At 41.4% G+C, this 257,561-nt stretch overlaps 15 protein-coding genes across 30 annotated transcripts; 8 read left to right on the plus strand and 7 right to left on the minus strand.

The window, feature by feature from the left end:
* The first annotated feature begins 10,769 nt into the window (after positions 1-10,769).
* grik5 (glutamate receptor, ionotropic, kainate 5) lies at positions 10,770-153,037 on the plus strand. 5 transcript variants are annotated; one of them, XM_077574849.1, is made up of 21 exons: positions 10,770-11,255; positions 17,934-19,109; positions 94,101-94,265; positions 97,288-97,452; positions 104,898-104,995; positions 106,487-106,652; positions 112,420-112,598; positions 114,515-114,568; positions 117,566-117,724; positions 119,163-119,315; positions 122,041-122,145; positions 125,495-125,602; positions 131,606-131,809; positions 132,921-133,034; positions 134,148-134,257; positions 134,367-134,540; positions 136,565-136,730; positions 140,200-140,425; positions 141,106-141,234; positions 142,250-142,416; positions 146,114-153,037. In XM_077574849.1, exons 3-21 carry the CDS (start codon positions 94,151-94,153, stop codon positions 146,723-146,725), a joined length of 3,204 nt encoding a protein of 1,067 aa, XP_077430975.1. In that variant the 5' UTR covers positions 10,770-11,255; positions 17,934-19,109; positions 94,101-94,150; the 3' UTR covers positions 146,726-153,037. The 5 variants fall into 5 exon arrangements, with proteins under 5 accessions (XP_077430975.1, XP_077430978.1, XP_077430973.1 ...); XM_077574852.1 differs by having other exon boundaries at positions 142,250-142,371; XM_077574847.1 differs by having other exon boundaries at positions 10,771-11,255; positions 146,099-153,037.
* Positions 153,038-153,327: 290 nt separating this feature from the next.
* LOC144057374 (uncharacterized) lies at positions 153,328-156,858 on the minus strand. Of its 2 annotated transcripts, none has more exons than XM_077574853.1 (5): positions 156,772-156,858; positions 156,186-156,506; positions 155,960-156,083; positions 155,769-155,850; positions 153,328-154,416 (listed from the first exon to the last, which is right to left on the minus strand). In XM_077574853.1, exons 1-4 carry the CDS (start codon positions 156,824-156,826, stop codon positions 155,772-155,774), a joined length of 579 nt encoding a protein of 192 aa, XP_077430979.1. In that variant the 5' UTR covers positions 156,827-156,858; the 3' UTR covers positions 153,328-154,416; positions 155,769-155,771. The 2 variants fall into 2 exon arrangements, with proteins under 2 accessions (XP_077430979.1, XP_077430980.1); XM_077574854.1 differs by lacking the exon at positions 153,328-154,416 and adding an exon at positions 155,578-155,738 and having other exon boundaries at positions 155,813-155,850.
* Positions 156,859-158,610: 1,752 nt separating this feature from the next.
* LOC144058326 (cell adhesion molecule CEACAM6-like) lies at positions 158,611-161,334 on the minus strand. The gene is made up of 4 exons (XM_077576732.1): positions 161,280-161,334; positions 160,381-160,704; positions 160,011-160,286; positions 158,611-158,922 (listed from the first exon to the last, which is right to left on the minus strand). Exons 1-4 carry the CDS (start codon positions 161,332-161,334, stop codon positions 158,642-158,644), a joined length of 936 nt encoding a protein of 311 aa, XP_077432858.1. The 3' UTR covers positions 158,611-158,641.
* Positions 161,335-165,127: 3,793 nt separating this feature from the next.
* Positions 165,128-176,115, minus strand: LOC144058327 (cell adhesion molecule CEACAM5-like). Its single transcript, XM_077576733.1, has 14 exons — positions 176,064-176,115; positions 173,899-174,234; positions 173,435-173,716; positions 173,074-173,337; positions 172,675-172,953; positions 171,163-171,432; positions 170,363-170,641; positions 170,021-170,287; positions 168,681-168,956; positions 167,369-167,623; positions 166,122-166,236; positions 165,990-166,021; positions 165,828-165,901; positions 165,128-165,736 (listed from the first exon to the last, which is right to left on the minus strand). The coding sequence occupies exons 1-13, from the start codon at positions 176,113-176,115 to the stop codon at positions 165,831-165,833; spliced, it is 2,778 nt and encodes a 925-aa protein (XP_077432859.1). The 3' UTR covers positions 165,128-165,736; positions 165,828-165,830.
* Positions 176,116-176,989: 874 nt separating this feature from the next.
* LOC144057671 (cell adhesion molecule CEACAM1-like) lies at positions 176,990-183,992 on the minus strand. Of its 2 annotated transcripts, XM_077575501.1 has the most exons (7): positions 183,843-183,989; positions 181,129-181,174; positions 180,603-180,745; positions 180,201-180,524; positions 178,911-179,186; positions 178,555-178,800; positions 176,990-177,186 (listed from the first exon to the last, which is right to left on the minus strand). In XM_077575501.1, the coding sequence occupies exons 3-7, from the start codon at positions 180,652-180,654 to the stop codon at positions 177,113-177,115; spliced, it is 972 nt and encodes a 323-aa protein (XP_077431627.1). In that variant the 5' UTR covers positions 180,655-180,745; positions 181,129-181,174; positions 183,843-183,989; the 3' UTR covers positions 176,990-177,112. The 2 variants fall into 2 exon arrangements, with proteins under 2 accessions (XP_077431627.1, XP_077431628.1); XM_077575502.1 differs by lacking the exon at positions 181,129-181,174 and having other exon boundaries at positions 183,843-183,992.
* Positions 182,406-189,431, plus strand: LOC144057670 (cell adhesion molecule CEACAM5-like). Its single transcript, XM_077575500.1, has 10 exons — positions 182,406-182,563; positions 182,888-183,226; positions 183,802-184,080; positions 184,673-184,939; positions 185,083-185,355; positions 185,764-186,021; positions 186,115-186,223; positions 186,339-186,385; positions 186,497-186,537; positions 187,729-189,431. Exons 1-10 carry the CDS (start codon positions 182,518-182,520, stop codon positions 187,969-187,971), a joined length of 1,902 nt encoding a protein of 633 aa, XP_077431626.1. The 5' UTR covers positions 182,406-182,517; the 3' UTR covers positions 187,972-189,431.
* A 2,069-nt stretch (positions 189,432-191,500) lies between these two features.
* On the plus strand, positions 191,501-193,634 carry LOC144057674 (uncharacterized). The gene is made up of 5 exons (XM_077575503.1): positions 191,501-191,616; positions 192,091-192,345; positions 192,688-192,969; positions 193,043-193,321; positions 193,396-193,634. Exons 1-5 carry the CDS (start codon positions 191,577-191,579, stop codon positions 193,476-193,478), a joined length of 939 nt encoding a protein of 312 aa, XP_077431629.1. The 5' UTR covers positions 191,501-191,576; the 3' UTR covers positions 193,479-193,634.
* Positions 193,635-196,294: 2,660 nt separating this feature from the next.
* On the plus strand, positions 196,295-201,456 carry LOC144058328 (cell adhesion molecule CEACAM1-like). The gene is made up of 5 exons (XM_077576734.1): positions 196,295-196,337; positions 196,409-196,717; positions 199,420-199,698; positions 199,770-200,039; positions 201,335-201,456. The coding sequence occupies exons 1-5, from the start codon at positions 196,295-196,297 to the stop codon at positions 201,454-201,456; spliced, it is 1,023 nt and encodes a 340-aa protein (XP_077432860.1).
* A 2,720-nt stretch (positions 201,457-204,176) lies between these two features.
* Positions 204,177-218,512, plus strand: LOC144057669 (hemicentin-1-like). Its single transcript, XM_077575499.1, has 13 exons — positions 204,177-204,339; positions 204,415-204,705; positions 206,514-206,795; positions 208,588-208,851; positions 209,650-209,925; positions 210,985-211,236; positions 211,403-211,678; positions 212,536-212,787; positions 212,927-213,202; positions 214,412-214,663; positions 216,365-216,664; positions 217,736-217,981; positions 218,064-218,512. The coding sequence occupies exons 1-13, from the start codon at positions 204,285-204,287 to the stop codon at positions 218,150-218,152; spliced, it is 3,111 nt and encodes a 1,036-aa protein (XP_077431625.1). The 5' UTR covers positions 204,177-204,284; the 3' UTR covers positions 218,153-218,512.
* Positions 218,513-219,818: 1,306 nt separating this feature from the next.
* pafah1b3 (platelet-activating factor acetylhydrolase, isoform Ib, gamma subunit) lies at positions 219,819-224,527 on the minus strand. 3 transcript variants are annotated; one of them, XM_077576749.1, is made up of 6 exons: positions 224,455-224,527; positions 223,443-223,570; positions 222,174-222,263; positions 221,945-222,061; positions 221,750-221,872; positions 219,819-220,526 (listed from the first exon to the last, which is right to left on the minus strand). In XM_077576749.1, the coding sequence occupies exons 2-6, from the start codon at positions 223,521-223,523 to the stop codon at positions 220,266-220,268; spliced, it is 672 nt and encodes a 223-aa protein (XP_077432875.1). In that variant the 5' UTR covers positions 223,524-223,570; positions 224,455-224,527; the 3' UTR covers positions 219,819-220,265. The 3 variants fall into 3 exon arrangements, with proteins under 3 accessions (XP_077432875.1, XP_077432874.1, XP_077432876.1); XM_077576748.1 differs by lacking the exon at positions 224,455-224,527 and adding an exon at positions 223,779-224,182; XM_077576750.1 differs by lacking the exon at positions 224,455-224,527 and adding an exon at positions 223,645-223,787.
* prr19 (proline rich 19) lies at positions 224,043-228,618 on the plus strand. Its single transcript, XM_077576747.1, has 5 exons — positions 224,043-224,285; positions 224,445-224,524; positions 225,714-226,661; positions 227,321-227,454; positions 227,558-228,618. Exons 2-5 carry the CDS (start codon positions 224,506-224,508, stop codon positions 228,059-228,061), a joined length of 1,605 nt encoding a protein of 534 aa, XP_077432873.1. The 5' UTR covers positions 224,043-224,285; positions 224,445-224,505; the 3' UTR covers positions 228,062-228,618.
* A 1,007-nt stretch (positions 228,619-229,625) lies between these two features.
* On the minus strand, positions 229,626-235,133 carry tlr21 (toll-like receptor 21). Its single transcript, XM_077576349.1, has 2 exons — positions 235,106-235,133; positions 229,626-232,838 (listed from the first exon to the last, which is right to left on the minus strand). Exon 2 carries the CDS (start codon positions 232,767-232,769, stop codon positions 229,830-229,832), a length of 2,940 nt encoding a protein of 979 aa, XP_077432475.1. The 5' UTR covers positions 232,770-232,838; positions 235,106-235,133; the 3' UTR covers positions 229,626-229,829.
* Positions 235,134-235,576: 443 nt separating this feature from the next.
* Positions 235,577-238,813, minus strand: cnfn (cornifelin). The gene is made up of 3 exons (XM_077576365.1): positions 238,227-238,813; positions 238,016-238,152; positions 235,577-236,668 (listed from the first exon to the last, which is right to left on the minus strand). The coding sequence occupies exons 1-3, from the start codon at positions 238,336-238,338 to the stop codon at positions 236,579-236,581; spliced, it is 339 nt and encodes a 112-aa protein (XP_077432491.1). The 5' UTR covers positions 238,339-238,813; the 3' UTR covers positions 235,577-236,578.
* A 1,134-nt stretch (positions 238,814-239,947) lies between these two features.
* Positions 239,948-247,182, plus strand: cxcr3.2 (chemokine (C-X-C motif) receptor 3, tandem duplicate 2). Of its 4 annotated transcripts, none has more exons than XM_077576885.1 (3): positions 239,948-240,008; positions 242,048-242,137; positions 243,557-247,182. In XM_077576885.1, exons 1-3 carry the CDS (start codon positions 239,988-239,990, stop codon positions 244,664-244,666), a joined length of 1,221 nt encoding a protein of 406 aa, XP_077433011.1. In that variant the 5' UTR covers positions 239,948-239,987; the 3' UTR covers positions 244,667-247,182. The 4 variants fall into 4 exon arrangements, with proteins under 4 accessions (XP_077433011.1, XP_077433013.1, XP_077433014.1 ...); XM_077576887.1 differs by having other exon boundaries at positions 239,960-240,049; positions 242,070-242,137; XM_077576888.1 differs by having other exon boundaries at positions 239,966-240,008; positions 242,070-242,137.
* Positions 247,183-247,826: 644 nt separating this feature from the next.
* LOC144058043 (C-X-C chemokine receptor type 3-like) lies at positions 247,827-256,496 on the plus strand. Of its 5 annotated transcripts, none has more exons than XM_077576247.1 (4): positions 247,827-248,241; positions 250,182-250,240; positions 252,066-252,447; positions 254,546-256,496. In XM_077576247.1, exons 3-4 carry the CDS (start codon positions 252,100-252,102, stop codon positions 255,287-255,289), a joined length of 1,092 nt encoding a protein of 363 aa, XP_077432373.1. In that variant the 5' UTR covers positions 247,827-248,241; positions 250,182-250,240; positions 252,066-252,099; the 3' UTR covers positions 255,290-256,496. The 5 variants fall into 5 exon arrangements, with proteins under 5 accessions (XP_077432373.1, XP_077432372.1, XP_077432371.1 ...); XM_077576246.1 differs by having other exon boundaries at positions 252,075-252,447; XM_077576245.1 differs by having other exon boundaries at positions 252,087-252,447.
* Positions 256,497-257,561: the final 1,065 nt, after the last annotated feature.

Below are 257,561 nucleotides of genomic sequence, written 5' to 3' on the forward strand. Positions count from 1 at the left end.
TTAGCGTCCGTTACAAAAACAAACCCCTGCACGCAAAATATTTCTCTGTCAACTTCCATAAAAAAAGCACGGAGGCATTTGGGCCTGGAAATTGACCGACCATTCAGGAAATTCTCGATGTCCACCAAACCCCCGACTGAGATGGAAAACATGCAGCGGCCATCAGAGGAAGCATAACCGAGAGTAAACGTGTTCTACATCAACTTCACCATGTGAAAGGGACCCACCCAAAAAAAAGGGATCCACATCAGCTCACAACTCTGTAAGTACATGACAATGATAATGATGATGTTCTTACACTTAATGTTCAATTTTATGCCGTCCTTAAATGTTCATTTTTATGCAAGAGAGCCCTTAGCACTAGAATTTTTTTTTACCGTATGTGGTTATTTTGTTGTTTTCTTCCAACTTTTTGTTGCAGGATTTGGACAGTAGCTCTTTTATTGGCATAGAGAAATTTATGATGGAAAACGAAATATCTTCAGTACATGTATACAAAAATTCTAGTGGCATTTTTTGTCAAATTTCTGCTTAAGAAATGTGTGGTGCTCTGTGCTTCAATTAGTGCTGATGAAAAATTGCCCATCCCCGATTTGAACAAAAACAAGCCCAATACTGCATATTCAGACATAAAAAAAAACATGTTCATAATTCCAGTGACGTTGGTGGGACTCCATGCAACACAGATGTGATGCAGTTCTCCTTTCCAAATGATGAAGGACTGCACGGACAAATTGAGGTGTAGAAAAATCTGTGCAGCAGCTAACTAACCTGCACCCCCCCGAAACCCCCCTCCCCTCCCCGTCTCCTTGCATCCCCCCTTCGTATATTCTCTTGATATCATGAACACTAAAAATATCCAAAGTGACCCTCGGGAGAGAACGTGTGATGTTAAAGCTCTCTCAGCAGTAAACAAGCTGACATCACAATGTCCCGTGCAGTTGAAGGACAACAAGCAAGCCCGGCGCTTTGTCCAGCTTGGACCACCTTGGAGCTGGACGAGATACAACAGACAGTTAAGTCAGTCAAAATATATAATATTTCTTGATATCGTCTCGAATGTTCCGGACAAATTAATAGAAGATTTAGTGTAACAACTTCCCAGAAATACAGAGTACAGAATTGTACAAGAGGTTCAGTACCCGGAATGACGGTTCTGTGCGTGTGTGAACTAAAAGAAATCTATATAAACCAAAATGGTGGATGTGATGCATTAAAACCTAATTTTGTTACAGGAAACATCTTTTTCTTATTGAGGGTAAGTGCTGAGACTTGGGTTGCATCTCCAAAAGTAAAAACAAAATAATAAAAAGTGAAAATGTGTAAAAAGTAAGCACGTGTACAAAAATAATAAAATTTAAAAAAAAAATCTTGAAACACAAAGTACATAAAGTACAAGAAATTCCAAAAAGTATTTACAAACTAAAAACAAATAATATTTTTTACATTTTGCACGTATTTTTCTTTTTGTAAAACATTACTAAAAGAAAAAAATATATATGGAAAATGTGTTTGCAAAACAAATTCCCAAAAAGTTAAGACAAATTTACAACAAAAAGCATTATTTTTTAATTTATTCATTTATTCATTTTTTAATATAAGTATAAAGTAATTTACCAAGGTAATTTTTTTACAGAAACAAAATTAAGGTAGAAAAGACTTTTAAAAACTATAAAATACCTGGCAAAAGTAAAGAGAGAATTACAAAAAGTATACAAATTTTGCATAAAGTAAAACACAAAAAAAGTACAAATTCAATAAAAATGTATTTAAAAAAAGACAAAATGTGAAAATCTCTTGCAAATGTAAAATTAAATTAATTATTTACTACAAAAACACTATATTTCCATATTATCTCAAATCATTCAAATTTAAAATTGTTGCAATTCATATTTTCTGAAAAGTTAAAGTATACCCCCACAATTTTTCACGTTTTTAATGTATTTTTGTTTATTTTTTCTCTAGTTGAAGTGCATTAAGTTTTTTATTAGTCAGTGTTCCAGTTTGCAAAATGATTCCAAAAATTGTAAAGTGTAGTTAAAATATTAATAATATTTCATTTTACTTCCCCCAAAAAGTGAAGCTCACACACTATTAGTATCATTTCTCGTATTTGATTCTTTTTGTGAGTTTTTTGGAAGGCCTTGTCACTTGTGTGCAATTTCAAAGTCATCCATCTGCTGTTTGAAGTTCTCCGATGCCTCGCGGCTGTTTTTTTGCCCTCCAGGAGCTTCGCCGCCTGTTGATGACAACTGTTTCTCTTTCGATAACAACAAATGCAAAAACACATCAAAACCCCACCATTCAATCCCGGCAATGATTTTAAATTGTTGGGCTTCTTGAATGAATTCTGTGTACTCGTACTAAATGCATGCAAATCAATGGTCCGAGCGCTAACTACATTCATGTCGGCGCTGCCCCTCGAGGGGTTCCGCCGAGGAGGTAGCTCGGCCTTGCCGGTTATTGGAAGACCGTCGTTTCAAACCCCCCAGCTGCTCCTGAAGTAGCCGCGCCATTATCGCGCCGCTGTAAAACGTGCGATGGATTAACAATGTAAACAACAACGCAAGCCAGCTCCGCGGAAGCAAAATACAATAAATCATCTTCCTGTGGATGTAGCGCGTGCGCCGCGCTGAACAAAACGCCCCGTTGAGAACAAATGAGATGGCTTTTTATGAGGAAAAGCTCCTTTTATTAACTTGCTCATATTTCTTCTGTAGTTCGGCTTTGTCGATTAATATTCTTATTATAACGCAGAATTTCAGAATGCATCCTGATTCACATTTATTATCGCACTTACACACAGTGTCGTAAAGGGTGTATGAAAGGATAGACAAGGATGCGATTCACCCCAAAAATTAAAAAAAAAAAAAATTCTTCCTCACAGTTCGGCTCCTTAAGTATTGGTGGCTAGTATCGGCACATGGGTACATCTTGCACATTTTTGGCAATGCGGAAACGAGCCAAAGAAATATTTGTCACATATGTAAAAAATAAAAAAAGTCTGTGTTAATCGTGTCTCAAGAAGACATGCCTGAAATGACACAGCAAGTCAACCGTTTTGCTTTGAAGCGGCCATTTTAGGATCATTTTCCAGGTGTCAAAGTCACAAAGTCAAACTTTGTCCTACAGATTTTGTCTGATTGCTACATTTTTTTGTGTGTGTGTGAAATTGAGCCCCAGAAGCTAGTTGTACTAGCAACAAAGACATTTCGATCATAACAAATGCACCAAAAATTCAAAAGCAGTACCAGAGAAGAAACAGTAAGTCAGCCATTTTTTTTTTCAGCGGCAACCTTTTCAGCTAGTTAGCTAGAAGCTAGCTAGCTAGCTAGCTAGTACTGAGAAACGTAGAATTTGGTAGTAGACACAAAAAAAAAAAAAGTGTCAAAGTTATGCTGGGAAACACACCGGAAGTCAGCCATTTTGTTTTGAAGGGGCCGTTTTAATGAAGAGACATTTTTAGGGGCTCTTCTAAGATGAACTTTTTCTACAGATTTTAGCCAATTGCTACAATACTTTTGGTCATTTAGCTCCGGAAGCTAGTTGTACTAAGCAACGTAGAATATGCTCAACATTTTTATCACGACTAGACGCACAAAAAAGTCCGAAGAAGCCGATCTATGCTTTTCTTCTTTTCTGTGTATGGATTGAGCAGTGGCTGAGACACCAAGCAACAGTTTTTACTGATTGGGGGAAAGGAACCATGATATGCAAAATTTTTAAGTGGATGACAAACCCGGCAGTCAATCGTGGTACGGCGTCAAACAAAAGACCGCCCCCTATTTGAGGAACCGTCGCGACTTCAAATCGTCATCACACGGACCTCCGACGTGACGTTTTAATACAACTCCTCCGGCCGCCTTCTGCCGTATTGACTCTATTAACATATTGTAGTTATTAACGGGGGGGGGGCGGAGCCGTCGGCGTAATCTGGCAAATGAATCACTCTCGGCGCTTTGTGCTGACATTATTCAAATTTATGGCCGCCTGCGCTTGCAGCTTGCTCTCCACCTCGCTCATTCGGATGCTCTTCGCTCGCTCACCGTTCGAGCAGCATCCTTTGCGCCTGCTGAGGCGGCGCTACTGCACCCGCTCTGACTTTGACAAAGTAGAACCCGCGCGCATACCCTTTGCTGTGCGCCCGTGCGTGCGTGCTGCTTGTACCGCCGCCTTCTTCTTCTTGTAGTTTGCAACACCAAGGGGCCGTTAGCTTTGTTTAATGTGTGCATTAGGGAGCCAATACAAGTGATTCTCTAACTGGGAGCCTGCAAAATCAATTACAATGATGTTTTATTATTTAAAAAAAAAAAAAAAAGTGCATGCCAATAAAACAAAAATAATAAACCAATTAAGCCTACCTAACTTAACTTTGGGCCCGTTGGTGGTTCTGGTTTCACACAGGGCTGGACTGGCACACACACACAAAATCGACCCTGGTATTTGACTTAAGTCCGCCGGCCCGGCCCAGGCCGACTCATTGTTCTGCCACTGATATTGACTGATGTTGGTTCAGTTTGCTGTCTATATTCGAACTGGATTAATGGACTAGCCCATGTAAATTGTGGGCCAGTCTCTTGGGGTAAAAATGGAGGAAAATAGTAACGACACCGCCGGTGCCCACTGGGCATCTGCCCTTTATGCCAGATGGCCAGTCCAGTCCTGGTTCCACACTTAGAAATTAGAAACCATTTCACGTAGCAAATTATTATTATTATTATTTTGGTTCATTGACGTCCACCTCCACTGCCCCTGAAATTCCTCCGTGTGGCCTCACATAAAGCACATGCCAAAAACGGCCTGATATGATTTGTGAATGTATGAGCACATAAAACTGACAGTATTTTTATTTATTTATTTTTTTGGTGGTGGGGCAATTATACAGCCTTTTATAGTTTGAACACTATGGGATGGTTCTCTCTTCTTTTTTTGCATTTTGTAGTCACTACTTGAAAGATTAAGTGTGGTACAAGTACCATCTAGTGGTTCATGAGCTCCCTTGGTGCTACACCGAAGACTTACTCCGGTAATTAAATGCAAATTGCATTTCCAGCAAATTCAAATTCAATAGAACATAGTTAGTACAGTTAGTATGCATACAGCCTGTTTAAATACAGTACATAACATTTTTTATGTAAGTAAAGTTCAGTTTTATAAATACAAGATGTTTAAAAAAAAACTGCAGTGCAATTATTATTTGACTTATGTGCAGCATGTTTCTAATTGAATAATTTGAATACATAAAAAAACAACTTCCTATGTATTTAAAGACCAGTAACAAACGAAACTTTTTTACACTCTAAAAACAGTCGGGTCAAAAGTAACCCAATTATGGATCAAAAAGTGGACCGAACAAGAGTTGTTTTACACTAAAAGACCCATTTCAGAACTCAAAGTTGGGTCAAATAAACCCAAGTAGAGGATCGGCCCATTTTTGACCCATAGTTGGGTTATTTTTGACCCAACAGTTTTTAGAGTGTAAGACTAAAACCTCTTTCTGGATTTTGATTAGGCCTACTACTGCATTTTAATGTGTGCCGTTATGTTGGCACGTGGCGAGCTAAATATATATTTTTTTTAGGTGGCGGATTGTTTGTGAACTACTGTTGTAGTATATAATGTGTGTGTGCTTGTTTGCAACGCTGGGCCGGCTCCCTTTTATGTGTGCATTAGGGAGCCTATAAGGTGCGTGTGCGTGTGTGCAGTGCATCCGCTCGTACATCTGCTGCTTCTGTCATACGCTCCTCTATTTTGTCCTCCATTACATCCCTCTTTTCATCCCCTGCTCTGTCGTTCACCTTGTTTCTTGCACCCTCCCCCCCCCCCCCCCCCTCCCCTCATTGATAGTGAGGCAGATGTGAGCAGAATGCCAAGGAGCTAATCATTATTCCGGCAACAGAGTGCGCAGCTCGGCCTGAATGTCAATCCTCCTCCCTCTCTTTTCTTCTCTTCCTCCTTGCATCCTCTTTGCGCCATCCCTCCATCGTCTTCGCAACAGTCAACGTGGGTTCTGAGACCGAAAAAAATAAAATAAATAGTGCGACACCGGTTGGCGGAGCACACGTGTAACGCTTGAGTAAAGTTGATGCTGCGCTTGTCGTTTGTGTGTGTGTGTGTGTGTGATATTTGGAGAGCGCTCCTCATCAATTTGTCAAGAGCAAAGAGGTGTGGGATGGAGATGAGAGATAGACCGCTGCTGCGGAATACATATTTTGACACGGGAGGGGCGGCGGAGATGCAACAGACAGCGAGCACTAATGGCTACATGCAATGCCGGAAACCTCTTTTTTAGTTGTATTTAGGCATGGGGCGATTACCGGTTTGAAGATGTCCTGTCGTTTTAAAAAAAGTCAGCATTTCGTGTCCAATTAAGAGGGGGGGAGGGGGAGCAGTTACACACAGAGAAGGGAGGGAGCAAGGTGAATGAGACTCTGCCAGCATGGATGCCTTTTTGCTCTGTTGCTTAGTGTGCATAGTCTTTAAGATAACTAAATAAATGGTGCCAGGAAGTACTAGTTAGCCCCAAGGGCAACAGAAGTAGCCCATGATTCTGTTCTAAAAATAGCTCACCAGTGATGGGATACCGTGACTTACTAAGAAGAATTCAAACTCAAGAAGAATGTTAACGTTCATGTGTTTATTTACATTTAACGTGGTACACAATTCTTCTGTACCAAATATTCTACAATATACTTTAAATGTAAACATTTTACATGTACATTATAGCACATTTTTACATTTACATTTAGTGCATTTTATTCAAGTTCATTTTTCTAACGTTCAAATTGCTTTCTGTGTCGTTTTTGATGAGCAGTTACGCCTGCTTTGGTCATGATGGACTTGGAGAGTTAAGATTTGTTTTTAGGTGACACTTAAAACTAAAACTGTCAAACGATTACATTTTTAAATCAGGTTAATCACATATTAGAATCTTGATTAACCCTAATCACGATTAATGATGAATTAAAAAGGCTTTTTTTATCAAAATTTTTTGACTTTAGGACATTTTTCATGTCTCAATTTCATTTTGATATAATAATACAGCTATAGCTTGCGTGGAACCATATTTGGTTCCTAAAGTAGCAACATTTAGATATGACTGTAACAACTTTAGCAGGTAGGCAAGAACCATATTTGGTCACTTGGGTAGGAAATGTTTCATGTAAAAATGTGATTTTGACATAATGATACAAGTTTAGCTGGCCGTAAACCATATTTGGTTCCTTAATTAGACAATTGTGCCAACGTGTTTTTGATATAATATCATTATAGCTGATGTGGAGCCATATTTGGTTCCTCATTCACTGCCAACCCACCGGTTACAATGCATATTTGGCATCTGTAGCCATTTTGAGTGAATGTTAAAGAGGAAAGGTTCCATTTAATATGATTCTTATAGCTTTAGCCGGCAGGGTCCCATATTTGGCTTCTTAAAGAGGAAATGTTACATGTTAAATGTAACTTGCAGTTTTTCTAGGTGGGGAATACATTTGCAAATATTACGTCGAAATTTGTTTTTCATTTTAATGTTCTATTATTATACGACTATAGCTGATGCGGAACCATATTTGGTTCCTTAAGTATGAAAGCTTACATCTTAAACATGATTATTGCAACGTAAGAATGTAAAGAATAACCATATTTTGTTGCTCAAGCAGGAAATGTTACATGTATAAATGTGATTTTTTAACATAACGATACAACTTTAGCTGACCGGGAGCCAAATTTGGCTACTCAAGTAGGAGATTTTTCAGGTTAAATGTGATGATGTTACAGTTCCTAAGTAGGATCTGTTGTTCAGGACAGTGACCATTTCAGGTGGATTTATGTTCCATGAGCGGCCTTTTTTTTGTGCACGCTCATCTTCAAAAGGCAGCCTGTGGCCTTAGCGCTCAACTGAAATACTACTGTACATGTTGTCACTAGCAATTAAAGAGCCACCCTGTGAGCCGAGTGACAAAATCAATGATGCAACACGGTGTGCTGAGTAATACCCAAGGAGAACGTGTGGCGCTCCTCAGGGGGGGTGGGAAGATGATGGTGGGAGCGGGCGCGGGGGGGTTATGAGAAAGATCTATATTGAAAGGCTACTCGGAACCAACCGGCGCTCGGCCGACCCGGCGTCCTTGTCTCGTTAGAAGCGATGCGACAGCGTTAGCGTGATAGAAGTTTGGCCCGGCCGCTTGGCGAGGCAGAAAACGGCCTCTCTGGAGATCGCTGTCTTGCTCGCCGTCGCACGCCTGCCACGCCGTCGCGCTTTGTGTGAGTGAGCGTTATGAATAGCGAGGAGGACGTCGGCTCCTTTCAAGGAGGTCCCGCACCGCATGTCGGCCTGCTCATGAGAGATGAGATGACTTTTAGTCAAGTGTGTGCACAGCCTGGATGTCCACATGCTTGTTTACCACGAGCGGGTGTTGCTCTTGTCATTCAAATATGGATATGTCAGAAGCCATTATGACAAAAATATAGCTCTTATGATTGACATAATAATAGCTAGCTGGAATCATTTTTGGTTACTTACATAGAAACTGATTCATGACCCCAAAATGATTGCAAGTTACAACTTTAGCGGGCACAGAAACCATATTTAGTTACTTAGTTAGGAAATATTGCATAGTGTATATGTTAGGAAGAAAAATTTACAGGTAACTATTTTTGGTTACGTAGCCCTCATGTTTTTTTGATTTTTTGAAACAATGTTCATGGGTCAATGTGACAATAATAATAATAATAATAAAATATATATAAATAAATGAAATACGTATTTTTAATAAATATAGTAATTATTAAAATATTCCATATTTAAAAAACGAAGGCCAGCAGACAAATTCAACAGTTTTGTTTTCTTCTTCTGGGAAATATTAAAATGTTAAACACTACGTTATCATGATGCAGTTATTACAACCTAAACGCACATAATCCATATTTTGCGTTGATGGTTTGTTAAATAAAATGCTGGTGCTTGCATAGCCGTTACAGTCTGCTTGCAAAGGGGCCAAGTGGCGCAGTGTCCCAACAGATCCAGTAGATGGAGCTCCAATGAAAATATACTCATTTTCATGCTCTTTATTGCCTCCTACAGGCCTGGGATTGAATATTACCCAAACGATTTTTTTCCGATACTGAGGGCATGTGCTATCAAATGTTGTAAGAATATATATTTTTTAAATGCGCACAAGCACCCACGGTGTTGAACTTCCTCATAGGATGCTGGATAAATGTACAACTTAATTAAAAGCCGATTAATGGCGTACATTACTCAGTAAATTACTTCTTCATTTCCCCTCACAGAATTAAGTGGAGCTTTCCACTACATGACTCGTTTTTATCACCATATTTAATTGTAATGATGAACGATAATTGCATTTCATTACGTCTCACTGTCAATGTGTATTTGCTTCTGGAAATAAATACTGGCAATTTTCCCTTTCATAATTTGAGGTAGGTTGGTCCCAATATGGCTTCCCCAAACATAAATGTTGAGCTCTCTGTCGTTAACCAGAACAGCAGCACCTATTTAAATGCTGAATCTAATATTTGGCATGATACGATCCTTAAAAAAATATATATATATTTTTTAAACTCAGCTCCACATGAATTGTAGTATACTTGTGATGTTTATTATTGCATACATTTGTTTTAAATATACACTTCTGTCATCTGCAATTGAGTAAATAATGGCACCCGTGTTTTCTCCAAATATGAGTGTCTAAATTCCTACGAAATTTTTCTGAAAACTGTCCAATGTCCTCGGAAATGTCACTCCATTTCCAGCCTCTCACCACACGCACACAAAATCATTGATTGATGAATTGACTGTGGCACGATCTGGACTTGGCCACCTGGGGGCATTAAAACACAGTCACAGGCATGCAGATACAAACGAAGAAGAGTTTCACAAATACTGTAAGTAACTCAGTAGGCCGCCGTAATAGTCGTTTTTAACGGAGGATAAAGAATGTAGTTGGCATAAGTAATATGTTGTTTGTCTACAAGGTGTTATAACACTGCCACGTAGATGCTATTTATTAGCCTGTCTATGGCGATCCCCATTATGTGTTAGCATTAAGCTAGTGGACGTTGAAGGCAAGTACAAAAACAAAAATAGGTGGCTCCTCCATCTGCAGTTGAGTAAACAAACGCACCATTTGCGGAACACTCATGTTATTATTACTATTATTATTATTTTTATAATATTTAATATTTTATTTTCTACCTCGGACACAAGCTAAAACTGTGTCCCGAAGGTTTGAGGGCAGGGAACACATTTTGGTTACTTAAGTACTCAAGAAAATCTTGATCCTGACTACATTTACTCAGAATTTACTTAAATTCCTACAAGTCAAATTTTTTTTTTTATGTCGAATCCTACAAAATTCTTGAGAGCAGGCCAGCGTGCGCGTGTTTTTTTTATCGTAAAAGTCGTGCGCGTGTCTGTGTCAGGGTGCGAAGTATGCTGGTGTGATAACGTTTATCGCGCTTGAGCATGAAGCCGTGTCAAACTCTGTCAGGGTAGTTTACCCCGGCTCGAGGGAAGGGGGGGTGGGGGGGGCGGCTAACACCTCTGCTGCCAGTGTGTGTTTACTCTCCTCATGAGCATTTTTTTGAGTGTGTGTTGCTTTTCCTCTTATTTCAAAGGCTGACAGAGACGAAGAGGGTGCAGTTGATGTTCATCTTTGAGGAAAAACACCTTAGAGAGAGAGAGAGGGAGGGAGAGAGGGAGTGGGTGGGGGAGAGTGCAGAAAGAGAGAGAGATGATTAGATTGGAGAGAAAGAGAGAGAGCAGAGCTCACTATTGAGCAAGTAGAGGAGGAGAGCGAGCGAGTGGATGCAACCGAAGCAGAAGGGGGAAAAGGGCACGCGCGAAAGCCCAGGTGGATGTACTACTACGGACGGATGTACGGATAGACGGTCGGACGGACGCAGCAACACATGGATGTACGCTGACCGTCGAGCGAGCGAGCGTCTGGCGAGAGAGAGCGCCGCAGTGAGGCGGGAAAGGAGCGCGCGGTCGTCAGCCGGCGGGCGGACTTGAGCGAGGACAAGCTTGTGAGTGAGGAACTGTGGAGGTGTGTGTGCGTGTGTGTGCGCGTTGCGGCGCGATGTGTAGTGGTTCGCGTAGCCCCCCAGACTTGCTGCGCGTGCGCGTGTGTCGGCCACATTGGTATTCGGCAGACGGAAGCTCCGCGATCTCACTGCGCCTTTCCCCGGGACGGGATCACAGAGCGGGGATTGTGAGAGACCCCCTCCGATGGGTGAGTGTCTGTCCTCCTCCTCATCCTCCTCCTTCATCATCCTCCTCTGGCCGCTGATTTTTTTTCTTTTTTTTTTTCTTCAAGCGTCAACCGGTGTCTCTGCTCCCCATCAACCCCCCCCCCACCTGTTTGCCTCCACCCCATCCTTATTTCTACTCGTCTTCTCGGTCGGCATCCATCCTCACGTCCTAACCCTTTCCGTGTCCTCTCCGGAGACTTTTGTCCTCAAGTCATGTCCATTTTGTTATCTGTTCAGTTCCTGCATCCACCCCCGTGTCCTCCCCTGATGGATCCATCCTTATGTCCTTGCGTCCTCTCCTGATGCAGCCATCCTTCGTTTTCTCTTCTGGTGCATCCATCTGAATGTCTTTTCCTGGTGTATCCAATGTCCTCTCCTAATATAGCCATATATATATATATGTCCTTTAACCTTTCCTGATGCAGCCATCCTGTCCAGTCGTCTTTATGTCCACAGTTCAGTCTGGTCTTGTCGTCTTCATCCATCCAGCATACATCTCACTTAATATCTACTCATGATGTAGCCATCCTTAAGTCTTTCCTGGTTTATCCATCTTCATGTCCACTCATGATTCAACTATGCTCATGTCTTTTCCTGATGCATCCACCCTCTTTTCCTGGTATAATCAACATCATGTCTTTTTCTGACTTAGCTATCCACATGTCCTTTCCTGTTGTGTCCACCCTTATGACCACTCTTGGTGCATCTATCCATATGTAATTAAACCTTTCCCAAAGCAGCCATCCTGTCCAGTCATCGTTATGTCCTCAGTTCAGTCTGGTCTTGTTGTCTGAACATCTCACTTCATATCCACTCATGATGTAGCCGTCCTCATGGATTCTCCTGATGCATCCATCTTCATGTCCACTTGTGATTCATTCATTCATTCATTCGTCTTTTCCTGATGTGTCCACCCTCTTTTCCTGATATAACCATCCACATGTCCTTTCCTGGTGTATCCATCCTCATGTCCACTCTTGGTGCATCCATCCATATTTCCCGTCCCTTCCTCCTCATGTTGTGTTCAATCAATTCCTATCTACTCTCTTCCATCCAGCGTTCATTCCTCCTTATGTCTTTCCTGATGCATCCATTCTCATGTCCCCTCCAGATGGATCCAACCTCATGTCCTGTCAAGTGTCCTTCATATGTACCCTGTTCCATCCAGCCTCATTCTCCTGAGGTCTTTCCTGATGCATCCGTCCCCATGTGCTCTCCTTATGTATTCGTTCTTGCCCTTTCCTGATGTATCCACACTCATGCCCACTCTTGGTGTGTCCATCCTATTGTCCTGTCCCTTCCTCCTCATGTTTTGTTCAATTCCCATCTACGCTTTTCCATCCAGTATTTATCCCTCCTCTTGTCCTTTCCTGATGCATCCGTCCTCATGGCCTCTCCGTATGTATCCACCCAAATCTCCTTTCCATTCTTCCTGCTGTCTTCTGTTCAGACCTTATATCGTCTCCTCGTCTGTCCTCTTCTTAAGCGTCCACCCAATTGTAGTCTGCACTCCAATGTTTATGCAATCAGTGGCCGTCCCTCCTCATGTCCCCCGTTCAAACTTTGTGCCCTCTTCTCCATGCAGCATTCTCCTTCCTCCTTTCCATTTACCTCCTTGTATGTCCTCACTCCCTGCTCTCCCTCATCCACCTTGTCTGTCCCCTCTGATGGATTGCCTGGAAATGTCTCGGCTCAATTGTCGTGCGCTCACCCTCACTTCCCAACCCTGAACCCTCCCTCGTCCACTCTCCCATTTCCTGCTTCAGCTCCGTCTGCCCTTTGCCTTCTCCTCCTCTACCTCACCTGATTCGCACCCGCCATCTCTTTCGGTGATATTCCCTCTCGTTTTCTTCCTCTGGCTGTGCATTCAGACAGAATACAGACACGCCGAAGACGTTGATGTCGCCAGTGAATGAATAGCCGCGTGTGTCAAAGTATTGCTATTTCTGAGTGTGCCAATCATTCGGATTGTCTTCCGTCTTGTGTGAGACAATGCAAAGAGGGCAGAGGTGTGTTTTCAACCCCAGCATGCGGGATTGCGAGATCAACGCGTCTAATCGCCTCAGGCGTGACAGCTGCAATACACACACGTATATAGAAAAGCATAGTACACACACACACACACACACACACACACACGTCTGGCTTTTCGCAGCGCTCGGCTCCCGCATGCCAATTCACGCCCACCTCCGTGTTTTCACACCCGCTACGCGATTACATGTTAATAGTGGCGATAAAGACTGCACACACACACACACACACACACACACACACACACACACGTGGACTGAACTCTTTTGCAATGTGCGTCTCTTAAATGTGATTTTCTCAAGCACGGAGGCTTTAATTACCCTTAAAGATGTCACTTAATCCTTAAATCCGCTGTTCAAATGCCACAGACAAAGTAAATAACATTGCCATGAATTTTGATGGGAACTTTTTAGAAGTTGTAATTAGTCAGTAATCACTATGAAAGTGTTTATTTTATAGTGCATCAAAAATGATTTTCATGTAAAATGTCTTCAAATCCTTCCCATTCCTACAGAATATTAAAAATTCAGTCACTTTCACTTTGAGGTGAAATTTGGTAGGCTTGTCTATCGAGATAAGATGCACAAAAAAGTCTCAAGAAAAACACACAGGATGTCGGCCATTTTGGAAGCGGATGTGTCTCATTCTTGTTGTTTCCAGCTGTCCTTGATATTTTGTCCCAAAGAAATTCCAAAATGTGGACCAAGTACCATTAACGGATGGGCGACGCTAAATTGCAAAGGATCTGAGTTTTTGTCATTGTATGAATCGAAAATACACAAGTCTGCCATTTTTGTTTGAAGTATTATATTCTGCATTTTGACGAATATCGGCATCGGCTATTTTGAAGAATCATACTCTCGATAATAGATTCTTAACTTCAGGGAACTGAATATTTACATTTTCAGAGATGCTGCTGACCCTGCACTTTCTCTTTTTGTTTGAAATTAAAACTAAGATAATTAAAATTTTAATACAGTACTTCAGATATTTAGACATTTTGGAATACTTTATTTACCGTAGAAAACAATAGGGACCTATTTACTTAAGTTTTTATTTACCTTTTGAAAACATGCTACTGCCCCTGGGAGATCCCTGAACTTTTTGTTCGATTTTTAAAACAAAGATGTCTATTGAGTCTATTTTTATTTAACGGACCCTAAAAGTTGTTCAATAAACATATTCTTAAAAACTCAAAAAATTCAGAGCTGGAGTTAGTATTTTATTTTATTTTTTTAATTTTGATGCAAATATTTTCCCTTTTCGAAAATGAATATTGGCTCCAAATATGACTTGCTGTGGAGTGACTTGTCTTGGCTGTGGCTATGGCTTCTTTTGGGCTGGGGCGATGACGACTTGGTTAGCTGTGACGATGATGACTTCGCTGTGAGGATGATGACTTGGCTGAGGCGATGACGACTTGGTTAGCTGTGACGATGATGACTTCGCTGTGAGGATGATGACTTGGCTGAGGCGATGACGACTTGGTTAGCTGTGACGATGATGACTTCGCTGTGAGGATGATGACTTGGCTGTAGTGATGACTTGGCTGAGGCGATGACGACTTGGTTAGCTGTGACGATGAAGACTTGGCTGTGAGGATGATGACTTGGCTGTAGTGATGACTTGGCTGAGGCGATGACTACTTGGGGTTGACGAAGACAACTTAGCTATGACGAAGACTTGACACACGAACCTCCACACATAACTTCGGCAATGCAGCCGCCCGACTGGACAAACACAACCGACTAAATACACCAACACTAATGAGACACACCCGGGGGGAGGGAAAAGACACACACAGGTGGTCGTGGTTAGACATAACGAGACAAGGGAAGAAGCCAGGAACACAGACAAAAACAACAAGAACACCCAGAACAAACAAAAACCCAACCCCCACGGAACCGAAACATGACAGTTCTCTGTAATCTTAGAAAATTCAGCTCCTGAGCCCAGTCTCCCTTTAGGTACATGAAATTTGGGACCAAAGCAGATCTTGAGTAGACCCACAAAAAAAGTCTCAAGGAACCAAAACCAAAACCACCATTTTGGAAGCGACCATTTTTGCCAGTTTCTAACTGAAGTTAAACTTGCCCTTAGATTTTGTCCGACTGCTCTCAAATTTGACACTAGCGCCAAATCGTGTCTGTATAGCGATACTAGTGCGAGGGCAAGTTCATTTGTCAATTAGCTTGAAGAACTGCTGTTAAAATCCCCTTGGAGGACCAAATTGCACAGACCGAATAGCTCTACTTTAAAGCTAGCCGACACACTCATCCGGGTCATCTGATTTGAAACGGTCCGAGGAGAATACGACCATCTGTGCAGGGGTCACGTACGTCCACAGAGCAGTATTGATCGGCGTGCATGTTGAATGGACTGCAATGTTCTTATCCCAAATGGGCCGTCCGCTTTACTTGACACAGCCTGGAGAAGATGATAGAGTCGCTAGCGTGTGGATTTGTTGGCGCCTCAGGATCGCTGCTAGACGTTCAACAAGCGCAAACTGTTGCATAGTAACAAGAGTGGAGGCAACCTGTTGGGATCGAACCAAGATTTGACATCCGCCGGCAGACTTCGGCTTTCAAAGCTCGTGTGAATAAACCGAGGATAATAAAAAATAAAAATAAAAAAAACGGTCACATCGTCAGCCAAGTCTGTCTAAGCTCGCCATCTGCGATGGACTTTCATACCTGTCAGCTTCCCTGTGTGACAATATGTCTTGGCACCGCATCAAAGGCCCGCCCCATTTGTGACAACACAAATTAACGGGACAAAATAATCAAATAACGATCAGGTAAATGGATTTAATCACCGCACTTAGAGGGCTTCATATCCGCGTCCAAAATAGCGCTTGTCAAATATATCACTTTTGAAATGTACATTAAAGTCACAATTTCATGTCAGAAACTTGAAATTATAGTTATGGAAGGTTAAAGTTTTTTTTTTTTTTTTTCAAATAGGTAAATGGCTGTTTTAGTCAGCAAAGAAATGAATGGCATAAGACTGTGGAAAAGGTTTTTATGTACAATTTAGTGCGCTATTTTCACACTCCGCCTGCAAACCTGACGTTTCGTGACACTTATGCTTTTTATAAATTGAAAAAACACAATCCAGACATTGGTAATATCTCTCTCTGCAATCGATGATGCCAGACAACCGAGTGGCTGTAAACGAACGACAAGGAGTGTAAATATTAGGCGTGAACGCACCAAATCCGGTCTGAGGCATTAAAAGGAGGAAGCAACAGTGTGGAGTGTCTCCGAAGTGAAACGATTTAAGCGAGTGGAGCAAAACGGGTTAGGGTGACAAGGGCAGAGCAGACAGGCTGACTGACACTCAGGATAAAGCGGACCGACACAAAATGTCAGCCTGCTAACCTTTCATACACGTCTCCATCCGTCCTCGATGCCAAGGTGGACGGCAACACGCAAGGCAGCGCCAGCGCGACTGTCGGCTTTTGGGACACACTTCCGCCATTGTCAATATTTAAATAAGCCGAACCGTCAATCCGTCATTCGTGGATTGTGCAGCAAAATGAACGTCCTTCAATGTTTCCGTCATTCGAGGTGGTCAATGTTCCGTCAATCCGTCATTTGTCGATGCGTCACGTCGGGCATTGACGGATCGCCGAATTTATTGATGGGTTGATTGATGACATTGACGGACGACAACTTACTTCCGTCAATCCGAAATTCGTACATTTTTAGAAGTTTCCCGTTAATTGTCAACCAAAATGGGCGTTTGTTATTGACGGATTCCGTCGATATTGATGGAATGCCCACGTCTGCACACACACGTGTTTAGTGATTAGTAATTGTGTATGGGCAGTAGTCAAGTCGACTAGTTGACTAATTGGTTCAACTACTAGCACACAAACCCACACGCAGAGGTGGGCACTGGGCGCGTCAGTGAATTCTGAGCGTCCGTCATTCAGCAATTGTCAACTGCTGGCACACTCTTCCGCCATCGGCAGTCGATATTCTAAGCTGAACCGTCGATCGTCAATTGCGCAGCAAAATGAGCGTCCGTCAACGTTTCCGTCATTCGAGGTGGTCAATGTTCCGTCAATCGTCATTTGCCGATCCGTCACGTCGGTCATTGACGGATTGACAAATATATTGATGGATTGACGACAACCCACTTCTGTCAGTGTTTGTAAATTTTTAGAAATTTCCCGTCAACCGTCAATTTTGACGGAATGCCCACATCTGTGTTTAGTGATTCGTGATTGTGTATGGGCAGTCAATTGGACTTGTTGACGAATCGTTTCAAATCATAAGGCACACCAGAGTTTGGAAAATTCTTCTTTGGATGCGTCTTTCCAAACATTTCAAACCCTCACCCACAAAAAAAAGTCCAATTGACTCAAGACTACCATTTAGACTTCTGATCTCACACAACCAATTAATGACGATAATGCGGCACACCCTCTTTCCCTTGAACACGCCCTTAAAAAAAGTCATGATGAGACACTTAAAGCAAATCGAGGCGCTTCCTCTCGATGTGTGAAGACGTTTGAAAACGTGCGGTCAACTTCTCACTTCGATCGGTCCGACTGCGGCCGCAAGGGGCCGAGTGAGCGTTCTAACCTTTTGCAATCTCCTCCTTCTGTCCGTCTCGTCTAGACGTGAAGGCGGACGCGGCGTGCAGCGGCAGCGCGCAACCCCGGGCGACGGCTCGCTAAACTGGTACCGGCGCAGTCAGGAAGGCCCCTCGGAGGAGTCCATCGTCCGTCCGTCCGTCCGGAGCCATCGACCCGTTGAGCAGATAATTCGGCTTGTCGGGGATCATCGCACGGCAAATCGGCTGCAGCGATGCCCCAGCGAGGCGGCGAAGCCTTCGGACACGTCCGGAACCATCCGCCGGATGTCCTGTTGAGATTGCAACATTTGGCCGCGGAGCTTCTTTTTCACAAGCAGTAATTGAAAATCCACAGACGACTTTCTGTCCTCTTGTCAGGGCAGGAGGAGAGCTCATTTTTAGAAGGAACAATTTGATCCCACTTTTTTCGCCTCCCCCTTTTTCTCTTACCCTGTAGTTTTCTTTTTAGCGAGATAAAGCACAGAGCAATTCTTTTTCATCCTGATGGAGTGGACTGTCCGCAATAGATAACGAGCAGGTAGAAAAGAGAACAAAGCGAATTAAGGAGGTTTGTTAAAAGCTTCGTCTTGTTTTTTTTTCTTTCTTTCTGAGTGCTATGGACCGGCTAGAGAACGGGACGCTTTGGAAACCCGCCACCGGAAAGATGACGAGGTAGACAGGTAGACAGACGGACGGACGGCCAGGCATGCGACTCATTGTCATTCCGAGCAACGTGTGAGAGGAGGATAGAAAAAAAGGGACAGTGAGAGGAGGGGCGGGGCCAGGCGACGGCGGCCCTGTTGTTTTTGCAGCAGGCCTGCCCGCGCTAATAGAACAGGTGGAAGGCAGGAAAGAGAGCAGGTGTGCCGAACCCTCCTCTTCGTCTGCTTGCCTTTTACTCTTTTATGTAACCCCCCCCCCCCCCCCCAATCCTGGATCTCTCTCGTGTCACGACCCGAGCGAAGAAAAACACGATCGATCCAACCCAAAGGGATTATTTTTGTTTCCACAATAAACAGCAAAATCCTGCGGATTCCTTCAGAGTGTCCCAAGCAGCTGGCATTCCACCCGAGCGGCTAATAAGTGACACGCCATGCAGCCCCGTGCCCCCCCCAAGGCCGACCCCCTTGGCTGAAGAGCTCCAAAGCCTGCAGGTCTCAGATCTCGGTGCCAGTTTATTTCCTGCTGCAGCGCTTCTGATTCCCGTCGTCATTCCTTCTGTAAGTAACAGCTTTCTGATTCCCGTTTTCGATTTTTGTTTTTCTTTTTGGCAGCAGGAGGTTACTTTTCCTGCATTTCTTCCGCTCCAGGCAATGTTGGTGTGTTGGTGTGTACTATTGTACATGTGTGTGCATGTGATAGCAGAGCTTTCAGTCGCAAGGGGTGGCACTACACGAGAGGTAGGGGGCGCTATTGGCCCCTCAGGAATCTGTGTAGCTCCAGTTCAAACTTATTCACTACCAATGACAGCTAAGTAAGAAAGTCAAAAAAATAAATACATTTTAACTGGGCTGGTAGTGAAAAAGTTAACCTACTACAACATTTTATTTGATTGTTGAAAATATTTTTAAATATGAACTATTTTCTCAGCCCCCCCCCCCCCCCCTACGTAATGCTCAAGCACCCCCTATTCTGCCCTTGCTACGTCCCGATAAATATATATTTACAAACACTAGATGGCTCATGTTCGCGGTCATTACAACACAGACTTTGAAATAACAACATGTCTCTCTTTCTCTGAGAGAGCCCTCTCTCTCTCTGTCCCTCCCTCTTTCTCTCTCTCTCTCCCTCTCTCTCTTTCCCTTGGCCTCTTTCTCTCTCTCTCTCTCTGTCCCTCCCTCTTTCTCTCTCTCTCTCTCTCTTTCCCTCGCTCTCTCCCTCTCTCTCTTTCCCTCGCCCTCTTTCTCTCTCTCTCTCTCTCTGTCCCTCCCTCTTTATCTCTCTCTCTCTCCCTCTCTCTCTTTCCCTTGGCCTCTTTCTCTCTCTCTGTCCCTCCCTCTTTCTCTCTCTCTCTCTCTTTCCCTCACTCTCTCCCTCTCTCTCTTTCCCTCGCCCTCTTTCTCTCTCTCTCTCTCTCTCTCTCTCTCTGTCCCTCCCTCTTTATCTCTCTCTCTCTCTCTCTCTTTCCCTTGGCCTCTCTCTCTCTTTCCCTCCCTCTCTCTGTCCCTCCCCCTCTCTCTCTTTCCCTCCCTCTCTCTCTCAACTAGATTGCTCAATTCTCCCAAATTCTCATTTTTAAACGACTTGCTTGTTTTGTCGGGTAATCGTCAGAGATGTCGCACTATGGTAAAGTATAAACTAAACATTCAGCCTGAATCATAACCATGTAAAAAATGATGTATGAATGCCTGTGTAAGGGCAGCAATGTTTCGAGCATCTGTTTCATTCCAGCTTATTGGGATCTTGAATTAGCCTTTCGCCTTCATATTGGTCCTGAGGTTAATATGGACTAATTAGCGGCATTCCCCCTCCTGCTTCTGTGAGCATTTCCTTTTTTTTTTCTTGCTTTTCTGTCACCGAGGATAGAGGATGAACCAGCTAATGAGAAGGACTCCCGATTCCCCGACTCGTACTTTGCCGCCTCTATTTCACGCCCAAGAGCGTCTCGCGTCGCTTCCGCCTCCTTTCGCCTGCCTTTGCATCCGATGCGAGCCCTCCCGTAACATTACGTTGCCGCATCTCTCTCCTGAGACGCATGCACATCTTTATACACTGTCATAGTCACCCCCCCCCCCCTCTCAGCCCCCCCACCCACCCTCCCAGCAACTGTACCCGGGAGACGTTCAATCAAGATAGTCCCGTCAACCAGACCAATGAGCTGCGAATAACGCCATTACGCCGGCTTCCAGCTCGGAGCGTCACGGCGTCGGAAAGGTTGGGAGGGAGAGGGGAAACGATGCAGTGTGTGTGTGTGTGTGTGTGTGTTGTGTACTGTATTAGAGAGGCCCTAGAGCAGCAAAAGACCTTCCATCCATGGGATCAGTGCGATGGCTTTAGCGAGGCCTCGCTTTGTTCGCACTGCCGGTCAGCCCTTCACAAGTGAGATTACTAAATAATACGATTACTGCAGCTGCACATTGATAACACACTGCTACCCCAACAGCCTCTGTTTTGCCAGGGAAAAAAAAAAGGGGGGGGGGGGAAGGTTGTTGTTGGCATGAAAGACGTGATTGGCTTCATAACATGGCCTTACATCGCGGGTTCCGGGATTGCAGATTTTTTGGGGGGGTACAGTTTGTAACTTTTTTGTTCTGCCTCCCATTTATTCTGGGTGTAATTCCACTGTCGATCACTAGCTGGTGGCAGACTTTAATTTCACACTGCAAGTTTGAAGGAAGAAGAGTGAAAACAGGAAGTAGGCGTATTTCAAGCTCATCTTAGTTTTTGCTGCCGATTATTGAATATAAAATCTTCTTTAATCCTGCTTTTTAGGCCTACAGAGAGTAACGGCTGTGCAAGCGGCCAACATCTCATGTAATAAAGAGCAGCAACGCAATTGTAAAATTGATGCTTGGGCATCTTTCGGACTTCCTGATTGAACTTTATTGGTCTAAGCATTTGTGAGATCAAAGCTTATTTCCTATTTTATATTTAATGCAGAGCTGTGATTCATAATCAAAATCAATGATGACCCTAACTTTGTGGCTGCTATATGCCATTTTAAAATTTTCATCCGGCTTGTACTCCTTCAAATTCTGCCTAGCAACAAAAGCGTGACATTGACCCCGCAAAAGCTAATTGGAGCTATTCTTCTGATTTACGCGGCGAGTTTTACGTTGAATAGCAATTGATTTGCATGTTTTTGGTGCGATTTATAGCATTGCTCTTGAGAGAGAAATTGGATTTGAAAAAGTATTGTCCTGGTGTTCTAACCAAAGCGGTTGGCGCTCCACTTTTTTTTTTTTTTTTTTTATTCTTTGCTGTTTGAAAATGGCACAGCATCCATCTTGCAGTCTAGTATGCCTCACAAACACTTTGACCTTGCTGTCGAGTAGAAAGCGGAATGGGACAGTATTTGATGAATGCTCCTCCGGCACGTCGGGAGCAGGGAGGGCGAGCAGAAAGATCCCCGGGTCCTGCTAAAGGAAGCACGCGAAAACTGCCGGAGAGCCTTCACGGGGCTCGCGGTGGGGAACGAGCCCGTGAAGCCTCTCAGCGGAAGGAAACGCTTCCCTGCTGAGCTGAAGATTAGCTTGGTAAAAATGGAAACAAAAAACACACGGGAAGTGTACGGTCACATCAGGAATGGAGGGCGCGGTCAATTTATTGTAGGAAACTGAATTGTAGCTTTTTGGAGTGCCCACCCACCCGTCAAGGGTGAAATTAAATAGCCTAGTAAATCTTTAGTTATCTGCTTACAAATGGAGTTTCTCCTCCCATGAGATGATCAGATAGGCTGACCCGAGTCTGATGATGCGTCCGTATAACTTAAGTAAAACTGCTTATTGTCTTTACGGGGGAGTTTCTTTATTTTTTATTTTTATTTTTTAACAAAGAGCAAGATTAAGCGCACACACTTACTGGTGAGCCAACTATGCAACGACCAATCACTGGCCAGAATGCACACATTCCCTGGCAAGATCAAGGCCACTGTTTTACTCGACATCCAGGCTGCTGTGACGCACACGCTCGCAGTGCGATCAGAACACTGTTTTGCACGCACTCACTGGCGAGATCCAACTTGCTGATATGCACGCACACACTTACCGACGATTTTCACACCCCTGATCCACATGCACTCACCAGTGAGACGGAATCTAGCCGCCGTTAGACTCGCACTCACCTGCGAAATCCAGCCTGTTTTGCACACACTTGCAGAAAGATCAAATCCAGCCGACACTTGCTGGCGAGACCCAGCCCAGTGTTACACTGGCTGGCGAGATCCAGTCTGCTGTTATGGATGTACACTTACCATCATAAACATCCCACTGTCATGCACACAGTCGCTGATGAGATCCAGCCATTGGCGAAACCCAATCCACTGTTGCGCGCACACTTGCTGGCAAGATGACGAGATAGCTAGTGAAGTCTCTCAAAGCTCAGTCTCCGTCCCCGGTGGTCATTGTAACAAAAGGCAGACTCGCCGTTGATCCAGCAGGATATGGGGTGGGATTGAGGTGAGGCTCACAGGCATGATTCTCAAAATTTCCGATTTTCACATGACAAGAAGTATTTTCTAAAGCGTATTATAATCCTTTGCACATTTTGATGGAAACTTTAAATGATTAAAACAAATGCTCTTTTCAGGAGTGATGTTGCCCAAATCAGTAGTATTTTGAGTTACAGAGTGTTTGGTAACCATACATTAATCTCAAGACATAACTGTCGGGTGGCATTAGTGGAAAAAAAAAAGCAAAATATTCTTAAATTGCGTTTGAGTGTTTTGTTGGACTTTTGAGGCATGAAAATGGAGTTGGGGTCGTTTGAGGGTGCGGGGCCCGTTCCCGTGCACTGTATTTTTAGCATTCCTAGCTCAGTGACAGCTTCTCCCAGCATCCGTCCACTTTCTAGTCCGTGTCCCATGATGCATTTTGTCCGGCCGCATCGCCGCAAAGCGCACCCGGGCGGCTTTCGGGAGCTGCCGTCAAGCTGAGGCGTGTTTGCGCTTCCTCGCTTGCCGCCTTCAATCCTCAGGTGCTTGACCAGCTTGCACTAAAGCTCGGCTCATCATTGCCTAATGGAGCAAAAAATATAGCCCTATTTGCTTAGCTGTTTGTCCACTCCTGCTTGCTTTCGGCCCCTCGGGGTGGGCGGTGTGGGGGGGGGGTATAGTGAGCGTTGTGTGTTAGCAACCAGGGTGATGAGAAAAAAACCGACTTGAATGGACATTTTTTGTTTTTTTTCAAACGTTCTCCTGGCTGAGCTGTTTGGTCGCTCGTAAAGAGAAGGCCGCTAATGGCCTCTCGGTTAATGGACTCATTAAGATTGAACGCTAAGAAGATAAAAGCAACGCGTGTAGCGTGTACTTGAGCGTGATCGTTTTTGCAGACGGACGCATTGTGGCGTCATCGGCGTCGCGTGCTGGCGTTTAACGCCGTGTCAGCGACACCCACGACGACGCTTGACAGCGCCCCCGTTTTTTTTGCGCCATGGCAATCCTAGACGGGGTCCAAGGCGTCCTGACCCGGGCCGCGTCAGTGCTGTGTGATTGGAGGTCACTCGGGGGGCGCCGGCGAAGACGGCGAGGCAGGCAAAAGGCATTCTGGGTAGCCTCGCGTGTTGCTTCGCCGCCGCTCAAGTCTGTGTGGATTTCTCCGTGCTGTCCAGAGGCTTGTTTGCTTGTGTCGTCGGCGGTCGCAGCTGCTGTCGGACCACCGGGGGATGGTCATTTGCATCAACATACAATGGCGGACGAGAATAGCACGCAGTGGAGAGCAGACCTCCGCCAAGGTTTCAAAAAATGACCCTGGAAAATATCAGGGAGGGACACGTGTGTGTTTTGAATCCTTTGTAGTGGTAGAGCCAAGAGATTCACAAGAGATTGTAAAACACAGCAGGGGTTGAATCGTAGACTCGAGTAGTCAACTAGTGTACTTAAGTATTCAACTAGTGGACTCGAGTTGTCGACTAGTCAACTAGTGAACTCGTTGATTAGTGGACTCATTGAATAATTGACTAATGCACTCGAGTAGTTGACTAGTGTACTTGAGTATTCAACTAGTGGACTCGAGTTGTCTACTAGTCAAATAGCGGACTCGTTGATTATTTGACTCGTGGACTCATTGAATAATTGTGGACTAGTGTACTTGAGTATTCATCTAGTTTCACTCGAGTTGTCGACTAGTCAACTAGTGAACTTGTTGATTAGTGGACTCGTGGACTCATTGAATAATTGACTAATGTACTCGAGTAGTTGACTAGTGTACTTAAGTATTCAACTAGTGGACTCGAGTTGTCGACTAGTCAACTAGTGAACTCGTTGATTAGTGGACTCATTGAATAATTGACTAATGCACTCCAGTAGTTGACTAGAGTACTTGAGTATTCAACTAGTGGACTCGAGTTGTCTACTAGTCAAATAGCGGACTCGTTGATTATTTGACTCGTGGACTCATTGAATAATTGACTAGTGGACTACTGTACTTGAGTATTCATCTAGTTTCACTCGAGTTGTCGACTAGTCAACTAGTGAACTTGTTGATTAGTGGACTCGTGGACTCATTGAATAATTGACTAATGTACTCGAGTAGTTGACTAGTGTACTTGAGTATTCAACTAGTGTACTTGTTGAGTAGTTGACTAGTTTACTACTCAACAGGTCCACTAGTCAAGTAGTCGACTTGTTGCATAATCTACTCGTTGAGTAGTTGATTAGTCTACCCATGTAGTTGACTAGTCGACTACTCAATGACAACTAGTCGACTGAATTAATAGTTAACTGGTCGACTCGCTGACTAGGCGACAAGTCAATTGCGAATTCACACCTGGATGAACAATCTCATTTATTTAACATGTGTCGTAAGCATGAATCATTTTCTCAAATTTCAACCTTTTTACATAGTTCTCATTTCAAACACGCGCCGCTTTTGAGCGGATATCCATCAATGTACCGAGAAAGGAGAAGGGGGAAAAAAGCCGATCTCAAGGTGAACGAGTGTTCCTTTTAATCCAATCAGCATTATATGCAAAGCAAAGCATGTCGCCGTAAAAATGGCGTCTCAGCAGGGGGCCGCAATAATGCAATCAGTGATCAAACCTCGAGCCCCCACGGGGGGCTGCTCCGAACGAAGAAGAAGCTCGAGAGCAGCCTCACCCCTTTGATCTGATATTGTCACACTCTTTGCACTCCAACACTTTGTAATTGATGAGGAATCGAAAAAACTCACATCATTTGTATGTCGTCTTCCCGATAAAGGACTTGTTGCTCCAAGTCTGTCTTAAGGAGACGGTTTATAATTGCAGGAACTTCTATGATATTTTCCCGCTAGCGCCTTCATGACGTGTCACGTTCCATGTTAGCATTAAGCTAGCTGACTTGGTTCAGTTGAACATTTTGGTTGAATTTTAATTCTCATTTAGCTCATCTCAGATTGTGACTTTTGGAACGTGTACTCACTGTATGCGAATATGCTGCACTACTATTGAGTGTGAGTTTTTGTATGCCTTTTACTGTTCTGCTGCGCGCTAGTTAACCTGACAGCGTACGTATTAAAATGTTTTATTTGATGATACTATCAATGCACGCGCGTGTGTGTGTGACTCAGCTCATCTCTACTGAAGACTCGGAGGAGGCAAATCGATTGGATTTGGCAAGACTGGCATCATGTGGTGGTTGGAAAATTAAACAAAGGTATGAGGCTGGGCCGTGAAAATTGTGACTTGACAGCACATTATAAAACTTTTATTTAATAACACAGATTAGAATTGTGTTCAAATTGTGTATTTGGATCTAAAAAAAATGACGTAGTTTTCTTTTCCATGAAGTTATGCCAATTTTTTTCTTTACAGCTAAAAAAAACAAACATTTTTGTTAAGAAAGTAAAAACGAAGATGCTTTTGGCTGTTTGAGTTTTCCTGTTGTGCTAACAGGGGTTAGCGGACCTTAACTCATTCACTGCCATTGACGGCTATTGACGTCAAAAATTCATTTGAACAATTTCTATTTTTTCCCACTTTTGTTAACAAGAGTATGAAAACCTAGAATATATATATATATATATATATATATATCTCATTAGCAAACACTTTTAACTCATTCACTGCCATTGACGGTTATAGATGTCAAATATTCATTTTAACTATTTCTATTAGTGTATCATTTTTTCCCACTTTTGTTAACAAGAATATGAAAACCTAGAATTTTTTTTTGTACATTTACAACAGATATAAAATTTAGGATTAATCGTGAGTTAACTCATGAAGTCATGCGATTAATTACAATAAGAAATTTTAAACGCCTGACGCGATTAAAAAGAAAAGAAAAGATTATTCAAAACTAGGAGCGTCAGGCGATACATTTTTTTTATTGTAATTAATTGCATGACTTCATGAGTTAACTCACGATTAATCCTAAATTTTATATCTGTTGTAAATGTACAAAAAAAAATTCTAGGTTTTCATATTCTTGTTAACAAAAGTGGGAAAAAATGATGCACTAATAGAAATAGTTAAAATGAATATTTGACATCTATAACCGTCAATGGCAGTGAATGAGTTAAAAGTGTTTGCTAATGATTACTGTTTGGTGTACAGCACTGTTTGGTTTCTGCTCTTGCCCGGCCCGTGACACGTAGATACAATATTTGTCAAGTATGTTTTTTAACGGGTAAGGCATGCAAGGGGTTTCTTGCCTAGCTTGTCTGTGAAATTCAGTTTTGTAATGACTTAACAGTTCCCTGTAGATGGCGATGTTGCATCACTTTGGATTTGAGACCAGCACAGCATTTGAGTATGAACCGAAAAAGGTTTGGGGGTCACGGATGTATACAGAGTATGTCGTGGCAGAAAGAGAAAGAAATGATGTCAGTCAAGATAGATCACGGCGTATTTCTTGTATATCTATAAATTGTTTTCTTGCCCCAAAAAATATTAGCGTCAAAATTATTCTATTTATTTTTGCGAAAAGCTCACTTTAATTATTTATTTATTTTTATTATATTTTAGTTTTGGCGAAGCTAACTCACGGTCTACTGCTGATTACTGAACAATGGTTGGAAAAAGTTAGTGCCAAACTTTTTTTCTGATGAAAGCAGAGCTTATCTGCTTCTATTGTGAGACAAAAGATCCGTTCCAAATGCTCGAAAACGGCTGACGTTGGGGAACTTTGCTTTGAAAACAGCTGGCAGTGACTAAGTTTTGATCATATCTTGGCATAAAAAAAATATGATTTTGTTTAAAAGTGCTTCTATAGACTTGTGAATTAACAAAAGAGAAACATAATTATTACTGTTATGGGGCAGATTTAGCATCAATCTTACATTGGGGGCCGGTCTATTAATACATTTTGTTAAGCGGTGTATTCAGTAACTTCAAGAAAATGGCATACATGCTACGATTTAAAGTTAAGTTAAATAACATGTTGAATGTAAAATAATAGAGGGCCCTGTTTTATTTTGTCAACATGGCCAAAAGCGCTTTTGCAACATTCAAATCATGTTTACGGACTTTCATTGCTCGCAATAACCATGAATCGGCGTAATTGAATTATTTCAGAATTCAATACTGCCCAATTAGAATGAAAATGTTCTTTTAAAAAAAAACACATTGAAAGAGGACTTATCATGGCAAATTGGCTTTTGAATTGCCTGTGCCCAAATTGATGGCTTTCTGGAGTGCCTGACCGCCCATCATGTGTGAAATTAAAACAACCAAGCAAATCTTCGGTTATCGGCCTATTTCTAAAAAAAACGTGTCTGTGCGGGTGCCGGTCTGCATTTTCGCCCCACTGTTTCATAACGGTGGGGCCGATTTGCATAATAATCAACAAGGTCATCAACAGTGACGTGCACTGAGCTCTAGGTTTGGGTAGGCAGGCGGCGGTCGCAGATTGATACGCACACACCAATTACAAAATTGTGTGTCGGCAGGCGAGTGCACAACGTATCCCTACTGGTCTACTTTCTTACCTACCCACCTTAACTCTTTGACTGCCAGACGTTTTCAGAAAAGGGATGCCGTGGGTGCCAGCCGATTTAAGCATTTTGACTGATCTTTCAAGATCCACAGAAAATTATGTGTTTGGACTATGGAAACACACATACTACCAAATGAAAGATTGGACTCTCATCTTTCATCAGAAAAAATAAGTTTGTTTCTACCTTATTCCGTTTTTCAGTAATCAACAATAGAAAATGGTTAGTTTCACCTCTGTTTTGAAACAAACGTCTTTTAACGTCTTTGGCACTCCTCCATAGGATTTTACTAAACGTTATTTAACGTTTTTGGCAGTCAAAGAGTTAACCTACTGACTCATTTATACCATTAATCTTTCTAATCGCTCGCACCGGATCTCATTATATTGATAAATTGTTCCTAATGTTGTGAGTGCATTTCGGGCAGTTGTTACATTTGGTGTTGGCTTATTTCTATGACAAAACAGTCACAGTTTGGGCCGCATTGAAATAAGGAGCCCAGAAAAAAAATAAAAAATAAATAAGGAGCCCGTTCTTCATGGCGTTCTTCCTCGCACATTGCGTCAGAGTTTCATTGCAGCTGTGATATTGACAATAAAAGTGTGCCGGCATCAACCTTTATGTCCTCGCAGGCTGGTAATGAAAGCAGCCGCCTGAGAATCATTGTGCCATACTTGAATAAATAAGACGGTATTAAGTCGATTTAATTCAAGGTAAGTCAGTCTGGCCCAGGCGGCATCCCTCATTAAACGACGTAATAGCTTTTTAAAATCTTTTTTTTTTTCCCCTCCGCCGTTTGATTTCATTCTTTACTCAGTATTTGTGTGCGAGATGTATTTTTGCTGCCAAATTGCATCACTCTCTTTGTGTTTTTGCCCGGCATTGCTCAATGTTTTTGGTATTTTGGGAGTGTGAGTCAAGATGCTGCAACGGGCTCCGTCAATCACTGATATTAGCGCGTGAGTCACGTCCATCTCCAACGCCTCCGTCCAAATGGCAACACGGCATCCGAAAAACCAACCTTTTTTGGGCATTTGCATCAGGACAGCAACACAAATTAAAAAAAAAAATAAAACACTAGTCAAGCAATCTGGACTTTCCAGATCACCGAGTGTAGAGTCGGACTTTAATGTTGAAATGAGTTCAAGTGGTGAATGTCTCAGCGGATTCCTGACGGTGGAGTTTGGAAGACGGGGGGGGAAAAAACAAGCGATATGGATGCAAGTTGTAATGTGCAAGTGGTCCGGGTGAACTGCTATTTGTTCATCCTTGAAATTAAACACTTAGATTTGCAGTTGTGTGTCCAAAATGGGGAATAGATGTGAGAAATACGGATGATAAAAAGCTTTTATATGACGGTTTTACCAATTCATTGAAAGCCATACCTAACCTACTAACCCACTCGCCTACCAACCAATCTACCAACATACTGTACCTTGCCTGTGTTGGGAAAATCTACGTCCAGAAAGCAGCAGGTGCTTCTTCTACTCAACAGGTGGACGAGCTCATTTAGCTGCCAGTTAAGTAAAAGCATCTGTGACTAAAGCTAAGCTGTTTCAGCTTTTACATTTTTAGACCTGATGCCTACCAATTGACTGGTGACCAACCCACCTACGAGCTGGCCTACCTCCCTACCGATTGACTGACCTACTTCCTATCAGTACCGACCCTTCAAGCTACCGAGGCCCCGTCCAGATGGAAGCAAAGCCGGCTTCGTTGCGCAAACAAATCTCGTACGCACGCAAGCGTTTGTGTGTCCGAAAGAAGACGCTGAGGATGTTTAACGGTTAAATGTATACGCCAAGTCTGGAGTGGCGCTGCAGCGCAGCCACGGGGACTTAACTGAAAGCGTAGAAGAAGAATTAGCGAAGAAGACAAACACTTTTTTTCTTTTTCTTTTCAACTTTATTACAATTTACGGAACAAACGTGGCTTTGCATGTATCGAAACAACACGAAGAAGACCAACACAGAAGTGACAAAAGCGGGCGATTTAAGTACAACACTGCTTGTCGAACAGGGGAATTAAAAAAGCAAAATATTTTGCTGCAAAAGCATAAACAAGCTAAGGAGGTACAAAACGACTAGGAAACGGCTCTCCGCCGTTGTTGTTGACATGCAGTCCCGCGAGAATTGGAGCGTACGTCATCAAACTCCGACTGCGGCCGTTACGTCATCACTGGAGGAGGGTCCCGCATATGCTGTCCAGACGGGGCGCGTTTTGAAATCTTTCCACTCTGGAGTTTCAAAAATGATGTCTTTCAAGCTCCAAAAACGCACCGTCGTGTGGACAAATGGCCTCAACAGTAAGAAACTTGCGTGGGTACCTTGAAACAGGCTTTCGCGTGGACGGGGACTGATTTGGTGACCAACTGACCGACCTGCCTACCGACATTGCCTACTCGTGGATCAACCTACCGACCGGCAACCAACCAATCTACCGACGGACTACTTACCGTCACTACCTATCTTACCTTTCTAGCACTGGAAAAAAAAACTGACAACCGATCCTATTATTTCACACGGTGCTTTTCTCAGATTGAGCAAATGCGTTTTTGTCACCTGACGACTGTTTGCACGAGCATGCGCGCCTTATTTGTGTTTTGCACACCAACCAAGGGCTTTCCTCTGGGTGTCATGCTTACATATATTCTTCATATTTCTCCAGCCAACGGCCGTGTCAAGACGAATGAGCCGTCGAGGCAGTTTTTATACCGCCGCTGAATTACACGTGAAGAAAACCTGTCCGATTTTTTATCGTCTGCGCTCGTCATCTCTGTGCGGTCGCCGCCACAAATGATGTCTTCCATGCGGAAAGGTGAGGATGATTGCAGGCCTTTTTATACTCGCACCGGGACCGCCTGCAGAATCGGACAGATTAGCTTCTGCAGTTCCCGCTTAAAATAGTAAAAAGTCGGCACATTGTGTGTGTGTCTTATCAGGGGAGGTGCTAAGCATGGGATGTTAGCGGGCAAATTGGGTATTTGGTGTCGATTGTGTTGCATAGCAAGTGTCGTATCACGTCACTTCATTATGCTTAAAGCCCCAAACAACTGATTCGCACCTCTTACATCCAGCGGAAACAAGCGGGTAATTATTACCTCATAAAGGTAACAGGCAAACACTTGCATATTTTAACACCCAAGGGAACATCGGAATTCATCTGGTGTTATTGTTTTTTTTTTTGAAACCCCTGCAGTTGAGTAAGCCCATTTTTCACCCTTCGTTTAGTTCTGCTTTGGTTCTGTGTGCAGATGACTAAATACCTGCCTGCGCACACACTCTGCTACGGAGTCGATACTTAATGCTGCTTTTCTATATAAAGCAATTTTATAGAAATAAAACGTATTGAGAACATAACGTCGCCTTCCAATGGAACTGCAAGTCCCTTTTGTTTCTCAGGAGCTCTAAAAAGTGTTTTACAGCAAACGTATTTCATAAAAGCGCAACACAATCGACAAGTTAAGACAAATTTAGCACCAACCGCGCCTTTGAAGATCGATGTTTTAATTTTTAGGGTGCAAACGCACATTTAAAAGGTTTTATACTCTACCTTCCTACCTCAGCCACTGATCTGCAGTATCTACCACTGGAATGACTAGTGACCAAGTGACCAACTTTCCTAGCTGTCACTCGAACAACCGATCAACTGCAGCCTGCCTACCTCCCACCGTCCGTCCGTCCGTCTTCTTCCGCTTATCCGGGGTCGGGTCGCGGGGGCAGCAGCTTTAGCAGGGAAGCCCAGACTTCCCTCTCCCCAGCCACTTCAGCCAGCTCATCCAACGGGACCCCAAGGCGTTCCCAGGACAGCCGAGAGACATAGTCTCTCCAGCGTGTCCTGGGTCGTCCCCGGGGCCTCCTGCCGGTAGGACATGCCCGGAACACCTCCCCAGGAGGCATCCGAACCAGATGCCCGAGCCACCTCAACTGGTTCCTCTCAACGTGGAGGAGCAGCGACTCGACGCTGAGTCCCTCTCGGATGACCGAGCTTCTCACCCTATCTCTAAGGGAGAGCCCGGCTACCCTGCGGAGGAAACTCATTTCGGCCGCTTGTATCCGGGATCTTGTTCTTTCGGTCACCTCCCACCTCCCACCGACACACCCAAATGATTGATCAACAAACCTAATTGCTTACCGACCTTTCTACAACCACTCTAGATCAACCAACCTTTTTACCTTACATACCTACTACCTGACTGATATAACCTACTAACCTACCAATTGCCAACTAACCTTCCTTCCTACCGAATAAACAGAAATCTTACTTACTTACATTTCATTCCTACTTATTGTTAGATTAGTCCTCTTGACACAAATAATTAGACAGGCCATTGAAGTCTTCTGGTAGTTACTACTAGCATAGTGAGCATTAACTATAAAAAAAATCAAAAAAAATCTGGGTGCCGTGACCCGGATACCACTTATCTACCTAGTCCAGTCCAGAAAAAAACAGCAGCTATGTCAACATCCATGCTCATTCTTTTGTTTGTAGTTTTGCGTTCAAGTCACATTTCCACCTCTCTTGCCTCAAAAGGATGCAGATTGTTCAGGTTTTTTTTTCCCCACGCAATTTAAAGTTTGACGAGATGCGTTTGTGATCTCTCAGAACGGCCTGTTGGATGCCTGGCAAGGTTAACTATCTTGAGTCTTGACTACTACACCACAAGAGTAAATGTCTGTTATCGTGTTTGTTGTGGTAGAAGGGAAGAAAAAAAGCGCATCAATTTCACAAAAGGCGCCGAAGATTCAACGTCGACGCAACCACGTCAACCTTTCTGAGGCGTCAACAAATGAGCGCAAAACAAAACGCAAAGCCGTCCTCCGCGCCGCTTGAAGATCACACCGTCTCCTTTTCCCAATTCCAGCCGCTCGCCTCGCTGCAACATAATGATCCGTTTGTAGTTGGCCGCCGGGCACTCCGGGGAGATTTTTCCCGTCGACGGCTATAACGGCGGCGCCTCGTAAAGGGATAACCTGCCTTATTGCTCAATGGATTTACATACAGCAGGTAATCACGGTTGCCGCCGGCCGTCTATGACTGATGGCGCGTGTCGGCTGCGTGCGCGCCGCCTGTGTTTTCATTTGGAGGCGCCGGCCTGCCGGGCCGTATTTGATTGGCCGACTGCGTTGTATATTTGGACCATTTATCTGAATGCTATCTCGGCTTTCGGTTTCCTTCCAAACCCAATCTAGCTTTTCTCCACCATTGCATAGTACAGATGAGTTTGTCATAGTGCAGTTGGGATCAGTGAATCTTTTAATACCGCATCGGAGTCATAGTTTCTTCGTCAACCAATCAACTGACAACAGTGGAATGTGTGTTGCCAAACAAAACCGCTTAGTGGAAACTGTTAACAATTACTTGTGCTTCCTTTTTGTAAAGGGCCCGAAATATTAGCGGCTAAACTGCTAATGTGGGCATGCTGTGCAAAGGCCACTCCCCTTTTCATGCTTTTCATATCATCACTTGTTGAAATGATGATGAACACAATCGTTGTCTTGCTGGTTTTTGTGGATATGCCGTGAACGATGACATCACTTTTGAGATGCAGCCACAAAAGTCGTGGTGAAGAACTGCTCTTGTCAAAATGTTTTCATCTTTGCGAGATGTCATAGATAGCGCTTTTGTAGGTCATTGTTTACTTATTTTATTCTCTATTTCAACTTTCAAATCAAAGTGGAGAAGGAAACAGTCGACTGTGATTGGCTCACACACATTTTGTCTCATCTTTTTTTTTTTTATCTTTTTTTACTTTTGGAAGGTCATTGACGGGGTGGGAGGTTATACGTAAAAAAAAAAAAAAAAAAAATGCATAGAAAAAAAAGTCTGTCTCTGTGATTGGGGACCACTGAGTTAGCAGGTTGGTTAAGTGTTGTCGATTTGTCATCAGTTGGTAGGTTGGTCATGAGGTAACTTGCAAAACAGTGAGATGCAAAATGTCCGTTTTTCCAGGCAATCGTCGGTGGGTTCCACCCACCATGTTGAAGTTGCGCCATTCACACAGTTGACGCAACTATTCCCATTCTGCCTGCATGCCCCGCGGTATCAGGGGTTCCCATTCACTGGGTAACCATTCTAAGTTACAACCGGTGGCGATTAGCCATCGAGTCCCAAAAGGTACAATTATGCAGTGTTTTCCTTTCCAAAGCAGGCCACACGTTACTAATTCACACTGATTTACTTTCCCACAATGGCTTTAATATTAAAACGCCATTGTACAATCATCCATTTTATAAGGAAACCAAAGTCAGAATGATGCTAATGAGCGGATGCGCGCGTCCTCCGAGGCTTTCCCCCTCGAGTCGATTTGAAAGTAGAGTGTATGTGGGGGGTGGGGGGGGGGCAGCGGCGTGCGGGAGAGGCGATAAGAAGCGATAGCTCAGCAGAAAAAGGTGTAAACTCCTCAGGCTGTTGGCTAATCTAGCAGGCTTGGTGCAACCGGTGCGTTCTCTGCTCAGCCCAGCGGCGGAGGAACTGGAACAGCAAAGTCCACTCGGGGCCTCCGTAGTCTTCTTCCGCGGGGGGGTGGGGGGGGGACCCTCAACACATTGATTAGTCGGTGAGAGATAGGAAGCGCACAACACCTTTTGGCCTCCTTCGGCATACGCATAACAAGCGCAGTAAGGGTGGATGATAAGATTTTTTTTATTTTTTTTTTTATATATCGCTCGCGTTTGGTCTCGCTCTGATCTCGAGCCAAAGTCGGCGGAGGTGCGTGTGCATGCCGGCAGCTGCTGATCTGCGTGAGAGCTTTTGCGGTAAATAAAACGGGAGTTCTGGCGGCGAGACAGGTCGCAGTCGACTGAGCCAAAGTAGCATTACTCTAACTCGTAGAGAGAGAGAGAGAGAGAGAGCAACACTTGGACCCTCGTTTGAAGTGGCACCCTTATTGGCATATGATGAATAAACATGTTAGACTTTTTTTGAGCTGAGCACGGCGTGAGGCTCATTAGCAGCACAGAGGCGAGCTTGATGACAAGACTGCGCCCAGGAAACGTCTGACGGCGTCTCTTGTAACGCACGGTCACCAATGGAACGTAACCCGATCGGAAGGGAGGGACGCTGAAGCCGATTCGTGCCATTTTCATTCATTTCAATGGGGAAAGATGATTTGAGGATTTTGAGTTCTGAGCATGGTGATGGAAGGAATCTCTGGGGATCGGCAATGCTGCATGCCTAACCTTAAAGGCGAAGTCAGTCAGTGGCGAAATGGCCGCCCCCTAAAATGGATAAAAACGGCTGGATTTTGCTTCATAACTCTTATTCCACAAATGTAATATTAATCAGAATGTCATGTTTAGATTAGTGAGGTCACATGCACCATATTATTGTCAAGAAATGTTTAAGTATTTTAAAACCTGACAACAAATCTAAATGGGATCTAAGTAACTAATTCAATCCCAAAAACGTATAATACGTTTTTTTAATACGTTGTCCCGCACTCCCAAAAACGTATTTATACGGTTTAAAAAAAAAAAGAAGTTTTTTTTTTTTTTTTTATGCTAGAGCCATACGATGCTGCTTCTGACCTAAAGAGGTCTCTTAAAGCAAAGGTAGTTGTTACAAAAAATGGCCAGCAGGTGGCAGCAGAGTATAAGAGATCAGCCAGGGCCATGTTGCAACAAGCTCTTTTTGACAGTTTTCAACAGATTTGTGAATAATGATGAAACTTAGCTATATTCTAATGCTAATTGCTGCAAAATGGAAACGGATACAAATGTACTTTTTTGAAGAGACTCTAATCTTTCTTTCCCATGTTTTTATAGCAATAGAACACAATATTCTGTGGGCCTTGCAAAATCGGTCCAAATCCAGTAAAACAGCCGGGAGCAAAGGGGGTTGCTTCAGTGAAAATGGCTGTGAGTGAAAGAGTTGATAAAGACCAACACAGGCACATGTGAGGAAATCAGCCACTCTTTTCAAAGCGACTGGTACACCCATAAAGACTGGCTGCTAATTTAACGAGGTACCCTAACCCTCGCATGGCATCACTGGCTCCAAGTGCGCCGCTTTAACGCCGGTGGATGTGTGGCGGAGGGTCCGTCATGCATTAGCAGCCGCCTGCCACGCTTGGAGGCCAGCCAGCACTTTGAGCATGAATGGAGGGGCTTCTAATCACGCTGCACGCCGCATCGCCCGACTGAACGCGGCTCACGAGGTGAAGCTTTGCATTGTGGGCCTTTGTTGGGGGGGGGAACACAGGCTTCGTGTTAGAAGTGCCTATGGATTCAATATGATGGTGTAGGATGTTGTTATGAGCGTGGATGCACTCTAATCGTTTTATATCCTGTCCCAGTTGGGCTAAATGGTGTGTGGCAGGTGTACACTCGTGGTCTGATCAGGACATTTTAGACTTTTCAGTCTTGTTGGTGGAACGTGGGAGAACCTCCATCCTAACCAGGCTTGTAATAGTTTGGGATTTTTCATTAGTTTTAATAGGTTTTTAGAGTTTTTTTTTTTTTTTTAATGCTTTGTATTAGTGTAGTTTTTTTTTTAGTTTTAGTCTTAGTTTTTTGGTTTCTTTTTATGTATGGCATATTCAAGGTTGGAAGGGTTACTTTGAAAATGTATTCTGACACAGTTTGTCACGTAAATTGGGTTAGTTAATTAATTAATTAATTAATTGAGGGGCGACTTTAATGCCTGCACTAACCTTGAGCGCCTCTAGGGGCACCACCTTGGTTTTTGGATTTTAGATAACCAACAAAAAAATTTTTTTTTAAATTTTTCTTTAAAATTAGTCATTAATTAGAAGGGAATTTTGAGTTTGTTTTACAGCTTTGAGATTAATAACTATGCTTGAGCAATTGCTAATCTGAAAATGGCTAATAATTCTTACGAACTCCGTTTTGGTTTTAACCAGTAATGTAATTCAAGTTCCATATTAATATAACTAGTTTACTTTGAATTCCTTTTGGATTACCGCAATACCAATAAAAAAAAAGAAGAAATTCATTTTTTTTTCTGGACTTTTGGGTCTTCTGGATGTTTATTTTTGGAATTCAGGCAAATCTAAAGAACAGGAAGAGGAAGGCATGCTTATTTTATTTTGTTAATGAAATGTTTCTTTTGTGTTCGCTAACCATAACCTTGCTGCAAACACGTCTGTTAAATCGATTCATACATTTAAACCCTCTGTGATTAGCAGGGGTCCGCTGTATTTGTTTATTTCTCGTTCCTCTTGAAGATGTGCCTCCTCCCCTGAATGCAAGTTGCTCCTTTTGAGCCGGAACTGAATACATACCGGAGCGGCGTGTCGGTTTGAAAGCATTAAACCAATCACTAACAGCCTTTAAGTCTTTCCGAGGCGGATCGGGGTGGAGATTAAGCGACGTGGCTTAAAGGGAGATGGCAGGGAGGGGCGCAAATGTTTTTTGGGGCCTTTACAGGCATCCGACACCTCCTCCATAATAGCGGGCTAATCCTTTTTATACAGTCTTCCTTCCACACAAACGCCGGCACCCACTGGCGCGCATTGAAAAGCGTCGGCGCACTTCAAGGGCACACATTCATAAACAGTCATCATCTTCGCACAGCTGATGAATGCACGTTTCTCGACTGGTGATAATGAATTGAAACGGCTCGTCACGTGGACGGCGCAGCCGGCCAGAAAAGAAACGCAGAGCCAAATAAATCATCCCAGCGCATCCGTCACCAGCGCCCGCCCCGGCCAGGAGTTATTAGTCAAAGTTGCGCTCGCGGGCCAACGCGCCAAAAGAAGACTTTGTGCCGCTGTTGCTCATCCACCAAGCGAAGTCGTTTTAAGTGATAATGACAGATGTCCCTTCACGTTTGCCGTTTGGCTGCCTTGAAATGCCGCCTGAAAGGCCCGAGCGCTCGTCGCGCCGCCGAGCGCTGGACTTCAGTGGACGCTCGCTTGTCCGTCCGTCCGGCCCACCTTCCAACCACTTCATGCATTCATCCACCACAGCAAACATTTATGTATCCATGGAAATATTGATATATTGTGTTTCTTTATCACTCCTCCATTTTTCTACCCATCCATGGATCTTTTGATCCATCTTTCATCAATGTATCATTTATCTTGTCCATCTAACATCCATCCGGATCAATCCATCTGTCCAGCATTCATTCGTCCATCCGCCCAACTTTCCGTCTATCATTCATTCATTCATTAATTCATGCATCCATTCGTCTCTGTTCCGTCCATCCATCCATCCCCCATGCCGGCATCCATCCTTCTATAGATCTACTCACCTACAGTATGCAATTATACATCCTTTCATTCGTGTTTCACTCTAAAAAAAGAGTTGGGTCAAGATGATGCCAATTATGGACCGATCCACCTTATGGGTCTGTTTGACCCAACTTTCTGTGCTGTTTTATACAAAATGATCCCATTTTTGGACCCAAGTGAAGGATCTGACCAATATTTACGAGTTGTTTTACGCTGAAAGACCCGTTTCTTGACTCCAAGTTGGGTCAAATCGACCCATGTAGAGGATCGGTCCATTTTTGACCCATAGTTAGGTTATTTTTGAACCAACTGTTGAGTGTTCCGTGCAAGTCTGCATTCACGTAGCCTTATATCAACAGTTTGCGCCCGTCTATCAACAGAACCTAGCAAAGGTGGCACATAGCCGCCCCTGGTTATGTTTACAGGAAGTCAATAACCTTCCAAAACCCGAATATCGGCAATATTCGTCTTTTGAAAGGCCATGAAAACGTGCAGGCTTTTCAGGCTTTTAAAAACCCCGATTAAAATCCTAGAGTTAGCCCTTTTCTAACCTAAATACTGTATCTGTGTACTGTACTTCTATTGAACGGAACAAAGTGTGTGTTTATACACTGACTTATACGTGCAAGCTGGTCCGCCAGAGGTTAAGTCCTGAGGTTCGGGATTGGGATCTCGGCTCAGGACCTCCTGTGTGGACTTTGCATCTTCATCGGTATGAACGTGAGTGCAAATGAATTGCTTGTGACAAAGTCTGCCTTGGGCCCAAAGTCTGCTGGGAAAAGCAGTGTGGAAATTGATGGAATGTTATGAAGTCTTCTTCAATTCAATCAATCTTCCAAAAAAAAAAAAAAAAAAAAAAATCTTGGTTTTAGCCGAAAGTGTTCAAAGGAATGGGACATTGATTGGGAATTGATCCCCACTGTGAACCACTATCCTCTCAATGGCCCCAGTAAAAGTGACAAATGGGGCCCTTAATGACATGACATTTGATCACCGCTGTTGAATCCGTTTAACGACGCATTGTAGCCCGTTAGGCCGCATAAAAGGTAGTGGAAGGTTTGCGCGGCGAGGAGGGGGGGGGGGGGGGTGGGCACAAATGGGGCGTGTGTAGTGGTTTTGTCCCGCTTGATTGTCATTATCCTCCTGGTTGCACACTCCGATTGCGCAGGCCAATTAAAATGGAGCAATCTTCCATTCAGCTGAAGCACTTCCCGCCAACCGATTGTTGTGTCATTTACGGAGCATTACGGTTCTCGAAACTATCTCGCTGCCCCCCCCCCCCCCCCTACACTTTCCACTTTCTGTCTCTCTCAGGGGCTGTCCAAAGTAATAAGTGTTTTGCAGTGTGATAATGCAGTGCTGGCGCTTCCTTTTGGGTCTGTTTTATAATATCCAAGCCGTCCCTCTTCAGTGGCAATCTCCTGCTGGATCTCAACAACTGATGCTATCCGACTTCCCTTTGGAGAATTTCTCCTACAGATGAATTAACCAACCCCTCGCACCACCCTCCCCGGCCCCCCTCTCCTACTCCATCTTGCCCCTGTTATTTCACCACCCTACCCCATTTTCGCACTTCTGCAGCCTCCCTTCGCCCGCACCTGCTTGTGGATGGGAGTCTCTGGACCGAGAAGCATCCGAGCGTAACGGGCTAAATTGGACCGTTACGGCGCGGCGACACACACGCATGAGAGAGTGTTGAGTTAATGGACAACTTAGCTGGCCTCATTGTTATAGCCGCTAGCGTCATTAGGGCCGCCGTCCCCGCCGCCTTATCTTTCTCCCGCTTCTGGCTTCCTTCGAGTGCTGCGTTTAAGGAAAACTGGGAAGTCAGATGTTTGACCTTCCAAATGGAAAGTCACATTTTTTGGGGTGCAGTGATGCCATCTTTCAATTTAAGATCCAATGTAGTTACAGTCGTCTGCCCACTGTAGTCGCGGTTCGCTTTTTACGGGTGCTTCAGATTTTTTAAATTTATTTATGTATTTATTTTTTCGTCGTACTGTACTTATATTGCTGGTTTATGGTAGGCAGCTGGTCTAAAGTGATGTATTTCACTTATATGTAAACAGCGGACATTCAACTTTTATTTTAAAGTAATCCAATGGGGATACTCCCTAAATCGTTTGAGGGTGGTTGAAGTGGTCACCATGTCAAGACACGGGTAACGGTAATAAAAAGGGAATCAAACGAGCTGCTTTGATTGGCCGTGATTGAGGTCAGCTGTGGCTACTCCTACAGCGGCACAGCCTGTACTTGTCTGCGAAAATACCTACATCGTGTCTAACCTGCCTCTGCGCACAAAAATAGAACCCATAAGTTGTTTTTCGGCCGAGAATGAAAAAACTTGGAGTTGTTTTTTCACTGGGTTTGGCTCAGTGGACTAGTGGTTCACATGTCTGCCTCACAGGTCTTATGTTTTAGGTTCGTATCTTGGCTGTAGCCTTCACTTCGTGTGGAGTTTGGATGTTTTCCCTCATTGTTTGTTTTCAACAGTTATTCTGCCTACATTCCATAAACATGTACGTTCATTTCAGACTCTTTGCTGCTCTTAAGTTGGAATGTTGATGTCAACGCTTGTTTGTTGTTCTGTTTGGGCCCTCCAACTGGCTGGCCCGCCTCTCGCCCAAAGTCAGCTGGGGAAGGCAAAGTGGGATGGCGTCGTTGCCAGCAGTCTTGAAATTCAACATTACGACTGTCTTCCTTGCCCTTCCACATTTTCTAACACCCCCCCCCCCCCCCCCAAACCAACCTCCAGGCGGGAGCGGCCCTGCCCGCTTCCCTCAGCCCGCCTGCCTGCAGTAAATGGTGAAATAATGGCAACCACGCGCCATAAATCAAGCCAATTGAAAAACATGACCATTAGCGGCTCCCTTCCCTTTTTTTCCTCCCACGTTTGGGCGCCCTTCACCTTTGTGCCAAGAGGGAGCGAGGGAGGGAAGGGCGGGCATGAGAGAGTGTTTTTGGGGGCATCACATCATACGGAGAAGGTGATAGATGATAAGAATAAATACAGCGCGTGCCGTTTCAGGTATTCCTTATTTAACAATATATTATTAGTATGTCGAGGTCCATAATAACTGCACAAAATATGATACAATGATATTTTACAAGAACTGTGTTTTGTGAGCTTTTATAACTTCTAAGCAGAGGATGCATGAGCACCCTTCAGGGGGTGCGTGAGATTAAAAGTGTAATGTTGGCTGGTTATAATAATTACACATTTACATAGTTTTAGCTCCCAAGGGAGATCCACCCCCCCCCCCCCCGCATAAAAACATTAAAATGTCAACATTTTTTCCATAAAATGTAACAAACATTTTATTTTTATTTGGTATTCGTTTTATTGTCTTTAGTGGCTCTTTTGTGTTCATACTAGCGGTGAGTTCTTTATCAATAAGACAATAAAAATACATAATGTTAATCATTGTCGGTGGGGCATGCGTCGGCAATCTTTAGTCATTTGAATCAGTTTAATTGACTGCCAGACGTTTTCAGAAAAGGGATGCCGTGGGTGCCAGTCGATTTAAGCATTTTGACTGATCTTTCAAGGTCCACAGAAAATTATGTGTTTGGACTATGGAAACACACATACTACCAAATGAAAGATTGGACTCTCATCTTTCAGCAGAAAAAAAAAGTTTGTTTCTACCTTATTCCGTTTTTCAGTAATCAACAATAGAAAATGGTTAGTTTCACCTCTGTTTTGAAACAAACGTCTTTTAACGTCTTTGGCACTCCTCCATAGGATTTTACTAAACGTTATTTAACATTTTTGGCAGTCAAAGAGTTAATACAGAAAACAAAACCCTTTTTACAAAATCTTTTCAGTGTGTTTCGACTTTGAGTGGTTGCACAATTCTGTTTGGATGTCGGAGTGGGTGTGGCTTAAATAAAGACCGATGTACTGTAAGTTAATGATTGCCAAACTGGCAATTGCCTCTATTGGCTATAAACAGGATTTCCTGACTTTTTTTTTCTGGGGGGTGCTGACTTTTGCAATGTTGAAGATAGTTTGAGGCTCTTTTTTTTTTTTCTTCTTCAGTAAACTGATCCAAGTTCTAAGTGTTGTTGTTGTTGTTTTAACCTACCTAAACAACATGCACTGTGTGCGGCCCGCGTGCCGTACGTGTTTTGCGCATTCCGGGGAAGAATATCCTTGTGTCAGCACATCCGAGACGCGTTTGCGTGCGCGAGCACGCATGTCTCCCAGGCTTAAGCGAGGGAAAAGGGAAATGCGTTCCGGTGAGACAGTAGCAGATCGGGAGAGATAGACGGCGCGGGCCGAGCGAGCGGCAGAATTGCTAGTGAGAGAAGCGGTGCGTTAAATGTGATGTGACAGCGATGTACATATCATATTCTATTGTCATCGCCATGTGTAGATGCACAAATGTCCGCGCGGGCGTGGATCCAGTCTGTCAATGCAATCTTCTGTGGCTTTATTGTACCAATAAAGGCTAGTGCCAGGCAGAGGTTCTGTCTGGGCTTTGGTTGCCATGGCGACGGTGATGGTGATGGCTAGCTAAACGCCAGAGATGGGAAGCAGCGTTTGAAATGACAAAAACGACAAATAAGATCTGTTGAACACAAGTACAGATTATTATGAAGAAGCGGTTCATGGACCCCAACAAGTTTGACGACCCCAAGTTGAGCACATCCGAATGCTAACGGCATCTAGCGTTTTGAGTATTGGCGCAATGCGAGCGCTTGTGCGGCGCACGCCAGCACGTGTCGTGACACATCGTGACAGACGCACGACTAGTCACGGCGCAAAAAGGGCACGCCGCCAGAGGTGCTGACGGCTGTCATGTTATTACGCCGGCGTGGCTGCCAGGCCTGCTTCTTCCCAGCGCACAGACGGACGCGTCATTTAATTACAACATGTGGCGGCTCGCATGCACAAGCATGTTAATGAACTTATTTGGAACAAAGACATCCGACGGGCTAGTCATGCAGATGTTGAGCATTTTTCCATTTAATTTTGTGTTAAATTTCACTTTTGCTTGACATAAATGGTCAAATATTTTAACAGAGCTCTAAAAATCTATGTCAAATAGTGTTTAATTTTCTAAAAGCACATATGCAAATAAAGTCCTCCCACCCAATAGATGCCTCACGCACTCTGCAGGTGAGTAAAAAAAGGAGTAGCCTATATTATTTAATGCACTTTATTATTTAAAAAAATCATTAGTAAAAAAAACTAACCCCAATAAACACATGACGGCAGTAGAGTAAATATCTCCTACGCCACAACTTGTGAGATAATAAAATAAATTAGTAAAAATAAAGACCTGCCCCCAATAAACATGAACACTTTGCGGACGTATGATTGAATGTAAAATAAACTTCAAGAAATAAACGCCTCCCTCTAATAAACCCAACTTCAGTTACAGCTGTAACAAACTTGAGGTTAATGTCCACAATATGAGGATCTAATCGGTATGATTTGAAACGATTCATTTGTAAATAAAGTGAAGAGGAAATAAATGCCTCCCCTGGAAATTTGATGAGGAAGTAGTTTCTATTGTTTAATATTACTGTAAAAATATTAAATAAACGCTCCCCCTGCTAATAACTACCTTAGCAGGCGACTTTATAAAGGAATACTGTTTATTTGATGATTGTTTGATTAAAAAAAATTAAACATTTGTAAAAAATAAAAAATAAATTAAAGGCCTCCCTCTCAATCAAACCTTTACTACTAGTATAATTTTTTTTTTTTTTTTTTGGGGCAATTCAGTAAATAACATCCATACTCTACTCCATTTTTCCAATGAAGGCCTCTGTGCTGATAAACGAATCTAGATGTGGTACTCCCCTGCAGGTGATTAAATAAGTGACCCTGGCCATGAAGAAATGTGGTATATATTATTCATTGTTGTCGTCATAAAATTGCATTTGTAAGACTACAAGTCCTCCCCTTTTATAAACCCTTCATGACTAATAGACGCTTTGTGCTCTCGGGAGTCTAGGAATGAAATGCCCTTTACTTAAGTTATTACATGAGGAATAATGATATTTTATTTGATCCATTTATAAAACCGCATTTGTACCAATAAAGGTCTCTCCTCTACTAAACAAATGACCACTAATGGATTTATGGTCATTTTCGCGGAATGAATAAATAAATGCCCCTGGCCTTTATACACCGGTATAATGTATCACATATTTATACTGTATATATTTAAAAAAAAACACACACACACACAAAAAAAAACTTCCCCCTTAATAAATCGCTTACGACTATTAGACACAGAGCACTTCTAGCAATTTAATAAATTCACTCCTCCTGTATGTATATAATTCTACAAATAAAAGGCCTCACCCCAAATAAACGCCTCATGACAAACAGATACTCTGGTACTTTGTTGAGGACCCGTCACCCACTACTGTATGGGAGGAAATATGACATTTGAGTACATGAATCCTAAAACTATGTTCATAAGAAATAAAGACCTCCTCCTCTAATAAATGACTAATAAATGTTCTGGCACACTTGGCAGTTAACCTTTTGCTGTGGACCACTATGGGAGGAAATATGATATTTCAGTCAATATATCATAAAAATGCAGTCATGAAAATAAAGACCTCCTCCTTTAATAAATGCCTTACGACTACTCAACTGCCTCTGCTACCATTATTTCCGGGTGGGCTTGTGTGCGCATGCTGCAGCATTGTAAATAGCATAGGCAGCCCAGGAGCATGATGGAGATTGCATTATTGACCTCAGCCTTTTTTCTCTGTGGATAAACAGGTAAAGGGGGGGGGGGGGGGAAGCGCGGGGGGGGGGGGGGCGTTCGGGTATGAGCGGAGGCCCTCGTGTGTGTGAAAAGGAAGATGGTGGTTGATGGGAGGAAGATGAGGGGATTGGAGATGAGGGAACGAGGGGGGAAGCGAGGCAGATGGCGGAGGCGGGAAGGGGGTGGTGGGGGGTTGGGGTGTGGGGGGGGGGGCGCTTTGGATGCCGGTGATGGAATGGAGACACGTGAGGGAGGCGCATGGGAAGAAGGATGGATGAGTTCAGGGGAAAAAAAAATAAAAAAAGAGGGTAGCAGAAGAGTTTGTCCTCCATCTAGTGAGGAAGGGAGGTCTCGGCTCGGGGCCCCCGCGGCGCTATGCCTCCCCAATCTGCAGCCTTTTAATCGAGGAGAGGCATAAAAAGAAAGGCATGCTAATGGAAAATGTCGAAAGGGATTGGGGGGGCTGTGAGGAGGGAGAAAAATAAATAATAAATCAGAGGAGTACAAATATAGTGATGTCCCGCAGGCACTTTTTTTTTTTAAAATCTGTTGCCCTTTTTTGAATGGTCCGTGTATTTAAAAAAAAAAAAAAGCCTTCCTCTCAATAATCACCTGATGAATGAATAAAGCCCACAACATGAGGAGATAGGATATTTTATTTAATATGCTACGTCATTAAAGAAAGAAATGATGTGATACACTCGGCGGTTTTAATAAATAAATGCTACTTGTCACTATTAAGAAATACACTGTAGTAATATTTAATATTGGTACAGAATTTTACAGGCCTCTCCCCCATTAGACATGGGCAACATGACTATTGGACACACAGTGCCCTTGGAAGTTGAATAAACACCACTTATGCCACTACCGTATATGAGGACTAGAGAATAGATATTTCACAATACTATTAAATACCTTTAAATATTAAAAGCCTTCGCCCTAATAAAAAACAAAACTAACAGAAATGAGGTGCTCTCAAAAATACCCCCACAAACCAATCCACCTGGAAACGATATGATTCAATATGACGCACAACGTTTAATATACTTTTAAACAAATCCATTTGCGAATGAATGCATGAATAAAAGCCTCCATTCCAATAAACTCTTTTTCAGTCGGTGAAAATAATAAATGCTCCTGGCCAATGTATGAAGAAATACTGTTATGTACTCTAAAGCATATCATGTATTGTAAAAATGCATTTCGAAATAATGAAGGCCTCCTCTTATTAAATGTCTTTCTACTTATTAGCACTTGCTGCGCTTAGAAAATCAGTAATAATGCCCGCCCGCCAACTATTTGAGGAAATATACTTAATTTGAGTGAGTGTAAATACTTGCAAGAATTTTTTTTAAGTAAAATCTGACAATTGTTTTCTACAGTGTAGTTTCATGTGTAATCAAAATGCATTTGTAAAGAAAATAAATAAAGTCCTGCTTCTTAATAAATGCCTAAAACACCTGATGTTAAACGCCCCTGGCCACATGAGAAAATATTGTGCTATAAAGCCTTTAATACTAGTATAAAAACAAAAAAATTGAAAGCCTCCCTTCTAATAAACAAAGCCCTTATGTCTGATTTATGTAAAGCGAGAGCAAGAGATCGAAAGGCAACAGTGAAGTGCAAATCGTAATCTCCCGCACTCAACCTTCAATCTATCGAATCTCTTTTGAATGGCTTGAAAATATGACTCTAAATGCCTCGCTCTTACTAACATGCATGTGTTGTGTGCGAGCCAACTGTCTTGGATGTGATTGGCTTACCTGCCCGCTTTCACGCTCGCTCGCTCCCTTCACGCTCGTGTTCCTTGTGATGTCAAGCTAATCACTCCGCCGGCCTCCTCTGCAAGACGTGCGTGTGCGTGCACGCGCGCGATGATTATAACGTTGAGTGACAGGTGAAAGGTGACACAGGGGGCGCTGTGACGAGGACGCGGGCATCGGCGTTGTCATCTCTCATCATCAGCATTTAACGCCGGCGTGTTTTAATTTGTCCGCCGCCCCGTGTAGAACAGGAGCATATTTAAGGCCCGGGATAATTTGAGGGTCGCACTCGTCACTCAGGGCGCTTTTAACGAGGCGTCACATGTCTGCGCTTTTACGGGAGCGACGATCTGATGAGTGAACTCTGTGATATGTTCAAATGATGAAGATGGTGGTGAGGTTACGTTGGAAGAGTCTTTAAAGGGCAGGAATCAAAACATTCAACCGTCGTCAGCTCGGTGCATTTTTTTGTTTAATAATTTTTTTCATGAATTATTCCCTTTTTGTGTTTGATATTTTCTCAAAAATATTTTAAAAATGCTTTATATTTTTAAATATTAAACTATATATTTTTTTATGTTTTAACATTCAAATTTTTATTATGACATTGATTACTTTTGTTACTTAATATAAGTATCATGAATATCAACACCTTCTTTAAAATAATCACCTAAGTCATTTTTCACCCCGATTTTTCAGGAAACACAAAAAAATGCATCATGAGGAGGTGATTTTGGTAAAAAAAAAAATTGTAAAAAAATGACTTGGGCAATCATTTTAATGACGATATTATCATTTTTATTCATCACAATTGTTATAATTTTCTCTTTTTTTATAAATAATTTTGTAATTTGTTCCTAATTATTTAAATTGTTTTGTATTTTTTAATTTTACTTTTAAATATGTTTTTAATTGTTTTGCATTCAGTTAATTGATCATTTTTGATTGATTCATTTTACTTTTTAATTTTCATAATTTTCAACCAATCTATTTGAAATATTTTTACTGTCAATAACATTTTCTCATTTTCAAAAAAATTCTATAGATTTTATTTTCTCATCATTAAAAATTATATATGATTCTGATAATGTAACTTAGTTTATATTATTATTATTTAATAATATAAAAAATTATACATTTTTATAATTCTTTTTCATACATTTTTTTTAGTATTTATTTTAAATATTTGCATTGTTTTGATTTCAGTTGTTTTAATAACTTTTTAGTATAATAGTCTAACTTACAATTGTCTTATTTTTATTATAGTGTGTTGTAATTGTAAAACAACAACAAAAAAGAATGTTAGTCTCCGTATTGTGAATTTTTACAGCTGGTGGTGTCTGCAACGTATCCCCCACACTAAACATTGTTTATTGTATTCAGTGACTTCTATTTAGCCGCCAAATCGGTTGACATTTTGTCAACTTCTGTAGACTTAACGTTCACTCCTCTTCGTCCAGACTGCAAATGAAAAGCGCTTGGGCCAACTGTCCGATAACTGCAACCATATGCACCAAATTGTAACGAGAAGAGATTTTCAGATCTCCATTATTTCCTGTTAGTAAAATGAGTTCGTAAATGTGACGAAGGAGCTTGCAACAGATGGCTGCGGCAACACTGATGACAGCCATTGAGTTTTTAACACGCTCAAGTAGCGCAGAATGCGCCAATGAATTGGCTCATTGGACCAAATGTGACTTTGAATGGGAGATGCAAATGTCAATGAGGCAGATTTCAACATGACAACATGTTTTTGTAGGACTGCACACGTGCGTTCGGTGGCTGTCAAAACAGTGACTTGGCTGATTAAATAAAGTCAACATAACTTCGGTTTGTTTACAGGGAAAGACCTCGGGGGCGCCTTTAAGATTCAGCTGCTGCTCGCTTCAATTTATGTGAGTCGAGCTCCTCAGAGCTCAGCACAGGTTTCTTTTTCTTTTTTTTTTTTTTTAACAGGAGGGCAACCCCCGCATGCGACGAACCCCTTTTGTTCCTGCCCCGGTCGATTTTGTATTCAGCAAACGCCACCTGGGCGGCTAACGAGCCAATGTCGGCCATTTAACGGGCTAATGAACGCCACCTCAGGTGGGCGCGCTGCTCGCCCGTCAATCTTGACGGGAAGCGCGTTTGCACCTGCAACCCCGCATCCCCCCCCCCCCCCCCCTTATCATCCACGCATTTTACACCGGCTCCCCCTGTTAGGAAACCAATCAAGTTTCGCACCTGGGTCTTTAGACGGCAAAGCTACAAAATGTCCCTCGTATTTCTGGAATTTACATAATTGAAAGTCTTACAAAGTCATACCTGAGGAAAGTGAAAATAAAGCAAATATAAGAGAGAATGGAGGAATCGTTTTTTTTTTTTTTTTTTTTTGATGAAGTGTCTGAGCTGGGACACAAGAAATTGAATGTCCAATGTTTTAGTGCAATGTGCAAGGTGGGTTTCCATTCACCCATTTTAACAAGTTTTTACGCTTAGAGGGGGTGGATTTTGAAGCGTATCGAAAAAAGGAAAATGCGAATTTTGGCAATGGAAACCGATTTTGCGAATAACCGTGTGCAAGACCGGATATTGCGTCGCACGTACGTTTGTAATAAAAAAGCAATGTCGGACGATAAAGTAAGGTATGTTTGGGGGGGGGGGGAGCGAAACAGAAATATTTTTGGAATTAATTAAAGAATTGAATATTAATGCTATTTCAGTTGGAAAACAGCAAAGAAAGGCTACGGTTGATCAAGAATTACAAAAGCAAGCTCTTACGACGTCATCGCACGGCGCAGTCGCTTCCTGGTCTTCTTCTTCTTATTTTAACTCTTTGACTGCCAAAAACGTTAAATAACGTTTAGTAAAATCCTAAGGAGGAGTGCCAAAGACGTTAAAAGACGTTTGTTTCAAAACAGAGGTGAAACTAACCATTTTCTATTGTTGATTACTGAAGAACGGAATAAGGTAGAAACAAACTTTTTTTTCCTGATAAAAGATGAGAGTCCAATCTTTCATTTGGTAGTATGTGTGTTTCCATAGTCCAAACACATAATTTTCTGTGGACCTTGAAAGATCAGTCAAAATGCTTAAATCGGCTGGCACCCACGGCATCCCTTTTCTGAAAACGTCTGGCAGTCAGAGATAAATGGCTGGTGGCTCACATCTCTTAATGGTGTATACCGCCACCTATAGCGGCGGAGTCCCCTCTCAATATTTGCAAAAGAACAACACATGGAAACGGGCATAAATCGCATTTTCAGTAAATTTGCTTTAAAAAAATTGGAAACAAATGGATGGAAACCTGACTAGTCTTAACTCATTTGATATAGCCTGTCGCCACTAGTTTGAATGAATCGTAAACTAGCAAGACAACCGGCAAAATAGCGAGCTAAACCCGCAACAGATGAAGCCATGGCCACAAATGTAAACCGGCGATAGAGTGAAGCGGCGAGAAGCGCCCCGCAAAGTGGCGAGTTGGCCGCACCTCAAAGCCGTCGTCCTCAGCAGCCGAAACTCCCCCACATTCTGCTGCATGCACAAATGCCAGTGGATGGAGTCATATATTTCTTTTAACTGCTTTTCATTGTGAAAGTGCCTTCAAATGTTTTGCAAGCTGTCCTTGCAAATGTGCACCCGGCGTTTATAAAGACAAAACAATGCTGACGTAAAAAAAAAAAAAAAAAACAATTGCGAAGAGCAAATAATATTAGAAAATTGCTTCTTTGAGCACTTACTGAATGGTCTGAAAGTATTGAATGAACATCATTTTGGCTTTCACGCAATCATCAACTGCAGGAAGAGCAAGCTTCAAATTGCAACTTGGTCCAATTTGGCCCAGCTCAACATCATTTGTATTCAAACATATTGTCAAAATCGGGACGTTTTTTATGCACAACGCAAACATCCATTTTATTTTTTATGATTTTCTTCAACCAGTTTGTGATGCAATGTATGAGCAACGCTTCAATTTCCTCTGTGAATTGTCTCTACGAAAAAGAAGAGGAAGTATATACTTAAAAAGCAGTTTTCTTCATCTTACAATCTTGATAGAAAAAGTCTCCAAAAGCTAAATAAGAAGCACAACAGAGGCACAGAGTTAATCCTTTGATGCACTTCATTTGTGAGATAATGAAAAAATATATAAGTATAATATAACACAAGTAAGTTTAATGTCAGTAATCTAAGTAAAAACCTGAGATAAAAATGAAAGAAAATACGGCAAAGTAGGAGAAGTAGCAAATAAACAGTTTTGAACCCGAGACGTGGACATACAGTCACGTTGGAAAGCCAGTTATGGTTACAACAAACACCGTCTCCAAAGATCAGCTTAAGATACGAAGATGGTTTAAGATTCTACACTAGAATTGATCTGAGTGAATGTTTACATGCTTTGGTGCTGCTGTTTTGGTTAGCAATTAAAAAATCACATGTTCAGATAGGGAACCAATCTTCCAAAAAGACACCTCAAGCTGTTTCATGCCATTCCCAGTTTTAAGTAAGGTAAAGGTAAATTCCACTGATCGTCACACCCAACTAAGTGGGGGCGAAATTCGTTGTCCGCATTTGACCCATCCCCTGAGGGAGCGGTGAGCAGCAATGATTGCGCTCGGGAATCGCGTGTCTAAAACAAAGATAATTACACCTTGAGAAGTTCAAACTGCCATTTGCCTCTAAAAAGCTCATATACTGTAGCTTAATGCTAACAAACAATAGAAATTACCATTAACATGGTAATGGTTAGCATCGATAGTCGACAGTTTAACAAGCGGCAGACATTTGAATATATGAACATTGCTGACAATATTCAAATATTGAGTTTGCTGTGAAACGTTTTTGTGCGTCTCTGTCTGTATTTTAGCGCCCCCAGGTGGCTAAGGCGCACACACCAAAAAGAGCAGCACAATGCCCAGTTTATTGAAACTAGAAGTGTGGCAAAAACTGTTTAATTCTTTACATTTCATTTAATTATGTCATCACTCAATTTTTTTATAACTAACAATATTATAAAGTGTAGAGTTTTTTGGGCTGGAACGGATTCTTGGTATTTCAATTCATTTCATTGGGGAACGATGATTTGGGATGATGTTGTGACTTGTGAGCATCGTCACGGAACAATTGAAACTTGAATTTGTTTTTGTTTTTTGTTTTTTTTCTGGAGAAACTTGTATTTGAAGGCACCGCTGTTCCCTGATGGGAATTTGTCGGACTAATTGGGGTATGGCTTCTGAATATGGCGTCTAATCAAGTGTCATGCAAGTTTACGGTATTTCACCGCAGTGTGTAATGATTTCATTTCCTGATTTGCATATCTTTCTGTACATTTTGCTAATCAAAACCACCCCGCCTCTTTCTTTGCAACGCAACGTTACAAAACAGTCGAGCGAGGTGCGTAGCGGAGCCGGCAAATGTCATTCAGGGCGCCGGCGGAAAAACAACAACTGCCGCAACCATTTGGCATTTGCTGGGAATAAAAGTTGGAGCGGTTACAAAGTCAACTGTTGTTCAATTAAAGGCAAATGAAGATTTAAATTAAGATGCGTCGCAAAGGCTTACACGCTCACTTGTGATTATTGTCAAATTCCCCTTAAAAACGCTGCGGCGAGTTGACGTGCGTGAAACTCCTGGCTCCAGTGCCTGAGAGTGAAAACCCAATTAATCCGACTTCAGGCTTTGAAAGCTCTTATCGGACACCTTCTTTTTTTTTTGTGGCTTCGGTGATGTCACACATGCTAATCCTTCCATTTTCCAGTCAATGAGTGTTCAAGCTACGGCGGCGTGTCCGCTTTCCCGCACGAGCCACTTGGCAGCCTGCGAATCAGTCTTGTTGAATAGAACGCACAATGCAAGTGCCAGTCAAAGCTTGTCGGCATGTGTGAGCTTTCGTTTCTGCGCCACTCATTTCAACACGCACCACATATTTGTCAATGTAGCGTCCGGGGGTGTTTATTTACTCAAGCGCAAATGGAGTCCGCGGGGGTGGGAACGGTGCTGGGTGGTCATTACTTGTGCTTTAGGTAGCATAATTTGCATGTTATGGGTTCCAATAAACAACCAAACCTGTAGTTTATTTACTTAACTACAGATAGGGTAAGTCATGTACTATTATGAAATAAATATTGAGCGCCATTATATTAGATTTGCAAACATTTCCCACCAATAAAAGATCCTTTGTTAGAATGAGATGCATTCAAAAATGTAGGATTGGCCAAAAGTAAATTGTTGGAATTAAATGGAGGAAGGAAAAGGTCCATGGATGGATGGATGGAAGGAATGGAGGAAGGAAGTAGGGATGGAGGGAATGGAGAAAAGGACAAAAGAAGAACAGAAAGAAGGGAGGGCAAAAGGATGGAAGCAAATAAGGATGGTATGCCAGGAAGGAAGGAAACACAGAAAGGAGGAATAATGTATGGAAGAAAGGGAGGATGGATGAAAAAAGGACTGATAAAAGGAAGTAAGCAAGGCTTGGTGGAAGGGAGAAAAAAGAAATAAGAGAAAATGAAAGGAAGGAAGGAATAGGAGGTCTGACAAAGATTGTCGGAATGAAGGATTCATGGATGAAGAAAGGATGTATAGAAGGAAGGACACAACTATATAAGGTAGAAAAGAAGAATGGAGGGAGGATGGACGGTTTGAAATGATAGATGGATGACAGAAGGAAACAATGATGCATGCAAGGAAGGAATAAAGGGAGAAAGAAAGAAGGGATTAGGTTAGGAAAAGGATGGATCGAAGACAGGAAGGAATCGAAGACCAAAGGTAATCCGAAGGAAGGATGGGGGGAAAGGAGGAATAAAGAAGGCAAAATGGTAAGCAGGAAAGAAGGTTAAAAGGTCCGAAGGAAAGGGAATTAGGAAGGGAAGGTTGTGTGATGGGAGGTAGGAAACAAGGACGGATGGAAGGAAGGACTAAAGGACAGAAATAACAGATAAAGAAAAGAAGGTGATAAAAAAGAAGAATGGGAACTAGGGTGAAGGAAATAATGAAGGAAGGATGGTAAAAAGGATTAAAGGATGGAAGAAAGCATTTTTTCCCTCAAGTGGATGACGCAGCCGGCGATTAAAAGCGGCTCAACATCTATTATACGAGGAACTCCTCTAAAACGCTAAGCTGAGCTTTCGTTACACCGGCCGGCACATTTTGCTGAATAACCTCGCGATACTCTTGACATTTCATTGTACTCTGCGGGAGCTTTTCTGTATCCGGCACAGGGTGTCTCCAACCTGTGCCGGGTGCAATCAAATGTCAAGACCGTCAAGGAATTGTCCAGTGAAATGTGCTGCCCAGTATCAGAACAATCGAAGTCGGTTATGTTCTGGGGCTGCTTTGCTTCTCCCGGCACTCCGTGTCACGATATGATGGAATGGAATTGTGGCTTTGCGATGTCACACGCACCTTTCACCTGATTAGCATGGGGAGACAGTCCCGTCGTGGCGGGAGGAGACGACAAGGAGAAAGTCAAACAGAGTTCTCAACAAAAAGGAGAAAGAATGGCCGAGAGAAGAATAATGAAAGCTTTTTTGTCCTCCAGGTGAAGGTCTAGCGACGTATGAGAACCTGATTTTTTTTTCTCCTTTCTCTTCTGTCATTGAGGTAATAACTGATCATTAAAAGCTCGGCAGCACCGATTGGCCCGGATTACGCCGGCTGGCTTCAACCTTCAGTAGTTGCACTGGAGGGCCTTTTGACATCTGACATTAAAAAAAAAAAAGAAGCGTGCTGGCAAACCTCACTTGAGGATTTCTACGAGTTATTTTTTGTTTGTTCTCGTCAACTTTGAAGCCCCACGTTGAGGAATGTTGATAACCGGGATTTAGGCCTGCTTTCAACCTGTTCAATCCCAAAAAATGTCTTAAAGGGAAGTTGATAGTTTTTGCATTCCCGATGCAAAACTGTGCAATTGAACCCAAGATTTCAATGAAAATATGTGCCAAAAGGTGAACATATTTTCAGAATATGAGCAAAAACATGACCTTTTTTTAAATATGTCAATAGTGTAATAATATTTTTTTTCTGCGTCCAGCACAGGCAATCTTGCATCCATACAGCCAAACGGTTAGAAAGATCAGTGTCTGTTAAACTCTGGGGCTCATTTGAAACGTTACTGCATAGTTTTGTAATGTTTTTTGTTGATGAATGACACCCAGGGATGAATGACCAGATTTCCTCAAATACCGATCCCGCAAGTAATAAGAAAGCAATCCTGTCTCTCTTTTCCCATTGGTACCGGTATGGGCGCAGTGCCTGGCGCCACCGCGGTTATCAAAATGGCACATCCAGAGGATACAAGTAGTGATGGGAAAATGAAGCCTCATGAAGCACTTGTGATATTTTTTGACTCCTCTAGATGGCACTATTGGCTTAAAAAGGCAGTGGACATTCAAAATGGAGTAAAAAAAATAGTAAAAGTGCTTCATGAGGCTTCATGAGGCTTCATTTTCCCATCTCTAGATACAAGGTAACAAGTAGCAACGACATTGTCCAACAACAACATGTAGTACGTATATACAACTAGCATAGGCACGTAGGATATAGAACTAGCATATACACCTAGCATGAACACATAGCATAGACACGTAGCATAGATACATAGCATAGACACCTAGCATAGATACATAGCATAGACACCTAGCATAGATACATAGCATAGACACGTAGCATAGATACATAGCATAGACACCTAACATAGATACATAGCATAGACACCTAGCATAGATACATAGCATAGACACCTAGCATAGATACATAGCATAGACACGTAGCATAGATACATAGCATAGACACGTAGCATAGATACATAGCATAGACACGTAGCATAGATACATAGCATAGACACCTAACATAGATACCTAGCATAGATACATAGCATAGATACATAGCATAGACACCTAACATAGATACATAGCATAGACACCTAGCATAGATACATAGCATAGACACCTAGCATAGATACATAGCATAGACACGTAGCATAGATACATAGCATGTGCACCTAGCATAGGCTATGCACCCATCATAGGCACGTACATTTACACCTAGCATGGACACAAAGACTGTCCAAGGTTCGATAAACACAGACATATCTCACGTCACACAACCATAGACATACGACATACAGTAGGTGCAATAACATATTTTTGGCATATGGAAGTGGCAAAATGGTAACAAAAGCAGCCTGATTAGCCTTTATGTGTAACCGGCCTTCGCCCATACAACAAGATTTAACCTTGTTTGTGTTGTCTTGTTGAACTGTAGCTCCCCGTTAAAAGCAACATCTCCCTCCGAGCCCCGACACCTCCCGGCGCGGCGCCGTATTGATTCCTTAGAGGTCAGCGCGGATGAGTTTATTTGCAGCCATATTAGCAAAAAGACTATCACGCCGTCCAGTCTGGATGTCAATCAATCAGTCAATTATGGCAGGGACGGCGGCAATTTTGCATGCGGGCCCGACGGAGCGAGCACCGGCGGCTACGTTGCGTCGGGCGCCGGCGCTGAAGCAATGTGACATCTTGTGTGTGGGCCCGCGGCAGCTCCGAGCCCCACGGAGGCTGTCTAGTCCCACTAATGAGGATGGAGAGGGAGGTCAGAGATGATAGCCAATCTAAATAAGGACCTTGATATGACTTTAACACTGTGTCATATTGTGTCTGCGTCTCTACGTGTGCCTGTTTGTGTGTGCGTGTGCGCGCGCTGGGAGGTAATGTCCTCCCACCTTCCTGCTGCTGTGTTATGACTAGCGTCCTCGCTGGCAGCTCGCTGTCACCACGAGGTGTCATGCATCAGGCGTCAGCAACACACACACACACACACGCACCTTCATTAACATTGCCCGCGCACACACCCGCGCCTTTATAGCATTCTCGCTGGAATATCGCTTAAGTCTTCTGATGCGTCTCCACAATCACGTACTTTTGAGGATTTTCTGACAAGAGGTCAGTAATCACTGCTAATCAGGGGTGTCAACTCATTTTTGACGCGTTGTAGTTATCGTTTTCACTCAGAGGGCCGTTCTTAAGGGAGCGTGGAACTGCCATGTGGAGTCAATTTTGTCTGGGCTAAGTTGTTTGAATGACTTGGTAAAGTTGTTCAAATGTGTTGGTAAAGTCGTTCTTGGTAGAGTTGTTTGAATTAAATGCTAAAGTCGTTCGAACATATTGGTAAAACGTAAGGTAAATGCTATAAACATTAAATTTTTCCCATAATGCCATTGCCAACTTAAAGCACACCAGCCCAACCCACCATCCTTTTTTAATTAATTTTTTTTAATTTTATTTTATGTTTTTTATTTTTTATTTTTTTCTACAGCGCTTTTAATTAAATCTGTTTTTTTAAAAATTGTGTCTAGAAAGGCACCTATAAATATAATGCATTATTATTATTATTATTATCATTATCATTATTATTATTATTGTCTGTAACATTATGCCGTCAGAGCATTTTGCTTCCGGTGTCGGAACATTTTCTGAAAATTACATCTTTTACTAACGTTATTAATGGATAGTAATTTGAGCAAATGTATTATTTTCAGAAGTGCGTATCAAACTGGTAACCCTTTGCAGCCCAAGAAAACCGTGACCCGTGTGTAGAAAAGCCTAATTGCACAGCAACGTAATGCTCCGCTTTTTCTTTGATATGATAGTCTGCTCATTTTTATGCAACACCAATTTATTGAACACTTGCGGCTCTAACAGATCAAACCTGCACAACCCCACCCCCACCCCTCCCCCGACATGGAATTGATCGGCACGACACGTCTCCTTCAGGAAGTCTTGCATTTTCTGGCTGCGACAGGATTGGAAGTGAAAGCGTGCCCGCTTAGAAAGGTAGCGCGCTGCGAAGTACATTGGCGCACAATCTACGCTTTAATACACGGCTTAGCTGCCACTGTGGAATTGTCGGGCTGCATTGTAGCTGAATATTAACCAGCAGTGGTGAGCCAGTCGGCCTTGTTACGAGTGCAGTCAGCAGCCAACGGAAATCAGTCCAACATTTGGGGTTTGTTATGTTTCAAGCTACGTTGTCATTTCAGGAAGCCGTTGGGATGCATCGGCGGCTAATGCAACATCCAAACCCGACTTTGAAGCCCTATCCCCGGATTGTGACACTAATTTGAAACCCCAAACCCGGGCACAGAGCATTTTTGTCGATTTCAGTATCCTTCGGTCCTCCAACAATGTCAACTGGTCCCCTCTTTTTTGTTGACCACTCGTCAAAACTGGATGTTAACGGCTCGTTGCCCGTTTTAAAAGCTTCTCCTTTTTGATGCTAATGTCTCCGTTTTATGTTCCATAAAACAAGTGCTCCTCTGGCGCGCCCGCATTTATAGTCTGCGGGTGCTTATGGCGTGGGCTTGTGTTCAGTGGATATAAAATGATGACACTACTTGGTTCAAATGCCACGTTTTGCGATATCAAGAAATGAGGCCAAAGAAAATCATTTCTAAACTTATTTTGCATTAATGTGACCGATCACATGTACAATTCAACAACAAAAAGGAAATCCATTCGAGAGGAGGAATAAACATCTGAAATAATGTAGTTGCACAAGTGTACACACCCTCTTATATATATATATATATATATCTGTGTTCACAAGTAACCAATCACATTTGAATTCATGTTAAATAGGCGCACAACTGCAAGCATTAATCCTGAAGAAGTTCTAGTAGGCTTTTCCTGAGATCAAATTGTAGGTATGGTGGCTGATAAGCAGTGTTGGTTGTGCTTGCTTATACTTATATTTATTAACTACCATAGACCGCATATTGTCAGTTGAACTATTTAATGGATGCCAAAAATATTGAGACGTGGCCCTGGAGCCTTTTCCGCCAGATGCGGAAGAAGGTCTAATCCATCCAAAATTGTTGCTTGTTCTTGTCTTTGCCGTGTCCATATATAGCATTGTCTTTGCCTAATCCATGTGACAATGGGACTCCACGGTCTTAACAGGATTCAGCTAGTAAATGTGCCAAGAGTGTCATAGATAAGAAAGGTCATAGCAAGTAGAAAGGTCACAGCGATTTAAGAGCCTACCCCAAGCCACTTATCTTATTATGTGTGCCAAGAAGGCCTAATCGAACACTACTGGACTTCATAGCCCAGACAAATGAAAAAGACGAGAGACCGCATATAATAAATAAACAACCAGAACTTTCCAGAAATTCCTTCAACCCATTAAATGTTGTTGGCCCCTTGGCGGCCTTTCGGACCAGTTTTCTTCTAATCTTTTCATCAATTTAGGAGGGATAACCAGTCTGAAGGCAGCCACATTATCTCAGTTGTTTGACTTCCCCTTTTGTAAAAAAAAATTTAAATTTTTTTTTTTCTATCGAGTTGTACAGGTTATCGGTGACATTAATGTTTTGAAAACATCCCTTACAAAAACCTGTCATATGAACATGTTATGCAGACATTAAACTCATTTGCTCCCAAAAACGTAGAAATACATTCTATTATAAATGTTTGGAGTGTCCCAAAGACGTATTGATGCGTTTTTTTAAAACGTTTTTTTTTTTTTTATGCTAGAACATCCATAAGGCTTTGATGCAGCCTCACAACTCCAAAGAACGGTTAAAGAAATGGTAGTTATTACACAAACGGCCAGCAGGTGTGGTAGCAGAGCCTAGGAAATGAATCAGGACCATGTTGAAAAAAAGTACTCAGAATTCTAAATCGATTTGTGAATAATGACGAAACTTAGCTATATCCTATTGCTAATTGCTGCAAAACGGAAATGGATAGAAATTTACTTTTTTTCCTGATGAAAGAAGAGACTTTAATCTTTCTTTTGGTAAGTTTCATGTTTTTATAAGAATAGAACACAATATTCAGTGGGCCTTGCAAAATCAGTCCAAATCCAGTAAAACAGCCGGGATTGAAGGAGATTGCTTCAGTGAAAATGGCTAGGAATGAATGAGTTAATATCGGCTGTACGTAACGCCCACGTCGTAACCGACCACTGCAGCCCCTGACGATCACTCCTCCTTTGAAGACCATCTTTTACCCCCCCTTGACAAGCCCGACGCCTCCTTTTCATGTGCCAATGTACGCATGTCGGTATAAAGAAGGCTGCCTAGCGTTTTCTCATGTTTGGACCCATCTCACTTATCGGCATGCGTCTTTCAATCCGTCGACGAGTACAGTGCGGTGTAGGAGTGCGGCTGCAGGAACGTGCTTGTTATGCTGCTCATGTCACAGGAGCAACAGCGAGAGAGGCTCCCTTGTTCTGAAGCACCGTGTCTCATTTAATGGCATAATTCAGGCGGGAATGGAATCTGTTGTATGCGTGTGCGTGTGCGTGTGCGTGTGCGTGTGCGTGTGGAAGAGCCAATGGTCAGTCATGGCAACCGGCATAGCAACAGGGACCTGTGAAGGACATCTGGAATAAATGAGTTAGATCGGCGGCGGCGGCGGCGCTGCTTGGTGCCGCAGTCCTGACTGGATGACATCGTCGTGTTTGTTTTGTTCCGTTTTGTTTATGTCAATACCAGGATTTCACAACCTTTATTATTCTGATGGACACATTTTACATGAGAAAAGTACAACAACAAAGAGAAACATCTCAAAATATAGGAATAGCGCCATAAAGAATTTTTGGGATTATATTTTCTTTACCGATATTGGTCATTTATGCACCGTTGTGGGAGTGGTCACAGCTGACTTCAGTCAGAGCCAATCAAAGTGGCTCTTTTATTTCCCTTATAAGTTCAGTCCATTTGCCATTTAAATGCGGTGTGGGGGTACGTGAAAGCACTCCAAGGGGGTACAATATAGTTAAAAAGTACAGTATATGTAAATACTTCAGAAAAATATAAGGTCATAAAATGAATGTTATTTTCAGTAGGCTATTCTATTTCAGTGTCCTAAAAAACAACTTTTCACGTGTCACCTAGAATCACCTCAAACTTTTAGAAAATTACGTTATTTTTGAGAACAGAGCTTTACTATAAACCCAAAGGAGAAGACTTCTTGAATTATGTACACATAACTTTATTTTTGTTCTTTTGGTGTTGTTGTTGTATCTTTTAATTTCCAAATAGTTCAAGAGACCACATAAATACAAATAAAGTTCCAAAGTTCAATACTGTAAATCAGACAATGAAGGCACTCGGTTTAAGTTTTGTTTTGTTTTTCAACCAGAAATGCTTTGCACTGGTTCGGCGTTACTTTGCTGAAAAAAATATTTCACAGGGTGGTACGTCACTGTTAAAAAAGATTGAGAAACACTGTATTGGAGTATACAATTTAATACAGTAATTCAGAGGGTTTGATGCCCGCCGGTCACATTTTTATGAACAAAATCCATCAAGTCTGCGGAGCTCAGAATCTGTCTGTCTGCGCCGCAATCAAATTCACCAAAATCGCGTCAGTTCGGACCACATTTAAATACTCTAACGATCTGTTATGGCTTCTATCAATTTATTTTTGGTTTGTCAGAGAGAGAGAGAGTCCGCCTGTGTGTTGCATAACTAGCGACATTTGACTCCAGTTCACCAATCAAACAGAATCAGAACGTTCCATGACTGGACACTGGCTCCCACAAAATGTGATTCGTTTACGTGATTTATTTATGTTTTGCATGGCAGAAGCAACAGATGCAACAACTTTGGCAAATTGCGGTCAGAAGAGGCACAACGGCCATGCCCTGTGTGGGGGAAAAAAAAAAATCACTAAAATATCCCGCAATATAGCAAATAATCAGTGCGAAAAGTATGATAAAACAATCTGCAGCGAGGCTGCAAAAAGTGAACTGCGAAGAGCGAAGGACGACGAAACACTGGAGCGCCGCGAGGCCTTCACGTGACCCGTTTGCTGTCCATGCATACAGATGTTGTGACTCGAGGTCGTTGACCCCACCGCATGGTTCGCTGATAATGTTTTGCGCTTTCACACCTACGGAGCCTCGAGCTGAACCCGAGGCGAGTCCTTATCCCGAGTCACCCTGAGAACGAAAGTGTAGCCTCGCTTACATCACTCGTTTCACAGTCGAAAAGAGAAGTGATTTCCCCCCTTTGACCGTATATGGCTTTTCCTGTATCATCCGAGCTGCGTTTCAGCCCATTAGAGAAAGTAGGACAGAGCTGATGACCATATTTGGCCGGGGGCTCGGTCCCCTCCTGCAGCCATCTTGCCTGCCAGGCCGCTGATGCTCTGACTCGCTCCCTCGGCCTCTCGTGTCATCATCATCATCCATCCCTGTTGCTTCGCTCTCCGCCATCTCAATTCCTTCCTCCTTCATCTCTTTTTTTAATACCTCCGCCAAGCACAAAGATGACACGTGTTGTTGTTTTCACCCGTCCAACGGTGATGCAAAACCAGATCGAAGGTCTCAGGTCATCCCTCTTGAACAAGAAGGTAGTTGGCTCGTTAGCATTTGAGTTGGCTAACTGCTAGCTCGCTAACCACTTGAAACCTAAAACCCAACCATATTCAAAACCAACCCAAATTTAGTTTGAAACCCCAAATCCTGTCTTGAAACCATATTTTGAAACCCTAACCCCTTCTCCTACCATCACTGACCGTTGCTCAAACCAGAGCTTTGCAAATAACCTGATTAATGAGCCACATGCTGCTTCACCAATCAGTACGGCCACATGACGTGTTTGCTCATTCATGAACGCGTGCACACCGTTCTATAAACGTGCGGCTTTTTATTGTGCGGCTGCGTTTTGTTCACCGACGCACGCACATTAGCATAATTTTCTGGAGCCGGTTAGCGCTGGCGAGCACGCTCTCTCCTTTCTGGCAGCAGGTTGGATGAATACTTAAATGCAGGGGGCAAAATGGCTGGCAGGGATCACCTGGGCCGCGCGCCTGCCGCTTTCCCAGTAGAGCGATCGACTCCAATCCAGATCCAGTAAAAGAGCTGCCGAAGGAATAGAATTTGCCCGCTTCGTTGGCAATTTAGGAGAGGTGCGAGGCTCCATCTCCTGCCCCGGCTGTAACATTCCCAGCGAGCCGGCCCCCGCCGTCTTCCTCCGACTGGGAGGAAATGGCGCAAGGTCGCCAGAATGCGGCAAGTTCTGGCGTAGACGGCGAGCGTTGAATTTTCCCGTTGCTGGCAATCAAAGGAAAACTTGGGAACGAGCCGTCTGGGAGCGTCACTTCCTGAGGTGCTTGGGTCCCACTTAAGTTTTAATAATTACTTCCCTTGGAATGGAGCCATCTTATTTTAATTAGCTAACCATGTTTATTAGCTCATTAGAGAGTGTTTTTTTTTTCCATTCAAGTTTTTGATGTTGTTGCATACTTTGGCTTCATCATTTTTTCACAAAAGTCAAACTGCCTGATGAAAAGCAGTGTCGGGTCGGGTATTTGCTACCTCGGTCTTCAGTTAAGACTTAAATACACCTTTCAATTCCGCCGCTATTACATCATAGTTTACATTGCTGGTTCCCAGTCAGCTGTAAAATAAGTTTTAAAATTCTGCTACTAGTCTAGAAATCACTCAATCTTTAGGTCCTGAATGCATGGAGAGAAAAAGCCAATTGAAGACTCGGGTCATTGGGGTATCTGCCATGGAGGAGGCGGGACTTCACACGTCAGCTTTGTTTCCGTTTCCTGTTTGCGACGTGTGGGCCGCGTCCCAGTTCTTGTGCGCTTCCGCCCTTGTGCCCCTCAGTTGCACGTTCCCGTCGACGGTGCGAGTGTGTAGTGTGCCTGTTTCAGTTGTCCGAAGCGTTTCAGAGATTTGAGACGCCGATGAAGGTACCTGCCCATCCTGCAAACTTTGCATTCGAAACATGGGATCGATCGGACACCAGAAAAACGGATCTGCCAATTGTCACAGTGCCCTGAAATTGTTGGAAGAAGCTTTGTCATATGGCATGAGAACTTCCGGAGCTGATTTGCTTTTTTTTTTTCTTTCTGCCATTTCAAAAATATCTACACTAGTGGAAAAGTTTTCCCCAGCGCCTCAGTTTGCCCCCGCCGGCTGATGTGTTTGCACCTGCCTATTAAAGGCGCAAGTTAAAGTCATAAAATCAGCTGTGACAATTCGTCTCAGGTTTGAATTTTCTTCCTTTCTTACCTGCAAAAAAGCAAACGGAAAAAGCCAGCTCCATGGGGGAGGAGCGCTGACGGCTCGACTAACGACATATTTGCACACACGTTGAACAACCTGTCAAGGGACGTTGGAGATATTTGTCGACATTTGAATGCGTTGGAACATTTGTCCGTGCAGATCTTGAGAGCATGCAAATTGTGCTGAGGAGCGAATATTTGTTCAGGCTGTTTGGGATTTCAGCCGCGTGTATTTCAACCGGCATCTCACAAACACACACGCACACACATGGCGGATGCATATAGCGTCCGTATGAATTCCTGATGGCAGGTGGCTGGTTGGGGACCAGTTGGTCCAGACAGCAGATGGTCTCGTGGCAGACACGGGATGGCCTGCACAATTTCCATATTTTTTCCTCCTCCATATTAGAAGGCAGAATTCTCTTTTCAACACATCTTGCCATTTAAACCCGCTCAACTACTAAACTTTATAACATTACATGACAATAACTGAATTAGGGGACTCTTTGACGTTTCCTCTTTGTTATTGCTCACCATGCATACCACCACCCGCACTCTCCATTCCCAAAGTCTGCACTACTTTTGGTCGATCTTTTTCCGTTTCCTGAAGCAGCCATTTTGGGCTTCTTTTCCGGCGTTTCTTCAGGGATTGATTATCCTGGTGATTTACTAACAAATCTGCAGTTTGTATACTTAACTGCTTCAATGCAATTCACTGTGTGTGCGCGCTCACATAATGACCTGCCATAAAACACAAACCTCTAATAAGTCTGCTGCAAATGGTCAGAGCTTGACCAAACATCTTTTCTGTGGTTAAGGGCTCACCCTCCAGAGATTCATCGCCATAAATAATGCAGCAGTCGTGCAAGACATTCCAATTCACAAACTGTAAGACAACTTATTACCATAACATGATAGCAGGTAGTAAAATATATGGTGCTGTATATTATCTTACATTTGTAAGTTGCTTACCTGACACTTGCTAGCATCAGATTTCAGGACTGCTGGGCGGCGGTCGTTCCAAATATTGATAACATCAGGGATGTGATTTTTCCGCTAATTCGCGGAATTCCGCTTTTTTTTTTTATCTCCCCCCCCAAAAAAAAAAAATCCGATTTTTTTAAAAAAAAAATTTATATAGTAGTTCATTGTGTATGCACATGACTCCGACAGATAACATCTTCTGCTATAACAAAGACATTTGTGGTATGCTCTAATATGAGTTACTTTTCATTTGGTCATGATACAATTATTTGTTCATGAAATTTGAACTCTTCAACATTATTTATGTGTTAACTTAGTAATCACATTAGTTAGATATGATGATATTCTCAGTGATAGTTTTTAAAAGCAAAGGCAGTCCAATGTTTTTGAATGTGACGGATTTTGAGTTGACTAAAACTGCCATTTTATATGGGATAGTTCAATATACATTGAAAATTTATGCTGTTGTTTTGTCTATTTCTTTGTCATGTGAGTGCATTGAAAGTACTTAAAAACACCCCCAGACCCCCGGCTAAATTTTCAGATAATTTCACTTTGGTCAAATCACATCCCTGTAACATTGATACCAACATTGCTAAATTAGGCAAGAAAAAGTTAAGGTTCAGTTAAGGGCTAATAGTTTTGTACACTTTGTTTATTTAGGACAAACAAACAGTTACATGAATTGACATTTTGTGACTGTGATTGGCTAATGTGTAAAAATGGGAGGGTCTTGTGCAAATCTACAGGACGGATTGATTGACATTTTTAAACAATCAATGAGAACATGATATTGCCGTTATCGTTACATCCCAAGAATTTCTTCATTTATTTATTTATTGGTGCAGATTTAGGTCCTCATCAAAATATTAGAAAATTCTGAATTTTAGATATCATGCTAGAAAAGGGATCCAGGTTGAAGTCCCTATTGGGATATCTCTGTATGAGAGAAGTGGCAGCAAAACAGGCCGACATCTTAGGCAGGGTTGGACTAGTTGTATACTAGGCGTAGTTTGACCAAATGCAAGATGTAGAAACGTGTCTTGCTTCAAGATTGAAACAATTCTACAGAGATTTAATTTTTTACGGGTAGGACACTCCAGATCCCGACTAGAAAATATGATAGAACCTGCTTGAATTCTTTTGAGCTCTCGGAGTCTCCAAAAGACCAACATGCTGTGAACGTAAGGTTTGGGATAAATCAAAAAGCACTAGGCCATGTAAGTTGCAAAACCTTCATGTAGCAAATGGAAAATACATTTCTCATAATTTGAGTGTCAGTGGATGTTTTGTCCTGCGACTGTCTGGAAATAGTCCAGGGTGCAACCCGTCTCTCGTCGGGATGGGTTCCAAATAAGGAATATCAATACTTTGTTACTTTCTTCCTAATCACCCTAATGATTCCAAAAAAGTTTTTCGTGGCCAGACAAGGCAGGATTTTTTTTAATCTATATATATTTTTTGTTTTTTAATTTTTTATTTCAACTGGCTGAGGTACATAAGAGAGATAAATTCACTGATCTGTTTTTGATACCCACAACATGCAAGGAAAACTAATTCTGCTCATTCTGACTCTGCCATCATGACATTAACTTAACAGTTTTACTATTTCAGCTGTAAAACTTATTATGTACTAACATTTCAAATGTTGTAGTTTCTGCATTTGTCAAAGTACTTCAACGTGTAAAAATGAGAGGAAATGTGTATAACTTGCACGGTATCAGATCCACGCCTAATGTTGCCGTTTCTAAGCTTGTTTGGTATAAAATCGAGCAAACTCCAGAAGAGGGTGAAAAAGCAGAAAAAGGAAAAACGGTTTTAAAACAGCATAGTTTACTTTTGGAAAATTGGAAATAAAATTTTAGTGGGGGGGAAAAAAATCTCTATATTTAAAGCAACCATATATGTTGACCTTTAGCTTAATGCTAATGCTAACACATAAGTGGGAAACAGAAAAACACATTACAAAATTTTTGGGGTGACGGGCAGGGGCTGGAACAGGTTAATGGCATTCCCATTCATTTCAATGGGGATAACCGATTTGAGATATGAGCGTGGTCACAGAACAGATCAACTTTTGTATTGAGGCGCCACTGTATTTTTTTGTGCTATTTCCTTTCAGACAGAAATTGTCAAAGCGAGACAAACTAATTAACAATCAAAGACTTCAAGGTAATGGAAACGCTTTCATATTTAGAAATTTTCATCCAACTTTGTTATTAAAATCGGCAATACTCGAGGCCTTGCATTTATTTGGTATCGGGTCCGTACCAGATCTTGCAGTATTTCACAAAACTCAAAAACATGCAGAGCCTCGTCGTCTTCATCCGTTTAATTAAAATAGGCGCCAACAAGTGGACAAAAACATCCAAGAAGCAAAGTGTGTGTTTGTGGAAGGGGGCGAGACCGTGGCTGGCATCCAGCGCGGACCGTGCACGTGCGCGCGTGTTTCCACTGGATTATTGTCCATCTTTTTATGTATGCCAAACGTTTTAAAGTGTTTGGCTTTTTTTTTGCTGTTGTTTTGCGTGCGCGTGTGTTGTTTGCTCGCCGTTATCACCGCGGCCCAGACCGATGAAGCCCTTTAGTGGCGCGTTAGCCGCGTTTAGCATGAAGATTGGCGGCCTTGTGTATGTTCTACCTCCCCCACCCCCCACCTTTCTCCATGCCAATATGTTTTTGCCATATGCGTGTGTGCTTCCAGTCAGCAGGTGGCTGCCGTAGCGTTAGCCGACGTGAGCCGTTAGGTAATCACAAATCACTCGGATCTATTCCCGAACCTGTGCCATTATATATAGCATTATCCACTCTGCCACCCACTCGCCATTCTCTCTGTTTCTCTTCTTTCTGGTGCACTTACTCTATTTTCTGCCTCCCCTCATCGCTCGCGCACTCCCACACTCACTCCACGGGCCCGTTGTTTGCTTCCACTGCATATATTACCGCTCCCCGTTGTTTGTCTCTGCTCTCTTGACATTTGGCTTGTCATCTCTCATCTCGCTCCGTCGCTCCGTCACCAAGACTTATACCCCAGCGGTGTTTTACCGAACCCCCGCCTGCCCTGACCAAAACTGCCCAAATTACAAATCAATGAATGAATAAATAAATTGTAAAAAAAGAAAAAGAAAAGTAAAAACCAAAATTTATATAAAAATATAATTCCAAAATTAAATACAAAAAATAAATCTACATGGAAATAAAATCAGCTGTTTTCATAAATAAATAAATAAATAAATTGTTAATTAATTAATAAAGATAAAAAAATAAATGCACAGATAAAAAATCTGATTATGCAGCACGAGATAAATAAATGTGAGAGCAGAGCGTTTTTATTTATTGCTTGATATTTAATTCTATTTATATATTTATTTTGTATTTATTTCCACATTTATTTTTATATTTATCCTGTTTTTATTTTTGTATTTATTTTTACTTTTATTTATTTATTTATGGCTAGGCTATATACAGTATATATATATATGTATGCTGTATATATCTATATTGTTGTTTTTATTTTACATTTATATTTATTTTTTATATTAAATTTTTGAATTGTATTTCAAATCCATGTTTATTTTCACTTTTATTAATTAATTAATTTATTTATTTAAATTTTGTCAGTCTTGGTCCTCCATTTTCCTGTCCTTCTTCAGCCCTGTTTTGCTTTCCATCACGTGGTATTGATTGCATGCTTCCTTGACAGGCCCGGTAATGGACGGCGCCAAGTGTGTGCATATATATATGTGTGAGTGTGTGAGTGGATGCCAATAACTCACCTGACCAAGCGGAGGGCCATCGGGCATGGGGTGGGGTGGTGGTGGTGGTGGGGTGGCGGGCAGAGTGAGAGATAGCGAAGCTTGACAGGCCGCATTTTAAAGCCAGTGAGCCAAATGTAGGGCAACTTTTAAATCACAACCCCCTGGCACCTCGGGGAAGTCGACCAGCCGCGGAAAGAAAGAAAGAAATGCCCCCCTACACACACACTTGCATCCCACCGCCCGCCAGGCCATAAAACAAATGAGTAAACTCCCGAGATGGCGACTGACTGATGTGGTTGGCATTTGTTCTTGCCAAATAGTGAGCTCCTCAATAACTGGCCACTTGCGGCGACGCACAGCAGTTAAAATGCTAATTCAATTAAACCAATCGCTTTTCTATCACCCGTGACGTTCAGTGTCTACTCGTTCTTTTTTTTATGGATTAATATGGAAAAGTTGTTTTCTTGTCTCTCGCGCAGTTTTGAGGATATTATGATGACTGCAACCATAGAATCCTGTGAGGCTTCATTGTCTGGCCTTCATACGATTAGATTAAGATGTCCAGATGGTTGTTGTTGTTTTTGTTGTTGTTTTCCACCACTTTTGAAAAGCTTCCTTCCTCAAATAATAAATAATACATCTGTGAATAGTTGAAGACATACATCAACCATCTACACTTTAGTAAACAAGTACTCCAAGTACTAATTTTGCATAAATATGGTCACTTTTTTTTTTTTATCATTCATATTGTTTATTTTGACCTTATATTGACTTGTTCATGTAAAAAACAATTTAATACATCACAGTTAATCGTATTATAATCTACATATGGATGTCCATGCTTTATAAAATCCAGTCTGAGTTCATTGGAGGTGTGCCAATAATGTAATCATTTCATACATGTGCACAATGTGTTTTGTTAATGGCGCGTACCGTAAATGCCATCGCGTCACATCCTATTCCGCTCGCAGGCATTCGCTCGACTATATAGCTCATCATTTCATGCTAATTTGCATGAAATCACATTGTATGTTCTGTTTTGCGTGTGCCGATTCACCTTAATTCATTCAATATGGATTAGAAAAAGAAAAAAAAAGGGTCTGCAGGCAGGAAAAGGTGACTGTGCGCTACAAATAGCAATTAAAGCAAACCTGACCCACGCGGCATCCAAGCGATGCTAATGCGAGATGCGCTCGCTTTCCTAATTTTCTGGATTAAGTCGCGCTAGGCCTAATGTGACGCGCGCTAACCGGCCGCATTATGCATGCGTTTGTTCAGCCAGGGTGACTCGTTTACCCAACAATGGAGCAAAACAAATGCTAATTCCGCATTAGAATACGACTGCCGCTGCCTAAATGTTCTGACAGACGTTTTCTGTTAGCATACGCTAGTGACTATTAGCATAGAGTGGATGCGGTTCAAGCATGGAAAAGGATGGAGGGGAGCCCAAATGACCCACTCGATGTCACACACTGTTTGTGTAGATGCATACACGTCTTAAAAGGGTGCACCTGCAAATAATGGCCCAAGCCTTTTTTTCATAAAACATGAAAAACTTAACCAAATACCGATTATATTATATATATGAATAACTTCATTTCAGGTTGACTGTATATTTGAATGTTTTGTTTATTTATTTATTCGGGATGTAACGATACCCAAACATCACAATACCATATTATCACGATATGAAGCTCACAATACGATAAGTATCACGATATTGTGGGGTGGTTGGCGATATAAAAAAAATTGTAAAAAAAAATGAGCTCATGCTAAAAAACAAAAAACAAACACAAACAGCAATGCATATAAGCAACCTACAATCTCTAGTAACACTTAATATCGAGTTCCTCTACATATTGACTCGGTTCTCAAGAATATTACATTCCCCTTCATCCCACGATTAGCGTAGATTTTAATCATGGAAGGGCCAAAACGTGCCTTGTGAAAATTAAACTGCACTAAAAAAACTAACCACCAGAGGGTGCTAGAACTGCACAAATGGAAATCAACCTGACTTTTTTAACACGTGCTGCTTTTAATATCGTGACATGACGACAACGGTATTGTGGCAGTTTTAATATCGCGATATCACAATATTGCCGTTATCGTTACATCCCAAGAATTTCTTTCTTTATTTATTTATTGGTGCAGATTTAGGTCCTCATCAAAATATTAGAAAATTCAGAATTTTAGATATCATGCTAGAAAAGGGATCCAGGTTGAAGTCCCTATTGGAATATCTCTGTATGAGAGAAGTGGCAGCAAAACAGGCCGAAATCTTAGGCAGGGTTGGACTAGTTGTATGCTAGGCGTAGTTTGACCAAATACGAGACTGTAGAAACGTGTCTTGCTTCAAGATTGAAACAGTTCTACAGAGATTTAATTTTTTACGGGTAGGACACTCCAGATCCCGACTAGAAAATATGATAGAACCTGCTGAATTCTTTTGAGCTCTCGGGAGTCTCCAAAAGACCAACATGCTGTGAACGTAAGGTTTGGGATAAATCAAAAAGGCCATGTAAGTTGCAAAACCTTCATGTAGCAAATGGAAAATACATTTCTCATAATTTGAGTGTCAATGGATGTTTTGTCCTGCGACTGTCTGGAAATAGTCCAGGGTGCAACCCGTCTCTCGTCGGGATGGGCTCCAAGTAAGCCAACGGCGACCGTAATGAGCAAAAAGCGATGGATGGATATTTTAATAGCTGATCTGCTGTCCAGATGAAACACAAATGCAAATCGGACATTAAATATTGACCTGAGGATACAATCCGGCTCCAAATGGCACAAAAATGATTTATGATTGGTCGCATGCGACACTTTGGATGATGTCGTTGAGACGCCCGCCGCCAAGCACCGCCCACTGCTTGCTGACCTTGAGCCAAGTCCCATCACAGAGAAATAATGACAGATTGCAGCGTCAAAAATCAACGGACGCTCAAGCAAAAAAAAAAAAAAAAAAAAAAAAAAAAACGGCCGTGTATTGACACGTTTCATTGTTATCATAACACGTCCCATCAGATCTTTTCTTCATTGCCTGCTTTAATGCGGACAATTAAAATGTGATCTCCGCACCACTTTACAGTTAGTGTTTATAAATGAAGGATCAAAAGCACGGGTAGCGTTTATATAACAGTCACGTTTCTTTTTCACTCAAATGCTCAAGTAAACGTAAAAAGTATGTTGCTATGACAATGACAAGTCAACGTATCCCAAAAGTGACTTAAGCAAATGTACCAGAATAAATGTAGAGTTATTATCCGCATCCGTAGCGACGAACAAAAAAAAAGCATCATCTTGCTCAATTTCAACCAACGTTATACTTTTAGAAATCCAACTTGGTTGTAATCAGTGTGACTTGTTTTGCAGGTCGTGTTCAAAGGAAGGAAACGAATCCTGTTGCAAATGCCAAAGTGTTGCTTAACACACTTTTTCTGCATTTTGCTGCCCTCCTCGTGCCCTCTGCAGTTTGCTTCTCTCGGCTTCATTAGTCTCCACAACACCAATTTTAGCAACGTTTTCACACCAGCTAAACGGCGGGGATGAAATTCAGACAAATAACGATCATTACCGCCCCCCCCCCCTCTCTCTCATGAAAAAAAAATGTAATTATGAGACTAATTTGATCTCGTTTAAAGTGTCATTACTTGAATATCTGCAGTCAGCATCGGACAAACTATTGCCAGTGAATTGAATTCCCATAAATAGCTGCAAATTCAACTTTGAATTCATTATATACAATTACAATCTGCAAGGGCCATAAAGCAGCCCGGGTGGGAGATATACACCGCCTCGGGATTAGCATAATAAAATACGGTCTTATAGAGGCACGTTTTTTTTTTCTTTTCCATTTAACGTTCGCTATAGTGTAATAGAGTTATGGCGGGTAGGCAGTTAAATTGAAAAAGCACAGTTAAAACTGATGAAATCATTTTTGGCTTAGCAGAAGCAGAAAAGTCATTTCCCGGTGCGCGGCGTCCTCCAGCAGTGTGACAAACTACACGTCTAAAAATAAAGTGTGACGGAGAAAAGACAGCAGCGCACCAAGGTCATGAACTGCACGTTAATTTGAACGCCCGACGTCACTAGAATATCAATCAGTTGTCCATCAAGTCCAAGACGGGCACCAAAAGGTTCCTTGCTGGTCAACGTGCTCGATTCTTTCAATGGCATTCGATTGTCTTCAACTTTCTTTCAAGGGTTTGCGTTGTTGTGTCCATTTGTATATATATATATATATGTATTTTTACATATTTAATTTACTTATATATGGATGAATGTATTATTTGTATTGTAAATATGATTAACACACGTTGAGTTTTAAGTTAAGTCCTCTCCAACCCAGACCAAGACATTATCGAGACTAGGGAGCATCGAGACCAAGACAAGATTTTTCAAAACCAAGATTTTTGAAGGTTGAGACACGGACTGTATACATCTGAGAAAAATCGCAAAAAAATACACAACAAAATGACCAGTATCTTTTTTTTCTTTCGATTTGCAACAAAAACAAATGATATATATATATATATTTAACTCTTTGACTGCCAGACGTTTTCAGAAAAGGGTTGTCGCCAGTGCCAGCCGATTTAAGCATTTTTGACTGATCTTTCAAGGTCCACAGAAAATTATGTGTTTGGACTGTGGAAACACACATACTACCAAATGAAAGATTGGACTCTCATCTTTCATCAGAAAAAAAAGTTTGTTTCTACCTTATTCCGTTTTTCAGTAATCAACAATAGAAAATGGTTAGTTTCACCTCTGTTTTGAAAAAACGTCTTTTAACGTCTTTGGCACTCTTCCATAGGATTTTACTAAACGTCATTTAACGTTTTTGGCAGTCAAAGATATATATATATATATACACAGTAATCAATAAATAATAGTGTTGTAGTTCTTAAGATCAGTCAAGAATCTCAAGATTAAAATTTACTTAGAGTTGAGATTTGTTGGAATTATTTTTTGTTGCAAATCTAAAGAAAAACAATATACTGGTCATTTTGTTGTGTATTTTTTGTGATTTTTCTCAGATGTAAACAGTCTGTGTCTCGACCTTCAATAGTCTTGGCCTTCAAAAATCTTAGTCTTGTCTCGGTCTCGATACTCTCGTCTCGATAATGTCTTGGTCTTGGTTGGAGTGGACTTGACAACAACACTAATAAATACAACTTAAAACTCAATGTTAAGAGATATGAATGAACTTTTTTTTACATTAATTTGCCAAGCATGAGTGCGCAGTATTGAGTGACGATCTCTTCCTTACTTCAACAAGCATTTATGGCAAACTTCTACCACTCAGTGGCAACACATTATCATTAACAGATGTGATTTCTGGATTTAACCATAAATCGCTGTTTATGTTGTGGGTCAGCTGACATTTTTTCAAGGTAGGAAACGTTACAGTAAATCAGTATCAATGTTATTTTTACATTAAAATGAGAGGTGCACACTTCTGCATGCACATATGTTAATATGTTAATAATAAAGACAAGGTGCTAAAGTATGAAACCACAGACACCGCTTGCCAGATGTGCTCTGACGCAATAACTGTCAGCACCCTAAAAGTCTGATCCTTGAATCGCCCTGGAGGGCACAAATACTGCATAGTGTCGAGGAAGTCATTCTGAGTCTCTAATTTCCAAAAGTAAAATTCCGCTTTCACCCTGAAGCGCAATCTTCCAATCATGCCGGGAACATTCAAACATGAATTAAACGAGATAATTACAACATTTGCCTTGATTTCTCTAAATCGTTTTTGTTTATTATGCTTGGTAGCATTTTGAGCGTCCAAATGAAACTATTCTCCGAAAGCAAAAAAAGTTGAGCCCAGGAGATGAGACGGGGACACCACTTAGCAAAAAAAAAAGAAAAAGAAAAAAGAAGCCACGCTTATGCAAATCTAACATTTGATCGTTTCAATTCAACTAATTGAAGTTGCGCTACTGTAGAGGAAAAAAAAGCCATTCAACCGAATGCGTCAAAGAATAACGTAGTACCTGCAAAGTGGACTTAATCCTGATTAAAGGCTTCATTTGTTGAGCGTTCATTCGTATGCGAAGCCAGCCGCCACCGCCGAATCCCCCGCCATCGAGACAAATCAGCCACCAATCAACACCATGTAAGAGTTGATGTTAAAAGGGCTGTTCCCGCGCTTGACATTAATACTGGGCTAATTAACAGCAGGCGGCGCCGTCGCTGCCTCCGCTCGACGACAAGAGAAGGTTTCGTCCTACTTATTGTGCCGACTTTGCGCCGCGGTCGGGATGGATTTGTCTTTCGCGAGCGCGGCCGGGATGGATTTGTCTCTCGCTCGCGGCGGGCTGAAAACAAACCCGAAATGAGCATGCTGCTTTCCGCGCGGGCAAATTAGAGGAGATGAGAACGCAGCGCAGACAGTCTCGCTCTCAGTCAGCAGTAATGCAAACACAATCTCGTCATGATGGCGAAGTTTATCCTTTGGCTTCTTTGGAACTTTTGTTGACACAAATGACACTGAAAATGCTGTCGTGTGCGTCTGTGGTAGGAAGTCAGTGCGAAGGAATTCTTGCTGTACTTGAGTCGATTTTTCAGGTCTTTCTACTTGAATATTTAATTTTCAGACAACTTTTTTCCAGAGGTGTGGGTATTTACACAGTGTCAATCAGCAGTCGATCATTTCCGAAGGACGGTCCATCACAGCGGCGGTGACTTTGAAACAAGTCCAATCCAAAAACAATCCCAACCCGAAAAGCAGGGACGTGAATCATTCAATTAGCCAAAATTATTATTCATTTATTATGTTAATGTGCCCAAAATATTTCTAAATAAATTAAATTGTGTGTTTTTACGCTTTTAAACCATTTTTCGCTGACGGTCGTAAAATAGCGGTGATGAAATTGAATTTAGCGATGAAGGAAATGTAATTAAAATAACCACTGACGAATGACGCAGGTTCATTTTTTTTTTTAAACTATAAGAGCAGTCCCTCTATTTTGCATATTTTTGGTACAGCTAATAACTCAATTGTTTATGCTTCCTGCTTATTTTGGGTCCAATTGCACTGTTTAGTTCGACACTGTGAGGAAGAGTGAAAACAGGAAGTACGACTATTTCAAGATCAGCCATGTTTTTGCTGGATATTTTTGAATGTTAAATCCTCTTTTTTTTTTTTACGGAAATGGAATTTTATTGTCATTGCATGTCACAATTAGTACAGAGCAACAAAAGTCGTTTTAAAGTTTCAACCCATCCAAGAAACATGAAAAGACGGTGATAACAAACAGAGGGAGACAAACGGGAAGCTGTCACCAGATTGCGCCCTGATTTCTTACGGAATAGAAAAAAACAGAGTAAAACGGGGGAAGAAATTCTCAAACTAGGTGGGGGGCACAGTGTGGGATCTGGAAAAAAATTGCAACATAAAAAACAAACACAAACAGATGGAAGACCGGGGAGGGGAGTTACAGCGTACACGCCTACAGAAAGTAACAAAAATTGATGGATATTTTGAGATGATTAAGGTTAAGGGAGTATTTATAGGGTATACTTAACGCTCAATTCCTTCTGATCGCATAAATTTCCGACTATTTATTGTAAATAAAAATATTTTAAAACTGTACTTTATTTCCATTGTTGTACATATATTCAACTAAAATTAATAAATTATTTCTCTAGTATATATATTTAATGCATCGCTTTAATAAAAAAAAAAATTTTTCATACTCGCAATGCATTGTGGTCTATCTCAACCCGTTTGAGTGAACATCGATGTTCACTTCTTTTCAGAGTGTATTGTGGGTAATTTTGAGTACCCTACATTTTCGCTCCCTGGACATTAGGACGCCGCTACAAAATGGCGTGACCCCTCAGTAGGGCACGATACAGGAAGTAGGGTGCCTTGTTAAAAGAAAAAAGAAAAACATATTATGCTGTGCACGATGAAGAAAACATGACGGAAAGACTTTCTGACTGTGTGCAAATGTTTTCTAAGACCTTTCATTATTGTGCTCCATTTTCACGACGACTGAGTGATTCTGTTGAGGACGCCAGCGTGACTTGTTAATAATTACTCGCGTAGCACAATGTCTGGTTCACCTGCGCCAGCAGCTTCCCCTCCACCCCCCTCCGCCGCAGCCACCGTGCACCTCTATCCGTCATTCTCCACTCTGTTGCCACGGCAGCAAAAACATGCCAACGAGAGACGGACCAAATGTCGTGTGAGTCATTGAGTGCACAATCTGTTTGTGTGTGTTTGTGTGTATTTGTGTGTACGTGTAGGCGTCAGTCCATGACTGTGAGAAGTCGAACCCCCCCTCGCTGTAGGTCTCGCTTGTGTTTGACGGCTACGGCCAAACCCTCCAAATGAGCAGGATAGCGAACACTTGTTGATGCGGACCTGCACCCGTTCTTGTAAAACGCATGACCAATCTCAGTGTCCGTTGTTGACATTTGGTATACTGTCGATTTTTTGCTGTGCATGGCGACTGCCTGTCATGACTGGCGTCTCGTTCCCGTCCAAAGCAATTACCAGGCAGAATAGAAGCGAGCGAGCGCTCATTGATTGTCGGTTCGGACACTTTCCCTGAAACCCGCCGTTCACTCCCACTCCGGTGCTTGGTTTCCCTTTCCTGGCTGGGTACTCATTCATGCAAAGGGCTACCAGTAGTATGCAGTGGACCTCCGCATATTCATAGTTCAGCATTTGCAAATTTGCCCATTCACTCATTTGAATTTATTTATTTATTTTTTTATTTTTTTATTTTTTTTATTTTTATTTTTTATTTATTTATTTATTTTTTTTACCCAGTCTTAGCCATCCTTGCCATTTATGTGTACAGTATTCCTCTAAAATACTCCTTTTAGGCAGATCTTGTTTCATATTACCCGGAAATGTAAGAATAAAAGCCTTACCATAAACATATTTAATCCAACCAGTCTGCAGCCATTTTGGCCATTTCTTCAAATTTCGCCACAATAGTCTTCATATTGCTCATACAAAAAAAACAACAACAACAAAATCCTGACAACTCTACATACAGTCATCTTTAATGTTATACCAAAATGCAATAATAAAGGGCTCGCCCCCAGAAATATTTGTTGCAACCAGTCTGGATCCCATCTTGCCGCTTCTCCGCATTTCTCCATCACGTGGTTCTGTTGTTTTCTGTTGCTCCCTTTATTGTAAATGAAAGCTATATTTAGCTTTCTTTAAGATTATCCTACAATACAAAAATAAATGCCCCACCCCGAACATACTTGACCCAACCAATCTATATTCTTTCATGCCATTTATCCACATTTATCCATAATAGACATCATTTTATTTTATGTTGGAAAAATAATACAACTCTACATTTAGTCATCTTTTATAACGCACTAAAATAAAATGAAAAATAAAGGCCTCACCCCCAAAATTCTTATTCCAATCAGTCTGTATCCTTTTTTTTTGCCACTTCACCGCATACCTCAAAAACTCTTCGTATTATTCATACTTAAATAACATTAGTAATCTTTGATATTTTACTAAAAAGCAAAAAAAATAAATAATTATAATCCTCAGCCCGAACATATTTGAACCAACCAATCAGCAACCATTTGTGCCATTTCTCCACGTCTCCATGATATCCCTTATGTTATTTGCACATGCACATTCACAACTCTACATTTAGCAGTGTTTAATGTTATACTAAAATACAAAAATAAATGCCTTACTCCCATGATAGTTGTTCAAACCAATCTGTATTTGTTTTGATCATTTCTCCAAAATAGTCCTTTTTTATATACGTCCCCAAAAAAAAACTCTACATTCAGTCCGTGTTATTATATTAATGCTAAAATGCAAAAATAAAGGCCTTCCTCTTAATAGATGCTGTTCCCATCTGCAGTTAAGTAAATAAACACCCACCTGTTTGCTGGTTGAACACTAAAACTAAGCCCAGTGCATGAAAATGGGCTTATATCACGTACAGATGCTCCTAATAGGCTTCAGCATCTTACAACACAAGCACGAGGCTCTCGAAGAAGACCCTTGTGAGCCCGTTTCTCCGAAGAAAAAAGAAAGTAGCGGAAACCTCAGGAGAGACGGTTCAAAAGAAGTAGAAGGGGGAAAAAAAAAAATCCTTCTCGCATGGCCGACTTTTGCGGCAGGAGTCACATTTGCAGGGGGGTGGCATGGGGGGGGGGGGGGGTAGGGGGATAGGGGGCGGGGGTTGAGACAAGTGCAAAGAAAGCAGAAAGTAATACTGTCGTGTAATATCCTGTAACAAGGCTCGCACCCTCCCCCAGAGAAAATATTCCACATCCGCTGCGACAGGACTCTCATCCCTCCCGCCACAATTTCTTCTTTTTTTCTCTTGCCGCACTCGCTGCTCTTTGCTAACACAATGTAATCATAACATTTGATGTATGCCACTTTTTTTTTCATTTTTTTTTTTTTTCAATCCAACTCTGTAAAGAAGCCAAGGGGTGAGTGCCGGGTTCCAGGAGAGCATCCTAATTGGGATTAAACACTTGAGCCCACCATTGCTGCTCCCACCTGAGAAAAAAAAAAAAAAAAAACACTTCCTGGAATGCATCATCATCATTTTTGATTGGTTTTACTCGATGCTGCCCTGACTTCAAGGACAAAACAAACAACATTAAAAAAAAATATATGTATTTTGCACCACACAAAGCAGTTGAACATGGACACTTAAATACAAATTCACATTCAGTCAAACGTCATTTTTATCAAAGTCGGTCAGGCCACATGTGATTATTTTGTAAAATTCACAATAAAACGTCAAAATATGACCTAAAATCAAAAGTAATTTCAGTGACAAATTGAAAATAATTGGTTGAATAAAACATAACAAATCCAAAACGATGTTAAGCGTGCGTGTGTGTTTTGCTAGAAAGTAAAAGCTAAGGGCCTGAGAGGATTTGGATTTTTGAGGGGCGGTTTGCACGTCAGCTTTTCTAAACGCTGTCTATGTATTGTTGACATGGAGATAAGTCTACACGTGCTGACCAAACCAAAACGCAGTCAAGCGCATGAAACAATAGCACAAATTTAGAAAGAACAAACACGAAAAATTAATGACGCACAAAAGTGACAGACGTCTGCATCGGCGTAAAATACGAAAATCAGGATACGCCCGTATTTGTGCCACGGCGCCGAAAATATAGTGATATAAAAACTATTGCTATGACAGTGATGAGAATCTACCAGAGCGGGGGATCAAATAATATTGTCTTGATGAAGCAGCATGTGGCGCATGGCTTGAGGATGTTTATGAACATCCTGTTCCAAGTAACTGTAAACAATTGTGTTCACGATGATGGATGCTGCATTCTGCATCTGCTTTATGCAATTCCTCCTCTTTATTGTACTACAATAATGTCACGAAAGACATCTGAGACCAAAGGTAAACATATAACGCTTTCTAAAGCTTCCTTGAGAGTGTGTCTGCGTGCGTGTGCGTCTTGTGCTGTCGTCGTGCGGGACAAAGTAGGATGCGACAGCGTCACGGCCCTCCCGCCGCCCCCCCCCCCCGAAACCGACTGACTCAGGGCCTCTCTTTTTGGCACACGTCACTTGTGAGATCCAAAATGGCGCCCTGGGGGGGTCACCAAGGAGACGTGGCGGGTGAAGTGAAGACAAAGCGGAAGAGAGGAAGAATGAGAGACGCGGGGGTCAACGGGCCAGACGTGGGCAAGATGAAAAGAGGAAGTGGGTGGGAGGAAGCCTCCGATGCTGTTAACATCTGCTGTTAAACACACACTCGGATTCCTGCACAGCCAAACGGATGCCTTTGAAATCACAAATCAGCGTTCCAAAGTAGGCAAGCGATTGGGCTTCATGATGAGTTCAGGGTTTCAAATCAGGATCAGGCTTCCAAATAGGGTTGTGAGTTCAAAGGTTTCAAGACAGATTAGGGTTCCAAAGTAGGGTTTTAAAGTTTCAGAAATTGGTTGCCGAAATAAGGATTAAAAGCAAATGGTAGGGTTTTATGTAAGTTTAGGGTTTACAAGTCGATTTTAACTCTTTGACTGCCAGACGTTTTCAGAAAAGGGATGCTGTGGGTGCCAGCCGATTTAAGCATTTTGACTGATCTTTCAAAGGTCCACTGAAAATTATGTGTTTGGACTATGGAAACACACATACTACCAAATGAAAGATTGGACTCTCATCTTTCATCAGAAAAAAAAGTTTGTTTCTACCTTATTCCGTTTTTCAGTAATCAACAATAGAAAATGCTTAGTTTCACCTCTGTTTTGAAACAAACGTCTTTTAACGTCTTTGGCACTCCTCCATAGGATTTTACTAAACGTTATTTAACGTTTTTGGCAGTCAAAGAGTTAAACACAGGATTTAGATGTCGAAGAAAGGTTTCAAAATAGGATTTGGATTGTAAAATTGGGTTTCGAGCCAGGGTGAGAGTTGTCAACAAGAATTAAGGTTTCAACACAGTTTCAAACCGCTTCTTTCCTTCCTTCCTTTCTTTCTTTCTTTCTTTCTTTCTTTCTTTCTTTCTTTCTTTCTTTCTTTCTTTCTTTCTTTCTTTCTTCCTTCCTTTCATCCTTCCGTCCATCCAAAGTTAACTTCCCACTTTTTCTGCAGTCTGTTGTGACATGTTCATAGGAGGTCATAGCACCTGCCAGGGTAGTAATAGAATCATTTGAGGTGATACTATAGCGATCATTTATCTCAAGGGTACATAACATTGTTAACAGGATGCCATGAAGATCTACCGCGCACGCTGATTTGCTTTGTGAGCGTCTTGCATCCATTTTGGCTCGAGTAAGTTATCAAACCAATTCACAAATTATACTCAAGTAAGAGCACTGTCACTGTATTATTTTTGCAGCGGAGACTGAAATTAACATGAAAACATTGCAGAGAAATCGTTTTTATTCCAGTTCCATACGCTTGGCAATGCAAGATGGCCGCCAATGGCTTCATTTCTCACTCCAGCGAGTCGGCACCATTTGCAGTCCAAGTTTTGTGGCAAGCGAGACGTAGTAGGGGACGGACCACTTTTAGCAACGCCCTCCCCCCCCAAAAAAACATCCAACTGAAATGGTGAAAAAAAGTTGAATGCGATATCCAAGCAATTCAGGACGAAACGTGAGACCGCAGAGACTTTATATGCAGTCGTGTGAAGTCCTTTTTGATTGGTCAAATGGAGTCAAATGTAACAATTAGTTGTGGTGGATCGGTGAAACAAAGTCACATGACGGCGCCCAATAAGCGGTTATAAATTTATAAAAGTACTAAGCGTAAATGTAGCTCAATTTAACGGAGTACTTCTTAACAAAAAATGCTCAAGCAAAAGTAAAAAGTACTCAGTACAATTTATCATCCCGATTGACTTAAGTAAATGCAACGGAGAAAATGTAGCATATTAGAACCGACCTCCGCTTAGAGCCTTGGAAAAGCTTCTTTGGGCCTTTGGGTGGTGTAAGAAGTTTAAATAATTCATGGTAATCTCATGCATAATCACATTTAGCATGTAATTAGCGCTTATTAAAAGTCGATTGTGAAAATAGTGGCGTTATTTTACTCAAAAGTCTCTTCAAAACGGGGGGAAACACCCCCCAGGAATCTTTTTTCTCATGTTATGCAACAATTGTGATGGCCATGAAGGAATTGCTGTTGCCTTCATGCATTTAAAGAAAATAAAGTCTTCTCCTTTTGGTGGCTTTGTCTTCAAGTCGTCAACGATCAAGAGTTTTCTTTTATTGTAAAATTTGTGAGAGTCCTCTTCAGTACGTCGCCTTCATGTGGCGCATGTTCCAAAGGTTTGTCCTAAAGGCTCCGAAGAGTTTTTCCTTCATTGTGTTGCCTTCATGAAACAAAGTCTTCACCTCATAGCGCGGGAAAAGAAAATGTTCTCTTTTCATCATGTTGCCTTTCATGTTGTGGAGAGAAAGAAAGAGTTCGTTCTCCTTTCATTGTTTTCCCTTCATAGCGAATGACAAGGTAACTCCCCATGTTGCAAATGGTTAGCATTGTGTTGCTTTCATGTAGCAGAAGAACTTTCATGGTTATCGTCATGTATGTTGACTTCTTGTAGCAAAGGAAAATGAAGAATTAGCATTTCATTGTGCTGCCTTCATATAGTGGAGTCAAAGTGTTCTCTATCGGCTAACCTGTGGTTTTGTTATTGCTTTAGCTAATGCTAATTGCTATCTTGATTGACTGTTCAACATCACCAAATTCATTAAAAAAAAAAAAAAATTTTTTAAACGTGACCCCGTGACGTGACCTGTGTAATAATTGGACAAAAGAAAAAAAAAAGAATTCACTGGGACTCGGGACACAAGGCTAAAACCGGAACCGTCCCGGGAATTCAGGATGTATCGTCACCCGACTTAGCAAAGGGAAAGATGTTGCAAATGGTTAGCATTGTGTTGCTTTCATATAGCAGAAGAACTTTCATGGTTATCGTCATGTATGTTGACTTCTTGTAGCAAAGGAAAATGAAGAATTAGCATTTCATTGTGCTGCCTTCATATAGTGGAGTCAAAGTGTTCTCTATCGGCTAACCTGTGGTTTTGTCATTGCTTTAGCTAATGCTAATTGCTATCTTGATTGACTGTTCAACATCACCAAATTCATTAAAAAAAATTTTTTTTAGACGGGACCTGTGTAAAAATTGGACAAAAGAAAAAAAAAGAATTCACTGGGACTCGGGACACAAGGCTAAAACCGGAACCGTCCCGGGAATTCAGGATGTATCGTCACCCGACTTAGCAAAGGGAAAGATGTTGTAAATGGTTAGCATTGTGTTGCATTCATATAAAAGGAAGGACTTCCATCGTTATCTTCATGTATTGTAAAATGAAGAATGATCCTTTCATTGTGCTCATGTAGTTCAGGGAACGAGTTCTCCTCGTGATTCTTAGCATCGTGGCGCCTTCAGCCTTCCTAGAGCAGACGAAAGCAACGTTCTTCTTTGACCTTACGTATCGAAGGGACAGAAATAATTCTCCTTTCATTGTGGAGCCTTCGTAAAGCTACGTCAAAGAACGCGTCCTCCTCATGTACCGTCCCCGTCTAACAATTAGCATCGTGTTGCCTCGGAGTCTCCTGAAGCGCACTGGAGGCAAGATGAAAAGATGGCGACATGAAATGTTAAGCGGATCTCTTTTAATGCAGTCAAGAGTTTGGGTTCGGCTGTCTTGTGATGCAAGACCTTTTTGCATTCAACATGTTATCATTTCAAATACATTTTGCCCCCCCCCCCCCAAACCAAGCTGCTGCATCGGATGATAAAATATCAGACGAGAGCTACGTTGGCAGACGTCGTCCCTGCCCAGATTTCATCCGATTTGCATGGGACGGCATAATCAACGTCGGCGTTCATGCTATTACCGCGTCCGCCCTCCATTTGAATCTGTTTTTGCATTTCTACCTTATGCTGATTTATTCTATGCGCCCCGGCTAAGATGGCATTTTACCTCCACCGCGCTCAAGTAAACATCGCCTCGATGAAATGTAATTCAAGGCGTGCTGCGCCGACCAGCTTGCAGGTAGAGATCCACATCAAATGAATAAATCAACGTCTGCTCCAAATGTTCTCGCTCCCCCTTCAAGTCTGGGACAAAAAAAAGGCTTCCAATGCCGGGCATGGCCGGGGGGGAAGAGATCAGGGGTACAAATCTGACGCAAAGTTAGACAAAAAAGGGATAAAAAAGGAACAAAGAGACGGGAAATGTCAGAGCCAAGAGACGTGCGGCGATGGCGAGATTAGAAAAGTGAGTGTCAAAAGGGGAGATGGCGGATTAGGGGATGGAGATTCATGGGAACAACATGACAGAAGTGGACATTTGGCTGATAGTTGCATAACTTGTAAACAGTTCTTGTAAACAGTTTCAGAAATGATCCCGTTGGGAAATCTTGCTGAGCTATTCTTTCATCACTCATCCATCTACCTTCTCTCCATTTATTCTCATTGGAAAGCCTTCAATTCATCCGTTCAGCCCTCATCAATTCTTCACCAGCCGTTCCTCCATTATTCCAATCACTTCTTTTCATCTGCCTATAAAGTACATCCATTTGTCCATCATCATATCTTCAGTCATTATCCCTTCATCATCACCATCCTTTCATCTACCATCCATTTCTTCACCCAGCCGTCAATCCATACATGCTTTGTACCCATACATTCATCCTTTGACAATCCATCCATCCATCCATATACCTATTAATTGATCCTTCTATCATCCATCCAATAAGACGATTCTTTCTGGATCTCGATACACGGGGTGCAATACGATTCAAGGAATGGAAACAATTGGATTCTATGGATTTATGATTCAATTCGACATGGCACCGCTGAATTTGAGAGGATATGGCACGAGTTTGAATAAAATTGCCACATTTTCAGAAACATTGACAATTCCTAAAAAGATTGATCGTAAATAAAAGACGATTTGATATCATTTAAAGTAATTCAATTCGGTTTGATCCGATTGCACTGGCATCTTTTAAATCAAAACGGATTCTCCAATTCAAGTCGTCTTTTTTTTTTTTTCTGCACCCCTACTATCCATAATCATCCTTCCTCATCCATCCAACTGCTCATCCTGCCAGTGAACCACTACATCATCAGTGGTCAAGTTTCTATCCAATTAAATTTACTGAAAATGCGCAAAATGGACATGCGATTTATGCCCGTTTCCATCAGTTTCTCTTTTGCGAATATTGAGAGGGGACTCCGCCGCTGTAGGTGGCGGTATACACCACAGAGATGGGATCCGCCAGTAGTTTAAAAGAAGAAGACGACGACCAGGAAGCGACTGCGCCGAGCGATGACGTCGTACGAGTTTGCTTTTGTAATTCTTGTTAAACTTTAGCGTTTTCTATCTAAATTAGCATTAATATTCGCTTCTTTAATTAACTCTCAAAATATTTCTATTTCGTCGCCCCCCCAAACATACTTTACTTTATCGTCCGACATTGCTTTGCGACTACAAACGTACACGTGACGTCATATCCGGTCAAAACGTCCATAACCAAAATTAGCATTTTCCTTTTTCAATACACTTCAAAATCCACCACACCTAAGCGTAAAAACTTTTTGGAATTTTGGGCCCTTTCCATTCAGTTTTATTTTCCCATTTGTTGAAAATTTGAATAAACATGGGTGTATGGAAACCCCACTAGTGATGTCTATCAATCGTTCCCAAAACATCGACCAGTGTCACCGAACACCGCCCACCGCTGGACTTTAAAAGTTCACTATAGAAAATTGCGGCAACCAAAGTCAGCCATGTTTTCAGGAGGCCCCCCCCCCCCAAATGCAGTCAACAATGCAAACTAATTGCGCGACACACACGCCGTCATCACATAATGAGCGCCGCTGCGGCTTGTCTTGAAATCCCGCATCGGCCGCTGAAGCCGTTCCACTCGCAGATTCAATTATGGGAATGATTCATCCCGCCATTATGACGACTGTCACATTTTGTTGTGTCACACAATAAGGCATAGAGGGGAAAACAAATGATTCGCCAGCCCCCCCCCTTCGACACCCTTCCTCACCCTCATCATCTTCCTCCTCGCCTCAAGCTGCCCTCCTCCATCCGACTTGTTTTTGTCTTTTCGCCCCCCCGCCTCCCTCGTCCAGTCCTCCTTCGCTTTAGACTTCATTCATCCTCAGCTCATCTCCTGCGGGTACAAGGCCAGATAGCCTTTCTGATTTTCTCCAAACGTAACCCCCCCCCCCCCCCCCTCCGACCCCCCCATTTAACTTGTCCTCCTTTCCCTCTCATCCTCCTTTTCCTTCGCCTACCACACTCCCACCTCTTCTCCTTCGTCTTTCTCTGTCTAGATAATTAGGATCTCTGATTTTATGCTCTTTTTCATAACAGACACTGCAGACGCAATATGCAGGCAGCCAAGTCCACGCACGCATGCCCGCACACACACACACACACACACACACACACACACACACACGCACACACACACACACACACACACACACACACACAGCAAGATGAATGCCCCCCTGATTTCTCTTTTATTCTCTGCTGCATTCGCAGGCAGGCAGGAAGTGTGAATATTTCTCTGCTTTCGCCTTTTGTGTGTTTGTCGGCGGTGTGCAGGGTGACTCGCGCCATGAAAGGCCTGCGCGCGTGCTCCTCTGTAGAACAAGGGGAACGCAGGGCGGTGGATGGGTGGGGGGGGGGGGGTGGTGGGTTGGAGGGTTGGGGGGGTGTTACGCTGTGGGGGCTTGCAACTCCCCGCTGACTGACAGCTGACACACACATAAACACACACACACATGAGATTACACTCAGCCCACAGTGTGACATGTTAGCACTTGGCTTGTTACCGTGGCTGGGTTCGACCAATCTGTGGTGGCGATGGGTTCACTGTAGAACATCAATTTAATTAGTCCCACTAAAAACAATTAACATTTTTTTGGCTGTCATAAAGAAAAACACATCAAATCTGATATAACAATATTCACATGTACATTATTTATCCTCTGCGAAGAATGACTATTACTAGAGCGTACTAAGTAGTGAACGTATCCTTTTTTTTCATATATCTGTATTATACTGCCTCCAGTGTGTGCCTTTAAGGGGTGTGGCCTACTAAGTGACATCAGGCCTAGCTCTTAGTGAGTGTTTTTATTATTTCTGACTGTTCGGTTCATTAAAGAGCTGAATGTGCTTCGGTGACTGTGGCTCTCCTTGCCCATACGAGAGGGCATCACAGTGCCTTGATGAATTTTTCTCCACTTTGCTTGAATGGCGGCCTACAGAAAGATTGCTCGTTTGAATTTTTTTTTACATTTCATCTGGAAAGAAGGAGCTTCCCAAATAATCCATTCATCCATCAATCAGTTTCCTTCATCCACTCATAAGATAGTCGTAGGGTAAGCAAACGTTCACCCTCTTGACCATTCTTTGTTCTATTCTTCCATCATTCTTGTCTACTCCATCCTTCTATCCATCTATCTATTCCTCCTTCGTTGGCAACCTTCCCATCCACCCATTTGTCAATTCTTTCTTCTATCCTTCTATTCGTCCATCCATCAGCAAATAATCTTCTAATTGTCCATCCATCCATCCATCCATCCACAAAGCGTACAATAAGAGAGTATTTGTCAGTGTCCCAGTCTGCCACAATATAATTTCCTCTTTGGCTCAGAGGCTTGACACGAGATGTAATATACGAGATATAGACTCATTACTAATCTACTTTTATCTGCACCGACTCACCAAAATCACCTCAAGTCTAATTTGGATGTCTGGAATACATGAGAGTAAGAACAAGATAAAAGAAGTGGCAACGATGACGTGGGTGTGTGGCGATGCGCAGATACACGCATGCACTACCTTCATTTTTGCATCAATTACAGCTGATTATGCGAGTCTGGCTGTATGGTGACCTCGTGGTCAGCACGTCTTCCTCTGAGGTTGTGGGTTCAAATCCCAACTCAGACCTTCCAGACAAACAGTTGCGATTGATTCAATGACCTTGTTGTATGGTTTTAGATGCTCGGGGTTGGATGTACAAGGACCACTGGGGCCAAACATCATAACTAGTGTTGTTCCGATACCTTTTTTTGGCTCCCGATACCGATTCCAGTTTTGCAGTTTTGCCGATGCCGGTACCGTACTGATACCTAGTTTGTTTGTTTTTTTAACATGAAAAAGTTGCCCTTGGTTTAGAGCAATCAAGGGCCAATAGGATATCTTAACGTTTTTAACTCATTTGCTTTTAAATGTTTTAAGTGTATCAAAGACGTATTTATATGTTTTTTTATTGTTGTGTGTGTAGTATTTTATGCCAGAGCATACAGAAGCCTTTGATGCAGCCTCTCAACTGCAGAGAATGGTTGAAGAAATGGTAGTTATTACACAAACGGCCAGCAGGTGGCAGCAGAGCAAAATAGTTCAACGAGGGCCATGTTGAAAATAGCTAATTTACCCACAGTTCTAAAGAGATTTGTAAATAATGATGAAACTTTTTGCAAAACAGAAACAGATAGAAATATCCTTTTTTCTTGATGAAAGAAGAGACTCTAATCTTTCTCTAGGTAGGTTTTTATAGCAATAGAACAAAATATTCTGCGGGCCTTACAAAATCAGTCAAAATCCAGTGAAGGGGATGATCGCGTCAGGGAAAATGGCTGGGAGTGAATGAAGTTAAGATGGAAGCCAAGGGTAGCAAATACAATGAAATCAGCAGGGGCCCTAAAATCAAACCTTGTGGAACACCATAGTGAGACTAGTAAATGGATGGATATCAATAATATCAGCGTCAGAAACAAAATTCCACCCGTGCGAACATATGCTTTGCTATTGGCTTGTGAGGCTCGTGAGATGGAAGCGATGCGGACGCGTTGCAGATCTTTGCCGATGAATAGCAGAGGAGGAGCTTTGGATGAATCGATACGGCAACTTGTAACTGTAGGTTGAGGAGGAGCTGCCGCTTGCCGGGAGCTTAAATTACGACAATGCATCCTGCCGTCTCGCTTGATCACATCTCTGGGCGGCGTAAGTGGAAATTATGTAAACACGGCGGCAGCCACAGTGTCTGTAAACGTGTTTTTTTTTTCCTCCTGCGTCTCCTGCAACTCAATCCTGGCTCTCATTCCACCCAAACACTTTCCAATCTCCTCACCCCGCGCATTCAATTTTGCTTCTTCTATTCCCTCGCCGTCCTCAGTCAATTCCCCGGGCTTTGCTTTCCTCACTCATCCTCCTTCACCCCCCCCCCTCTCTCCCTAACCTCCTCCTGGGAGTACAGATGCTGTTATTTTCCCCATCTAATGCCGTCAATAGCTCTCAATAACAATGAAACAGCGCCCCGCTTCCATCCCCGTTTATTGATGAAGGCGTAGAGACCTCACTCGGCGACCTCTTATTCGGCATCTGCCACTCGCCAATCACGAGGCTCAAACGCGAGTCCTCCTTCATGATAGGTTCCCCCTCGTCGTTTTGATTGAGCGCACCTAAGGGTCTGTCGCTTGGACCCCCACCGGCCCCCCGATCGATACGCCATCACGCTGTCACGCAGCGAGTGCATGTAATGAACTTGGTGTGTTTCGCAACATTTCTCAAGTAAAGGTACAAATTTGACATTTCAACTCAACAACTCAACTCAAATCTCTATTTTCTTTAGATAGCGCATTTGACACAGGCGAAGCTGGACCAAAGTGCGGTAAACAAAACATAACAATAATGAAAATGATCATTAGAGAATGCAATTTCTGGTGAAATTGTGTGTGAAGGCTGAATGTTATTAAAGGGGAATTCAACCCAAATGTTTTTTTTGTTTTGTTTTTACAATAATATGTTCTCTGCAGCTCCACTAGTTTAAATACGGTGTTCTGGTTAATATTGCGTTAGTGGAATTATGAGTTAAGCAGCAAAATCCAGCCGTTTTTTTTTATCTATCTCAGGGGGGCGGCCATTTTGCCACTTGCTGTCGACTGAAGATGTCATCACAGTTGCTCAGGGTTCAGGCAATGACCAATCACAGCTCACCTGTTTTCTGAAGATGAGCTATAATTGGTTGTTACCTGAAACCTGAGCAACTGTGATGACATCTTCAGTCGACAGCAAGTGGCAAAATGGCCGCCCCCTGAGATAGATAAAAACGGCTGGATTTTCCTTCCTAACTCGTAGTCCACAAATGTAATATTAATTAGAATGTCATGTTTAAGCTAGTGAGGTCACATATAACATATTATTGTCAAGAAATGTTTAAGATTAACTTCCAATTTAAATATTGTGGAATGATATTCAATGACCTGTAATTTGCTCAACGTGTTGAAGTTGGAATGATTTGAATCGGACAAAAAATGTTGAAGCTGGAGGTGAAGATGTAGAAAATATAGAATTTTTGGTAGTAATAGTAGTAGTACTTAATGTTTTGTCCAATATGGCCGCCGGGTGTTGGGCACAGGCAAGACTTTGGGGTGTAGCTAATCTTATGTAAACAAAAAAATGCAATTATTATTCAATTAATTGTTCGGCTTACGGTACACCTTATGATCCTTCACACACACACACACGCACTCGCACCGTGTGAGGCCAAACTAATCATTAGTTGTGCAACTCATGTTGTTCCCCCCCCCCACAAATGTGACAATGTTATTCCACTTAACTTCACATTCATTATGTGTGTATGCTTACACACGCTGCATCGACTCAAAACAATGATTCCCACAGAGTGGCCATTTTTTTCGACGACGTGTGGCGCGTGTGCAGATGGCGGGCGCGCTCGGGCCTGTCCTCCGTTCACTTTGAGCAGGGCAAAGCGTAATGAGGCCACCGCCGCCATCTGCACAGTATGGTGCGCAGCTATTAGTATTAACGCCGGGTTTGCTTACATAGGCTTTATTTATTTCTTTTTTTTGACATCCGGGAGAGGATAGCGTTGGAATACGGGACAAAAAAGGGAGTCGGCATTTGCATATTGCATGGAGAAAAGGCAATGTGAAACACAAGAATCTGAATTTCCCTTTTGAGTGACTGAATTCGCAAGGGCTTTTACAAAAAAATTATATATATATATATATATATATGTATATATATATATATATATATATATATATATATATATATATATATATATATATATATATAGGGAAAATTACTTATTTCTTTTTTTTTTTGAATTTTCTTTCTATAACCAATACTTAATAAAATATTTTTTTTAATTAAAAGTACTGTAAACAATAATAAAAAGAAAACAAACTGTGAAATCAAATGATGAAATATAAAATGCAAACCAAGTTTAATAATTGAAAACATAAAAAAATTAACACAAAATAAAATGCAAAAAATATTAAATAAGAAGAAATAAATCTAAAGAATTAAACAAAATGAATAAATAAATGTTTAAAACCTAATCAATATTTAAGGTAAAATATAGCATTCAATGAAAAAAAAAACATAAATAAAAAATTAAAACAAATTTAGTTATAAGAACATTTGAAAAGTAATAAAAAGTAATTTAAAAGTAACATTTAAAAAAATATATAAAATGTAAACAACTTAAAAATAAAAACTAATCTACAAAATTCACTTAAAAAACAGTATTTAAAATTAATTGAGAAATGTAAAATAGGAATAAAATGAAATGAAAACATAAACAGCCTTTAACATACATAAGATGGAACAAATATGTAAAACCAACAAAATAGTTTATTATTTAATATACAGTAGTCAATTGCAGAGTACAAACCCCTCCACCCTACCAAAATATAAATAAATAAATAAATAAATAATTAATACATAAAATAACAAACAGCAATGTCCCAGGGTCAGTGTTTGACAAAGATGGGGGCTGAGGAGGCGGTATTCACATGAAGGGTTAGTATAACAACATTTTTCCTTGTGAATTTTTTTGTATTTTTTGCCCCTTGTTAATATTCTGATGCAGTGTTCAATTGTTTGACTTTACGGGGGTGGGAATGATTTTAATCTGTATAGCACTTAGTTACACCCTTTGTATGAAAAGTGCTGCAATGTGTAAACACATTTTTATTTTATTTTTTAAAGGGACACACCCAAAGTCCAGGCAGTTGGGGCGCTTTCATTCTTTCATTCAACTTCCAGCCCAAATGCATTTGTGAGGGTCCACTTGTGGGTTCAAATGGTGGTGGTGATGCAACTCTTTCAACTGGTCCGTCTGCACTTCCACCTCCACCTGCATCCCGCCATCCTTTCTCTCCATGTCGTCAGTCGAGGCCAGACAGACCAGCCCGGTTTGAAGGCAGCCCGCTTAGCAGCCCTTGTGTTGTGATTGTGTTACGGACCAACTTAGCGAGTTCCTGCTGAAAAACGCGTGTTGGGACGTCGAGTGGAAGAGTGAGGAATCTGTCTTGGAGAGTCTCTGGCGTGCGTGCGTGCGCGCTTGTTGGCGCTGTTGTCTTTGAACTGCCTCCGGAGATCTCTTCAAGGCTGAGGCCTGTCACTTCCAAAAGACCGACTCGCCGCAGGGGGCTCGGCCAGGGAAGGCGCGTAGCTTATTTCAGTGCAAGACCCGCAAGCCCGCCTCGCCGCCATCGCAGTAAATCTCGCCTTCAGAGCGCCACAATGAAAGTCAAGTATAGTGAAAGCGAGGCGCACGATTGAAATCAGCCATGGGGAACCTTTTTCTTCCCGGGGGCCATTTGTGTTACCCCAGTGGGCCAAACTACCACGGCAGTAATCTCCCTCCATCTCAGGGGTTACGTTTCCAGATGACGCCCACAATAAGTGAAATCAACGATGTAGAAGTTCCCGATTCAAATACTCCCTAAGCATGTTTTTATGCCACTTACATTTTTTAAGGTCTTTAAGCACACATTTAAATGATACAAACACATGTAATATATTGACAGAGCAAGAGCAATGGGTAAGAACAAAATATTGTACAAAGAGCATACAGATGTTTACAATAAACAAATCCAGTTTTTTTTCCCAAAGTAAAAAATGATCTCATTTTCACTGCTGCCACAGTTACATTGATAATGCAACCAAGTTGTTTTACTGATTACTACCGTAGCTTTAAAAAGTAATTGACCTATTTTGATGATGACTTGATTTTAAAAGTCACTAGGTTAGATTGTAAGTTACTTAAATAGTTACATTCAGCAGATACTGACAATCCTCCCTAACATCCAAATGACAACCCGGTTTTGCCACTTAATCAGAAGTGCATTTTTAACAGTGACATTTACGAATAAAGATTGTTTTTATTGAAAATAAAAAAAGACAACCAGAAATAATGAGTCTTAAACATAAATGGACTTCTTGCCTGTAAATATTTTTTTACTTGCCATATTTAACTATTAATGTTGTAAAAGCAAAACTACATTTATCATGCACATTGTTTATAAATATAATTTGGGGACCTCCTGTAGTCACACAATTTGGTGGGAGTTTCCCTTCAAGCTTGAATGCATACTGCCATCCGTTTTTTGTAGTGTTATTGAATTGCCATTATTATTGTTTTTTGTAGTGTTATTGAAAGTAGTGTGTTGCTATTGATGTTGGATGTTAGTATGTGTGTGTGTGTATGTGTGTTAAGAAAGTGTTGGCAAATGACCTCATATGACTTTCAGACCCAAATATGATGACATCTTTTATATATATTACAAGACGATGAAGTAGTTCTCCTAATTTAATCCTAATGTCCCGAGTTTGCTTCATAGGAACAGAATGAAGGAGCTCTCAGTCCATTAAGGTGCAATGTGCCCTCCGTTCCTGCAGGTGGTGGTACAGGCAGCCAGCAGACCATTCTCCATGAGGAGCAGTAGAAGATGCCGGCTCTGCCAGCACTGCTGCTGTCAATACACTTCCTGTCCTTCCTGCTGCTAGCCAACATGCCGCCGCGCTCGCTCTGTCAGACCCCCGTACTCTCCGCCGTTCGCATGGGTGAGTTTCCTCGCAATAATCCTTCAATTGATGTGTTTGTGATGACATAACCTGTCAGGGAAGTCGGGGTGCATCAACTTTTCCAAGAAATTCTGAACTTTCACATATTCTGGAATAATTTGTGATTTAGCCATCTTGTACTGAGCAGCCATGACACAGATATGTCTACCACTATTTACGTTATTTGTTGCAGTCCATTTTATAGCCAGAATCAGAGAGTCACAAAAAATACCTTTAATTTTGTCTTACAATGTGTTTTTTTTCTTCTTCTAAAAACAATTTCTGTCAAATTCTGAATTAACAATAACTGACAACCAAACTTTTCAACATTAAAGGTTACTAGGACTTGAACCGATTAGTTGACTCGTCAAGGTGTCGACTTCCCTGCGTCGATTTTTCAAGTTGGAAGTTGTCTAACCACGCGTTTTTGGCATCGAGTCTCCCAATTGACCGATTTGCAGACGACTAACTACTTTGTTAAAAAGGTTCATCTTGTCTTCAAATCTATACAGTCTTTTGTTTTTCGTTTTTGAAGGCAAAAGGTTTTGTTAACTTTGACTGGTTTCGGCGTCGACTGCCGCCTTCCTCCGAAATCAGTTTGACAGCTTCTGAGGAAGGCGGCAGTTGACGCCGAAACCAGTCAAGGTAAACAAAACCGTTTTTCTTAAAAACAAAAGACGACTAACTACTTGGCTGGCCGTTGGCTTTGTCGCCGCACTATAACACTCTTGAGCAGTGAAATGTGGCCACACCACTTCTGGTCTGAGATTCAAAAAAAAATAAAAATAAATGGTGTCGAATGAGAATAGCTGTTAGCCTTGCTAACTTGGACTACTGTGATCAGCACTAGTTTAAACGGGGAACTCAAAAGTCACATTTTCTTTGCAATAATATGATCTAGTCTAAACACAGTGTTCTGATTAATATTGATTTCATTGATTAATCGGCTTTGACTTTCATCACATGGTCGACTACAAAACATTGTGAGTCTTTCAACCCCTTACCTGCACACGTATCTTTTTTATCTTTGTTTAAAATCATTAAAGTTCTCATTTTGATTAAGGGTGGAATTCAGCACGTTGAAAATTGGGCCTCGGCAGAGCAGTTAGAGTAAAATATGCTGCTGCTCCAGCACTGAAAAGAAGCATGTAATTATTTCACCTTTGACTCAATCTACAATACATCATTTTGTGTCATTATTTCAAATCAGCGAGCTTCCTGCAAAGAAAACAATTGCTCGACTTACCTCGCTTTAAAAATGATCCATAAATGTTCTGAGAGAAAATTGCTGTTCAGGCGTTGTAAAGAGACATGTCAGGATTTCACTGTGGAGCAAATCGACATCGTCTTGTGTTGTTATGTAAAATCAGTTAGCTTCATGCTTTGATAAAAGACACCAATATAATCCGCAGCGTTGAAAACCGGGTCCTGCTGAGTGCCGAGAAGGAAATTTGTGACTGCTCGAGTGCCGTAAAAACTTGTGCAGTTATTTCACTTTTGACTTAATCTCTTATAAATCATCTCTTCTTTTTTTTTTTAAAAAAAGCAATAAGGTTTGTGTTTTCATACCAATAAAGATGTTGGAAAAGTTGAAAATTGGGCCGTGCCAAAACACTGAGAATGAAATTTGTGGCTTCTCCAGCGCCGTAAAAGGGCGTGTAATGATTTCACTTTTCACTTGCTCTTCAATACATCATCTTGTGTCTTCATTTAAAATGACTTCACTTTGACTTTTGATAACAATAAAGGCATTTGGAAAGTTGAAAATTGGGCCCTGGCAGAGCACTGAGAATGAAATTTGTGGCTGCTTGAGCGCCGTAAAATAAAAACAATTGAACAGTTTGACTAGCCAATTGGTCCACTCGGCATCTTGAGGTGTTCTCACTAACTAAGCTACAGCGTAGTGGGGTCTTAAATTAGGTTTCACGAGGACCCTCCAACAAGAGTAATAGCCACTTTTGCGATTATAGACTTGTTGCTGAGAGATAATGTGACAGGTTCTATAACGGAATCAACACGAGTAACGTACCTTGCTCTTGTGTAATCACCCTGGCAAAATGTCAGCGCAAACATGAGCAGAGAGGAGAGTTACTTCAGGTCCTTGGTGCTATTTCAGGCCATCAGTATCATTCCTCAATCTGGTTGGGGGGAACAAATCAGTGCCTGAAGCAACTCCATACAAAAATAGGCAACCAAAAACAACAACACAAAAACAAAGTTCAAGCAGGAGGCGATACTCTCGACGTATGGAGGACCAAAACTGCCCAAATTAAAAATAAATAAGTGAATGTATAAATAAAGAAAGAAAGAAATGAATGAATAAATAAAGAAAGAAAAACGGATATAAAAAAATATAATTCCAAATTACATGGAAATAAAAAGAACAAAATATATATTTAGATTATCCATAAATAAATACATCAAAGTAAAAATAAATACAAAAATAAAATAAGAGTTTCAAAATATAAAAATAAATATTAAAAAAAAAATGTCGACACAAATACAAAAATAAATATATAAATAGAATTAAATATCAATCAATAAATAAAAATGCTCTGCTCTCACATTTTTATTTATTTCATGCTGGAGATGCTCTGTCAGGTCGAAAGGATATTCAAATGAAGGGGCGGTATTTTGTCATTTTTATATGTCACATTTTATATGTCATATTTATTTTTATTATTATTTTTGAATCTCCTTTTTTATGTATGTATTTATTTTTACTTTTATTTATTTATTTATTCATGGATGGTTATATATTGTTTTTATTTCCATTTATATATATTTTTTGTATTTAATTTTCGAATTATATTTTTTATATGTGTTTTTCTATTCACATTTAGTCATTTATTTTGGGCAGTTTTAGACCTCCATATAGACCGACAGTACTGAGAACTTAAAAACGAGCATGAAACAAAAAAAACAGATAAAAACAAAAAATTACTTAATTTTATTATTATTTTGTACACATTGTACATCTTTTTACGAAGCTGTCCTTCACCCTCTCTCTCTGTGTCTTTAGCGGCCATTTTGGATGACCAGTCTGTGTGTGGGCGCGGCGAGCGTCTGGCGCTGTCGCTGGCCAGGGAAAACATCAACAGCCTGATGGAGGACCCGGCCCGAGCTCGAGTGGAGGTGGACATCTACGAGCTACAAAAAGACTCCCAGTATGACACCACTGACACTAGTGAGTGAAGCTCTCATCTCATTCACTTAAAGAAATAATACAAAATAAATAAATACACAAAACGGGATGGTAGCAGCCTTAAAAGGATTATTTTCGGCTTGAGTGCCGTAAAGATACATGTTCTAGTGTGACGTTTGACCACATCAAGATCATCTTGTGCCATTATTTAGGATCAGTTGAACTTAAATTACATTTGTAAAGTTCAGAAAATGGATGGATGAAAATTGAGCCCGGGCGGAGCGCCTGGAATAAAATTTGTGGCTGCTCGAGCGCCGTAAAGAGACATGTTAGGATTTGACATTTGAGTTAATTTACATCATCTTGTGCCATTATTTAAAATCTGTAACTTTTTTGCTTTGATAAAGCAGAATTCGGAAAGTTCACAGCAAAAAGTTAAATTTTGGGGAGTTGAAGTAAAATTTTGAAACATTTAATTTAAGTTTGAGTTAATTTTGAGTTAATTGGTGTTATTTTACAAAGTTGATCACCTAGTGTCTTATTAACTCTGAAGAGATTTAACTAGTATCTACAAAGAGTAATCACCACACACTAGTGGAAAATCAACACTGACCGGTGTTGACTAATATTAAATTTAAACTACAATCAGAGTTGTTTTAATCCTATCTCAGTGTAAACACTTTAAAAAGTGTTCTTATAACTATATTTAGTGTGGCCTAATATAGACACTTTTAAGGTGTCAAATTTAACTCTCTAGGTGTTGAATTAACACTGCCAATTTTGCAGTGTTGGGGCCCTGGCAGATACTGAGAATAAAATTTGTGGTTGCTCGAGTGCTGTTAAAGAGCATGTTTGACTTGATATCACCTTGTGTCTTTCTTTGAAATCAGTCAAATTTGTGCTTTGCTGCAGGACATTATTCAATAATATTCGCGTTTACCTTGAGCTAAAACGGTAATCCATAAAGACTTCGGGAAAAATTGAGAACAGAATTTTGTCTGTTGCTCGAGCGGGCGCGGCACGACGCGATGTCATCATTTCACCTTCAACCACATTTACATTCATTTGTGCCATTATTTAAAATCAGTAACGTTCTTGCTTTGGTTAAGAATAAGAACAAAATTTAAAAACGATTCAATGAAATTTGTGGCTGCTCGAGCGCCATAAAGGAGCATGTCATGATTTGATCTGTCAAGCCGGCGAGCTCAGCCATTCATGTCGCATATCATCGGAAATCACTTCGATGATCACTCAATGAATTGTGACCTGAACTGAAGCTGATAAGGCAGCGTTGGGAAGTGGTCAAAAACATCGTCCTTATTAGTACCGGCTTGTTTACTACAGCCTCTCTTCCCTTCATTTCGTTAAGAAAAAAAAAGGGGGGGGGGGCGGGTGCAAATGACACTCTGAGCTTTGAAAGCGCACCATTATTTTCTTTTATGAGCTTATGCTGATGAGTTTACATGTGCAGCGGAGACCGCCAATGAGCCGCCGAGCCGGTCTCATTAAAAGCAGCGGACCAGCGGCCTGCAGGAACAGCTGCTTCGGACCACCGCTGTGCCCGATGCGGCTCCATAAAATGCTTTTTTGATATAGCGGATGAAAAGTACAGGCCCGAGACTCCCTCGCTCCCATTGTGATGCTGTCGCTCTCTGACCCTGCCACCAGCCAGCGGCAAAATGTCGACTTGTGCATGAGAAGGCTTGCGTACATATGCGCACGCGGACGTGTGTTTGTTTGTGTGCGTTTGTTTGTGTGCGTTTGTGTGTCCTTGACCGACGGGCAGGAGACTCTGACAAGCTTGTTTGCCCAAAGACAATTTTTTGGTGGGGTCTTTGGATCACAGAGCTTGTCGTCTTACAGCTACGGCTGTCTGAAGCGCGCGCGCACACACACACACACACACACACACACACGCACACACACACACACACACACACACACACACACACACACACTTGTACTTATATAATTGTGAGGACATCCATAGACATTATGCATTTCCTAGCCCCCTTCAGCTAACCCCAACCATCAAAAATGATTGCTTACCCACATTCCTTACCCTAACCTCAACCATAACCCAATTCAAACCTAAACACTAAAACCAAGTCTTGACCTACAAAAAGAGGTCTTGAGTTGCGAGGACCGGCCAAAATGTCCTTACTTCACAAAAATATCCTCAATCTGTTGGTTAACTCATTCACTGCCATAAATTCATTTAAAAAAAAAGATTATTAAAAAAATATATTTTTATTTTATATATATATATATTATATATAATTTATATAATTTTTTTAAGATTGTAATTACATAACTTCACAAGTTAACTCACAATTAATTACAAATTCTATATGTTCTAAATGTACAATAAAACAAATTATAGGTTTTCATACTCTTGTTAACGAAAGTAAAAAAAAAAAGTTAAACATTTTTTTAAATAAATTTTCTAATTGACTAATTGACGTCCATAGCCTTCAACGGCAATAAATGAATTAAAAGAAAGAAAGAAAGAAATTATAAAAAATTCGGGGCATCGCATGACTTCACTAGTTCACTCACGATTAATTACAAATTTTATGTACAAAACTAAATGTACAATAAAAAAAATCTAAATTTTCAACAAAAGTGGGAAAAAAAATTAAACTCATAGAAATAGTTCAAATGAATTTTTGACGTTTATAGCCGTCAATGGCAGTGAATGAGTTAAAGACGTATTTTGGTCCTCACAATGTAGTATGTACAAGTACACGCGCGCACACAAATAGGCCACAACCAACAAATCCTCTTCCTAACTGTGCCGTTGCTGGTCAAATTGACGTCATTGTTTGAGATTGCTTTGCTACTCCAGAGTCTGGACGCATTGAAGTTATTGCTGTCAAAAGAAAGTCAATCAATCACCATTTTGCACCGTGCTATCAAAGTTGTTTTTACAGGACGGCCATTCCGAGAGAGAGTAGCAAGTCGTTTCCTTTTTTTTACAGACAATCTGTCTTATCACCAACTGATGAACGCCAAGGTTTTTAAAAGATACTCTTGTAACCCTTCGCAGCTTCTTGCAAGATAACAATTTTTAAGTGGTCGTCCGAGAGCTCTTTTGTGCGTGACGTGGTTCAAATCGGGCAACGCTTCTGGAGAAGAGCAAACTTAAAGCTGGTGTGTGTTTTTTTGAGGTCAGCGCACATTTAACCTCCACCTCCAAACTCATCCCATTGATTGCACTCTTGGCTGGCTGACTCCAGAGTGCGATAAGCTCTTGAAGAAGTCATTAGCTGTGGCTTCACATTCTTTTCTTTTTTTTTCCCCGACCCTACAATGTGAATCTTTACATGCTAGTTCAACGTGGAAACAAATCAACAGTGTTATTGTGCTATTAGTTTAACTGTTTGTTTATTTTTCAGACTTAGATGATCACATTATGACATGGAATGAAGTAAAAGTCAAATCAACTTTCATTTCACAAGGCTGGGGCCCATATGCGATATCACAGTGTCACGCTATTAAAATGTCGGCTCTAAAATGACCGTTAATTAAATAGTTGGGTAAATAAAAACATATATTCTATTCAACACAATCTATTTGATTTTTAAAATAAATATTTAAAAATATGCTGTTCCTTCGCCATAACCAGGTTCACTTTTGGCGGCTTTGCTATTTTGCGGATTTTTTTTTGTGCATTTTTTTTTTTTATTGTAATGTACCTATTTTATACCATTTATGAAGGTTTGAATAATAATAAATAAATCATAAATCGAACTACTTTGCTGAATTCATTTATTAGGGGTATTTTTTTGGAATCGAACCCCAGCAGTAAACGAAGGGAGCACTGTATATATTTGGTATAGAAGAAAGTTTAAATATATAAATTTATATTTATATTTTTTCCTGTTGTAATTCTTCTTAGCAAGTCACAGTGTCACGTCACTGGTGAACTATTTTTAGAACCGACCTGTTTTTGTTTTGTTTTTTTCAGCACAATGCACATTAATCAGCAGAGCAAAACGGTGGCCATGTTTGCAAGGTGTCTTTCGTCTTGCTCCCTCCCTCCTCCTCTTCTCTGTGTAACTGCTCACCCCTCTCGTCTGTGCTCGCCGACAAGGAGAAAATACAAGTTCATTGGAGACAATTAAATTCAAAGAGGTTTATTCAAATATATGATTCAATATTGCGCCCTGATTAGAAGTCTCCCAACATTTACCAGCGGCAGCCAGTATTAGCGGTTCATGAAATGTTGACTTTTCAAAGCCATGGTAAACCGTCAAACCGGTAATTGGCCAATGCCTATGACCAAAATTAACTCAATTGCTCCCAAAAATGTATAAATGCGTTCTATTTTAAATATTACCATGCTCCCAAAGATGTATTTTTTTTATGTTAGCGCATACAGAGGGCTTTGATGCAGCCTCTGAACTGAAGGGCATGCATGAAGCAATGGTAGTTATTACAAAAACGGTCAGCAGGTGGCAGCAGAGTATACAAGATCAACCAGGGCCATGTTGCAAAAAGCTGTTTCCCCGCACGTTTTAATCAGATTTGTGAATAATGATGAAACTTAGCTATATTCTAATGTTAATTGCTGCGAACTGGAAACAGATAGAAATATACTTTTTTTTCCTGATGAAAGAAGAGACTCTAATCTTCCTTTTCATGTTTTTATAGCAATAGAACACAATATTCTGTGGGCCTTGCAAAATCAGTCAAAATCCAGTAAAACAGCCGGGAGCGAAGGGGGTTGCTTCAGTGAAAATGGCTGCGAGTGAATGAGTTAAAATACAATAGTGTGTAGTATGCCAAAGTGATAAAAAATAAAAATAAAAATAAAATAACTATTGCAGCAAGTCACTGTAAACGTATGCACAGATTGAACATTTAACAATGTCTAAATAGTAAAATTGTACTAAAAAGTTCAATGTAGTTCTAGTAGTAGGGTATTTCAAATCCATTGACATTTTGTTTGATTTTGTAGAAAAAGCCACAGAATTCTCAGCGAGCCACGTCCATTCATGTGGAGAAACAATCCTGTTTGTAAGCTTGACTTCAACTTTCCCCCTCGCTCTTTTGACTCCCCTTACAGTGTTCTTTGTCTCGTCTCACGAGATGAGAGCGCTTGTTGACCCACAGGTTTGTCTCAGTGATCAAATTCAAGTGTGTGCACTATTCGTGTCTCTGAGAAGCCGGAGAGCTTATTTTTGTTTTTTCCCCCTCCTTCCTGACTCTTATTCTCAAGAAGCCGGACAGGACAATTTGTCGGCCATTGATTTTTAGTTGTTGTTGTTGTTGTTTTGCTCTCGATTCCCTCTGCCCGCCCGAGGTGAGGCGACGCAGGTCAGAAAGTGATCTCCAAATAAGAAGACAAATCTGTTTTGGATGGCAAAGCAGTTTTCAAGTGTAACGCGGATGCTGAATTGCTGCTTGTTGAGGACGGGGGGGCAGCAGCAGATGTTGCTCTTTCTCCGCATGGGGGTGTTCCTTTTAATTGTGTTTGTCAGGCGGACGTGTGAGCGAGAGCGCTACTGCCGTTGATCGATGGGCACGGCACATGCTGCTCAATACGCTTTTTTCACTGCCAATTCTTCCACTTGGCATGCTGGGAAAACGGAGGGAGGCATTCAAGTCTTCATTTAACGCCAGACATGTCAGGTTCTTATCTTGAATGCAAGGGAGTTGATTCGTTTCAATTGCAAAGAGTAAGGGGGCTCTCTTAAGGGTAAGGCTTTTATTAGCAGGGAAATATTTCATTATGCAAATTTATTTCAGAAATTGTGGTGGGTCATCATCAGACTAGTAAATACCTGCTACCAACAGAGAATTTGTTCTTCTAAGAGGACGGGCATTTATCAGGGATGAGGCCTTTATTTGTACAAAATCATTTTCTACTAATAAAAATACGCGTGCATCATCCGCATCCATTTTTTCATCAGTGGCCAGTCGAGTTTATTGACACAAGTATTAGGAGTACCAGGAGTGTGTAAGGGGGGCATTGTTTATCTTGAGGTAGGCATTCATTTTTACAAATGCATTTTTTTTAATAATAAAAATGCGTGTGCCGTAACATCCACTTAATACAAATAAACACCTTCGCAAAATAGATGTGTCTTTTGTTCCATGAGTTCCAAGAGATTTGATTTAGTTAATCGTAGAAAGTTTCAGTCTCTTATTAGTGGTAAGGTGTTTATCAGAAGTGAGACATTTATTTGCATAAATGCATTTTTATAACAAAATGCATGCACTGGGATATCTTCAGACAAATGAATGCCTCGCTCAAGCTAGAGGCCAATGAAGTTTATTTAAAATTTGCCTTTTAGAGGTAAAGTGTTTTTGTACAAAAAACATTTTCCTAATGAAGAAAAAATGCATTTTGGAAAAAGAAAAACAAATAATTATGGCTTGGAATCTATTCGGGTGAAGGCACTTAATCTATTATGCTGTATTCTGCGACGTGACATCTGACACATTATTTTACTTTCAGCAGCATCATTCTGACAGGCGCTGACTTACCACTCTCATAAAGCAAAAATAGGTAAAGGTGTTTATTAAGAGGGAGGTATTCAGTTTGTGTAAATGACTTTATGTGTGACTTTAATAGTGTCACTATTCTGGCAGGTGGTAATATCTTAAGTCTCATGGAGCTAAATAAGGTAAAAGGCATTTATTAAGAGAAAGGCATTTATTTTGTACAAACCCAATGACATAATAGTATTGCAGACATAAAAATATTTTTGGGGACTATTGAATGACTATAAAATATGATATTAACTGAAGTAAAAAGTCTATTGAAACCATTATTTGAGGAAATTTGATGCTTTTTGATCTCCATTCAGCTTTACCATATTAAGAGGTTTCCATCAGATAGTTTGCCCTTCTAAAGGCTAAGCTTGCAAGCTAAATGAGGGCTTATTAGGAGGAAGGCATTTATCCGTAGAAATCCATTTTTATGGTAATATGATACATTGTCTAAATACATTTTATGAAACACCATATTACAAAGGATTAATGTATTGAGCCCACACATTTACTGTATTAAAGGGAGGGCTACTATTTGAGGAGATGAGAAATTAATTGTTTCACTTTGGCTCCATCCTACTGAGAGGTTTTTCTAATGTTGCTTCTCTCATGTATCTGAATGAATGAAAACACTAATAGTTCCATTGTTAATTAGATACCTCTCTGTAAAACAAGCTTTGTGATACCGCTCCTGTGTCGGATCTCATTACTGGTGTGCTCAGTCAGTGTATTTTCTTGTGTTGTTAGTTATAATAGTGCAAATCAATTCAAGTAGCAACAGCAACAGCAGGCAACACTTTGGCTGGCTGCTGTTGTCCTCGGGGGCGATTCTCCTCTCAAAGAAATCAGATTACAGCCAGTCGGATTTCGCTGCTGCAATGGGATCAAGGGGATGAACTCAAAAACCCAAACTCCGCTTGAATGCACCATCTGCGTATGAATCCTATACTGTTTATTTGATTTGGACTTTTATTTTTTTCCCTCAGTGTGCCAGATTCTACCCAAAGGTGTCGTTTCGGTGATCGGCCCTGCGTCCAGCCCCGCCTCCGGCTCCACTGTCAGTCACATATGCGGCGAGAAAGAGGTGAGTGAGTTTGTCACGTCAAGTTTTACACTACTCACGAAAAGTTGGGAAAATTCGCCTTTGGGGTGAAATTTCAGAATGAGCGTAAAATGCATTTTAGCCTTTACAGGTGAACTTCTTTAAACTTTTGAATGAATCCCATTTCAATCAATAAAAATACAATTTTGTTCTGCCTCCCTATTTAGCTTGGGTGTAATTCCACTGCCGACCACTAGATGGCAGAACACTAGTTAGTTTCGCACTGTAAATTTGACAAAACAAGAAGATTGAAAGCAGGAAGTTCAATGTTTCAGCCACTGATCTGTATATATGACTGGATGAAGTCTTTTGAAGCCTTGAGGCCGCCATATTGCTCCTCCCAAGAAACGTTTCTCGGCATATGATCCTATACATTTACAGTATCAAAATTGGAGAACATTTGAGACAGTACTTAGTAGAAACAGCATGATTTATGATGTTTAAAATTTGTTAAACACAAACAAGAGTACTTCAGACATTTTACAACTTGCCTTAAATAAATGATATGCTTAATGATGTTTACAGGAGGAAACTTTAGAAAGAATTATAGCTGTAATTCAACAAAAGATGCCTCTGCCAAAGCTAATATTGGGATCTGAGGAACCGTATATGTCTCATCTGTACGTATACCGTATAGTTTATACAGTAGTCTGCTCGCGAGATGGGATGAGCAAGATGGCCGCCGTGTGACTTCAACGGCTTGCGCGGGCGTGTATGGACTATCGGCTATCCAGTTATATATTCAGGTCAGTGGTTTCAGCTCATCCTGCTTTTTGCTGACGATTATTTAATGCCAAAACACTCTTCAATCCTGCTCTTTACGCCTACAGAAATTGATGACTCGGTTCATTTTACAACATACATCTTTGGGCATGATGTATGTATTTTGTGAGATGTTACATTTGTTCATTTGGAAATATGGGATTTGTTTACTATTTATACACTGTTGGTGTTTCCATTGCTATTGCTCCCTTTCAATATATTATTTGTTTAAATTGAGTGCAGCCTGATATCATTTCATTTACATGATGAAAAATTGACTTCTAATTGTGTTAGCAAAAGGAATATTTCACTTTTGTGAATCTGAACAAAATAATTTTCCCGTTTATTCCGATTGAGGTGTTTGAAACATTATCACTTGGTTTGGACCAACCAGATTAGGTGTCAGTTTGGTCTCATGATGTCATGATCAAGAGGACCGTTTCAATTGAACCACGAACATTGGTCGAAACATGGTTTGAACAATTGTTGTGAGTTTTAACGTTCAGCTACTTAAAAAAAAAAAGTTGTTGCCAAAGGGACCAAAACACTCAATAGTTGGGCAAAAGTTAAGTTCGCCTGTAAAGGTTCGTGTGCATTTCAGGGTCAACCCAAAATTTCAGCTGCGAGTCCAATATCTCTCTTTTCATTGTAAGACTCTTGAATGGGTCTTCATTATTGACATCAATGACTGTAAGCTCCTCCTACTCACAGATCCCGCATGTGAAGATCGGTCCAGAGGAGACGCCCCGCCTGCCGTACCTCCGCTTTGCCTCCGTCACCTTGTACCCCAGCAACGAGGACCTGAGCCTGGCCATCGGGGCCATCCTGCGCTCCTTCAGCTACCCCTCGGCCAGCCTGGTCTGTGCCAAGGCCGAATGTGAGTACACTTTATAGCCAATAGATAACTCCCAATCATGTCAATCTTGTTGTGTTGTGTTATTACTTTAGCTAAAGCTAAATGCTATCTTGGTTGACTGCTCAGCAGTGTTAAACAAATGAATGCACTCCCCATATCCGAACCTATTTTCTCAGTTCAGAAAGCTCGGCTTACGTTGACCAACACCGGCAACCACAGTAATAAGATAGTAGGACTACATTTCCCACGATTCTTTGACACAAAAGCAGGAAGTTGTTTTTTTAGTTCCGGTATGATGATAACGCGCCTGCTAGCGGGTAGATGCGGTTGAGAATGAGACTGTAAATGTCAAAGTAAATAAGAAGGAATTTAACAGTTGAATTCCCAAACTACATTTGGCGTTTTATTTTTGTTGCTTGGTTTAATGTAAATGTATTAAGAATATTTGAGTATTTGTGCTCCATTAGTTCGTCCTGCTTGTAGGTTGTCGGTGCTGAAGTGAGAAGATCGACTACGGTTGGTACGCGTTGGAAACTTTCATGCGCTGCTTATGTAGCGACAAAAGAAAAGAAAAGTGCCACTACAATACACAATGCAAAAACTGGAATTCATAACATCGGGACAAAACAATGGGGTTGGCAACATCTGTTGGACAAAACTTGAGACCGTCCCAAAAAGCTAGACATCTGGTCACAAAGCTAAGCTAACATCTACATATTTACCGCGTTAATGCTAGCTTAATATTGCTAGCACTGCTTTTTTGTTGAAGCTAGCAACATAATTAATTCACTATGTTAAAATGTTACTTAAAACATCAGCTGTCCAGTCAGGTTTATAATGGCGACTGTGTCCTTGGAATGGATTATTTCCTGTAAGGAGAAAAAAAATTACATTGTGTCTTTTAAAAGGCTTGCAGGCAAAACTTTGGCCGCCGTACTGTCGTACAGTTTTGTTGTCAGTGCAGCATGTGATTGATTTTTAAAACTCGCGTGTGTGTGTTTTTGACTGCTTTTCACAGTTTGGACAGCGATCATAAAGTTGTGCTCTCGCTGCAGGCTTTTTTTTTCTTTTATTTATTATACTCGCGCGCACGTCCTCCTGGGAGGCTTGTCAGGCTGCGCTCATCTAATAATAAAAAATATGTTGGAATGCTTTGCAGTTTTTGTGAAGGGAAAAATAACGTGGGTCTCAGAGAGCATCACGGAGTTCATTATATATTCTTTTTTCGAAAGAGCACATTGATTGATTATGCAGTGGTTTATTGGGAGGCGGATGAATTAAAGGATGAAGGGCGCACGCTGTGGTGCGGGTGTTGCGGCCCCCACCGAAGTCTGGTGAGGCCTGTGGAAGGCGCAAACAAAAGCGTCACTCAGAGCCGATCATTGAATGGACGGAGCCACGAGGCCTCCTCGGGGCTTTTTCCGATACCTTATGGACCCGGCGCTTCATTGACTTCCGAAAGAATTTCTCGCTGCTCGCTGAACTGAGGTCTTTCCCTCCTTCAAAGCTGTGGCGACATATCGCCGATGTGTTTTTTTTCTCTTTGTATCCCGATGGCACTTTTTGAACACACTTTGCAATTTCCATCCCTTTTCTCAAATGTGTCTCTTTTTTTTTTCTCCACAAGGTTATCACACTGGAAGACGGTGACCCACTTGGCTGCGCTATCTTATCGCCATGGCGCCAGTTGCCATGGCTGCGGGAAAGGTGCTAACTGCCATTCAGTCAGCTTGTTCCACACTCACGCAAGCGCGGCGTGGGCGTCCGTGAGTCTGACGCTCGCTCGCGCCTTTCATTGTCCTGCTGCGTGCTGCACTATTCGGTTGGTTGTTTGCGCGGTCCGTTGCTCACTTTGCCCCGCGTTGGGACACACGTGCGTTGCGTGCGTGTGCGTGTGCGTGTGTGTGTGATCCAGACAACCAGTTGTCTTAATCCTGTTGTGGTCAGGCTCCAGTTGGCCCTAATGAGGACGAGCATTGTAGAGAATGGAAAATAGACATTGGGTGGGACGGTGAACTAATGGTTGTTACGTTTGCCTTGCAGTCACATGTTCTGGGTTTGAATCCCAGATGTTCGCAAGGGTTTCACGTAGCATGTTAGGTTTTTTGCAGCCTCTAAATTGTCCATAATTTTGAATGTGAATGTGGTTGGGCTGTTTGTCGACACGTGCACTGTGATTGGCTGAGAAGCATTCGGGGGTGTGGTTAGATGGCCGTCATCCATTTTGTTGGTGTGTGTGTTTGTGTTGTTTATGTCCACTGCGGGGTGTCACTTTGAATGAGAGTGTCTTTGGCCGTTTGTTGAGCTGACATTTGAGTCATTTGAGCTAGAGGGGGCGGGGCTCCTTTTTTGGCAGGAGGCTGTTATTTACGCCGACGACGGACATTAATCGTCCTCGCGCCGACAAACGACAGCGAGTGTCTTCAAATTAGATCAAAGCTGACATTGCGATGACGGCTTGTCATTTGAACTTTTCTGTTGATTCGTAGTCGACACGTTTTCTTCCTGGAGCCATCAATAGTACCCGTTTCCTGTATGGTTAGCAGCATATTAATTTTTAAGGGCCAATTTATTGTTCTATGGTTGTATTTCCAACTTTTCTCTGCCTATTTCCTGTTCCACAGTTATCATAACATTTTCCTTTTTTGCCATTTCCTTCCAAATGTTCTTATTTTATGGTTTATCACCTTTTTACCATTTGACATGTCCCCTGGTTAGCATCACATATTCAATTTCATTTTATTTTTGTTCATTTGTCATCAAATCTTCTTGTTTGTTTTTATGTTTTTTTTTTAATTGTTTTAGCTATTTCCTGTTCTACGGTTATCATTTTTTACCATACACCATTTACTGTTTTTTGGTTGTCATGAAATTATCCTTATAATTAGTGTTGTTCCGATACCGTTTTTTGGCCCCCGATACCAATTCCGATACCCAACATGAAAAAGCCGCCCTGTCATTGGATCAGAGCATTCAAGGGCCAATAGGATACCTTGGCTCGGCATGCAGTGAACACATCACATGTCAGCAAGACACGACATGCTGCATCTACAGTCCTATGTTAGCGTTGGAAATAATGGTATCGGCATGTTACTTGTTAGTACTTGCCTATGCCGATACCACTGTTTTAATGCGGTATCTAGACCTCTTGCGATACCGGTGTTGGAACAACACTACTTATAATTCATTTTTCCTTTTCCCCATTTCGTATTCTATGGTTAGAATCATATTTCACCTTTTCCCCACCATTTCCTGTTCTATGGTTACCATCAATTTTTTTTAAAATTTATTTATTTTTATTGCTATTTCCTTTATTATCGTTGTCATCAAATTTTCCATTTTCTTTGCCATTTTTTGCCTTCAAAATTTGCCATTTCTTGCTCTATATTTTTCTGTTCTAAGGTTGTCATCGCAATTGTATTTTTTTGCTATTTCTTGTTCTATGGTCATCATCACATTCTCATTTCCTGTTTCTGTCATATTTTCCTCTGCCAATCTAATCTCCCCCCCCCCCCTTTGCCATCACTGATACCCATTTTTTTTTTTTTGTTCTATGGTTATCATCTCATCATTGGTCTCAGCCACCCCAGTACCCATTACAGTCATTTGAGCCATTGTGCTCCTTTTTAACACGCCTTGCCACAGACAGGAATTAATCCCCGCTCGCTCCGTCAAACGTGAGCGAGAGCCGTCTGGAATTTTCGGGTCATTTCCGACGCATCTTTTCTCTGGCCGTGGCCGGCTAACGACGCGCCATGGTGAGACTAATTCCATTAAGCAGTCGTCACTGGATGGATGAGGTGGAGGACGGCGAGAGGGCGAGGTGTTGAATGCGAAAAAGAACAGGAGGGAGAAGAGAGGCTGAAAGACAGCAGAGAAAAATATGTGACACAAGCAGGGTGAAGGAAGCGAGCGAGCTGTAAAGTGCATTGATTTTTCTCCCCTCCTTGCTCAAACTAATTAAAGTTTTGGCCTGCTTCAGTGATTACCCCTCTGCTTACAGAGGCTTTCTCCCGCTGAAGGGCTCTATCCGCTACCTCCATCCAGATGCATGATGACGCCGCCAACCCCTCCCCTGCCACTTATTTACATAGCTATGGGCTGCTTTGCTATAGCATTACAATTAGGCGACGGCAGAGTCGACTTTCCAGTCAAAGCTCACTCCACGCGCCGTGTCAAGTGAGTCTCCACTGCCACCGGTTATGCTCATTACCCAAACCCAAGAAGTTCGTGTGAAGAGAGGGAATCAGCTCGAGTGCACAAATTTCTGTCTTTCTGCTCCGTTCTCACACTCGCCTTTCATTTTCCAATTCGCCTTTCAAAAATAATAATCACGGTGCTGCTCGGAGGAACCAAAAGCGTAATTGAGCTGTGACACAAACAGTGAATTGCAGTCAGCCTAAAGGCCTCCTCCAAGATTAACTACAGTAAAAAAAAAAAAATCTTACATTGGAAATAATGGAAATGGGAACTGCTGCCATCATATAACCTTTGTTCACTGTACTGACGATATTCAAGTGAACGGCTCATTTACGCCTGCTTCACTCCGACGGACTTGTACGCGGTATATCACAGAAATCTTTTACATGACACAAAGCAGCACGGCGATGTGGAGGTTACAGCCTCCGCCTTGCAGTGAGGAGATCTGGGTTTGAATCTCTGCGGGGACTTCCGTGCACATTATGCATTTCCTAACACAGCGGTGCCTTAAGATGGGGAGATGCGAACCATCGTTCGGACGATATTTTTGCTTTGATTTGCAAGCAAAAATTTGAGATTCAAGTGCTTTATGGTGGTAGTAAGCTCAAATTTAGCAAATAATGAACCATTGGGCAAATAACAGACTTCCTGCTGTTTTCTGCCATTCCCGATTTAAAATGACACCTTGTTTATTTAAAACAACCACACAAATATGCCTTATGCTAGCTTAATGCTAACACACAAATAAAAGTGACAGTTGTCAGCAACAGATATTTGAGCGCAGACGTGTAGCAATACTCACAGACATATATTCTTTATTCTCTGCGAAAAACAAATTATATTATTGCAGAGTACTGACTTACAGTGGTTGGGAAAACTTAGCACAAAATATGTAAAATGCATTAATTTAATAATGTGATTCTTTTTCATCATATTTTTTTATTTGTATTTATGGCTGATTAAATATTAATTAATTCATTAATCATTGGATTAAAAATGTGTTTTTACTTACTCATACATGATGAATACAAATTAATTCATACATTTTATGAGGCTAAATGAATGTAACAAATATTACAGGGCTTTTGATTTTTAATAATAAATGTTGTTTTAAAAATTAACATAAGCGCCCTGTATTTACAAGACACTTGATTATTATTTTTTTTTTTTATAAATGTAAATGTCAAGAGTTCGGTAATATGTGCCGCATTAAATTAGTCTTTTTTCTTCACCTCACCTGCACTGGCATTTGTGCCGTTGCCATGGCGACCCCAGATCCCTACGGTTACACTTGGCAAAAACCTAAAAAACAAAATAAAACAATGAGCACTCGTACCTGAGCTCAAATAAATCCTTCAAGAGGAATAAAATATTGACTATTTTTCTCGGTAGCTCACAAATATGTTTTGGGGTGCTGACACGAGCAAACAATTATTTTTACTGAGCGGAGGTTTGAACACACATAAGCCCCGAGCCGGGCGATATTTCACCATTTGAACGGTCCCTGCGAGGCAGCCAGCAGTCTGCCTGGCGTGCGCTGATAGAGACATTGATATGCAGCCTGACACGCCGTGTCGCTCTGCCTCAGGCCTGCTGAGATTGGAGGAACTGGTGCGGCGCTTCCTCATCTCCCGCGAGACGCTGTCAGTCAGGATGCTGGATGACAACCTGGACCCGACCCCGCTGCTGAAGGAGATCCGCGACGACAAAGTCGCCACCATCATCATCGACGCCAACGCCTCCGTGTCCTACCTCATCCTCAAGAAGGTCAGAGAGGACGCACGCACACACTGCACTGCTTTTAAACATCAAAATAGAAAATCGGGTATAAAAAAGAGGCTAAAAACATATTGTACTCAGGCCAAAGCAAGAAAAGGGTTGCTAAGGTACCAGCTTGTTGCCAAGGAACTGTGTTGATGTTTCTTGAGGTGGGATGCTTTGCCGCCATTTTGTGACATTTTGCTGCCAAAGAACTATATGTTGATGTGAGTTAAGGAGCTTCATGTAGTGCTATGCCGCCGTTTTGTGGCATCTTGATGCCAAGGGACTATGTTTGAGTTGAGGAGCTTCATGTAGTGCTTTGCCGCCATTTTGTGACATTTTGCTGCCAAAAAACTATGTTGAAATAAGCTTTATGAAGTGATTTTCTGCCATTTTGTGGAATCTTGGTGTCAACGGACTATGTTGATGCGAGTTGAGGAGTTTCATGTAGTGCTTTGCCGCCATTTTGTGGCACTTGGCTGCCCAAAAACTATGTTGAAGTAAATTGAGGAGCGTCATGTAGTGCTATGCCGCCGTTTTGTGGCATCTTGATGCCAATGGACTATGTTTGAGTTGAGGAGCTTCATGTAGTGCTTTGCCGCCATTTTGTGGCATTTGGCTGCCAAAGAACTATGTTGAAATAAGCTTTATAAAGTGATTTTCTGCCATTTTGTGGAATCTTGGTGTCAACGGACTATGTTGATGCGAGTTGAGGAGTTTCATGTAGTGCTTTGCCGCCATTTTGTGGCACTTGGCTGCCCAAAAACTATGTTGAAGTAAATTGAGGAGCTCCATGTAATGCTTTGCCGCAATTTTGTGGCATCTGGCTGCCAAAGAACTATGTTGAAATTATATGAGGAGCTCCATGAAATGCTCTGCCACCATCTTGTGGCATCTTGTTGCCATGGAACTAAGCTGATGTGAGTAGAGGAGCTTCATACACGTTTGTATAGTCGAACCCATTCTTTACCACACTTTTAAAGTCATTGTAAACATATTTGAAGACATAAAAACAATTATGAGCATAAAATGTGTACAAATTACTGAACTTTTTCAAGTGTCTGTGTACTGTGCATGCATGTGTATTTGAGAGGTGGGGATGTGATGTCAGCAAGTCTGTGGGAGTGTCTTGGTGTGGGCTGTGGCCAACAGCAGCGTATGTGGGTGACAATGAAAAATGACTCCATCCAACGGCCTGATCATCAGCCCTTGTAGCTTTCTTCTTTTTCTTTTTTTTCCCGCTCCATGTTGTGTAAGCACTTAATCTGATGATTTTTTTTTGGGGGGGGGGGGCAAGTGTTTATTCATAACATTTTACTGACAATTTTCAGAGCATTTTGACACGGGTTGTCATAACAGCTCCTTTGGGTGCCCGTAGAGTGCGTAAAGCTTATCTGGTACACACAACAAGACTGTGAGAGTAGTTTCATTTCCCCTTTTGTTTGTATGTATGTGCGTGTTTCTGTGTGTGTGTTTTTAGTCGGGATGCCAGATCCTCAAGTGAGCTTATTATCCATAGAATTGTCCAACTTTTCAATTGCCTGCAAACTTCCACGGGCGACACGCCTGCCCCAGTAAGCCAACGGAGGTCTATTTTTACCTCGGCAGGCTCCCTGCGGGGCCCATGTGAGGGACAGTAACGACAACGGGACGTCCTCACGTGGACACACAACGCTTCCGAGCGGGAATTGCTCCGGAGCTCCGTGAGGACTCACTCCGGGTGCACAGGAGAGCCGTTGCGCCCTTGGGGGGGGGATTTGGGGCGAAGTCGTATGTTTCCCGTGATGTGAAATAATGATTAACGTACGCTTCCTCCTCCTCATCCTCTCCCGCCAACAACATGACTTCCTGTTGCCCCGATCTCTCCTCTTCTCACCCACCTGTCTCTGTGTCACTGTCTGTTCTTCCCTTTTGTGCCGCAGGCGTCAGAGCTGGGGATGACATCACCGTTCTACAAGTACATCCTCACTACTATGGTAAGAGAGCAGCTTTTGTTTTTTTCATGCGTCCGTCTGTTTTCCACGGCGCTTGTCCTCATTTGCCTCGCGATTGGGTGAGCTGAAGACTTTCACGGCCTAAAAATAACTCACTTAAAGACCCTGTTAAGTGGATTTATATATATTTGAAACTTTCACTTGTTGCATTCAACTGTTTTCAGTTTTTCTGATTTGCTAGAAGAGGGCGGCAGGGGCGTGGCTACAAATCTTTCAGTGGGGCAACCAGGGTGACGCAACATTTCACTAACGAGCGGCCATAAGTGCACACATCTTTCAGCATAATCGAAAAGTCAGTATTTATCATGCCATCCAGTCAGGATTTCATCCAAAACCGTATTCAATGCACTCACGATACAAGCAGGAACAAGTCAATGTACAAAAGCAACATTTTGTTGAGCTTGCTTTACTAGATAATATCATTTTCAATGTCGTTGCGATTTGCTAGCTAAGAGCAAGTTGGAGTTATGGCAGACAGCTGAGACCCTTTTGCATCCTGCGATCAACATCTCATTAATTCAAATCTTATCTAAAAAAGCACAGTGACAAAAAAAATCTCTTCATTCTTTACAATTATAAATGTTTCTTTTTACTTAGGTTGATTCCTACTTGTATTATGATTAGCATAGCTTTGTTTACACCCCGAATATGCGTCATCCCTTCAAACAGTCAGCTGGCATGGCTGCGTTAGTGCCTCGTTGTCACACAGAGAAAGAGATTTTTTTTGGACAGGAAAACATTGGAGCAGTTCTTTGCACTGGCTGACGGATTTAGAGCGCCTCGTTGTCTCCCACAAGTGCACACATGTCATGCAGAGAAAGACAAAAGCGGAATATATTCTTTTTAAAAGTCCCACTTGACAGCCAGTGTGTGTAAACCGGGACCTTGCGTTGCTGTAGCTGCTTTAGAGTGCCTTGTTGTTGCCGTGTGGAATGCAGTCCAGCCACCAAAGGCTAATAGTGGATATATTTTCACGGCGCACAAAGGTAATGGCTTCAGTGTATTCAGGGCAAAGACAATGGAAGCCTCATTTAATAGACTTTGGCTTGAATGTTAGCAACACTTTCCTTTGCTGTATGCCAAAATGAGAAGCCTTATTTATTTTATCTTTACAGAGACTTGAAGTCAAGTGTAATAACTCCCGAACGCATTATTCGTATTAGCTCTTATCGTGTTACAAGGGCAATACCCCAAGTGCAATTTTGACATGTACAATTGAACAAGTGCAATATTGCCATCATGTTTACAAACGCAAAATATATTAGCAATGCTTGCAAGAGTGTAAGATTACAAGAGCACCAGCGATTGCCCTGCACCGAACCATCGCATTTCATTTTATTCATTCTTTATGATTTCTGTTTTTCTTCTTGTTCCCACTGCATTTTTGACATTGCTTTCATTTTCATTGTCCTTTTTTGGGTTTCCATTCCAATTTCACCACAAGGACAGTAAAGGCTATTCTTTTCGAACTCCGAGACCCTTTACGAGCACATCAAAAGAGATAAAACGATGCAAAGCACGCTTTGGGGAAAAGGGTGAGACAGTGCAGAGGACGAGCAAAGCCGCGCCGGCGCTGGCGCCTCCCCCTTCTTTAGCATTTCGATTAATGTGTCGCTTCATGCAGCCTTCACTCCGCTGCCTGTTTTCATCCCCTCCCTCGTCCGCCCTCCGTACGTGCCTCACATGCTATTTAGATGTTTACATGCGGCGCTGTGCAAAAGTCACTATTAAGATGCAAAGCTATGACGACCGTTCGCCGTCAAGCCTCCAAAGATAAACTTCAAAAGGCAGATCTGTTACGGATGCTGGTCAACCTCCAGTTTGTTCGCATTACGATTTGTTCCAGGGTCACTAAACTTTCTCAACTGAAAATGTTCAGGCGTTGTTTTTTTTTTGTTTTTTTTAGCAGTGCTGTTGTGATTTTGAGTGTTGGACTGTTCCATTGATGTCACAGTACTTCTTAATTATCAAAAGTGATTAAAAAACATATTAAAAAAAGCATGAGGGGTTAGAATTTTGATTACGTTTTGATGTATTTTTAATAGGGGTGCCAGTATGTTAATTTTGAGGTTATTTAAAGTTCCTTTAACGTCACTAATAAAAAAACAACAACAACACAATTATGGACCGCCCATACTTGGAAATCCTGAACTGGGGGAATTCCAGTCGCAACGCAGCAGACACGCCCATGTGAGAATTTAGCAGTAATAAATTAAATAATAATGCATATATTTGTGGAGACTCAGTTCAAGTTGTATTTTACAATTAAAAAAATGTGAATTGAAGAATTTCACAAGTTACTTCACGCTAAAGATTAGATTGCTCTTAATATGAAAAGAAAAATGCACTGAGCTGTCACCAACGTCTTATAAATGCAATTATGCCATCTAGTGGCAGAAAAATGACCAACACAAATCAATATCACACTCGTTTTTTTTTACAGTACAGTACATCTTTTTAATTTTAACTCAATTTTATGAATTATTATGAAATTACTGTATCAATGACTAAAAGATGCAGCCCTATTTATATTAGTTTATTTCAACAAGAGTATGAAAAAATATATTTTATTGTACATTTAGAACACATGTAAAATTTGGGATTAATCATGAGTTAACGATTACAATTAAAAATTATAATGGCCTGACACCCCTAATTTTGAATTTACCTTTTCAATTCCCATTTTAAACTACTATTCAATACGCAACATTTGCCCGGTTACAAGCACAATGACTCGGCCATTCAAATAACAAAGCTAGTGCTTAAAAATATAATAACACAGTATGAGAAAGCAAGCGGAGTTGTTGTCTCACTCAATTGCTACTCTTGTCCTTCTCCTTGTTGTCAGGCGTCTTCTTAGATTAGATGCTGTCACTTCCTCAATCACACTTCACCCTGCACTCTATTTTGTCCCTCCACCGCAACACTGTTGACGCTCTGTCAACGCGTCGCTTTTCAACTGTCGCTGGCTTCTCGCAGGACTTCCCGCTCATGAGGCTGGACGACATCGTGGACGAGCAGTCCAACGTGGTGGGCTTCTCCATGTTCAACATCACGCACCCCTTCTACCTGGAGTTCATCCGAAGTCTCAACCTGTCGTGGAACGAGGGCTGCGACCTGTCGTACCCCGGCCCGGCGGTCAGTCAGTTTGAAAAATGGATTCATGCTATAAACTCTGTAGATCTTCGTCTTGGTGTTTTCACATATATTGCTAGCATACGCTGTTGTGCGTCCAAATAACACTACCTCAAAATTGTGCTCAATCGCCAAGTTAGTTAATAAAGACTAAAATATTTTTAAATAAATTAGAGCTGTGAAACGATTACATTTTTTAATCAGAATAATCACATCTTAGAATTTTGACTAATCGTGATTAATCACTTAATTAAAAAGGCTTTTTAATCAACATTTTTTGCCCGCCAAATTTGAAAAACACCTGTTATGTGTTAATTCTTTCGGATCATCTGCAGTCAAAATGAATCCATGATTAATGCGATAATTTTTTCCTGATTAATCAATGAGTTAACGCTTTAACTTTGACAGCACTAAATACAATTTAAAAAAAAATGCTTCAGAAAAAACGGAAACTGAAACTACAATGTACATCTATAAAATTAACTATAGCATAAATGTCCTTCGTTTTTCATCTTTGTCAATAATAACATACAGTACATGAACTTTCCGAGTTCATTTTAAATGTACCGTATTTATTTTGGTATTGCTGTTTATTTTATTACACGATACTTGGTGACCTTTTGTTTGTTTGTTGTTCTCTCACACTAGACAAACACTCCATATATTAAAACAACAAAAACAACAAAAACTACCGGTAATAAAAAACAAAACAAACCATTTATTTAAAAAAATTAACAAAAAATACAAAAATAAAAAAGACGACAAAATAAAAACTAACTACGATGAAAAATCCAAATCAATTAAAACCCTGTCAATCACTACTTAAATGCGTGGGAAAAAAATCACAGATTAAAATTGTTGAAAGCCTTTCAAAGTTTATCAACGCAAATGACCATTACTATGTCATCTTTCCAAACTCTTTTTCAAAGGTCTTAGAGCCATGAGTGACGTAATAAATAAAGCAATGAGCTGACTAAGCAGTTTTATGGAAGGAAATAAAGCCATACAGACGACACAATTCATTCTGCACCAAATCAATACACGGATCCATTTTTAACAAAATATGCTCAAATGTATCTGACCTTGTGATTTTCACTTATTGTTAGTTTGTCCGAGCCGCAGTCTTCTTAAGAGAGAGCAACACTTTAAATACGTTTGTTCTTGAGCTATTTTCAACACAAAAATTCATATTCAGTTCATACTATTTTCATACTAGTCAAAGTTTTTGCCCCCTCAGGCACCATCTTCAACATTCCGACAGAGTTGGCGCCCCCCCCCCCCCTTCTCCGCACACACTCACACATTCCACAACACGTAGTGTCTTTTACTTGTATGTAATGACTTTTGATATACCAATCTGTATTCCCCTCCATTCACCCCCCCCCCCCCCCCACCTCAAACCCCATCCCCCGTCTTCCCTTTCCCGCTCTGGCTTGTGCAGCTGTCGTCAGCGCTGATGTTCGATGCGGTGCACGTGGTGGTGGGGGCGGTGAGGGAACTCAACCGCAGTCAGGAAATCGGAGTGAAGCCGCTGAGCTGTACCTCGCCTCAGATCTGGCAACACGGGACCAGCCTTATGAACTACCTGCGCATGGTACGCACACCCGTGTGCCGTGTGAACTCTTGTATCATACGTGTGGGAGTTGCTTCACGCGGATCGCGCCAAAGAGCCTCTGTGGCGGGAGATTTTGTGGGATTTGATGTGAAAATCAATGCACTGCACATCATAGAACTTCAAAAAAATGTAAAAAAAATAAAATAAAATACAGATATACATAGAAAAAAATGATTTTGGAGTATTTTGACCGTTTTGGTCAGAGCGGAGTGAACGGAACAGTTCACGTCTTTCGATTTTAGTGGTTGTCAACCTTTCCCGAAATGACCCCGTCTGTCGATTTCGTTGCTTCTAACCTTTCCCAACATGACGCAATCGGACTATTTCACGACGTCCCAACCTTTCCCCAAATCACCTCATCTGTCTGCATCATTTTTTCCCCCCCAGCCCTTCTCCTAAAGTGGCCGACTGCCTGTTTCACTTGTTCACAACTTTTCCCACAACGACCCAATCTGTCTTTTTCAGCAGTTCCAATTCATTCCCAAAACCACCTAATCGGTCTAGTTCAGAGCTTCCCAAACTTTCACAGAAAAACAACCCAGTCCATCTACTTCAATGGTTCCTAATCTTTCCCCAAATGACCTACAGAATTGTTGAACCAATTTAAGATTACAAACTGAATAGTTGACCAATTTTTAAACAATTGCTTCAATTTTCAACACATAATTGAATGAAGTTAATCCAAAGTGAATGTATTAAATTAAATTAATTATGCGTTCATTAAACATTGGATTCATTTAATGTTGTCGCTAACCGAAAAAGTAGCAGATCAGATCTCTAAAATGAATTGCATGGTGGAATTTCGAGGCATGCCCAGTAGACTCTGACATGTATGTGGTTGCTCCACAACGTTGTGTGTCCATTTGAAAAATGCATGTTGTTGTTGTTTTGCAAGACCAAAAAATAATGGTTTCAACGCAGCATGTCCGCCATGTTGGTGGAGAGTATTCCTGATGGGAAAATAGTCATGTAGTAGCTAAATCTTTTTTTTTTTGTACATTTGCCATGAAATCCTGGAGAGGAGATGTTGCATGCTGTCATGGTTATTATGATTTGTGACCGCTTGTCTCATACCGGCTGATTAATGAGAATGAATGGCAGCTTCATTATCATCCACATCTCATGTTGCATGTGGCCTCGGCCTTGTGTGTGCGTGTGTGTGTGCGTGTGCGAGATCAACGGCGTGTTGTCAAAGCAGCCCGGGCGCCGTCCCTCATTGGCTCCTCCCCACCGGCCAGACATCTGTCCATGTTAGTCAACATCACGACGAGCTCCATCCTGGACGTTCCTGGTACATTTCCCGGCCGTTGAAGTTCATACGCCGCTAAATCTCATCTCGCACGCGCCCCTGGTTGAATTGAAGCCGCCGATCCGTGTCTGGCGCTCGCTCTCTGTTCACTCTTTGCTTTTTCACTCTCAAAGGACGGGACCAAATATCGATACTCCATCATGATAATTCTTCCCTTGATAAGCTATTGATGTACTGGAGCCAAATATTGATGCTCGTATTAAGCTGCCATTACGAACGCAATGCCTTGTTTACCCGAGTGAATTGAAACACTGATATTCACGCTGATGTCTGCATTTGCAGCCATTTGTGGGGTTTTCGTATGGAGAAAGTAAGACCACATACCGGCAAAACCAATCGAAGTTTTTCATTTACAGTCAGTCCAGTATAACAACTGAAATGCAATTTGAGTTCTCTAGTGAACACAGCAAGCTGTTGTAGAGCAAAATAATTGCTTCTAAAAATAAAAATTCATGGTCTAGTCACAGTAGGCCTTCCTGTTGCTGGGCAGAATTCAGACAACACCTTTCATTTGGGCCTCATGGAAACAATTGAGGGGAATATGCCATAAACCATGTTCAGTAATTTATTTATACTGCATTTCTACTTTGCTTCAATGCATTTTTAAAATATTTTGTATTTATTATTTGTTTTTATTTTATATATATTTTAAATTTTGTATTTTATTTTATTAATTCTTAAAGTAATATTTTCCTGGTTATATTACACTTTTCACCACGTTGCTAGACAGAATTCAGGCAGTGCAAGCATTATTTGTGCCAAAATATTTATCTGCTTAAATTGTACAGTCATTTTTCAGATTTATTTAAAATGTACATTAATGTAAGGTTTTTTTAAAAAATAATTGATCGTGCCACATTTAGCCACATTTTGCTTGGCAGAATTTAGCGATCATTTTTGTACTTGGCCAATGACAAAATATCAGAAACAAATGTTGATTTGCATTTAAGTTCTGTAGCCAATGAGAAATTTAAAGGCACCTAAAATTGCTTAAAAATACATATTTTTGTGGTGCCACCAGACAGAATTCAGGAAGAACAAGCATTTTACCACATTGACTAATGGAAAAATTTGAGATGGGTAAGTACCGATACCAGGTATCAGTATTGGGCCGATACATGGCCTTATTTCATGGTATCGGTACTCGCAATTCCGGCTGCCCTCTTGAAAGTAAATTATTTCATAATAAGAGAAAAAAAATCCAGTGCGAAAATGTTGCTCTCTCCCATCTTTAATTTCCATTCATTTTTCAATTATATCACTGCTCTGTATTAAATATAAAATTCAAAACACCATGATGATACCATTTTCCCTTAATGCCGCGTCACCGCTCACATGAATGACGTGCTCTTGGTTTTGGCTTCCTGTGGTACGTCATGGTCTCGTCTGTGCCAGGTGGAGTACGACGGCCTGACGGGCCACGTGGAGTTCAACAGCAAAGGTCAGAGGACCAACTACACCCTGCGGATCCTGGAGAAGCACCGAGGAGGCCACAAAGAGGTCAGCAGTCGGCTGCGTTTTTTTTTTTTTTTGTCACGCCGCCGTCGGGTCACTGTGCCCCGCCGGCTCTTTGGCGGCCATTTGCAGGTCACCTGCGTACTTTGCAAAATGCTACAGGAGTTGCTTTATGTTGACTTTATTGAAATATGCTTTCAGATGGTAAACGTGCAGCGGTCGACAACTTTAAATACTCAAAGGGCCGTTTCGGCCATCTACAAAAAATTCAAATAAAAAAATAAAAGAGGATAGGCCTACTATGGAAAACTGAAATGGGGATAATAGTTCAATGAAATTGTCTGGGCCGCATCAAGTATTCTACAAAAAAGGCTTTCAAGTATTTAACAATAAAAAGTGAAAGCAATCCAATCCACCCAATCTTTATTGATAAGAGTTGAGAACGATAACGGTTCATCAGAACGTGAACAAGATTGGTGACCTTGTCCTCCCTCTCGTCTCTCTGCTCATTTGCATATTCCTCAGCATGTCTCGTTGCGTCGTCACTCACGACGTCTGATTTCTTGAGCACCGCAACTTTCTCTGTGCGTTCAAGACATGTTGAGGAGCTCAATGATGAAAAAAAACAAAAAAACATTCCGTCTCTTCTTTTTTAGAAATTACCTTTTCTTGTTCTTCTTCAATTTTTGATAGTCGGATTTAGTTGATCGTTGGCTAACCCTTTGGAAACTTCGTTGCTCCACGTTGTAAATAGTGTGGGATCCGGACTGGACCATTTGGAAGAGCAGGACAATTCCCGGTGGGCCGCCCTATACATTCATTTCAAAATCACTTGTTTTGAAATCCGTGTTAATTTTAAAGCCAAGGTGCTACTGTCAATTCAGAAAAAAGGATGGGGTACATTTGTGTTAAAAAAAAAAAAAGACAAAACGGTGAAATTGATCTTGCCTGGCCGGGAGCTCAGCACCCATAAACCTCTGATCCTAAACTCACCCCTGCCTGTGTCTACTCGCGTAAGGATTTCTGAGACGTTTTGTGGGTCTCCTCATGGTTGACACGTTTCCTAAATTTCTTGTTGGGAAGTCAAACTGGCTCCAGGGGCGGAATTTTCAGAAAATTCCAAAGGACGCCCGCGGCTCCTACCAGACATAAATATTTACCAGTATGATGGTGCCTGTAAAATGTGGCAATATATTTGGCCTAAGAATAATAACAATGAAGAAAAGGAAGCAATTTTGGGTTTGCCTTTGAAGTGGCTCACTTCTGTGTGGACAAAAGGCCATTGCGAAGGCGATTTCATTACGTTGAGGGGATTTTTATCATGCAACGCTTTTGTAACAATTCCCTGCACTTTCTTCATTTCACTAATGACTTTAGGGAGCCGAGGATGAGCTGGTGCTGCGTTCAGGGCTGCGTAATAAATCAGAATCAGCATTATCACACACTCCCCTACTCGTTTGAATGTTTATTTATGTATTTTGTGTCCGTCCCCGTGACCTTCAATGAACGAGCTTGTTTTTGTTGAACGTGTTGATCTGCAAAAATATATTTGTCAAGCCACACGTTGCCACCAAACCGACCAGCCGTGTCCTTTCAAAAATGGGATTAAATGAAGCCCGAGCGCACACACGGGTGCACGCTTTATTGACTGGATGAGACCACTCTCTCTCTCGTTCTCGCTCTCTCGTGAACGCCCCCAACCCCCCCCCCCCCCCCCTCGATGGCGCCGCTCATTTACGAGGCGCCCCCGCGTTTAGCGCCAAATGCCAGCCGATAAAACGCCGCTGTTCTTTAATTTGGCGTCTCACTTGTTATAATTAACGCTTCAGCTCGACGCCGGGATAAAATGTCAGAGTGTGATGAGGAAAAAGAAAAACTTTCTTTTTTTTTCCCGCCAGGAGTCGTTGCACGATTGGCTGATGTACCGCGAAAACAATAGCTTTTGTTCGCCGCCATTGCACGCCAGTTAGAATGTAATGGCACACTTATGTACTTAAGTGACTTTAGTGTCACATAAAAGTGAAATACGCTGAAAGACGCTAGTGAAGAAAAATACATTCCCGCCCGTGACTTGATGTGTTTATAATGAAAGAATGCCGCAGAGGCGCATGTTTGGCGGAGGCCCCCATTGGGCTCAATTAAGGACGTGGGTACTGTATATGATGGCTAACAAAGTGGTTAGCATAGCAAAGGTTCTCTGTTTAATAGCCCAATAGACTTAATGTAGGCTACTAATGATGTTTAAACATTCTACAAGATTTACACCACAACGTTTGTACAGTGCGCTGGCGTGGCCACCTTAGAGAGCCACGTAGTTGGCTGTGAGTGTGTGCTGGTCACGCAGAAGAAGATGGAGGATTACGTAGTGGGGACATAATAACAGCAGGGGGGGGGAATTTGTGCCAGAAGCTTTTTAGGCTGGCACAACACATCGCATTTACTTCAGGGGGCGGCCATTTTGCCACTTGCTGTCGACTGAAAATGACATCACAGTTGCTCGGGGCTCAGGTAATGACTAGGGGTGGGAATCTTTGACTGTCTCAGGATTCCGATTTTTGGGTCTGCGATTCAATTCGGAATCGATTTTCGATTGAGAACGATTTTTGTTTGGCAATGATTTGTGCTTCAATTTACAGATGTGCAAAGAATCGTCATGATCTACTCCAGTCTGACTCGCTAATGCTAATTAGCGCGCTACTCGTGGCACTTTAATTACTCAAAAGAACGGCTTTTCATACAAAACGCTTCAGGAATGTATACAGAGAAGCATCTTAACATTTCTCACCGGCAAATGCTCTTGCAACGCTGCCAAAAAACAACTTTTATTGGAATAACTTGATCATGACTTTTTCCTTCTACTCTCTAATGTGGCTATAACTTAACAGTGTATCAGAACGCGCGGAACCACACTGCCCCTAAGTGGCCAAATCGTGTACAACATGAACAGCGCTCCCAACAAAGGTGCATACAAACAAGGGCAAGACAGTATAAAATACATGAAATAAAATCAATTTTGGGACATTTAAAATCGATTCTGAATCATACAAAATGAGAATCACGATTCTTATGAGAATCGATTTTTTGGGGGGGGGGCACTACACTAGTAATGACCAATCACAGCTCAGCTAGCAAACATCACATGGCTGAAAATAGATGAGTCGTGATTGGTTGTTACCTGAGCAATTGTGATGTTAGTAAGTATTTGTACTTTGGGTTAGAGTTAGTCTATCTTAACGTCTCCTTTTTTTGCTTCCTTTTATTTAATCGTGTGACATTGATACTGTGGATATAACCTTCTATACAATTGAATCTTAATTCTCCAAGGCTAGCATCGTTTTTGTCATGAAGCTTGGAGGACATTTTCTATCTTAATTTAATTTTTCCTTCTGCTTAGATTGGAATCTGGTACTCCAACAACACCCTTGCGATGAACTCCACCAGTCTGGATATTAACGTGTCGGAGACGCTCGCCAACAAGACCCTCATTGTCACCACCATTTTGGTAAGGTCGCACCTTCCTTCGGGGTGCATCAACACGAGATGGAGGTCACAGTGTGCCTTGTGTGTGCGTGTGTTTATCTCTTGCGTCCTTGGATGCTGCTTTTCACTCATCGCTCGAGGAAGTGACAATATTGACGTAGCAATAACCCAGCATATTTCTATTGCTGTGATTATTTACTGGATGTGGGGAACAAACTGGAATACTGGCCTCGCTAAAAAGCAACCTGTTTTGAGGGGGCGGTTCTATCTCCTGCAAATGTGCCACTGCTCATCCCCTCCTGCTCCTTATAGTGTTGGTTACCATGACCACTTGGGGGGGGGGGCAAGAAGCTACTACTAGCCTGGAGTGTGAGGAAAGACAGGCGTAAACGCATTGATTGTATTTTCACTCACAGAGGCAGAACTTCGCGACTGCACCACTGAACCGCACTTGTCAATTAGTGTCGTGCACGGGTGTCCAACTCATTTGTGTCGTCGTGGTGGTTTCCTTTCCTTCCAAATGAATGATCACCTCCTATTGCATAACTACAAGAAATTGATGAATAACTACTGTCATTTTGAAATCAGAGTAAAAACTTTAGAATCTGTTTTATTATGATAAGTTTTATTTTAAAATGTAATATTTTACTATTTCATTGATTTACAATTTTGTTGGCATTTTTAGAAAAAAAAAACATGAAGCCAATGCACATCATTTGCATTTGCAGGCCACATAAAATGATGTGGCGGGCAAGACACCCCCCCCCCCCCCCCGTTCCCGCTCCCACCCCCGACCTTGAGTTGACACATGTGATGCATCTGTGCATGTGACACTGGATACAAAAATGCTAATCTGCACTCACGCCGCAGTTTTGCTTACCTTTTGGCTTTGGCATGATCGTGCTTCTGTGGAGTGTGGCAGCGCTGACGTTGCTTGAAAGTGGCGTTGGATCTTCACCCAGCCTTGCTTGCAACGCGCGGGCGGAAAAGCCTCACTCACGAAAACATTTTCGGAACGAGGCGGCTTTGTTATTTAATATCTTTAATGAATGGGAAAGCACACCAGAGACCCAACTATTTATATACAGTTCAATTTCCATACAACATCTAATCTAATTGAATGCGTTGTAATTTTGTCACAGACCATTTAAAAATCTCATATATGCTCTTAATGCTGTGTCACACAATGTGTTTCCATCGGCCACTGCAACTGCCCTTCCTCGCCTCCCTCACTCACTTTGAGTGGAACGAAAGCCGCGTAAATGCCAGTTCAGACAACTGCAAATACTGAGAACTGTTTACGGGAATAGAATAGTGACGGTACATTCAACACCTCAGTCCGCCCACATCGTGTCAAGTACAACGGATATGAAAAGTCAAGAGCGCACACACAACCAAATAGTATGCGCTTTCATAAACGAGCCCTCGTTTTATAAGCAGCTGAAGAAATGTGTGTTTGCTATCTTTATTGTCCGCTGTAATCGGTTTTCTTGCCAGAATGTTCCATACTATTGCAAAGCCGTTTGATTTCCCTCACAAATGATGGCCAATTTGTGCAAACGTGCCAAATCTTCGCTGCCTTTGTCAGATTATTCTGCTGTTGTCATCGACTTTAGTTTTGGTGTTCTCAAACAAGAAACAGTTTTGCCATTAACGCTCCAGAGCCTCAGTGGCGTGTGAAAGAAGCGCAGCCACAAGAGTGTGGTCACGTGCTGTGGGATCATATTCCAATTCAGGAGTCGTCGCAAGTTGACCGATATGCTTGTGTTGTTCACTCGAGCACCGACAACACTTAAAAAAGTGTTAACCCTAACCCTACCAAAATGGAGGAAATCTCTGACACAACAACTCTGTAAGGGTTGATTGAGTGTTGTCAACGAAAAAAAATCTTTACAATAATTTTTTTAAACTGACAAGGAAGAAACACTACATTTTGGCAGGAATTTCAACACAGAAATGAAGAACCATGATGGAGGTCATAACATATTGGCCACACCCAGCTGCGGGATGGCATTCAACTTCTGGAGTGGTCGCAAGTCGACCAATCTAGCTGTGTTGGTCACTCCAGCGCAAACAGCTCGCTCAAGTTTTGATCAAAAACAGCAATCTCACTCTAAAATGACAACAGTCAGCCCACAGAGTTGTCTATCAGACCCTATCACGACAATTGGGAGAAGGAATTACTGTGTTGTTCTTTACCAGCATATTTTGGGATTAAAGAAGGATGGAATGAAAAATGTATTCCCTAAATTAATGTAATGCCATCCCGCAACAGTGTGTGACCAGGTTCATGACCTGTATGTTGTGGCTCTCTGTTGGCCTTCCACCTGAACATGTGTGTGAACGTTATACTCAGTTCTGAGTCTCGATTCTGCCAAGGATCAAGGACCTACAAAATACAATGCTCGCCCCACAATGTTGTTTTTGAGTGACTACCTCCATATTTTGGAATGAAGAAGGATGAAAGTTTCTTCTCTAAATGCCACCGAACACTTGTGGGCTTTCTCTTTAAACCAACGCAACCATGTTGAGGAATGTACTGCCATCCCGCAGCAGTGTGTGACCAGGCTTGTGATCTGTATGTTGTGCTGGTCTTCCACCTGAACATGTAGATGAACGTTATGCTCGGCGCTGAGTCTGACCAATACCACCATGCTAAGGATTACAATGCCACCCCACAGCTGTGTGTGACTAGGCTAAGTACAGTTCTTTCACTCATTTCTGGGGCTCCTGGCTGTTTGTTAACACAATACATTGTGAAATTGCTTCTTCCTTGTGACTGATGAGACTCCATTCACGCAATCCAACCACCACGCCGCGCAGATTTGGCACATTTTACACGGGCATATGCTCACTCGTGCCAATGCATGGTCCTTAGCAATAGCGCATTGCATAAAAGAAAAATAATCTACCAGAGTTTGAAGTGGGCGTGGGTTAAACAAAAACAAAAAAACAAGATGTCTTGCTGTTGCTGCATTAAATCAAAAATGCTCCCTGGAAAGCTTTGACTTGCACTTGTGATGCGTGGCAGACTATAGTGCTTTGATAGGGTGTTTTGTAAGGTGCTTACAAAGCACTGTGATCACGAAAGTAAGCGGACTTTCAACAGCTCTCGCCGGGGAGTCGCAATTTTGACAGGGTGCAGCTACCTCGGTGACGTTTGCCACTGCAGTGTGCGTCCTTTACGCTCTGCGCTAGAGTTACTCGTTCAGATGAATTCCTAGCATTCCCACTGGTACCTCTCGCCCCCGATTCAGAGTGTGAAGTTGGCTGCGTGTTGAGAATACTGTACTTGGGGAAAACACACACACACACACACACACACACCTAAAATTATTTCATTATAATGTTGATGCTAGCTTTTGTCCTTGGTTTGCTACGTGTTCTCAAGCAGCTTGTCCTCCCACAGTGGAAAAGCTTCTTTTTTTTTTCTTCTTTTTTTTTGTACTGTGTCTACCTGTTTGGAATGCAAATGATTTTTTGTTCTAGCTTGCATCTGCAGCCAGAATGCATCAGCCCTGCCATTTTCTTTCCTTGGAAAAAAACAGAAGAAAAAAACCAAAAGGCTAATTGGCTATTGGAGTTGAGTCAGACTGGGAGGATCTCATGGGAAAGAGATGCAAATGTGTTATGCAGCAGCCGTATTCTGCAAATGCACACCACATCATCAGATTCATTGGCCCTATAGCTTAAAAAGAAACGGGGGAAAAAAAGCTTTTGTCAGGGTCACTTGAGGACGATGTGAGTAGTTGCAAGGAGTCTGCTATTGTGGTTGTAGTGTGCAGGTGGGAGGGGAGGGGGGGGGGGGCCCTTAGGCTTACAAATGCATATTTTGAATCATATGGTATCTGGTGGTTTAACACATCTGCTACTCAGTCAGGAGGTTCTGGGTTCGAAAAATATTACAAGAAATGGTCATAGATTAAAAAAAAAAAAAAAAAAAAGAATAAAGTTGTATTTATTATTTTTGATATATATATATTTTTAGTTGTCATTTTGACGTTTTTTTTTTGTGCCTTCACTTGGCAAAAATTGGAAAATTGCCACTCTCAGTTCATAAATACAAGATAAATTGTAAATTGTATATTTACAACAAAAATACAGCTTTTCTTTAGTCCAGACCAATTAGCTTATTGCTAACAAACAATACAAAACACCATTGACAGGCTAATGAATAGCATTGGTGTCACATTGTTATAACCCTTCATGTAACAGATATTATGTTGTGTTTTTGGGGAGGCTGGAACGAATTAATGGCATTTCCGTTCATTTCTATGGCGAAAGATGATTTGAGACACTATGGCAGCAGAAACGAACGTCACGTTGTACCTTTGGGAGTTTCTTTTTAGGGCAATATCCTCCCTCCATGTTTTGATTGTCCTCGGGCTTCCAAAAATCAGATTGTGGCTTCCTGGAATTGTTTATGAGCAAGTATAAAATATTCTGTTATCATTCCTACAACCTGTCTGTGCCAATTAAAAAGCCAAATTGTCAATGAATTGTGAAGATATAGTTGAATGAACTATGAAGAAAATTAATTCATGGCATTTGGAGAAAAAAAACATTTCAGTATACTATGAACACTCGTGTGAGAATCAATCATTCCGCTAGTAGATAAAGACTGTAGCATCTCAAGCCTAGAAAGTAACTTTTTGGGGTTAAATGTACCAAAAAGAAGTTAGGATTTTTGTATTTGGAAGCGACTGTAATGCGACGTGTGAGCTTCCACACGCTCCCGTTTCTGTCTCTCTGGAGGATTACACAAAACCATTCCCAAGTGCAAGTTGAAGAGGGAACGAATCTGCCAAGGAACCTGCAGTCATTCAAAACAAGACGGGGGGAAAAAACAAGCCCAAAGGAGTTTGACATGATGATGAGACGCAGACGCCACACAACAAAGAGCATTTGTGTGCGACTGTGTTAAAGTCGCGGCTTTCCTCCTTTAAATAAACTTTGTTTTATTTTAGTCTAGGAGTCAAATAATCACAAACTACCATTGATTTGACTTTGTTGTGCATACACGCTGACAAGTAGCACAAGTGTAGGAGGCCTGTCAGACACCGCACGAGCAATAATGTTTACGGGAAGTGCGTGATTCCAGCAGCTGTAACTGGTCACATGATTTGGTACCCTAGAATTCACCCCAAAATGGCAGCTTCAAACCAAAATGGCTGACTTCCTGTGGAATTCAGGGCATGGGCTCTTGATCATTTTTATGGACATGCGAGTAAACTAAATACCGCCTCATCTACAGTTTTATGCTGATCGGTGACAATATTGTCGAGGATATTTGTTTTCTTTTTTTGTTTTTGTTTTCTATATTGGTCGTGTTCAGGGGACAGATAAAATTATCACCAGAACACGAATATACAATACACGACCTCGCTTTGCCTTCGGAAAGTCATCTTAGCTTAATGCTAACATACAATGCAACACCATTAAAATGCGAACATTAACGTCGATAGTTGCCATTTTAGAAGCATTTGAACATTTTTGAAACGGTGGAGTAACACATTTAAACAGATAATATCACAATAATCACAGCAGAGGTGGCAAATTCAAGTCCAGAAAGTAAAAACCCTGCCACAATTTGACTTTAGCACCTTGTGCTAGCTAGCTAGCTCCCTAGCAGGTAAACGAGCACCCGGGAGCTAGCAAGGGAGCTCGCTAGCCAGCACCTGGGGCTAAAGTCAAACTGTAGCAGGGTTTTTACTTTCTGGACTTAGAGTTTCCCACTTTGAACCACAAGTAGGAGTTTATTTTAAGGTACCGAAAAGTGTTGGTGGCTGCTGATACTAGCCACTGAAAATAAACCTGACATTGAGTATGTCCTCCTAGGCAGTAGTTGGCGCTATACCGCGGCAGTTAAAAACTCTCTGCATCCGAATGAAAGGCCTTTCATCACAGCGTTTCTATCTTTCCAAAATGAAAGGTCTCACCCATCTAACTTAATTATGATGACTATTTTGCCATTCCCCAGTTGGATGCAACTCGCCCACATTGCCTTTCTTGTCTTTCCATTCAGGAAAACCCGTACGTGATGCGCAAGGACAACTACCAGGTCTTGCAGGGCAACGAGCAGTACGAGGGCTTCTGCGTGGACATGCTGAGGGAACTAGCGGACATCCTCAAGTTCTCCTTCAAAATCAAGCTGGTGGACGATGGGCTGTACGGAGCCCCCGAGCCCAACGGTTCCTGGACGGGCATGGTCGGGGAGCTCATAAACAGGGTGAGTGAGTCCTTGTATAGCGGAAGCTCCAAATGGGGATGGTCAGCCTCTGTTTGGATTTGCAAAGCAGTTTTACAATAGCTATAAATAAAGCTATGGAACGAGCTATAAATTTTGGGAACAGCATCATTGTTATGCAGCGCAGCGAGTGTAGAATTGCAGCAAACTGGATAACAAAACAAATGTGTCTGTCTGTGCCTGGGCTGTCTACCAAGATTCTGGAATAAGTGTCATATAATAACTAGATGGCACGGGGACAGGTTATGGAATGTGATGGATGGATCTCCTCGGAGTGGCACTTTCTTCTTTCTTTGCACTTTTGGTCAACCTTGTAGCTTAAGGAGCGGATTTAGAAGCGTTTTGTATTTCGTGGTGAATCATCAAACTTTGCGGCCAAGCTCTGACCACATGATGCGATAAAAATCTACGCGTTTCGCATCGCCCATCTGTGGAGTTCACCTGAATCGGAAACTTTTAACTTAATAGTTCCCTCAAAGTCAGCACTTAAATGGGGCCAAAATTGCCCGTGTCGTCTTTTTTTTTTCTCCCCCTCTCTGTGACAGCCATTTTTGGGGTGGCCAAGGCAGGCTTGTGACAGCCCCCCCACTGCTCTGCTTAATTACCATACGGTACACTTCAATTACCAGACTGCTGTCCCCTTGTGGGGTCTGCCACTTTGGTGCTCCCGCCGGCTCTCCGCGCTCTACCATCAACCGCCACCACTATTGCCTGATCACTCGGCTCTAATTAGCGGCCCATGTTCATCAATTAGCTTCTAATGGAGGAAGGGAGGGGGCGGGCATGCGAGGGGGGGGGGGCTACACAGGTGGAAAGACCTGCCAAGCCTGTGCTTCCTCGCAATTAGCCTCATTTAGTTGATGGATAGAATGAGGAGAGGGAAGCATTTGTATCTCTTTTTTTTTCATTCCAAATGTCTCTTCAAGTGCATTTGAGCAGAATGGAGAGCGTGCGGTTCTATTTTTCGCAACCACCTGAACACTTGTATTGCTTTGATTTTTTTCCCTCTCTCTCTCTCTCTCTCTCTCTTTCTTCTCATCCATCCGCCGCTCTCCATCCTCCGTATTTGATCTATTTTCATCCGTCCCCGCAGAAAGCCGACCTGGCCGTGGCGGGCTTCACCATCACGTCGGAGCGGGAGAAAGTTATCGACTTTTCCAAGCCCTTTATGACCTTGGGGATCAGCATCCTGTACAGGGTTAATCTGGTAAGGATGTTTTTCGGGGCACATGCCATCCCGGATTTTATTTGGCCTTTTTTTTTTTTCTTGGGCACACTTTTAAGCCTTTTGAAAGATTACAGGCCATGAGAGAATGAAATACATCATTTGTGAAACCAGAACACAGCTCACCGTTTTACATCCCATACAGATTTTACGTTTTGGTAACATTACTTGGGATCTCAAAATGGTGTCTCCTCTGCCCTCCTTTTGAATTTGAAGTTGTAAAATGTCCAACAAAAGTATGTCTGTTAGGTTCTTCCTGCATATAAATGTTGGTGATGTCGTCTTGATTTTAGTAGAGTTGAACTGGAATAACAAGACATGAAAAAAAGTCACAATATGACAAGGATATAATTCATAATTTAAACTTGTTTTATTTATTTCATTTTCTAATATAAGCACGTTTTTGTCTTGTACATTATGTGGGGTTTTTTGGAGGTTATAATATTATAGTATATTAGATTTTTTTTGTAATTTGCCGTTTCTATTTTCATAGACAGCGCATCAGCGCTGTGGTGCAATTACCGGCAGATCGTCGTTTTTGTAACAGCGGAAGTCTCGCTGAACGGATTTGGCAGACAGGACTTCACCAGTCTAGGCGAGCCGGCACGGCACAAGTTGTCTATGGGGAGATGTGTAGTGACAATTTGGTCTCCCAGCGCCCACTTCGTAGCTGTGCTTCTGCCATGTCGAGACTCGAGTGCACGACTCATTATGACTTAAATAGCATTTCGCCTTTTTTGTTTTTTGTTCTTTTTTTTTGTCTTGCCAATTGTGCCGATACATAACTTTTTTTTTTTCATCCTTTATGGTCCCTGTGGAATAATCAAATTCCATTGTTGAGTGTTTTGCTATTGCTAGTGTAATTAGTCCTAAATAGTCACACACTGTGTAGCGCTCTGACTTAACAGCTTTACGTTGCTAATGAGCTTCTGGGCAGTAGAAATTGTGAACCAGAGCAAGTATGGATGGAGGCGTAGAATATGGTTGCACCCCGCTGCGTTGCATGCTGGGAGTTTTCTCTCAAAACTGCTGCGACGTGACCTCATTTTGTACCTTCCCGTCTGTCTGTCCCACGCTGATCCATTTCCTCTTCAGGGTCGTAAGCCGGGTTACTTCTCCTTCCTGGACCCGTTCTCGCCGGCCGTCTGGCTCTTCATGCTGCTGGCCTACCTGGCTGTGAGCTGCGTGCTCTTCCTGGCCGCAAGGTCGCTCACTGCATTATATTAGCACGGGTCACTTGCTGGCACATTTGGCCTCGCTGCGTCTATCGATCAAACGCCGGATTCCTGGAGTGACTTGTCTTCTCTCTACCAGGCTGAGCCCTTACGAGTGGTATAACCCTCACCCGTGTCTGCGAGAGCGGCGCGACATGCTTGAGAACCAGTACACGTTGGGCAACAGCTTGTGGTTCCCCGTCGGCGGCTTCATGCAGCAGGGATCCGAAATAATGCCCAGGGCCTTGTCCACCAGATGCGTCAGTGGCGTGTGGTGAGTCGTCGCACTTGGCGCCGCGCAAACGGATGTTAACAACGGGGGTTGGTTTAGACCTTGGGATGTTGTTCAATGAAAAGAGCTTTACAGTATAGCTGTCATCTTGTGACGTCTAATTAAATATTAATTTATTATTTATTTGTTGGCATGGATGGATGCTTTGTTGTTGTGATGTTTTGGGGCTATTGGTATAAGTTAGTTTTTTTGTTTTTTTTTTACTAAAATGTAATTGAATTGAAAACATGATTCACTTGCACATTTATCTGGATTTATGCCAAAATGTAAGCTCACTTGCTTGGTCCAAGGCCAAAGTAATCTACAAAGTTGAGTGTGAGTCAATGTTTTTGTATTATTCTGCTAACTAACTAACGACCTAGCTATATAACAGGCAATATTAGCTTTTAGCATCGCGAAAGTTCAAGATGAAGCAAAGCTAACTGACTGACTAATAGCTACAGTATTTGCTTATCCTGGTGTCATAAGTCTTAGCTGTCTAGACATGGATGTGTTTTGTTTGTGTTTAGTAAGTTCAAGGTAGACCTTAACTAACTGAGTGACTGACTACTTACTAGAAAGCTGATTTGAAACCCTAACTAACCAAGAAACTAACTTGCTAGCAAGACAGTTGGCTAAAGCTAACTTTATCACGCTTTTTACATGAGGCAGCCATAATTGATAAACAGGCAATATTAGCTTTGCATTTAATTACTTAATACTGGTGTCTGAGAGGTTTGCAAACTCATAAGTTACTTACTAGAGTTAGTCATGGATGTGTTAAATACGCGAAAAGACAGTTCAAGTTGAAGCAAAGCTAATAGACTGAGTGACTAGCTACAGTACTTGCTAATCTCGGTGTCATACATGTTAGCTAGCAATATCACTCATGAATGTTTTTTTTATTGGTAGAGGTCAAGTAAGTGGCGGCCGTGGCTCAGGGTGTAGAGACGGTCGCTCAGTAACCAGAAGGTCGACTGTTCGATCCCCGCTCTCCCCAAGCCGTGTGTCGTTGTGTCCTTGGGCAAGGCACTTGACACACATTGCCTCCAGTGCTACTCACACTGGTGTATGGAAGGTGCGAATGTTTGGTGGTGGTGGTGGTGGGAGGGGCCGTAGGCGCACACTGGCAGCCACGTTTTCGTCAGCCTGGCTCAGGGCAGCTGTGGCTGCTTAAATTGCTTACCGCCACCGCAGTGTGAATGTGTGAGTGCATGAATAATGTATCCATTCCTCTGTAAAGCGTTTTTGAGTGTCTAGAAAAGCGCTATATAAATATCATGCGTTATTATTATTATTATTAAGTTCGACTAATAATTAGAAACCTGATTTGACTAACTAACTTCAAGCCAGGTTTGAAAAGTGTAAGTTAAGAGAGTTAGGTAGTTAGTAGTCATGAATGCTTTTGATAGGGGGCAAGTCATTTCAAGATAGACCAAAAGTAACAAACTGACTCAGACGAGGGTGCTCACTCTGGCGTCTACCAGGGTGCATCTCATTAGTCCTCTGATTAAACGTGTGCATTTTGATGACATGTAAATTATAAACGGAGTGTAAAATCTAATTTCCCCTTGTGGGATATTAAAGGATTGTTCCTCTTCCCGTAACATGAATTATTAATCCACAAATCCTCCAAACAAACTCGAGGAACCAGATTAGATTGTGAGAGCAGATCATATAGATTTAGTCATTTAGATGACGTGCGGCTCACTTCTTTTCCCGAGATTCAAGACTAACGGTTAAATAAATGCTCACAGGAATATTTAGCTGATCGTTCATGTCTGTGTGCGCACCCCGATACCCCCACACACCCCAACCCTTGCTTTCTGAAATGCCTACAAGGCTTTAATCAACGGATTGAGGAAAGAAATAGAGTTTTTTAAAACCTGGATTTAAAAGCATTTATCATTAGGGCTGGTTTACAATGCAGCATAACAGCTAAATGTCGCTTCGCCATGTTAGCTTTGAAACCTTACTGAAGACTTCCCAAAGAGAGCAAATGAGCCATTTTGACGGCCGTGTTCCAGGTGGGCGTTCACCCTCATCATCATCTCGTCCTACACGGCCAACCTGGCCGCCTTCCTGACCGTGCAGAGGATGGAGGTCCCCATCGAGTCCCCCGACGACTTGGCCGACCAGACCAACATCGAGTACGGGACCATCCACGGGGGGAGCACCATGACGTTCTTCATGGTAGGGACTTTTGTCCTCTTCCTGCCGCGTGCGTGCCTTGTTTTCCTTTCGCTTTGTTTGTACGCTTTGTGTAATGCGCCGTGACGCATTTGTCTTAATGTTTGTCCTCACATCTGCCACTTTATCTCCACTCGCTGTGGCACGCATTTAGGTGGTGGAATGACTGCCTTTGTTTGCTTACAAGCGCGCCTCGGGGCATCTGTGTTGGCATCTGTGTTTGCGCAACTAGTGTGTGTGTGTGTGTGTGTTTATGCTGTGTTTTTCCATGTAGGTGTGTTTACATATGGGAATGTGAGGAGGTGAGTGTATTTATTTGTGAGTGTATGGCCACGCGCCAGTTTGTGAGCGTTCGTGTAAGTGGTGTTGATCATACGCTTGTGTTGAGAATAATAGTGGCGTTTAAAGAAAAAACAATAAATAGAGTAAAGCTCAAAATCGTTACAATAGCTCATTTGGATGACATGCAACACAGATGTGAAGCAGTTTGTTGTAACTTGCACGGCGATATGAATGGCTGCTCATTCTATTTCAAATCAAAACATGAAAGAAAATGCCATCAAATTTGTTGTTGCTGTGAAAGTTGGTGGACATCATGCAACACAGACGTGAAGCAATTCTTCCAATGTGTTAGTCTTGTGAAATAGGTCAACTCAAAGTATCACAGAAGTGATTTTGAATTTCTCTATTCTAAATCAAAACATGAACGCAAATAAGGATCAAATATGCTATTGTGACATTTGGTGCACGCCATGCAACATGGATGTGAAGCAGTTCTGTGTTTATATTCATGCACAAAAGTGCATTGGGAACACATTCTGCACATTCTATTCCAAATCAAACCATGAAATTGAAAAAGTGATGCAATGAGTTATTCATGTGAAGTTGATGTACTCCATGTAATACAGATGTGAAGCAGTTCTCTATGATGTGTTGTACCATCATTACATGAATACCATCTGATCCATTCTGCTTTCATTTTTTCATTTGATGTACTGAGCTGCTTTACACCTGTATTACGCCATCTTCAATTGTGTTTCGATTTGGAATAATTAACTGCTTGATATCTCTGTTGCATGGAGTCAATCAACTTCACAGAAAGATTTTGTTGCACATTTTGATTTGGAATAGGCGACTGCTTCACATCTGAATCCAATGACAGGACAGGAATGACACAGCTAAGCATTTTTTCTTTCTGGTTTTATTTTATAATAGAGAACTGCTTGATGTCTGTGTTGCATGGTGTCCAACAATTTCAAAGGGAAAAAACACATTTGATCTATTTTTCTTCCATCAAATTGTGATTTTGGATTATGCAGCAGCTTCACATCTGTATTCCATCAAGTCCGTGGACTTGATAAGAATAATAATTTGATCAGTTTTTCTTTCTCTTTTGATTGATACTGCTTCACTTTTGTGTTGCATGGAGCGCACCGACTTGACATCGTCTTTAAGGGTTGATTTTGGAATGGAGAACTGCTTCACTTTTGTGTTGCATGAGACCAGTAACTTCACAAGAATAACACATTCGGCCAATTTTTGTTTCACATTTGGATTTGGGGTCCAACTACTTCACATCTGTGTTGCATAGAGTCCACCGACACCACAGCATTAAAAAATGTGATACGTTTTTCATTTATGTTGCAATTCAGAAAAGAACGCATTTTTCGCGGATGGAAATCTAAGCGGTTCTCAGAATTTTGAGCTTGACTTTCTTTTTCTTTTTTTTTAGCCTGTAATTCCAACACAAGCCGTTCCCTCTTCCTCAGAGTCCCCCAATGTCCCCCGATAAAATATGTAACGGCGCACTCCAGACACTTAATCCTGTTGCCGTGTTTTTCCTAAATGCTGAGCCGCCTCCCGCGTGCGCTCCCAGCGAGCCCCGCCCACCCGTAGCGCGGATGATGATGCATCGGCTCGCCGCCGCCGCCGCCGACGAATAATGTCTTCTCTCGAGTCACCTCGCTTTTTCTTGCCTCCTCCCGTCTAGTTGGCACTGATGTCACCGCGTCATTATTCACACTGGATTTTCATCTACACACACAAACACACATTCTATCCTGCCCGTTTATCCACCATGCACATTTATTCCCTCTTTTCTTATCGCTCCATGTCTTTCCCTATCTTAGCCCGCATGTCTTTTAGCCCTTTTCGAGATTCACAATGCTTTTTTGTCGCAGGGGTAGTTATATTTCAATGACATGCGGCTATAATGCCTTCATCTGTCACTGAGACTGCGTAAATTTGCAGGACTTAAGATAATCAATATACGAATGTCATTTAGTGTTTTACATACTTGGCCGATAATTCAGATTCTGATTATAAGGCGGATGACCAACCATACAAGGGAGTAACCCATCATCTTATTTTCTGCACGTCTTATTCTGTTGGGGTCACAAGTAAGATGGAGTCTATCTCGGTTCAATTACAGTGAAAGGTTGACTTAAATCCTGGACTGACCCGGTCCAACACACGAGGCAAACCAGACACTTCAATGAAATTCAACACAACTTTTGTTTTTGTTTTGTTTTTAAGATGAATAAAATGCATTTTTGTGTGTATATAAATGTGCGTATGTATATTTGATACATACAAAAACAAAAAGGAAAAAAATATGTACCGATACATTTTAAAAATGTGTCTTCTTTAAAATATTTTTTAACTTGAGCCATTAGTAGACCAGGTTAAAAAAATATTAAAATAAATTACATTACATTTACTGTGTGATTTAAAAAAAAAAAAAGTTGGGAAGTATTTAAATTTTATAATTCTTCTTGGAAATCTTTTAGGGGTAATATTGATATTAAAAAATATTCTGTTTAATATCATTTTTATAATTGTACAGTTAAAAAAAGAAACAGTATGGCAAAATAATAAATTATAACAAAAAAATTACAATAAACTGGTTGAAAATGTTACCTTAATTTGACCCAAAATTAGAATAGAAAAACACATAAGACAAAAAACACTGAAGATGTCCTACCTTATTTCAAGGTATTGCTACTCGCGGAGCCGTCTTTTGGCCGTTTTACAATCAGGAACTAGAAATTAGAAAGTAAAAAAAAAAAAATCTATTAATTTCATGCAAGTTTATGGAAAATGCAATATTGGGATGCAGCTCTTTCTTTAAAATTATCCTTCATTGTTTTTTTTTAATTTTATGTATCAAATGTATTGCTACTTGGTATCGGTATCAGTGACTACTGGAGTTGAGCACTCGTAGTGGTATCAGTCTGAAAAAAGTGGTATCGAACATTCTTAATATATAGTATCAAAATATACAATAAATATAAAAAGTCTACACACCCCTGTGGAAATGCCAGGTTACTATATTTAAGAAAAATGAGACCAAGATAAATCCTTTCAGAACTTTTTCCTTTGTGATTTTTCTTTCATTCTTTTATTTTAACATCAGAAAAATGTCAAATTCGCACCCCCAACACTTACAATTGTCCCCGTTTTTGCCCGGCAGAACTCTCGCTACCAGACGTACCAGCGCATGTGGAACTACATGTACTCCAAGCAGCCCAGCGTGTTCGTCAAGAGCACGGAGGAGGGCATCGCCCGCGTGGTCAATTCCAAGTACGCCTTCCTGATGGAGAGCACCATGAACGAGTACCACCGCGGCCTCAACTGCAACCTGACGCAGATCGGAGGCCTGCTGGACACCAAAGGATACGGCATCGGCATGCCGCTGGGTACGCGCCGCCGACGCTGGCGTTTGTTGCCGCCGACGCCGGCGTTTGTTGCCGCCGCACTTGTAGCGAGGAAAGTAGGTCATCTTATCGCCCGCGTGCTCCAGATCCATTTATCTGCACGCTAGAATCTTAATCAACAAAAAGAATCTTTGAGTATTCCAATATACGGAACAGGCGCTCGCGTTTTTAATTAACACCGTGCCGCCAATTTATTTTTCCATCTAGTCTTTGAACATAATTGAGTCACGAAGAACACGAGTGGGTTAACTCCATTTCTGTCATTTTGCAGGGAAGTAATTTCAAGTTTTATAGCCGCAATAAAATCTGTGGGATTTATATTTGGGTGATTAATGGTAATGATTACTTCCTCTGGATACGTGTTTTTACTGAAATTGTGGTTTCCGCAGATATGGGCATTTTGCCTGATATTTTCACGTGGACTGCATAATGGATATTCATATTGGATCATATTTCTTGCCCTTTTATCTGCAACTTTTGTACTGTCATCGTCACTTCCGTAGGCCGGATGATCTGTAATTGAGTTCCAAGCCCAGCTTGTGTGTCAGCTGCTGTGATCGTGGCGTTAATCTGCCATCAATCCTCTTTTATTTCCACCATATGACAAAGGCAAAACACTTGGTGCTTCCTGCGCTCTTCACTCGTCACGCTTTCTGCTTCAGGTTCGCCGTTTCGAGATGAGATCACGCTGGCCATCCTCCAGCTGCAGGAGAACAACAGGCTGGAGATCCTGAAGAGGAGGTGGTGGGAGGGAGGACAGTGTCCCAAAGAGGAGGACCACCGGGCCAAAGGTCAGTTTTAACACTTTTTATCATTTTATTAGAATTCTGTTGGATAATAAATACCATAGTCACATTTTTTCTTGGAAAATTGCCCCTTTATATTTTTTTCCCGTAATATTGCAGATTTTTTCTTAAAAAGACAATTTTAGTTGTGATTTTGTTTTCATACAATGAAAACTATATTCTTGTAAAAAAGACGACAACACTGTTTTTCTCAAAAGACTGAAATTTTTTCATGAAAATTGACTTTCTCTTGTGAAATACTGACTTTTTCACACAATTCAGACTTTTTTTTCTTGTACTATTAAAACTGTATTCTCATGAAATTCTGGCTTTTTTTTCCCTCTCACAAAAATGACTTTCTTATTGTAATACTTTTTGTCTAGACAAATCAGACCATATCCTCATCCAAATAATGTTTTAGCTTTGAAATTCATATTGATGCTTTAGTTCTTGTAAAAATGAATCTCATAAAATGTCAACTTTATTCTTTTAATTAAATGCTTTTTCCTCTTACAGTTGTAATTTTTTCTAGCACATTTTTTCCAATATTAACATTTTTATTTTGTAAAGTATATGTAAAATGACACCTTCATTCCTGTAAAATTAAGACGTTTTCTCTTATTTTTTTATTTTATTTTTTTATTATTTATTTATTTTTTTCAGGCAAAATTGCAACGTTAAAATCGCTAAAATGATGTCTTGTGTCAAAGGAAAACGTTTTATATTAAATGTGATTTTTTTAATTTCCTATCTTTTAAAAATGTCAACTGTTTCTCATACAAATGAAAACGTTCTTTTCATAATATGGCATTTATTCTCACTCTATCATTATCTTTGATTTCACATCATTATATGATTTGATAATAATGGAGTTTTTTTTGTTCTTGTTATATCCCGGCCATAACTGGAAATCAAAATTCAAACAAATCTTCTACAATAATTTATTATCATTCAAAGAAAGCTTTGCAATTATTTTCCCGTTGAGAACGTGGTGGCCTTTCTTTGTGTGTGCGCGTGTCAGGTCTGGGCATGGAGAACATCGGTGGCATCTTTGTGGTGCTCATCTGCGGCCTGATCATCGCCGTGTTTGTGGCCATTATGGAGTTTGTTTGGTCGACGCGCCGCTCGGCAGAGACCGATGAGGTATGCCCCCATACCTGCCCTCGCCGAACCCACAGACACACCCCAGTAGGTTCCCATGGCACCCCGCCAACCCTTTTTCCGTTTTTTCTTATGTGTTTGTGTGAGCATGTGTGCTTTTAGGTGAGATTGGTTCGATTCTTTTCCGGATTTGTCTCCATTTGTGCGTGATGTGACACTTTCTTTGGGGTTCGTGTCTGTTGTGTGCATGTGAGATGTGATATTTCAGTCACGTGACCGATAGGTATAACGAGATAAAGTACTAAAACCTGCCCTGATGGAAGGCTAACATGCTAACCGCTGGTATGCTAACGGCAATATACAGTAGCAACCTCAGGTTTGAAAATGCTGAGGCAAATAAGGCCTTTTCACACTGCACTTAGTCTTCTTGGTATTCGGTGCAGAACCGCGCACAAGGACGAGAACGCTTGCCCATATTTGGAAGTGCTTATGTAACAGGAAGTAACAGAGAGGCTTTATTTGCTGTTTGGTCTGTTGCCGTTAGCATTCTGAACTCACCCGGCGAGCCCCTCCGCTATTGGATGCTAAGTGTCCCATGCTAGTTCAAAAGGCTAATAATACTTGATACACAGCTAACATGCTGTCAACCGTGTATTAAGACACTTTGTCAAAATGCTAATTTGACTGGATAAGATGTTAACCTGCTACCAATTTGACAAGACATATTTGATCATAATCCTCCATCATGCGCTGTCGTCAGCTTTTGTTACTCTCAGTGTAGTTAAGGTTTATTTTCTAATATGAGTCAATAAAAATGCGCACAGCAGCAGATCCCCCCACTGCCGCAACCCAACGACAATTTGCGGCCATTTTGCATGTCTCGCCTGCTTTTAAGGTCAATGTGCACCTCCGAGTGTGAGCGTAAATGTCACCGATGTAGACTTTGTGTACTAAATGCACCGGCACGGAGAAGCAATATTGTGAGCTGACAATATTTGCTTGCATAATGCAGAGTTGTGAGCCGACATTAAATGTCACGATGTATCTCCTTTTACAAGCTTCACATCGGGGGTTCAAAAAAAAAAAGTGTGGTCTGGGGAGCCCCCGCCCGGTGAGCCAGCGCTTTGGCTTTTGAAAAATTATTTGAAATCACAAACCAGATTTCAACGTTGTAAAGGGGTTTCACATGGTTTTACATGATACGCTGGTATTCTTCGTCTTCCATCTTTTGGATTACTTCTTCCTCTTCTTCTTCTCCCCCATCTCACTGTTGCTGTCTCTCTCGCTCTCTCTTTCTCTCCCTGTCCATCGTCTGTCCATCAGTCTGACAAAGAGTACTGTTTCTGTTTATGTGAGCTCATGACCTTTTCTTTTGAATGCTGTTTGTAGTGTAGCAATTTGGGTGAGAAGCGTGCGTGCGTGTTGCTGGCCTGCCTGAGCGTCCATGTTGCCATGATGAAGTGTCCATGAACTAAAGCAGCGGTCCCCAACCACACTCAGCCGCGGAGCGGTACCATTCTGGGGGCGGGGAGGGGGGGTCATTAGGTACCGGGCCGCACGGAGATTCTGACCCAAAAGAGATATTTTACCTGAAAGAAGTTTTATTTTTCAAAATCAGGTACCTCGATATTTTTTTCAACCATTAAAATTGCATCATCAAAGACAGAAGCCATTTTCAACACTTTAGATTGCTGAATAATTTGCAAAAGTAACACCAACATGTGTGGACTGACCGATATGGGTTTTCTAAAAATATTACATTGACCAAATTGTGACTTATGAGGTTTCGGCCCGACACCAGCGATATGTTATTCAATGATTTTTCTAAGAGTAGAAGGGAAAACTTCATTGTTGTACGTTTATACTTGTTAACAGAAATTCAACCTTTTAATGCCAACGACGTATATATTCGTCAAATACATTTTTCCAAAGCGTGAAAAAGGTCTTGTCAAGCTTGTCCGGTAAATTCAGGTTTGTAAGCCATTGCAATGAGAAACGATTATGAGGGAGACAAGTGTCAACATGTTGCAAGTCCAACAAATCCCGGCACCTCAGACTGTAATTGTGATTGTGAGAAAAGATGACACAATTCCGTGAGTGAATGACTAATGCGATATGAAATAATCCAGTGACGTTCGACTTGAATCGGCATCGCTAACGGAGCATTTTTTAGTTTTTACGTCTGTAAACGAATAATTATTTTTGCCTTATTTTTGTTGTTTTACAGAATGAGGCATCACAAAAAAAGGTTAGCGCCAATGTTGCTCTTTTGTTTCTTTTCATGAAAAGCTCATATTCCCCGCTTTGTGGTCCGAAACCTGGTGTTTTTGGCTGAAACCAACTCATGATGTACTACTACGAAAGATTGGAAAAAGCTAGAGACGAGCTTTTTTTTTTATGGTGAGAAGAGTCTAGTTGTTTGGTGCTAAATTTATGTTACAGAAGACAATATCTGTTCAGTCTGAATGCTCTCAAATGTTCCCGATTATATTGCCGTTCAATTATGAAGGTGTCCATTACCCCCAGTTTTGCGCAAAAGCAAGCTAGCAATGGAAACACATGATTTAAAAAAAACAAAACGCTCAAATATCTTTAAAAAGTTTTTACGCTCATGAGGTAGTTTTTGAGACGTGTTTCGCAAAAGTCTAATGGAAACACTTTTTGCGCATTCCCTGTAGTCATGAGGAAAGAAAGTAGGAAGTACGGGGACGCGCTATCGTGTCGGTGTTGATTCCTGAGGGGATAACAAGTCTTTTTAAGGACAAAGCGATTTAGCTCTAAAGCCAATATGGCGCCGCTCATTGCACGTTCCATATGGTTGCATGAGAAATGGCCGTTACCCCGAGCAACGGGCTATCGAGCGACATACAGCGCACGTCCTCGTTGAAATCCATCCGTCCGCACCACAACACAAGTTATAAGTGGGCAAGACGGGACATTACAAGAATTGCGCCTCAGAAGCCAAACGCTCTTCAATGGAAACACCGACAAGTCGAAATTGTACTTTATCGAAATAGTACAATATCGCTTTTATTTTTGTCAAAAATTTGTAATGGAAACGCAGCTCGTGACTCTCAAACGCCACAGCTCTCGCCCAGACACTCACTCATCAGGCCCCGCCTCTTAAAGGCATATGCATGTACACAGACACAACCATACAAACTGTATATGTTCTATACGTTGTATGCTGGCAATTTGTTTTTGTGATGACATACATTCACAGTGTCATTTTAACAAAGTGTGTTTTAAGACGTTGAAATGTCCTTAAAGTATGTGAGAGGGGTAAAATTACAAAGATATTTTTTTTTATTATACAATCGCTCTCAATACAAAATTTTCAACCCCCTCGATCAGTGAGGTTTCATTCAAATTTGACTTATTTCTGTGCTGGTCCGTCAAAATGTTGCTTTTGTGAAACCGGTCCGTGGTGCAAAAAAAGGTTGGGGACCGTTGAACTAAACGACATTGGGTGTTGCCGTGTCTCTGGATTGTAATAACTCTCTCTGCTTTTTGGAAACTCTTCCCATCCCGAAATCCATTTCCCCTTCATTTCTGTCTTTCCACCTCCGCTGCTCCTGCACTGTTTTTTTGCATTGTGTTCATCCTTTGGGACTCGTTTCCACCTCATTTTTTTTTTGCTTTTCCCATTCATATGGCGTCTTGTTCCGCCGCTTGCCTACTCTTTGTCCTTCTTTTCCGTCCCTTTCGTCTTTACTTCCCCGCCTTCCCCTCCTCCTCCTCCTCGCCCCCTTCCTGGTTGTTCTTATAGGTGTCTGTCTGTCAGGAGATGATCACCGAGTTCCGAAACGCCGTCTCCTGTAAGAAGAGCGCCCGCCTGCGCCGCCGCCGCCCCCTCAGCAGCTCGGCAGCGGCCCTGCGCCACCCCAACCGCATCGCGCTGGGGGCCCCGCGGCCCTTGCGCCTGGTCCGAGAGATGCGACTGAGCAACGGCAAACTCTACAGCGGAGCCGGCCCCCTTACCGGCGGGGCCAGTGGAGGAGGAGGCGGTGCGGGGCCGCCCGATCTGGGCCCAGGTCCCCAGCGGCTCCTCGAAGATCCCCTCGGAGCTAATGCCACCCCTCCTCCGCCGGCGCCCACCCCGATGATGCTGCCCAGCCGCAGTTGCACCCACGTGAGGATCTGCCAGGAGTGCCGCCGCATCCAAAGCTTGAGATCGGACAGCAGTTTGGGTTCCACCATCACGAGGATACCGCCGTCGTCGGCGCCCCTGCCCCGGCTGCCCCCGCCGCCTCCCCCGTCCTCGTCCAACACGGACAGCGAGGGCGGAGGGGGTCCAAGCCCCAGGCGGCTGCACAGTCCCCCGCATCACACCGCCCGGCCCATTCCTCTGCAACAGAACCTGAACAAAGCAGACCTACTGGGGGACCAGGCCTGAGGGTGGGGCCAAGGTACTGCTTGATCCCAAAACAGGGGAAACTAAAAAATTTAAAGTTTAAAAAAGACGGGCAGGTAAAGGAATGAAAAAACCAAGTGGACACAAAAACACGGATACTTGAACCCGTTGCCCGGGTGGCCCTGAAGCCTGCCGCATGCGCTTTTGAACACTCCCATTTGGACAAAAACTGATGGAAGTGCTCATGGCCAGACCGTGCGTTTTGATTCTGTCCCTTCTCCACGTGAGCGAGGTCTTTTTTTTCTCCCCTTTTTCTTCCACAGACTCTTCCTGGAAGCTAACAATCCTGCTCGCTGGAGGACGTGTTGTACCTGTATGCCGTTTTAAATCCAACCGAAAGACTTCCTGAGGATTATTACATGTCTTATTATTTCTTTTTGTTGTTTTGTTGATATTCGTTCTAAGTGGGAGTTCAATCAAAAGCCTTCTGTGTGACAATTGCGGTGGATTATGACAACAAGAAACCACGGCGGCCAATTGTGATTGAGAGTTTTGTGTCCCTCCCTTTGTCGCTATTGCAAGGACGAAATCGCAAGAGTCGGGTCTGTAGTTCATTCTTACCAGTGTGTGTGTGACGTGTATTTAAAAAGTGAGAGGGTTCAAAGTGAGCAGAACCCGCGGTGAACAGCACAGCAGCCTTCTATTAAAGTCTAGCGGGAGGCTTTAAAATGGGGAAATGAATGTCCCTCGTTATCCGGCTCCCTTCCCCGGGAGATATAAGGTACCGCAGAAAGACGCTTAAAAAGAAAACGAGGACTTTATCTTCTGTGATTAGACGGGTCCTGATCCTTTAATTCTGGGCATGTTTTTAAAGGGGGTTTGTTAATGCGCCAGCAAGCTGCAACTGCAGCGACAGACTTGGCTGTCCGGCACGAAGGCCTTCAGCCAGAATGATAAACTCGACACAGCCTCGTCGATACCGTCTCAAGCTTTTGATTGCCTAATTACTCCCCTCGCCCGGCCGAGGGGGCAGCGCTTCGGAACGGCGCACGTTGACGGCATACCGATGACTAAACTGAGAGGAAATACATGTTTTTCCGCTCAGGCAAAAGCACTCGTTCCTTTTTAATTGCAAATTGTTCATGTTAGGGACGTCCTGCCGTTTGCAGCAAAACGCTCAAGCGCTCGATGAGCTTGAAAGTTTGCGACGCTGACGTGAACGCTCGGTCGATGGTTCAAGGCGCAACGGCTTTGTGCCCACTTCAGCCCATGAAAATCCATTTGCTCGGCTTGACTTTCAATAGTGGTGACATTTCGAACATCTGTCAATGTCCACTTTTTCTTATTGCTAAATGGATGTGCAGTTGCTATGGTGACTGGTGTCCCTGCTGGACACCCTTTTTTTTGGGGGGGGGGGGGGGGTTAACTATTCTGCTACAAAACAACTACCAGATATTTAAAACTGTACTGAAAAGAAAAGTTTATAGTAATTATTAACAGACTAATGCTACATTCAGACCAACAGTGGGGGGCGCGTTTCCAGCGGCCCGATTGCATTGTAGTAACTGGGGGGGGTCAGCGATGGCGTGCCCGGCGGCGCGTTTGGGGCATTTCCGCCGATCATTTCGCTACTTCGCCCATTTCGTCAGCGTTGGCTGAATTGAACTTTCGGCGCATCAGCGACAGCCAATCGGTGTCGAGATAGTCCACGTCACCAAATAGGTCACACAGCAAGACAAGACACAGGAAGAAATGGAGGATAGCTTGATCGCTTTGCTGGCACCTGGAGCCAAACGACACGGCGAGCTATGAGTACCGAGACCGGGACAAAAAGGAGATTGCTTGGAGGAAGAAGCGCGGAGGTCGGCTTATCTGGTGAGTTTGTTTGTTTAATTGTGGAAGTGTAAAGCAAGCTAGCAATGCTACGCTAAAGTTAGCAACACCTACCAAAGCGGAAATCCCTCCTCATCCTCTGTTGCGGCGCTGAGTGAAACAAATTCCATTGAGAAACTTGCAAACAAACACGAGCAAGGCCAGCATAGCGTCGCAATATTTTCGGTACGGTCTGAACGTAGCATAAGCCTAACTGCGTGAAAACTCCAAACCCCTTCGCCACACATTAAGGTTAACTTCCTAAACCACCAGCACAGACACCCTTTAAAACCGGTCTCCAAACTCCAAACCCCTTAAAATGATCAATAAACCGTAATCCATGTCTTTAATTTGAAGCCATTAACACAAGTCACAATGTTTCATAACATTATCTCATATCGTTTAACTTGAACTCTTAGCTGTTCTGTGTTTTTTCTTTATTTTTAAACCACAGGACGTTATAGATTTGTAGACAAGATGAAATTTTTTTTTTGCCATATTAGCTGTTCATCGCCCCACCAACACTTAACTCATTTGCACCCAAAAACCGATAAATATGTTCTATTTTAAATATTATCATGCTCCCAAAGACGTATTCATATGTTTTTATGTGTTTTTATGCTAGAGCATACAGAAGGCTCTGAAATGAAAAGAATGGTTGAAGGAATGGTAGTTATTACAAAAATGGCCTGCAGGTGGCAGCAGAGTATAAGAGATCAACCAGGGCCATGTTGCAAAAAGCTTTGTCCCCTTCTGGATATTCACAGATTTGTGAATAATGATGAAACTTATATATTATATTATATATTATATTCTAATGCTAATTGCTGCAAAACAAAAGCAGATAGAAATATTTTTCCTGATGAAAGAAGACTCTAATCTTTTTTTTTTGGTAGGTTGCATGTTTTTATATTCTGTGGGCCTTGCAAAATTGCAATTACTTCAGTCAAAATGGCTGGGATTGAATGAGTTGAGTTCCTTCTAAACCACTCATAACCTAACCTACTCCAAAACCCTTAAACCTTGTCCCTAAACCAACAACCCCTCAACATTAACCATAAAACCTAATCCATATCTCTTAGCCTTCACCCTAAACCATTAACATTTTTTCCCCAAAACCAATAAGTCAAATCTGGCCACAGGTACCACCAACAAATCCCCCTTGAACCCTGTCCTAAATACAATGATGATCCCCAAACACTCTTGAGCCTTCATTCTAATCCTTCCCCCTTGATGACCAGCACGATGCCCCTTAAACCTTAACCCAATCTACTGCCAAACCACGAACCCTAATCGAAATCACTTGCCTCTTAACCATAAAGACATCATCTTAGTCACTAACCTCTGAGCCACTAACTGCCTAAACCTTGACCACCAACCCTTTCAAACCACTCAACTCTTTGACCTCTTCAGCAAACCTAAACCCCCTGAGCACCAGCATCGCGCCCTTTAACCTTACCCCTGTGGACTTCCAAATGAGACTTTATCCATCTTACATTTGAATCCTTGTCACCAAACTTTATAACCGCTTAATCCCCTGACCGCCAAAACCTTGATGGCAAACCCGTTGACCGAAACCCTTAACCATGAATCCCTTGCCCATGAAGGTTCAGCTGCCAAAATCCAAAACCCAGAACCTGAACCCAAGAGGGCCTATCTCATGAGTGGAAATCTTGCCACGACTAATCAGTTGCGGCAACGACAACCCAAACATGTTTGAATTGACCACGGTTTGTAATCAGCAGGAGACCACATGGAAATGTCTCCACGTGGTTTCTAATCTGCAGGAGACCACATGGAGACGTCTCCACAAGCAGCCGAGACCCGAGTCACCATCAGGTCACCGATTAATCTCCAGGCCTGTGAGCCCTAAGCAACTACAACTTCGTTTTTCACTAACAACCTGGCCAACCCCCTTAACTCTTTGACTGCCAAAAACGTTTAATAACGTTTAGTAAAATACAAATGAGGGCTGCCAAAAACGTTAAAAGACGTTAACTATGATTTTTTAGTTTTTTTTTTTTGGGAAACGGGTGGAGGAAAGCCTTGGCCAGCTGTGCTGAAAGTATCAAGCAGATCGAGTTAGTAGTTAGTGCCATCATTCATGGGAGAAAAAAAAGGTGTCAAATTCACTAGAGTGCATGAAATATCGTTTCACAAAACGCTTGATTTCTCCGTATTTTGGTCCAAAACAGAGCATTTGGGTGAAACTAACCATTTTCTATTGTTGATTACTGAAAAATGGAATAAGGTGGGAAACAAACTTTTTTTTTTCTGAGTTCAATCTTTCATTTGGTAGTATGTGTGTTTCCATAGTCCAAACACAAAATTTTCTGTGGACCTTGAAAGATCAGTCAAAATGCTTAAATCAGCTGGCACCCAAAGGATCCCTTTTCTGAAAACGGTTGTCAGTCAAAGAGTTAAACCTTTTCTTGAAGCCTCCTCATTTCAACTCCGAAACGTAACAACCTCGAACCCTTCAATGACTGTGACAAGCTTCCATCTTAATTTAGACAGATTACGGTACAAGTGGCCCTTTTGCTTGGAATCTTGTAGCCGTCAAGAATATGGATAGAACATTTAAGGCCAGCCATGTCGAGGTCAGTGGAAACAACATCCATGTCTGCTTGTCCTTCAGTTCAGTCCCTAATTAGCTCCCGAGACATTCCCAGGATCGCCCAGAGGAAACTTACTAAAGGCAATTTGTTGGATGTTGTAAGAATCCCAGCTGGCTTGTTCCACGTTCATGTTCGTTTTGGTCCCGTCTTTGAAGTTGCTGACGCTCGAGCTTGTGAATGTAACTGTGACAGCCAGCGCTTTCCATTATTTTTTTTTTCCTCAGTTAACAGTTGAGCACTTTCAGATGATACCGTGAGAGATTTTGCTAAAGCGGGGGGTACACACGTACTGACAATCGGAGCAAATTGCAGCTTTTTACCGCCCCTGCAATCAAAGCCCGGATTCTCGGATGTTTCTAAAAAAAAAGTTTGTCCTAAGGGATTTGTCCTATGGTGTGGTGTTGTGTGTCTAAAAGTGTTTTTTTTTTCTCCCTGATCTAGAAAATGTCTTAAGCAGATACTACACATGCCAATAATCAGGCCAAATTTGAGCATTTTGCCTCCTTTGCGATTAAAGTCCCGATAGGCCCGATTCTCAGATGTCCTTAACGATTATGCTGATGTGTGGGGTGTTTTCCTCCTTGATCTGAATAATGGAGCATAGTCAAACGTACCAATAATCCAGCCGGATGTGAACCTCCTAAAAGGACAGAAATGTAAGCAAAATTTGCTCAATTTGAGCATTTGCCTTCCTTGCAAGCAAAGCCAGCAAAAGGTCCTTTAAATGTTTCAAAGACATTCTGAAGATGTTCTTAAACTGTTTTACTTGTTGCAAACAGTTTTTTTTTTTTTTTTTTTTACATGATCAAAATTCTTTGTTCACAAAAAAAAAAAAAATGTTTACACCCTTTAACGAACCCTGACGAAAAACCGACATTTGCAAGGTTCGCAAAGCCTCGCAAACATTTGCCGCTCAGTGACATACTACCTTGAAGAGATGATTCGTCCTCAATCTATTTGGACGACGGTCACGTCCGACAATCGGAAAAACGTGTCCAATATTTGAGTCGAGCCATGCACTCTTTGGCTGTGATATGCTAACAGTTAGCCTAGCTTGTGCTATTAATTCTACTGCTTTGCCATTTTGTATTTTCTGTCAATTTGTTTACCATGCTGCCTCTTGCAGGCCGGTCTTGGTACTACAACAGACATCATTTTGCATGCGGTGTTGCTCATCTTGAGTACACCGCATGATAAAAGAGACAGCAATGAATTTTTTTCTCATCATGTGTTGGTCTCTGATGTTGGATGTTAAAAATCTGATTGTGTGTAAACCTCTTTCATGGCAAGCTTCACCCGAGCGTTAAGTGCAGCAGGCGATGTAAAAAAAAATAATAATATGGCAACCAAATCATTACCAGGCCTCACAGCAAGCAGTCCGCGATCAAACGTGTCACCCAAGAGCATTTTGCACACAATGTGTTCTTTGTGTAACGATGACTTTTTTTTTTTTTTTTTGCTTTCCATTTCTATGGCAGCTTCAAACCAACGCCGTCATGAGGCTACAACGAAGGTCAAACGTGAACTGCGGTCTCGGTATGAAAATCAGCGGGAAGGGAGGGTCACAAAACAAATTTGTTGTCTCAAGTGGTCACTCACACAAAAGCAGGAGGCGCTTTTGTTTTTTGTTCCTTTCTTTTGGATGGATTTTTTTCATATTTCTATACTAGTGCTAAATGGTTTATTGAAACAGTCATGAATATTCTGATAACATTGTTGCTCTTCTTCCTGTTGCTGAACAAAAGGATCTTTATTGTGCGTGTGGGTGATGGCGGCAGGAGGAGGAAAGGGAAGTCCGCTCGCCCTGTTGTGCAAAACTCATAGACAGATCAGACTTGTTTTGGAATAAAATCTTTCAAACAGACGCCACCGTCACACGTCTTGTCACTTGGAACGCGAGATTGGCAATTCGTCAATGGCAAATATAGGCCTAATCGGACCCAACTTTCAGTCAAAACTTGGCTCATTTTATTGAAAACAACCCAGAAAATTCTGTCAGATTGTCGACTTGGGTTAGTTTGACCTGCCTTTAGGTCAAAAATTGGCTCATTTTCTATAAAACAACTTAGTTTAACTGATTCACTGCCATTGACGGCTATAGACGTCAAAAATCCATTTGAACTATTTCTATTAGTTTAACATTTTTTTCCCACTTTTGTTAACAAGAGTATGAAAACCTAGATTTTTTTCATCGTATATTTAGAACAGAAATAAAATTTGTGATTAATCGTGCGTTAACTAGTGAAGCCATTCGAATGATTACAATTCAAACTTTGAATTGCCTGACGCCCCTAATTTTTAATCATCTTTTCCTTTTTTAAATGAAGGACTACAGAAATCAGTCACAGTTGATATGCTGAAATCAGAGGATTTGGACAGTTTTATATTTTAAAAAATGGCTTCATTATTATTGTTATATATATATATATATATAAAGATTATTTTTAGAAAAAATTAGGGGTGTCAGGCCATTAAAATTACTTCACTAGTTAACTCACAATTAATCGCAAATTTTATATCTGTTCTAAATTTATAATAAACATGTTTTTCTAAGTTTTCATACTCTTGTTAAAAGTGGGAAAAAAATGTTAAACTAATAGAAATAGTTCAAATGGATTTTTGACGTCTATAGCCGTCAATGGCAGTGAATGAGTTCATTTGAAGTGAATATTTTTTATTTTTTTTGCACCAAAAAAAAGGGTAATTCCAAAATTAATTAAAAAAAAACTAAAAAAAAACAACGTTTTGGTCAGATTCTCTACTTGGGTTAATTTGACCAAAAATTGTCATTTTGTAAAAAAACAACTTAGATTCAGTGTTGTTTTATACAAAATGACCCTTTTTTGTTTGTTTTTTAACCCAAAATTGGGTCAAATTGTCCCATTAAGTGTATCAGTCCATTTTGGATCCATAATTGGGTTACTTCTGACCCAACTGTTTTCAGAGTGCAGCCTAGAGTTGTCGCCCACACAACAACAACGCTCACCATAGACAAAAATCTCAGCGGGTGTAATAAAAGAGCTTTCTTGAAGCTCGTCATCTGGGTTGCAGGTGTAATTGCCGGCATCTGACACCCTTGATGACCAATCATTCTTCCGTCACCTCCAACCGGCGGCTCAGATCAACGTTGCTTCAAATCTCCACGGAGCTGTCGTCATGCACAAATCGATGGGGGTTTTCCGCCCCGTTCAATGTGTCGATGATATCCGTCATGTTGAGATCGTTCGGTCAGCCAACAACAAACTGACGGGAAAAGACGAGAAGAAAATGTGAAGTCATTCGGGACGACCTCGTACCTGCATACCATTGAAATGATGCCGTACACAAGTGAAATATTTTGCTCGCATAAGTGAAATGATCTCATTTAGACTACTGACACCGAATTGTAGTAGTTTGTCAACTTCATGTACAGAAATGGTCTTTCGGATGAACGCTGGCAGTATCGGCTCCAGAGCGCATCCGAAAACAATGTGTGCTTAAAACTCGATAAAACCGGCATTGAGTGCCTTCCAATGCGGACGTGTGTAAATTAAACACATGGCTTAGCTTTGGAAGAGTTGAGGTGGAATATGTGCACTTTTTCTACATGCGACGGCTTTTGTACTCGCGTGTGCATTTTCAGGTCACATCCCTCAAACGCCAGCTGAACCGAGCGGGACTTTTGTTTTATGGAGCGTTGCGATATCTGGATACGAGATCATCAGAGTGAGAATGAAATTAACGCATATTGTTGTGGAGGTGCCAGTTTCCATTTATTTGTTCAGGATTATCGAGCAGTAAATTAAAAAAATTAAAGAAAAAATTATATATATATATTTATTTATATATATATATATTTATTTATATATATATATATATTTATTTATATATATATATTTATTTATATATATATATATATATTTATTTATATATATATATATATATTTATTTATATATATATATATATATATATATATTTATTTATATATATATATATATTTATTTATTTATATATATTTATTTATTTATATATATATATATATTTATATATATACATATATATATATATACATATATATATATATATTTATATATATATATTTATTTATATTTATTTATATATATATATATTTATTTATATATATATTTATTTATATATATATTTATTTATTTATTTATATTTATATATATATATATATTTATATATATATTTATATATATATATTTATATATATATTTATATATATATATATATATATTTGTATATATATTTATATATATTTATATATATATATTTATATATATATATTTATATATATTTATATATATATATTTATATATATATATTTATATATATTTGTATATATATTTATATAAATATATATATTTATTTATATATTTATTTATTTATATATTTTATGCTGCTCCTCGTGCTATTATTAACAACAATATCAATGAAAATGACTATTAATAAAAAATAACAATTAATAAATCATTTGAAGTCGACGACAAGATGTCGTCCTCTTCTTCCTCTCGGTTGTTCCACACCAGCTGTCGTCAACCAACGCTGACGTAGTTGGAGGAGTCTGTATGCGGAAGGAACTTTTTTAACTCACACGTTAGGAAATAACGGAGGAGGAGCCAATGTGTTGTTTCTCACTTGAGTCAACGCTGTACTTGATTTTAAATGCCTTTCGCCTGAGAGAGATAAAAAAGAAGAAACAAAACACAGTTGTCACTTCTGCTTTTTTTTTTCTTTTCTTTTTTACTCTCCACATGGCAGAAACATCACAATTTGAAGTGTGACCTTATTCTGAGAACGCTGAGGCAGGTGATGATCGCCATCGCCACGATGATGAGCAGAAAGACGCCCAGGGCGATCATCCGTGGCATTATGTCCATCCGTGGCGTTATGTTCACGTCGTCCGCTTCTGTAGCATATTTTTTATGGGTATAAAATGAGGGCAAATATTATGTATCCGCCCCCCACACACACTCACGCACACAATGCCCAGCCAGTTAACATCACTCACCACAGACGACAAGCTGGGTGGTTTCTTCACTGCTGCAAGTGTAATTCCCGGCATCTGACACCCTCACGTCCTTGATGACCAATTGTTGACCGAGCACCTCCAACCGGTCAGCGAAACCAATGTTGCTCCTAATCGTTACGACGCCCATCTTGCTCCAAAACCTCCTGTTTAAATATTCCTCTGGAGTCATTCCCTGGATGTGCCAAAAGATGCGCGACGTTCTCCCCAGTTTCAAGTCATTGCCAAGCGACATACACTGCAGGGTCACGTTTTGGCCTTCGTACACTCTTACTTTTTTATGTACAGTCAACTGACAACAAACTGATGGGAAAAGACAAGAAGAAATATTGTCATACAATACACCAGGGTTAGAATCCTTAAGGATTTTTTGCTATAGTTTTGATTTTGTTTTGACTGGAAAAAAAATCAAATCAGTTATTTTTAATTACGCTTTAGAGCAGGTTTGATTTGTTTTTATTAGTTTGATTTGTTGTGGAAAATTCTTTATTTGTTTAGTATTTACAGTATTAATTTTAGTATTAGGGTCACTGAACTATAATTGTCAAACAAACAAACACAAACTCACCCCGGGTGACGATGCAAAGGAGCCAGAGCATGGCGAGCCTCAACTTGCCCGCCATTATTACAGAAGAACAAAATGACACAAGCAGAACCAAGTTGTGATGGTTTGCAGTGGCGATCAAAAACAGGAAGTCATAGCCTACATATAATGTATTTTTTAATCATTTATCACAACAGGTTTTTACTTTTTTAGTGAGATGTTTTCCTGGACGTGGGACAAAAATCTATGTTTTTTTAAATGATAGTAATATAATGAAACTAATGAAAGACAGAAAAAAAAACAGGAAGTCACGCAAGTGTTGAGTGGCGTTGTCCTTTCCACTTGTGCAACAGCGACACTGTGCGGCCAAGTGGAGAACTCCATGGCCGGAAGTCAAGCCACTCACTTCAGGTAGCCGCTCACTTCATTAGGTACACTTACATTGGATGGATGGAGGGCGTCCCCCCAGACACGCACTGACGTCAGGTAAAGATGTCACGCTGCCCGCCCCTGAAAGGCACACATCGAATAAGAATACTACAGAACATACACTGCTTATCTGTATCTTTACATCCTCTTTTTATGTTATTGATGTTTTTACACAATACTGACGCGATGCTTTGAATGGAAGAAAAAAAAACGTATCCAATTGCCTGCGCTCGCCAAATGTGTGGATGGCAAAAGGACGCCATTGATTTCCTGACTTTCAACAAACATCCTGTTGAATGAGTTTTGTGAAGACGGCGGCTTAAAGTAGCCAGATTTATTTAAAGCCTCTTCTCACCAGTAGGCCGCCGTTAAGCTTCCTTCCCCCTGAGGGGAAAGCGCCGCTAAATAATTATCTGGCTGGCAAAATGAGCCGCAGGTGTCGAGCGAGCTAATCAGGTCAGTGATGCAAAGCTTTTCATTTGCTTCCAATCAGCTTGTTGCCCCGCGTGTAAATCGCTGGTGTAAAAAGGCTTGACGGGAAGAACAACTCATGCGGCATTTGGCACAAGATCATATTTTAGCCTGACTTCGTGCAAATGTATTTCTGTAATATTCATCTGATGTGTTACTCTTAATCTATTGATGGGTGGTGTTCATTCATTCAAGTGGACACCGAGACAGAAAAAAAAGGCGTAACAATTACATTTATATAAGGCATTCCCCCCTAGAGGTGAAAAAAATAATGCTGCTACTTGAGTTGTTGCATTTATTTATATTCAAGTGAGCATGAACAATGCAACTAATTTATGATAAGGTGTTACAAATCCATTTATATAATAAGTAATGGTTAAAAAAAATATTTTTTTTCCAAATGGAAAAGACTGAAACGTTTATGAGGTGTGGCATCTATTTATTCAAGTGAATGGCAATACACAATGATTCATTCAGGGTATGGTGTTAAAAATGTATTCATGTCATCAATTCATAAATCTGAGTGTAAAGAAATGACATATTTTTTCCTTCCATTCAACAGAAAGAAACGGGATGAATAAACACAGGTAATATTCACAATGGAACCTTGAGACAAATGCAACCTTCACACTGTATATTTTCCTTTCATTGTGTCTCCATGGCGATGCTTGTCACAAAGTCTTTTTTTAATAAGGCTCCTCCGTCATAAGCCGTGACATCAGGAAGAGAATGCAGTGAATCTTTATTTAAAAAAAAAAACAATCAACATCAATAAACATGAAATTTGAAAAGAGCTCATGTTGACCAATTAAATTGGCCGGAGGATTAATCGGTTAGTTGATACCTGGTCATCAACAAGTACGTTACTTGAACCACCCGAGGCTCGTTACACTCACAATCACCAGCGCTGAAAACGACCAGCTTGGGGCGACGCAGGACGCTTCGTGACGTCAGCAAGGCAGCAACAAATTGGAAAACGTCAAGAAACAACATTTCACATTTTCACAAGAGCGGGTCCAAGTGCGTTGGTACCTCTCAGGTAAAGAATGGTGGACTTTTCACGCCGGGTCACCACATTTCTGGCCGTGCATGTGTAGTTGCCTTCGCTTTGCTCATCCAGGCGCCGGACCACGTACGACGAGCCGTTGACGCTGGTGCCGTTGAACTCCCAGCCAAACTCGGCCGCAGGGACAGAATACGCTGAGCACCGCAGCGTCACCATGTGGCCCGGCGGGGCCGCTGAAGGGCCCTCGATCGATACGTTATGCGGTCCAACTGCGGGAAGTCAGAACAGACAATCATTTTCGATCGCTCCTCGGCGAAGGATTGGCAACCCTAAAATGTTAAGGTTAGGGTTTCAAAGTAGGGTTTTAAACTAGGGTTAGGGTTAAAACCCTATTTTGTAAGTATAACACTCTATTTTGAAACCCTAACCCTAGTTTAAAACCCTACTTTGTAACCCTAACCCTAGCTTAAAACCTAGGGTTAGGGTTACAAAGTAGGGTTTCAAACTAGGGTTAGGGTTTCAAAGTAGGGTTTTAAACTAGGGTTAGGGTTTCAAAGTAGGGTTTCAAAGTAGGGTTTTAAACTAGGGTTAGGGTTTCAAAGTAGGGTTTTAAAGTCGAGTTAGGGTTTCAAAGTAGGGTTTCAAACTAGGGTTAGGGTTTCAAAGTAGGGTTTTAAACTAGGGTTAGGGTTTCAAAGTAGGGTTTCAAACTAGGGTTAGGGTTTCAAAGTAGGGTTTTAAACTAGGGTTAGGGTTTCAAAGTAGGGTTTTAAAGTCGAGTTAGGGTTTCAAAGTAGGGTTTTAAACTAGGGTTAGGGTTTCAAAATAGGGTTTTAAACTTGAGTTAGGGTTTCAAAATAGGGTTTTAAACTTGGGTTAGGGTTTCAAAATAGGGTTTTAAACTTGAGTTAGGGTTTCAAAATAGGGTTTTAAACTTGGGTTAGGGTTTCAAAACAGAATTTTAAAGTAGGGTTAGGGTTTCAAACTAGGGTTTTAAAGTAGGGTTAGGTTTCAAAGTAGGGTTTTAAACTAGGGTTAGGGTTACAAAGTAGGGTTTTAAACTAGGGTTAGGGTTTCAAACTAGGGTTTTAAACTAGGGTTAGGGTTTCAAAATAGGGTTTTAAACTAGGGTTAGGATTACAAAATAGGGTTTTAAACTAGGGTTAGAGTTTCAAAGTAGGGTTTTAAACTAGGGTTAGGGTTTCAAACTAGGGTTTTAAACTTGGGTTAGGGTTTCAAAGTAGGGTTTTAAACTAGGGTTAGGGTTTCAAAGTAGGGTTTTAAACTAGGGTTAGGGTTTCAAAGTAGGGTTTTAAACTTTAAACTCATCCCACACGAGGAGGTCGTACATACTTACAGTTGACGGTGAGGTTGAAGGCTGCCGTGAGGTTGCTGATGGGGTTGCTGACCCGACAGCGGTAGACGCCGCCGTCGTAGCTGCTAACGGGTTGAATGGAGACGGTCAAGTTGTCCGCAGACAAGCTAACGGTGGGCCCAGCAAGGACGGGGCGGCCGTCCTTGGTCCACATTCGGTTGCTGATGGTCCCCGAGGCCTCGCACGTCACGCTGGCCGAGTGCTGGTCTTCGATCAGGATGTTCGTCGGACCTCGCACCATCACGCCCGACACCGGCACTGGTGGAACACGGCAACTGATGCTTTTAGGGCGGTTGAAATCAACTCTGAAACATTGAACACCAAAAATTTGACTGCGTAACAACCAACCCACCATAAACATCGAGTAGGATCTTGCCCTGTTTCAAACTGTCCCCCTGCGGGATGACGGTGAGCACGTACTCCCCACTGTCAGCCACCGTCAGCCTCCTGAGCTGCAGGCTGCCGGTGGTCCGGTCCAGGGTGATTCGCTCGCCGTAACCGTCGCCGGGCAGGTCTTCGTCTACGCTGGAGGTGATAACGTTGGCGCCTTTGAAGGACCAGCTGACGGAGAGGAAGGGGCGCTCCGGAGGCCGCAGGGTGGTGCTGAAGGTCACACTGCCGGACACAGCGCCGCTCAACGGGCCCGGCGGGAGCACGTTCTGGGCCGTGCACTCGCCTGACACAAACAGAAGAACACTTGACTACAAGTACCAATATTTGAACAAACATACAAAAAAAAAAAAAATCCCTGAAAATCCATTTTCCCTTCGCTGCTTTAGAGTGCTTCGTTGTTGGCTCTTGTGTGTCAATAATTATTTATATATATATGTATATATATAAAGTTTTTTTTTTTACCCTGTTTTTGAATAATTTATTTCTTTTCTCTATTTTTCTGGAAAAAAAATCTGAAAAATTCCCCCTAAAAAATATTTTATTATGTCATTTTTTAAAATAATTTTTAATAAATTATTTATAAAAAAACGGATAAGTTTAGGTTTAGGTGAATGCAATAGAGTGCGCTCCATACCAAATGATTAGCGCAGACTTTATTCTCTCTGTTTGTCTTTTTTTTTTAACATATTGAAGGTTGAAAACGGCCTATTTTAACAAAGTGAGGAGAAGAAAGTACAGAAATCGCTTTACCTGGAAAAATCCTCTTGTGTCCAATACTAAAATATTTGCACTTCGTAGTTTTTGTTAATTTCCAAAACTGCAAATAAAGGAGGAAGGCGCGCATCAAGCGACGTGTACCTGCTAGAAGCCAGACGATAGCGGCGATGGCGACCCACAGCAGCCTGACGTCCATGACCACTCGTCAATTCCCAAACAAGGAGATCCACTTTCTTCTTGCTCTTTTATACGCAAGTAAGCTCCTCCTTCTCACAAAAGCAGACAACACAATTTGGTGGGGAGTGCAAATGAACTGCATGTCAAATAACACGCGCACACACATTGATGGTAAGCACATTCCAGAATGGGGTTTGCATGTGTTTTCTCTGGGCTTCCTCTCACATTCCTGATTAACTAGCGACCAATCCGGGGTGTACGGTATCTCACCAAAAGACGCCCGGGATAGATTGCAAACATACATTAGGTACATTGAAGAATTTAAATTGCCTTCAGGTGTTTTCCAACCAAAAGATGCCTCGGATAGACACTAAACACGCTTGTTAGTTTCAGTGACAATTCAAAATTTTTTAGTGAAACCCAACGCTTCATGTCGCTTGACTGGCGACCAGTCCAGGGTGTAACCTGCTCAAAATCAACCAGGATAGGCTCCATGTCACCTAATAGCAATCATCATAAGGGCAAAAGTGATACAGAAAATGAATGGAAGGAGTTTTGAATTATTGGAGAGATGATTGTGGTGTTTTTGTTAGTAGACAGTCGTTTGAGAATTGTAGTTTTAATCAGGGATGTGATTTGACCAAAGTGAAATTATCTGAAAATTTAGCCGGGGGTCTGGGGGCCGCTGGTACTCAGCTAGGTCCAGGGCAGTGCCCTGGTGGGGGGACAAGGACAAGCTCATGGGTTTTCCGTGTTTTTAAGTACTTTCAATGCACTCACATGACAAAGAAATAGACAAAACAACAGCATAAATTTTCAATGTCTATTGAACTATCCCATATAAAATGGCAGTTTTAGTCAACTCAAAATCAGTCACATTCAAAAACATTGGACTGCCTTTGCTTTTAAAAACTATCACTGAGAATATCATCATATCTAACTAATGTGATTACTAAGTTAACACATAAATAATGTTGAAGAGTTCAAATTTCATGAACAAATAATTGTATCATGACCAAATGAAAAGTAACTCATATTAGAGCATACCACAAATGTCTTTGTTATCGCAGAAGATTTTATCTGTCGGAGTCATGTCCATACACAATGAACTACTAAAAAAAAATAATAATAAAAAAATATCGGAATTTTTTTTTTGGGGGGGAGATAAAAAAAGCGGAATTCCATGAATTAGCGGAAAAATCACATCCCTGTTTAATGTATTACAAAATACTAGTGAGCTTCTTTAATCTTGCACTTGATGAATATTCCATATATTTTTTTAAAACCCAACTAATATTAAAACTAACAAATACTTTTCTAAAAAAATAAAAACAAATGAGAACCAACAAACCTGCTCTAAAAACAAATAAAAAAATAAATGAATTAAGAACAAAAAAGTTCAAACAAACTGGCTATAATGAAAAAGTCCCAAACTATTCCAACCCTGCCTTACACATTATTTTCTGTTCTCACTCAACGAATACCAGATGACGAAGACTGCGTCGCGTTTCAGTAGCTTTGCGAGTGTTTGCGCATCCTTTTTTAGTTTTTTACGAGCGAATTGATGAATGATTTCGAGGGAGTCGTGTTTGACCGGCAGCAGTCTTGCGTTCCGTTCCTTGACTGAAGGACGATCAAAGCGATGACGGAGACACTCAAGAAAGGAATTTCAGGTGGATGTTGTCGCCAATCTGTGCTTAAAGATGACACGTGACGTTGGCTTTTTACAACTCCGGCTAACAATGAGCCTCTGTTAGTGGCACTCGAGCGCAAATACAAAATGACTCGACGGTTTCAGTGTCCCACCTGCTTCAATTAAAACTCTTTGACTGCCAGACGTTTTCAGAAAAGGGATGCCGTGGGTGCCAGCCGATTTAAGCATTTTGACTGATCTTTCAAGGGCCACAGAAAATTATGTGTTTGGACTATGGAAACACACATACTACCAAATGAAAGATTGGACTCTCATCTTTCATCAGAAAAAAAAAAGTTTGTTTCTACCTTATTCCGTTTTTCAGTAATCAACAATAGAAAATGGTTAGTTTCACCTCTGTTTTGAAACAAACGTCTTTTAACGTCTTTGGCACTCCTCCCTAGGATTTTACTAAACGTTATTTAACGTTTTTGGCAGTCAAAGAGTTAAAGGTAGTTGTGCTTACTGTTCTTTCCGACAAATCTTTTTTTTTTTTTTGGGGGGGGGGGGGGGTCTCTTCACAATTGAAATCCTACAAATTTTGGCTTGAAAGTCACAACAACAACAAAAATCCCCGGCACCATTTTTTTTTGGTGAAAACCGGCGGACATGTCTATCATGACGGGACACACGAAAAAGTGTCAGGGACCCCCTATGCTTGAAATTAAAAAGGAAGTCGGCCATTTTGGTTTGAAGCAGCCATTTTGAGCAAATTCCATACTTTGGCTGACTTCTACTCGGGCAGTGATTCTAACAGTGTGGCACGCAAGCTCCCTCTAGTGGTACACAAAAGAATCAGTGAATGAAATGCTCAAAATGTGCATATTAGTAGAATCAACTTTTTTCAATCTAGTTCAGTACATTTGTTAAATACAGATTAATTGTATTTCGCTGTTGTGTACAATGTATTTCAAACTTTTTTTTTTAGGTAAAACGTTTTGGGTTAGCAATGAGCTAAGTTACTTTTATGTACCTTTTTGAACGGAAACAAACCATTAACTTTCCTCATGAAAAACATGAGGTATCAATTTAAGGGAGTCTTGATGGATGCATTTTTGGGAGTCGTGAAAATCAATTGAAAGGAAAATGAATACAATTAAATTTCTTGACAAATGAAGCCTTTAATACAACAGGACAGTAGCCAGGCTGTGATTGTTGCTAATACACGCGTTGCTTTATTTACTAATGACATAAATAAATATATATTTTTGAAAAATTAGGAAACAGTCAATATTTGATTAAAATGCAAAAACAAACACATTAATTGAATGTTGATTGTGTGTAATTCATTTTTTTAAAGAATCCATTGGATTTCATTTACGGTTATTTTTTTATTTATTTAGAATGTTATTATTGGAATCAATTTAGATTTGTTTCCATGTGTTGTTTATTAGAGATTATGATAAATGACATTCAATGTGATTTGGAAGGATCATATCCTCTTCCATGATAAAAATATGAATTCATTTTGTCCTTGGCATCATCTCGATCGCACCCGTAAGTTTAATTATTGATTTGTGTCGAAATATCAGTTTAATATTAATAGCGATAAGGTCTGAACTGACGACGGGTCAGAGTGTCGTCTCGTTGATATCGTCGAGTGATGCTGATGCGGTGGCCAGAAAAGAAGAGCTGCTGGGCGGACGTCTGTTATCAATCACAGACAAAGTCCGTTTATTTGCCTCGTAAAAATATTCAACATTCTGCCCTCAGTGACACGACTCTGCATATTAAGCACCAGCAAAAAAAAAAAAAAAAAAAAAAAACATTCCTGAGTAGTTTACACTGTCACGTATTTATAAAAACCAAAACAAATTTTCCACTAACAGTGAATAAAAGCTGCAAACCAATCTACTAAAAAGACAAATAATATAAATAGCAGCACAGCTAATAGATCTCATTTCTTCTCACCTGCTTTATGCACTTTAAAGATAAGAACGGATTCAACGTGCAACCTAATAAAAATGTTTACCATCCACCCGTGCACTGTGATTACCTTGAAGCAGGTAAAACAATAGCGACGAACATAAAGTGGAAGCGATAGCCTCTCCAAATATGATACACACAACACGCACACACACACACACTGCACCTACATTTCAAAATGAAGACACATGACAGTGATTATCATTTTATTACCAACTTTATATCAGCGATTAGATGAGATTACAAAAGTACAATAATATTCAGGCAATAAAAGTTGAATATATTCACAAATATGTACACGATGAAGACCAGCGTATTAGGTCAAAAATATTGGACCTTTTTTCTACACGTATTACCACGTTTTGTTTCAAATAGTTGCCGTAAATGCCTCCTTACTGTAATAGACTTTAGAAAGACACAAAGGGCTCCATTTTCCTGACCGTCATAAATCCTGCGTGTCTCTGCCGGCGGAACTGTAAGAGGCAGGGAGGTCGGAGAACGCTGTGGGAGTGGTCACAGCCACCTTCAATCATGGCCAATCACAGGGGCTCCTTTTATTCCCTTTAAATGGCAAAAAATTAAAAAAAAAAAAAAATTGGCAAACACGCAGTGAGCCTTGCGCTGATACGGAAAGTTTGACATGCTAATCGTTGGGTCACCGCGCTAAACAAAACAACTAAAATCACTGTGAAAAGGCAATGAGTGGTTGAGTATAAATAATAATTAAAAATGATCATTTTCAAGACAAAGACCCCAAGTGTTGTTTTGATGCGGAGGACTTCTTCGGTTTGTTTCTCATCTCCTGCAGAAAAACAAAAACAAAAAAAATCTGTTATGAAAGAAATACAGAATCAAAGTTTGTATTTGAATGCTGACAAAATTCCCGAACTTACATTCTAACGGTCATTCTGCGTTCTAGCTGAGATCTTGTACATGTCCGAGTGATTCACTCTCAAACTTTTTCTCCCTGATGGAAATGCAAACAGTTTTGTCTTAATTGCTGGAGTGGAGTTTCTAAAAAAATATTTTGGAAAAAATAAGATATGAATACGAACCTCTCTTGAGCGCTGGGTAAATGCTATTGTGTCTGTAAGGTCAAGCAAAGTTCAAATGTTTTTTTGTTATTGTTTTTTTTTTTTTTTTTTTAAGTAATTTTCTGTCTTTAGATATAATGTGAGGATGTTCACCTTTTCCTTCTTTTAAGACCAAATGTGATCAACACGATCACGACGATGATGACGATCAAGCACGCGGCCGTGACGGCGGCGGCGACCCCGATGGACGGCCAGCAGTCAGGCAAGTCTGGGGGGGGGGGGGAGAGATGGCCGCTTGTTATTCACAATGAATGAATTAACTCTTTGACTGCCAGACGTTTTCAGAAAAGGGATGCCGTGGGTGCCAGCCGATTTAAGCATTTTGACTGATCTTTCAAGGTCCACAGAAAATTATGTGTTTGGACTATGGAAACACACATACTACCAAATGAAAGATTGAACTCTCATCTTTCATCAGAAAAAAAAAAGTTTGTTTCTACCTTATTCTGTTTTTCAGTAATCAACAATAGAAAATGGTTAGTTTCACCTCTGTTTTGAAACAAACGTCTTTTAACGTCTTTGGCACTCCTCCATAGGATTTTACTAAACGTTATTTAACGTTTTTGGCAGTCAAAGAGTTAAAAGGATGATTGCGCCTTAGACGCCATTCTCAATTCATGAGAACAGTGCTTCGCAACGTTTTTACACCACCTCAAAAAAGGCTTGCAGTAAATACTAAATGGTAAAATCATGCGAAAGACTCTCCAAGTACCACCGGTGAATGCAAATGTATTGTTCTTGTAAGCTAAATAAAACTGAACTTTACTTGGCGATTTGACTGTGCAGGATTAAACATAAAAAAAGTCACCATAATATTGCGCACAGTTGGGACATTTAATTCAGTAATTCTTTCACGTACCACTAGAGGGAGCCCAAGTACTACAAACTGTACTCATACAGCAGTTAAATTCAGAAAGTGAAACACAATTGATAAACACAGGCCAATTCTTACCTAATTTTGATATTTAAAATTATTTTGGTTTTCTTTTGTCATATTTAAATGTCTTAAGAGTGATTTTTTTTTTTTTTGCATTAAAATAATCAACATTTCAAACAAAAAAAAAAATCATGAAATATTTCACTCTGCGTGTTTCACTTTTAAATTTGAACTACTGAAATAAATTATCTGATTATCATTTATTCACAGTTATGGAAAAAATGGTTAGACCACTCTTGATTCCTCAGATTTTGTTCATTTTAAATGGTCGGTACAACTAAAGCTGCATTTGTTTGGGCAAATTTACTGCTGATATATTCTTGATAATAACCTAAACTGCCAACATAGAAATTCAATTTACGACGAAGCCAAAAGGAACCGAGCTTGATTGCGCAATACTTACCCGAAACAGCTAACTGGTGGCGTCCCGTCGCACTCTGCCCCGTGACGGCATTGCGGGCTGTGCAGACGTACGTGCCAGCGTGCCAATGTTGGCTCGAAGCGATGACGTACGCGGCGGCGTGCACACCGGCGGGCTTTCCGTTAAAAAGCCAGGAGAAGCTCGCCGTCGGTACGGACGAGGCGGAGCAGAGAAGCGTCGCGTCTTGGCCCACGAAAACCGAGTCCGGGGCCTCGATGGTCAGCCGGTCCGGACCGTCTGTCCATCAACACATTGTTATTATTAAGAGAGAAGTGCGAGAAAAGGCACCTCGTAGTTTTGCCAATAGAAGAAAAATGAACAGCATCTTGTGTTCATCTTTAAAGGGAATATACTTGTATCATAATAATAAGCAGCAAACTGAATTTTACTGTCACACTAACAACAGACAATTCAAATTTAGGTATTCAAAACAACCACAAGCTTAGTGTTTCACTCCACTAGCTTAATGCTAATACTATGTAGCATCTATGTTACAGTGCTATAACACATGTAGAAAGATAGCATGACAGTACTCAGTCGTATTCTTTATCCTCTGCGATGAACTAAAATCAGTGGCATACTGATGAGCTATGAGTTGAGTTTTACTGAGCGGTATATCTGCCTGTTAGTCTCATAGTGTCCCCTGGTGGCAACACCAGAAGGAGCAGCACAATGGCCATTTTATTGATGCAATGTGGCAAAAACGGTTTAATTATTTTTCATGCTAATTTTCCTCATTAACTCTTTGACTGCCAGACGTTTTCAGAAACGGGTTGTCCCCAGTGCCAGCCGATTTTAAACATTTTGACTGATCTTTCAAGGTCCACAGAAAATTATGTGTTTGGACTATGGAAACACACATACTGCCAAATGAAAGATTGGACTCTCATCTTTCATCAGAAAAAAAAGTTTGTTTCTACCTTATTCCGTTTTTCAGTAATCAACAATAGAAAATGGTTAGTTTCACCTCTGTTTTGAAACAAACGTCTTTTAACGTCTTTGGCACTCCTCCATAGGATTTTACTAAACATTATTTAACGTTTTTGGCAGTCAAAGAGTTAAAGTACACATGAGTTAAGTTAAGTCCTGTTGTTTTGGAGGAAAGCTGGAAAGCTGAATTTTAATTCATTTCAAAGCTCCACTGCATATTTTTATGCAACATTTTTGTGGTGATTTTTTTCCTAACGTAAAATATGTCTTGGCTCAATAAAGGTTAGCTATCGCCGATCTAGAAAGTATACAAAGTATTGCGTGAAATCGAGCAAGTCGACACGAGTGTCTGTCTCAAACTCACACTGAATGAAAAGATGCAGCGGGCGGCTGAGTTCCTGACTGAGGCCGTTGGACACGTTGCAGCTGAACGGACCCTGGTCGTAGCGCGTGGCGTTGACGACGGTGAGCGCGGAGCCGCCGTCGGTGAGATGAACTCTTGGACTGCTCGTCACCTCCAAGCTGCCGTTCAACCACAGGAAGGAAAGTGCGGATCCGGCGGACGAGCAGGACATGGCGGCGGAGCTGAACTCAAACATGACTGAGAGGTTCGAGTAAAGGGTCACGTTGGAAACTGGAGCTGTGGATGAGGACGAGAAGAACTTTCAGTTCATATTTTGAAAGCGAGAATACAATGCATGTGCCGGCACGTGTCAAAATGAGAGGTCCTGGGTTCAAATCCTGGATGAGCCTCCACTTGTCATAGACTGGATTAAAGCCCGTGGGAAAAATGAGGGGATGTAGGTTGCCATATTTATATATAATGTGTGTGTATCAACATTATTTTAGTTAACTAAAACTAACGAAATAACCACAACATTTTGGTTAAAAAAATAAAATAAAAATGAAATTGCTTTTTTTTTTTTTTTTTTATTAATAAATAAACCTAAAAGTAACTAAAACTACATTTTACATTTACAACACAAACTATATTTTTAGTGAAAAGGTCCTTAAGTTTTTGTCTTTGCTAATTAATAATTAATTTAATACATGAGCGTTTTGGGGTTGATTACAAATGTGAATTAAGTATATTTATTTCGATATTAACCGAAATAAGGACGTTTGAACGTGTGTCGCGCAGAAGTGACGTCATCAAGCAGCAGCCAATAGAAAAGCACCTTCAGATGACGTCGCTCCTGGCTGACAATTTTGCGTATTCGACTTTTGGCTCCAATAGGGTCACCTTGCCTGCTTTTTCATTTCAGTCATCCGAAATCCAACACTTAGGGAAGTGCGTTACTCTTTTTGTTTTACCATGCATGGTATTTATCCAATCTTGCACACAAATAATACACTTTTTTTTTTTTTTTTTTTTTAAACAAAAACGAATACTAGAACAAACTAAAACTAAGCGTTTTTAAATAACTAAAACTAATTTAAAAAAATAACAAGGCTGCCCTGAAAACTAATTAAAACTAAGTAAATTTAAAAAACAAAACTCAAAACAAAATAAAAACTATTATTGATACTTTATCAATAATATCTATTTTCATGCCATCTCACTTGAGTTTTCTTTCTTTTGGCAATTTCGATGACAGGCGACTAAACACAGCCGACTTCAAAGTTTGCATATTCATACGGTAGCATAAGAAAACAATATTTTGCCATTCGTCCAGGTTGAGGATCTGGTATATCCCGACTTACATTGTATAAAGATGGCCGACGGCTGCGTCGTTTGATATTTCGCAGTTTTGCTGTTAGAGGCCCGGCAGCTGTAGTTCCCGCTCTGGTTCTCCTGAACGTTCACCAGATTGAGCTCCGGTCCCGAATGGGACAACGAGTCTCCGTTGAGGAACCACTGAAACAGGGCAGGAGGTCGGGACGCAGCCGAGCACGACAGGCTGATGTTGGACCCTCTTTCAAAGTATTCCCCCGGCGGAAATAGCGTTAAATCAACGCTTTCTGGTCCATCTGTGGCAAAACACAAAAAGAAAACAACTCAATAAAAGCAGCCAGTGAGAGTGTGACGACTTTTGTTTGACTCACAGCTGACGGAGAGTTTGAGCGGCGGGCTGCTGGCGTTGCTGAAGTTATTGAAGACGTGACACGCGTAGGGTCCCTCGTCGTAGCGGCTCACGTTGAGGATGGTGAGGACGGCGCCTTCGCCGTCGATCTGGACCCGATCGCCGCTCGCCAACTCAGAGCTGCCGTTCCGCCAGACAAACGAGGGGAACGATCCTGCCGAGGAGCAGGAGAGTCTGACGGAGCCGGTGAGCTCTTCCACGTCCGTGTTGCTGGCACTGATCACCACGTTGGAGATTTCTGCTATAGACCGGAGAAAAATATTTCAGGAAGAGAATGCGCTGGATCGCTATCGCTCCTCTGACACTTCCACTTCATGTACTACAGGGATGTGATTTGACCAAAGTGAAATTATCTGAAAATTTAGCCGGGGGTCTGGGGGCCGCTGGCACCCAGCTAGGTCCAGGGCAGTGCCCAGTGGGGGGGGGGGTTGGGGGCAGGGGGCATGAACAAATAATTATATCATGACCAAATGAAAAGTAACTCATATTAGAGCATACCACAAATGTCTTTGTTATAGCAGAAGATGTTATCTGTCGGAGTCATGTGCATACACAATGAACTACAAAAAAAAAAATAAATAAATAATAAAAAAAAAAAAAAAAAAAAAAATTAAAATAAATCGATTTTTTTTTTTGGGGGGGGGGGGGGATAAAAAAAGCGGAATTCCGCGAATTAGCGGAAAAATCACATCCCTGGTACTAGCTCTGCACTATACAGCTTGCCTCAAATTTCAATTCATGGCGTGATTTGATCAAACTTACATCTTTTCACGGAAACAGCGACGGGCTCCGATGTTAGATTCCTCCTTGTTTTGTCATTAAAGACCTGGCAGCTGTAGTTTCCACTCTGATGCAAATGAACGTTCACCAGCTTGAGCTCCGGTCCAGCGTGGGACAAACGGTCTCCGTTTCGGAACCACCGGAATTGCGGCGGAGGGCCCGAGGCCACCGAGCAGATGAGGTCGACATCCGAACCTTCGTCGTAGCTTTCTTGGGACGGCGAGCTCATCAGGTTCATATTCTCTGGTCCAACTGTTGTGGGGGGGGAAAAGATAATAATATGTTAGAAAGTCAATGTTATTTCTATAGTTGCCGATTCGCAACACAAGTTTTCATAAGGCACTTTCAGGGATGTGATTTGACCAAAGTGAAATTATCTGAAAATTTAGCCGGGGGTCTGGGGGCCGCTGGCACCCAGCTAGGTGGTGGGGGGACAAGGCTTCGCCCCCCGGAGCTCATGGGTTTTCCATGTTTTTAAGTACTTTCAATGCACTCACATGACAAAGAAATAGACAAAACAACAGCATAAATTTTCAATGTATATTGAACTATCCCATATAAAATGGCAGTTTTAGTCAACTCAAAATCAGTCACATTCAAAAACATTGGACTGCCTTTGCTTTTAAAAACTATCACTGAGAATATCATCATATCTAACTAATGTGATTACTAAGTTAACACATAAATAATGTTGAAGAGTTCAAATTTCATGCACAAATAATTGTATCATGACCAAATGAAAAGTAACTCATATTAGAGCATACCACAAATGTCTTTGTTATCGCAGAAGATGTTATCTGTCGGAGTCATGTGCATACACAATGAACTACTAAAAAAATTTAAAAAAAAAAAATCGGAATTTTTTTTTGGGGCGGGGGGGGGGGGGAGATAAAAAAAGCGGAATTCCGCGAATTAGCGGAAAAATCACATCCCTGCACTTTACACACTGAGCAGCAACATCAACATAACGTCACCACCCCAAAATCGTGCTCAATCGCTAATTTAATAGGCTTAAAAATAGCTAATGTATGACACTGTAGCAAACATCAGCAGCCTCATTCGTCCACATCAAAAGTCTGTCTTAACACAAAAATACTAACCCGACATAAAGCCTAAAATATTCTACTTCCCAAAAGCAAATGACCGTTTTTGTCATTTTCCCAAACTCTTTTTCAAAGGTCTTAGAGCCATGAGTGATGCAATAAATAAAACGCTGCTCTGACGAAATAGTGTAAAATTTGCACAATTTGGCTGATCACTTGACTTTGTAACAGAACGGACGATGAATAATTACCACTCGACCCCCGAGGTTACTACAACTGCACTCCGGTGTTGAAGGTAAATATACCCGCAGACACGAAAGTTATTTGTTGATGTTTAGGATATATAGAGTGAGCAAATGATAGGGAGGTTTGGCAACCAGGGGAAAGAAAAGAAAACAATAGGCAGAACAACAGTAACAGTCCCATGATGAGATTAAGGTTTACGACTCACAGTAAACAGACAGGACCACCGGATCACTGGTGCCGTTGCTGATCATGTTGAACACGTGACACCGAAACGGTCCCAGATCATAACGTGTCACGTTGACGACGGTGAGATTGGCGCCTCCGTCCGTCAGCTGAACTCTCTCACTTTCTGTAACCTGAGAACTGCCGTTCAGCCAGCGAAAAGACGGCGATGTCCCACTAGAGGAGCAGGACAGACTGACGGGTCCACTGAATTCAAACATTTCTGTGCTGCTAGTCTTGACCTCCACTCTGGAAACCGGTGCTGTTGACAAAAAAGATTATTTTTAGGCGTTCGATAGGGATTCTTTTTCGGAATTTATTAGCGTAAAAAAATATAAAAAATATGCCGTATCCAAGGCAACCAGTTTTATGGTACACATACCCAATATAGTTATAGCCGAGCGGCGATTTTTGGACTTCATTGTTTTGTTGTTGAAGGCCTGACAGCGGTAGTTCCCGCTCTGACTGTCTAGAACGTTCTGCAATCTGAGCTCAGGTCCAGATTCGGCCAACAGTTCTCCATTCAAGGACCACTGAAAGACTGCAGGAGGTCTCGATCCAACAGAACAGGACAGGATGATGTTGGAACCTTCCAAGTGGTATTCCAGTGACGGCGATGTGGTCAAACGGATGTTTTCGGGACCATCTGCAGATTGTGGGACATGTGAAGACAAAAACAGGTTGATCGTGAAGGTTTTTTCGATAGCGATGGAAAGCAACACGGATAATCTCCATGAGCTCACAGCTGATGTAGAGGTCGACCGGGTCGCTGGTGCCGTTACTGATCCCGTTGAACACGTGACACCTGAACGGTCCCTGGTCGTAACGGGTCACACGGGTTAAGGTGAGCTTGGAGCCTCCCTCGGTGATCTTAACCCGGCCGCCGGCCGTGATCTCGGAGCTGCCGTTCAGCCAGCGGAAGGACAGTCCGGAACCGGACATAACGGAACAGGACATTGTGACTGGACTGTTGGACTCCAACAAGTCTGTGCCGCTTGGAATTAAAACCACGCCGGAGATCGCTTCTATGAATGGAAGAAGAAATGTAAAAATGGTGGTCTTCTCTGAACTTTTATTATTGCATTTTTTTGAGATCACAAAAAACGCACATGCAAAGAGAGGAGTGTGTCGGCTTCTTAAAAATCTATGATATACTAAACATCCTCAAATACAGCACTATATTATATTATATTGTATATTATCATACCATATACGTCCAGTTTACAGTTCCCTCTCTGATGAGCTCCGCCCATCGGTATGATTGTGACCGTGAAATCTCCAGCGTCTCTCAAGCTCACGTTCCTGAGCTCCAGTGATCCCGTGTGGCGGAAGAGGGTGATCCTGTCCTGATATTGTGGCACTGTCACGTTGGTGCTATTGGTGGAGGTTACGATACTAGTAACGGCGCCTTGGATATCCTTAACGCTCCAGGTGATGGCCAGGAACGGTGTCGCCGGCGGAGTCACTGTTGTGTTGAACGTCACCGTTTGTCCAGCAGTTGCCAGCAGGCTGTCGGGCAGCACACCAGCGGCATTGCTTGAGCCTGAGGAGAATAAGAACAAATAAAGAGAGGAAATGCACTACATGATATATTAACTCTTTGACTGCCAGACGTTTTCAGAAACGGGATGCCGTGGGTGCCAGCCGATTTTAAGCATTTTGACTGATCTTTCAAGGTCCACAGAAAATTATGTGTTTGGACTATGGAAACACACAAACTACCAAATGAAAGATTGAACTCTCATCTTTCATCAGAAAAAAAAGTTTGTTTCTACCTTATTCCGTTTTTCAGTAATCAACAATAGAAAACGGCTAGTTTTACCTCTGTTTTGAAACAAACGTCTTATAACGTCTTTGGCACTCAACCATAGGATTTTACTAAACGTTATTTAACGTTTTTGGCAGTCAAAGAGTTAATATACAAAGTACAACAAGAGATGTTTAATTTTTTTCAAACAATAACAATAATGATAATTATGATATTGATGGATTAATATTTCCCAACAATATAATATTACTGTGGACTGGTAATTGTAATTTATATTATACATGATTTTTAAAAATGTAAAATACTGCACATTTATCTAGTTACAACAAATATTTAAAATCCAAACAATAATAATAATACTGTCATGATGATGATTAGAACAGTAGCAACAATAATTCATTCATGATTAATTTTTTGAATAGAAATGTAGAATATGAATTGGAATATATTCATCATTTACAATGAATTAATATTTAAATACACAGAACATTATTTATCTAACAGCAAATAATATTTAAAATGATGCATTCAGAATATAATATTTAATCCATACTTTAAATTCCATCAAAATGTGTAACAGTTACTTTTACGTATTGTTAAAATGTATTAATCGGGGATGTGATTTGACCAAAGTGAAATTATCTGAAAATTTAGCCGGGGGTCGGGGGCACCCAGCTAGGTCCAGGGCAGTGCCCTGGTGGGGGGACAAGGGGGGCGAAGCCCCCCGGAGCTCATGGGTTTTCCGTGTTTTTAAGTACTTTCAATGCACTCACATGACAAAGAAATAGACAAAACAACAGCATAAATTTTCAATGTATATTGAACTATCCCATATAAAATGGCAGTTTTAGTCAACTCAAAATCAGTCACATTCAAAAACATTGGACTGTCTTTGCTTTTAAAAACTATCACTGAGAATATCATCATATCTAACTAATGTGATTACTAAGTTAACACATAAATAATGTTGAAGAGTTCAAATTTCATGAACAAATAATTGTATCATGACCAAATGAAAAGTAACTCATATTAGAGCATACCACAAATGTCTTTGTTATAGCAGAAGATGTTATCTGTCGGAGTCATGTGCATACACAATGAACTACTAAAAAAAAAAAAAAAAAAAAAAAAAAAAAAAAAATCGGAATATTTTTTTTTGGGGGGGAGATAAAAAAAGCGGAATTCCGCGAATTAGCGGAAAAATCACATCCCTGATTAATATAAGAACATGCATGACTCATTTCATGTTTAACATTTTAAAATAATCAGACATGATAGAGTACAACATACGACATTCATGTAGTTAGCCACAATTTCTTTTTATAAATAAAATAACCTAAAAAATATTAACTATAGCACACAATTCATTATTTATGCAATTATAAACAAATATCAAGGGTTTATGTGTGACTGACAAAAAACAAAATCACACATGGTCATTAGACCATACAACTTGTTATGTGATCAACATAATTCAACTGTATTCTGCAAAAATCTATAAGCAAAAAAAAAAAAAAAAAAATGATGACAGTTTTTGAAAAGATGGATTACAATTAGAAGACGCTTCTCATTATTTTATATCAAATTCTTTAGTTACAGCTTACCTGAGAGGGCTCCCAGGATCAGCAGCAGCAGCAGCAGCACAGATGTCGTCATATCTGCAAGCTCCAAACATCAATAAGCGATTCCAGAGAGGAGGCGCAGTTAATACGCCAGTTAGAAGGAGGAGCATGAACCCACTTGAACCTTTGCGAACTTAAGTAGTTCTGCACAATTGTTTTTTTTAACATTAACTTTCCACATTCATTTTATTATGAAGCATATTCGATTATATATATAATATTATGTTGAAGATAATTTGATTTCTTTCTTTCTTTGGGGTTGTCATTAGCTGTAGTAAACAATCATCCAAATTATGCTGAACTTGATATATTTTTCACGTTCTGCATGTAGTGAATCTACATCACGTATCACTTTTCGAATTTTACCATTAAATTCTGTTTTTCACTTTATTAGGATTTATTGAGATTTGACCAATCATTTTACCAAAAAATACAATTGTCTGTAACAAGCAGGCAAGAAAATATTTATTTTTGGCGTGCATATTAAACGGTACAAAGTTTTCATATTTCGCTGTCAGTGCCATTTAAAAGTCGTTAATTATTTATGCAAGAAAGGTGGAGGCGTGAAGAACACGTGCTGTGTTAGTGCTTAGTGATTAACACAAGCACAACAACAAACCTTGATACATTCCGCGACTTTAGATAAATGTTTATTGAACGTGAACATCCCGATAAGGAGTTATCAGAAATCCATCAGAATTATGATCACCGTATCATTACACCGTGGCTTGACAGTTGGATGATAAAACAACAAAGTGAAGATGGCGAAAAGGTCAGATGAGGTTGAGATTGATGAGTTTAACGTGAGTGAATAATATGAACAGGTGACACATACATACATTAGCATTAACGGCTGGTAAAATGATGCACTATTAAAAGCTGTAAGTCATTAAATATTACGCAGAATGTCACAAGTCCTGATGTCATTTTTTATTATAAGCACTTAAGCTAATGGGTGTATAACATTGGAGGAGGGAGCAAGGGTGTTTGATACGCTTTATGAACACATCCCAATAAATTGCGGCAGTCTTTCAGATCAACTTGAGTCCCAGTGACGTCAAGACGATGCAAACCAGCGCCGACATACTGGGGGCGACGCAGCAGTCTGCATCGGAAGAAAAACACGTTACTCAGTTCCCATTTGCACACATCACTAGCGTGGGCTTCATCATTTTTTCGCTAAGCCACGCCCCAAAGAAGGCAAGCTGGCCACTCACAATTCGAAGAAGGCCTTCTTAATATTTATTTGTTTTGCTCTTTTGAAAGGAAATTGTGGTTCAATGATGGATGGACGGACGGACAGATAGATGCTAGCTGGTTGGATGTAATGCTGGACTGATCCTAACATCCTAACTCACAGGGATGTGATTTGACCAAAGTGAAATTATCTGAAAATTTAGCCGGGGGGTCTGGGGGCCGCTGGCACCCAGCTAGGTCCAGGGTCCGTGTTTTTAAGTACTTTCAATGCACTCACATGACAAAGAAATAAACAAAACAACAGCATCAATGTATATTGAACTATCCCATATAAAATGGCAGTTTTAGTCAACTCAAAATCAGTCACATTCAAAAACATTGGACTGCCTTTGCTTTTAAAAACTATCACTGAGAATATCATCATATCTAACTCATGTGATTACTAAGTTAACACATAAATAATGTTGAAGAGTTCAAATTTCATGAACAAATAATTGTATCATGACCAAATGAAAAGTAACTCATATTAGAGCATATTAAATGTCTTTGTTATCGCAGAAGATGTTATCTGTCGGAGTCATGTGCATACACAATGAACTACTAAAAAAAAAAAAAATCGGATTTTTTTTTTGGGGGGAGGAGATAAAAAAAAGCGGAATTCCGCGAATTAGCGGAGAAATCACATCCCTGTAACTCAGAATTAATGGATGGAAGAACCAATGTTTTTCATACAAATATTGACTGTAATTCTGCCATTGCGACGGCATCAGCGTATGCGAGTGACTTTCGTACCAAAAAGATTGGTTAATATTTCAGTAGGAGTGCAGACACTGGAAGCACCCATGCTGGTTCAGACTCTCATTTTTTTTTGTCGAACCTTAACTCTTTGACTGCCAGACGTTTTCAGAAACGGGTTGTCCCCAGTGCCAGCCGATTTTAAGCATTTTGACTGATCTTTCAAGGTCCACAGAAAATGTTGTGTTTGGACTATGGAAACACACATACTACCAAATGAAAGATTGGACTCTCATCTTTCATCAGAAAAAAAAAAGTTTGTTTCTACCTTATTCCGTTCTTCAGTAATCAACAACAGAAAATGGTTAGTTTCACCTCTGTTTTGAAACAAACGTCTTTTAACGTCTTTGGCACTCCTCCATAGGATTTTACTAAACGTTATTTAACGTTTTTGGCAGTCAAAGAGTTTTAACAACTCTAACTAAGGGGCGGTGGTTCTTAGTGAAAGGTGACTATGCAGTGAGAAAAAGCGCTCAAATACCCTGCAACATGTGCACCGTTGAGACTTCCAAGCCGGTGATTTCGTTGTGCGCCGTGCAGGTGTACTGCCCCAGGTGGCGCTTTTGCATCTCCTCGATGTAGTGCTGGGGGCCGGTCATGACCGTGCGCTTGAACTCCCAGGTGAACTTGGCCTTTGGCACCGAGTCGGCCGAGCAGAGCAGCGTGACGCTGTCCTCGAGTTCTGCGCCAACCGGATCCTGCTCGATAAACGGTTCGTCAGGCCCGTCTTAACAGAAAGGACGGAGAGGTTGTTAGTCTATTGCTCTGAAATGACTAAAATGGAGAAACAAAGCTTCAGGTGATATGACTTGATTATGTAATCCAAGATGCACTTACAGAAGACTTTCAGCTTGCATTTGGCTGTCGCAAAGCTGATGGCGTTGCTGACGTTACACAGAAACACTCCAGAGTCCTGCCTGTGCACGGGACTGATGGACAGCACTCGGCCGTCGTCGTAGAAGTCGAACCTGCCGCCGGGGAGCAGCGGTTTGCCTTTTCTCATCCACACTCTGCTGGTCACTGTACCGTCAGCGTCACACGTCAAGTTGAGCGAGCTTTGACCTTCTATCAGGTTTTCTGTGGGACAGGCCATAGCAGCGGCGGACACTACACCTGAGAATGAAAAAAAAGGAAGCAATGATAGGGGCCATGTCATGGAAAATTGACTTATAAATTGCTTTTATACAAATAGTTTCGCCCGATGAGTGTTTGAAGATCCAACAAGTAAATATGTTTATTTTGCTGGCTATTGAATTGTGACATTGTCACATATTCCTTGATTCACCCTTTCCAAGTGACTACACTGACTGAAAATCGATCACGTCACAGCCAAAAGGTAAGCAGAACTGCACTGAGTTTTGATGGATGCGCAGATTAGCGTCAGCAAAGAAATGTAGCATCAAATTAGCTTTACATACGTCATTGTCCGGTGAAGATGTTGACACATTGGTGGTATTCGTGTTCGGTAATGTGTCTGCTGCATGCACCACGTACACCAATCTGCACAAGTGTATGAAGTGCTGCCTCCATGAGTGAAAATACGGTCTATGCTTTCTTTGTTTGCACTTGCTTTTTCTTCTTTTTTTTTTTTTTAGACCCGGAAGTCAACATTCAGCCACCCATTGTTCGTCATGGCGAGAGAATCCCTACTTGCAATTGGCACAGAAGCATCCGATGAACAGTAGCTCACTGGCATTGCCCCCTCAAAATAGACAAAAATTGGGGGTGGAAAAAAATTAATGTGGAAAAAAATTGTAAAATAAAGCAAAGAATAAAGCACCAAAATCTAGTTGCTTCTTTCTTGGCCCATGTGCAATCAACTTGTAATTGGCTCGCGTAATTTTCTGCTTGGTGGAGGTAATTACAGCGAATGGAATGAACTGATTGTTAAGAATTCACTTATATGGAATCAATTGTCGAATAATCTTGTTTCCAAGAAAAATAACGTGTCCAGGCAATGTTACCCTCCTTAATACAACGCTGCAATCGAAAAGAGGATTTCAGAAGATTTAATGAAATGCTCCCATTTGATTTAAAACATTATTCTAAAACGCAACTGAATTGATATTTCCAGTGGGACGTTGAGTCAAATGTATTACATTTATCATGTCAGCTCATCCTACTCACTTTGCACATCCAATTGAACAAATCCTTGAATCGGCAGGCCGCCGTGCGGGATGATGATTAACTCATATTCTCCGCTGTCGTCCTCCGTCAGGTTTTTGAGCACCAGGGATCCCGTGCGTTTATCCAGGCTGATCCTGCCCTCGTAGTCTTCTCCCACCACATCCACGTTGGTCGAAGTGACCACATTGATGGTCGTGTTGAAGCTCCAAGTCAGCGCCACAAAGGGTTCGGACGTGGGCGTCAGGGACGTGGCAAAGGTCACGCTCTGTCCAGGTGTCCCGCGGAGCGAGTCGGCCGGGATGATCCCAGCTCCGTGGCAAACGCCTGCAAAAACAGCAGCACGGTTACCATACCCGACACATCACAGCATGTTTGACCCTATGAAACCGGCGTTGTTTATACCTGAAAACAGCAGCACAACGATGGCAGCCCGGCGAAAAATGTTATACACCATCGCGTTTTATTCTTCCTGCTCCTCTTCTATTATTGTATAACTCGTGTCTGCTCTGTTTGAGCAGCAATGGAACAAGTGCCTTGGAGATTATCTGCAATAAAGAAGACATGATATCAACAAGTTCAATACTCAGCAGGCTTAATTATTACCTCCATTAACACCATCAAAGTTACATAAGCAACAGTATGATCAACAAAGTAGCCCAGCTAGGCTAGAATATAAATTATTGTCATTGTTATTAAATGTTGAAGAACCACTGGAATGATCCCTACTATCCTAAAAAAAAAAAAAAAAGCAATTCAGAATTGGGGGTCCTTCGCTACTACAATATTAGGGAAAAATACAATATAACTGAACCTCAATGTCGAATACTCTAAAATCATACCATTTAAATTTCATCTTAATATGTCTCCTTCAAAATCATATTCTTCTAATTCATAATATGAAGCAAGACAAACTACCAAGATTACTTACATCTTTCTGGATTAATCGTGCCGGGTGTGCTGTTCCTCTTCCAGTCCTGTAGGTGGTGGTAGGTGGAAAGTTGACTCAAATATTTTTGATTAAATTTTTGGTGTAATCTTGTACTCTTATCACCAAAATCCACTTTTTATCATCGAGTTCCAAAACCAGGCTTCGTATTAATAATCAATAAAACATAGCGTTTATTTGGTGCGTATCTTAGATAGATCGAGAATATGATACAAAAGTATTGTTTCATCCTGTTGGATTTCTGATGGCCGTGAGTTGGAGTTGGTCAAAGTGTGCGTTGCTGCCACCAGACACACGCAGCAAGCTTTTTTCAATGCAACTCTATTTTCTGCTCAGACCTAATGTGACAGTGAAGAATGAAAATAAATAATGGCATATGTTTGTTAAAAAAACATTTTAATTACTGCCAGACGTTTTCAGAAAAGGGATGCCGTGGGTGCCAGCCGATTTTAAGCATTTTGACTGATCTTTCAAGGTCCATAGAAAAGTATGTGTTTGGACTATGGAAACACACATACTGCCAAAACAAGATTGGACTCTCATCTTCCATCAGAAAAAAAAAGTTTGTTTCTACCTTATTCCGTTTTTGAGTAATCAACAATAGAAAATGGTTAGTTTCACCTGTTTTGAAAAAAACGTCTTTTAACGTCTTTGGCACTCCTCCATAGGATTTTACGAAACGTTATTTAACGTTTTTGGCAGTCAAAGAGTTAATGTATTATACCTTATGATAATTCAAGTAGAAATTCCTTAGGATTCAACGAACTTGCATTTCCTGCTCTGTCTATATAGTCCAATGCGTAAGTGGCAAAATTCGATTGCATTTGGTGCAGATATCGATATAATGTATACTATGCTGAGCCTCTAGATTGTTAACTGATTTTCACTATGTAGGGTTACGATGTTGGATGTTAGGATGAAACATTGAGTAAAAGTTTTTGAATGGTGACGGTTGTAACTTCTGACACAAACTTCTGATTTCTATTATTTTCATGGGGAAAATTGTTGAGAAAGTCCAATAATGTGACTTACTGTGGATGGCAATCACATAAAACTTCAAATTAATTCTGCTTTTTGGCTTGACAATACACAAAACATATCCAGTACATGTAATCATATCCTTGTATCGACTTGCAGCACAAACACTAGAGGGCGACGCTATGCCACGATTGTGGTTGCAGGTGTGACCTGCAGCTTCCGCGTTACTCTCTTGGCCGGTGCTGTTGGACTGTGGCCCAATTCACAGGTAGGTCGGCTTCTGCCTCTACTTGGACATGTACAATTGGAGCTGCCGAATGAGCACATTTATTGGTGGCACTTGAAGCCTGGTAGATGCCACATTCTCTGCTGTACAAACTGCAGCAAGATTAAATGGACACACTAGTGGGGTTTTGTTTTGTCGCTGTGGCTTTTACAGGTAAGGCTGCCCAATATTCGAGTACTGATCTGGTTGACCTAAAAATGGCGAGTGTAAACTAATAATGGTGATGTGTGTGAACAGCATGTTTTTGAATGTAATGATAATATAAGTACTGTCGTCTCAAAAACACTAAGTTGTATTCGGGAAATGTTTCTTTGTAGATTGAGCAAGCCTGTCAAAGTGCAACAAACTAATCCTGGCCATAAACTTAATGATTGGGCACTTTAGAGCCTGGACAAATATTCATTTATTTAACAATGATTTGAAGTTTCAACTTTCACCCAAGAACAGATATTTTGTATCACTGGCTCTGTCCTACAGGTTTGACCGCGGGATCCGGCGTGTTGCCTGACGGGCCTCTGGCCGCAGCCGTGGGAGGCTCGGTGAGGTTCGACACGACACTGGATCTCACGGCGACGCCAATCCTGACATCGTCCTGGATATTTTACAACGTCAGCGACATCGAAATAAAAGTCATAACGGTCACACCTGCAGCAAACAATACTGGGCCCGCGTACGACGGCAGGATTACTTTCTTCATGCAGTCTGGGTCTCTGGAGCTCAGCAAGCTGACGCTCAATGATAGCGGAGAATACAGACTTCAAATCACAACAGTTGACGCCACATTATTCACTGGATCTACCACACTGCAGACGCTTGGTGAGCAGATGTTTCCCGTGTCGAATGTGAGATGATGAGCAGAATACGTCGACTGCATTGTAATTTGATGTATGTGTTTACATGTGACGTATAGTATACATCATGCTGCATGGGTTATTCATGAGAGAATTCCTTGTCCACACTAAGGCTGAAATAATCCATCCATTCTTTATAGAGCTTGTCCTCATTAGACCAGAGGCCTTGAGTGAGTAATCTGGACATTCGGACCATTTCCTGGGGGGGGCCAGGCTGCTATATACTCTGCTCAGGGCCGCTACTGAAGCCCGCAGAAGCATTTTGAAATCAGCAAATACTGTATAGGGTTAAAGGTAGGCACGTCAATGAATTTTGACGGTCCACCTTCGTCAAGTGCCAGGACACCCGTCCGTCATCGTCAAACCGTCATTATTTCAAGCCGAAACCAAACTGTAATCGTCAATCCTGCATCGTTTCTTTAAAACACGCTTCTGCTTCGCTAAATTACAGCCGCTATTTTAGGACCGTCAATAAATTATAAATAAATAAAAAAAAGAAATAAAAACAATAAAACCACCAGCATGACTTTTCACCCACAGTTCCAGTCTCCGATGTAAATGTAAAGGTCAACAGCACAGACCTGGTGGAGTTCAACAGCACTGTCCGTCTGTCCTGCGCTTCATTGGGAACGTCCGCGTCCTTCCATTGGATGAACGGCAGCGGCGAGATCTCGGCCAGCGACAGAGTTCAGCTCAGCGACGGAGGCGCTACGCTAACCGTCGCCCCCGTGACCCGCTACGACCAGAACTCGTTCAGATGTCGCGTGTCCAATCTTGTCAGCGAAGACACCAGCGAGTCGGTGCTTCTTTCCGTCAACTGTGAGGGCCACTCTGGAAACATCTCACACCCACCAAAACATTTGATCCACCTGTACAACCAAAAGAGATCCAATAGAAAAGGCGTCAGTAACATAAATATTAATAGGAGTAACATTTTAACAATCTTAAAAATAACCTAGACCTTACACTTCTCATGTGAAGGTTCATTTTAAAGTCGCGATCACAAAAGACACACACACACAAAAACTCAAAACATTGGACATTTATCCTCTCATGTGAAAAAAAAATAAACATCAAAGATTAATGGGATTGAATGTCTGGATTGTCAAAAAATACAAAAATAACGTCCCTGGGAATGAGTGAGTTAAGTTATCAGATAAGCTAACAGTTAGCCTAGCTTCTTCTATTTCAAGGACACCATACACTATACGTCCGGATTTTTTCTTCGTCGTGTCGGGTTTCAGACATTTTAAAAATGTGTTAAATCCTAGAAATCAGTACGCTTGTACCTCGCTTTACTAGATTGTGCAGGTGTGCCAAATGTTGTGGTCAGTCAATATATAACATTACGTATTTCCAAGATATCTTGTGGCTGTTTCCAAATATGTCATCTACGCACCACGCTTTTCAGACGGCCCGGACGATACAAAACTTGATTTTTCGCCGCAGCAAGAATACATCGCAGAAGGGTCAAATGTCTTCCTTTCCTGCTCGGCCGACTCCAAACCGGCGGCCATGTTTAACTGGTTTGTGGATGGGAAGGACCTAAGTATTTCAGAATCACAACTCCCGCTTATAAACATTCAGCAGAGTAAAAGTGGAAACTACAACTGCCAGTCCTTTAACAACAAGACTCTGAGATATAAAGAATCTCAGCAATTGCCGATTAAAGTGCTAAGTAAGAAAAATGACTCTCTATTTTATGCTAGTTCTTCTTCAATTTGCATTCTTTCTAATCGTTCAGAAAATACAAATCAGAAATGACTGTTTCTAGTTTTATTTTAAGAAATAAAAATGTCATCTATATTCTGTGTTCAACAGAGAAAATTTCCGGCACCTCAGTCACGCCATCAATGGGTCACCCAATTGAGGGGTTGCCTTTGGATATTACCTGCGAGGCCACCGGGTCGGTCTTCTTTAGACAGTGGACGAAGGGCGGCTCGGTGCTCGTCCCGGATGAGCGTGTGACGCTCCACAACGAAAACAGAACCCTGTCCTTCCGCGCCGCCACGAGATCGGACAGCGGTCCGTATTCCTGTCGGGTCATCAACCCCATCGACCAGGAAGAAGGAACCGTCAGCGTGCTTGTTAACTGTAAGTGATTGAAATTCTGCTAATGTCGGAACAGAGAAGCACTTCAGTGCAACTCACACAGTAACACAATTGAGATGTGTTTGACTCTTGCTTATGTACAGAATTTCTGTCAGTGTTTACGTAGCATGTAAAAGCTCTCCAAACCCCAACCTATCTATCCAATTCATTTCAAAGAAACAACAAGTCATCAGTGACGTCAAACCAGTTCACACCAATTTATATCTGGTGCGCCTCTCTCAAAAAAGTCGATCGTTGATACATGGAGGTGAAATGATTTTTAAAATGCAATTATTCTGTTTGGTTTGTGAAATCAAAATAGATTTTTCGATTCAAATCGGTACCGAACACTCCAGGACAGATTGTATGACTTTACAAACTTCAAACTTTGACCATTGCTCTGTCTTGCAGATGGGCCAGACCCTGCCCAAATCACGGGACCGAGCCAAATAAGCGTGAGGCGGACTTTGACGTTAACCTGCTCCGCCGCGTCCGTCCCATCTGCCACATACACATGGACGCTACTGAACCACACAGAAGCGCTGCATAATTCTTCAACGTTCGTCAAAGACAACGTCAACATTTTAGACAGCGGGAGCTACGTCTGCAGCGCGATGAACCATATTACTGAGAAAAGCAAGTATGCGGTACATAAGTTGGCTGTGACAGGCAAGTAGAAGCACTGATTCTTAAAACAGGCATTTGGAACACGCATCATCACACCTTACGGGAAGAGAGATTTCTGCTTGTATACATTGGCAGATGAACCAGTTGATCCGTGTCCAGCTGGTTGCATTGCTGCCATCGTAGTGTCATGTTTCATCGTCTGCGCAGCAGCTGCCGGTGGCGGATATGCTTTTTATCGTAAACGGTAAGTACAGTATACTACATTCCCGACAATGTCTGAGCCGAAAGTCAGACGAAATAAACATTCTTTGACAAAAGAGCATAACTGAATGCAACATTATCCCAATCTCACAATGCAGGAACAAGCCAAAGAATCGCTCCGACAGCAACAACTCCGACAAGACAGGTAAGTGTCCCATGAGAACGATTGGACTGAAACTTTTTGGACTTAATCCCACTCGACTGAACATGATGTTGTTGATTGAGTCATGTTTCCTGGAATGGATTTTTTTTGCAGGAGGAAAAGGCCACGACAACACAGCAGAAACCAAAGATCAGGTACAAAAATTCAGTTAGTCCGAACCGACAGACAAACATTTAGAGATCCTCCAAAAATCAGGAAGTCGTCTGCCAACTGAGGAACCGATCACTGTAAAACCCCACGACTGTAAAATTGTAAAAACACAAATGGTTTGAGGAAACCGATTGTGCTCATTGAAGTCATTTCAATTAAATTTTTGTTGCAATAAGTCAAAAAACAAAGTGTGGTTTGACAACAGAAGTTTGTTTTACGTAATCATTACTCAACTGTACTTTCTCTTGTGCGGCTCTTTCAAACTTTGAGGCACTCAAAGTGCTTTAACATTGTCCTGGTTGCGGGTTCCACGCTCAACTCTTGCGACCATGTCAACGTGTCCTTAAGCAAGAAACTGCACTGCCAGTTCCTCCTGGTTCATCAGTACAACTGAAAAAGAGTTATTGGGGGGGGGGGGAGAAGAAAATTTACTCGGGAGTTATTGCTACAAGATTTATGCTACTTAAGACTTCTGAATTATCAACTCTTCAGCTGTCCTGTCGATTAAAGGCTAAAAAGCCAAAAATATACTTAGGAACAGCGCTGTACATACTTCACCTCTAAATTTATTAGTCAATTTTTTACTGCCTGTAAAAACAGACAAAAACGGATACAATATCAATGAGGAAAAACCCTTCCTTCAGATGTAGAAGCAGAGCTGTGACATTAGTGTTTAAAGGAATGATTGTAAGGAAATAAGAAATAATCTGATCTACAGTGATAATGTTGCCACCATAAAACTTTTGATTGACCGTGTAAGCAGTTTGTCGCCATTCCCCATAAAGCATAGCTCTCAAATCCCTGCTCCGATTGATCTACAATTTGAGATTTTGTGTTGTGCCAAGACTATCAACAAATACACCAAGTTTCATTCAAATCAAAACCTGTTTGGTTGAACCCATTGGTTGTTTTGGCACGGAACGACGACCCTTTGCGAGTCTGATGTGGCGATTTTGCGGAATGAGGGTGGCTGAAGTAAGAGCACTGAATTCATCAATTTACTTTGATGACTGAGTCTGGGATCATGTTTTTATTTCTTTGGACTTTGAACCAGGAAGGAGATACTTGGCTAACAGTTTTATTGTGAGAGGAAGAATGCCTTATCTATCTGTTATTGTCTAGTTAGAGAAGTGGTACTCATAGTTAGTTATATATCCTTTGCATCTTTAAATCAGGAGTTGAACTATGCAGACCTGAGTGATCTCCACCCAAAGGACGGCGCGAGAGTCCAGCCGGAGCTCGAGGATGGCCAGACAGTATATGCCGAGGTCCGAGTGAACAACGGACCTCCTTCCTACAACGCGCACATACGGCGCATGAAGAGGCAAGCCCCGTTAGAAGCCAACAAAGGCCAATTCCGCCCTCAGGTTCACAGCAACGAGTCGTTTCGTGGAAGTGCAGACCAGTCAACAGTTTGACGTCACACGTGGTCACACTTCCTTAATGGCGCGCTAATGGAGGCTTGTTGTTTGCGTAGTCAATTTGCGCGCGTGTTAATCATTCATTTGATGACTGAGGGTTGCAAATGCACAACGTTTGCTCGACTAGATTGCGACTGTACACAGATCTGATCGGCTGAACTGGATTGCAAATTTCTGATCAAATTGGTGATCGGTTATTTTTTTTTTTTTTACTTGCCGATCGGAGATCGACTCCAAAATCCTGATCGTGTAAAGCGTACTGTCTACATGAGTTGATCCAAAATGGATTTATTGATTAAAAAAAAAAATAAATGTGTTATTCATTTGTCTTGTTAAATCATCAGTTAACTGATTTATTAGAAATCAAGGAATAGTGCAATTTATTACAGACATCTAACATGTATTTATTTTTTGAACAATTGGTTAATTGTAATTAAATTTATTATAAATAATCATGTGCAAACATAATAAATAGTACAATATTTTTTTTTACATATACTGTATATTTAACATGGATTTATTTATGTCATTAAATAACAGTTAGTTAATTAAAAATAATGCAATAAGAAGACATGTTTTTTTCATTTTATGAAAAAAATTAATACTGCTTGAAAAGCAGCATGCATTGTTATGTTATTATTAAAATTAACCATTTAACAAATTTCCCACATGCGCACATTTGAACTATTTTTTTCCTTTCAGTGCACTCCAGTTGACCTCAGTTCTGCTGTCATCGAAGTATTAACTGTGTTTGTTTTTCTGTTTTGCAACACTCAGCCCGCCCCATTCAACTACTGGGCCAATGCCGAATACGGCATTTGTTACCATGATGACCCACGGTCAGTTAGGTGGTTGTGATGACGTAAGGGACTACTTCTAGCCTATGGTGTGAAGAAGAAGAAAAATAAGAAAGCCTCCATAAAGATGTAAAGATTATTTATTTTTTTCACTTGTGGAGGCAGCACTTCATCACCAAGCCGCTGAATTATACTTAGTATAGCGGCTGCAAGCCTCCACTTTTGGCCAAACATTCAAGTATGTGGTAGTTCTCAGATGCCAACGTTGATGAGGCTGTAAGCTAACGCTAATCTGTGCTAACGCTGCAGTTCTGCTTATCTTTGTAGTGTAGATTGTGCCTCCATGTGATGACCAAATTCTGGTTGGCACATAAAAATAGCTGATCCTCACTGAGCCTTGCTGCTTTACGCCAGAGAGACTTTTTATGTCACAGGTAGTCAACATGGCTCACTCGCCCAAAAATGTCAAATTTCCAAAACATGCTTTTTAAGTACTATAAATGTAAAGTGGTGCTGTTCAATTCACTTCTCGATGTACAATATAATATATCCCTAGCATCCTAATGTGAATGAATGTATTCATCCGACCAAAGTGAATGTAGCACGTTTAAATATTGTTTTAAAGATTTTTCAAAAGTTTAAAATTGACTAAAAGAGTCATGTGAATGTGATGTCTCTCAAAGGGGCAAATTAAACACTTCTTCTTGTGGGTTGTGTCCATACTTCTTCTTCTTTTTTTTATCTTCACATTGTTTAAAGGTTGTAAATATTATCTAGCCAGGAACTCGCCTATTTATGACCTTCCGATATTGCACGTGCTATCCAAGCTGAGCAGATACCTGTTAAAGATCATCCAATGAGAAGCCGACAAATACAAATTAAAATATTACATGGGAATGGAAATGTATGGACAAAAGCTGATTTTTATCCATCGACAGTCGTCATTCACAGGGCACATACATGGAGAAAGACAACCATTCACATTCACACCGTCACGTGGCCCTCACGCACGTGAGGCGAACAATCCGCTACACCATCAATGACCACTGTTTATTATGCAAATGTTGCTATTCTTGTCTTTTGTGGTGTGTGTTTATACATTAGAATTATGGTCGATTGTGAGCACACAACACGGTTTCACATTGGTGGATAAAACATTATCAAGTTTTAGGCCTCTTACTAAATTGTATTCATCCATTTACACTTTGCTAACTCACCTACTGTATTTTTTCTGTAGAAAACAATTTAAACTATTCGTGTCAATCCGCCCAAAGTGGTGCGTGACATTTGCATCCCCAGAAGTTTTGTTTTGATAAATTATTGACAAAATCAGCTGGGAAATTCATTGTTTTAATTTTTTTATTAGGCAATGTGACCTGCACATTTATTTGATTGCGATAAATAAATAAAAATAGCCTCTTTTTTTTTTCCTAAAATTTGATTTTTCTATCAAATCCCTCTAAAGAAGGGGTATCAAATTTTTTGTCGTAGGCCACAATAAAGTGACGGTGTTCCTCAGAGGGCCGTTATGATTTAAAAACCATAAGTTTAATTGACATTATACCACAACAAATTGATGGGTAACTCTTTTTAAAAGACAATAATTGTTCAAATTACTCTAAAAATGGGTTTGGTAACAAAACAATTATTGTCTGAAAATTTTAATTTTTATTTATTACATATAATTTTGGTGGATTTTTGCAAGAATCGTGGAAGTTGATGGACAGGATTTGTTTTCATATGCCACATAAATATGATGTGGTGGGCCAGATTTGGCCCCCGGGCCAGATGGCTAGGAACATTTCAAAATTCTACCATTGCAAGCAGACAGGTACTGTACCTACCTGTTGAAAGTTTGCACATTCCAAAGTCATTACTCTGCCGAAAGTTATCTGACCCCTCATCGTCCTAACTTGTTGACGTCCAGATATGGCGGCCGTTGAGTGTGTTTGAGGAAAATCAAGTCGTTCTCTTTTCACTTCACCAATTTTCCCACTCGGCACTTACAAAACGTGCGCTGAATCATAATAATATTAACAATACTGATTAAAATGTGTGCACTACACTAACTAAACTACATGTTTACCGTCGAATTCTGGCGGGTTCCGACATTTTCTTGACGGCTACGTCACGTGACTGTGTCCAGGGGCGCCATTGGTTCATCACCGTCACTTCTTCTGATGCGTTCGCAAACACTTGGGAAAAGTACGGAGGATTTGTTGGTTTACCATGCAAACTGATAACAATTGCGTTCAGGTACACTTGGTGAATGGGTAACTTTTATAAACACAAAATGTGTCGAAACTACACACAAGCCCCACCAAAGTACACAGGGAGCTATTTGTTGTGAAATTCAAATTCCAAAGTGTTTTAGTGCAAAGTAGAATTGTTGCAATAAACACAAAGTGCAAAGTAGATACAATCCAATTACAGCATATCAACGATAAACCAAGAAACAATATGTTTTATTATAAAGTAAATAAAGCTGGAGTGAAATGTCCCATTATATAATTACTGGTCAACTTGTGTGTTTAGGCCTTCAAGCTTTTAGGAGAAATAGCGCCCTCAGGTGGATAACGACCTGAACGCGCTCGTTATCGATTGCTAAATCCCGGATGAGTTTGGTTTCCCGTTACTTCTCACCTCTAGGAAATTTCCACTTTGTCTACATCATCTTGCACCATATATTATAGTTAGTTGTGAAATTGAAGGCGTGGCCAAGTGTCATACGTTTCTTAGCATATAAAAGACTAATTCTGTTAGAACCCCACAACCACAACACAAGATAGTCCACGCTGGGAGAAGATGGTCGCCATCTACATTGTTTTGATGCTGGTACTCAATGGTAAGAGAGGATCTTCACAATAAATGTACATATATTATGTATATTGATGTTACCTAGTGCTGGATGATTAATCGATCTTATTTGTCAAATTTATCATTATTATTATTATTATTACTTAGCAACTTTAATGTTACTTTAAACTAATGTAACCAGTTTGAACATCAAACAATCGTACTTGATGAATCAATTAACATGTAGCTATTATTAATATCACATAGGGATGAGGTAAATCAAAATTGTATCTAAATAAATGTTTGAATACATACAGCTATAAAAGACGCTAATTGAATACAGCTCAACCGTGTTTAACAAATACATACTTTAATAATATTTTTTTTCTAAGGTTTAAGACACCGTAAATTCCATAACATACATACAACAGTTTGAACTTTTAATTAAGTGATCTTCACACTACAAACCACTAGAGGAAGCCAGTATAACAGGCCTCTCCATCTTGTAATCCCTGTCGTGCAGGTGGACAAGCATCGGGCTTCAAATTAAAAATTGCTTGGACTGGTAGGGTGACCGCCGGTTCCAGCACCACATTTACGTGCTCGTCCAACTGCTTGGCTAACTGCACCTACTCTTGGTCCTTGCTGGGCCAAACGTTCAATGGGAGCACGCTCACCTGGACGCCCGATGGAATGCACCAGTCGGTGACGCTGCAGTGCACCGGGCGACAAAATATGGGATACTCCAGCACCACGAGCCTCATTCTGGAAATTAAAAGTAAGTACAGTGCAGCAAATCGATCACAATACTGGTGGTAGTACTAGCTAGTACTTGGAGTGTGGAGGAGCCTCGATCTGTTTACCTTTATTTCTACAACAAAACAATGTCAGCCTTGTCTTATACTGAATGATTCTTCACAAAAAACAACATTTGAGTTGTTTCATGCCACTCCCAGTTGTTTACTGTCAAAATAAACAGATCTAAGAAATACATATGGCCTAAATCAAGCCCATTTAGCTTTATGCTAACAAAGAAAAAAGCCACATAAAGACAGTGTTGTAAGTAATTGATCAAAAGATATCTGTATCGAGCAACGGATGTCATATTTTACATTTTCAGATCCAGTGTCAGTACAAATCAGTCCACCCGGTTCGGTCCCATCTCTGAACCGGTCCGTGGATCTCGTCTGCCACGTTGATGGAGCGCCACCTCCCACCTCTTCTGCGCAGCCGGTGGTCTGGTACAAAGACGGACAGAAGGTGATCTGGCGGGATCATATGGACCTGCTCCTAAACACGACACTCCATTTTGACTCGCTGCTAGCATCTGATGCCGGATTCTACAATTGTGAGCCCGTCCTGAACAAGAAGAGGGTTTTCAGTCTGGGCTACCTGCTAAGCGGTAAGTACATCAGGAGCCGGAGCGCTTTCTAGTGAGCGTTTTTGTGTCAGCCGACATTTTATTGTGGTTGCAGTTGATACACAGTGGAACGTCAGCATCAGCGGGCCCGACGACGTGTTTGCGGGACGACTGAGCACGTTCACCTGCTTGATGACCTGCACCTTGAATGTGGACTGCACCGTGAGGTGGCCGTTCGAGGACGGCTTCCCCCTGGGAAGCTACGTCTCCGTGCATGAAAACCAGTTCTCGTGGATTCCCTACGTGGCGGGAACATTTCAAAATCTCACCTGCGTTGTGGAGAACGTAGCAGCCGGACGCTCGGCCAAGGCCACCAAGATGGTGGAAGTGAAAGGTAACAGCGGGATGATCATAGCTCAGATATTGTCCGATTGACGCTATAACCGATTCAATGATCTTCTTCTGCAGGTGTTGCTCTATCTGGATCCTTACAGCTCACTGGATTTTCTATTTTGGTTTTAGGAATGCCTCTGCTATCGATGGTTTACTAATAACTCAGTGTTACTTGACTTTTTATTGCTACGTTGACTTATTCTGTATTTTCTAAAATAATTTCATCAAAGTGGTCAACCTTGACTTTTTAACTTCTTGTTGTATAAAGTTGGAGTTTCTGCCAATCAAGTGTGAAATTAAACTACCAAGTCAAATCTATTGTTCTCTGGTTATTTCTGACAATGTGTGCTGTTCTGCACTTCCGCCCTACTGTGATGCAAGTGGGCTTCATTTACATAATAACGTTTTATTTGCACTCAATACACAGCGGTGCCTTCAGATGCAAATTTAATTCAACCCATAATCACACTGATGACCCAAAACACTTCAAGTTACCCCCCAAGAGGCAGTATAAGTTATGCAGACACAAATGGAAAAAAAAAACATTTCTTTTACTGCTACTGTAAGTGACTCAGTAAGAGGTTGTAATAGTCATATTTAAAAGAGGATAAAAATATATATGCCAATGAATATTGTTAGATTATCTGTATAATATCCATTGCTTCAAAAACTGCAACCAACAATGCACATGCAACAAAAAAGCAGTCCATTTATACACACAAGTGCTGAGTGAAAATATTTGTATTGTCTTTGGGGATTTTCACACACAAACCACGCCCACCCTCCCTCCCCAAACTTTGGACTATGCTTATGCAAGTAGAAGCCACCCATTGGTCGTCATGGTAACAAAAGCTGGTCTCACCATTGGCCCGACAGAATATGGACGAGATGTGGGCTGCTTCATTTGCATCAAACCGGCTCACTATATTTCATCGAGAGACAAGAAAGAGGTTGTGTAAAGTATTAGTCGATTTGGCTATATTGAGAGGGATTAAAAAAAGAAAAGAAAAAGAAAGCACACGTGTTATTTTGACACCAGGAAACTATAAAATGGTCAAAAACTGCACAATATGTCTCATTGAAAAAGTTTTTTTCTTCAGTGCGTCTTCCGTGTCTTTACTGCACACGTTCAGTGAACAATTAACACGATGGATGGTCGCATGTTGACCATAAAGCGCCAGATGGCCGGCTAGTGTGGATTTAGCATTGCGACGCTTTGTTTGACTCGATGACGACCTATGACCAGCTGGTGTTATTGATTTACTCGCAGCTAAAGGGAAGCTATTGTGACGCACGTCTGGAAATTCCAATGACACTTTTTTTTTTTTTTTACATACTTATGAAATACTGAAGGCGTGTGAATCACAGAAAGCAAACAGGTGAGGGAGACAAAGGCCTCCGGTGCGTTTTGACTCATTACTAAGAAAGCCCCTCTTGCTGTATTTGCCTATAGATTATCTCACCCTGTCCTATATGGATTTAAGATATGAAAGTTAGACAATAATTAAGTTAGTTTTACATTGTCATCAAGTTTAGGTGTGTCCAACAAACATTTTCCTATTTCTGGTGAGTTGTTGAATGTTCAGTACGTAGTTGGAGGTACTGAAACCCACCAGGTTCCTTTGTGCAAATCCCCAAACTTTTTTTTTTTTCAACTTCAACACATAGGTTTACTGGTGGACAAAACAAACGGGGAGGGGAAGAGATTTAGCAACTTCACTATATCTGGACTGACTTGTTTGAATGGTCAATCTGATTAAAATCCTGAATATCTCCTTTTTTTTGGGGGGGGGGGGGGGGGTGAAAAGGAAAAAATCCTGACTATCTGGAGCAGATAGATAGATTAACTCTTTGACTGCGAAAAACGTTAAATAACGTTTAGTAAAATCCCATGGAGGAGTGCCAAAGACGTTAAAAGACGTTTTTTTTTTTCAACACAGAGGTGAAACTAACCATTTTCTATTGTTGATTACTCAAAAACGGAATAAGGTAGAAACAAACTTTTTTTTCTGATAAAAGATGAGAGTTCAATCTTTCATTTGGTGGTATGTGTGTTTCCATAGTCCAAACACATAATTTTCTGTGGACCTTGAAAGATCAGTCAAAAATGCTTAAATCGGCTGGCACCCACGGCATCCCTTTTCTGAAAACGTCAGATATAAAAGGCAGTGGCCCCAGAATTGAACTCTGTGGGACACCATATGCTCCATGACCATTCGGAAACGTATGGTGTTCCACAGGGTTCAATTCTGGGGCCACTGCTGTTTACATTCTATCTAAAAAAATATATATATACATATATATATTAAAAAAAAAAAAAAAAAAACTATAACAACAAAAAAAAGGCCGTGGCGGTTGTCTTTTAAAGTGCTGTGTAAATATGGAATGGAGTTCAAGGATGTCAGTCAGCATCAACATCCTAGTCCAGCACAACTAGCTATCTAGCAAAACTTTCTCAATTCAAGATGAAAAGAACCAGATTCAATGAAAATAATACTCTCCCTCTTCATTTTGTTTACCAATAAACCCTATACCTATGTCTTGAATTAGATAAATAAATCCCATTTTAATTTTCAATAAAAGGGTTCGGTAAATGTGTATAGGAAGCCGGTGGGATTCAGTACCTCCAACAAGCCCAAGAGCCACCGATCTATGCCCTACATAAGCGTCATCCATCGATACGATGGCTGTGTGACGAGCAAGGATTTCAACAATAACAAGGTGCATACGACTCTATTGGATCAGATAAAGTCTTGAATAAACAGCATCCCTGCACCCCCCCCCCCCCAGTCTAGCTAAACATACCCCTTGTCATCATTTGTCATGTGGAGAACTTCACCCAAGATGGCAAACAAAGATGGAAGACAGAAGCCACCTACAGATAAGAAGCAGCGTGTTTGAGGAGATGAGGGGGAGGGGGGGGGACCACGTATATAATTGTCGCAGAAAAGAGGTGGTGGTCCGACACCTCAAAATGGAGAGAAAACAGGCTGCCGTGCTGCTGCTTTCAATAAAAGGTGACAATGAAGTGATAATTGTGAAGTGGTTCAGGTTCAGCATTCTTCCTCTTCTTTTTCATCCCCACCAGGACTTCTGTTTTCTAGCGCCGTGCGGGTCCTGCCGTCGTCCAACCCGGCTGCGGTCGGGGACAACCTGACGCTCTCACTCTGGCCGGTGGGCGATCTGAGGGGGGGTAGTTGGGCCGTGGGGGACACGTTCATCCTCACCTGGCTCGGGGACCAGCAGGCGGTTTTTCCCGACCACAGCGGCAGGGCGACGGTGGACGTCCGCACGGCCGCCCTCACCCTCAGGTCGCTCACACTGGCGGACTCGGGGGTGTACGTGGTGCAGAGCAGCGATCCGCCGCTGAGGGCCAACGTCTCCGTTACGGTTCTGGGTGAGATGTTTGATGCTTTTCATGGGGACAGATTATGGATCAGCTGACAAAACTACAGATGCCTTGAGTTACAAGTGACCCGACTTATGAGTTTTTCGGGATACAATCAGTCGTTCGGCCCACTTGCTTTGATGGTAAAACGTAGGGGCGTGCCCCAAAAAATAAAATCGATTCTCATTTAGTCCGATTGAGAATTGATTTGAAATGTCCCAAAATTGGAGCAGTATGGTTCCACGCGATCTGAAGCACTGTTAGGTTGGAGCCACATTAAAGAGTAGAAAGAAAAAGTCACGATCAAGTTATCCCAATAAAAGTTGTTTTTTTTGCAGCGTAGGAAGAGCATATGCCGGTGAGTAATGTTAAGATGCGTCTCTTTATACATTCCTGAAGCGTTAAGTATGAATAGCCGTTCTTTTGAGTGATAAAAGTGCCGCGAGTAGCACGCTAATTAGCATTAGCGAGTTAGACTGCAGTAGATTATGACGATTCTTTGCACATCTGTAAAATGAAGCAAAAATCCTCGTCAATCAAACCATTTTGAATCAAAAATCGGAATCGAATCGTGAGACACTCAAAGATTTTCACCCCTAATAAAAAGATTTAATATACTAAGACAGCAAGAGCAATAGATAAGACAAAAATACTGTACAAACAATATCATGTCAAAATATGCATCAATCATCATTACCAAAGATCAACGATCTTATAAAACGATCCTACAGCTTATTGCTCTCTGTAGGTGTAAAATGCAGGATGGCAGAGGATTGAGACATTAGAAAATCTCTTTCTCATCAGCAAAAATGAGGCAGAGCTTATAATACTTCCTGTTTTCACCCTTCATTCAAATGTCCACAGTGTTTACAACTGGATTTGAGAACTGAATTCAACTTTTGAATGCATATGTCCGACTGTTCGATGCTTCCATATAGACACAACCTGCTTTTCTCTAACAAGGAGCTGGTTGTCAAAATTGTCCGTGGATTATTATTATTATTTTCTTGATCCATGTTTCAAATAAAGTGTGCGAGTCAACAGTATCTCTGCTCTGACCATTTAACAAGTGCACTTACGTCACATTGTCCTTTCTTGTCAACCTTTACATAGCAACGGCAAAAGAGCATCCCTGAAGCAATATTGAGAATATTAAGAACTTCATGCGGTTCTAAATTGCGTGTGTGTTTTGGCTTGCGTTGCCCTTTTGGCTCGCGTGAGACTTGTTGTCGCCACGCGCAATGCCTTCAGCTCCTGTCTGACTTGTCTTGCGGTTTTACGCTCTATTTGGAGAAACACCTTCATCAACATAATCATCATGAGTGTCAAGCATGTGTTGCGTTTTTTTCTTCGTCATATGAAATATACATACAGTATTATGTAACGCAATGTTTTCATGTTGCACACATTTCATATACATTTTTATAATACTGACTAGCGGTGTCAGGCGATTCAAATTTTTTAATCGTAATTAATCGCATGACTTCAATAGTTAACTCACAATTAATCAAAAATTTCATCTGTTCTAAATGTACAATAAAATATTAACAAAAGTGTTAACATAAAAGTGGAAAAAATTTTAAACTAACTCTTTGACTGCCAAAAACGTTAAATAACGTTTAGTAAAATCCTATGGAGGAGTGCCAAAGACGTTAAAAGACGTTTTTTTTTTTAAACAGAGGTGAAACTAACCATTTTCTATTGTTGATTACTGAAAAACGGAATAAGGTAGAAACAAACTTTGTTTTCTGATAAAAGATGAGAGTCCAATCTTTCATTTGGTAGTATGTGTGTTTCCATAGTCCAAACACATAATTTTCTGTGGACCTTGAAAGATCAGTCAAAAATGCTTAAATCGGCTGGCACCCACGGCATCCCTTTTCTGAAAACGTCTGGCAGTCAAAGAGCTAATAGAAATGTGGCTGCATCTTTTAGTCATTGATACAGTAATTCATAATAATTCATAAAATTGAGTTAGAATAAAAAATATGTACTGTACGGTAAAAAACAAGCGTGATATTGCGTTATGTTGAGGTAATTTTTCTGCCACTAGATGGCATAATTGCTTTTGTAAGACATTGGTGACAGCTCAGTGCATTTTTCTTTTCATATTAAGAGCTATCTAATCTTTAACATGAAGTCACTTGAAATTCCGTACATTTTTAAAATGATGAAATATTGCAAAATACAACTTGACCCCTGTCTCCATAAATATATGCATTATTATAAAATTTATTACTGCTAAATTTTGATGTGGACGTGTCTGCTGCGTTGCGACTGGAATTCCCCAAATACAAGCTTTCAAAGTACGACGATCATTAATCGTTTTTAATTTAAATTCAGGAAATTTAAATTAACTCAGAATTAATTTTGACACCCCTAATACTAACAAAATGTCAATAAATTATGTATATATTTTTTAATAAAAAAATAAAAATAAGGTATTGGTCTGCATGGTGCAGCGTGGTCTATAAATTCCTAAACTAGAGAGCAATGATGATGTCATGTCAAATCGGTAAAATTACCGAATGAACAATACTGAGCTCTCCAGAAAAATAAAATTAAAAAAAATTAAAATATATATATAAATTCCCAAGCTAGACTTGCCCCAGCATGAAAATGAAGCTGGTCCAGTTTTTGCACCCAGCGCACATGCGCCTGTCTCATCACAGATAGCATTATTTTAATAAATATCACCTGTATCGTACCAGAGCCCGTTTCCAACGTGACCCTGGGGGCCAATCAAAGCCACCTGCTGGAGTCATCCCCAGCGTTGCTCACATGCTTCATATCCTCGGGCTCCTCGCCATCTTTCCGCTGGTTCAACGGCAGCTCGGAGGTAACGGCCCACCAAAGAGTCACGCTCTCCCACAGAAATTCCACCCTGGCCATCCTCACCGTGAGCCGCTACGACGGCGGACCCTTCAGGTGCTTCGCATTCAACCCCGTCAGCAACGGCACCAGCGACCCGTTCTCCTTCACCGTCACCTGTGAGCGTTACCGTTCAAACACATTCGCACCCGAGGGAGACCGATTTGTGATGTCCCATCTCCCTCCTCAGACGGCCCAGACAACATGGCTCTGACGGTCAACGAGCAGCACGCCGCCACTTCCTTTGTGAGCGGCAGCAACCTGACGCTGCAATGCTCGGCCCAGTCCGGTCCGCCGGCTCTGCTTCGCTGGGCTTTCGGGGGCCGCTTTCTAAACGCCACGGGCCCCGCGTTGGGACTGGTTCACGTCAACCAGGACCATAGCGGGCCTTATTCTTGTCTGGCATTCAACAATGAAACCAAACGGAGCAGCAACATCACCAAAGACATCCTCATAACTAGTGAGTAGTCATATATAAAGTATCATATCATATATGTGAGTCTAGGTGTGCTCCCTCTAGTGGTACATAGAAGAATAACTGAATTTAACTGTTGTAACTGCATAATGTTACAGTTGGATACACTTATTTTAAATCATGGGCGTCAAACTCACTTTTGTTGCAGACCACATCGGAGTTATGGTATCCCTACGACTTGAACCCATACAAATGTATGATCCCTCATATTATCACATATACACAACAGAATCCAGTAAAAAAAAAAAAAAAAAAAAGCGCAACAGGGGATTGTAACAAATATTGCACAATGGTATTATAAAAAGTGAAGACAATTAGCAATTTTTGCTAGAAACGAAGTCGATACACGATTTGCGGGCCACATAAAATGATGTGCTGGGCCAGATTTGACCCCCGGGCCTTGAGTTTGACAACTGTGTTTTTATTGCTTTTTAGGAATAGCTTTTTAGCTGGAGCACTAGTAGAGCATTATATTAGTAGTGTAGTAGTAGAAGAGTGTTCAACTAGTAGTAGTACATTTGCAGTCCTATTAAATGTAACGATATCCCAACATCACGATACGACAATTATCACGATATTGTGGGGAGGTTGGCGATGTTAAAAAGGTCACAATATTGTGACAATTTTTTTTTTAGCTAATACCAAAAAAAAAAAAAAACGCAATATTGTGCTTTTGTACATAAGAGCAACGCATATAAACAACCTAGGATCTCTACGAGTCACATATTGACTTGGTTCACAAATATATTACGTTCCCTTTCATCTGACAATTAGCGCAGATTTCAAACATAGAAGGGCCAAAACATGCCTTGTGAAAACGTAACTGCACTAAATAACTAGCCACCAGAGGGTGCTAGAACTGCACAAATGGAAATCAACCCAATTTTTTTTTTTTTTTAACAGATGTGCCACTTTTAATATTGGGACATGACGACAACGATATTGTGGCAGTTTTAATATCGCGATATCACAATATTGCCGATTTCGCTACATCCCTAAAATTGGCAGCAGTGGTGGTAGAGTAGCGGTAAGTAAGACGCATTATTAGTAGTCATATTAGTGATGTTAGCACGAGGCGCATCGACAGTCATATTAATAGTAGTAGTAGTAGTAGTAGTACTAACACTAGGACATTGACAAAGTTGGAGTTTTATGCAATGACAATCTACCTACCTATCTTTCTATCTAGTAGCACTAGCAGTAATAATAGTACAAGCTGTAGTAGTAGCATCCGATATACTGCATGACGCTAGTGATGTGTTCTTTGTGTCTATGTCTAGAGTCGCACACGCCAGCGTTGAAGCCGCACACGTTTCCCATGTGGCTCCTTCCCATGATGCCGTGGCTTGGATTCCTCCTGTCCGCACTCGGTAAGAGATGCGACATGATCACCAATGACTAAATGTAACAACGTACTGTTTTTTTTTTATTATTATAAAAGCTTTGTCCAACTTTCCACTCATCAGATGCAACATTAGGGACTGGATTTACACCGTGATTCCCAAAATAGAGTTGAGTGAGTTTACATTCATGTTCTCTCCGGCTGCTTTCATTTTGCTGCCAAATATGGTTGAGACACCGTAAAGCCAGTTTATCTCAGGGGTGTCAAATGGTGGCGGAGACAATACAGTACTGTGCTATGAAATGAGCAGCATGGTGGTTAATACTAAAACAAGGACTGCTTGTGTGTTCACAGAGGATGACGGCCATCTATGAACAACACATGGTGCACGCATGGACAATATTTGTGCAATCAGACCACTAATGTTAACTTCAAATAGCATTTGACAGTTGTTGTTTTTTTAAAAGGGTGTCAAAAAAAAAAGAGTCTCATTTTGCTGGAAAATAATTAAAAATTATTGGCTTCAATAAAAAGCTGGAGGAATTATATCTTGGGTGATTTATATGGCAATGATTTGTTTTTCCAGAGGAAAAAATAAACACTTTAATTAGTTTAATAATAATAATAATAATAATAATATTAAAACATTTAACTATATTGGTCTTCCTTGAGCTGTCACCTTATCGTGCCTGTCGTAAAATTCATTCAGTCATATATCCTTTATCCTCTGCACAGAATGGCTCTATTTAGTGTCGTACTGATGAGCTAAAAGAGATGTGAAGTTCCCTGGCGGGTCCATCCAGGGCAAACAGGTCCTAGGTGAGGGAGCAGGCATTGCACGGGATGCATTTTCACAATAAATAAATATATCCACACATTTCTAAACAACACACAATTGCTTAGCTTACTATATCTTCACTGACAATGTTGTATTGCTTTTAGTGTGTAATTAAAGTAAAGGCGAAGAATGTCAACGTGGCTGTTGCAGCCTTTGTTTTTTTTTGTACGAGACTGAAAAAATAAACATTTTTGCACACACCTGATGTCAAATCAAAAATGTATGTTTCATCCGATTTCAATTCTATTGTAATGTTTGCCCATTGTATCATAATGTTTGCCTTCGTTTCATGCCATGTAACGTACTGAGCATAATAAAACATTTATCCGGTGGACACGGGCTATTGAAAGTGCACAGAAAGTGCTTGGCGTCATCACAAAACATGGCAAACAGGTGAGGGTGGATCAAGTGCAAACACCAAGCAGTTTCGTTTCACTTTAAAATGCCACCGGAGCGGAAGATGAGAAAGCAAAATTATTTGCATTATTGCCATTCAGTGGCGACGCAAATAAAATACAATTTGTGTGTTCCGTGCCACTGATCTATCACGAAGACATTTTATTTATCATGTCATCTTCATCAACTGCTTCTGCAAAATTTTGCATTTTTGTTTAACACCAAAATATTGACTGTTAGCGAAACGTATTATTTTTGTGTGCTCGCGCAACTGAAATTGGCTGACCTCAAACGGTTCAGCACACAACAATTTTTTTGTGTAATTAACATCTGAGGTAATATTGCTGTGGGATCAAACGTCCTTAAGTTAAGCGCTATCAAAAATGAGAGGATACAGTTGTATGAAAAAGTGTGACAATTTTCAAGGTTTCCTTTAAAAATAATTTGTTGTTTGGGTCAAGCAATTTCAGTGAAATATATCATATAGCAGATGAACACAGTGATATTTGAGAAGTGAAATAAAGTTTAGTGGATTCACCAAAAGTGTGCAAAAATTATTGAAACGAAAAGTAGTGCTTAACTCATTTGCTCCCCAAAACTTCTTTATACGTTTTTATGAGGGGGGGGGGGGGGGGGGGGGTTGATGCAGCCGCTAAACTGAAGAGGTCGCTTAAAACAATAGTAGTTATTACAAAAAACGGCCAGCAGGTGGCAGCAGAGCATAAGAGATCAACTAGGGCCACGTTGCAACAAGCTCTCTTCCCCAGTGTTTTCAACAGGTTTGCGAATAATTAGGAGACTTCGCTATATTCAAACGCTAATTGCTAAACGCTAAATATTTGTTTGGTAAGCTCATTGACCCTTGACCTATACAGACACATGAAGCTAATCATGAGGTATTTAATCGCAAGTGATTCACCACTTTGGATCTTCTCTGAAGAGCGGCAACATGGGAGCCTCAAAACAACTCTCAAATGGCCTGAAAACAAAGTTTGTTCAACATCGTGGTTCTTGGGAAGGATACAAAAAAAATAAATCGCTCAGACATTTCAGCTGTCAGTTTCCATTGTAATGAATATAACAGTGATGAAATACAAGACCACAGGCACAGTTCTAGTTAAGGCCCTGATTTACTTAAATGGGTTCCCTATCACAGAACAACAAACTATTTTAATTAACCGATTCTGCAAAGTTGTCTTTTGTTAGTTAAACACCAAAAATACTGAATATTGGCAAACATTATTTTTGACTGAACTAAAATTGCACGGCACCGGCTGATGTGAAGTTGTTCACTACACAATGCATTTCCCAGTGTTTATTCACCATCTAAAGGAATGTCACTTGGGCTCAAAGGTCCTTAAGTGAAGTTAAAATTGAATAGAACGTGTGAGTGTTGCCCCCCCCACTCCCACGACAAGTGGATGGAAAGTTGCCGGGCAAGAAGAAAGGTTTACAGTAAATGGACACTCCCGCGGCACAGCTCCGGGAGGATCGGGGCAAAACAGGGCGTGGTGGCTTTGTGGTGGCGGTGCTGAGCATTTGCATCAACAGAAAGTTGTGCACAGCAAATATTTGCTATCAAGGCAGCAAACAGGATTGGTCACCGTTGAGGGATTTGAATTAGTTTAGCTGAGAAGGCCCAAGGGAACGCAGCATGGAGCCTCCGTTAATGTGCCTCGTCGTCATATTGCTGTTATCCTGCTCAACAGGTAAGACTTGGCAAAATCTCTTGAAATCGAATGATATTAAGCAAGCGCTAAAGACCGACAAATCTCTATCTGCAGGTGCGGCCGCTCAGGGTATATTCGCCTCGGAGAACCCAATCGCCGTCGGGAAGAACGTCACCCTTTTCAGCCAAAGCCACGTCACCACGGGTGTGTGGCTCTTCAACAATAACCTGGTGGTCATCATTTTCCCCGGAGGAGCGAGCATCACCGGCAACTGGACGGGCAGGGCGGTGTTCAATTCCACCTCCTCGGCGTTGACGGTGATGACGCTCGGGCTGGGGGACTCCGGGACGTACACGCTCCAGGACGTGGCTTCCGCCCCGTTCCAGTTAGTGCTGTCGGTTCAAGGTAAGGAGTGCCTTCAAGGTAATTGTATTGTATGGATGGATGATACATGGTTGCCTTTCATGCCCGATTGACCACTAATCAATTGAGTTGGTCCAGATTGTCTGTTGTTAGCCAGGGTAGGACCAGCTTCCCTTTGATGAGGAACACGATAACAGAAAATGGATGGATGAACGTTTGTCGGTCTCTCAGTACCCTGTGACTGCCGGCATGGCTCAAGGGCAGCACAGCTTAGGTGGTATAGTGATTGCCTCCCAACCTGAAGCCTGCGGGTTTGATCCTAAACCCTTGTGACCGTGTTGATGTGTCCTTGAGCAAGATTCCAATCCCCAGTTTCTCCTTATGCTGCGTCATCCGTCGTTAAAACGAGGGGACAGTCTTAAAGTGTTTTTACGTTTACATTTGTCTGGTTGCCACTCCAAGTTGTAGTCTACTTATTGTCCACTTTAACTCTTTGACTGCCAGACGTTTTCAGAAAAGGGATGCCGTGGGTGCCAGCCGATTTTAAGCATTTTGACTGATCTTTCAAGGTCCATAGAAAATTATGTGTTTGGACTATGGAAACACACATACTGCCAAAACAAGATTGGACTCTCATCTTCCATCAGAAAAAAGAGAGTTTGTTTCTACCTTATTCCGTTTTTGAGTAATCAACAATAGAAAATGGTTAGTTTCACCTGTTTTGAAAAAAAAAACGTCTTTTAACGTCTTTGGCACTCCTCCATAGGATTTTACGAAACGTTATTTAACGTTTTTGGCAGTCAAAGAGTTAAAATGGCAAAGGCTCCAGAGCTTGACCTTGACTCAGAACTGGATAAACAGTAGAAAATGGATGGACAGATGGCTGGACTTCAAACGTGCTTTTCAGTTGATTGGCAACTAAACTAGGGTGTAGTCTGCCTTTTGCCACAGTGACCACCCCAACTCTGAAAAGGATAAGCGGTAGAAGATGGATGGATGGACGGACGGATAGATGGATGTCTGCCAGGTGGGGGACTCTACTGAGTCCCGACTTGACAGAATTCAAAGTCGAGTTATCAATTTTAGGCCTTGCGATTTGCTTGACTTAATCTCTAACAGTCTGCTATTTTCATCACTTACTTTCATCAGTCCACAAAATGCTTCTCCGTTTCTCCTTAGACTAGTCCGATGTGTTCTTTGTAACCACAGACCGTCTTTGATCAACCTGGAGCTGATCATTGGCAATCCGGCTACTGTTTGATCCATTCGAATGGTCGTTTTCTTCTTTCTTCTTCACTCTCTAGTTTTGCTTTCCATTATAAAGCATTGCCAACCATTTTGGCCAAGCAGCCTATCATATTCTGCCCTTCTTTGTACAACAACCCCCCCCCCCCCCCCCGCCCCCCCGATCAAACGTTTCATTGGAGTACGGTGTCTTTTTGAACAATGTCTAGGTAAAACAAATTGTTTGAGTTTTTATCATTAGCTAATTTAGTATTTTTACATTAGTTCATGTTAGCTATGAGAATGATTTGTTGTGATAGCATAAAAGCCTGAGTGAATAAAAGTGGGGAACTATTTTGTGAAGAGATGTTTTTTATGCTGTTGCCAAGTTATCTAAAAGCGTATTAGCTCATGGTTAAAAAAAATATATATATATATTTTCTTCAAATCTATAGTCCTTTCGTTTTAACAAAGGGGCATATTCGCTCAGTCTGTACTTTTTTTACCTTTAATTTAGGAGTTGAAATTGTTCTTTGACTTTTCCCTACTTCTAAATACTGAGTGTGAGTATTTTTTGCTACCCATAGTTAGTTCCGGTGTTTGACAAACCGTTTGTCTGTCCACAGAGCCTATTTCGGGTGTGAGCATGAGCGCAAACGGCAGCAACCTGGTGGAGTTCAATGACACGGTGACGCTCGCCTGCGCCGTGGTCACGGGCACTTCACTGTCTTTCACGTGGCTCAACGGCACGGCCGAGGTGACGCCCGGCGGATACGTCCAATTCAGCCAAGACGGCTCCCAGCTCATCCTCACCAAAGTGACGCGCTACGACGAGGGCCCGTTCAGGTGCAACGTGACCAATGGCATCAGCCACGGAATCAGTTCATCTGCGCAATTCAACATCAGCTGTGAGTTAGAAGCATTATTATAACAAAATTAACAAAAAAACTTTCAAAAATATATAAGTTACTTTCATGTCTTTACCCATCTCGAAATGGGAGACAGACTTGTCTATAGCACCCGAACCTGACTTTTGGATTCAAGTTTGTGAAAATGCATTTAAAATGACAAAACACACAAATTTACAACTTATCCAATATAAAATTATTCACAGAACATACATTACTCAATATATGATGAAGAAAATGGGACTCTCAGACTCCGACATTTGTCTCGAATGCTTACAAAACACTACAGACACTTATGTTCATGCTTTATGGTTATGTACTCCGGTTATGTATTTCTGGACTAAAGTCTTAGACAAACTTTCCGCTATTTTGGACTGTAGGATACCTTTATCTCCAAACTTGTGTTTGCTAGGTGACCTAACAACAATTGACTTACCGCATAAACAATTTCAATCTACACTTGTAGCCCTTACTATTGCAAAAAAACAATTCTTGTTAACTGGAAAAATAAACAAACTCTGAATATCGACCAATGGTCTAACCTCCTCATAAATCACATTTTAATGGAAAAAATATCTGCCTCAAATAAAAAACAAATATCAAAATTTATAGAAACATGGTCTACGTATATAGAATTTTTTACTTAATTCTGTCTGTTAGCGAGAGCCACCACATCGTGATAACTTACATTGATGTTTCTGCATTTGGCAATTTATTATTATATTATATTATTAGTATGGGATTTTTTTTAATGGGCTTTAGGTGAACTGATGAATACACACACAGGGATATGATTTGACCAAAGTGAAATTATCTGAAAATTTAGCCTGGGGTCTGGGGGCCGCTGGCACCCAGCTAGGGTCCCCCCGGAGCTCATGGGTTTTCCGTGTTTTTAAGTGCTTTCAATGCACTCACATGACAAAGAAATAGACAAAACAACAGCATAAATTTTCAATGTATATTGAACTATCCCATATAAAATGGCAGTTTTAGTCAACTCAAAATCAGTCACATTCAAAAACATTGGACTGCCTTTGCTTTTAAAAACTATCACTGAGAATATCATCATATCTAACTAATGTGATTACTAAGTTAACACATAAATAATGTTGAAGAGTTCAAATTTCATGAACAAATAATTGTATCATGACCAAATGAAAAGTAACTCATATTAGAGCATACCACAAATGTCTTTGTTATAGCAGAAGATGTTATCTGTCGGAGTCATGTGCATACACAATGAACTACTAAAAAATAAAAAAATAAAAAAATAAATAAAATAATAATAAAAAATAAATCGGAATTTTTTTTTGGGGGGGAGATAAAAAAAAGCGGAATTCCGCGAATTAGCGGAAAAATCACATCCCTGCACACACACTCGCACGCACACACACACGCACATACAAAAAAATAAAAAATAAAATATATATATATATATATATATATATGTGTGTGTATATGTATATATATGTATATATATTTAAAAAATAATAATAATAAAAAAAAAACATTTATTAAATTTTTTAAATTTATTTGTTTTTTTAAAAAAAGGAGAGCAATGATGATGTCAAATCGAATGAACAATACTGAGCTCTCCTGGAGAAAAAAAAAAGAAGCATTATTATAGCACTGATAAAACAACCAATCATAATGTTTTGATAGCTTTTTAACCACATGACCTACCCTGATCTTTCTTTCGGGGCAATAACCAGAATTAGCTTCTGGAAATTATACCCCGAACGAAACATCAGCAAGCTCAGTAGCTCAACGACTATTCCTCTCGTTTCTCCAGACGGACCCACGGACGCCACCGTGTCAGTCGCGCCCCCGATGCACACCCACATCACGGGCTCACACATCACCCTGTCGTGCTCGGCCGAGTCCAAGCCCCCTGCGACGATCGCATGGATGCTGGATGGGGTGAACCTCAACCACACCGGGGCGCAACTTGAACTAGCAACGGCCACGGAGAACCACTCGGGGGACTATCAGTGTCTCCTCCACAACTCTGTCACATCCAGGTTCAGCAGTGTGAGCGCAATGATCAGGATCATGGGTAAGGTTGGGTGAGGTGTTCGAAAATGGATGGTTGTCGGTTTGTGGCCTATAAATGACTGAAGACAAATCTGCCATGCAGCGTGAAGCACAGAAGCAGTCAGCTAAAATAAGCCCCAACTCATGGGTGACCCTCAACAGGACAACTGGTTGAAAAACGATTGGATTAGGACCCCTTTTCCCTCATGACCCTGAACAGGATAAGCAGTTGAAAATGGGTGGAGGGTTGCCTGAGACGGTTTCTGGTTGCTCCAGTTTCCTGTGAGCCTGAACAGGATAAGCAGCAGGAAATTAGTGGATGGTCACCTGTCCATCAGTGCCATGCGACTGACTTGATGACCAATCCATGGGATGGTGTGGTTTTCATAGGCTCCAGTTTTTCGTGACTGATCAGAACATGTGGTTGAAAATAGATAGTGTGTGTTAAAGCTTTCCTGTAACCTTGCAGTACAAAATGGTTGTCTTAAGTAGAAAATCGATGAATTGAGTGCTGTTGATTGACTGATGTCTAATCCAGGTTGGAGTCTGATTGTTGTCTCTCAACAGGATAAGCATCATAAAAGTGGATGGATTATGATATGTCATGTTGTCCTTTCAGACGGACAGTATTGCCCACACGGCACAACACATCTCAAGTTGGTTATATTCCAAACAAAGATTTGGTGGTTTCATGCAGGCTTACATGCAGGACTGGTTTTCAGGCTAAAGACACAAAAGTCAACCTCACTCGAGATTGAAACTAACAACATCAAATCTTTTTGCAATGATGTTTAACAATAAACAAGAATCTGTCCCACAGCGCCAATAACAGCCGTGACGGTGAACCACACGGGCGGAGTGGCGGTGGCCGAGGAGTCCTTCGCCCTAAACTGTCACGTAAGCGGAGTGGCAGAAATCATCCAGTGGATGAAGAACGGCGAGCTGGTGTCCGCTGACAACACCACGATCCTTGATGCGGGGAACCAGACGCTGACTCTGAACCCGGCCCAGCCCTCAGACGCCGGCCAGTATAAGTGTCAGGCTTTCAACGCCGTGAGCAACATGACCAGCAGTCCCTACGGCCTGGCAGTCTACTGTGAGTTGAAACATTTGTTCAGCTGACAAAGCACTGATTAAAAAAAATACAGATCTCAAATGTCTTTTAGCTCTTTGACTGCCAAAAACGTTAAATAACGTTTAGTAAAATCCTATGGAGTGCCAAAGACGTCAAAAGACGTTTTTTTTAAACAGAGGTGAAACTAACCATTTTCTATTGTTGATTACTGAAAAACGGAATAAGGTAGAAACAAACTTTTTTTTTCTGATGAAAGATGAGAGTCCAATCTTTCATTTGGTAGTATGTGCGTTTCCATAGTCCAAACACATATTTTTCTGTGGACCTTGAAAGATCAGTCAAAAATGCTTAAATCGTCTGGCACCCACGGCATCCCTTTTCTGAAAACGTCTGGCAGTCAAAGAGTTAATATTACCTCATTTGTAGAGACTAAAAATTCTACTTGAATTTCATTCGTTCATTAGCTGACAAGAAGGTAGGTATAGTCTCAAATAAATATGTCATCTCCCAACAGCAGTTGGGGGCTGCGGGTCGTGACCGAAAGAAAAAGATCCCAGACAAAGCAGCCAAAATGAGTTTTCTCCGCAGGGTGTCCGAGCTCTCCCTTTGGGATATTCGGGAAGGGCTCACATTCGAGCCACTGCTCCTCCACGTTGAGAGGAGCCAGTTGAGGTGGTTCGGGCATACGGTTCGGATGCCTCCTGGACACCTCCCTCCTGTTCCGAGCATGTCCCACCAGTGGGAGACCCCCGGGGATGACCCAGGACTCGCTGGCGAGACAATGTCTCTTGGCTGGCCTGGGAACTTCTTGGGATCCCCCTGGTGGAGAAAGATGAAGTGGCTGGGGGGGAAGGGAAGTCTGGGCAGGCTAGGACGGGTGCACTGATGCTGTGTCGATGAATTGTCTTACTAGTGAGGACTAAGAGCAAGCTCATATACGGACTTTAAGCAGGATACCAACGATATCCAATAAATGTTTCAATAAATAAACTTCTTTCCAAAGACATGAGAGGGTAACACAGTATTGGAACTCAGTAATCTTTAGGTACCACCCAAAAGTTATCTTGCTTGTTTTTGAAGACGGCCCACACACGCCGGTGATCTCCGCACCCTCGGTGGCCCTGACTGGAAACCGAGTGCTCCTCAATTGTTCCAGTAGCTCCCATCCTCCGAGCGTGTACAGCTGGCGCTTCAACGACACCGAGCTGGCTAACACCGGCGAGTACCTGACGGGACCGTTGACATTCAACATGAGCGGGACATACACCTGCACGGCCTTCAACAATGTCACAGGGAGAAACAGCACCGCATACCACATGCTCACTCTTTTGGGTAAGTGGAGGGCCTTGATTTAGCGATATTTCCTCAAATCGTGGCCTCCGACAGACATCCTATTTCAGTTTGTTACTGATAAGTGCTAACCAACCAAACCACAACAGCAACCGCTGAGTGGTTATGCTCATGATCCAATTCTCCCCGCGCCGCAACCTTTCCACAGCTCCGGTGAGCATCGCCTCCGTGACGGCCGTTGGTGCTCATCCAATCCTGAACCACACGTTCAGCCTCACCTGCGGGACCGTGGGAAGCGTGGAGTCCATCGCCTGGTGGCATCACGGAGGCCCGCTGTATACCGACGGCAACACGAGCCTCTCCTCGAATAACGCCACCCTGACTTTTGACCCCGTGTCGATGTCCCACAGCGGGAATTACACGTGCAAAGCTTCCAACCCTCTCAGCAGCTTCACCAGTGAAAATTATACCCTCAATGTCATATGTGAGTTGTTTTTTTTACATGTCGTATCATAACAAAACGATGGTACGACCATACATGTCAACCCATAAGGTTTGTCCGTATTTCTTACGGATTTTTAAGTGTTGCAAAAGCATACGGGCGTATTTGGAAATGAATACGGATTTAACTGTTTTCATGAAAATAATAATATTAGTACATATTGCTTACCCTTTTTAAATTTATTTAGTATTTACTGTCGGCTACGTGCTACACGTGTGCATAAGCTCGATTTAAACAACAACCGGTCACAAAATCTCGTCTATCGCGCGAGACTTCTAACAGTTTCCTGACATGCGCAGTTAAGAAATTTGTGTTAGCGCGAAAATTGCGAGTCGTCCGCAGTGGTTGAGAAAATGGGGGACAGGCCGGCCAAAAAAAACAAGATACACCGGACGTTTTCGTTCGGAATGGACGGATTTATTTAAGGTAATTGGTCCGTCAAAACTTGGAGAAGAGTATGCATCATGTCCGCTTTGTTGACGGGACATTAAGGTTGCGGCATCTGGCATTTACGATGTCAAACAACATTTGAAATCAAAGTTGCACGAGAGAAATGTGAAGCAACAAAAAAGTCAACCGTCCCTGTGATATTTAGAAAGCTGTTTTTTCTTTGTGCAATAAAATGTCATTTGGAACAAGATACTGTCAATGTCTTCATATAAGAAAGAAAGTAAGGTAAGATTAATGTTATTGCATGAAACAGCTTTAGTATTGATAAAACTGACATAAGGATTTTTATGGGAAAACAAGGATTTTATGGGTTTGTAATACAGGTGGGACCAAATTAGGGTTGACATGTATGTACGACTGTTGTATAATGTGTAATATTTCTGTTTTAGATGGACCCGGGGTGCCAAATGTCACGTTACCCGTCGTGACCGTGGAAGGAAATAGCGTGGCACTCAGCTGCAGTGCCTTGTCGTACCCCGCCAGCCAGTACACGTGGTTCTTCAATGGCACCCGTGTGGCCAATACGTCCGTGTACCAAACAAGTCCTCTCAGCACAAATATGAGCGGGACGTACACCTGCACGGCCAGCAACACCATCACCGGCGACAACAGCTCCGCCGACACCATGTTGACCGTTCTCGGTGAGACCACGACACCGAGTAACAAAATACACATACTTTGTCGCCGGACTACCGCAATGAACTTTTTTAATACCAAAAATATATATTTCTTACCACTGAAAACAACAATTAAACCATCTTTGCGTTTGTTTGTTTTCAGAGAAAATCAATCACGTAAACATAGACGTGCCAGCGCATCCTCCCGTGGAAGGATATTTGTACACGATGATGTGCAACGTGTCCGGGCATGCTGACCAAGTGTTATGGCGAAAGGACGGACAGCCCCTAATGACGGACGCCAGGATCGCGATGTCTGTGGATAACCGCACCGTCACCATTAACCAGCTGCACCGGAATGATTCTGGACAGTACCATTGTTTGGCTATGAATCCGGCTCAACTCATTCCAAGCTCTCCTCATATGCTGCTTGTAAACTGTGAGTGTGACGCCGGTAGATATTTCTTGACACTTACCATATTTGGCAATGGTAACACACATGTGCCTTTAGTGGAACCAAAGAGATTTCTACCAGCCAATCAGCAAAAGACGATGGTGCATAGAATTAGGGGCTTTTGTAAATGGGGAAATGCTTTTATTGGTCCACACAAATGCATTTTTTAATTATATATATATAATACTATCAATACATTTTAATGCATTTATATTTAATTGCTAATATTAAATATTGTATTTCAGATATTTTATTTCACATTTACAAAAACATTTTTACTTTGCATTTAGAAAAACACATTAACATGTACAAGAATCATTTTAAAAATTGTGTATTTACGTATTTATACTTGTATACCATATAGCATCTTTCCCTATTGTTTTTTTTTTTTTTTTTTCACAATTAACTCTTTGACTGCCAGACGTTTTCAGAAAAGGGATGCCGTGGGTGCCAGCCGATTTAAGCATTTTGACTGATCTTTCAAGGTCCACAGAAAATTATGTGTTTGGACTATGGAAACACACATTCTACCAAATGAAAGATTGGACTCTCAACTTTAATCAGAAAAAAAAGTTTGTTTCTACCTTATTCCGTTTTTGAGTAATCAACAATAGAAAATGGTTAGTTTCACCTCTGTTTTGAAACAAACGTCTTTTAACGTCTTTGGCACTCCTCCATAGGATTTTACTAAAACGTTATTTAACGTTTTTGGCAGTCAAAGAGATAATGAATGTAAAGAACTAAACCATGCTTTCAATACTTCAACTCAATGGACATTGCACCTCTAGTGTATGTGTGCCTTGACTACCTGGGGGCAGTAGAAATATAAATATATATATATTGAGCTGTCAAAATTCCTCCGTAAGCTGCACTAACATCAGACGTTTTTCGTAGAGGATCCAGAAAATATGCCAGTATTATTTGTTCTATCTGTTTACATGCGCTGGGCCACCAATTGTGTTCAAATATTCGCTGTAATAACACACGGATGCCATTTGATCGCGTATCAATGGACTTTTGCGTTATTAGTTAGTAAGCGAAACAGAAGCTATGTGGTTGTTCTACATACACAACATAGAATTGTATTTGTTTTATGCTTAGTTTGACAGTAAACATGATGCGTTTTGGTCAATTTGAGGTGATGTGTTTATTTATTCAAGACACTTACCAACTGTGGTTTTTCTTTTGTTGCAGTTGGACCCGAGACGCCAATGGTTTACGGTCCGCCGACGGCCATTGAGGGACAGTCTGTAAACTTGAGCTGCTCGGCGGTGTCGCTGCCTGACAGCCACCTCAGTTGGTGGCACAACCTCACCCTGGTCGCCAACAGCTCCGTGTTTGTCACGCCGCCTTTGACGTTAAACATGAGCGGAGAATACACCTGTAAGGCCTGCAATCCCGTGTCGGGAAAGAACAGCACCGGCGTCCTGAGGCTCCAAGTTATTGGTAAGAATCCACAAAGAGTCCCCGAATGTTTTCTTGATGTATAAAAACATCAGTCAAGATCAGACCTCCTTGACACTAATTACTCATTTCTAGCGAGTCACAATTTTGACCATTTCTCCCCGTCCTTCAAAAAGTAACTTGTACACACTTTGTCCAGTCGCTACCAAAATGGGACAGCATGTCCTCGACAGATGGATTAATTTATGAGACATTGAAGTTTTCATTATTGTCTTGTTCCAAATGTCGCCTTGTGCTTTTTGCTGCTTCGATTTGCACTATTTTAACTTGTTTCTATCAATTTTCAAGTTACAAAACTGTACTGTAAAGAAGTCTAGAATTAGTAAATCAGAAACATTTCCAGAACTAGGCAATTAACCAAACATTTTACTTGGTTGTTTAATTTTACACTCGATGGGTGGCCAAGCCGCCCAGACTGCCAAATATTTGTATACAAGCAGCTAGGGATGTTCGAGACTTTCAGACAGATACCAGCACAAGTACTTAACTCTTTAGTACCATCAAAAAGCCCAAAACGGGTCACAAAATAACACCCAGGGGTTATAAAGAAAGACTGATATATCCCAGTATAGCAATTTTCCTTAAGATTGCATGAAATTAATGGCAATTTTCTATTCTAGTTTCTGATGGTAAAACGGCCGTAAGTGGGCGGCTGATCATTGCGACCATTCCGATACCTTGAAAAAATGCCTGGTGCTCAATAGCAATAACCTCATATCAGTACTCGCCCAATCCCTACAAGCAACTATAGTCATTTTTTTCCCACAGTATGAAACCTTTAAATCGGCAACCACTGATTTGTGACCAAAAACAATATTTTTTTTTATTAAATTTTAACTTAAAAAGTCACATAATAAAAATGCACCGAAGACAGTAATTGGTGTGATAGAAATGTTGTTGAAGTGATACATCTCGAGTGAGGAACTAAGATCTATGCATGTCTGGGAGTGGCATGTACAGTACATACGCACTTCGGGTGCATGAAAAAAAAAATCTGTGTAATTTTAAGGGTAATGTAAATTAGTATGAAATTATACATTATTTTGTAATCAGTTTGTTGTTTGTTATTTTATGGTTTCAACTATTAACTCTTTCACTGCCACTGACGTTAAAAGACGTCAAGTAAAAACCTACGGAGGGCTGCCAATGACGTTAAATGACGTCATCCAATTTTTTATTTTATTTTTTTTTGAAACGGGTAAGCCTTCCGGAGCTGTGGTGAAAGTTTCAAGGAGGTCTGTTGTGCCTAATGACTATTTTTGGCCCCTAGAGGGCAGCGATGACTCTCTTTTGACAAGATCGGGTGGGCGTCAGTAGAGGCGGAGCTAGAGCGTCGAGCAGGAGATGAGAATGGAAGACAAAGGAAAAATGGCGACCCCGTTGCGAGCAGCTCACGCCCGAGCCGTTTTTTTTCAAAGACCAAAAGCATCGACCAACGATAAAGAGCACATTGATGACGACGATGATCATCATCGATGATGATGATGATGATGGTTGGAAAGCATTGACGCGGCAGTAGGAGACGTGGGGGGGAGCTAGATGGAGGAGGAGGAAACGGACAAGGCGCGTTTCTGAAAACGTCTGGCAGTGAAAGAGTTAACAACTATTAGCAATTATAAACAATTACTTGCATTATTTTTCACTATTTGCTTACTTGCTAATAGTGTATATTGTCATCTTCAGAGGACATCAAGTCAGTGATGGTGGAAAACGATACCATTCCCATCGACGGTGACAACTTCACGCTCACCTGCGCGGTGGATGGGCCGTACACGTCCATCCAGTGGACAAAGGAAGGCATGCACCTTGCGGCCAACTGGTCTGCGGCCAACTGGTCCGCCATCAATCACACCCATTACTACATGGAAGAGAACAGGATTCACTTTGCGCCTTTGATGCGCAATAACAGCGGCACGTACGAGTGTGTCGCCACCAATGTGGTCGGACCTCACGAAAGCCTCCCGTACGAGCTCCTGGTCAATTGTGAGTATTGAAGAAATTGACCAAGTGCAGTGGTGCCTTGCGATACAAGTTTTGGTCTAAGTGCAGATGCAACCATTCAATAATATATTCACTCGCAGCCATTTTCACTTAAGCAACCCCCTTCACTCCCAGCTGCTTTACTGGATTTTGACTGATTTTGCAATGCCCACAGTATATCGTGTTATATTGCTATAAAAACATGGAACCTATCAAAAAGAAAGATTAGAGTCTCTTTCTTTCATCAGGGAAAAAAATATTTGCGTTTTGCAGAAATTAGCATTAGAATATAGCTAGGTTTCATGATTATTCACAAATCACAAAACAGTGGGGAAAACAGCTTTTTGCAACATGGCCCTGGTTGATCTCTTATACTGTGCTGCCATTGGTTCAAGGCAGCGTTCTGTTCAGTTCAGAGGCTGCATCAAAGCCTTTTGTAAACTCTAGCATAAAAAAACCCATAAAAAACGTATACCGTATTTTCCGCACAATAAGGCGCACCTAAAAGCCACAAAAAAAACGACAGTGCGCCTTATAATCCAATGCACCTTATATGTGGATCAATATTGGTTAAGTAAGCTCCATCTAGTGGATGCTTAATGCAACCCCAGCCACTACAGTATCCTTCTATTCTATGCACCTTATAATGCGGTGCGTCCTTTTTGGGGGGAAACGTTTTTAAATAGGCCATTCATTGAAGGTGCAACTTAATATCCGATGCGCCTTATAGTGCGAAAAATACTGTAAATATGCTTTTGGGACCATGGTAAAATTTTAAATAGAACATGTTTTTTTACATTTTTGGGAGCAAATTACTTAAAAAAAAAAAAAGTGACAATTACGAATTTTGGTCAAATCTATTTAGGGGTCGTTCCCGTTTTGCCCCCGAAAAAATACTAATTCAGCGTGCCGTAGCTTCCAAACTCCTGTTCTGATTGACCTAAAATTTGAGATTTAGTGTTGCGTCATCATTTTCAACAACTACATCAAGTTATATTAAAATCAAAATCTGTGTGCAAGAACAGCATTAAAGTGGCATTTTGGGCTAAAACCGCGTCTCTCATCCTCTTGTAGACGGACCTCTCAGCGTAACTATCAAAGGTCCGAACTTGTCTCAAGACCTCACCGTTTCTATCATGTGCGTTGCCGATTCACGACCGGAAAGCGAGTACGAGTGGTTTCTAAATGATGTGCCGTCATCAGCCATCGGCGTCGGCAGCATCATCCAAATCCCGCTGCTGGAGTCCAATTATACATGCAAGGCGACGAACCCCGTCACCAACATCACCATGTCTCACACAAAGACCCTGAGCCTTACTGGTGAGTACGATGGCACCACATTGTGGCTATAAAATGACAAATTCTGTTAAGTTCTCAAAAAAATGTATAAATTCTCTTCCAGGTTCTGCTTCTGCCCTCCGTTCCCCATCCCAGAAACTCCTCGTGATCTTAAGTGTTTTTATCATGTCCGTCCAGGTTCTCTTCCACTGAATAGCTCCAAATTGTTTGGAATTTGGTAGCTGGCAAAACACAAAGAGGGACAGGTGTCCTGTAGTCAGTCATTTTTGTTTGTTTGGAAAGGCGCATTTGACATTTGTACCAATCTGATAGTCTTCATTTTAATTGTGGACGGCAGCATGTTGTGATTATTGCCGTCACTGCACTGGAAGACACTTTTGATTCCTTTCAAAGTGGCTCCATTATCTCACTTGATAATCAATTCTTGCACTCCGCCCCCCCCACCCCCCCGCTAAGTCATGTGAGATCAAACTGTATGAAGTGTGTATGAACTTTAACGTGTTGATTTGTAGTATTGTATTTATTTCTAAATCAATAAAACTTGAAAGACTGGTTTGCCCCAGTGTTTTTATAGTTTTGAAATTTTTCATTTTAGTTAGTTTTTATTTGTTTTCACAGCGGTTCTGTTAGTTTTTCTAAGTTTCGGTTTAAAAAAAAAAAAAAGCTTAGTTTTGGTTTTGTTTTAGTTAGTTTCAGTATTAGTTTTGGGGTTTAAAAAAAGTGTATTACTTGTGTGCAATATTTAATAAACACCATGGTAAAATAAAAAAAGCAACGCATTTCTTACCTAGCGTCTCATTTCGGCTGAGTTAAACGAAAATACAGGCGAGCCTTCAAGCCATTGGAGCTAAAAGTCAAAATTGTCGGCTGGGAACGGCGACATCTGAATGTACTTTTCGATCGGCTGCTGCTTGATGACGGCACTTGTGAGTGACACACTTACAAATGTCCCTATTCCAGTTAATATCGAAATACATACGGTTAAAGTCACATTAAAAATCAACCCCAAATGCTCATGTATTACATTAATTACCAAAGACTAGAACTAGTTAGTTAAGTTGCTGGATTGCTGCATTCAGTTTCTTGCAAGGTCTTAGATATTTTGGAGGAAATGTGATCTGGTTTCCTACACGTTTGGAATTTCAAAATGTCATACTTTTCTATACCCTATTTTCTAAACCACGCAATGTACCAAATCCTATTCACCGACCCGAGGGTGTGGGGGGGGGGGGGGGGGGGGGTTGTAAAAAGGAATGAAAAAGATACATGTCCATAAATATTGGGACATGGACACAATTCTTATCTTTTTGGCGGTGAAAACCACCATAATGGACTGGAAAAGAAACAAACAAAATATGGAGACTTTCAGCGCTTCACAGTGCAGATGGACAATGACCTGAAGCATACGGAGAAAGCAACCAAAGACTTTTTTGACAGCAAAGCAGTGAGTGCACTGGCCAGATCAATCACCTGACCTGAATCCGATCCAGGTCGGTCTCATTAGTTGCTCACGTAGCATGCGGCACAACAGGACCAAAGAAGAGATACCAATTAGAGGTGGTGGGCACCAACTCAGCGTCCGGAGAATGGACGAGATACCAAGAGACATGTCAGTACAAGCAGGAGGCCAACAGAAGGAGTTCTTCTATTGTCCACATGTCCAGAAGTTTTTCTTCCGTCTATTTTAACAGTATGGAAGAGATACCAGGAGACAGACATTCACTTTAGGTATGCGTCAAGTCAATCGCTCAGGAAGCGCGTCTCCTGCAAGGTGGCCTACGCCATCAGGCTCACCGCGTCGTCCAAAGCGCGGATGAGATACCACGAGAAAGGTCGGTAACAAAACACACCCGAAAAATTGCTGTCGTCTTTCTTTAATTCATTTTTCTCAGCTTACACTGCTCAGAAAATGAAGCAGTGGAATGTTCCTAAGGGCCGAATTCAAGCGGGGCTTCCCGACACAAGACTCGTACAACAAACACAGCCTCTCATCTCTTGCTTATAAATAAGATAGTTGAAGCAAAACGAGCTTAAAGGACAATAATGACGTCATATATGGAGGGTAACCACGGGATGAAAACAGAAGTGGGAGCTTTATCGGGATTGAAGCGGGACAACATTAGTCTTTCTCTCTAGCGTTTCACATTTATTGAAGTGTTTTGGTCCCATTATCTGTAACAGTGAATGACAACCACGTCGCCCGCATTCACCTCGTAATCGATTCTATTCATCATTCTTGCTAAGCTAGCAGAGTGTGAAGGACTGCTGCGATTTTTTTTTTTGTGCGTGTGCGAGTGTGTGTTCCTCAGTTCTCGGCAGACCTGTCTAGCATGGACTTGAGGTGAGCGTGGAGCGGCTCGCACAGCGCCTGGTAGGCCTGCGGGCTCAGGTGAAGGTAGTCGTACATGTCCTGGTGCGAGATGCTGCCGTTGGAGTGCACGAAGCCCGGGTCCACGTTCAGGAAGGAGGCGTGCGGGAGGCGGGCCACGGCTTCCCGCACCAACCGGTTGACTTCGGCGTTGCGCTCCCGCAGCGGGTTCGGAGATTTACCCCTCGGTAGGAGTCCCTGCATAAGGAGAGGTACGAATGTTAAAACTGTCAACTCTGTAAAAGGCAGTCAATTGGTAGTAGTGTTTGTTTAAACCACTGTTTCTTACCCAAACGGCTACTTTATTTAAATAAATAAATAAAAAGCTTGCTTTTTATTGTAGTTGTCATCATCATCCTCCTTATAATTATTATTATAAGGATGATGATGAGACAAAAATATTAGGAACTGTTCACAATGCGATGCAGTGTAGTTGTAGACCACCACAACTACTAGGACTCTTTATTTTATTTTTTGGTACTAAACAAGAAAATGTTCAAACAAGGGGTTTCAAAATTAGTGCATTAATATTGAATTAATTTAAAGTTCCACAAATTTTTTTGTATGCAGGATTAATGACCGCCCCTTACTTGCAAAGTCTTTACTGGGTGAATTCCAGTTGCAACGCAGCAAGCACGTCAACATCAAGATTAGCGGTAATACATTTTTATAATAATGCATATATTTGTGGAGACTGGGGTCAAGTTGTGTTTTACAATTTTAAAAAATGTGCCGAATTTCACAAGTTACTTCATGTTAAAGATTAGATAGCTCTTAATGTGAAAAGAAAAATGCACTGAGCTGTCACCGACGTCTTACAAATGCAATTATGCCATCTAGTGACAGAAAAATGACCTCAACACAAATCAATATATCACGCTCGTTTTTTACAGTATCTTTTTAAATTTTAACTCAATTTTATGAATTATTATAAAATTACTGTATCAATGACTAAAAGATGCAGCCATATATCTATTAGTTTAACACCCCCCCCCCTTTTTTATGTTAACAAGAGTATGAAAACTTAGAAAAAAATATATTTCATTATGCATTTGATTTAGAACAGATATAAAATTTGCAATTAATCGTGAGTTAACTATTGAAGTCATGCAATTAAGTACGAATTTTAACCCCCTGACACCACTAGTTTAAACGTAAAAATTATCAAAACAAATAAAATTATATAAAACACTACAATGATGCAAGTTCCTTTTGGTTGAAACAAAATGTATTAAATCAGTTATTTCAAAATTTAAAAAAAGGTGCAAATGTATAAATGTAAACAAATCAAAATTAGTATTAATAACGATTATGCTGATTTTGTAATTGTGGAGTGTAATAATTGAAATTGTAATTGAATTTCAATTAATTGCACAGCCCGGTGCATACCCGGTTGGGACAAAGGTGTGCCGGTTACTTACGAGTACAAGCGTGTGAGCGTGCGGCAGCTTGTTCTTGATCACTTGCACGATTTCCATGATGCCTCCGCAGATCTGCTCGGCGGTGTGGCCGCGATTTTGGGTCCCCACCCACAGCACGACGATCTGGAGCAACAAAAGCGAGCAAATGACGCCGCAGTGTCCTCCTGATGAAAATGGAAGAAATGTACGGAAAACCTTTGGGCTGATGTGGTCCAGTTCACCGTTGGTCAGTCTCCACAGCACGTGCTGCGTGGCGTCGCTGCCCACCCCGAAATTGAGGGCGTGGAGGGGGGAGAAGAGTTGTCGCCACACCTGCAAAAGCGTCCCCAAGAATAAATAAAACAAGCTTGGACGTCACATGAGCAAACATTTGTAAGGAAAAAAAAAAAGAAAAAAGAAATGGGCATAAGGGATCGTTTCTTACGCCAAATTGGTGCATGAGTTGCACCAGAAAGTCGCCAACGAAGAGCACGTCGGGTTCTTTGTCTTTGCTGTCGGACAGGAAGCGGTTGTGCTGCAAAAATACAGAACAACTCCCTCAGTATAGGAAGTGGCATCCTGGCGCCAAGGAGCCAAAATTTAATTGAGTTGAGGAACTTCATTTCGAGAAAAGCAGTGCCAACTATAAGGGATTTGAGAAATTTTATATTCCATCTTGTGGAATCTATTGGCAAATATAAACCTCTTCAGTGAGGCTTCAATTTAGGACTGTCTATCACTATCAAATATTTATAGAAACGATCATCTAAAGCCAGCATCCCACTGAGGTGCGAACATTTGCATTGCTTACAAATTATGATTTCACAGGGTTCAGGGTTCGTTCAAGGTTGCAGCGTTTCCTAAACATTCTCTAAACAGTTCCAATGGTTTCTTAAAGAGCCTTAATAATGGTTTCCTAAACCGTCTTAATGGTCTTACTTGTCGCAGGGAAATTTTGCACGCATTCAAAATTTCCTTGCGACAATAAAGAGACGGTTTTGAGAACATTTAGGAGACGCTGCGACCTTGAACGAACCTTGTCGTGAAATCAACATTCGCTAGCGTTGCAAACATTCAGGGCGGCACGGTGTGTGAGTGGTTAGCACGTCCGCCTTCCACTGCAGAGGATGTGAGACCGAGTCCGGGTTTCGGCCTACCTGGGTGGAGCTTGCATGTTCCTCCCGTGCCTGCGTGGGTTTTCTCAGGGTACGCCGGTTTCTTCCCACATTCCAAAGACATGCATGTCAGGTTAATTGACTACTCCAAATTGTCCATAGGTGTGATTCTGAGTTTGGATGGTTGTTCATCTTTGTGTGCCCTGCGATTAGCTGGCAACCAGCTCAGGGGGTACCCTGCTTACTGCCCGAAACCAGCTGGGATAGGCTCCAGCGCCCACTGCGACCCTTGTGAGGACAAGCGGTTAAGAAAACGGATGGATGGATGCAAAGATTCATCTCTCAGTGGGATACGGACCTTATTGATCATTCCTTTGAATAATAAAGTAAACGAATACATTGCACTTTCTACCACTAGAGGGGGCTGATACGGTGAAAACACTGTGCAGTCCAATGTAGTTTTAGGAACACTGGAAATAAGTTGATGCCGGAACATGCATGTGTGAATTGACCGTCTGCCTGCGATGACGTCACAGGAGGATGACGCTAATTAAAATGAAGTTGTGTCACAAACACACTCATGATGTACACGTACACACCATCGACATCCATCGTCCGTCTCCCTGAGTGTCCTCACAGGCGGTGGGTGTGGCGGCCGGGTTCCGCTCGTCGGCGCTCATGGCTCGGCCTCTATCAGCGTTTGAAAGCCGGCACGGTTCGGCACTTTCTGTTTCAACGACACAAAGCGATCAAAACACAAGAAAGAGCTAACACGGCTAGCCGGGCGCTAGTTTAACACACCAATTAAATTAGCACTAGCAGCTAGCTTCTCTGCTTATTTTCTTTACTTAAGGAGAATGCGTCTCATTTAAACCTTAGTCGTTAAAATAATTGTGCGCTACGTTATATGTTGGAATCAACCTGCATAAACTTACTTGCAGGTTGAATATGTATAGTTAAATAGTAGAAAATCCCGTCATCATCGCACAAAATCTGTTTCAGGAAGTGAGATTTCACGCTGACGGAACGTACCACAAATTCCCGTGGGTATAACGGCGCATTGTATTTTAAAACATTTCGCTTCTTTAGTAGTATTTTAAAACCGCGATTCAAAATTAGAGGGGGATACGTTTGTAAATACTGTATTTAATTTCATTTAAATTGGGAAATGGGAGATAAAGATGAGCTATGTCGTGAGACTCCCCCGTAGAAGTGTGTCAATGGACCGGCCCCGCTTCACTAGGACGTTTGAGAGCGCCAACGCTGCGCTCGCCATCCGCAGCATCGCGTTTGGAACGTCAGTTAAAACGTTAAAAACTCGCTCAAACTCTCGGCAACCAGTTCTGGGTTAACGCTGGTGCGACGGGTTTGCAGTTAATTCCGCTACACGCGACTCATGTTGGTCGTATTTAATTTGGACGCAGTGCAGTAACTTCATTCAGGTGTGTCTTCTGTTAAAATTGCACCTGTTAGGCACCGTATCTCCACACGGCTAACAAACGTGCTCGGTTGTATCGTTTATGATCACTCGTGCAGGGTTTTTGTCCTTTTTTTCGCTATGTTATAAATATGACAATTGACAAATATGAATTGATTTGCAGGTGCGGTAACCTCCTCAGACGCTGATCCGTCTTCTGGCTTGGCTCTGCTAACGTCCGCTAGATGGCGACGTCGCCAGTCTGTAAGTAAAGTTGACATTTTAACTGCCTGCCAGGCTGCAACACTGCCACAACATGGTACACTTGCACACCCAATAAATCAATGTTCAGCATTGAACAGTGCCTTTTGCATTGAGATAAAAGTGCACTGCGTCATCGGAGAGCTGCTTCTACTTATTTTGCTTGTTTAGCTACGAGAGAGCAAAGCCTCACTATGACTGCACATTTACACCAATGCAAAGGACAATAAACACGTACCATAAGTAAGTAAATAAATAATAATAACATAGTTCTGTACTTTTGTATTTAAAATGGTTGTCAGCTGGTTTGAAAAAAATAAAACCATAGCTGCGCTGCAGTGACAGGCAATTCTTCATACGTAATTCTAATGGGACAAGCCAAAAAGAAAAAGAAAATGAGAAATGTGCCTAATTCAAAACTTGCAAATCCCACATAACAGTTGCCAATTGAAATGAATGGAAATCTCATTCATGTGTCAAAGCCTCCCCAAACTAAAAAAGAACATGTGTTTTTAGTTTTAAAAAACAACAACACTATTAATTATTGTACATTATTTTGAAGAAAAAAAACTTGCAGTAATTACATCATTAAATGTAATGTAAATAATTAAACTTATTTTTATTTTATTTTTACATTTGTCTGCTTGTATGATCATTGTGCTACTTTTTCTTGTGCGCCTGCTTGCTCACTTGGGGGTTATTATAATACGGACACGTCAACTCTGTAAGCTGCAGCTAATATTAAATATGTGCCTGTGAGCATTGGTAAAATGTCTGGTTACATGTGTTGCGTTGTGTTCAAATATCTACTTTAAAAGATAACAACACAACAGCACCAATTTTATTAGTTAACCCCTCAAAGGAGTTTTGCATTGCTTGTTAACATTTAGCTAAATGTACTATCTTAAGATAAAGCACAATGTGTAATTAACTTAGTTTTATTTTAAGTGCGATAGCAAACGTCAACTGCAGGTGATAATAAATTGCTCAAAGCTTCGTTGAAGAACTGTTCGCTAATATCTGCCCAACTGCTGCTTGTTCTCCAGTGGGTTGAATTGACTGCTATCATATAACACTCATATCTTAAGCCTATATTCAAAAAAAGGGAGATATAAATTCTGTATGTGTATGGCAGATTTTTCCAAAGTAAATGTGTTCAGTCTATAACTTCTTTCTCTCTCTCTCTTTCAAGTCAAGATGAGTCTTGCGCCCGAGGGACGATCCATCGGCGCCTGCAAATGCCAAACGGACACGAGCAAGCCCAAAATGAAACGACTGCGGTCACGGAAGGAGCGCAGTCAGACGAGAGGCAGCAAGGACGCCTCCAAGGTCAAAGCGCGCCACTGCCACCGTCGGTGCGGCCTGGATGTCGAGCATCTGCGCGACTGCGGCCGCCACGCCCGGAGGAGCGACGGCGCCTCGCTCTCCCCGCCGCTCTGCGACGCGCTGGCTCCCACGCAGGAAGCCAGCGTCATCACGGAGGCCCGCCTCCTCGGCCACCGCGGCTTCTTCAACCGCGAGGTGAAGTCCATCGACATCAAACGGCTGTTACTGGGGAAGAAGGAGACCAAGGCAAAGACGACGTCTCCAAAGTCCGCCAGTTTTCCAGATGAGGAGGCCGAAGCCACAGTTGCACGTGAGAAGAAAAGCCAGGCGTCCGACGTGACGCCAGACCAAATGCAACAAGCGCATCCTTCATCCTTAACCTCTGCCCATACCCCGGTGGCGAAGAGGACGAAACCCGATCCACGCGGGAGGCCGCCGTCTTCAGCCGAGCGAACGCCCCCACGAAAGAAACTCCCTGAACCGCCGCGAGCGCCCAGCCCGATTCCTCGTCGGCCCGTCGCCGTGAAAACCAGCGTGGACGCGCATGCCCAAAGTGAAGAAGATGCTAGCAAGTCCATCGGCGTGGTGGCGCAGCGGCTGCGCGACACCTTGCGCTTCCCTTTGATGAGGAAGCGGGACCTGCTGGCGGAGAGCAGGGAGGTGCTGCTACGGGCCCTGCGGCAGGCGCACGGCCAGAACCTGCAGCAGAATCTTCTCCACATGCAATCAGGCAACGGCCTCCAACCACACCCTAGGAAAGAGGTCCAGAATCCGAAGACCACACGGAAAGACCGGGATAGACGCTTGACGCCAGGTGGGTACAAAATGGCATCTCTAGTTGGGTTTCCGTCCACCCATTTTTATTCTTGTTAAACTAAATGGAAACGCCAGAAATTCGAAAAAGGGCCCAAAATTCGCAAATAAGTTTTCATGCTTAGGGGTGGTGGATTTTGAAGCCTATTGAAAAAAGGAAAATGAGAATTTTGGCTATGGGAACCGGTTTTGAAGAAAAAAGTCACAATATTGTGAAAAAATAACTATGAGCGTGGATTTTAAACATACTGCCAAAACATGCCTTGTGAAAATTAAATTGCACTAAAATACTAGCCACTAGAGAGTGCTAGAACTGCACAAATGGAAATCAACCTGACTTTTATAACAGATGTGCTGCTTTTATTATCGTGACATGACGACGACAATATTGTGGCAGTTTTAATATGATATTGCCATTATCGTTACATCCCTACTTGATAGCACTAATCATTTTTAATTCATAAATGAAATATTAATCATAGTGCTGTGTTTTGACTACAGTAGTGCTGGAACATAAAATGTATTATTGCTTTAAAAGTTGTACAAATTTGGGCTTATTTCCCATTTAATTTACGCACAACTAACAAAAAGCTTAGTTCGGTCAAATTAAATTAATAGCATGTTTTTTTGTTTGTTTGTTTTTTTTAAACTCTTTCGCAGGACCATTTCAAGTCCATTTTTCAGATTCCTTCTATTTCGGAAGCGAGGACGCTCCTGTTTTGGAAAACGTAAGGAAGGAAAGGAAGCGTGTTTCTTGGGATCTCAGTGCTCCGCAACAGCAGCACTTCAGCCGGGTAAGAACATCAAGATATCGTTTTTTTTTTGTGTGTGTGTGTGTGTTTTGTTTTTTGGGGCAAAGTCTTTAGCTACCTCCACCTCACTTTGTGTCCTGTGAAGACGGACGCTTGGCCAACAAGCCCCATGGACACCTCGGCGGACTTCTTGGAGGACATCTTCAGGCCTCGCGTCTCGCCGGAGTTCAGCATGGACTTCGGCTCCTCCAGCTGCTCCTCGGCGGCGGTTCATCAGCTGTTCGCCCCATTTCCCGCCTGGCGAGCGGAACCGCCGGCGCGGGACTTCGACAGAACGGCCGTCGAGTTGGATCCCTTCGAGGACTGTTTCGCGCGGAGGAGGTCGAGCCGGTCGCAGGCGAGCTACACGCAGCTCAGCCCCTGCCGGGAGCTGGCAGGCCGATATTCACCGCCGAACTTTTCTGCGGCGCGGGACACCGTCTTTGAACGTCAACAGTACTCCTTCGCCTCCACCTTCTCCTCCCAGCCTTTTACCTCCCTCCACGACCACCGTTGCCAGCCATCCTACAACCTCGAAAGTCCTGCGTTTTCATTCATGTCCTTGTCAAGCCCCAAACACTGGTCCTTTCGCCCCAGGAAGCTGTACTAACACATCACGTCAAGGGGAACATCAGGCAAGAAATATTCTTAACAATAATATGTTCAATAGTGTTCCAACCACTGAATATTGCATTCTTGAAATGAGAACTAAGCCGATTAATCCGTCACTTCATCCATCCCAGGGGTCTGCCATTTTGTCCTATACGCCCTCTGCTGGCGACTGAAATTGATGTCAAAGTGCTCGTTGCAAACGTCTCCTGGCCAAACCCAGAAAGCAGGTGAGAGCTGTGACGTTTGCAATGCAATCCTGAGAGCACTTTGCCATCATTTTCGGTCACCATCCGAATGCAAAAAATGGCAGCCCCCTAAAATGGATGAAAACAATTGATTTCAATCTGGTCCGTTCTTATTCCATTAATGCGGTATTAATGACAATACTGTTTTTAGACTAGTGGGGCGGCACATAGACTCGAAGACATTTTCTACCTCAAATTCCCCTTGAACTCACTTTTGTTTGCCAATTTTTGTTCTTTTGTAAACACTCATTGTATTTCATAGACAGAGTGAAAGTGTGCTGTTGGAATAAAAAAATAAGCACAAATTAAACCTAGAACAAAACGTGGAATGTCCTTACAAATTACCAAAACAAAACAAAAAACAATCGTCCGAGCGATTGATTGAACACTTGGGAGTTCTTCATATTATCTGGAACTTCATTGCTGTACAATACTTCGAGTTGATTGGACGATGCGGCATCTTGCGCACGTTTGTTTTGACCAATCACGACAACGGATGAAAATGTCGCCTTCGGTCTCGTCCTCGGAAGAAAAAACAAAGCACGAACATCTTTACCAGATAAAAATGCAGGAAGCGCAAGGAAACAGTGAGTAATTCTGCGAGAACAGAATAATTACAGCGTCCATTCGTCAGTTAGGTTTGTTTGTTTCCCCTGACGTCGGCGCTTCCTGGATTCGTCATAGCTGCATGCCCCGCCCTAAACAAGGACCGATTGGTCCGACCTAAAAACTGTACGCTTGCGAACGTATCAGCGGGAGCAGTACAAGATGTATTCTTCATAGTATTTGTAAAAAAAATACCGCGGGAATTCCGCTTGCTCGCAAGGTTATCAAGCGATTGCTCGTATCTCAAATACTCGCCAAGGCACTCGTATCTCAAGGCACTGCTTTTTATTACATTGTCCAATGGTCCAAAAAACTGATTTATACTTCTGTTTTTTATGCTAGAGCATACAGAAGGCTCCGATGCAGCTTCAGAACTGAAGAGAATGCTTGAAGCAATGGTAGTTATTACAGAAACGGCCAGCAGGTGGCAGCAGAGTATAAGAGATCAACCAGGGCCATGTTGCAAAAAGCTCTTTTTCTCAGGTTTGTGAATAATGATGAAACGTAGCTAACAGAAACAGATACAAATGTACTTTTTTCCTGATGAAAGAAGATACTCTAATCTTCCTTTTGGTAGTTTCCATGTTTTTAGAGCAATAGAACACAATATTTTGTGGGCCTTGCAAAATACGTAAAAATCCAGTAAAACAGCTGGGAGCGAAGGGGGTTGCTTCTGTGAAAATGGCTGGGAGTGAATGAGTTAAGAAGTCCTAAAGGAGACACATTATAGATTTTATTTCACAATTTCCAGACGGTGTCTTCTCAAAATAACAAAAAAGATCAAGGATTATAGGACTTTTTTAAAGCTTTAATTAGCCTGTTCTTGGATGATACTCATTTACTTCAAGTCAACTTTTGCAGTTACAATGACCTGGATGCCTGAGAATCTAACTTGCTATAGAAAGTGCTAATTATTTAATATATGTAATAGTTTCCATCCGCTATGAGAGTCTGAGTGTCCGAATCTCCCAAATCGTCGTCGTCCGTAGCCGCCTGAGTTTCGTCATTGTCCTGCGTCTCCAGTTTGCTCCCTGCCTTCACGGCACGACGCAGCTGATTCCAGAACAGCTCCCGAGCCTGCTCGGGGTTAACGCAGTCCGAGGCGGGCCACTGCAGGTACGTCTTCTTCAGCATGACCTTCCTCATGCGGTGGTAGGACGACATCTGGCGTTCTGAGACGGGCTCCAGGAAGACCAGCAGGAGCACGTCGCGGTGCTCGTCGAAGAGCCGGTAGCTGGCGAGCTGGATCTCCAGGGAGCACCATTCGCTTTGCAGGAAGTGGCGGCTCACCACGCAGATGGTCTTGCGGCTGCTGTACACGGCGGTGACGATGTTGTCCACGATGTCGCGGCCGGGCTCGAAGTCGCGGTGATGCAGGCAAAGTTTCAACGACGAGCCGTTGCCCTCCAGGTTGGGCAGCAGCTGCACCATCACCCAATCCTCGTCGTTGGAGTTGTAGGACACAAAGGCGTCGTACTTGGAATTCTCTTCCTCCTCTTTGAACTTGCGCCACTGCTCGCCGAACCAAGAGCGGAACACGTAGTAGCCGTACTTCATTTTCCAGTAGAGTTTGACATAAAGCAGCGGGAAGGCTGTCAACAGAACCACCGCGGCCGCCGTGCTGAAGAAGAGATTCTCGCCGAGGTCCACGTAGCAGACGTTGGTTGCGAAGTTGTAGAAGTTGTTCTTCGTGCCCTCCTGGCACGGCAGATTCTGGAGGTACACCACCTGGACCCTTTTGTTTTTCATCCACTTCTGCAGCAAGCTGTTCATGCAAGTGCAGCTGAGCGGAAGGTTGCGTATGTCCAAGTAGCGCAGATTGGACAGACTGTTCAGCGTGTCCACGTCCAGGCTTTGCATGCCGTTGTGATTGAGCTGCAGCGACTCCAACTGGCTGAGATTGCCAAACACGGCTGTAGAAAAGGTCTGGATGCCCGCGTTTTCCAAAGTCAACTTGGACAGATTCCGAAGATTCTTAAAAATGCCCGGTTGCAGCAGGATGTTCACGTCGCAGCATTTGTCCAAGGTGAGGAAGCGCAGGCCTGTGAGGTCATCAAATGCATCGGGGGAAATGTACGAGATTTGACTGTTGGCGAGATAAAGACGAGTGAGATTGCGAAGGCCGCGAAAAAACTTGTACGGCAACAGGTTGAGGCCGTAAGGACGCTGGCCGCCCATCTTCAAGTCGGCAAGTCTGCTAACGTTAACAAATGGGGAGCTGACATTGAGGGTGGAGAAGTGAATAAAGTTATTTTCTAAATCCAGTACTGTGAGCGTGTGCTGAAACACGCTGTGGAGCGCCATGTCAATCTGCCTCAGCTTGTTTCCGTCCAGGTAGAACTTTGAGAGGTTTCGGAGTCCTTCTAGTCCCGAAGAGTGAATTTTGCCAATATTGTTCCCTCCAAGGTCCAGCACGCTTAGATTGTTGAGACGGAGGAAGGTCTTGTCGAAAATGACTGAGATGCGATTGTTGCGTAGGTTGAGAGTTTGCAGCGCCGACAGATCCTTGAAGGTTTCATTGAACAGGTCGGTGAGGAGGTTGTTGTCCAGACGCAACGTCTTGAGCCTGGAAAGTCCCCTGAGAGCATTCTTTGCCAGAAAGGCGATATTGTTGATGTTTAAATTCAGGGTGATGGCATTCGGCGTATGATGGAACGCGTAGGAGTTCACCATCCGGATGCGGTTGTAGCGGAAGCTGAGCTCCTCCAAATTAAAGAAAGGCTTCACGTTCCTGCAGTTGTAAAGGGTGGTCAGAAGGTTATGCTCAATATTGAACTTTTTCAAATAGCGATTATTGCCAAGAAAATCCAGGCAATTGAAGTTCTTATTGGAGCTCCTTATGTGATTTTGTGATAAATCCAGAGACGTCGTGATGTTCGGGCAGTAGGACAGCGTGTCATTTTGAATGTCCCAGACGCCGTTGCTGCCCAGACGCAGCGCGTCGACAGATTTCGCCTTTCGCCTCATCAGCTTGCACAGCTCAAGTAGCAGCGAGTGGTTTTTCACACCCGTGCCCGTGAAGTCCACGTGGCCCACGTCGATGTTGCTGACGTTCAAAAGGGTCATCACGCTCACATTCGTCGAGCGCAACTTCAGGTCGTTGGTTTGCGCCAGGTCCACGCCCAGAAAAGTTTCCGCCGCCAGTCCAGAATTGTTGGACAAATCCAAGATCTTGACGTCGGAGAGGAAGGAGCGCTCGCATCCTAATGCGGACAGCTTGTTTCGACACAGGTACAACTTGGCCAGGGATCGGGGAAACCTGATTTGGTTGTGGTGCAGGGAAGTTAAGTTGTTGTAGCATAAATTCAGGCTCTGTAGCTTTTCTAAGCGCGACACAGAATCAACAATCCCTGAGAAGTTTGTTAGGAGGTTCTTGCGCAATATTAAAAATTGGAGGTTGCGCATGCCTGAAAAAATCCCTCCCGGCAGCTGCTTGAGCTGATTGCCTCTCAGGGAGAGGTAGGTGAGATTGTGCAGGCTTGAAAACAGCGAGGGGCTCAGCTGGGAGATGTTGTTGAAGGACAAGTTGAGAGACCGGAGTTGATTCAGCCCGCTGAAAGCCAAGACATCGAAGGTGTGCAAATGGTTGTCGTCCAAGCGAAGACCCTGAAGGCCTTTGAATTTGGCGAAGGTGTTGTCGGGAATGTGCACGACTGATTTTGCCAACACGGTGAGATTGAGGATATCGGCCGGCAGATCGTCCAAGATGGCGGACATGTTGGTCTCCTTCCATTGGCTGCATTTGAAGTAGCGCTTCCTCCATTCTCTCACTTCAATGCAGTCCTTGTAGCTATACGCCGCCGCCGCCACCAGGACGAGCGCAAGCAACAGCGGCCGACAGGCAAGAGCCGCCATGGGTCCGCTTTTTCCCGGCAGTCCACGGACTCCTTTACACGCTAATGTTGGACTTTGACCCGTGTAAATCTGAGGGCAGGAAATACGCAGGGCAGGAAATGAATCACATGGTACAGAAGTCGCATGCACAGTTTGTCATCATCATACGGTGACCAGATTGTCAAAATGAATAAACCCCTCTTCTTTCTTTAAAGACATCATGTGAACATTTTGGCTGTTTTTGAGGGGGCCGGATTTACGCAGTTTCACTTCATTTCAGTAGAGAACGTTCATTTGATGTCCAAAAAGGAAATCGTGTTCTGAGCTTGGTCAACAGAGCATATGAAACATTCGTCAAAGCAATCACCGCAAAACCTGACGCCAATCTTTGCTTGCACTTCCTTACCAAAAATATGATTTCCTTTTTCACATTTTGGCCAGAGTTCAACTGCGCAATTACGTAAACAATAATAATTGGATAAATGTAAACAATGTTTTGGCTACATGCGCACATACACTTGGGTAATGTAATATTTATGGGAAGGATGTGATTGGCAAATTAAATAATGGGCCAAAATGCGTAGAGAAATTGGAATAGGCAAAGTAAATAATCTGTTCTCATTTTGCATGAGTCGTACTAAATGCAAATTATAACTAGTGCTGTCAAAGTTAAAGCGTTAACTGATTAATTACAAAAATAATATCACATTAATCATAAATTAACGCAGATTAATCGCACTATTAATTTTGACCGTAGATGATTCTTTAGCGTGACACCGGATGGCTACGATTAAGGTAGCACAGGTTGTGTTTTAGCAATAAACATAATTACATGCATTAAAGTAAAGCATTTAATAAATGTTTGCATATCACATTTAGAATATTTGTTCATGTCAAAATATTGGGGTCATTTTTTTCCCCCATTTTAAATTATGCAAAGTAATTAACTGATTCGAAAAAGAGGAAGATGAGCGTGTGAAGTGGATCAAAATTTTTGGAAGACGTCCTCATAACATCAAATGTCAAAAGAATGAACACATAACCAGTGCTCTTCAAAATTGCCGGGACATTTTTTTTTAATATATATATATATATATATATAAAAGCCTTTTTTTTTTATTAAGTGATTAATCGTGATTAATCAAAATTCTAAGATGCGATTAATCTGATTAAAAAATGTAATCGTTTGACAGCTCTAATTATAACCAAATTCATAAATTGAAAATGCTTAACATTTATGTGTAAAACTGTTTATTTTTCTAATCTATTGATATTTCCCATCAATTTGTCATTATCTATGTTTTGTTTCTTCAAAATTGGCGGGACTTTTTTTTTTTTTATATATATAAAAGCCTTTTTTTTATTAAGCGATTAATCGTGATTAATCAAAATTCTAAGATGCGATTAATCTGATTAAAAAATGTAATCGTTTGACAGCTCTAATTATAACCAAATTCATAAATTGAAAATGCTTAACATTTATGTGTAAAACTGTTCATTTTTCTAATCTATTGATATTTCCCATCAATTTGTCATTATCTATGTTTTTTGTTTCTTTGGACTTGGTTCGATTGTCACCAGTGTGTCTTGTCAAGGTGTCTCTCGTTGTCTCGTCAGTTTGTTTGTATTGAGTTCCCAGCTTTTGTTCATTGTCCTTGTCATGTCTTGTTGCTTTTCTATCTCATTCCTTAGTCTAGCATTCTCACTCCCAGAATTTAGTTACTTTTTGTACCCGGTAATTTTGTACTTTTGTTACGTTATGTTTTACAGTATTTTTTTTTTTTTGCATAATCCTAAATACTTAGAGTGGGAAAAAAAAGAAGTACCTAATTATCGGTTGTGCGTGATTGAAATGTGGTACAGCAATTTCACCTCTTCTACTCAAAAATAATTTGATTTATGCAAGTCTAAATGTTTTTTTTCTTTTCAGTATATATAGTACATAGGATTCTTGGTCATGTAAAAGTTTAGTGGACTAGATTAAAGAATGGAGGAGGGAGGGCCATATGTGGCCCATGGGCCATACTTTATCCACCACTGCTTCTAGGGAAATGCAGCAAACAAAAAAAATATTTCTGTGTGAGCTTGACAGTTGACATGGGAAAAAAATGCTATTCATCTAAGACTGCTACAATTTATTTAACTGCACTTTTTACATAACGTTACCACTTTGCCTGTAGTTCTCTTCAGCGGTCGATTTTTTTTTCCACTCCAAAACAAGGTATAATTGCAACGTAAACATGCTTTAACCACTTCAACTCCCCTGTGAGAACACACCCTTCGCATACTCTGCATGAAAAGACAAATATGAGTATTCGAAGAAGAATAAGATGATTAAGGAATTACTTTTGTCTTACCCGGTCAAAGGAAATGCGTCTTGTTGCCTTCTCAGTTTCACGAAAAGAGGAAGGCGACACTGTTACCCTTTGCAGTTCACATCTGCTTTGCTGACGTCAAATAAAAAGTCAACAAATCCAAAGAGGGAAGCATTTGAAACGTCATGAATTGACAACACGCAAACACTTATTGGATGGATGTGATTGTCTAAATAAATGAGTCAAAATGCATGAGACAATTTCATCTCTTATTCATGTCAAGTTTATTTATACAGTTTAGCCTTTAATCACAATAAAGTCTCAAAGGGCTTCACACACCCACAGTTGACAAATATTAACGACATCCCCCGATCTAACCACAAGATGGAAAGGAAAAACTTAAGAGATATAAATATATGAAGGACTTGGATTTGGACAGAGGCAAGATACTTTACTGACTTTGAAGTTAGCTTCTTGTGCTAGCCTTGCTACTCGCTAGCCGGCTTTGCCGCCAGATGCTGTGACTAATGAAGCGTCTCTGTTTCACATTTTAGATCAGTGATTCCCAACCACTAATGTGTTGCAAGAGATCGTCAGGTGTGCCACGGGAAATTACCCAATGTCACTTTGAGTCCCCTTAAAGTGAAAACAAATGTCTTCTAAATTTGACATTCTACAAAGAGTGATATTAACCTTCCAACCAAGTTTATAACATAAGGGTTTCAAATGGTAAGGAGTTAACCCTCCTGTCAGCGCTCTCAGACGCTGTGGGCGTGTCTACTGATTGTGCTTTTCCATGCTGCAACGATGAGGCGCACTAAAGAGGTGGGTTGTAGTAGCTAGCGGCAAAGCTAGCTAGCTAGCCAACTGCATATCGTGACAGGTAGCCGCTGATGCTGAACAAAGGTGCCCAAGATCTTATAGAGCGGGCGAGGTCCGACTCATGTCACCCAGGCCACAAATACGCCACATTGCCCCGTTTTAGCCACACCGAAAAAAAATCCGCAAAACTGAAATGGTGAAAAAGTTTAACGCTATACCGCCGATATCTCCACAATTAACAGTCTTTGTACATTCATATCAATTATCTTCAAACCAGTAGAATGTGTTTTGAAACCAATCTAGGAATTCCCTTTACAGGGTCTTTAATTGCTCCCAAAATTGTTATCATTGAAATGTGCATTAGTCGTGCATTAAGCGCTTTGTGTTTAACTAAAGGAGCTCAGATTTCACATTAATTAAATTTGTGGGTAAATTCTGCCAACTAATATTTATAGACTTTTTGTGCCAATTTTCTTTGGCGGTGACATTTTCCTAATGTGCAAAATGCACCTTGCGTCAACAAAGTTGGGAAAGACGGATTCAGATGACATCAGTAACTGATTTCATGCCAGCGAAGAAAAAAAGTATTATTATTTATCACTATTATAGTCATATATAAAACAGTACTTGATGCCAATTCATAATGCTACTTAAAAAATGGTGTTCGTTGTTCAAATGATATTGTCTTCTTTCTCATCCTCTCATCTTTTGCTCTCGTGCCATTTGACACAGTCCACACTGCATCAGGCAGGCCATGACGAACCAGTCTTTGCACACCGAACCCTGTGGGAGGAAGCGGTACACGCACACGGTTACATACTTTGACCCGTACGCTCACTATGCAATTTCCTCCAAGAAGCATTTGGTGATAATGGTAAACGACGTATGCAATGTACTGATTATGTTATTGCCGGTTTTCTTGCACCCATTATTTTTGACATGCATCTACTTCCACATAATTCTTCTGATTTGCATCATTCCAATGACAACATTTTCCAAAAATTCACACTTAGCAGGCTATTATTTTTCTAATTCCAAAAGTTCATTTTTCCGATATTCAACAAACATTTTCAACCAAAAATTACCCATTCATTCCCAATAGGACATTCAAAATAACAGATTCACATCAGCTCGAGGTTCAAATCTCGCTTCGGTTCTTCTTGTTAGGGGTTTGAATGTTCTCCACATGCTTGTGTGGGTTTTCGCTGTCTTATAATTCCAAAATGTGTCCGTTAGGTTCACTGTAGTCTCTAAATTGTCCATTGGTGTAAATTTCGAGTGACGATGCTGATTGTCTATATGTGCCCTGTGATTGTCTGGCGACCAATCCAAGGTGAGCCAGCTGGGATGAGCTCTGACTTAGCAGTGACCTTTCAGAGGACAAGCTTCCACAAAATGGATGAATGGATGGATAGTTTCGATGCACTTTTTAAATGATGCCGCGTACAACATAGTCAGAAAAGAACATACACTCTAAAAACAGTTGGGTCAAAAGTAACCAAATTATGGATCAAAAATGGACCGACCCACTTTATGGGTCAATTTGGCCCAACTTTCTGGGTTGTCTTATACAAAATGACCCAAGTAAAGGATCTGACCAATATTTATGAGTTGTTTTACACTAAAAGACCAATTTCAAATAGACCCAAGGAGAGGATCGGTCAATTTTTGACCCAACTGTTTTTAGAGTGTTATCTCCAAGAAAAAGGTGTTTAAAAAAAAAAAAAGTGTTTAAAAATGCAGTAAAAGAGTGCATCGTAAATCGCCTGGGATAAAATCAATCAATAAATAAATAAAAAAGACAGACTTGGACTTAAAATCATTCACACTTTGGGCTCATTTAACATCTGTTGTTGTTATCCCGTTCCTGTGCAGCATAACAGCTGAATGCTCCTTCACCATGTGTGTTTTGCACTCTGGGCTTCACTATTTGACCTGAGTCTGCAGACCTCCGAGCCACACTGGGTTTATAATTTGTAAACAGATTGATTGAAAAGAATAAATGCAAACGTACCGAAAAGTTAAAGACAACCGAATTGTCCCGTCCTTACTCACAAAAAGCTGAAGCCATTTACTTTTACCGGTTGGTACCACGATAAAGATGAAGCCCCATAACCTGACCCAACTCACTTCGATGCGGTACTTGTGTCGCACGCTGGTCCTCAAAGCCACCGAGGAGCCAGGGAGGCAGGCCAGGCAGCAGCTCTCGCCGTGGTCCTGGGCCACCTTGCACTCCAGGATGCACGGCAAGAAGGTCCCGCACAGACCTGCGAACCCAACACATCGCGTAAGAGCGCCGCCGCCGACCACCGCCGCCGGAGTCTGTGATTTCAAGGCGTACAGATGCCGCAGTCGTCACAGCAGTCCAACGTGTTGGAGCTCCAGTCGGACACGGCGTACTGGCGGACGACCACTTGAGGCTGGGAGGTGATCACGCTCGGCTGGAAAGACATGGCTGCCGGCTGGGACGGGAAATGTTGGCCGATGTGCGCTCACCCTCTCGGGTGGGCTCTCATAGCGCCTGCCTGACCCGCCTTGAGTGTTTGATTTCGGGGCGCAGCGCAGCATTCAAAAGGGTGCACCCAACGTGATTCATTTGTGTGTTATGATTTGTTCTTTTTTTTTTTTTATCAGCTGGCAATAGTTGAAGAGCGGAGAAGGAATGAAAATGGAGCGGGTGTGGCGTGTACACAGCATCTACGGAGCGTGACCTTTGATCGATGAATTGTTGAATCTGTGTTTGTATTTGTGCAGTATGTATTGTACTCGCCATCAGAATGAACAAATCATCCATTCATCCATTTTCTGTAGCGCTTGCCCTCAGTAGAACGAGAGCCCATCCCGGCTGATTCGGGGCAGGGTTATGGAGGGCCAAAACTGCCCAAATTCTAAATAAATAAATGACTAAATAAATAGATAAGTGACTACGTGAAAATAAAAAAACGGATGTAAAAAAATGTGATTCAAAAATTAAATTAAAAAAAATATATATAAATGGAAATACAAATAACAATATATATATATATATATATATATATATATATTTCTTAATTTTTTCCTTGCCATCTTGTGGTTAGATCAGGGGATGTCATTAATATTTGTCAACTGTGGGTGTGTGAAGCCCTTTGAGACTTCATTGTGATTAAAGGCTATACTGTATAAATAAACTTGACATGAACAAGAGATGAAATTGTCTTATGCATTTTGACTCATACGTAAAAATAAATATAAAAAAAAACTTTGAAATAAATACAAGAATTAAATATCAATCAATCAATAAAAACACTCTGCTCTCACAGTTATTTATTTCCTGCTCTGCCAGGACGAAATGTTGTTCAAATGAGCATTTTTATTTATTGATTGAGATTTAATTCTATTTATATATTTATTTTGACATTTATTTATATATTTTTTTTAGTTATTTTTGCATGTAGTTATTTATTTATGGATATATTGTTGTTATTTCCATTTATATTTATTAATTATTTAATTTTTGAATAATATTTTTTATATCCTTTTTTGTTTTCACTTTTAGTCATTTATTTATTTAGAATTTTACTCCATACGTGGTGCACCCTGGACTTTTCTGTAGTTTCTGTAGTCTTTTTTGACACTTTGAAATGTGCGAACGCTCTCCCTAGATACAACAAATATATAAAACATCCATCATTGAACAACATTACATAACATAAACAACATTATTGATTGCACTGTATGTCCAGTTAGACAAGTGTCAAAACCATTCAGTACTTGGCAGATTACTGGCATTTTAATTCATTTCAATGAAAACTTGATTTGGCCTTAAGTCAATGTATGCAGCTGTAATCTTTTCTAGCTTTTGCTGTATAAATATAGTATTCCATACCAAAGAAATTCAAAAAGGGAACCGTGAACATTTAACCTCGCTTCATAGTGAAATCCCCACGCAGCAACAGAGGAAGTGAAAGTATTTTCTTGTCATCGAGATGTTGTGGAGAAAAAACAACAACGCCTCTCCACACCAGCAGGGGGCAGCATAGTACGCTTAATAAAAGCTACAAAAAGCGAGGGAAATAACGACCACCGCCACAAAACTTTCAGTCCTGGCAGAAGGACAGCAACGATGAAGCAACAAAGGCTGAAAGTAAGCAACGCAACTAAATACAAGCACCACCAGCCATTCAAGTAAGGAGTGTTCTAGAAGGGCCCAAAGCAGCCCTGACCGCTTTCAAGATCCCTAATTTGTCATTTTTTTGTAATCTTCTCCAAAAACAAGTACATTTTTAAGTAATCGATTATCAAATTAATTGATTAACCGTTTGGAGCCTTTCTTTTTTTTCATTTAAAATTGTCCCAATCCTCTGATTTCAGCAAATCAACAGTAATTGTTCCCTGATTTCTGTGTTGAATCAAAACAAGACAATTAGAAACATCTGTTTTTACTTTGGAAACAATGAATGAACTGGTAACATAATACATCAATCAGAATAAACAGTAATCAGGGTGGGGGGTGGGGGGGGGGGTTTGCTTTTGGAATACACTTAAATGCTAAATTAAAATTAATCTGATTAGTCTATTAATTGATTGAATAATCAATTCAAAATATTCTATAGTGACAGCAGTATTTTTTTAGGGCCTAAACATGGATGTAAAGTTATGAAACTTATCAAGCATATCAGGTCTGGTGAAAAAAAAAAAATCTTATTTTGCAGTTGTCATACACGATTGCAAAAAAATAAAAATAAAATAAAAAGGGCTTGGCAACTTGGGAAGGAGAAGTACAAAACAAGTCAATTGTTTTAAAATTAATAGAAAGGGAACTGTTTTTGTTTTTTATTGTAACACTTTTGGCCCATTTTTTTTGTCTTATACTTTTGCAAAACTGTCCTTAGAGGTTTCATCTGAGGCCCCGCACTTGAACCCTGTGGAACACCATACCTTTCGTTATACATGTGAATTCATATTGCACATATTATTGCGAGTTATTTTCTTCTAATGCAAGTGTATTAAAAAGTGTAAAGCACTTGATTGGAAAACGTGCCGTTTCTATAAAACTGCATCCATTCCAAATAACGTTGACCGTAACAGAAGTAAAAGAAACATCTGCGCTGTTGTGCAAGCGCAGGGTTTACCAGAGGACCCTCAGTCGGGACAAAAGTAACCACAAGACGATTCAGTTCCTCACACTTTTGGCAGATGAGATGTTTGTGAACAGAAATCAGGGAGGGAAAAATATGACTTTTTTTTTTTTTGGTCTGAGCCTTAATATGTGGAAGTGTGAAGAAGTTGATGAATCATCAGCACCCTGAAACTCTATTTAACAGAACAGCAATGAGAAAATCTAAAATCTAAGTTTTTTTTTGTTTTTTTTAATGGATAGTAGTTTTAGTATTTGGACAATGGCTGTTTGTATTGCGATGTCACCTCAATGGATTTTGTTCGTGAAGGAAGTCGTACAGTAACAGGTTTCACAAAAATATGGCCTTTATCATACATTGTGTGCAAAGTAGCTCCATTTTGGGGATTGATAAAATGTTTAAAAAAAAAAAAACCCCGGCTGTGGATGGTGGAAAAATATTTGCCAGTGGCATGTTGTGTCCGCTACACAATTTTAACAAAGTGGGAAAGTGTTTGACAGTTTTGTACAAAATATCTTCTTTGCCCCGAATATCTCAATGTTCATTTTTGGAGGCGTGAGCCTGATGTTGTGAAAACGCATCCCATATGTGTATAAAATGATTTGAATTGAAGTTTGAACTAACTGCATTTCCATTTATTCTGCATTATGGTTTGCATCCTGTCGTCTTCTCGGGGCGAGTCAAGCTTGTCTTTCTTTTTTTTTGGAGGTTTTATTTTTTAAGCTTGATGATAATGCAAAATGAACGCCATGATGATGCTTCTGCAGAAGCTTTTTTCCACAGCATCCGCATCAGTCACGCACTGTCTGTCTGTCTGTCTGCCATAAAAGATCTTTTAAACTTGTCTGCAGCCCTTTTTTTTTTTTTTTTTTTTTTTAAGGCCAAGCGTGTCATAATTTCCTGCAAGGCAAAAAATAAGACGCTCATCCATTCCTACGACAATCTATGTTTGCATCTGTCCTAAAGCGTGTGAGGATTCGGTTCCCGAAATTGTGACTTCTTCTTTTTTTTCTCCATCCATCCACTTGTGGCTGCGAAACAACAGATTTGCTTGATACGCTTTTCAGTCTGCAGGTCGTTCGCATCTGCAACCAACATGGATGATTACACGGCAACCACTGAGGAGGATTACTGGGTGAGTGAAATTTCCCATTCAGGGCCAAACTACTAGAGAATATTGTTTTAATGTGACAAAAATATAAATGCTAAATATAACAAAGTTCACTATATCAGAACATCCCTGCTTTATATCACAAGCTGATTTGTTTCTGAAGCACAGAAATACAGTTTGCTCGAGACGTGCATGCAAACTGTTTCTCCAAGCCACCTTAAAATATGCTTGTGATATTTTAAGGTGGATTAAATATGGTTTTGTTATTTCTATGCAGGGTATTATTATTTTTCCTCGTGTTTGTAATGTTCATACCAAATAAATCATTTAATTTACAAAAAAAAATGTAATTAAGAGAAAGCCCAAATTGGAAGCTTTGCATTTTTTTTTCTTCTTAAAATAATAATTGCCTAAGCCATTTGTTGTTGTTTTTTATTGTTTTTTTCGTGCAAAAATATTTTTTTTTGCCTAACTGATCTCCTGATGCAAATGGTTCAATTTGTTTGTGTTAACTGGAAAATCTGGAAAAATTAATTTAAGAAAATATTGATATGCAAAACTGAAATATCACATGGCTAAATTAAAAGTATGTCTGCATGGGTCGTCTTGTTACTTGGTGTGACTCGCTACTGCCACCTGTTGACGAAAAATGATGAGAAACTACACCCCCCCCCCCCTTCTTCACGTACACAATGTGCACATGACGTCACATCCGCAGACGGAGGGCGGGAAATTCGAACCCGAATCCAGACTGACAGAGTTTTACACTCCTTTTTGCAGCAGCACAGTACCCCTAACCCTCTTTATAACGTCTAATAACTTCATGGAATTACGACATCAATTAACTCAAAGATACAGCATATTTGTGTTAGGTCAACATACGTTTCCACTTTTATGGTCTTTAACAAGGGTATGAAAAAGTTTTTAAAAAATTATTGTATATTTACAACAGATATAAAATGTGCGATTCATTTGTGATTAACTCATTGACTCGCAGCCATTTTCACTGAAGCAAGCCCATTCGCTCCCGGCTGTTTTACTGGATCTTGACTGATTTTGCAAGGTCCACAGAATATTTTGTTCTATTGCTGTAAAAACATGGACCCTACCATAAGAAAGATTAGAATCTCTTCTTTCATCAAGAAAAAAAGTATGTTTGTATCTGTTTCCATTTTGCAGCAATTAGCATTAGAATATAGCGAAGTTTCATCATTATTCACAAATGTATTTAGAATTGTGAGTAATTGAGGTATTTTTTTCAACATGGCCCTGGTTGGTCTCTTATACTCTGCTGCCACCTGCTGGCCATTTTTTTTAAATTTTATTTAAAATGGAACGTATATATACGTTTTTGGGAGCAAATGGGTTAATCACAAGATTCATTACGATTAAAATTTGGAATGATGCTGATGAAAGGAAACTGTTGCTCTTGTACGTCATCAGATATTCGACTACGACAACTACACGTCGTCCCCCGAAACCAGCAAGACATACGCGGCCCCCTGCCCCCACGAGGACATCTACGCCTTTGCGCAGCGGTACCTGCCCGTGGTCTACATCCTGGTCTTCCTCCTGGCCGTGGTCGGCAACGGGCTGGTGCTGTGCGTGATCCGCCGCTACCGCAACTCCCGCGGCGGCTGCGGCGCCTGCTCCTTCTCCCTGACCGACACCTTCCTCCTCCACCTGGCCATCTCCGACCTGCTGCTGGCCTTCACGCTGCCGCTCTTCGCCACGCAGTGGGCCCACCAGTGGGTGTTCGGCGAGGCGGTCTGCAAGATCTCCGGCGCCCTGTTCTCGCTCAACCGCTACAGCGGCATCCTCTTCCTGGCCTGCATCAGCTTCGACCGCTACCTGGCCATCGTCCACGCCGTCAGCTCCGGCTGGAAGCGCAACACCTGCCAGGCGCAGGTGGCCTGCGCCTTCATCTGGGCCGGCTGCCTCGCCCTGGGCGGGGTGGACATCGCCTTCAAGCAGGTGGGCGAGGTGAGAATCGGCGAGGGGCCGGGGCCGGGGCCGCTCCTGTGCCAGGTGTGGTTCACCGACAACGCCGAGCAGTGGCAGGCCGGCCTGCAGCTGCTCAGCGTCAGTCTGGGCTTCGGCCTGCCGCTCCTCATCATGCTTTACTGCTACATCCGCATCTTCCGCTCGCTGTGCAACGCCAGCCGCCGGCAAAAGCGCAAGTCCCTGAGCCTCATCGTCTCGCTGGTGTCGGTCTTCGTGCTGTGCTGGGCGCCGTACAACGGCTTCCAGCTGGCCGACGGCCTGCAGAGGTTGGGCGCGGTGGCGGGTGGCTGCCGTTTCGGCCGCATGGTGGACATGGGCACGGTGATCACCGAGAGCGTCGGCCTGTCGCACTGCGCCCTCAACCCGCTGCTGTACGGCTTCGTGGGGGTCAAGTTCCGCAGGGAGATGGCGCGCATGTGCAAGGGGCTGCTGGGCAAGAGAGGCTGGTCGGGGGTGGAGCAATGGAGGGAGAAGAAGCGGAAGACCATCGGCTCATATAGCTCGGCCGAGAGCGAAAACACGTCCTACTCGGTCATGGTGGGAAGATGAGTGAGAAGTGGAGGGGCTCCAGCATAACTAACTTTACATGCAGTATATCCGGTCGCTATATATATATATATATATATATATATATATAAATTTCATACATTTTACAAAACTACTTGGGTGCCCCGCCCAAGTATTAACATGGTGTGGGAAACGCTGGGCTCCACTGATTCTAAAACCTGATGCAAATTTTCAAATGTTTTCTAATTAAAAAATAGTGAAAAGACAAACATGTTTGAGCTTCAAGAAGCATACAGTACTTTGAGCAAAAAAGTTCGTTTAAAACCTAACCATACAGTGAGGGTTATTAGATTTGGAATTTTAGTTAGTTTTGATTTCGTTTTGAGTTCTGTTTTTTAAATTTAGTTTGTTATAACTAATTGTCTCCCAAAAAACGTATAAAAACGTTCTATTTTAAATATTGCCCTGGTCCCAAAAAACATATTTATACATTTTCTATGTTTTTTAATGCTAGAGCATACAGAAGGTTTGATGCAGCCTCTGAACTGAAGAGAATGCGTCAAGCAATGGTAGTTATTACCAAAACGACCAGCAGGTGGCAGGAGAGTATACGAGATCAACCTGGGCCATGTTGCAAAAATCTTTTCCGATTTGTGAATAATGATGACACTTGGCTATATTCTAATGCTAATTGCTGCAAAACAGACACAGAAATAAATATCCTTTTTTCCTGATGAGATTAGTTTTTAGGATGGTTCTGTTAGTTTTTATTAGTTTTAGTTATTTAATAAATGCTTAGTTTTCGTTCAGATTGAGTTCGTTTCAATATTAGTTTTAGTTTAAAAAAAAAAAAGTGTATTGTGTTCAATATTTAAAAAAACACCATGGTAAAAATTTATCTACTTGAAATTACATTTTAAATCTTTCCAAAGGCTTATGCATGAAATCAATTACCAAAAACTAAAACAAAGGACATTTCACTTTAATTATAATTTGTTTTAGGGGGTTTTCTGTGAACGTAAAATGCAGTTCAGTTAGTTTTCGTTTAAAAAAAAAACTTTTTTGTTTTTATTTTATTTCGTTAACGAAAATGTTTTTTGAATTTAAGTTTGAGTTTTTCCGTTTGTTTTCTTTAACTAAAATAACCTTGAGTGTAGCCCCGTATACCATAAACCGTATCGCGGTTAAATGATGTTCATTGAAAATACTTTTTCCCCATTGATGAAAATAATGTTGTTTTTGAGAAACTAGTTCCATATTTTGGCACAAAAAAAGTTAAATAATATTGAGAGAGAGAAAAATCAAACAAGTCGTGTGAGTAAACACAACGTTGCAGCAAAGTGGACGTAGTGGCTTTTAGTAGTGCAACGTCTAGAGTTTAGACAGCATGCGTGATAAATTGTCATGTCTATTTGTGTCTTATGACAGGAACCATGAGCAACCCGGTACTAGAAATAGTACCTCATAGTACCACTTTCTGCCAGTGAAAATGCATCAATAGTGAGTAAAGCAAAGCAATTTTTATTTATATAGTGCATTTCATACCCAAAGTGCTCCACATTGCTGCAGAACAACATTTCAAGGCAAAATAATTCAAGACATTTAAAAACAGAATCATTTGAGACATTTAAAATGAAAGGAAATAAATAAAAAGTCGTTTATAAAATTACTAAAAGAAAGATTTGAAAGACCTTTATCCTAGGTATGGGTTGTCCTGGACTAAAAAGCATTCTTAAGACTTATTCCCTTTGCATGCGACATAACAGCTAAATGCTGCTTCACCATGTTTGTTTTTAACACTAAACTCCACTAATTGACCCGCGTCTGTTGACATCAGAACCCTACTGGATTTTTATGTTCCATGAGTATTTCCTTAGGGTATTCAGGAACCAACCATTTAGTGATTTATAGGCTAGTAGTAGAACTTAAAATTAAAGATATCTTCTGTACAGCTGACTGCTCTTTTGAGGGAGTCCAGTCTTTGGATTTGAGCAGAGCCTAGTAAGTACTGCGCAATGAAAAAGAGTTATACGGTACTCCCTTCTTGATAAAGACTGGAAACAGTTCTCTGTGTCGTTGTGGTGCCGCCTCATGCTTAATATTGGCGCTTTAAAAAAAAATACAATAAAAAATCGAATGACCTATTATGATGTTGGATGTTTTTCGTTTGTATGGTAAACTTGTGAAATAGTACTGCTCTTACCGATTAATTGTAAATGTATTGAATTTTAAATGCTTTACTTGTTTGGCCACTTGTAGTTAGTCTGGGAATATAATCGTGCCCTTCTACTCATTTATCATGAAAACAAAGTTGCCCGAGTGAAAATTGTGTAAATAGTTGAAACAATTCTGCTGACTTTGTCTCTTTTTTGCAGCTCCAAACATCCAGCTGCATGTGTGCGCTCTGTGTTACAAAAAGAAAAGAAAAAGAGGAAATGATTGCGACTCATGTATGATGTTAAAGGTGGCATACAACCCTCAGCATTGGTTTATGTGCTGTGATTTGAATGAGTCATTTTTGGAGGAATAAAATAATCTGTCTCTACAATTGCACAGTACTTTTATTTTTTTGGTTACATTTGTTCTTAAGCTTTTGCATATTTTAAATATTTTTTTCAGAAAAAAGTTTGGGATACTGACGGGGGGAAAATCAGTGGAGAATTTTACAAAAAAAAGTCACTATTTTGCAGGGAACAATTTTTTATCTTACAAATATAACATTTTGTAATTTGAGGATTTTAAAATATAAATTTTCAGAAGAAAAAAACTAAATGTTTTTTTTTTACATTAGAAGTCTCATAAGAAGACCCGGAGGACATAATAATAATAATTATATGCAAAATGTTTTGCATGTTACTTTACATACATTTGAACATAACTTAAGAGCGCCCTCTACGGGCGAGCTGCTGCTATTGCGTCCGCTTTGTGTCTCTCTTTGTTCGCAAGCGTCAAGTCAGAGCCTCCCGCATCCGGAAGTTTCGAAGCGCGCTTGAGTATTCTTCAAAATAAAACTTTACTAATGCGTATTCCTTATTAAACTAATACAATATGTTCTGTCGCAGCGTTATTACATGTGTAATAATTTATAAGATGAATGAGTCAGAATTTTGTCAATTACCGTTTTTACCTTCGTGTTCAGAAGGCAAAGTGTTTTTATTTTGAAGCGCAAGCATGCCGTCGCTGTGTTTGTGGTCGCGAGCTATCTGTTGGCACCTCTTGTAACATTTGTTGACTGTTACAAATCCAGACGGAGCGACTTAATTAGTCATGAACTCCTGTCGCGATTTACCAAAACGTGTTGGTTTTTTAAGAGTGTTTTAGTGTTATAGTTTTCCTATGCCGTGTTTCGATTTTGGTTCCTTCAGTCACCACCGCGCGCTTTGCGTTTCTCAACTACGACCCAAAGTCAAGCAGGCAGCAGAAGAATGGGAATCTTCTGGGTTTCGTTTTTCTTCTGGATTTGAGGTTCTGCAGACAACCCGCATGCACTTCCTCTCAAAAACGTTTGCGTTTCATCACAGAGGGTGTGTGCTGGGAGAGAGCTGCTTTTTTTTCCTTTCCTGTTTTTCATTTGGACCACTAAAGCTGATCACCGCAGCTGTCATCCTCTGTTAAAGGTGAGCACTCCGCACTGTTGTTGTTTTGAAACACTGGCCTTACGGCTTTCAGGTTTTTAGTTGGAACATCGGAGAAAAAGAGAGAAAATGTATCAAATTTAGCCCAATTCGTTCATTGTCACTTATTAGTGTAGTCACTTTTGTTGCCAGCAATTTAATGTCTACGTGTTGTATAATTTTGTGGAGATAATAAATTGACAGCGTTATACAAGCTGCAGCACGCTGACATTGCGTCAGTGTCTTTTTTTCACGGTTGTCCCCTTAAATAGTACAAACATTCACCAAAATTTGATTACTTATGTTATTGCTGTTCCTACTGTTATATTAATTACAATGGATAGCAACAGTAGGAAACATTCCAAGACTAATCAGGCAACATATGGACTAATGTCCAATAGGTATGCCACACAGTTACGATACGATATACTTTTATTTTCCCCGTGGGGAACTTTTTCCTGGACTCCGTCCAGCTGCAGTTTACAGTAAAGAAAATAAACAACAGAAGAGATAAATTAAAATTAAATAAGAAGTGCAGCAATAAGTAGAAGACTTCCCAGAAGTCACAGAAGTATACATGTGTAGAGAAGTACATACATGATTGTTGTCATTTTCTGGGTTCGAATCTCAGTTCCAGCCTTCCTGTGTGGAGTTTGCATGTTCTCCCAGTGCTTGTATTTGAATATTTTCACTTAGGGGGGTGTACTCACATTTGTTGCCGGCAGTTTAGATATTAATGTCTGTGTGTTGTTATTTTGAGAGGACAGTACATTTTCAGTTTTACAAACTGTACATTGACTTGATATTCTTAAATTATCCATATAGTAATGAGATAGACTAACAATATAAATATAGCTGACTAAGGATTGGACAGACTATCCTCCTTTGCCTAGAATTGTCTGATTAGATTGACTAACTTTTGGCATAAGGACTGATGAGCCAATCGGAGGCAGAGGAGGGCGGGTAATGTCGGGGAAAACAATCCTTCAAATGGTCACCCGAGCCACAATGGCGACCCAGAAATTTAGCTCAGGTGAACTGATATGCTTTCGTACACGGGATACTTAATCACGACGGTTCTATACCAACTACATGCTCCAGTTAAGTTTTATAGTAGCTATAAGCTGGTCACCGTTTCTAAAAGAGGACGAAGAATGGTGAAAATTTAGACTAATAATGGCATTTGTTTGTCCTCCCAAAAGAGCCCGGGAGGGGTTGTTTAAAAAAAATGACACTGGAAGTTGTGTTTGCACAGTGCTGTTTTTGTTAGCCAGAGGCTGAGCTGCACTGTATTTGTTTACTGCGTGGACGTGTGGATTAGCGCGGTACTCCCTTCTACGGCAAAAAATCGACATCTCTGAGTTTGTTTCTTTTGGTGCTTGTGTGACGTTCACTGTTATCCTTGTCAATATTAGCATGTTGTGAGTTAAACTGACGCTGCGGGTCGGATTATATTTGCGGGTAAGAACCCACGGCAATATCGAGGTATGTGACATGCAATGTAGCTAAAAAATGTGGTGGGATTTTGTTTTGACTCTTTTGTTGCTCACATGTAACAACAGATCACACTTCTTCTAAAGTTGGAATGAATTTATAATGTTTAAAGTGTCATTTTAAAATGTGTAGTATTTCAAAAAAATTTGACTAGTTTCAGTGTATCACACTATTTTTTTTTGCCAATTTTGAAAATGATCGCAGGTTGCAAGATGACTCTACCTTTCAAAATAAAATGTACAGAAAATGTATTGTCTCAAGGTATCACAATACTCGTTCAATTAATACGCATAAAAAGAAAAAAAGTTGAATGTTACACGGTATCACATAACTTTTCAAGCTCATTTAAATCAATTATTTTTCATTTTAACACGTTTTATCTTGACCTACAGTTAATTTGATTTGTTAAAGTATGTTTATTAAAAACAGTTTTTTTTTTCTTGTCTTAGTGAGAAGTAAGGACATCCCTGCCCTTAGGGGACAAAACACAAAGCGCTCCATTGTACCGGTAAGTGTGTCATGACCAAGACATTGTCAATAGTGTCTCAAAAGTTGTAAGAAACAATGACTAATGCTTATGTAAAAGTCAACTGAAGTGCAAACTATGTCTAACAATATGACAAATAAGGTGACGTGTGTTGTTGAAATGTCAGGAGCGGGTTCAGTGACTTCAACGTTTCCACAAAACATGAGTATGATACCAATGGGGGAGTCATTTAAGTGAGTGCTATTTATGTGATTAGTTGGTGCTTACAATCTGCACATTGATGACGTCATTGAAACGGTCAAAGCAGAACTACTGAAGATGATGGCCAGAAATTAACTTTGTTTTAGTCCTCCAAGCCAGATAGACTTAGCCACGTGACATTTGGTTGGAGTAGTTGAGTTTTAAAAAGATCTCAAGAAGCCGTGTCCGAAAAGACTCAGTCAGCCATTTTGGTTTGAAACTACCCATTTTAGGGCCATTTTCATGGGTTCTACAAAGGCAAATTTGTCCTACAGGAATTCTACATTTGGTATGGGTTACGTGTATAAATCCAAAAGTTAGCTTTGTTAGCGCCCTCAGGGATTTCTTCAAAATTTAGTCCACGAAGCCCCTTCCGTTTAACAACATGAAATTTCATAGCCATGTCTAGTCGAGCAACCCACAAAAAAGTCTCAAGAGCTCCTACTCGAAAAGACACAAGAAGTCTGCCATTTTGCTCTGTAGAATGGCCACCATTTTAACTCTTTGACTGCCCAAAACGTTATATAACGTTTAGTAAAATCCTATGGAGGAGTGCCAAAGACGTTAAAAGACGTTTTTTCAAAACAGAGGTGAAACTAACCATTTTCTATTGTTGATTACTGAAAAACGGAATAAGGTAGAAACAAACTTTTTTTTCTGATGAAAGATGAGAGTCCAATCTTTCATTTGGTAGTATGTGTGTTTCCATAGTTCAAACACATAATTTTCTGTGGACCTTGAAAGATCAGTCAAAAATGCTTAAATCGGCTGGCACCCACGGCATCCCTTTTCTGAAAACGTCTGGCAGTCAAAGAGTTAAGGTCATGTTGGCCATTCCCAGGAGTCCGTCAAAGACAAAATTGTGAGAGAGCTTGAGCTATTCCAAATTCGACCACACTGACGGGAAATTTGTTCGGCCCACAACACACGTAGAGACACGTTCTACACGATGATCCATCTTTCTGTGGTTGTGTGGGTTTGTCCCGATAACGGGGTCCGAAAGCGGTCGGGCAGAATATTCATGTGTATCTTGCTTCGACGCTCCGCATCGTTTGCAAATCTGTCATTGGTTGCTACCAGAGCCTACGCTGTGATTGGTCAACTGCTGGTCACATGACATGCGGACGCCATCTTGTTACCCTGCTGAAACCAAGTTGGCTAAACTCTCTCTATCAATGGCTCTGGTTTTTATTTATTTTTAGAAGTTTTTTTTTTTATACCGTCCATCTTCCTGAGTTGCAGATTTCCACCCATTGTAACGTAACCCCTCGATAAACCGGTTGACACATTGTCATTTGTAAGAGCAACACGTCCTCTGAGAGCTCAGCCGCCATTTCGCGCGTTGCCGTATCATCATTGATTGCCTAGATTAGCCACGACTTTTGTATCGACCTCAAGTGAATTAAATAGCAGAAGTGTTAGCAGTGCACTGTCAATTCACATTAGTCAGGAAGCTCAGCCTTATTACTGAATGTGTGTGCGTGTGACTGGGGAATTTCCGGTTCGAACCACGCCACCTTTGCAACATACGATGACACGCTACCATGTGAGACATGGACTTTGTGTTCTTTAAAACCGAAGACACAGTCAAGCACATCTCTTTAAGGCGGCACAGTTGTCTTCACAGCAGCAGGTCCAAGATGGACATCAACTTGGACGGATTGTTCCGCCTCAACACCAGCTACGACTACGACGACGACTACGTGTACCAAGATGACGACCCGGAGTCCCGGGGCGGCCGCACGGTGTGGATCCCGCTGATCTACTCGGCGGTGCTGATGGTCGGCCTGTTCGGGAACGGGCTGCTGCTGGCGGCGCTGGCGCTGAAGAAGCGAGCGTGGAGGACGTCGGACACCTTCATCCTCCATCTGAGCGTGGCCGACGTCCTGCTTCTGATCACGCTGCCCTTGTGGGCGGCGCAGGCCACTCGGAGTTGCGGGTGGTGCGTCGGGCTCGCTCTCTGCAGGATCAGTGGAGTTATTTTTAAGGTTTGGACCTGTTTTGGTTTTTTTTCCCCTCACACCTTGCTGTCTTTACAAATGTTATGGCAATATTACTGTTCATCCAAAATGTAGTATATGGGACTAGTTATGAGAAGTGGCAAATCTACTCAGGCTCTGTACATTAGTAGAAGTATAGAAACTTTTGTGAAAAAAAAGATTCAACACAGCACTGAATATCTGCTGAGTAACGTCTGATTTATGTTTTAGTCATAGCATGAATGTCAAATGGGAAAAAAGAGAGATTAGAATGTAAAGTTAGCAGTTTTAGAATTTAGGGAGTCAAAGTAGAGGTTGTCAGAAAAATAAATACTCAAGTAAACTACAGATCCCTAAAATCAATTCTGCTTGGTTACAGTAGCAGAGTTTTTTTGTGTTTGTTTTTAAACTGCTAGTTATTGTTATGATGTTTAGCTGACGATGGCCTTTAACAAGACAACAATCCCCCAAACATATTACAAATCATATAAATGTATACTAAAAGTATTCTTAATTTTCTTTTAATGAATAATTAACAGAGTTTATGCCAACTTTTCCGGTCATTTTTGCGTTGTTCATTAGCCATCATGCGTTCTGCTACATGCTAGCTACGTCAGCCGTTAGCTAGCATGTTAGCAACATTGCTCACTGTGCATTAGCCTCACTAGATTTGCTTGACGTTCGTGTTTCAGGTTGGATTCTGAGGCATATATTTGCTGAACATTTTGGTTGAACATTTGTAAATTGGGGGGTGGGTGGGGGGGGGGGGTGTCAATGCATTCCTTGTTACTTGTTTCTGCGTGCATCTGAGATGATTAACAGATCTGAGCTAAGTGAAAGCAAAAGCTCTGCTGGCATTTCGGGGAAGGGGAGCAAGAAGGGGGAAAAGAAAAGCGAAAATGTCTCAAAGGAGACGTATTATGCTTTTTTTCTTTTGCTCAACAGTTTAAAACAGATTCTACAGGTTTAACTTGTCTATGATGTGCTTTCAGAAAAATATTCCAAGTTTTAAGAATTATTGCAGATTTGACTTGAACACAAAATCAGTCATTTTATCAGAACTACTGATTGATGATGGCTATTATTTTTGTCCTTGTCAATTTATAATGATTTGTGGGGGTTGGCCATGAATTTCCATCTATAGGGTTTGTGTACCTATGATACCTACTCCTAGGTTATCGTAAAGTTAAAAAATATATAACCATAATAAATGTTCCTATGTCTAGAGACTTATGGCCCTCCCTGTATATTACTGAGCCTATTACAGTAGTTCCTTGATCAATATCTTGGTAAAAAATTTGAACTATAAACACCCCCCCCCCCCCCCCCAAATTTTGCTGTGATGTTTTTTATTACAAGCAAGCTCCAGATAGATCTTTTTGAATACAGTAAAAAAAGAAAAAGAAGAAGAAGCAATTAACTCATTCACTGCCATTGACGGCTATTGACGTCAAAAATTCATTTGAACTATTTCTGTTAGTTTTAATTGCTTTCCACTTCTGTTAACAAGAGTATGAAAACCTAGAAAAAAATGTTTTATTGTACATTTAGAACAGATATAAAATTTATGATTCATCATAAGTTAACTATTGAAGTGATGCGATTACAATTGAAAATTTTAATCACCTGACGCGATTTAAAAAAAGAAAAGATTATTAAAAAATTAGTAGTGTCAGTCGATTAAAAAAAATATTTGTAATTAATTGTATGACTTCACGAGTTAACTTGCGATTAATCACAGAAAAATTATAGTTTTTCATACTCTTGTTAACAAAAGTGTAAAAAAAAAAAAAAACTAATAGAAATAGGTCAAATGAATATTTGACGTCTATAACCGTCAATGGCAGTGAATGAGTTAAGGTACTGCCATGCCTTTGAATGTGGGCAAGGAGAGCCACAGTTGCAAATTAAATTTTCAGCTGCAAAGTCAGTGAAAATGCTCTAAAATAGCCGGCAATATGGGGAGTTAGGGGCCTCTGCTTTGTACCCCTTAACCCCTGGGCGTTATTTTATTTTGAAATGGCTTGGTCAGAACCAACAAAAAGCCAAAAAATGGTCAAATAATGCCCTGGGGTTAAATGAAAACAAATTGTTTTCCTCTCCCTAGCTCAACTTCTTCTGCGGGATCTTTCTCCTGGCCATCATCTGTTTGGACCGCTACCTGTGGCTGGTCCACGCCAAGCAGCTGTACTCCCACAAGAAGCCCTCGTTGGCCCACTTGAGCTGCCTGTCGGCGTGGCTCGTCTCGCTGCTCCTCACCGTCCCCGAGTGGCTCTTCATGGCGTTGGAGCGCCATCCGTGGAAGGAGGAGAAGACCCAGTGCGTCCTCAGCCTCTACCCCGCCGACCGGCGCCTGGCGTCGCGCCTTCCCCACCACGTGCTTAGCGCCGCCGCCGCCGCCGTCATCGCTTTCTCGTGCGCGACGCCGTGGTTCCAGCGGCCTGCCAAAACATTCCGACAGAGGGCCGTCACGCTGATCCTGGTCGTGGTGTTCTCGCTCTGCTGGATTCCGTACAACGTCGCGCTGGTCGTGGACACGTTCGGCGCTGCGGAGAAGACCTCGGGAAGTTCATCGGGAGTTCCGCAAAACCCCCGCAGGACGTCGCTGACGGTGACGGCGGCGTTGGGCTGCGTCCACGCCTGCCTCAGGCCGCTGCTCTATCTCGGCCTGAGCGGCGATTTCAGGAAGTGGACGCTGGCGGCGTTGCGTTGCGTCCGAGCGGAACCCAAGGGCTCGGTGTGGGAACTGGGCGTGGGTGACGACGCCCCGCTGGAGCAGAGTCCCGAGACGGAGGAGCTGAAGCAGCTCGCCAGTGTGGAGCAGCAAGTGCAACATAAAATTTGTTCCTAGCAGAAGTGGGCGGGACTCAAGCTGATTTGTGCCGCAGTTGCTTGAAACTTGAAATTTCAGACTTGAGACTTTTGGCTTTGCACATTTGTGACTTGTGACCCGCAACATCGGTCCCTAATGATGTCGTATTAATGATGCAAACTCAAAGGGAAGTTAGTGTCATGCGCTTGAAGAGTGGAGGAGCTGTGCTGAGTTTTTAATGTCATCTATTTATTCAACCACCGTTCCACAACATTGCTTTGTCACATTGTTTACACGTTTTTAAATGCCTGTGTTTTCATTGTTGCTGTTGTAGTAAACCTGTATTGTCTGATACGCTGCCGAGCCGTCCCAAGAAAAGAGTCGGGTTTTAACAAAGCAAATGGATGCAAGCTCTCCATTGACCAATAGGAAAATTGATTGCGTTTGTGGTCTTTTAATTGGGCTCGCAGGCTCAAAATATTGCTCTTGACTTGGCTTCAAAGGTTTGACCCTGATATGACCACAACATCTTGGTCTCGACTTTGACTCATGGTCTTTGTCTTGGCCTCAAAGTGATGGACTCTTAAAGATTTATATCTAAAGTTTTATAGTTGTTATTAATGTTTATGTATTTATATTAGAGTGCTTTGCTGCTCTCTCTCCTTCCTAAGAAAACTGATGGGAACATGAGACCATATTTTCATGCATGGACGACCCCCCCAGAGTCCAGACTGTAAGATCCCCCGCCAGAGTCCAGACTGTAAGAATCTTTGGTATGTGCTGAAGAAGGCTCATAGCAGTGACCCAATAACAACGTGAAATTTATCCTGCTGTGTTCTAATCAAAGCGGCGCGCAATCCGACTCTCGAGTGGAGTGTGTGACTTTTTTTCCGTTATGGCTGTTTTCGTAGTTTTAGTAGCTCTACTGGTAAATGTTATTGTATGTGTGGGAGATAAGAGCCTGTCCTTATCAGTGTTTCTGTCATCTTAAACCACTTCCGACGCGCTTCGTAAAGTTGACAATTACAAGAAAGTTATCTGCTCGTTTTACAGCGGCAGTTTCGCAACATTCATGTTTTATACAAGGGAATTTCCTCCCGGGCAAATCCTTCTATGCTTTATTTATTAATTAATATTTTTCACCGTTACAACATGTTTGAACATAGCAGTTTGACACAGATACGTCGGGTGATGTCATCGGTCACGTGTCTCCGGAGGTTATTAAAAGCGCTTGTGTGTCGACTCACTGTCTGTTTAGGAGGGTTTGTCTCGCACAGCCAACCGGACCAACCGGATTTGGAAGTCGAGGTCGTGTCAATGCAAAGACGACTTTTACAGATGTGTCTTTGTGTCAAAAAAGGGCGGAGGGGCCTTTTTCAGTGTGTATTAAGTCTCCCGCACGCCGTACAAAATGTATGGCATCTGTCAAGAAATTAAGTATTGTCACTATTTGTGGGTTAAATAATGTTTCGTTTTCTGTCAAATAAACACGAAAGCACAGGGGAAAAAAAGTCGTGTTACAAGCCAGTGTAGCTAAAAGCCTTGCCAGATTGATCACAGTCGTGCATAGTTGGGTGAAGTTTCCTCTTCGTTTGTTTTTTCTTGCTCTGCACATTGCACAAGAGTGTGAAGCTGCTTGTTGTGTTTCCTGTCAGAATCCCACAAGACGACGTTTTTTCTTGAAGGTGTTGCGTCCGTGCCGTGACGTCATTAAAAGTCTGCATGCAGTATGAGGACAACATCAAAAATGTTTTTTATTTTTTAATTCAAGTACGTACTTATAAAAGAAAGTACAAATATGGTCTGTTAAACTGGTAAGACGTTGGTAAAAGTATAAGTCATGATTCAAATACTGCAGCCCCCAAGAATTAGACTGAAAAGTACAAAAGGTCGAAATCAAATGTGTATGTCACAGTACAGCATATACAATGCCCGTTATGGTAGGTTGGAACAATTGAAAACAAGAAGTTTTCTGCACACAAAGTAGTTTCCTTTTTTTTTTTTTTTTACGAACTTACATAATGGAAAAAAAAAATCTTGTTGAATGTTGTATCTTTAATTTAAGCAAAGAGGGGAAGAGCTTCTAGGCCAAAGCAGTGTACGTACAGTACTGTCTAATAGTAAAAGTTGTACTTTTCCGCCATCTTGTGGCAACTAAATTAATTAGGCAATTAAAAACCTTGAGTGGGGTGGAAACTTTTACGGTACTTCATTTCACTATTGTAGCAAGGATGGGTCCATATCCTCCGTCAATTCTCAAGCAGGGGATTACTTTTACCCCAATTAGATTGTGCAGGTGGCTTGGACAGTT

This window comes from Vanacampus margaritifer, chromosome 9 (assembly GCF_051991255.1).
Source record: "Vanacampus margaritifer isolate UIUO_Vmar chromosome 9, RoL_Vmar_1.0, whole genome shotgun sequence".
NCBI classification, from domain to species: Eukaryota; Metazoa; Chordata; class Actinopteri; order Syngnathiformes; family Syngnathidae; genus Vanacampus; species Vanacampus margaritifer.

Excerpts from the sequence above, each read along its gene's own strand:
- grik5 (XM_077574847.1), top strand. The coding sequence starts at position 94,151 with ATGCCGGCTCTGCCAGCACTGCTGCTGTCAATACACTTCCTGTCCTTC. Across the intron at positions 133,035-134,147 it reads TCCTGTACAGGGTTAATCTG|GGTCGTAAGCCGGGTTACTT; the intron begins GTAAGGATGTTT and ends TTTCCTCTTCAG. Across the intron at positions 134,258-134,366 it reads GTGCTCTTCCTGGCCGCAAG|GCTGAGCCCTTACGAGTGGT; the intron begins GTCGCTCACTGC and ends TCTCTCTACCAG.
- LOC144057374 (XM_077574853.1), bottom strand. The coding sequence starts at position 156,826 with ATGGCGGGCAAGTTGAGGCTCGCCATGCTCTGGCTCCTTTGCATCGTC. Across the intron at positions 156,507-156,771 it reads CCTTTGCATCGTCACCCGGG|TTTGTTGTCAGTTGACTGTA; the intron begins GTGAGTTTGTGT and ends TTTTCCCATCAG. Across the intron at positions 155,851-155,959 it reads CTCAGCGTTCTCAGAATAAG|GCGAAAGGCATTTAAAATCA; the intron begins GTCACACTTCAA and ends TATCTCTCTCAG.
- LOC144058326 (XM_077576732.1), bottom strand. The coding sequence starts at position 161,334 with ATGGACGTCAGGCTGCTGTGGGTCGCCATCGCCGCTATCGTCTGGCTT. Across the intron at positions 160,287-160,380 it reads GATCCTACTCGATGTTTATG|TGCCGGTGTCGGGCGTGATG; the intron begins GTGGGTTGGTTG and ends GTGTTCCACCAG. Across the intron at positions 158,923-160,010 it reads CTTCAACCTCACCGTCAACT|TTGGACCGCATAACGTATCG; the intron begins GTAAGTATGTAC and ends GACTTCCCGCAG.
- LOC144058327 (XM_077576733.1), bottom strand. The coding sequence starts at position 176,115 with ATGACGACATCTGTGCTGCTGCTGCTGCTGCTGATCCTGGGAGCCCTC. Across the intron at positions 173,717-173,898 it reads CTGTAAACTGGACGTATATG|AAGCGATCTCCGGCGTGGTT; the intron begins GTATGATAATAT and ends TTCCATTCATAG. Across the intron at positions 171,433-172,674 it reads GGTGGTCCTGTCTGTTTACT|TTGGACCAGAGAATATGAAC; the intron begins GTGAGTCGTAAA and ends CCCCCACAACAG.
- LOC144057671 (XM_077575502.1), bottom strand. The coding sequence starts at position 180,654 with ATGGTGTATAACATTTTTCGCCGGGCTGCCATCGTTGTGCTGCTGTTT. Across the intron at positions 179,187-180,200 it reads TGTTCAATTGGATGTGCAAA|GTGTAGTGTCCGCCGCTGCT; the intron begins GTGAGTAGGATG and ends TTTCATTCTCAG. Across the intron at positions 178,801-178,910 it reads ATGCAAGCTGAAAGTCTTCT|ACGGGCCTGACGAACCGTTT; the intron begins GTAAGTGCATCT and ends CTTTCTGTTAAG.
- LOC144057670 (XM_077575500.1), top strand. The coding sequence starts at position 182,518 with ATGGACACACTAGTGGGGTTTTGTTTTGTCGCTGTGGCTTTTACAG. Across the intron at positions 183,227-183,801 it reads TACCACACTGCAGACGCTTG|TTCCAGTCTCCGATGTAAAT; the intron begins GTGAGCAGATGT and ends TTTCACCCACAG. Across the intron at positions 186,022-186,114 it reads ACATAAGTTGGCTGTGACAG|ATGAACCAGTTGATCCGTGT; the intron begins GCAAGTAGAAGC and ends ATACATTGGCAG.
- LOC144057674 (XM_077575503.1), top strand. The coding sequence starts at position 191,577 with ATGGTCGCCATCTACATTGTTTTGATGCTGGTACTCAATG. Across the intron at positions 191,617-192,090 it reads TTTGATGCTGGTACTCAATG|GTGGACAAGCATCGGGCTTC; the intron begins GTAAGAGAGGAT and ends CCTGTCGTGCAG. Across the intron at positions 192,970-193,042 it reads TCTGGGCTACCTGCTAAGCG|TTGATACACAGTGGAACGTC; the intron begins GTAAGTACATCA and ends TTGTGGTTGCAG.
- LOC144058328 (XM_077576734.1), top strand. The coding sequence starts at position 196,295 with ATGGAGAGAAAACAGGCTGCCGTGCTGCTGCTTTCAATAAAAG. Across the intron at positions 199,699-199,769 it reads GTTCTCCTTCACCGTCACCT|ACGGCCCAGACAACATGGCT; the intron begins GTGAGCGTTACC and ends CTCCCTCCTCAG. Across the intron at positions 200,040-201,334 it reads CAAAGACATCCTCATAACTA|AGTCGCACACGCCAGCGTTG; the intron begins GTGAGTAGTCAT and ends GTCTATGTCTAG.
- LOC144057669 (XM_077575499.1), top strand. The coding sequence starts at position 204,285 with ATGGAGCCTCCGTTAATGTGCCTCGTCGTCATATTGCTGTTATCCTGC. Across the intron at positions 206,796-208,587 it reads TGCGCAATTCAACATCAGCT|ACGGACCCACGGACGCCACC; the intron begins GTGAGTTAGAAG and ends TCGTTTCTCCAG. Across the intron at positions 217,982-218,063 it reads AAAGACCCTGAGCCTTACTG|GTTCTGCTTCTGCCCTCCGT; the intron begins GTGAGTACGATG and ends ATTCTCTTCCAG.
- pafah1b3 (XM_077576749.1), bottom strand. The coding sequence starts at position 223,523 with ATGAGCGCCGACGAGCGGAACCCGGCCGCCACACCCACCGCCTGTGAG. Across the intron at positions 222,264-223,442 it reads ACGGACGATGGATGTCGATG|CACAACCGCTTCCTGTCCGA; the intron begins GTGTGTACGTGT and ends GTATTTTTGCAG. Across the intron at positions 220,527-221,749 it reads ACGCTCACACGCTTGTACTC|GGACTCCTACCGAGGGGTAA; the intron begins GTAAGTAACCGG and ends CTCCTTATGCAG.
- prr19 (XM_077576747.1), top strand. Across the intron at positions 226,662-227,320 it reads GGATAGACGCTTGACGCCAG|GACCATTTCAAGTCCATTTT; the intron begins GTGGGTACAAAA and ends ACTCTTTCGCAG. Across the intron at positions 227,455-227,557 it reads AACAGCAGCACTTCAGCCGG|ACGGACGCTTGGCCAACAAG; the intron begins GTAAGAACATCA and ends TGTCCTGTGAAG.
- tlr21 (XM_077576349.1), bottom strand. The coding sequence starts at position 232,769 with ATGGCGGCTCTTGCCTGTCGGCCGCTGTTGCTTGCGCTCGTCCTGGTG.
- cnfn (XM_077576365.1), bottom strand. The coding sequence starts at position 238,338 with ATGTCTTTCCAGCCGAGCGTGATCACCTCCCAGCCTCAAGTGGTCGTC. Across the intron at positions 238,153-238,226 it reads CTGTGACGACTGCGGCATCT|GTCTGTGCGGGACCTTCTTG; the intron begins GTACGCCTTGAA and ends TTGGGTTCGCAG. Across the intron at positions 236,669-238,015 it reads GACACAAGTACCGCATCGAA|GGTTCGGTGTGCAAAGACTG; the intron begins GTGAGTTGGGTC and ends TTCCTCCCACAG.
- cxcr3.2 (XM_077576885.1), top strand. The coding sequence starts at position 239,988 with ATGAAGCAACAAAGGCTGAAA. Across the intron at positions 240,009-242,047 it reads TGAAGCAACAAAGGCTGAAA|ATTTGCTTGATACGCTTTTC; the intron begins GTAAGCAACGCA and ends GCGAAACAACAG. Across the intron at positions 242,138-243,556 it reads CCACTGAGGAGGATTACTGG|ATATTCGACTACGACAACTA; the intron begins GTGAGTGAAATT and ends GTACGTCATCAG.
- LOC144058043 (XM_077576244.1), top strand. The coding sequence starts at position 252,013 with ATGGACTTTGTGTTCTTTAAAACCGAAGACACAGTCAAGCACATCTCT. Across the intron at positions 252,448-254,545 it reads TCAGTGGAGTTATTTTTAAG|CTCAACTTCTTCTGCGGGAT; the intron begins GTTTGGACCTGT and ends TCCTCTCCCTAG.